This window comes from Narcine bancroftii, chromosome 4 (assembly GCF_036971445.1).
Source record: "Narcine bancroftii isolate sNarBan1 chromosome 4, sNarBan1.hap1, whole genome shotgun sequence".
NCBI lineage: Eukaryota > Metazoa > Chordata > Chondrichthyes > Torpediniformes > Narcinidae > Narcine > Narcine bancroftii.
Window position 1 is genome coordinate 172926854 of NC_091472.1, and position 229888 is coordinate 173156741.

General features: G+C 42.3%; 1 protein-coding gene across 10 annotated transcripts; it reads right to left on the reverse strand.

The window, feature by feature from the left end:
- Positions 1 to 554: 554 nt before the first annotated feature.
- LOC138761237 (calcineurin-binding protein cabin-1-like) lies at positions 555 to 200735 on the reverse strand. 10 transcript variants are annotated; one of them, XM_069933033.1, is made up of 34 exons: positions 195241 to 195301; positions 191011 to 191100; positions 187701 to 187814; positions 180791 to 180925; positions 180072 to 180252; positions 172125 to 172254; positions 161441 to 161590; positions 146108 to 146394; positions 141134 to 141299; positions 132692 to 132828; positions 126563 to 126780; positions 124089 to 124167; positions 118769 to 118956; positions 106822 to 106971; positions 97747 to 97941; positions 96217 to 96453; positions 94217 to 94367; positions 90779 to 90891; positions 88598 to 88759; positions 83908 to 84114; positions 72290 to 72435; positions 68168 to 68429; positions 65162 to 65332; positions 60465 to 60554; positions 53719 to 53870; positions 47802 to 47971; positions 35086 to 35132; positions 31259 to 31442; positions 27757 to 27812; positions 23666 to 23843; positions 11986 to 12065; positions 6472 to 6524; positions 6201 to 6333; positions 3179 to 3267 (listed from the first exon to the last, which is right to left on the reverse strand). In XM_069933033.1, the coding sequence occupies exons 1-33, from the start codon at positions 195259 to 195261 to the stop codon at positions 6201 to 6203; spliced, it is 4833 nt and encodes a 1610-aa protein (XP_069789134.1). In that variant the 5' UTR covers positions 195262 to 195301; the 3' UTR covers positions 3179 to 3267. The 10 variants fall into 10 exon arrangements, with proteins under 10 accessions (XP_069789129.1, XP_069789133.1, XP_069789128.1 ...); XM_069933028.1 differs by lacking the exons at positions 6472 to 6524; positions 195241 to 195301 and adding an exon at positions 200647 to 200735 and having other exon boundaries at positions 555 to 3267; XM_069933032.1 differs by lacking the exons at positions 6472 to 6524; positions 195241 to 195301 and adding an exon at positions 200207 to 200474 and having other exon boundaries at positions 555 to 3267.
- Positions 200736 to 229888: the final 29153 nt, after the last annotated feature.

The window sequence follows — 229888 nt, forward strand, 5'->3', positions numbered from 1 at the left end:
GATACAACCCAGTTAACATCTCCTCAGCAGGAACACACCAGTGCATATTTGTCCAGATTAGGATGGAACGGTTGGCGCAGCAGTTAGCACAATGCCTTTACAGTGTCAGCGATCGGACCAGGGTTTGAATCCTGTGCTTTCTGTAAGGAGTCTGTATGTTCTCCCCATGTCTGCATGGGTTTCCCTGGGGGATCCAGTTTCCTCCCACCATTCAAAATGTACCAGGGTTGTTGGCTAATGGGGTGGAAATTGGGTAGCACGGACTCGTGGGCCGAAATGGCCTGTTACTGTGCTATATATCTAAAAAAAAATTAAATTTAAAATTTAAAAATTACAACTGACCTATTTCTCTCACACATGTTGTAGTTGAGTCAGTAAGCTCATGTCATAATTATTAAATATTATTTGTTTCATTTACAAGCAGTAAATTTGCATCACCATTATTAAAGGTATTTCATCAATGCAGAGATCTGGAGGTAAAAAATATCTGCGGAAAGCATTTTTCTGCTGAAAAGAAGAGGACAGTACAGATTGAGAGCTATATGCAGTCTTCATTGTTTTTTGAATATTTTATTTAAAATTTTTCCATACATGATGGTATTTACCCCTGTTGTAAGGGTTGGTGTGGGTCCCACAGGTTTAGAACTAGACCAAGATCGAGGTACAAAGCACAAGTTTATTTTGGGGATGCAGATGGAGCAACAGGATCAAAATGTTAAATTAACCAAAACACACACAATGCACAAGGGGTGAACATACACTTCAGATAACGAGGGAAAAACTGACAGAACTGGGGAAATGACACAAATACACATACAATCAACAGTCAGAATCAAGGTGATACTACATGCCCCTACCCCTTGATCTGTACGGACACAGGTCTAGCTACCAAACTTCAGGACTCACCCCAACCCAGAGCAAAGGTGATACTCACATGCCATAAGAGGTCGAAAAGAGACAACAAAAGGGAACATGATCCTTTATAACCCTGCAGCAGGTATTGGGGGACCAATGACTCGGGGGCAGGCAGGGCCCTGTTGACTGCTGTGGCCATTGGCTCGAAGCCAAGTGCAGGGGTTCAGCAGGGGTCAGCTGAGGTGATTCACCTGGGCCAAATGGGTGAAGGTCAGGGCTGAGTCCAGGCAGGCTCCATGGATTCCAGCACCTGGTAATTTAGATGGGTCAATCGCGAAGGTCACCTTGATGGCTTGGGGTGAGTCTGACCTTGATTGGCATGAAATGTGTCCTCTGAATAGAAGTGCAGCAGCACCACGATGTGGTGGCCATGGCTTCTCCATTACAACCCCCCCCAAGCCTCCCCAAACCCCCTTCATCAGTTATCAATATGAAAAATACAATATGGTCATATAAAAGAAAGGAAAAGAGACTTTCAGGATTGCACAGAGGGATATCGTCTAACACATATTTAAAGATTTTTAATACAATTCAGAGGAAATTCTTGCAGGTCCAGAGGCACAGGAAGGACAATCTTACACATTTAAACTTAATATTTGGGTATATGGGCACCAAATTTGCAAGAACATTGCATATTTATTTCTCAATTTTTCCAAGGGAATACGACTTTGAATTTCTACATTCCACCTTGCTAGAACCAGATATCTATTGGATTTCCAAGGAACTGGGATATATTCCCTTGTCTCTGCTAATGCAACTTCAACAATTTCAATTGATATAATGACAAACTTAATTTAGGCCTTGTTCCTTCAATACTTTCTAATAGAAATAAATCTGGATTTTGCAGAAATATAACACTTATGACTTGTTCCAAAAAATTCACACCCAAAAAGGTCTTACTTTAGGACAAGACCAAGTTGAATGCAAAAAAGTTCCTACATCTTCGCCACATCTAAAATATTGATCTGATAAATCTGATTTCAATCTATTCAATTTCTGTGGTGGAAGATATAACTGATATAAAAAATTATACTGAACTAATCTATACTTTAGGTTAATAGTATTAATCGTATAATCCTTACATAGATCTGCCCATCCTTGTTCATCAATTACAATGTTCAAATCTAATTCCAACCTCTACATGTATGAACTCAACACTTAGGAGTTGCAGTCTTAGTTGTTGAGTTACACCAGTCAGCTTGAAAGGATCGATAAAATCCCCCCCCTCCCTGTTTTCTGCTGTGCCCTCCCTCCTTTATCCATCTTTTACCTCCCACCTGTGGGGTTGTGCTCCTGCGCACCCCCTCCCCCCACCATTTTGTTGGGGTGACTGCCTACATTTTGCTCAAGCCTTGATGAAAGGCTCAATGGATGGGAGAGGTCTGGAAGATTATGGAATGGGAGCAGGTCAATGGGACTAGCAGAATCATGGTTGGCACAGACGAGAAGGGCTGAAAGGCCGGTTTTCTGTGCTGTAGCGTTCTATGGTTCTAAGCCCAAAAGATTGGTTATGCATCATTACGTTTGCTATATAAACTATGCTGCGTGACCTGCTGAGTTTCTCCAGCATTGTATCTTTCCCTTTTTTTGTTTATAAATCAAATTGCCCCTTTCACTTCTTGAAGAAATTTGAGAGCCTGATATAACTGGGTTCTTTGTGCCCCAGAGAGTGAAAGAAGTTCTTTAGCCCTGCATCGCCCCCTTCCTGGTACGCTGACTGCAACTGCTCGAGTCGAACGCTCTGCATCGCCAACTTATCGGCTAATTGAGAGAAAATTATTTTTTCTTTGAGCAGGGGCAGCAGGGACATTTGGCATTCAAGCTGACAGATTGAAAACTGACTGCTCTTCTTTTGCTCTGGAGTAAACTTTAGGACAGAGTACAGCTCTTGCAAGATCTTTGCATCCTCTAGAGCATTGTGAGCTTTATAATCTTTATTAAGAAACACTTTCACTAATTCGGTTTGCCTGTAACTATTGACCTTTGACCTGGGAACAACTTCTTTGGCAAGCCAGAGAGTATCCAGGAACCCGGATATACAACTGACAAACTGATCTTTCATGGAGAGCTCATCCCAGAGTCGTAAAAGGACAGGGCAATCAAACTTCCAGATGTTGTGACCTACTAACAAAGGAGCGTCCAGGGACTGCAGGAATTGGAGGAAAGCTTCCATGGTGTCCCGGATGTTGCTGGCTGACTGAGGTTCTCCTCGTAGGTACAGGACCCCATTCATGACCTGAAATCCGTTCACAGCGGAGGCACCTTCTGAGATGGGCTTGCTCGGCAGGATGTAGTGGTTAAAGATTTCCTCACCGCTCACTGCTGACAGCTGCACAGCATCACAGTTATTCTCTGGAAGATATGATGTTAACACATTCCTGTAGATGTACAATTTTATAGTGTCTGGCATATGGCTCTCCTTGTTGGATGCGGCTGGAAGCAAAGCCCTCTCCCCATTCATGAGAATAGTGCAGCCCTCCCATCAAACTAACAGTTTAACTGCATCAGAGCCTCCTCTAAGCTCTGAGCTGAACACACCTCTTCCGTAACTAAATGGAGGATGTGTCATAATAATTCCAATAGTTCTCAGTAGTTTTATCACTGGTAACTTGGGCAAGTGGTAGAAGTCAGAGATGTGTAGATCTGACAGGTAGACTGGTGAGAGAAAATGCTGGCAGTGAGATGAGAGGTGTGGGATTCGAGTGAAACAGAGAAACACTGGTCTGCAAGAAAGGCAAAGAGAAACATATAAATTGGAAGGAGATTATAATGGGACTGACACACAAACAGGTTGGGATGGGATTAGAGTAGATATGGAGTGAGAGGCTGGGAGTGATAGATGGAGAGAGAGTGGGAGTGAGGTATGAAGAGAGAGGGAGTTAGATATGGAGAGAGGCTGGGAGTGAGATACGGAGAGAGAGGCTGGGAGTGAGATACGGAGAGAGTGGGCCATTACACATTGTCATATATAATTCATGAAAAAAGTGAAAAACCTTTGAGAATTTCACCTCGTATTCTAATACGGAGATATACATTGTGATTGTGTCAATAGACCAATCTCTTCTAGGTGTAGAGAAAAACAAAAATAAGACAAAAGAAAACTAAAAAAGTACTAATTTAATCTCTCCCACTAAACACGGTTACCAGCAAATAAATTGTTAAGAGTCGAGTATCAGTTATTGGACATCAAACAGAGGACCCCTGCCTATGTAATCAAATTATGATAATAATTTCATGAATGGGCTCCATATCTTGTCATATTCAACCTTGATCTCTTAACATTACATCTAATTTTCTAAAACTCAAACAAGACGTAACATCCTGTAACCAGTGCATATGAGTTGGTGCAATGCTGTTTATCCATCTTATCAAAATTGCTCATCAGGCCATTAGTGAAGTTAAGCTATTTCTTTTTTGAGTTAAATTCAAGGAAATCCTCTTTTCTAGAGAATAACCAAACAAAGCAATAAAATGACACGGTTCTAATTTAATCCTAAGAATCTGTGATAGAATTTTAAGGAATTGTTCCCAATATTCTTGTAGTTCAGGACACTCCCAAAACATGAATCAGAGGCGCCTCAAAATTTTACATTTGTCACACAGTGGATCAACATTAGGAGAAAAACGAGATAATCTAACTTTGGATGAATGTATTCCATGTACAACTTTAAATTGCAATAAATAATGTTGTGCACAGAATGAAGTATTATTAATCAGATCAAGCATGTTATCCCAATTTTCATCTGAAATTGATGTATTCAAATATCGTTCCTATTCATTCTTGATTCCCATCCCTGAACATATTCTTAGGTCCAACAAATTGCTATCTATAATTGCTCTCAAGGGTCTCTCTATTTTGACCATTTTCTTAAGATGGTGAAGTAGTGAGACAAAACGGCAGTGCTGTCGCAGGTGCAGATCCCAGGGAGTGGAGAGCACTGCTCTGAACTTTTCAACCGCTCAGTCCTAATGCAGGCGGCACCTTGCAGGCTTTAAACAGACTGTTAAAGAAGCCAACAGTGTTTGTCAGTAAAATCCTGCAAACACGGAGGTCTGTGCTCGGCAGCAGCCATGCAGGGCTGCAGACTTTGGGGAACAGTGAACCAGCACAAGACACCAGAAATGGAGAGAGCGCTCCTTGTTGAAAACGAGCAGCAGAGGTAATGACCCTACAGTGAAGGTGACCATGGCAGCGGAACAGTGAAGGGCTTAATGGCTGAGGGACCCACACAGGCTGTGGGCAAAGTGGTTGGGGGACCCACACGGGCTGCGGGCTACTTGGGACTGGCTCATGGGAACCAGGTAGCAGAATCAAGATTTGCGAGGATGCTGAGGGAAGAAGGGCTCCCAAAGGGCCTCAGTCTCTGCAGGCTTCCTGATTGTGTTGGAGATTTGGATCTGGAGCTTTGGTTGCTCAAAGATTGAACTGGAGTCTGTGCAACTGCAGAGGCTGCAGGAGCACTGGAGGCAAATCCACGGATGCTCAGTAATTGTGAAAGGACTCTCTTTTACTTCTCTTTCTCTCTTACTGTAAGGGGTGCTGGGCAACCCAAATGGCGACTTTGTCTACCTTATGGCAGGCAGAAGGCAATTTTGTGTAAAATTATCTGTTCTGTACTATTAAATGATAATAAAAGAATCTAGAACTGCATTGCCTCTTCTCTGGTCAATGAATGAGGATGTGGTGAGAAAGGGTTTTGTTTAACGCAGTGACTGGTTACGGTCTGGAAACCCCCCCCCCCCCCCACCCCTGGTTAGTGTAGTTGAAATCAATCTCTTCAGTGAGACCAGAGGGATGAGTGGGGAAATAAGGTGCTGGGTCCTGGGGAAGCAGCTGAGGAAATTGATAGGAAAGGTATAGAGGCATAAGGATCGAATGCAAGTAAATGGAACTACCTTGGTTGGTGTGGACACATTGCAGCAGAGGGCCTGTTTCCCTGCTGTGGAAACCCTATGATACTATAAACTAAGGCGACAAAGTTAGTATAGCACATAGTGCATTACTATTACAGCGCAAGTGACACAGGTTCGAATCTGGCATTGTCTGTAAAGAGTTTGTATGCTCTCCCTGTGTCCACATGGATTTCCTCCCACCCTCCACAAATGTACAGGGTTTGTAGTTTCATTGGTGTATTTGGACAGCAATGGTTTGTGGGCCAGTAGGGCCTGTTACCATGCTGTATCTCTAAATTAAATTAAAATTGATGGGCCTCTTTGACTAATCTCCTCCTATGGTGTAACCTCTCAGATTCAATGGTTCACAGATCTGAACATACATCTGTTACCTAGGCCTGTCGTTTCCAAGTCAAAGAACACCAGAGTCTTCTCTTTGCTCCCCAAATCTCCATTCTGTCCATCGCTCGGTGTCTCTCCGCCAGCCTCTGTCTCCTCTGTTTTTCTGGTTCCATCATCTGTAACCTATAGAAATAGGATTCATTCATCAAGCCCAACTCTCATCACATTTATCAAATCATCTCTTTGTGAATGGTATGGAGGTTAAATGCCCAGAACACATCTCTGAGAGTATGTACGTGGACACCTCTCACAGTTGCTTACCACAGGAGATGCCATCCCACTCTCAGGTGTTTTGCTGACTCTTGGTGCAGAATCTGCAATCACAAAGCTTATGTTCAGAGGTGAACCAGCATTCCCTTTTCTCTTCACCCTCCCATCCCTGAAAATTCCCCTGGGCTAGCCACATCGAAAGGCAGCAGCACCGAATAATGTTTCCACTGAAGCTTGTAAAATGGCAGATGCAGGAAATGTAAAATAAAAACAGAAAAGGCTGGGGGTTCTCAGGAGGTCAGACAGCATTTGTGCAAAGAGAATCAATTTGGGATCCTTCATCTAAAATGTTAACTGTTTATATTCCAAAATAAATGCTCCAGTTCTGGACACCTAAATACTGGAAAGATATCAATAAGATTGAAAGAGTGCAGAGAAGATTTACAAGGATGTTGCCAGGACTTGAGGAACTGAGTTACAGGGAAATGTTAAACAGGTTAAGATTTTATTCCTTGGAATGTCAGAGAATGAAGGGGAGATTTGATAGAGCTATATAAAATTATGAGGGGTATAGATAAGAGTAAATGCCAGCAGGCTTTTTTCCAGAGGTTGGATGAGAACTAGAGGATATGGGTGAAGGATGAAAGGTGAAACATTTAAAGGGGATGTTAGGGGGGATCTACACACAGAGAGTACGGAATGAGGTGCCAGCAGAAGTGATGAACACAGCTCCATTTTGGCCTTAAAGAAAAATTTGGATAGGAACGTGGATGGGAGGAGTCTGGAGGGCTCAAGTTTGGGTGCAGATCAGTGGGATTAGGCAGAATAATTATAGGCTTGATGGGCTGTGGTGCTCTATAAGGATATGAAATGACTCTTCGACAGAACTTTCTGAGATGTTTGGGCCCCACTGAGGTGACTATTACAATTTTTTGTCAGAACTAGTGGCCCTCCTACGTTTTGGCACCCGACGTGGGTCATGGATTGAGGCTGCCCGCTCTTGGTGGAGGTGAGTGAGGTAGATCTGAATGACACATGAAAGTTTGCAGATCCTGTGATTGTAGTTAAAAACACACTGAAACAGAGATCACCCATAAATTGGAGGAAGAACACCTCATCTTTCGACCCTCCAAGCAGATGGCATTAATATCGACTTCTCTGGCTTTCATTAACCCTCTCCCCACCCCTGTTGCCTTTCCCTATCACTATCTCTCCATTCCTGATCTTTTGCACAAACATAATAAATTCTTACTTGGTCCATTATCATATCTAATTAAATCATGAAAATCTGCAGTCACTGTAGTTGAAGTAAAAACACAAAATACTGGAGAAACTCAGCAGGTCAAACAGTGTCCTTTATGTAGCAAAGGTAAAAATACAGAACCGATGTTTCCGGCTAGAGCTCTTCATCAAGGTGTGAGAAAATATCAACAGGTGTCCGAACAAGAATGGGGGGAAGGGGGGGGGGGTGGGAAAGGCAGGAGATGATAAGGGGTAAACAACACTTCAGGGCTGATTTACTGCATCTGATGCACCCCTTGTGGCCTTCTCTACATCAGAGATACTGGTTGCAGATTGAGAGATCACTTCACTCAGCATCTCTACTCTGTCCACCACAACAGTCACTTCCCAGTAGCCAACCATTTCAATTCTCAGTCACACTCACGTCTGTCCTTGGCCCTTATGTACTATCCCACCCTAACAACCTGTAGATTGGAAGAACTACACCTTATTTTCTGTCTGGGCCCTCTCCAGCCACATGGCATCAACTTTAACCTCGGCTTTCTGATCAACTTGCTCTCATTTTCTTTCCCATCCCCTTTCCAGTTCTCTCCTCCCTTCCCCCTCCCCACCCAGCCATCCCTCCTCCCCCAGTCACTGCTGTCCCCTCCCTCCCTTCTCCACCGATCATCGCCTGCCTTTTCCACCCTCCTTTTTGTTCCAAAGCCTGCTGGCATTTTCTCATACCTTGATGAAGGCCTCTAATATTTTTACCTTTGCTACATAAAGGACACTGTTTCACCTGCGGAGTTTCTCCAGCATTTGTCCAATTAACACCTCTTGTTGGTCTGGATTCCTCCCCCGTTCTTTGGGTTCTGAGACTTTCTGACATTTCCTGCTTCTCACCCATTCAGTTTATACTGATCTGGATCCAGGGCTGGGTGTGTTTGACCACTTATAACCCCACCCCCCTGTCCTGTTCCCAGAGCGGGTGACATAATCCCCCCCCCCACCGTCCTGTTCCCAGAGCGGGTGACATAATCCCCCCCCCCGTCCTGTTCCCAGAGCGGGTGACATAATCCCCCCCCCACCGTCCTGTTCCCAGAGCGGGTGACATAATCCCCCCCCCGTCCTGTTCCCAGAGCGGGTGACATAATCCCCCCCCCCACCGTCCTGTTCCCAGAGCGGGTGACATAATCCCCCCCCCCGTCCTGTTCCCAGAGCGGGTGACATAATCCCCCCCCCACCGTCCTGTTCCCAGAGCGGGTGACATAATCCCCCCCCCCGTCCTGTTCCCAGAGCGGGTGACATAATCCCCCCCCCACCGTCCTGTTCCCAGAGCGGGTGACATAATCCCCCCCCCCGTCCTGTTCCCAGAGCGGGTGACATACCCCCCCCCCCCCACACCGTCCTGTTCCCAGAGCGGGTGACTTCCCCCCCCCCCACACCGTCCTGTTCCAGAGCGGGTGACATAACTCCCCACCGTCCTGTTCCCAGAGCGGGTGACATAACCCCCCCCCCACCATCCTGTTCCCAGAGCGGGTGACATAACCCCCCCCCACCGTCCTGTTCCCAGAGGGGGTGACATAACCCCCCCCCACCATCCTGTTCCCAGAGCGGGTGACATAACCCCCCCCCCCCGTCCTGTTCCCAGAGCGGGTGACATACCCCCCCCACCGTCCTGTTCCCAGAGGGGTTGACATAACCCCCCCCCCACCGTCCTGTTCCCAGAGGGGGTGACATAACCCTCCCCCCACCGTCCTGTTCACAGAGTGGGTGACTTCCCCCCCCCCACACCGTCCTGTTCCAGAGCGGGTGACATAACTCCCCACCGTCCTGTTCCAGAGCGGGTGACATAACTCCCCACCGTCCTGTTCCCAGAGCGGGTGACATAATCCCCCCCCCCCCGTCCTGTTCCCAGAGCGGGTGACATAATCCCCCCCCCCACCGTCCTGTTCCCAGAGCGGGTGACATAATCCCCCCCCCCGTCCTGTTCCCAGAGCGGGTGACATAATCCCCCCCCCCACCGTCCTGTTCCCAGAGCGGGTGACATAATCCCCCCCCCCCGTCCTGTTCCCAGAGCGGGTGACATAATCCCCCCCCCACCGTCCTGTTCCCAGAGCGGGTGACATAATCCCCCCCCCCCACCGTCCTGTTCCCAGAGCGGGTGACATAATCCCCCCCCCCCCGTCCTATTCCCAGAGCGGGTGACATAATCCCCCCCCCACCGTCCTGTTCCCAGAGCGGGTGACATAATCCCCCCCCCCCGTCCTGTTCCCAGAGCGGGTGACATAATCCCCCCCCCACCGTCCTGTTCCCAGAGCGGGTGACATAATCCCCCCCCCCGTCCTGTTCCCAGAGCGGGTGACATACCCCCCCCCCCCACACCGTCCTGTTCCCAGAGCGGGTGACTTCCCCCCCCCCCACACCGTCCTGTTCCAGAGCGGGTGACATAACTCCCCACCGTCCTGTTCCCAGAGCGGGTGACATAACCCCCCCCCACCATCCTGTTCCCAGAGCGGGTGACATAACCCCCCCCCACCGTCCTGTTCCCAGAGGGGGTGACATAACCCCCCCCCACCATCCTGTTCCCAGAGCGGGTGACATAACCCCCCCCCCCCGTCCTGTTCCCAGAGCGGGTGACATACCCCCCCACCGTCCTGTTCCCAGAGGGGTTGACATAACCCCCCCCCCCACCGTCCTGTTCCCAGAGGGGGTGACATAACCCTCCCCCCACCGTCCTGTTCACAGAGTGGGTGACTTCCCCCCCCCCACACCGTCCTGTTCCAGAGCGGGTGACATAACTCCCCACCGTCCTGTTCCAGAGCGGGTGACATAACTCCCCACCGTCCTGTTCCCAGAGCGGGTGACATAATCCCCCCCCCCACCGTCCTGTTCCCAGAGCGGGTGACATAATCCCCCCCCCGTCCTGTTCCCAGAGCGGGTGACATAATCCCCCCCCCCACCGTCCTGTTCCCAGAGCGGGTGACATAATCCCCCCCCCCACCGTCCTGTTCCCAGAGCGGGTGACATAATCCCCCCCCCCCCGTCCTGTTCCCAGAGCGGGTGACATAATCCCCCCCCCCACCGTCCTGTTCCCAGAGCGGGTGACATAATCCCCCCCCCCCGTCCTGTTCCCAGAGCGGGTGACATAATCCCCCCCCCACCGTCCTGTTCCCAGAGCGGGTGACATAATCCCCCCCCCCCGTCCTGTTCCCAGAGCGGGTGACATACCCCCCCCCCCACACCGTCCTGTTCCCAGAGCGGGTGACATACCCCCCCCACCGTCCTGTTCCCAGAGGGGTTGACATAACCCCCCCCCCACCGTCCTGTTCCCAGAGGGGGTGACATAACCCTCCCTCCACCGTCCTGTTCCCAGAGCGGGTGACATAACCCCCCCCCCGTCCTGTTCCCAGAGCGGGTGACATACCCCCCCCACCGTCCTGTTCCCAGAGGGGGTGACATAACCCTCCCCACACCGTCCTGTTCCCAGAGCGGGTGACTTCCCCCCCCCCCACACCGTCCTGTTCCCAGAGCGGGTGACTTCCCCCCCCCCACACCGTCCTGTTCCCAGAGCGGGTGACTTCCCCCCCCCCCCCCCGTCCTGTTCCCAGAGCGGGTGACTTCCCCCCCCCGTCCTGTTCCCAGAGCGGGTGACATACCCCCACCACACCGTCCTGTTCCCAGAGCGGGTGACTTCCCCCCCCCCCCCGTCCTGTTCCCAGAGCGGGTGACATACCCCCACCACACCGTCCTGTTCCCAGAGCGGGTGACTTCCCCCCCCCCCCGTCCTGTTCCCAGAGCGGGTGACATACCCCCACCACACCGTCCTGTTCCCAGAGCGGGTGACATAACCCCCCCCAACACCGTCCTGTTCCCAGAGCGGGTGACATACCCACCGCCCATTATCCACGACCACCGCGTCCCCCACTCGGACCGGACTGAAGTTCGGTCCCTGGCGACAGTGGACCAAACAACCTGGAGTTCCCCGCGTCGCGGTTAATTCCGACGCCGACCTCCTACCTCACCTCGCCTCCCTTCGCCCCCAGCCACTTACACGGCCGCGCTCCCCCGATGCTCTACCCAGTGCCGAACCTCTGACAGCCGTTTATCTACCAGGAGAAGCCGTCCGCCCCACCCCACAGGTTGGCTCCGGGCCCTGGGACATGCCGGGGCAGGAGTCCTGGTTAAGTCCTGGAGTGCTGACTAAGCTGAGAGCTCAGCGCTTCAGAGCGGAGAGCTGCAACCGGGTCTGAACAGTATTCTCACCAGCTCCAATGGGACACGCATGTTCCTGGAACCCCCTCCCCATCCCTAAATGCCATGTCCCGGGGGTTTACACACCGTGAGTGAAGGAAGGAGTTTCCGTTGTGTCCCAGTGTTCTTGATCTCGGTCACGTCTCCGTCAGCTCCAGACCTCCCTCCTGAAAACAAAACTCCAGTCTCAGTCCGCGTTCCCCATATCGGCTCCAGCCAGATGCATCTGCTCTGCACGGTCTCCAATACAGCCCCAGGTGACGCCCACAGCGTAGCAGTCAACCGTCCGGTTGTTCTCTGCGCCTCACTTCCTTTCTACTGGCCCAGGGTGGGAAGGGATCAATGTCCCTCGTGGATACACTGCTCCGCCTGACCCATTTCCAAGGTCCATCGGACAGCTCAGCAAGCGCTCAGCCCAATGTCTCAGCATGTGGCAGTGGGACCCCTCTTACCTTCAGCATGGCACCACGCTCACGCTCTGGGTGCAAGGAAAAGTGGTTCTTTCACCACTTCTCTGTTTCCATCCCACTGCTTCCACCCCTCAGATTCCTTCTGATTCCACCCTTCAATTTCCACGCCTCACATTCCACCTGTTTTCACGCCTGATTCCACCCTGTTCCCACCCCACTGTTTCCACCCGTTTCCAAACATCAGATTACTCCCCACTGTTTCCACCCCCCAGTTTCCACAGATCTGATTACCCACGTTTCCACCCTATTATTTCCACCACTCTCTGTGTTTCCACCCCTCAGATTCCTCCCTTCTGTTTCCAACCCTCTGGTTCTCCTGTTTGCATTCCTTTGTTTCCACCCATTACCCTCCATTTCCACCCGTTTCAACCCCTCTGAATACTCCCGTTTCCACTCCTCTTTTCACCCTTGTTTTAACCCCTTTGATTCACCCTTCAGTTTCTATAGGTTTTCCACTTGTTTCCTCCCTTTTTCCACCCCTCTCTTTACACCCATGTGTTGTGTTTTCGCCCTTCTGTTTCCACCCCTCTAATTATTCCCCTCTGTTTCCACCCCTCTGGTTTTAAACCTCTCCCATCCTTGTTTTCTCCCCTCTGTTTCGATGCCTCTATGATGAATGACCTTCAACATAGCGTCACAGGGTTCACTTTGGAAGCATCTGCTAATGGCAGCTCCGCCGAAATGAGAGACATCCACACAGCACGAGGTGAACCAGTAACTGAACTTTATGTTGAATTACTCAGTCTGCTCGAGACCACCCACTTCCTGTGAGGGGCGCGCTGGACTTAGGAAGTTATGTCATCGCATTACAGCATCACTCCCCGTCCAGCAGCATGCAAGACAGATGAGGCACTGTCCCCTGGGCAATGCATGTCGTCAACCATGTGCTTCTCCTTGGAAGGGAACGGGGATCTACACCACCTGGGGTGGTGATTCAGCCCATCTAATCGCATGGTCACTCAGCCCACTATACCACACCCCCACCCTCCCCCGAATCATTGCCACCCTTTAAGCAAGTTACCGTACTGACTTTGGGCAGGTGGCTTCTGTGTCTGACCTGGGGATCTGGGGCAGGCTGGTTTGAGTCCAGATGCGTTTCCTTGAGGCGGTCAATGGTAAACCTGTCCTGCCTCCTGCCAATGTCCAAGGTGAAAATGACACCATCACACTGCAACACCTTGAATGGGTCTATGTAGGGGCATTGTAGGGGTGTCCCTTGCTGTTCTCTACACACAAAAATGAATTCAGTGGACTGCAGGTTTGCCGAGACATTGCAGGATGGATCCCGTGTCAGGAAGGTGGTGGAGGTTTCTGTCCACGCGTTTGTTCCCTCAATCGCTGGAGGATGTCAAGAGCACTTGGTTGTGGGCCAGTACGATTGAAGTGAATGTCCCCTGAGATGGTAAATGGGGAGTCATACACCATTTTGGCTGACGATGCTGGTAGGTCTTCTTTTGGTGCTCTGTGAATTCCTGACAGCATGGGAGTTCATCCATCCAATTAGGGCCTTGTAGTCGAGCTTTCAGTGGGAAGGTTTGATGAGGCCATTTGCCTAAGGATGGTAGGCTTGGTGTGGTGTAACTGGCTGCCACAGAACTTGGCTTGGTTGGCCCAGAGCAAGAACATGAACTGAGCCCCCCAGTCCAAGGTGATGTGGGTCAGGACTCCAAAGCATGCGACCCAAGTGGACAAGAAAGCTCTGGCACAAGTCTCTGTGTCGCATGTATCAACATGTATCTGGTATCGCTTTCAGCCAACAGGTAAAACAGTTGATTACTGTGAATAAATACCATATACCTTGGCTCATGGGTAGTGGGCCGATGATGTCCATGTGCACATGGTCAAAACAACAATGCTGTGCCAGGTTGAAGCCCTGGAGCAGGGTCTTGGTGTGTCTGTGAACTTTGGTGCTTTGGCAGACCAAACAAGTCAGCCCACGGGGTAACATCGCGGCGGAGGCCATGCCCCACGAACTTGTCAGACAGCAGGCAGACCGTGGACCTTATGGAAGGATGTGACAGACCGTGTATTTGGTCAAACATCCGTTGTTGCCAGGCCTTGGGTAGGATGGGTCTGGGGAAACCTGTGGACATGTTACACAGTAAAGTCGGGCTCGCTGGTGAAAGACAGAAATTACTAACCTTTAGGCTGGTGATGGTGATCTGGTAAGCCTGGATGTCCGTATCCTCTGCTTAGTCTTAGGCTAGCTGAGCAACATCGAGCCCTCCTGAGGTAGTGGCGATGGCCGGTCTGGACAGCGTGTTGGGCACTATGTTGGATTTGTCTATAATGTGGCAAATGTCCATTATCTCCATGGAAATGTAGGAGAGGTGTCATTGTCTCGCTAACCATGGGTCCAAAACCTTACTGAGTGCATGGGTGAATGGTTTGTAGTCTGTGTAGGCGATGAAAACCCTTCCTTCTAACATGTACCGGAAATATCGTATTGCCAGGATGTGACTCGCTGTATTTGAGTTCTGGTGTCTGGAGATGTTTGTTGAAGAAAGACGGGGGTGCCACTGTTTATTGACCCACTGCTCCAGCACCACGCTGATGTGTCTGTTGTCAGGACCAGGAGGGAAGAAGAGTCTGGATGGGCCAAAGATGAGGCCTCCGCTAGTGCTGCTTTGGTTGCCTGGAATGCTTCAGTGGTTTCATGTGACCACTGGAGTGCCTTGTCACTGAGTTTGATGAGGTCGAATAGGGGTTGCATGAGGGTAGCCGCTTCTGGACGGAAATGATGATAGAAGTTCACATCCATAGGAATTCTAGTAGACCCTTTATTGTGCTTGGCCTAGGAAAACATTGGATGGCTTCCACCTTGTCCAGCAGTGGTATGCCCCCCCCCCCCCCCACCTTTGGGTGATATGGTGTCCCAGGAAATCAACAGTTTCCAGGCTGAACTGGCACTTAGCCAGATTCACCATGAGTCCCAACCTCCTTCAACCTGTCAAAAAGGTGAGTCAGGTGCTTCCTGTGTATGCTGGTGTCACGGTTGGCAATGAGGATCTCATCCAGGAAGATGAAGATGAAATTGAGATCCCTGCCAACCATGCTCATTAGGGCTGAAACATCTGGGCTGCATTCTTTAGAACAAAAGGCATCCGAAGAAAAGGCTAAAAGGTGTAATAATGGCCATTTTCGGGATGTTGGGATGCACCGGAATCTGATGGTACCCTTTGATGAGGTCCACCAATATCTGTGTGGTGCAGTGTGAGTGTGTGTGGTGCAGTGTGAGTGTGTGAGGTGCAGTGTGTGGTGCACAGTGTGTGAGTGAGGAAAAGTGTGTGTGTGTGTGTGTGTGTGTGTGTGTGTGTGTGTGTGTGTGTGGTGAAGTGTGTGTGTGAGAAGTGCAATGTGTGTGTGAGAGGTGCAAAGTGTGGTGCACTATGTGTGAGGTGGTGTGTGAGTGAGGTGCAGTGTGTGTGTGTGGTGAATGTGTGTGTGTGGTGAAGTGTGTGTGTGTGTGAGATGCAGTGTGTTTGTGTGGTGAAGTGTGTGGTGTCGTGTTTGTTAGTTGCAGTGTAGAATGTTTGAATATGTGCTTGTGTGTTTGTGCAGATGAGCATATATTAGTGGGTGCAAAGAAATCACAGGAATCTGGGTGAATTCAAACACATCTATCACCTCAACATAACCAATGAAGCTTGCTTTGTGAGTACCCTCCACTACAAGCAGTTGCTAGTCCATAATCTACATGACCCACTGTTGGTCAGCACTCCAGGTGAGGCACTTTTTCTTATCCTCCTGCATTATACAGCACCATGGGCAATCCAACTCACATAAACTTTTTATATCTAACACCAAACAGGGGATGCATATTTCTGATAAATGCAGTTGACTTGCTTATGTCAAAAGTGAAAAGAAGCAGACAAAGGTAAATTAATGTATGGCACTGAAAGTTTAGTTCACCAGAAGCCCTAAGAGGGAAATTAAAAAGATTTGGAAAGTCAGGAGAGGAGCTGGGAAAACAGAGGCAGGGGAAATCAAATACATCCAAAAGAAGACCACAAAGGAAAGGGGAAGGCTTGGACTATGATTATTTTGTGTTTGAGGCTAATGGATGTAGTAAAATATTGGATAGGACTTACAGGGAACACTGCCATTGGAGAGCAGCAGCAATTATCAAAGACTCTACCACCCAGCACATGCTCTGTTCTCACTGCTGCCATCAGGAAAGAGGTATAGGTGCCACAAGACTTGCACAGCCAGGTTCAGGTACAGCTGCTACCCCTCCACCATCAAACTCCTCAATGACAAACCCATTTACATGTGCACTTTATTGATTTTCTTTTGTTTTCTCTATATTGCATAGCCAGTTTGTTTACATTTGTTGTCTGTTTACAGTTCTTTTGTTTGCATGTTTACGCTGTACAATTTATTTTTTGCACTACCAATTGGTGGTAATTCTGAAACACCCTTGGGAAAAAGAAATCTTGGGGTTGTATGTGATGTACTCTGACAATATATCTGAAATTTCATGGTGTGGTTGTAAACTAGATTCGACATTGGCTTTCTGGGAGAGCCAGAGTGGCAGTGACAATTGCCTCTCAAACTGGAAACCTATGACTTGTGGTGTGACTCAGGGATCAGTACTGGGTCTATTGTAGTTTGTCATCCATATCAATGATAATGTGGTAAACTGGATTAGGAAATTTGCAGATAACAATAAGATTGGAGGTGCAGTGGGCAGCAAGGAACGCTTTCAAAGCTTACAGAGGGATCTGAACCACATGAAAAATAGGATGAAAAATGGCAGATGGAATTTAATGCAAAGTGTGAGGTGTTGCACTTTGGAAGGACAAACCAAGGTATAATATACATGGTAAATGGTGGGGCACTGAGGAATATGGGAGAACAGAGGGATCTGAGAATACAGATATAAAATTCACTGAAAGTGGTGTCACAGGTAGAGAGCACATTGGCCTTCATAAATCAAATATTGAGTACAGGAGTTGAGATGTTATGGTGAAATTGTATGACATTGGTGAGGCCAAATTTGGAGAATTATGTGCAGTTTTGGTCAACTAACTACAGAAAAGATATCAATAAGATCGAAAAAGTGCAAAGAAGATTTAAGATGTTGCCAACACGAGGACTTAATAAACAGAACTTTATTCCCTAAAAGAATGAGGGGAGATTTGATTGAGGTATGTAAAATTATGATGGATATAGGTAAGAGTAAATGCAGTAGTCTTTTTCCACTGAAGTTAGGTGAGATACAAACCAGAGGTCAAGGGTTAGGGGTGGTGAGGAAATGATTAAAGGGAGCTTCTTCACACAGAGTAGAGGGACTGTGGAACGAGTTGCCAGCCAAAGTAGCTCAGTTCAACAGGTACGTGGATGGAAGAGGAATGAAAGAAAATGGACTGGGAACAGGTCAGTAGGATGAGACAGAACAATAGTGTGGCACAGACTAGAAGGGCCTGTTTCTGTGCTGTAATGTTTTATGGTTCTATAAATAAAGTACAAAGAGGATATTATAGAAAATAGATAAATGACCAGGCCTGGATGAAAATTCCTTCTGGAGCAAGTCCATTAAGACGATTGTGAAGAAGGCACAATAATGCGTATACTTTTTTGGCGTGCCACTGCAGATATCTAGATGAGGTATAGCCTGAAGAAAGCAAGCAACATCACCTTGGACACCACCTCTTCTCAGTTACCTTCAGGCAGGTACAGAAGTCTGAAGCCCAACACTTCTAGCTTCATTTCCAAAGCCTTTCAGGCTCATGAACCTCCCCTTATTATAAAGTACACTGACACCACAAGCTGCTGGAGCAGAATTGGGCCATTCAGCCCAGCAAGTCTGTTCCTCCATTCAAATTATGGCTGATGTAAATTTCCTCTCAACCCCATTCTCCTGCATTCCCTCAGAAACTTTGCATCCTTACCAATCAAGAACCTATCAAACTGTTTTAAATCTACCCAACGTCTTGGCTTCCAAAACTGTCTGTGACAATGAATTCTACAGATTCACAATCAACTAGCTGAAGAAACTTCTCATCTCTTTTCTAAAGGTGCATCCTTTTATTTTGAGGGTGTACTCTTTGATCCTTGACTGTCCCACTGCTGGAAATGTCTTCACATCCAATCTATCTTACCCTTTCTACATTCAGAATGTTTCAATGAGATTCCCCCCCCCCCCACAAACCATCATCTTTCTACACTCCAGCAAGCACAGGCCCAGAGTCATCAAATGCTCCTCACATGTTTATCCTCTCATTCATAGAACACTTCAACAACAGGCCCTTCAGCCCTCGATGTTGTGTTGACCCATATATTCCTTAAAAAAAAGTACTAAACCCATCCTACCCTGTAACCCTCTGCTTTTCTTCCATCCATGTGCCTGTCTGAGTCTCTAAATTGCCCCTAATGTTTCAGCCTCCACCATCATCCCTGGCAAGGCACTCCAGGGACCTACAATTCTGTGCATTAAAAAAAAAACTTACTGCTGATGTTTCCCCTAAATTTCCCTCCCTTTACTTTGTCCTCATGTCCTCTGGTCTTTACTATGCCTGCTCTATCTATGCCTCTCATAATCTTGTAGACCTCCATTAAGTATCCCCTCATCTTCTCTGCTCCAAAGAGAAAAATTCCAGCTCTGCTGCCCTTGCCTCATAAGACTTATTTTTCAATTCAAGCAACATAGAACCATAGAACACTACAGCACAGAAAACAGGCCATTCGGCCCTCTAGTCTGTGCCAACCACCACTCCGCTAGTCCCATTGACCTGCTCCCATTCCAGAACTCTCCCATCCATGTACCTATCTAATCTATTCTTAAAACTCAAGATCGAGCCCGCAATCACCACATCAGCTGGCAGCCCATTCCACACTCCCATTGCTCTCTGAGTGAAGAACTTTCCCTCAATGTTCCCCTTGAGCTTTCCCCTTTCAGCTTAAAACTATGACCTCTTGTATTTATCTCTCCCAGCCTGGGATCATTCTCATAAACCTCCTCTGGACCATCTGGATGGCCAGCACATCCTTCCTTAGATATAAGGCCCAAAACTGCACTTTGGGAGGACTAACCAAGGTAGGACATCTACTGTAAATAGTAGGGTACTGGGATATGCAGTAGAACAGAGAGAACTGGGAATACAGGTACATAATTCCCTAAAAGTGGCATCACATGTCGATATGGTTGTTAAGAGATCTTTTGATATATTGGTCTTAATAAATCAAAGTACTGAATAAAGAAGTTGGGATGTAATGGCGATGTATAAGACATTGGTTCAAATGTTCCTTTTATTGATATGTAATAATACAAAAAATGTAATATATGGTACACAATATTCTTCAACCTTTACCAACCATTAAGGCAAATAAAGAGTTGCCATGAACAATAAAGGAGAAAAGCAAAAAGTCACTTCCGAGCACTGAGTGTCTCGGGATTCACCTCCAGCCGTCTCGCAGCCTGATACAGCCTTACAATTCCAAGTTCCAGATCCAAAGCCTCTGATACGATCAGAAAGCTTTAAACTCCCAAGGCCCTTCAAGAGCCTTTCTTGTCCTCAGCACTCTCTTGAATATGATTACAATTCCTGGTTCCCAACAGCCAGTCTCCAGCAGCCTGCAGACTGATGTGAGTCATTGACTGCAAGTCGCCAACAACCTGCTGTCTGTGTGGGTCCTTCAGCCGCTGAGCTCCTCACTGTCTACTTCCTGTAGGGATCTCTCCCAGGCTTCTCCTTCACAACAGGGGGTGTCCTCCTCATTTCTGATGCCCTGCGCCGGTCCACTGCTCCCCCGGAGTCTGCAATGCCCAGATTCAAGCACCACCATCTTGGGCATTGACATCCATGATTGCAGGATCTAAAACAAAACACCATCGGCTACTCTAACAGGCTACTTGAAGCCTTTACGGAGCTGACAGTTAAACCATGAAAAGCTGCGCTGTCTCTCCACTTTCCACTCTCCCAAATTCACACCAGCGGCAGTGATGCTATTACAACAGCTCTGGAGTACCTGAAAATGGTAATTCAGGCGGACAAGATGGCAAAGAACATGCTTGCCTTCATTGGGCAGGGTACAGAGTACAGAAGTAAGTTGTACAAAGTGTTAGTGAGGCCACATTTAGCATACTGTGCACTGTACATAAATTGGAAGGGATGCTGAGGAAGTTAACCAGGATATTGCTGGGATTGGAGGGCTTGGGTTATAGGAAAAGGCTGGATAGGCTGGGTCTTTATTCTCCAAAGCAAAGGAGGCTAAAAGGAAATCTTATAGAGTAGTGGCTCTCAACCTTTTTCTTTCCACTCACATACCAATTTAAGTAAATTCCTATACCATCAGTACTCTGTGATTAGTAAGGGATTGTTTAAAGTGGTATATGAGTGGGAAGGGAAGTTTTAGAATCACTGCTCTAGACCCAATTGTTACTGAAATATTTTGATTGAAAAAAATTGTCATTGGCCCATTTCCTTTGGAGTTATGAAACCGTGCACATCACGAGTCAATTAGGTACGATTCTACCCACATACCACCTTAAACAATCCCTTACTAATCACAGAGTACCTATGGCATAGCAAATACTTTCAAATTATGGCTGATGTAAATTTCCTCTCAACCCCATTCTCCTGCGTTCCCTCAGAAACTTTGCATCCTTATCAATCAAGAACCTATCAAACTGCTTTAAATCTACCCAATGTCTTGGCTTCCAAAACTGTATGTGACAATGAATTCTACAGATTCACAATCAACTAGATGAAGAAACTTCTCATCTCTTTTCTAAAGGAGCATCCTTTTATTTTGAAGGCGTACTCTCTGATCCTTGACTGTCCCACTCACCAGAGTGAGTGGAAAGAAAAAGGTTGAGGATCACTGTTATAGAGGTTTACAAAATCATGAGGGCATGGATGAAGTGAATGCTCAGTCTTTTTACCAGGGTAGATGATTCTAGAACTAGAGAGCATAGGTTTAAGGTGAAGTGGTGGTGGGGGGGGAGAGATTTAAGAGGGATCTGATGGTTCATATCTAGAACGAGCTGGGCACAAGAGCAACATTCAACAGGCTTTTGGACGGATTTAACAATAGGAAGGGCTTGGAAGGATATGGACAAAATGCAGGCAAAAAAGACTAGACCAGAATGCCAACTTGGTCGGCATGTTCGAGTTGGCCCAAAGGACCAGTTATGTGCTGTTTGACTCAATGAACGTTGGCTCATGGGGATCTGGACCCAGTGGGGGAGGGTAGGATTGAGTTGGAATGTGCATACTTCTGTGTTCCAAATATTCCCTGACCCTCCAGACAATGCTCCTACAGGTTACCCTTGCCTGGCCCCTGTTTTATTCTTTGCTTTTGGGCCTCATCGCATCCATCTGGTCTGGTGTCACTTGCACATCTGACCCTTTAAGAAGGATCTGATTGCCCTGGTGATTTTCCAGGGATTCCGAAGCCCCAGATTCCTGCTGGCTTGGACCAGGTTTCTCAAGCCAGACTTCTGATCACTCCGGTAAGCAAACTCCAAGATGCTCAGGCTGACCCCTTCAAAGGCAAGTCTGTCCGCAACTAAGGAGGAAATAACCTCCTGCTGGATGAGAGGCTCCAGGGAGCAGCGGCACTCCAGCTGGGCCAGTGTAAATTCACACTCTTCTGCCTGCTGTCGCGATGGCTTCAGGATGGAGTAGAGTTTCTGCAGTGCCTGTACATTGGGAATAGCTCTGTCACTGACTAATGCTCTCACTAAATACTTCAGCGTGAAATTCCTGACCTCTGATTTGGAGAGAACTTTCTTGGCCAACCACAGTGTGTCCAGGAAGCCTGACATACACTGGGCTAAGCAATCTTTCATGGATAGTGCCTCGAAGGCTTTGCAAAGGGTTTGGCAATCAAGGGTCCAGATGCCGTGACCAGCTAACAGAGGCAGATCCAATTGCCGCAGGAAGCAGAGGAAGGATTCCAGGGCTTCGTTGAGGCCACAGGTCGGTTGAGCTTCTCCTTGTAAGTACAGTATCCCATCCACAGCATGAAGACCATTCTGGATGGGGACATGGGCCACAGTGGGCTTCCTGGGCAGGATGTACTTGTTGAAGATCTTCTCACCACTCACTGCGCTCAGCTGCACAATATTACCATCTCCTGGCAAAAATCAAAATGATCAGACCAACTTGAGAACTGCTGGAAACCTGAGACACTGAAGAGGAGCTGGAGGGACTCAGCGTTCATGGAGAGAAATTATCAGTTTCAGGACGGGACTATAGCGAGACCATTATTCCTGAGAAAGGGTCCTGAGGGCAAACATTGACTGACCATTTCTACTCATGGACGCTGCCTGACCCACTGAGTCCCTTCAGCTTCTCATTATCTGGATTTAATAATCAGCAGAGCCCAGCTGGCATCATCAGCTTTGGGGGAACACCCAAATGGATGGCTGGATGCTCATTGTGAGATCCACCCCCAGGGTTCAGGGAGTTTCCTCTGATGTAGGCTGCCCCGTAATAGGGAATGGCTGAGGGAAGGGAATACAGTGCTGATGGGATTATGTCCTTCGAGTGAAGAGTAGTGGAATGGATCCATCCAGGGAAGGAGGGAGGAAGAGAGATAAGGGGAGGGAGAGAGAAAGTAAAGAGAGAGGATGTGAGCAGGTAGGGAAGGAGAGCACTCCAGGTGAGAGGAAAAAAGAGAGTTTCCAGATAAAATGGGCAAAGGAGCACTCTTGGGAAGAGTAGACAATGGAGAAGCCTAGAATAAAGAGGGCAGGAATTGACCCTGGGGAGAGAGGGTGATGGACTGTCCCTGGAGAAAGAGGATGAGGGATTGTCCCTGGGGTGAGAAGGCGAGGGATTGTCTCTGGAGAGAGAGAGTGTGAGGGGTTGTTCCTGGGGATAGAGGGGCGAGGAATTGTCATTGGGGAGAGAGGGTGAGGGATTTCCCTAGGGAGAGAGGGCAAGAGATTGTCATTGGGGAGAGAGGGTGAGGGATTGTCGTTGGGGAGAGAGGGCGAGGGATTGTCCCTGGGGAGAGAGGGTGAGGGATTGTCGTTGGGGAGAGAGGGTGAGGGATTGTCATTGGGGAGAGAGGGCGAGGGATTGTCGTTGGGGAGAGAGGGCAAGGGATTGTCGTTGGGGAGAGAGGGCAAGGGATTGTCGTTGGGGAGAGTGGGCAAGGGATTGTCGTTGGGGAGAGAGGGCAAGGGATTTTCCCTGGGGAGACAGGGCATGAATTTCTATTCACTGCAGGAGTCCAGGCCCTGGGCAGTGGAAATGTGGAGGCTGATCCCAGGGGTCACGTCACCATCAACTAAACACATGTGGAGGAAGGAGGGAAAGATGAATATTCTTGACTAAACTCACCCACATCTGTCGTCTGGATTTGGAAGAAGACCACAGGGAACCCTCGCAGTTCCTGACACTGCCACGGTCTCCATGACCCCTCCTGAACCCAGTCCTTATTCATTTGACCAGAACCGTTGTTCTCTCCCTGATCCCATGGAGCTTCGGAACTCTCGGGATGCAGTGGCACAGAGGGTATCTGGGAGGGGTCCACAAATCAAGTAAGAAACACCACACAGTCATCACAGCACAGATCCCAACATCAATGAAACCCCAAAACCCTTTTCATGAATGACTACCTCTAAATCCTATGACATCAGTGAAATCCCCAAAACCCTGAGACAGAAGTGAAAACCCTAAAGCGTGAAACATCCATAGCATCCAAAACCCTGGTCATGAGTGAAACCCCAAAAGCCCAGAGTCATTGGTGCAACTCCCAAAACTGAGTATACATGTCAAACCCCCAAAACCCAGAAACATCAGAGAAATCCCCAAACCCCAGTTCATCAATGAACCCAAAACCCTGGGAGATCAATGAACCCCAAAAGCCCAGGATATTCCTCAGGTTTTGGTCAATAACCTGACTTTCAAATGCTGATTTTCTTCTTCCCTGTGTAAAATACACATTACACACCATGTGCCTGTGTATACTTTCCACGGTGAACATTGATCCCAGGGAATCAAATTCCACTCTTTTCTGGAGCACTAAGCACAAGGCACATTTGGTGCACCATAGAGCACTACGTATTGTCTGTATTGAGCCGCAAATAGCACCAAGTACTGCTGCACATTGGTCTGCGTTTAATATAGGCCTGAGTATAATACCATGGACAGTGGATATATTCCTGTGTATCATCCCTCATATAGAGCATTGCGTGGCGTTGAGTTATACTGCTGCATATAGCACTGTGCACTGCTGTGTATAATGCTGTATACAGAAACATAGAAAAATAGGTGCAGGAGTAGGCCATTTGGCCCTTCAAGCCTACACCACTATTCAACATGATCATGACTGATCAGTACCAGTTCCTGCCTTCTCCCCATACCTCTTGATCCTCTTAACCACAAGGGCCAAATCTAACCTACTCTTAAATATTGACAAGGAACCGGCCTCAACTACTTCCTGTGGCAAAGAATTCCACAGATCCACCACCCTCTGAGAGAAGAAATTTTTCCTCATCTCAGTGCGGTGCCCTGTACAAAATGGCATAATGCACCATGTGTGGTCCTAACTTAGTTCTGGCTCTCAGTCAGATCCCCTGCAATGGATCCTAAAGTTGGTCATAACACCCAGTAAGAACAATGGTATTGAGGCTTGTCCACAGAATCCAAAGTGAAGGGGGGGCTATGCATGGTCCTCTATGGGAGTTGTGCTGATGCTATGCCGATACCTGGAGTGGGAGGCTGAATTTAAGTGACCCCAAGAACAGCTACTCCATGGAGATGTAGGCGATGGCAGGGCTGGAGGGAGGAGCTCAGTGATCTCTGCATGAATGGGCTCTTCCCTTCTCAGGCTTCTTCCATTTTTGTCAGTAGCTGGGCAAACTCACCAATTTTGGCTGCTGAAAACTGACCATCTCACTTCATAGCCATCCAGATTCTTCTCTTACATCCCTCCTCCCCCCTCACTCCGTACTGTGTCCAAACGTGTAATTATTTCAACCCTGGGAAATAGCCTCTGGTCATCGATACAATCAAAACCTCTCATCTTCTACACTTCTATTATATCACCTCTCATAATCTTCTACACTTCTATTACGTCATCTCTCATCCTCCATCACTCCAAAGAAAAAAGACCAAGTTCACTCAACCTATCTTCATAAGGCATTGCTATGGAATAAGTTAATAGAATTATGGAATAAAATATATCTTAAGGAATAAGGTTAGATGGTGGGGGTTTAGGTATTAGTTTACATTCCACAAGAGACATCTCATTTGAAATGCAAGAGCTATGCCTCAGTGTAATCCTCAAGTCTACAGTGACTTTACAGAAACTGTGAAGAGTGCCTGTGACAACTTCACATGTAGATGTTAAAGAATTAAAATGGACTATTATCTTTAAAGGAAGAGCATGTTTTAACAGAAACTGATTAATTTTTTGTTGCTAAACTGGTGTAAGTGATCCAAATTTCTGGTTGAAGTCTGCTGTTCTAAGAGGGGTCATGTGGTTTTGCAAACAGAGAGAAAAAACATGGCATTCTTTAGGGGAAGAGAGAGAGACAGTCAGTTTACTGCAGCAGTTGATGTTGAAGACTGCAAGTTTGCAGACCTGCTGCAAGGCCCCGTTTCAAGATGGGTTTTGAGTTCCAAGTCAGCCTATTATAAATCTCTATAGTCAATTACAGAGACTTTGGCTGGTTATTGTGTTTCTACTGAAATAGGGGAAAAAGAAGAACTCTTCATGGTAACCTGGAAGAAAAGGTTATCTTTTGGAAAAACCCACAAGGGGGAAAAAGTTTCTTCGGCAAGACACTGAGGTGGCTGATTGAAAGAGATCAGTTTGCGTGTGAGTCCAATGAACAATGAATATCTCTCTGAAACCAACAAAGACCTTCCTGAGCAATAAAAACTTCAGTTAAAGCACCAGAGCCAGGTGTATGGAAAACTGCCTGATACCAGTGAACTTGGAGAAGTGAAAAGTGAATGATTTGACAGTGAAAAAAAAACTTTCCTGAACACATGCTGTGACAGAATATAGATGTTTTTGGGAGATAATTGGGACAGGGTTTGTTAGTGTAGGTCACATACCATGTGAAATACTGGAACTCTGAGTGAGAGAGAGAGATCAGTTCTACGGGTTGACAGCCAGCAGCAACAACTGGAACAGGACAAGCTGGCAAGTTTATGGAAAGCCCCATTTGGAAGACAGCCTGGTCAAAGCCCTTGTGGTTCATGCAAGAGGAGAGGACTGGCTGCCTAATGTTTCACTTGGAATAAGGGAAACAAAAAGGAACTCTGTGGTGATCTGAAAGAAAGAGGTTATCATCTGGAGAACCCTGAGGGGACAAGTTTCTTCGGCAAGACACTGAAGTGGCTGATGGAAGTAAATCACTTGTGGGTGTCAGCGTACAACGAATCTCTCTGAAAATCTACAAGAACTTTCCTGAGCGGTAACCATTTACCTTTCAAGCATCAAATCCTAGTGAACTTTATAAATGTTAAATTCTGTGCACAGTATAATAATTGCCTGCAACCAGTGAACTTGGAGGATTGAGAAGTGAGATTGGACTGTGAAGCAAAGAACTTTTCTGAACTTACACACACATTACATACACGTGCGCTTAGAGCTAGAAGGGGGTTAAGTTAGGTTAGTTAAGTCAATCGTGATAAGTTAAAGTGTGATTCCGTTTTCTTGTTTAAAGATAAAAGCAACTTTTGTTTAAGTCACCATTTGTCTTGGTGAATTTCTGTTGCTGCTGGGTTTTGGAGTCCTCTGAGCTCTCCAATCTAGGCAGCATCCTTGTAAATCTCCTCTGCACCCTTTCTATAACATCCACAACCTTCCTGCAGTGAGATGACTGGAACTGAACACAATATTCAAAGCCAGGTCAAACTATAGCTGTAACATTACCTCATGGCTCTTGAACTTGGTCTCATGGTTAATGAAGGCCAACACACCAGACACCTTCTTAACAACATTATCAACCTGTGCAGCAGCTTTGAGTATCCTATGTCTGCAGACCCCAAGAATGCTCAGTTTCTTCACACTGCTCAATCCTCTCATTAACATTGTATTCTGCCTTCAAATTTGTCCTACCAAATAACTAAACCTCTTCACATTTTTCTGTGTTAAAATCCATCTGCTACTTCTCAGCTCACCTCTGAACCATATCAATAGCCCAAAGTAAAAGTGAATCCACTAACTGCTACACTAACCATGTTGCCATTACATGTGGTAAAATTGATTTCATACACAATTTGTGCACGAGAAACCAGTGTTAATGAATCCAATATCTGGGCTTGTGCCTCTTCATATAAAACTCCTGTGTTTATATCATGGAGTGTATGCAAGGTATCTATGTATAGTGCACTACATATGGAGCCTACATATAGGCAGAATTACACTGAACTTTGTTTATATCACACCATGGGGAAGAGCAGGGAGTCCTTACCATGAGAGAGGCACCATCACTTTTGCTGTCATCGGATGACAAATTTGTTTTCTCCTCTGAAAATAGAGAATTGTGTTAATTTAGCTGTAGTTTGTTTGCTTTTGCCTCTCTGAGAATACTTAATTTTAAGTAAACTGGAGTCCTTGAGGTTGAAATTAGTCCCGAGCTCTCAAAGCCTCTGATTAGAGGGATTCAAACAGGGTGAAATAGCCTTCGACAGGAGACTCTCCAGTGGAAAACAGAGGGTGTCAACTCAAATATAAAATGAATAAGAGCAAGTATCAAATCCTGCTCCTTTATTATGTACTTGCACTCTGCTCCTGACCCATGTCTATGAAAGAACACTATGACAGGAGCTTTGTGTTGGACATACTGGGCGTGCTGGATAGAACAATGAGATTGTAGCAGCTGCTAACGGCAGCGCTACTGAAATGAAGCACGTCCACACAACACTACCCACCCCAGCCCAGAATCGCTGCCACTCTTTGAGCAAGTCACAGTACTCTCTTTAGGCAGGCAGCCTCTGAGGAGCTGGGACAGGGCTGACCTGAGTCCAAATGCGCCGCCTTGAAGCAGTCAATGGTAAACATGTCCTGCCACCTGCCAATGTCCAGGTGAAAATGACATTCGTAGGGGCATTGCAGGAGTGTTCCTTGCTGTCCTCTGTGAACGAAAATGAAGTCAGTGGACTGTAGATCCCCAGGGACGTGACAGGGTGGAGAACCGTGTTGGGAAGGTTTTGATTTACCTATCTGTTCCCCCAGGCACTGGAGGACGTCTAAGGCACTGTGTTGTGGGTCGGCAGGGCTGAAATGAATGTCCCTCAGATGGTAAGCAGGAAGTTGTACACTATCTTAGCGGACAACGCTGGCAGGTCTTCTTTTGGTGCTGTATGAATTCTCAACAGCACCCATAGGAGTTTGTCCATCCAACTCGGGCCTTGTAGTTGAGCTTTCAGGGCTGCTTTTAGATGGCAGTGAAAACATTCAACAAGTCCGTTTGCCTGAGGATGGTAGGCTTTGGTGTGGTGTAACTGGCTGCCACAGAACTTGACTAATTTGGATCAGAGTGAAGACTTGAACTGGGACCCTTGGTCCAAGGTGATGTGGGTCGGGACGCCAAAGCATGTGACCCCAGTGGACAAGAAAGCTCTGGCACAAGTTTCTGTGTCACATGTGGGCAGGGGTATTGCTTCCAGCCAATGAGTAAAAGTCAACTATTGTGAATAAATACCACATACCTTGGCTCATGGGGACTTGGCCAACGATGTCCATGTGCACGTGGTTAAACCGGCGTTGCACCAGGGCAAAACTCTGGAGAGGTGCCTCGGTGCACTTTGGCGCACTGGCAGTCCATGCAAGTCTTAGCCCATAGAGTTACATCACAGCAGAGGCTGTGCCACATGAGCTTGTCAGACAGGAGGCAGACTGAGGACCTTATTGAAGGATGTGACAGACCGTGAATTTAGTCGAATACCCGCCGTCGCCAGGTCGTGGGTAGGATGGGTCTGGGGAAGCCCGTGCGTATGTTACATAGTAAAGTTGGGCTCCCCGGTGAAGGACAGAAATCGCTAACCTTCAGGGTGGTGATGGCAGTCTGATAAGCCTGAATGTCAGCATCCGCCACCTGGCCTTGGGCCAGTTGAGCAACATCAAGTCCTCCTGAGATAGCAGCAATGGCCAGTCTGGAGAGCACGTTGACCACAACAATGTATTTGTCTTCAACGTGGCAAATGTCCATAGTATACTCAGAAATGTAGGAGAAGCGTGGTTGTTGCCTCGCTGACCATGGGTCTGAAATCTTGCTGAGTGCATGGATGAGTGTCTTGTGGTCTGTGTAGGCAACTAAAACCCTTCCTTCTAACTGCAACGGAAATGTCATATTGTCAGATACAGGGCCAACAGCTCACGGTCGAATGCATTGTACTTGAGTTCTGGTGTCGGACATGTTTGCTGAAGAACACCGGGGTGCCACTGTTCATCAACCCACTGCTCCAGCATTGCGTTGACCACTCTGTCCGATGCGTCTGATGTAATGGCCGGGGGGAGGAAGAGTCTGGATGGGCCAAAGATATGATCTCCATGAGTGTCGCATTAGTTGCCTGGAATGCTTCAATGGTTTCACATGCCCACTGGAGCGCCTTGTGGCTGAGTTTGATGAGGTCGAATAGGAGCTGCACGAGGGTAGCTGCTCCCGGGAGGAAACGATGATAAAAGTTCACCATCCCTAGGAATTCCTGTAGGCCTTTGATGGTGCTCGGGAGAATCACTGGATAGCTCCTACCTTATCTGGCAGCGGTGTGGCCCCCTCGCGGAGAATCACTGGATAGCTCCTACCTTATCTGGCAGCGGTGTGGCCCCCTCGCGGGTGATATGGTGTCCAAGGAAATTAATTGTTTCCAGACTGAACTGGCACTTAGCTGGGTTCACTGTGAATCTGAACTCCTGAAACCTGTTGAAAAGGTGCGTCCTGTATGTGCTGGCATCGGGGCTGGCGATGAGGATATCATCCAAATAGATGAAGATGAAATCGAGGTCCCCGCCAACCATGTCCATGAGATGCTGAAACGTCTAGGCTGCGTTCTTTAATCCGAAAGGCATCTGGAGGAACTCAAAAAAGCCAAAAGGTGTAATAATGGCCATTTTCGGGATGTCGTTAGGATGCACTGGAATCTGATGGTACCCCTTGATGAGGTCCACCATCGAGAAAATTCAGCAACCCTGGAGCGATGTCCTGGACATGTGAGGGGGGGAGCTGGTATCTATCTGGGACAGTGACATCATTGAGTTGTCTGTAGTTGCCACACAGATGCCAACCACCAGAGTTCTTCTGGACCATGTGTACTGGGGACGATCAGGGGCTGTTTGAACGGCGGACGATACCCAACACCTCCATAGCAGCAAACTCAGTCTTGGCTTGGAGGAGTTTGTCCTGTGGGAGGTGCTGTGCCCATGCGTACACTGGTGGTCCGGTGGTTTCGGCAGCCGGACTGTTCATTTCTCGTTGCTGCACTCAACTTGGCATTGGAATAGGAGCATGGAGGGACATGCCACCAGGCATTGCAGCCCTATCTGCAGTGGTAGAAACAGTAATCGCTCCGTTTGTTTGAACGCTCATTGAGATGCGGTTGGGCCACAGCTACTGCTGGCAGAACTGATGGAGAGGAAACCCCTGTTACTGGGGCTAAGCCGGAGGCGCCGATAGTGAAGATCAGTTGTACATGTATCGAGCTTCTCCTGAGAAGGAAAGGGAGGCCCAAGCTATCTTGTACCAACCGTCTGAAGCAACGATTCAACCTGTCTAACCATATGGTCGCTCGGCCCGCTACAAGATCTTTATTTTACTTCCAACTCCCATTAACCCTGGGTGAGCCTTTGTCATCTCTGCCTTGGATTTTTAATATTTTTTAATAGTTACTCAATTTCTTCCCCGCAATGTGTACAACTGACTGGAAGTGTTGTTACAGTTCCCACAGTGTAACAAGTAAAGGTTGCAGCCTGACCTGAAGAAGATAGCTGGGTCTCATCGCTGGAAACATCGAGTGTGATCTGCTGTGTGCTGTCTGGCAAGGGAAGTGATGGGTGTCTGACGCTCACATAGTAGTTGTGTTCCGTTTTCCAGGTCTGTTGCTGACCACCCATGGTACTTTCTTCAAGTCCTTTGGGTACTCGATTTACCAAAGCTTCCTGGATACAAAAGAACAGTTATTGAACAATAGGAAGAATCACTGGCCTTCAGAAGCCCATTTTAGAAACTACAGTACAGGTCTTTCAGCCCACTATGTTGTGCCAACCTATGTAAACTGGCTGCACAACAATCTAACCCTTTTCTCCCTCACATCTGATAAAGTCTCTCCTTACTCTCTACCACCATTCTTAGCAAAGCATTCCAGGCATCCACAACTCTCTGTGTATCTCGGACATTTCCCCTAAACATTCCTTCACTCACCTTAAACAGATATCCTCTAGTATTTGCTATTGTGCCCTGGGAAAAAAAGTGCTGGATGTAAATCCAACCTAAGCCTCTTTATTAAGTCAACTCTCATCCTTTGTTACTCTAGTAACCTTACTTCATAAAATGTGTTCTCCAATCCAGGTAACATGTTCATAAATCTCTGTACCATCTCGAAAGCATTTACATCCTTTCTGAAATAAGGCGACCAGAACTGAATGAAATATTCCAAATGTGGTCTAACCAGAGTTTTATAGAGCCGCAACATTACCTCATGGCTTCTGAACTCAATCCCCTGACTAATGAAGGCTGATACACCATAAGCCTTCTTAACAACCCTAACTACCCTATCAATTTGCATGGCAATTTGCATGGGATCTATGGATCTGGACCACAAGGTTCCTCTGTTCCACCACACTGTTAAAATTCCTGATATTAACCACTTAAACTGGCTTCAAGTTTGACCTTCCAAAGTGCATCACTTCATACATGTCTGGATTAAATTCCATCTGTCACATCATTGCCCAACTCTGCAACCTGTCTATATCTTGTTGTGACCTTACGACACCCTTCTACATGATCCACAACATCTCCATCATGTTCCCTCCCCAACCTCAGACTGGTGATTGTTTAGAGCCCACCAGGCAACAAAACCCAGCTATGGGTGGTCAGGATGGTCCTCTGCCTGTCTCAAGGACATTCACCTTCACATTTAAAGGATCTATTGATATCTCATTTAAAGGGCCACTCACCATCACATTTGAAAGGCCAGTTGTCACGTCACTTAAAGGAACCATCACCTTCAAACAGCAAGTAGTGCATGTATCAACCTTCCTGTTTCAAAGCCAATTGGAGGTCAGGGCTGGCTATTTGCTGACCATGGACTTTTGGCAATATTGTTCTTCCATAAGGATTATAAGGCTATTGTTGTGGGAACTATGGAAATGTGGCCCCAGAGGAGGTTTGTAAACAAAGGGCAGAGGGCAGGAAGTTCACACAGGACAGTGTCAGGGTAAGGGCTACATTGTCCTGTGTCCCCAGCAACAGCTGCCTCTGTACATCTTCGGGGGACTGCTGCTATAAAGACCCACTTCAATTCCAGATCCATAGATCCCTCAAGGTGACTGCTCAAGTAGATCAGGTGGTTAAGAAAATGTATTGTGTGTTGGCCTTCATTCATCGGGAGCTTGAGTTTAAGTGCCATGGGGTAATGTTGCAACTCTATAAAACTCTGGTTCAACCACTCTTGGAATGTTGCGTTCATTTCTGGTCACCTCATTACAGGAAGGATATAGATGTTTTGAAGAGGGTGCAGAGAAGACTTACCAGAATGTTGTCTGAATTTGAGAACATGTCTTATGAAGCAAGAGCCAGGGGTTGTTTTTCTCTTTGGAACAATGAAGGGGGAGAGGTGACTTCAAAAAGGTATACAAGATTATGAGGGGTTGAGATTGGCTGGACAGTCAGCATCTTTTTCCTGGAGTGACAAAGTACAAAGCTATTATCAGAGTACATACATGACATCACATACAACCTGAGATTCTGTATCCCACAGGCCAGGCAGAATTTCTACTCATCGGCAACTGTAAACTGAACTCAAGAAAAAATATGTATATGTAAACAAAGAATAATGTAAACAAACTGCAATACAGAAAAAAAAATTCAGTAATAAATGTAAAAGTCTTTAAGTGATTCTGTTATTTAGGAGTTTGATGGTTGAGGGGTAGCAACTGTTTCCGAACCTGGAGGAATGAGTCCTGTGGCACCGATACACCTTTACCGATGACAGCACAAAGAATAGAGCATGGCCTGAGTGTTGTGGATCCTTCATGATTGCTGTTGCTCTCCGATGGCAGTGTTCCATGTTGGTTTTCTCAATGGTGGGGAGAGTTTTGTCTGGGCTGTGTCCCTATCTTTTGCAGAGCTTTACGCTCAGAGGTATCGGTGCCCCCATACCAGGCCATGATGCTGCAGTCAGCACACTACACATCTGTAGAAGTTTGCCAAGGTTGCCGATAACATACTAAACCTCCGCAAACTCCTGAGGAAGTACAGGTGCTTTCTTCATGATGACATTGGTATGATGGTCCTAGGAAAGGTCCTCCAAGATAATGACTCAGAGCAATTTAATCTTGCTCACCCTCTCCACTTCTGATCCTCCAATGTTCACTGGGTCATACACCTCTGATTTCCCTCTCCTGAAGTCTACAATCAGCTCCTTGGTTTTGGTGACCTTGAGTGAGAGGTTGCTATTAGTTCACCATTCAGGCAAGTTTTCAATCTCTCTCCTGCATGTTGACTCATTGGCTTTTTAATACACCCACTATGGTGGCATCATCAGCAAGTTTGCGAACGGTGGTGTTATCGTTCCGAGCCACACATAAATGTAAAAAAATGAGTTGAGCAGGGACCTAGGTACTGATGGAGATTGTGGAGGAGATGTTCTTGCCAATCCACACAGATTGTGGTCTGGAGTTGAGGAAATCTGGGATTCAATTACACAGTGGGGTGTTGAGGCCCAGATCTTGGCGGTTGTTGGTTTGTGTTTTGATGGGATGATGGTGTTAAATGCCAAACTGTAGTCAATAAAGTGAATCCTAAAGTATGTACTTTTGTTATCTAGGTGAACCAGAGCTTTGTATAGAGTCAGTGAGATGGCATCTGCTGTACATCTGTTGCTTGGTCAGCAAAATGGAATGGATCTATGTCACTGCTGAGGCAGGAGCTGATATGCTTCAACACCAGCCTCTCAACACCTCATCACTGTGGATATGAGTGCCACTGGTCAGTAATCATTTAGGGAGACAACAGCAAATATCAGAGGATATCTGTTCATGGTGAGTGGAGGAAAGTTTAGGGGAGATGTCAGAGGTAAGTTTTTTTTTCCCATCAGAGAGTGGTGGGTGCCTGGAATGCATTGTCCAGGCGGGTGCTGGAGGCTGGTACAATAGACATTCAAAAGACTCTTAGGTAGATACAAAAATGAAAGAAAAAAAAGAGTTATGGGTGTGAGGCCAGGAAAAATTAGACTGTTGTGGAGTAGGTCACCACAACATTGTGGCTGAAGGGTCTGTACTGTGTGGTCATGTTCTATATTATGAACTGCAACTCCCATCGCATCATCCACTGAAGTATGACATCCATCCACGATGGGCTCCATTATAGCAGTCCATCCTGTTTTCAGGCAGGCATCTTTCAGTGAACTTCAAAGCTATTGACACTGCCATTGAACCAGCAAAGGAGTAAAAGCAGACCCATTGTTCACTGACGACTTATCTTCCACATATTCTCTGAGCTTTAAATTTGCCCTACACGTAAGACTACAAAGTTAGGCACAATGGTTAACAAATTGGATCACAGTTTCCAATTACAACGTACCTGCACAGACTTCTCAATTTCTGGGTCTCCCGCTCCCTCTCTCTGCTCTGAAAGCAACAAAAGACCATCAATCCCGAAGGCTCAGCAGAAAGAAGCATCACATGGTCAAAATTACCAATGAGCTGTCAGAGAGATGCTTCGCTCAGTTAGAACTCTGGGCAATGTGTGGCATGGCAGTATTTAAGAAAGTGCTCGTGCTCCTTGGCATATTATCAATCAATCCCACTCTGTTTAACCTGGGCAGATGCACCAGGGATTGATTACAAAGAATATCCCCTCTACCTTTCCCCATCAAACTCCCTGATGTGGATATATAAAAAGCAGAATCAAGAAACATCTGTTCTGCTCTTGAGTAAGATTGCCATCTCTAACCACTCCATCTTCTTGCCCAAGGTCCAGGCCTCCCAGGTCCCTCAGTATTCACAATGAATGAGCAGCCACAGACTCCAAGGCAAAGCCCCAAAGGTTCACCACCCTGCTGAAGAATTACTCCCTCATCTCAGTGTTAAGTGGCCAACTATCAGGGGGCATCACTGCGTGAGACGGGAACTGCTACACCTAAGACCACAAGGAACCGCAGAGCTGTGAACATGGCTCAGACCATCACACCTACTCATCCTTCCCTCCCCATCCAGACCTCCTGCTGCCTTGGAAAAGTAGCTGACATATTAAAAGCTTCATTTTACCCTGGCCACACTCTCTTTACCCTCCCTTCCATCAGCAAAAAGATTCGTGAGTATAGGATCATGCACCACCAGATTTAAGGACAGCTTCTTTCCTGTTATAGATCTCTTGGATGAACCATGATTTGCAAAACTATGCTGCCTTTAACGTGTACAACTGATCTCTCTCTGTAACTCTGCCCTTCTGTACTGTGTCTTACTTGTTTGATTATGTACGTGATGACTAGTTTGTGTTACAAACACTAATACTGCATCTTGATACAAGTGACAATAAACCTGAATGTGAACCGAACAGGGCCCAGCGAGATTCAGGGTAACTCTTCCTCTGCTCTGTGCTAGTCCTTCACAAGACTGTATTGGACTGCAGGACATTTTACTCCTGTTTGTATTAATATTGTGATAACATCAGCACTCACTGCAACCAACTTCCCCTCAATCCTCACCCCAAGTTTTCTACATTGGGAGGAGTCACGTGATGGAGTAGTGGCCAGTCGGGGAACTCCAGCCCTCTCCGGAAAAGTTTAAAAAAAACACACAAAACACAAAGGCACAAACATAAAAATTAAAATAAAGTGAAAGTAAAGGTGGGAAGAAGATGGCAGCAAAGAAAGAAAAGTCGAAAGCAATGGGAAGAAGAGAAGAAGAAAGGAAAACAAAGGTCAAAAGATTTTTTTCTATCCAGACATAGGTTTTGAACTCCTGGGGAAGAGAAGTGAGTTTAATACAGCAGGGGCGATCCTATGGAAGAAAGGATATAGATTTGTGCTGGGGTACCCAGCGGTGCTTAGAATAGTTGTTCCGGGGCAGCAAAGCAGACTGTTCTCGGATCCGGAGGTAGCACGAAAATTTGCAGAACAACTACAAAACAGACGAGAGATGAAGACATGTAACGAGAGTAAAAATGACCACGAACTATATGTATGTGTGTATATGGGTATATATATATATATATATATATATATATGTGTGTGTGTGTATGTATATATGTGTGTACATGAGTGTATCCGTATTTAAAGGAAAATATATAGAGTACAGATAAGAATTAATAAGGGAAAGAAAGGGAAGAGAGGAAGTAAGGAGGGAATTAAGAGAGTGACCTTTGTTATATATGAAAATTAAAATCTTTTCTGGGGGGGCTGGGTGGGGAGGAGTTACGGTCACTGCGAAATCAGTTGACGTTTGCGAGTGAATTCGCAAATCCAAATGGAGAGGGGAGATGTGGTTGCCCGACAAGGGATAAAGGGCAACTCAGGAAGGGGAGGGGATAGTGGGGTTAAAGAAATTTTAGATAGGAGAATAAGGGAAATGTTTGATGTTTTAGAAATGTTGTCTTATAAAGTGTTCAAAACAAGAAAGCAGAAATAGATAAGAAGGAAAGATGATGATGAGGAAACAGAAAGGAAAGATAAACAAAGTATGAAATGGCTACGTTGAACTATATGACTTTAAATATTAACGGAATACATAACCAAATCAAAAGGAAGAAACTGCTAAATTTACTGAAAAAAGAAAAAATTGATATAGCATTCGTGCAAGAAACACATTTAACTGAAATGGAGCACAAGAAATTAAAGAGAGATTGGGTAGGACATGTAACAGCAGCGTCATATAATTCAAAAGCTAGAGGAGTAGCTATATTAATCAGTAAAAATGTACCAATTAAAATAGAAGAGGAAATAATAGATCCAGCAGGGAGATATGTAATGATAAAATGTCAGATATATTCGGAGTTTTGGAATTTACTCAATGTATATTCACCTAACGAAGAAGATCAAAAATTTATGCAAGATATTTTTTTGAAGATAGCAGACACGCAAGGGAACATACTAATAGGAGGGGATTTCAACCTTAATTTGGATTCAAACATGGATAAAACTGTGAAAAAAATTAACAGAAAGAACAAAGTAACCAAATTTATAATTAAATCGATGCAAGAAATGCAACTTTTGGATATATGGAGGAAACAACACCCAAAGGAAAAGGAATATTCATATTATTCGGGTAGACATAAAACATACTCAAGAATAGATCTATTCCTGTTATCAGCTCGTATGCAAGACAGAGTAAGAAAAACAGAATATAAAGCTAGAATATTATCAGACCACTCACCCCTGATATTGACAATAGAGTTAGAGGACATCCCTCCAAGAATGTATAGATGGAGATTAAACTCCATGCTACTGAAAAGGCAGGATTTTAGAGAATTAATTGAAAGACAAATTAAAATGTACTTTGAAATAAATACGGAATCAGTGAAAGATAAGTTTTTACTATGGGACGCAATGAAAGCATTCATCAGAGGGCAAATAATAAGTTATGTAACCAAGATGAAGAAGGACTACAATCAGGAAACAGAGCAGTTGGAAAGGGAAATAGTAAATATAGAAAAAGAATTAGCAATGAAGGAAGACACAACTAAAAGAAGAGAATTGGCAGATAAAAAAATAAAATATGAAACACTACAAACATATAAGGTGGAGAAGAACATAATGAAGACAAAACAGAAATATTATGAACTAGGAGAAAAAACGCACAAAATTCTAGCATGGCAGTTTAAGACAGAACAAACTAAGAGAATAGTATTGGCATCAAGGAAAAAAGACAAACAAATCACATATAATCCAACGGAGATTAATGAAAACTTCAGAGAATTCTACGAACAATTATACCAAACTGAAAACGAAGAGAAAGAAGACAAAATAGACAAATTTTTAACTAAAATTGAACTACCAAAATTACAAATAGAGGAACAAAACAAATTAACAGAACCATTTGAAATGGTAGAAATACAAGAGATAATAAAAAAACCACCAAATAATAAAACACCAGGAGAGGATGGATTCCCAATAGAATTCTATAAAACATTTAAAAACTTATTAATTCCTCCCCTCCTGGAAGTAATCAACCAGATTGATAAAACACAAAGCTTACCAGATTCATGCAAAACAGCAATAATTACAGTAATACCAAAGACAGGGAATGATCCACTCGCACCAGCGTCATATAGACCAATATCTTTACTTAACACAGATTATAAGATAATAGCTAAACTATTAGCAAACAGATTAGCTGACTATGTACCAAAAATAGTAAAACTAGATCAAACAAGATTTATTAAGAAAAGACGAACAACGGACAATATCTGTAAGTTCATTAACTTAATCCATGCAGTTCAAGGAAACAAGACGCCAATAGTGGCGTTGCCTTAGTCCCAGAGAAAGCCTTTGACAGAGTAGAATGGAATTATTTATTCAAAGTACTACAGAGGTTCAACCTACCTGAGAAATACATTAATTGGATTAAAGCATTATATAAGGGACCATTGGCGAAGGTGACAGTAAATGGTTATATATCAAGCCAATTTAAATTAAGCAGATCAACTAGGCAGGGATGTCCACTATCTCCCTCACTGTTCGAATTAGCTATAGAACCACTGGCAGAACTGATAAGAACAGAAAATAAAATAAGAGGGATAAAAATAAAAGAGAAGGAATATAAAATCAGTTTATTTGCAGATGACGTTATAGTATACTTAACAGAACCATAAATATCAATAAAAGAATTACATAAGAAATTGAAGGAATATGGAGAAGTGTCGGGATACAAGATTAACGCAAATAAAAGTGAAGCAATGCCAATGAATAATGCGGATTTCTCAAAATTTAAGAAGGAATCACCATTCAGATGGCAAATGCAAGCAATACGATACCTAGGTATACAAATAAATAAAAACCTTGGCCATCTATATACACTCAGTTATTATCCACTAATGAAAAAATTACAGGACGACTTAGAGCATTGGAAAGACTTACCACTAACACTAATAGGAAGGATAAACTGTATTAAAATGAACATTTTCCCAAGGATACAATACCTATTTCAGGCATTGCCAATACACTTGACGGAGAAATTCTTCAAGGAGTTAAAGAAAATAATAAGGAAATTTTTATGGAAAGGGGGGAAACCGAGGATAGCACTAGATAAATTAACAGAATGGTATAAACAAGGAGGCTTACAGCTGCCAAACTTTAAAAATTATTATAGAGCCGCACAATTAAGATACCTATCAGATTTTTATAAAACAAGGGAAAAACCAGATTGGACTAGATTAGAACTAGATAAAATAAGTGAGAAGATACCTGAACATATATTATATAAATGGGATGAAAAATTGGTACAACGTAGGAATTCTCCAGTATTACATCATCTGCTCAATATTTGGAAGAAGATTCATGTAGGAAGGAATAAAATAAATTACCAATTACCAAAACTAATACTGATGCAAAATCAACGAATCCCTTTTACAATAGATAACCTGTCCTTTAGAGAATGGGAGAAAAAAGGGATCAAAAGAATAGAAAATTGCTTCTCAGGAAATAAATTACTATCCTTTGAACAAATGAAGGATAAATATAATATAACTCAAGATACAGTGTTGGCATTCTACCAACTGAAATCCTACTTGAAGGACAAATTGGGAAGCAGTCTGAGGTTACCAGAGGGAAGTAATTTTGAATATGTGATTACAGACACAATGATAATCAAAAAATTTATAACAAATATGTATATTAAACTGCAAGAAAAGGAGAATGAGGAAACAAATGGTAAAACTAGACAAAAATGGGAACAAGATTTAAACATAAAGATAAAGAAGGAAACATGGGAGAAGTTATGCTCTGGAACCATGAGAAATACAATAAACACGAGGTTACGTATGATACAATATAACTGGATACACAGGCTATACATTACACCTCAAAAGTTAAATAAATGGGACCTAACAGTATCTGACAGATGTTTTCGTTGTAAAAAGGAAATGGGAACAACAATTCATGCAATCTGGACGTGTGAGAAAGTGAAAAAATTTTGGGAAGATCTAAACCAGATATTAAATAAAATCACAGAAAGCAATATACCAAAAAACCCAGAGATCTTCCTCCTAAGTAACATAAAAAACAAAGAATTTAGACTTGATTTGGATGGTGCACAAAAAAGATTTGTTAGGATAGCCCTAGCTGTAGCAAAAAAATGTATTATGTCAGCCTGGAAATTGGAAGATGACTTGAGAATACAACAATGGTATATAGAAATGAATAAATGTATTCCATTAGAAAAAATAACATATAATTTAAGAAATAATATTACAATATTTGAACAAATATGGGAGCCATACATGAAACACAATAGAGAAAACCTACTGGGGACATCTACCACCTAAAATGACAGAAGGAGAAGGAAATGAAAAGAATTGACTCAGTGGAATTTCTTGTTTATTTTTATTGAGTGACAACATTGTTTGACGGGTTTAATGTATCTTAGATTCTGTACTTTAAATGAATGGGAGGGGAGGTAGGGAGGGTGGGATGGGAAGGGGGGGGGAGAAAACGAGACTGTATATATTTGAAAAGAAAAATGTATGTATCTTGATCAATGTGGTTTATAGTGTGAAAAATTTAAAAAAATTTAAAAAAAAGTTTTCTACATTAATACTTACCTTCTTTGTGTGTAAGAATACCAAGCAGAGTCTTTGCTTCCAGAGTGCATTCCTGGAATTCCATCACTGTGACATCACTGCTCATGTCAAAGGGCTTGGCCTGTTCCAGAGCAGTCAGAGCAGATCTGATTGGCTCATACATCTCTACCATCTCTTCATTCGTGCCAAGTTTCAGAATAGCGGATGCCAGCTTGTCCCCGGCACCCATCCTTTTCACGGTCTGAACTATTTGAGTCAGGTTGTTAACCAACCTGCTCTGCTCCACATTGTGCACTGCCTCCACTTCCTTCAACAACCTGTCTCCTTCATCAATGATTTCCTGCATGACAGCAGAAGCCTGTTGTTTGATTGAAGCCTCGATTTCGCTCCTCATCAAATTCATTCTTTCCTTCAGGGACATCAGTTCTGAGCAGCTGTCAGTGAATTGACTGTAATTTTCCCGTACTGTTTCCATCATTTGGTTCAATATTTCCCCCTCTAGCACAGCCTGCTGCTTAACATCATGGTAACTGTGACCTTGCGGAATGTGATGGAGCAACAGACAGTTGCAACAAATGCTGGTTGAACACGTCTTGCAGAAAAAACTGAAAATAAATCGAGGACAGACAAATCAATGTGGTCCCATGGAGATGCAACAACAGCAGCAAACCTTTCCTCTACCACAACCCTCAACCTCATCTCATCCAAATCAAGAGAACACAATCAAGTCCTCATCAAGGGGTCAGCAGTGGAAAAGTTTTAAGAACTACAAATTCTTGGGTGTCAACATCTCTGAAGTTCTATCCTGGGGCCTCCATGTTCAAAGAATCACAAAGGCAGCTCGCCAGCGGCTATTCTTCATTAGGAATTTGAGAAGAGTCACTGAAGACTCTTGCAAATTTCTACAAGTGTACCATGGCAAGCATTCTGTATGGTATGGAGGTGCCAAATCACAGGGCAGGTAAAAGCTATAGAGAGTTGTGAATGGCCAGTGCTATCATGGACATCAGTCTTCACTCCACTGAGGACATCTACAAGAGGCGATGTCTTAAAATGGATGGGAGGGGTGGGTGGGGGGGTGGCTTGGGAGGAGGGGGGGGGGAGAAAAAGTCACTGTATATGTGTGAAAAAGAAAAAGTATAGAAATAAAAAGACACATCCGCAGCAATAGTGGAAATATTGTTGTCTTCATTTTCCTCCTATGTGTCTGTCTGTCGACAGCTTGTAAAATTGTTGAAATTAAAATATATTAGAAAAATATTTAGAAAGAACATCCAAAAACAGTATCATTTAGGTAGAGTAGCGCAAAGGTTTAAATATACATTTGATACCACAATATTACAGACGTAACAGATACCTGCAATGAATTGGAAAAATGGACCATTATTTTGTCATGTACACTATAATTCTCCAGAAATGAAGGCTGTGAAAAAACAAAACATAAAAATTCTGATATCAAAAACTAAATGGATAAAGATACAGGTTAAAAAGCACATTTTTTGTTTTCCCTTTTAATGAGAAAACTGGGTGAAGGTATTAAAATCTGGGCCAATGGTAGAGGAACCAATAGTGTAGACAAGACTAAGAAACCAGGTGAACAATGATACAGCAGACTGGCAACACAAAGCTAGTGTTTGGACAAGCCTGCAAGAAATGTGAACAGATGAACATACTTTTTTAAAAGTGTAAGAGGATTGAAAGAAGACGAAGTGGATGGAATTAAATTTAAAAATGTTAGAGATAACCCAGACAATAAAATTAAATTTAAAAATAATCTGGGAATATTCATGATTGCCACATAGTAAAGGAAATGTTTGCTGAATAGGGTAAGTGTGGGAAATGAAGGGATATGGTCTTTATTAATAATAATGTATTCACAGTAGAAAAAAAGCATCTGGTGGTTGAAAGATGTAACAGGGCAGAGTAATAAGGTGTATCAAGATGATATTTGAGCTTCAGGACAAGAAAATGTAGAATGCGTCCAGTATTACCAAGAACATCTCTATATGGAAATTGATACAGAACACTGGAGGTAATGTTGAGGTGGGGGGAGGGGAAGGGTTTGACCTAAAGAATGCTTCGAGGAAAACTCTGCAAAAACATTTGAAGGAGGAAAGTTAGTATTTTGAGGTGTGAAGCCATGAAGCAAAGGGAGAGTTCAGAGAAAGGAACTGAACAGGAGCCAAAGCCAGAAACTCAAAACTCACTGAACACAAAGCAGCAAAAGTGGAAGTTAGGTTCAGACAAGTCTCAAGCTCAATGATCTTGAATTTTGTGCATGAGGGTCAAAGAGCATGGAGGCAGGTGATACAAAAACAGTGCTAATCAGCATGGAATGAGGTCCAGTCCGAGGAGCCTGGAGCTCGTGAAGATGTGACTGAAAGTTTCAGCAGTATTTAGGCTGTTGCAAAAAGCAAAAACAGGTGTTTCTGTATCATTTTTAACAATAAAATTTCCTATTTAATAACAGAACCAAATGAAGAGCATGAGCAAGCATATTCATAGCATGAGCCACTATGAGACGACAGCAAAAAAAAGAAAAACATTTACCCTTAAAAAGAAGACGCTTCATAGCTTCCAATACAACTAGCCAAAAGCACAGGCAAAGAACACTAATCAATTACATGCAGCACCAAAGTCACTTCTAAAATTGGTTTATGGAAAACATCAGCTATCTTTGCCAATACTTTTTTTTAAACTTTCAAGGGCACCCATTTCCTTCTGAAACCACTGCGCTCCAGTTGGAGTTTACGATCTCATGAATGTTACCAGTGACATGGTGGTTTCCAGAATTCTCCATTTCCCCTTTTTGGTTCCTTCTTCACATAAATGCCACCCACCGCCCAAACCATTACAGTTCCACACTGCATTCTCCAAATTAATCTCGACTTCCCACACTCGATTACTGTACCTCAATTTTCATTGGAGCAATTACAAATCATTTCTTCGTCGGTCTGACAGCTGTCACATTTTGCCTTTGATAAATTCATGCTGGCAGAGTGGGGCTATCAGTGCTCTAGCCTAAGTTGAACTCTATCATAGCAAAACTCCTTCCTTTCCATGACAAACTTCTTCCAGATCAAGGTTCAGAAAGCAAAATCCACACTGACCTGCAGCACCACTCAATAATCCAGCAAGTCAATTCACTTTCCCAAATATGTGGCAACAACCACTGCTACCTTTACTTTTAATTATCCAATGCCTTCGATATGGTAAAGCTGTTTAAAGTACTACAAATGCATTGTCAAACAAATTTGACACCAGACCACACAAGGCAATATTAAGAAACTATCAACGAGTTAGAGCCTCGAAAGAAGAGGATTGAGAAATGTGGAGAATATCAGGGGGAATTAACCATCATTCCAAATCTAGGCATCTGATGGCTTATGGTTGAGCCAAGAATATCCAGAATTTAGAAGTAGAGGGCAATGCAGAATATTTGGAGAGCTGTGTGCTGAGGCAATTAAGAGAACAAGGGTATGGCTGTGGAAAGATTTGAAAGGAAGGTGGAGAATCTAGAAGGCCATTTTTTTCCTGACCAGAGACATTTTAAGCAAATAGAGAGTGAGTAAACCCGATCTGCTGCAAGTGGGGTAAAGGCAGCAAAAATCTAAATAAGCTCAAGTTCGTGGAGAGTACCAAGTGTCTGATCTGATACAAGAGTATTTGAATAGTCAACTTAGCACTGCTAAGTGCTTCAGCTGCAAATGAGCTCAACCAGGGCCAGACAGTCAGCAACATGAAACTGGTGGAAAGAGGTGGTCTGGTGAAGTGAATTGTGGATGATGTTCAATGGTCATGCAGCAGGTGAGAGAGCATCAATGAGTAAAGAAAGCTCATCAAACTTGTGGGTGGCATACGTGGTCAATGGCAGATTTCTTAACAGTGTAGAGCAACAAAGGGAGCTTGTGGTCCAGGTCCATAGATCCCTCAAGGTTGCCATGCAAGTTGAGAGGGTGGTTAAGAAGGTTTATGGGTGTGTTGGCCTTAATTAGTCAGGTGATTGAATTCAAGAATTGTGAGATAATGTTGCAGCTCAATAAGACTTGTGATATTGCATTCTGTTCTGCTTGCCTCATTATAGGAAGGGTGCAAATGCTTTAGAGAGAGTGCAGAGGAGATTTACCAGTCTGTGGCCTGGTTTGGAGAATGTCTTACTAAGCAAGGTTGACCGAGTTGGGATTTTTCATTTTGGTGTAAAGAATAAGAGTTGACTTGATGTATACAAGATTATGAGCGGCTTAGATAGGGTGGACAGCCAGGGTGACAACAACAATAACCAGAGGGCATCTGTTTCTGGTGAGTGGAGGGGTTTATGGTGATATGTCAGACGCATTTTTTAAAAATATAAATACAGACAGTGATGGGTGTCTGGAATGCATTTCCAGGGGAACTGGCAGAAGCTGGGACAATCAAAAACTCATAGAAAGGCATATGGATGCTCTATGTTCTACAAAACAGAGACTTCATGATGAGTTCTGGCCATTCCTTTCTCCCACTGATGGTGCTCGATCTGCTGAATTCTTCCAGCAGGTGTTTTCTTTGCTCCAGATTCCATCTGCCATCACTCTTGTGTCCCTATGTTTGATTTTTTTTTCCATTTCCAGCCTTTTCCCCCACTGCTCTCACCATTCTAAAACTTGTCTAGTTTACTTAATATCCAATACTTACAAATCCCACAATACCTTATCACATTATTGTATTATTTCTGAATACCTTCATAGTTGAAAAGCAACATATCTACAAAATGCAAAAAGAGCAATTGCAACTCAATCTAACAGCAGCCAAAAGTAATTCAGTTTCTAGATGCCTAACTTGGACTGCCAAAATTCTGCCAGTCAGATTCAAGAATATTATCATATCTCTCCAGCACTAATTAAACTCGACAGCTTTACAAAAGATCACCACAGCACTCATGACACCTAAAATAAGGGTTTCATATAGATGAAGTTGATTTATCGAGGTCAACACAATTTCTTCCAAAGTGTCAGCTTGGGCTTGAAATCCAAACAGAAATAGAGTTGCCAACCAACTCCTTTAACCAACAAAATACAAAATTCACAGAAATCTCTTAACCTACAAGATGAATAGGAATTCAATAACAGAGGACTGAAAAATTTTCAGCAAATTCTACAACAGTTCTCTTTAGAAGTCAACATGGAGTCACTTTTTATTGCCATTCTAAACTTTAGCTGAAAAGGTTACCCATTGATTTAAAATATACCAGAAGGCAAAGTCTCTGCTATTCCCTTCCCTTTCCTCTCCTTGCATGATCATTTGTTATTACATACACTTAAATTACCAAAGTACTGACCCTTCAATAACTGAGTATGCAAAAGATTTTTTAATCCATTTTAGAGAACGTGAGTTTTGTTAGCAAGGCCACCATCTATTCCCTAATTGCCCTTGAGAGGTAAGTGGTGAGCTGCCTTCTTGAACCACTGCAGTCCTTTTGGGGAAAGTGCTCTCACAGCTGTACCAAAGTTTAGCCCTGACAATGATGCTTTTCTAAGTCAGGGTTGTACGTGACTTGGAGGATAATGTGTAGGTTCCTATGTGCCTGTTACCTTGTACTTTTTTGGTGGGAAGGGTCACAGGTTCAGGAGGTGCAGCACGTAGTGCAGCCCTTAGCACTGGCACTGAATGGAATATGTAGCAGGTGGTCAGGATGGAGCAGACCGCTTTCCCCAGAAAGCTCCAAAAAATTTATTTTAAGAGCCTTTCTTATCCACACTGATAAGTGAAAACTGTTCCATTGCATGCCTGATCTTTAAAAGCTTTTGGGCACAAGAAATGAGCCACATTGCAGGATACCTCATCTGTGACCTACTCTGTTTATGTGACTGGACCAGTTGGGTCTTAGGTCAATGGCAACCACCCCTACACTCCCCCTCTTCACCCCCCAGATGTTGAGGATGTAGAATTCAGTAATAGTTATACCATTAAATGAAAAGGGTAAATTGCAATATTCTCTTTTTGGACATGTTCATTGCTTGTGGATCCTTAAACCAGCAAATATATGCAAAAGCTCATGAACAACAAAAAAAGTCACAGAACTAGCAAAATAGCAAACACAAAGCATGCAGAAGTGGCTTAGACAATAATTGCAGCAGACACAATCTGCATCAATTCAGACGATGCCTGCACGCATCACCACAAAATTATTGAGTTGCAGTGGCTACTTGCCACATTTGGTGGAAGAACAGTGTCTGGAGGCCTGCGCCAGAGAACTATAAGCAACAGCTCGTTGTGGCATCATTCAGTGCAAGCTTATTTAGCTACATTTCTTGTAAAGGCACTGGATGTAGCCAAACTTCACCTCCACTAATGCAAGCAAAGCAACGAACACTTAAAGAAGCCATCAACAATTTAAGCAAGCACCGAAAAAAGTTTGAAAGAACCTAATTCCCATCATTTTTAAGAAGCTAGATAGCAGCCATATTGCCCATTCTCCTGCACACCATCACCCAGTGTTGAGCATTTAACAGAATTCACCACTTATGATTGCCCAATTATTAACCACATCCCAAGTTTGTCATTATCTATAACAAGAAAAATACCATCAATTGAAGCCTGCTGACGGGGCATTTTACGTTTGACGTAATCGTGGTCAATCGGAGTGGCTGTGTAAGGTGGGGATGTCAGACCTGGACCCGAGGTAAGATTTCCTTGACCTTGTACGGTTCCAACAGAAGAATGGGAGTCATCATCATTTGTGCAGGACTTCTCCCTACAGAAAAGAACAAGAGATACAGTTGTATCACACTCCATCATTATCACCATCATTGTAAAAATATTTTCATATTGTTAAAGGAGTAGTTATGTTTGCATGTATGGAGCTACACAGACATCACTGTGGGACTGTAGCCATAACCTAGGGCAGTAGCTCTTAACCTTTATTTTCATCTGCAAATCACCTTTACTTACCACACATTAGCTCTAACAAACCCCTAGACCACAGAGAGCAGCTTGTTGGAGAGCTCCACCCCCCAACCCCACCAAGCCATTGACAGTGCTTTGGTGAGAAAATTTGAGATTTTTTTTTCCAATCGAGATTGCAACACTGTGTTACAGATTACTTATTACATCACTCCAGGGTACACAGGCACTGAACTAATGATAAAGAAAGTAACATAAAACCTGCAATGTCACATGCCTACCACCAGGTGCCACACACTATAACCCAAGTTTTGTCTGCAGTTCATGAAGAATTTACTAGTGCCATTGTCAGACGTTTTGGGCCTCTCCATACCACTGCTTGCTGAGATGCCTTTTCTTTAAAAACCAAGACAAGGTGCTGGAATCTGGAGCAACAAGCAATCTGCTGAAGGAACTCAGCAGGTCTATCAGCCGAGTTCCTCCAGCAGATTGTAGGTCTGGGGCAGGTTAGATCTAGCACTTGTTACATGAATGCAGTCATTGTAACATTCAGTGTTCATAATGTGACCTCCTCTGAATTGATGTGATGTCCACTCTACGGGAACACTCGAGTTCTGTCCTCTGGTGTAATCCTGAACTTGCAGCTGCCTGCCACTTTAATCCTTCATTTCATTCCATCAATTCATCTGGGCACAACATAGAACACAACAGAACCATCTAGTCTGTGTTGAAATAAAATTTTACAAAATCCCATTGATCTGCACCTGGTCAATAACCCTCCACACCCCAACCATTAATGCACCTATCTAAACTTTTCTTAACTGTGGAAATCAAGTCTTCATTCACCACTTCAGCTGGAAGCTCATTCCAGTCTCGCCAATCTCTGCTTGAAGAAGTTCCCCTAAACATTTCAATTTCACAGAGACAGAAAGACAAAGACACAGAATAGTAAGAGGGAGAGAGACGCACAAAGTCGAGAGAGAGAGAGAGAGAGAGAGAGAGAGAAAGAGAGACATACATAGTGGAGAGAGAGACAGAAAGAGAAAGACAAGAGTACAAAAAAGCACCAGAGAGACAGCAAGAATGAGAGAGAGGGAGAACGAGAGAGAGAGCGAGAGCGCCAGAGAAAGAGAGCACAACAGAGCAAGCCAGACAGAGAACGAGGCAGTTAGAGAGCGAGCCAGACAGAGAGCGAGAGAGAGAGAGAGAGAGAGAGAGCGCAAGCGAGAGAGCAAACCAGAGAAAGAAAGAGTGAGCAAGCCAGAGAAAGAGCGAACGAGCCAGAGAAAGAGCGAACGAGCCAGAGAAAGAGCGAACGAGCCAGAGAAAGAGCGAACGAGCCAGAGAAAGAGCGAACGAGCCAGAGAAAGAGCGAACGAGCCAGAGAAAGAGCGAACGAGCCAGAGAAAGAGCGAACGAGCCAGAGAAAGAGTGAATGAGCCAGAGAGCAAGCAAGCCATAGAATGAGTGAGTGAGCCAGAGCGCGAGCCAGCCAGACAGACAGACCGCAGGCAAGCCAGCCAGAGCGCGAGCCAGACAGGGAGAGAGCGAGCAAGAGAGCAAGCCAGAGAGCAAACGAGCCAGAGCGCGAGCCAGCCAGAGAGCAAGCGAGGCAAAGAGAGCGCGCCAGAGAGAGAGAGAGAGCGCGCCAGAGAGAGAGAGCGCGCGCCAGAGAGAGAGAGAGCGCGCCAGAGAGAGAGAGAGCGCGCCAGAGAGAGAGAGCGCGCCAGAGAGAGAGAGCGCGCCAGAGAGAGAGAGCGCGCGCCAGAGAGAGAGAGAGAGCGCGCCAGAGAGAGAGAGCGCGCCAGAGAGAGAGAGAGAGCGCGCCAGAGAGAGAGAGCGCGCCAGAGAGAGAGAGAGAGCGCGCCAGAGAGAGAGAGAGCGCGCCAGAGAGAGAGAGAGCGCGCCAGAGAGAGAGAGAGCGCGCCAGAGAGAGAGAGCACGCCAGAGAGAGAGAGAGCGCGCCAGAGAGAGAGAGAGCGCGCCAGAGAGAGAGCGCGCCAGAGAGAGAGAGAGAGCGCGCCAGAGAGAGAGAGAGAGCGCGCCAGAGAGAGAGAGAGAGCGCGCCAGAGAGAGAGCGCGCGCCAGAGAGAGAGAGAGCGCGCCAGAGAGAGAGAGAGCGCGCCAGAGAGAGAGAGAGAGCGCCAGAGAGAGAGAGCGCGCCAGAGAGAGAGCGCGCCAGAGAGAGAGAGCGCGCCAGAGAGAGAGAGCGCGCCAGAGAGAGAGAGCGCGCCAGAGAGAGAGAGCGCGCCAGAGAGAGAGAGCGCACGCCAGAGAGAGAGCGCGCCAGAGAGAGAGAGAGAGCGCGCCAGAGAGAGAGAGAGCGCGCCAGAGAGAGAGAGAGCGCGCCAGAGAGAGAGAGCGCGCCAGAGAGAGAGAGAGCGCGCCAGAGAGAGAGAGAGCGCGCCAGAGAGAGAGAGAGCGCGCCAGAGAGAGAGAGAGAGCGCGCCAGAGAGAGAGAGAGCGCGCCAGAGAGAGAGAGAGAGCGCGCCAGAGAGAGAGAGAGAGCGCGCCAGAGAGAGAGAGAGAGCGCGCCAGAGAGAGAGAGAGAGCGCGCCAGAGAGAGAGAGAGAGAGCGCGCCAGAGAGAGAGAGAGAGCGCGCCAGAGAGAGAGAGAGAGAGGGAGAGCGCGCCAGAGAGGGAGAGCGCGCCAGAGAGGGAGAGCGCGCCAGAGAGGGAGAGCGCGCCAGAGAGGGAGAGCGCGCCAGAGAGGGAGAGCGCGCCAGAGAGGGAGAGCGCGCCAGAGAGGGAGAGCGCGCCAGAGAGGGAGAGCGCGCCAGAGAGGGGGAGAGCCAGCGCCAGAGAGGGCGAGAGCCAGGCCAGAGAGGGCGGGAGCCAGGCCAGAGAGGGCGGGAGCCAGGCCAGAGAGGGCGGGAGCCAGGGCCAGAGAGGGCGGGAGCCAGGGCCAGAGAGAGCGGGAGCCAGGGCCAGAGAGAGCGGGCGCCAGGGCCAGAGAGCGCGCGAGCCAGAGAGCGCGCGAGCCAGAGAGCGCGCGAGCCAGAGAGCGCGCGAGCCAGAGAGAGCGCGAGCCAGTGAGAGCGCGAGCCAGAGAGAGCGCGAGCCAGAGAGAGAGTGCGAGCCAGAGAGAGTGCGAGCCAGAGAGAGAGAGTGCGAGCCAGAGAGAGAGCCAGAGAGAGAGAGAGCCAGAGAGAGAGCCAGAGAGAGCGCGAGTGAGCCAGAGAGAGAGAGAAAATGAGCCAGAAAGAGAGAGAGAGAGAGCCAGAGAGAGAAAGAGCGAGCGAGACACAGAGCACCAGACAGACACACAGTGCGAGACAGATTAAGAGAAAATAAGTATAGGAATAGGTAGAGATGGGGACAGTGCAATCAGTCAGGTGTTAGGGTTACCTAAAATTAGAAAAGTAAATGTTTATGCATTAGGTTAAGGCTGTCTAGGAGCATTAGGATGTGTTGACCATCAAAATGGATGAGGACAAGGACAGACATGACACTGTAGGAATGGCTGGGGAATTAAAATGCTTGGCAGCAGAAAGCTCAAGTTTGGATCCAATGTCAGAACATAGGACTTTTGGCAAACCGGTCACCCAATCTGTCTTTGGGCTCCATTGCTTTCTCTCTCTCCCAGTTCTGATGAAGAATCAATGACATGTTGACTGCTTCTTTTTCCTTCAATATTTCATGACCTGTTGATTGTTTCCAGCATTATCTGCTTTCATTTCACATTTCCAGCATTTGCAGTTTTTTAACCTTTTATTTAATGCAAATAGAGCTTGGCTTCAAATCTTGTAAAGATCCTGTAACACAATACACAAATGGGCTGGAGAAACTCAGCAGGACACAAAGCATCCTTGTTAAGTAAAAGGTAACCAATGTTTTGGGCCTAGGCCCTTAGTCAGGTATGAACAAAAACAGGCAGGCTCCTGAATAAAATGTGGGGAAGGGGCAGAAGGAGAGGGGGAAGGGGCAGAAGGAGAGAAGGAAAGGGCAGAAGGAGACAAGGAAAGGGCAGAAGGAGAGAAGGAAAGGGCAGAAGGAGAGGAGCACAGGTTAACATGCAAGGGGTGATAGGTGGCTGCAGGTGGAAGGGTAGAAATATAAGGTACTGATCTTCCCATGCCAAGTAGTCTCATTTTGGCAGTCCATGTGCCCATGGACAGACATATGGGTATGGGAATGAGGTGTGGAATTGAAATAGTTGGTGACTGGGAGGTCCATGCTTTTGCAGAAAACATGTGTAAGTGTTCAACAGAATGATTTTTCAGTCTCACTGATGTAGAGGTGGCCACATTGGAAGTACCAATGCTCCCAAAGTTGCCTCCTCTACATTGGGAACCCTTTCCTGCATCTACTCTATTTCACACACATTCTTCTGTCCTGACTCATTCCACTCTAAGATACAGAAGAACAGAATTCCCGTGGTCTTCACTTCCCACCCCAACATCTGCCATATCCAATCTGCAATTTATGGCACCACTGGACACATCTTCCCCTCCCCACTTTCCATAGAGACCATTCTCTCCAGGACCCACTCATCTATTCATCCCTTCCCACAAATTGCTCCCTTTGCACTACCCCTTTGCCACAGGAAATGCTGCACTTGTACCCACACCTCCTCACTCACCAGGATTCAGGGCCCAAAACAGTCTTTCCAAGTGAAGCAACGTTTCATTTGTGAATCGTTTCAATGAGCACCTTCACTATGTATGCTGTAACATCAAGGACCTGCCAGTTGCCATCTATTTCAATTCCACACCCCTTTCCCATGCCAACATGACTGTCCATAGTCTCAAGTACTGTCAAACTGAGGCCACCCACCAAATGGAAGAACAACACCCTGTATTCTCTCTGGGCACTTTCCAACCAGATAGTATTAACGTCAACTTCTCCAGTTTCTGTTAATCCCCTCCCTCATGTCTCTATCTTTCCCTAACCCTCTGTGTCCTTTCCTCTTGCTCCCCAAACCCTTTCCTATCAGAGAGCTACCCTTTCCCCTACTCAGCACTTTTCTACCCTCTCACCCATATGATCTCTTGGCTGTTGGCCTGCACTCCTCCTCCTGCCCCTTTCTCCCTCCTCCACCTTTTAATTCAAGCATCTGCCAATTTCTGCTTATACCTGACGAAGGGCCCAGGCCCTAAACATTGGTTACCCTTTACTTCCCATGGATGCTGCGTGACATGTTCAGTTTCTCTCGCACATTGAGGTATGGCACTCAACCCCAGCATCTATAGACTTGTTTAACTCTAAAAACAGGTTTACATTAAGTTTACACAAAAATGCTGAAGAAACTCAGCAAGTCACATAGCACTAAGTTGACCTAAATTTGAGGAAGTCAGAAATGAAGGCACACTCCTCACAAATGCTCAAATATATAACAAATCAAAAAAGACAAGTTAATTTGGCATAAATCACCACCACAGAATGAATCTAATGTGCACTACATTAAACAACCCAACAATGATTTTAAAAGTCAGATACAAAGGCATTTGAATTCACCATTTGGGATCGTTTTTCAATAGGCTACAGACAATAGTGTGTAAGAGTGACGATTCTTTGTAAACTGGCAATGCCGAAAGATCAGCTATTTAGTTGTAATAACGTTGTGATCAGTAAAGTTCACTATTTAATGCCACTTACTTCTCACTGACTTTAAATGAGCTCTTCTCTTCGCCTCTGGCGAAAGGTCCATGTGCTGCCTCTTTTATGTAGCTAAAGAGCATCTCACAGTCCACAGTCACTTCATCCTTCTCCAGCAGTTTGAGGATTGAGGCATGAAGTCTGAAGTAAACCTGAACATTATATGGTTATATGAACAGATAATTCCCATATTCAAAACTTGCACCTTTAATAATGTTCTCCCAATTTATTGCAGTCATTATCTTTCCATTTCTAGAGGTGTTGAAATTGGAACAGCAAGGAAATTTACATAAGTTTATCTAGAAACCCCAGCCCCGGTTGCACACTGGGTCCACAACCAGATCCAACTCATAAAGGGGCTGCCACTTTCTCACGGCGACGTGTGAGGAATGAACCAATTCAAGCTGGCAATGCTTAGTTGCTTTCCATTTGGAATATTTGTCTATTTATACCAGTTTCTCAAAGGGAATGATTTCCTACCAAGTTTGAAAGCATATTATGTGAATTATATGTAATGTAAAAAAATACAGCAAGATTCTTCAGTTGCATATTAGTTAGTATACAATGTTCCCCATATTTGGGACAAAGACACTTTTTTTCCTTTACTTGCTCCTGTGCTCCAAAGATTTAAATTTGTAATCAAACGATCCACATGAGATTAAAGTGCACATTCCAGATTTTATTCAAGGCTATTAGCATATATTTTGGTTTGACCATGTGGAAAATACAGCACTTTTTTTTCCATAGTCCCCTTATATCAGGGCACCATAATATTTGGGACATAGCAATAATATGTTTATTAAAGTAGTCACAATGAGTACTTTGTTGCATATTCTTGCATGCAATGACTGTTTGAAGACTGTGATTAATAGACATCACCAGGTACTGAGCATATAACCATATAACCATTTACGGAGCGGAAACAGGCCTGTTGGCCTTTCAAGTCCACACCAGTTCACTTGTATATTTTCTTGCCGGTCATCCTTCTTTTCACTAAGTAGATTCTGCTGTTTGCCACAGGCCAGTAGACCATGTCTGCTGAGTAAATACACTTGCTAGTGACGGCATGGTTGGCATAGCAGTTAGAGCAACACCATTACGGCGCCAGTGATCGAGACTGGGGTTCGAATCCCGCACTGTTTGTAAAGAATTGGGACATTCTCTCCATGTCTGCTTGGGTTTTCCCCAGGGGCTCAGGTTTCCTCCCACGTACTGGGTGGGGTTGCAGGTTAACTGGGTGTAGTTGAATCTTCAGCTTCTGCTTGTTTTGGGGACTTATCCACTTAAGTTTTCTCTTCAGCATATGGAAGGCATGCTTAATTGAATTTCAATCAGTTGGCTAACTTGACCATTCAAGAATTTTCCAGTCTTTAGCTTTGAAAAACTCCTTTGTTGCTTGAGTAGGATGTTTGGGATCATTGTCTTGCTCTCGGATAAAGCACTGACCAATGAGTTTGGAGGTATTTGCTCAAACTTGAGCAGACAAGATATTTCTATACACCTCAGAATTTATTTTTCTACTACCATCAGCAGTTACATCATCAATGAAGATCAGTGACCAGTACCTGTGACAGCCATACATGTCCAGGCCATAACACCCCCACCACCATGTTTCACAGATGAGATAGTGTGCTTTGGATCTTGGGCAGTTCCTTTACGCCTCCACATTTTGCTCTTGCCATCACTCTGATACAGGTTAATCTTGATCTCATCTGTCCACAAGATCCTTTTCCAAAATTCTGCAGCCTCTTTTAATACTTCTCAGCAAATGATAAACTGGCCATCTGTTTCTTGTATCTTGCAGAGTAGCCTCTGTATTTCTGCAGACAGCAGTCATTGATACATCCACAGCTGCCTCCTGAAGAGTATTTCTGATCTTTTTGACAGGCATTTGGGGATTTTTCTTCATTATGATGAGAATTATTTTGTCATCAGCAGTGGAGATCTTCCTTGGCCTACCAGTCCCTTTGTGATTACTGAGCTCATTTTAATAATACTCTTCTTAATAATATTCCAAACAGTTAATTTTGGTAATCCTAATGTTCTATTCTTGTTTTTCACCCTCATCATGGCTTGTTTGACTTTCATTGGCACAACTCTGATCCTTGTGTTGAAAAATGGCAACCACAGACTCCAAAGGTGATCAAAAGCTTAGAAACAAGCCCAGCTCTCTTATAACTGCACCAATGAAGCAATTAAACATACCTGAGTACTCACCTGTGTATGCCCTGAAATGGGGGAACTGTAATGGCACAGAGAACGGTGAGTGAAATGCTCATAACTTTAGTTGACTGTCATTATAAATGTTACTTTGTATTCACGGAACTTTAATTCAGATGTTATTTATAGTCATTTCATCGAATGTTGAGGAAGATCATTTCAAGTTTACATGTTAAATAAAATATTTAAATACTTCTGAAATTGTATTGGAAATAATTAAAATTCATCACTAACATGTCTCACTCAGCCTTCAAGCGACAATTTATTGGATCAAAGTCACTCTCATCAGTACGCTGACTGCTTACTAACCCACACCTGCATGCTAATACTTCCACACATCACTTTGATGATATCATCAGCGGCGACTGGCACCGCTCCCGGCACAGTCAAGTATACGACGGCGACAGCCACCCCACAAACTCCAGCCTCTGAGCCACGCAAGAAGGCGAGTGAATAAAACTGTCCTGCGACATAACAGCCTGGAAGGTTGACAGTTTGGCATGACCTCATGCAATACAGGTCGACCCTGACTTACGATGTTCCGACTTAATATTTCAAAGTTACAATGATCAGAATCCGTTTTGAATAAAGGTAAGTCGGGGTCAATCTGTATTAACGTGACTACCTTTCCTTCTCTGAAGGAAATGCTTCCATCCAATCAGTGCATGCAGATCACTTCCTACCCCCATCAGCCCCACTAAATGTCATCATTTCAGTGCTCCTCTTATAGTGACACCAAGGAAACGTGCTTTGGCAGACCCAATTACGTTTCTTTTTAAAAAAAAAGTAATTTGGAACACATGAGCAGATTGCCATCGCTGGGGAAAGAAGGGAGAGAGAGCAACGGCAATCTGCGCATGCATTCCAAATCACAACAGAGGTTGCGAGGTGACGCTGCTGCCCCAAGTTATAAGGAGAAGATAGTGAGTGAGGGAAAGGGGGTGCCAAGAGCAGGGTCATCTTGCTCGCTGCCCCGCCAAAAGGCAGCAGGGGAGGAAGGGCTAGATTGGGCGGCGAGAGGGACAGGAATGTTGAGTGCGTCTCCCTCCTGCAAGTTGTACACAGTCTTCTTGGTGCATGGAGTTCTCAGATGCTGTGATACCAAGGCTGTGGGGATCAAACTCCAATGTGTGAATAAAGGTTTTCAGCATCCTCTCCCCAACCGCCCATGCATCTGAGCTCCAAATGCCCCTGCCTACCTGTATCTAAACTCTGTTTTCAATTTTTTTGTGGATTATTCTAGGTATGCATGATAAGATTGTCACATATTTTTAAAAAAAATCTGTACATGTAGACTGCAATTAAAGGTACATGATCCTTTACCCGGAACCCCTGGGGGACAGTGTGTTCCGAATTTTGGATTTTTCCAGATTTTGGAAAGCCAGATTTAAGCCCACCCGAATTGTGCTGCCGTTCTCTCCCCCTCACCTGCCCAACTCGCGCTGTCGGTCTTTCACCCCCCCCTCACCCGCCCGAGTTGCGCTGCCGGTCTCTCCCCCATCCACCCGAGTCACGCTGCCGGTCTCTTACCCCCAACTCACGCTGCCAGTATTTCCCCCTCACCTCTCCCCCAGACTCACGCTGCCGTCTCTCTCCCCACTTGCCAGATTTTGGAGCTTTCTGGATTTTAGATGTCCGCATGAAGGATAGTGTACCTGTAACAATAATTTCAACTTATGATGCAAGCGCCAGAAACGAACCCCATCGGAAGTCACAGGAATGGGCTCCTACCACCTGGTAGTCCAGTCCTCACATGTGAGCAAAGTGTATATCCCCAGAATGGTGGAAGCAGGCCTACAAAGTCCAGGTGCATGTACTGGAAATGGGAATACAAAACAAAATCGCCCAGTTTGGATTTGGGGTGTCTCAAATCTTCAGTGTGTGGACATGCCAAGCATCCAACATCCCATTTAACAGGAGGTCAGGTAAAATATTCCATAATCAGTTTGAATGATACTCTTCTGCCAGGATGAGATAAATTAAGAAGAGACTCAAAAAATCTCCCACCTCTTTACTGCCGATACAAAAGGCCTTGGTCTTCCTGTGGAAAAATCACAGACTAACTTTTTATCCGATTCATTCAGGATCGCATCTTGAAGATGGAGACCAGAGTTGATCTGGTGATACCAGATGCTGTACGTGAGCCATGGTGGTGAAATCGACTGCAGTAGTCCTATGTAAGGCATCAATGTCGTGCCTGGACAGAGCATCGGCCATGGCATTTGGTCATCCTCAGATGTGCCTGACGTCAGATGAAATTTGTAAGATAAAATCCAAGTGTCGAATTTCTAGGGATGAGTCTAGACGTGTACTTGTACTCGTGTATGCATAAAAAGTTGGTGATCTGTATAAATGGTGCGAGATAAATGGCACAGAATTCTCGCCTGAACGTACTATACTTTGCCTGAGCTGGTGACAGCTTGTCTGAAAAAAAAATTGCAGAGGTTCCAATTGTCCTAGGACTCATTGTTCTAACACTGCTCCCACAGCATTGGCAGACACATCTGTGGCAAGAGAGAACAAGGCGTTGGGCTTTTGATGTAGAAGTCTTGTTGCATTCGCAAGCGCAGTCTTCACATCATTGAAAGCATGCACGGCATCGTCTCCCAAAATCAATGGTCTTTTGGAAACTGACTGATCAGATCCTCTTAGTTGTTCATCTAGGGGTGAATAGAGATGCTGAGGCATTCAGCAGGAAACAGCAATAGAAATTCATCACGCCTAAAAAAAATAGCAACTAGCCAAATTTAATGTGTAACAGCTACAGGAAATTCTCAAATTTCTCGCACTTTTGATTGATAAGATGCTAGCATTTCACAACTCCATTTGCTCCTGCTGACTTCCCAATCCTTCTTTCTTCATTGCAGAGGTCATAGACATAACGAGGTCGGCATAATCCGCCAACTGATCATGGGTGGGTATCTGAAAGACACTCACCAAAATGTCCTTGAACATGACGAGGTAAACATTGGAGGTACCTCTGTTTCCAAAAATCCCCTTCTACAGGTTGTGTTCCAGCTCGCTGTGCCATTTCCTCCACATCTTGACGGTGGCCTATCACCTAGCATGTAATCAGCTAGTAATTCGGCAATGCAAGTCTCTCTAGACAGCTGAGTACGCCACTGAATAGCAGTGTTGTATGGGAGGTTACCATCTGGATCCACTAAAACATTCTCTACCACAGGCAATCTGCTCTGGAAAACCCTCCACAAGTAAACCATATTTCATCTTCTGACCTTGCACACTGAGTACGGAGAAATGCACCCTAGAGGATCATGAACCACGCTGGTGTATTATTAATAAAATGAAAAGGTGCTGTGAAAGCATGGGGTCACCACTTGTAATGGCATTGATTTACCCAATTTACACAGAATTAAAGAATACACTCCCTCATTTCTTTCAGCGCAAAATGGAATGAACTTGCTTCTCTTCAGACACAACACTGCATTCTTCAACTCCCCAAACACCACCCAGCCAAACCCTGGTGATCCTGACACATTCTCCTCCTCCCGTGTCAGAGATCGATCACCCGTATATTGACGCTTAACCCATTTGCGCTTGCACACTATTACTCCTGTGCTTCACTTCAATTACATCATCATCAGGGACCAGCACTGCTCCCAACGCAGGGAAGTACATGACAGTAATTTCTACATGGTCAAATAAAAATGTACACTAATAATCTTTAATAAAATCTGGAATATGCACTTTAATCACGTGAATTAGTGTGGAGCACCAGGCAATAAAGGGAGAAAAAAAAATCTTTGTCCCAAACATTATGGAGGGCAACTGTATATCCAGTATGATGGAAGTACTCAAACTATCACTCAACTGATACCTAAAGATAAATGGTATAAACGGGCCTTTGCAATTGCATGTAAATTCTGGCTTCTGGTCATTAACCTCCTCAAAATTTTTTCTTTTAAATGGGATGCGTGCAATATAATCGTACACAAAACTTTGCTGATTTTCTTTTGCTCTAGGTTTAAAATAGATTCCAGCATGGTTTTCTTTCACAGAGTGGGATTACTGAAGCAGTCAAAGTGAACAATCTTAAAAAGACACAAACACAAAAATACCTTAATACTGAGAAAATGCAAAGTGGAAACATGCAGTCATAAAACAGGACATAAATACTTTGGTGAGAAATCAGTATTTTATGTTGATTAATACAGAGAATTGCTGTCAAACTAAATGCTTTCAATATCCATTCATACTCTGTTCTTAGTGATGTAAAAAAAATGACAAAGCGATTATCTAGGTACCTATTGCTCAATTGTAGGACAGAGCTCCTACACCTCTCAGACATCTTGATGTGGAAATGAATGAAAAACAAAAGGTCTTCCTATTGACAGCAAGCAAAGGCTTAATTCTGCAGTTCAATCTGGTGTGGAGTGTTTTACGTCGAATTGTACCCCCTGAAAGCTCAAGAATATTTGCACACTGAAATACGAGTTAGAAAGAGACAAAAGACACAAGCACTCCATTGCTGGAGGTCTTGCTTTGCTTGTCATGTGATTCAGTACCTCAAGAGCTTCCATTGCTAGATCAGGTGGATTGTGATAATGGATCTTCCGTGGGTAATGTGCTGCATCTTCATGGAGGTTATGTGCTGCCTGGACAAAACAAACCACCACAGTGTTTTTAAAAAAAACATTCACACAACAATCTAAATTAGCTCTCTTTGTTTCCAACTACTCAAAAATGCAATAAATCCTTTCAAAATGCAGTCTCAGATGTAACATGAAAGAACTTGAACTTGGCATCCACTTTGCATCCAGCAGGGCTCCAAAATACAATAATGATCTGATCAGATAATCTGCTTAAGTGATGTTAACTGAAGGAGAGTTTTCATCAGGATACTTGAGAGAAATTCAGCATGTCCCCAATGTCCTTTCCAAATTTTAATAATGCACCATCAGATGTATCCTATTGGGATGCATCACAGCTTGGTAAGGGAACTCTTTGAAGAAGAGTTGTGAATGTAGCTCAAGCTATCAACTCCATCTACACCTCCTGCTGACTCAGGAAAGCTGCCTGGCCACATGCTCCTTTCTACCTTCCATTGGGCAGTATCTGAGCTCAAAAACACAAGCTTCCATATTCAAGAAATCTTTCTTTCTTTCTTTCTTGGCTGCTATCAGTCTCTTGAATGGATCTCTCATAGGTCAAAAAAATACAATCCCCCTATTATGATTACGTATATTTTTTATATTCTGTTTTTGTCCTAGTATCATGATGCCCTGGACTTTTTGACTTGCAGCAACATTACACCCTGTACTTTGTTTCATTATTGCGGCAGCTGCTGTGTGGGGTTACTTGCCTGGATTGCACGCAAAACAAACCTTTTTCATTCTATTTTGGTACATATAACAATGAACAATTCAGATATCACAAGCATTTCTTTGTATTATGCCATGGAAATTTTATGTCCGCATGATGACAAATTGGATTAACATTACACTTGAAAGCATCTTTTACAGCACACCAAGCCTTTCCTGGTACACTGGAATCACAGACTCTGATCAAGCCTCTGGTGTGATGTCTGGATGTGTAATTGATAAACATTAGTGCAATAGATGCCAGGAACTATTCCAAAGGAAGCATACGAAAAACGATCAGTGTGGGGGGGAGAAAGTCAAATTAAGAACAAGAGTGAGAAAAATCAGAAGAACACAAACTGACCATCAGAGCAGAATGCGACAGCAGTGAAACACTGATAATCCAGCATGCGATTGGTTGGAAATTCTAATGGGTCAAAATCAGGTTCATTCATTTGACTAGAATGCACGTCTGTGGGCCCAGTGTGCAGCTGGGAGCCAGGATCGGGTCTGTGGGCCCAGAGTGTAGCAGTGGGCCAGGATCTGCTCTGTGGGACCAGAGTGCAGCTGGGGCCTGGGATCTGGTCTGTGGGTACAGAGTGAAGCCAGGGGCCGGGATCTGGTCTGTGGACCCAGAGTACAGCCGGGGCCTGGGATCTGGTCTGTGGACCCAGAGTGCAGCCGGGGTCCGGGATCTGGTCTGTGGGTACAGAGTGCAATCAGGGATGGGATCTGATCTGTGGGGGCTGGGATCTGATCTGTGGGGGCTGGGATCTGATCTGTGGGGGCTGGGATCTAGTCTGTGGGTGGAGTGCGCAGCCGAGGCTGATATCTGGTCTATGGGTGGAGTGTGCAGCTGGGGTCCAGGATCTGGTCTGTGAGACCAGTGTGCAGTTGGGGCCGGGATCTGCTCTGTGTGTAGAGTGACAAGGATACTGAAAGGCTGCAGAGAGACTTGTTTAGATTAGGAGAATGGGAAAAGGGGTGGCAGATGAATACAATGTTGGAAAGTGTACGGTCATGCATTTTGGTAGAAGAAATAGATTGGCTGACTATTATTATGGGGAGAATATTCAAAATTCGGAGATGGAAAAGGGCTTGGGTGGCCTTGTGCAGGATATCATACAAGTTAACCTCCAGGTTGAGTTGGTGGTGAAGAAGACTAATGCAATGTTGCCATTCATTTCTAGAAGGATAGCATATAAGAGCAGGGACGTAATGTTGATACTCTATAAAGCGCTGGTGACACATCACTTGGAGCACTGTGTACAGTTTTGGGCAACTTATTTAAGAAAAGTGCTGCATTGGAGAGAGTTCAGAGAAGATTTACTAGAATTATATCAGAAATGAAAGGGTTGGCATATGAGAAACAATTATCAGCTCTTGGACTGTATTCATTGAAGTTCAAAAGGATGAGGGGGACCTAAGAGGCATTTTGAATGCTGAAAGGCAAGTACAGAATAGATGTAACAAGGATATTTCCCATTTAAGGTATTTTAAGACAAGAAGGCATATCTTCAGGGTAAAAAGGCATAAACTTAAAACAGAGATATGGAAATATTTCTCGTCCAGGATTCATGAGTCTGTGGAATCTGTTGCCACAGATGGCTGTGGAAGCAAGGTTGTTGGGTGTACTTAAGGCAGAGATTAACAGGTTATTTGATTAGTCAGGATATTAAAGGTTATGAGGAGAAAGCCGGGGTTGAGTGGAAGGGTGTATCAGCTCATGATAGGAATAGTGGAGTAGACTCCGTTATTCCAATCATGGATACATGCTTAGCCTACTGCTCTACTCATGATACACCCTTGACTGTGTGGCCAGGCACAATTCCAATACAATCTACAAGTTTGCCAATGACACCACAGTTATCAGTAAATCACAAACGGCAGTAAATCATAAACCATTCTTTGAATGGTGTCACAACAACAACCCTGCACACAATGTTACCAAAGCCAAGGAAATGATTGTGAACTTCAGGGGGAAGGTTAGGAAACATGACCCAGTCCTCATCAAGGGCTCAGTAGTGGACAGAATCGAGAACTTCAAATTCCTGGGGATCATCTCCGAGGATCTATCCTGGAGCCTCCTTGTTGATGAAATCACAAAGAAGGCTCGCCAGCAGCTATACTTTGTGAGGTGTCTAAGGAGATTCGGTACGCCACCAAAGACTCTCGAAAACTTCCACAGGTGTACAGTGGAGAGCATTCTAGATGGTTGCATCACTGTCTGGTACAAAGGCACCAACTCTCAGGACAAGAATAAACTCAGAGGGTTGTTAATTCGCCCTATGACATCACAGGCACCAGACTTCACTCCATTGAGGACATCTACATAAGGCGGTGTCTTAAAAAAGCAGCCTCGATCCTCAAAGACACCCACAATTGTTAGGTCTGCTTTGTTCATGAATGAGTGAGACAAACACCAGGCTGAGTCGAAATCAGGGTTCTTTGTTCTTTATTACCGGATTGTAACACTTGCGACTAACCATGTTAGTCGGAGAATGCATTCTGCCGTTATCAGCAAAATGGTGATTTTTTATACCCTTGGATATGTGCTTAGAACATCATCATATCATTACTTGTCCAATGACTAAAACTGTTGCTATCCTTTCCCTGCTAGCTTCCTGCCTCTCAATCCATCAATGTCTCTCTTATCTTGTAAGTACAAGGATGCATTCACATCTTGTTACAGCCCTGCACATTCCCATCTCATGATGTTTTACCTTACACTATCCAGGCCATGCCCTCTTCACACTGCTACCATCAGGAAAAAGATACAGGAGTCAAAAGACGAGCACTCAGCAGCATGAGAACAACCAATTCCTGAATAATCAATGAACTAAAAATACTCCCTAATTTTCATGCACTTTTTTTTTAAGATTTATTGTAGTAAGATAGTTTATAATATGAATTTTTACACTATGCTGCTGCAAACACCAAGTTTCGTGACTTGTTCACCATAATAAATTTGTTCTCACTTGATGGGCCAATGGGCCTACTTCTGCTCCTATCTTGTGAATTGCACGTGTCTGAAACTCACCCCAACTTTAAGTTATTAACATATTTTCCAAGTCAATGGTTGGACAGGTAATCAGCTCAGATTTTTTTTGTCATATTTGGAAAAACTATCAAAATGCTGTGGAATTGATTCATGGGAGAAATTCTTCAACTTACCCATCTATTTTGGAGCAGCTTGACAGCGGCATAAGCAATGACCTTCAAACTAATAATTTCTCAATAAACTTTCACCATGTTACCATAAAGTAACAGAAATTCGATGTTACACTTTCAAAACTGCAGTTTTAGGTTCAGTAATAACTGCAACTATATTTAAATGATAGACTGCGCCTTTGAGAATAGAAAATGTGAAACTCGGCAAAAAAAATCAATACTGTTTATTTGTTTTGACACATAGAACAGGAATTCCAATTTTCCTTGAACAAATGGTGTTGAAAAAGAACTTCCAAATTCCGTGCTTCCAACCTTTGAGCATTCTCCACTTTCATGGCGATTGCCTCAGATGAAAGCCCAATCCAATTTCTGCTTCAAACACTGATCTACATGTACTGAAGGAGAAAATATACCCAAAGTGGGCTACTTGCAGCATAACATAGACCCTCTGATCATTTGTGCATCATGCAATGATACATTAATTTCTACAACAACTTAGTATCAGCCCTTGGGACAATTTATCAGATCTCACTGCAGTGTCAGACTAATCTTTTGTCTACCTATTTAAAACACAATATTGTTGTGAAAGACATTAAGGAGAAGACAGCAACAAGATCAATCACTAGCAACAGTCATGTCACTTTTTTTTAATTTCAGTGGCTTTACTTCAATACTGAGGTGGACTGACAAAATCCTAACAAAATTGACTGGAGCCCAAGAACAATGCTGACCTGCTTGTAATGTTCCAAGTATTCCTTTGGGGGTTGTTTCTGTTTCTCTGCGATTTTACCCAACATGTAATGAATGAGCCATTCCTCCTCATCGCCATCACCTTCACAATGTGCTGCTGATAGGAAACATTGCTTGGCTGTCTCAAGCATGCTGTCTCTTCTTTCTTCCATCTGTGGTGGACAACAAAGACAATGAATCGCACAAAAATAAAGTTTTGGTGATCATTTGGCACGCTGTGAAGACCAATGGCAGCAAATCATGTGCCCATCATCCGAACCACAGAACAACATGAAGAAAAGTAGATAAAAAGCAAAAAAAAACTTTGAAAAGGGAGCTTAATATCTCAGTTTAAAATTGAAATTAAAAATGATACTCCTGTAATTTCAGTCAAAATTAACTTACCATTGCTCCCAAAGACCAGTAGTTTTACTCAGCAATGTTCCATTTTAAACCATGAAATTTATGCATATTTGGCTTTTTTGTTGCCTCTCCATGCACACTTGAGGAATGGCACAAAGTGCTTCCTATATAATAAATGAGCACTGCTGTGTTCAAATGCAGACATCTTAAAGACTCAACATCAGCTGAGATGTTTACCTGTCGGTGTTATCTGGCCTGTTGCATATTTAAGTGTTCTGTATCAGAGGTTTTCTCCCCCTTCAAAGTACAACACCTCTGAAAAAAGAAACTACCCAAGCCTACTAAAGAGTGGCTCTTACGTAATGCAATCAACTAGCTAGGTAGTAAACATCAATCACCTTTAAAGATTATAAATGACTAAACAATTGTGCAACCACAAAAATAATCCATCCACACTCAGTACTTTTCTGGTCCAAAGGCTTCAAGCCCATGGCAAGTTGATCAACCAGATCCAAAATCGGGTGAGTAACAGAAGACAGGCAATGATGATAGGGCCTTGCTGCTGTTTTTGTGGGCCTGTGACCAGCTGTGTACAATATAAACTGATGCAAATGTAGGGGGTACAATGAGCAAGTTTGCAGGTGATGTGAAAATTGGCGACAGAGAGGAGGGGAGTGATGACAGTGATCAGCTGGTAAATTGGGGAGGTAAATGGCAAATGGAATTTAATCCTGAAAATTGTGCTGTGATGCATTTTGAGAGTTTACTAAGGAGAAATACCCTGAATAAGTAGCCAGCATTGAGGAACAAAAGGAACTCCAAAGATCCATGAAGATGGCTGCATGAGTACATCAGAGAGTGAAGGAAGCCAACAGGATGACTACCTTCATTAGCAGCAGCAGCATGGAGCTAGACCAAGATGGTCTTGGTGCAACTTCATACAACGTTCATTTGGCCACAACTGGAGTGACATATGCAGTTCTGGTAATCATGCTGTAGAAAGGAACTGGTTGCACGGGAGAGATTGCAGAGGAAATTCATTTGATGGGTTGGATTTCTTTGGAGCAGGAGGCAGCAGAAGGGTAAAAAAATTATGAAAGACAAAGTTGGTTAAGTGGGTGAGGGTTTTGAGGCAGATTTTTTTTCGAATTTGGTTACAATTTGGTCCAAGGAAAGAGTGGAGGCCAATACCTTCACAACATTCACAAAGCTCAAAATTTATACCAACAGGCAAAGGGACGAGGGTATTCAATTAAATTTGTTGTGCAACAGGGAAAATAAGATGCAATATCTCAGAAGAGAACACAAAAACAATGAAATATTAAATAAAACAGTCTGTAAAAAGCCAAAGAAATGATTTGAAGTGTTATCTATCACGATTCTCTTCATAGTTCACTGCACTGTCAAGTTTTGCGTTAACTGCAAATTCGAAGTTGTTACTTCAACCTTGGTCTTGGTCCAAATTAAATGCAATAGTTTAAACAAAAGACAACAGCCCTAATACTAATCCTGAGGGAACACTATTATTTGCCTATCTCCAATCCCAAAAACAATCATCACCAGGACGTGCTGTGACCTGCTACTTGGTCCATACTATCAATGTCCCATTTATGCCACATTCTTCAACTTGCTGATGAGCATACCATGTGGCATCTTATCAAAAGATTTCTGGAAGTCCATCGACACCATATCAACTGCATGACCCTCAGCAACTCAATCCATTACCTTATCAAAAAATTCAATCAAAACAGCAAAACATGATATGATTCCGACCAGTGTTGGCTTGTCTTAGTTAATCAATTTTCCTCTCACTATTAATCCTCTCATGGTTCGAGCTTTCTGAAATCTTGCTCATCACCATAATCTGTTGTTGCTGGACTTAACCTTGCACATTTAACAAGGGAGTAACATTCACCACTTTCAGATCTTTGGCACATCCAAAGACAGCAGAAGAGAGCCCTCAAGATCCTGCGATGCATCCCATCTCGGCATAGTGGCTTACCCGCTAACTTCAACCAACTTTTCTAATATATTTATATTTGTTTTTAAACATACCTGTCTCAACTAGCTCTTCCTTCTCTCCAATTTGGAAACTGTCTCCTTCCTGAAGACAGGTGCAAGGTACTCATTTAGTACTGTAACCATGCCTTCAGCATTCATGTACAAGTTTCCATTTTATTTTTCTTACAGGCTCTGTATGATGTACCTTCATATGGACAACAGACTGTGTCCAAAAGAGAAATGATTTTTCCCAAAGATTTGTCAGTTGATTCAAAAGGCTACTCTTCAGGTATGGTTAGATGTCAGAAGTGTTTATTTTACACCTGCTAATAGCTGTAGTGAACCAAATAGAACACAGCTTATTGCCTGGCCCACTGAAAAAGGAATCCTCAGGGTTGCATGTGATGTCATGTATGTACCCTGACAATAAATCTGAAATATGAATCTGAAATCTGTTAACAGATCCAGTTATAAATTCACAAAGTATCCATTTCAAAGCAACTAAGAAAGCAAGATATAAACCAAGAACAAAGATGGAAAGAGAGCAATAAGAAAAGGCTTAGATGCAAGGTCCAATCCAAAATTAACCTCTAACAATTAAATGTGCTCTTGCTGATAATGTACTGTGACTTTTAGATACTCACTTGTTGTACAACTTCTGATGGCAACTCCATTTTCCACTGCTTTAGCTGCCGTGAAGCAAATGAGTGCAGTGCATAGGACATGGAGCCATACTCAATCCAGAGTGAGAGATTTGAGTGGTCTATCTCAAGTGCCCGTTTAAAGCAGTTCAGAACAGCAACTGAGTGTTTCCAGATAGGGCCATCACTCTTCAATTCATTTGAATTCAATTTGTCCTGGATACGGCTGGCTCGAGCCAGAGCCATACCTGCCCATGAATCAAATCTACGCAATGGAAGTTTAAGATATTATAGAGGTTAGTCTACAGATAAAAAAAATTTGTCAAGCCTCTAGAGAACCATTCTGATAATGAGTCTGTTGTCTCACACATTGTAAAATGCACCAAATTTCTTACATGCTGTAGCTGAATAGGTATGTTGTTTAATAAAAACAATAATATACAGAATTGAATTAAACAGATAATAAATATAATAAACAATAAATATTCAGATACAAATAGTCACATTGCCAAAAAAAAGTGACTTTGCAATAATGTAGACTATCTATTTGTAGTATCGGAGCATCCAGGATTAGTGGTTCAAGAGCCTGAAGCTGTTGGAAAGAAACTGCTTTCACAATTGCATTCGTCTTGGAGACACAAGAGACTGCAGGCAACTATTCATATCTAACAATAAACTCACACCTTATCAAATGGACATCATCCACACAAATTACCACCATTAACTTCACTTTTTATCAATTGGTAGTAATTTTTCTAAGCAATCAAGATTTTGGACAAAGTAGGCATGTTCAAAGTAAAGGATACGAAAACAGAGAATTAAAAATTTGCCACAATATGCTGCATCATTCTGGGTCAGTTAAACAGTCAGATGCACATCACAGCCCATCTATCTGCTGTTGAAATACGATGCACACACAAATTGTTTCATTTCCCAAATCTTAAAATTTTGAAGAGCCAATTTAACCTGTTCACTTCCACCTGCCTTGCCTACTACACAGCAAAGAGATATTCTGAAAGATACTTCAATGCCGAGAAAGTGTATTTTACCCATTTTGGAGCATTCAACGTTTGCTATGTTTTGCTGCATTACAACACTGGTTGTCACAAAAAATGCAGAAGAGGAATGGTAAGAAATTGCAATTGTGGTTTTCTCCCATTTTAATTGTTAGAAACCAAATTGTTAAGTGACAGCAACTGCTGCCTAAAAATATAGTGGAATTCTTAGTCTCATCCAGCCATGGCTGGGAAATGCTTTAGCACCATTAAGGATTTCTCTCCATGACAGCCAAACAGAGCTGTGGAAGTGGTGAATGGAAGCAGCGAATGGAAGCAAGGAAAAATTGTCACATTGCAAGAATGTGATAGGTAATGTGATGCCCTATGCTCTGGAGCAGAGGTTATCAAAAAATGTGCATTGGTGGAACTGCTGCCACAGCAGAAAACAGAACTACAAATCTCAACACCTAGTACATGGATGCCTTGATCCTGGCAGCAAAAATACAGCACTTACTCCCAGATTTTAAATTATATTATCAAGCAGCCCAATTGAAATTTGTCACCTCTTTTTTTAATAGAGGAGACAAACATTCATGGGTAAATATAGAGCTACATAAAGTTAGAGAAAAGATAGCAGAAGACATGATATATAAATGGAATTCAGAAATATTTGTGGGGAATAATAAAACATCGTTAGTAAAATATATTATTAGTACTTGGAAATTAGTTAATGGTAACAAAGCAAATGAATTACGAGTCTCGTTGAAAATGCCTCTTGCTCAGAACAGACTCTTACCAATCCTATATGACAATAAAAATTTAGAAAATCGGCTCCAATATTTGATTAAATATTTGGGAGACGATTATGAGCAAGAGGTATTTATGTCATGTTTGATCAAATTAAAATAAATTTGGGATTTCACAAAATAGGTTCTTCTGCTATCTTCAACTGAGATATTTTTTAAGGGATGTATTAGGCCCAGAACTAATTTTGATGCAGATTAATGGATTGGAGATTGTGATTCATGAGGGAATTTCAAAGAAACTTATTTCTAAATTGTATCTTCTACTTCAGGAGGAATCTCTAAAACCAGATTTGAATAAATCAAAAGAAAGATGGGAATTAGACTTGGCAATTGAAATTGATCCTTTTTGCTGGTCTGACATTTGTGGGATACAATTAATGTTCATTATAGATTAGTTAATTATAAATGTATTCATCAATTATATTTACCACCACATAAATTAAATAAATTTAATCTAACTTTTCCAAATTTATGTTTTAGATGTGGCACAGAAATTGGTACGTTTATACATTCTACCTGGTCATGTACCAATGTGACATCATTTTGGAAAGATGTGGGCAATTTTTTGGAACAAATCATAAAAATACATTTACCATCAACACCCAAGCTTTTTCTTTTGGGAAATATATATGATTTGGAACCCTAATTGAAGTTGTCAAAATATCAATAAAATTTTTTTAAAGTCGGATTGGCAGTGGCCAGGAGATGTATAGCAATTGCATGGAAATCTGAATCCTGCCCTAAGACTGATTGTTCAAAGAGGGAGATGCAAAATTGTATTCCCTTAAAAAAGGTGACTTATAATATTAGAAATGGGTATGATACATACTTTAAAATATGGAAACCATATTTAGATATTATGGGTTTGGATATCTAATGTTTTCTCTTCTACACCCCACCACCACTTTTTTTAAAATCTTAATGGTTGAACCATATCATCTTGGTTTAATTCTATTTTATTAATATCCTGTCTTTCTTTTTGGGAGGGTGGGTAGTTCTCACAGTAGCTTTGCACATATATCTATATTCTTTTTTCTTTTATATTTTTTTTATCTTCTCACCTTTATGTACTATACAACCATTTACTTTTATTCTAGTTTGATAATTAAAATTATCATTTGGATATGATTCTATTATTATATTGGATGGTATACAAAACATAAATATATATTTTTTTAAATACAGCACTTATAAAGGAGTCAGGCAAAATAAATTCCATGTCCCAGCAGGAATCCCACAATACACATGTGGTTCCTGACTTCCTGAGTCATGTACTCCATGCTTTGCCAAGTGAACAAGAAGGATTGTAACTCACTGCCTTTCCAATTTGTTGTTAAGTTATCAACAAATTGTCCTGGACATTAGGTGAAGTGTGACAGAAAATGCCCAATCTGATTTAAAGCAAGCTCAATAAATATTATACGTGTAGCTTGTGTATAAAAATGCATTGTAACAATTTATCCACACTCTGTGCCAAATCATTCAAAGTCTCCGACATTAAAATGTGCTCTTGATCAAAGCCTTGGTAATGCTACAAGGGCTGGTTTAAGAGACATGCTGGAATAGAGACAAGAGATTGCAAATTCTGAAATCCAAAGCAAAAAAACAAACTAGTAGGGAACTCCACAGCTGAGGCAGCATTTGTGGAGGCAAAGGGACAGTTGACGATTTGAGTCAAGATATTGCATAGGGCTCAAAGTACAAAGGCGAGACATACATTATAAAGAGATGAGGGGAAAAGGGTGTGGAAGAAGCTGGTGGATCCAGATGAGAAAGGGTTGATGGCCAGATGGAGCCAGGTTGGGGATAGAAGATAGAGACCAAGGTTGGGAGGTGATGCGGAGACAAGGAAGAGCTGCACACAATGGAATCCGATATGAAAGCAAAGTTATGAGTGGAACCAAATATCGGAGGGATAATGGACAACATGGAAAGAGGATTGGGGAGAGTGTGGGAGATGAGCATATGGGGAAAAGAGAAGGAACACGTGAGAGAGAAGACCTGGGTGGATCAAGAGAGAAAGAAACTGTGTGGATGTAGATCACCTTAAATTAGATAGTTCAACGTCTGTGCTTTTGGGTTGTGGACTAAGCTAGAAATTGGAAGGAAGAGGATACAAAACTATCTGGCAATAAAGGCATAAACCTCCTCTTGCAATGTCTTGCAGGTTCCCTTCAACCATATAAGAACTCGTATTGCAAATACAGGAAATGAGATAAAGAATATTCAATTACAAAAAAACACTCTAATCTTTCCAAAATACCACCACAGTTGATTTTCTTGAAGTCAGGACAACACCACTGAACACGAGCAATTCATACCTGGCTGGGCAGACACAGATATCATGCATGTAGAATTTAATAGCTTTGGCCTGCTCTTTGTTCTTGAAATGATAGTCAGCCAAGAGGTAATACAATTCGTTAACAAGTGGAAGCCCAGAATCTGTTCCTTCTGGGAGTGCTGGCACCTAAGGAGAAAGGAAAAATAAGATTCATCAGATTTAAAGTTGTTACATTCGCCTTTAAAAAAAAATTCGTTGATCACTAGAAATCACTTTCTAATTTACCCAAATAAAGCTCAGTGAAAAATTTCAAGAAAGCATCTTTAATACAAGCTGCTACTTAATTACTGCAGTTGTTACCCTTTTCTCTTTCTTCCTCTCTTCCAAAAGGATTTAATTTCAGAAGTTTCAAATTATGCAAAACCACAGCAAAATTCATCCAAAATCTTTCTTCAAACAAGCTGCCTCAAGTGAATATTTGTCCCTTCAATTTGCAGATTTCATCAACAGCTCTGCTATTCCAGTCTTTTAAATATCTTTGAATGAGTCACCAACTCTGGTAACATGTTTTTAAGATCCAGCACAGGAACATGCCCTCTGACCCCTGAACCTGGGCATGTTATGTGACCCACATGATCAATTAACCTACTAACCCTGCACATCTTTGGAGCATAGGAGGAAACTGAAGCCCCCGAAGGTAATTCACGCAGTTTCAGGATAAACTTGTAAACTCCTTACAAAGAGGTGGATTCAAACCCATGTCACTAGCATTGTAATAGCTTTGCACTAACCACTATGTTAAGCGTGCCTCTGATATGACATTTTCACAAGGGTTTCACAAAACAGCCTCTAGCCTCCAACTATGTCAAAAGCTTAAGTGTCCTTGTTTACTGTTGATGTTTTACAACTAGGTGTAAATGTTTAAGAAAACACATTTTCCTCTACAAAGGTCACACATCTGGATGTATCATCCCAAAAAAGATAAATTGTACAACTAAACAATGCATAAAATACTGAAGAAGAAATATAACCACAGAGCATAAACTGGATGGGGTGGAAAACAGACGTTATAATTACAAAAAAAAACACATCTAAAATAAATTAATGTTTTATAAAATGTTAAAAGTTATCAAGTCTGGAAATATTCATCAGCATAATCTGTAACCACAGTCATGTGTTATAAGTTTCAGTGTTCAGAACAATTGCCACACAGACGGTTGTGAACATGGCTCAGTCTGTCACACAAACTTCTCCTCTATCAACATCTTTACCTCCTGCTTCTTGAGCCAACAGATTATAAGACTCATCCCACTCCAGCCGCTCTTACACTGCTCTTATACTGACTCTATTCAGAAAGGAGATTCTAGAGTGCGAGATCACATGCCACCATATTCCAGAACAGTTCTTTTACATGCCAGATTGATTAGCGAGCTTTGAAGTAAAGGAACCCCAAGGAGGCAGGGATCACCGTGTGATAAAATTCAACCTGCAGTTTAAGGGGGAGAAGCTAAAACCAGATAAATCAGTACTTCAGTTCAGTTAAGGTTAACGACAGAGGTATGAGAAATGAGCTGGCTAAAGTTGATTGGAAGGGGACCCCAGCAGAGATGTCAGTACAGAAGCAAAGACAGAAGTTTCTGAGAGCAATTTGGAAGACATAGGATCATTTGCTCTCGAAGAAGAAGCATTCCAAAGAAAGGATGAGGAGTGTGGATGAAAAGGGAAGTCAAAGTCTGCCTGAAAGCAAAAGCAAAAAAGTATAAAATTGCAAAAATTAACAGCAAGCTTGAGAATTAGGAAGCTTTTAAAAGTCAACAGGAGGCAACCAAAAAACAATAGGGGTGAAAAGATGAAATACGAAGGTAAGCTGGCTAAAAATACCAATATATTTTCAGATATATAAAAAGTAACAGAGAGGCATGAGTGGACATCAGATCCTTGAAAATGACAGGCAAAGAGAAAAGGCAGGTGAAGTGAATATGTATTTTGCGTTGGTCTTCACTGTGGAAGAAACCAGAAACATCCAAAAACTTGAGCATCAAGGGCAAAAGTAAGTGCAGTCATTATTACTAAGGAAAAGATGCTTGAAACTCACCTTCTTCCAAAGACAGCTAGACGCCTGAACGGACTGCAGCCTGAGGTCCTGAAAGAAGCCACTGAAAAGATTGCGGAAGAATGAGCAGTGATATCTTAAGAATCACTATAGTCAGGAATAGTTCTAGAAGACAGGAAAATTGCAAAGGGACTGCAGAGTCCAAAGGAGGTTGAGCAGGGCAAGGTCCCTATCTTGACAACGCTTCAATCGTACTGTGATCATTGCCTTCTAAGGGTTCCTTTACATTACAGCACTCTAATCAATCTGGTCCATTGCAGAAATGAAAGTATCCTGTCTGGCTGCATTATTGCATGGTATGGTAGCTGCAAAGCATCAGACCAGAAGTTTATTCAGAGGACCATCAAAGCAGCCAGAAGATCAATGGGTTCTCCCTTTCCTCTATTGAGGACATTCACCAAGAGCATGCTTAAATTGGGCTTGAATAATTGTTGAGAACCCTTTCCATCCAGCACTCAGTATCTTTGTACTAAGATTAAGTAGGTGGTTCAGGAGCATCAAAATCAGGATTGCCAGGCTGAGAAATAGTTTCTTTTTGCAGGCTGTGAGATCGATGAACAATACCCTGTGACCAAATAATTTTAAATATTTTTATATACATATTTAGTTTAAATTGTATCTGTACGTATATATGTGTTTATTATGTGCTGTGTAGTTTGTATGTGTGTTGCATCGTAGTCTGGAGAAATACTGTTCCATCTGGTTGTATATTTGGTCAGATGATATAACCATATAACCATATAGAGCCCAGAACAGGCCAGTTTGGCCCTACTAGTCCATGCCGGAAAAAATCCCCACCCTCCTAGTCCCACTGACCAGCACCTGGTCCATACCCCTCCAATCCTCTCCCCTCCATGTAATTATCCAGTCTTTCCTTAAATGTAAATAACATCCTTGTTTCAACCACCTCTGCCGGAAGCTTATTCTACATCCCAACCACCCTTTGCGTGAAGAAATTTCCCCTCATATTCCCCTTATAATTTTCCCCCTGCAATAATCAAACCATGGCCTCTGGTTTGAATATCCCCCATTCTTAATTGAAAAAGCCTATCCACGTTGACTCTCTCTCTCCCTTTTAAAATCTTGAACACCTCCATCAAATCCCCCCTCAATCTTCTACGCTCGAGAGAAAAAAGCCCCAGGCTGCTCAATCTTTCTCTGTAACTCAAACCCTGACATCCTGTCAACATTCTCGTAATCCTTCTCTGCACTCTCTCTATTTTATTTATATCCTTCCTGTAATTTGGTGACCAAAACAGTACAGTATTCCAAACTTGGCCTCACCAATGCTTTGTACAATTTCATCGTAACATCCCAACTCTTGAATTCAAGGCCAACATTCCAAATGCCTTCTTCACCACTCTATCTACCTGAGTGTCAACTTTGAGGGTACTATTTACCACAACTCCTAAATCCTTTTGTTGCTCTGTACTCCTCAATTGTCTACCATTCAATGTATATGGCCTATTTCGATTTGCCTTTCCAAAATGCAACACTTCACACTTATAATAAATTTGAATCCACAAAATGGAGGTCAGTGGTTCTCAACTTTTTTCTTTCCACTCACAGACCACTTGAAGTAATCCCTATGCCTAGAAATGAATAAATGTATTCCATTAGAAAAAATAACATATAGTTTAAGAAATAATATTGAAATATTCGAACAAGTATGGGAGCCTTACATTAAATACAATAGCGAAAACCTACCGGGGACAAACATTACCCAAGTTGATGGAAGGAGAAGGAAAGAAAAGAATGGACTCTGTAGAATTTCTGGTGTATTTTTGTTGAATGACAACATTGTCTGACTGAATTAATGCAACCTAGATTGTATACCTAAAATGGATGAGAGGGGGGGGGGGTGGGGGGGTGGCTTGGGAGGAGGGAGGGGGGGGGGAGAAAAAGTCACTGTAAATGTGTGAAAAAGAAAAAGTGTATATCATGGCTATTGTGATTTATGGTGTGAAAAAAAAAGTAATCCCTATGCCATCGGTGCCCTGCGATTAGTAAGGGATTAGTAAGGGATTGCTTAAGGTGGTCTGTGAGTGGGAAAGGAAGGTTGAGAATCACTGCTCAAGACCCAATTACGACTGAAATTTCTTTGTGAAAAATTATCATTGGCCCATTTCCTTTGGAGTTATGAAACCGTGCACATATCGAATTAATGAGGTACGATTAAAACAAGTGGTTTTCAAACTTTTTCTTTCCACCCACATACCATCTTAAGATATCCCTTACTAATCACAGAGCACGCATGGCATAGGGAATACTTAAAGTAATATGTCAGTGGAAAGAAAAAGCTTGAACCATTGGTAGGACCAGAGGGCACAGGCTCAGAATGAAAGGACAGAGATGACCAGGAATTTCTTAACCTGGAGGGTGTTGAGTCTGTGGAATTAATTGCCAGAGATGGTTGTGGAGGCCAAGTGACTGGGTACATTTCAAGAGGAGGTTGATATGTTTTTGATTGGTAAGGGCGTGAAAGGTTATGGGGAGAAGGCAGGAGAATGGGTTCAGGTGGGGAAAATGACATTACCATGATTCAATTCGTAGAGCATATCCATGGGTTGAATGGTCTAATTCTGTTATACCTTAACAAAGGTCTCAGGCCCAAAACGTTGGTTACTCTTTACTTCCTATGCTGTGTGACCCGCTGAATTTCTCCAGTCATTTTGTGTATTGCACTCATTTTGTTGCTGGGTCTTATGGTCTCTCTGTAACTCTGCACTTCTGTACTATGTCTTACCTGCTATACTATGTATGAGATGTCTAGTTGGATTGCTCACTAAACACATGACAATAAATTTGAAGTTTAAGTACAAGAGCTGTTATCAAACAGAACACATACAAGATTTTTAAAATTCACAGATGAGTAATGTGAGATATAAAATCTGAAAGATAATTAAAAAAAAATAAAACCTACAATATCTGATTAAATTTAAGATGAGAATAATTAGGCATGCAGATAAATGAAAAATAAAGAGAACAAATTCATTTAAAGTTTAAAAATAGAGGCACAAGAACCATGAATAAGCACCCAGCAACTTCAAGTCTGCACAGTTGATCCCATGTTTCCTGTTTACTTACCACCTTAACTCTCCATCCCAAGTCCTTCTCTGACTTGTCTCGATTTCTGCACTGCCTCGGGTTGAGGAGCAGCATTTCCCCCTTTTTGCGGGAACACTGCAACCTTTCAGATTGCATTCTGATGTACATCATCTAATTGTAATATTGATTCAGTTTTACCCTCTCCAGCAGCACAACCTGACCAGATGGGCATTTAGAACAGATCCAAATTTGTAAGCAGGTAACAGCTGGAGTACTACATTCAGTGTTGTGCTCTTGTTTCTTTGCTTTGGTCCTCTTTTCTGTCTGTTTTTTATAGTTTTTATGTTCACCTTTCCTCCAACAAACCTTCTCTTTAACCTGTTAACTGAAATGCTTCATCTGCAGCTTCCCCTTCCCCCCACCCCCCATTTCTCCCTCACCTTCTCTGCAACAAACTAACAAACTTTCCCCTCTTTCACAGTTCTGCCATCGTGCCTTTGTCTTGAAATGTTAATTGTTTGGTTTTCCACAGTTGTTGCCTGACCTGCTGAGTATTTTGAACATTTCTGTTTTTATTTCAGGTGTGCAGTCATGTGTTTTTGACATTTACTAAAAGAATGCTATAGTCAGACAGATCTGGGGAAAAGCACAAGGTTACTATGGAGGTGATTCGGAAGGCAAATAGCTCAAAAATAAAGGGATCAAGGAATAATGTGAAAATTGTTGGTATGCCAGAAGGTATAGAAGGACAAGATCCTCTTCGTTTCTTTAAAGACTGGATTCCGCAAATATTAGGGCAAGCATTTTTCTCTGGGGGATTGGTACTGGAAAGAGCCCATAGAGCTTTAAGAAGAACACCCTCAGCTGGTCAACCACCGAGACTGGTAATAATTCGATGTTTGAATTATTTGGACAGGGAAGCAATACTTCGACTTGCAGTACAAAATGCGAAACAACGACAAACCCCATTATTGATTCAGAATAGCAGAGTCTTTTTTTATACTGATTTGAGTGAAGAGGTCATTCAATGTCGATGTCGATTCAATCCAGTTAAACAAGTTTTGTGCTGTAAAGGTTATAAATCTACTTTTCGTTACCCTGCAGTGTTGAAGGTGTTTTATGGAGACTATCAATTTCGGTCTTTTGAAACTGATCGTGAAGAAATGATTTTTGCTGATTCATTGCCAGGTACAAGAGGACAAAGATGTAGTCCACCATTATCTCCTAAAGAAAAATCTGGTTGCTCTGGAAACTAAATAAATGGCAGAAATGGGAAAAACGGGAATGGAAAGAGTCTACCTCCTTCTGAAGTGGGATCTTCGAGATTGGAATCTTCTGGATGAAAAGAAGAATTTTTTAATTCTATTTTTTCACTTTTGTTATTTTGATATTTTCATGTTATTGATTGTTTGGCTGGGGAGGGAGAGATTTACACTAAGTTCTTTACTAGTCATCAGCCACTGGTGGGTGACCCACTACCTTTTGATAGTTTTTTTTGTGGGAGGGATTTTCTTTTTTTTTTCTTTTTTTTTAGTTTTTAATTTGTGATTTTTTTTCTATTGGAGGGCCTATATACATTGATTTGAATTTTTATATAAAGATATTATTAGTATTTAGTTATAATAGTAGATGTGTCAAAGTTGAGGTTTGCTACTTTTAATGTTCAAGGATTAAATAGTACGATTAAGCAAAAGCATAAGCGAGTCTTGACGTATATTAAGAAAATGAAAATTGATATTGCTTTTTTACAAGAAACATATTTGAATGTGAAGGAAAACATGAAATTAAAAAGGGACTGGGTTGGGCATGTATATTCTTCATTTAATTCTAGAGCTGAAGGTGTAGCAATTTTGATACATAAAAATTTATCTTTTGAATTACAATCAATGGAGGAAAAGGCAGGATGTATTCTTAAATTGAATTGTAAGATTTTTAGTGAATTTTGGACTTAATATTTAAGCCCCAAATGCAGATGATGAAATATTTATTTCAGAAGCATTTTTATGTTTGGGTCAGGCTAATGATAATATTTTAGTTGGTGGTGATTTTAATTGTGTTTTGGAACCTTTATTAGATAAATCTCCAAAGAAAATTTAAAAATCCAAGATGGCAATTCAGGTCCAAGCATTGATGAAAGATCTTAATTTAGTAGATATTTGGAGACGTCTTAATCCGACAGAGAAAGTTTTTTCCTTTTCTTCATTTAGACATGAATCGTTTTCAAGGATTGACTTCTTTTTAGTATCGGCACATTTACAAGGGAAAATACAACAAGCAGAATATAAAAGTAAGGTGATTTCAGATCATTCTTTGTTATATTTTACATATGAAACTTCTGAGAAAACTCAATTGCTTATCATTGGAGATTTAATACAATGTTGTTAAAAAATATGGAATTTATTGATTTTTTGAAAAAAACAAATTAATTTTTTTTAAAGAAAATTCTAATTCTGTTCAAAGTAAGTTTGTATTATGGGATGTTATGAAAGCCTATTTGAGAGGACAAATAATTAGTTATACTTCTAAAATAAAAAAGAGTCGATTAAATCAGAGTCTTGAATTAGAGAAACAGATCGATGAGTTAGAAAAGGAATTTCAGAAAGATGCTACAGAAGATCAGAAAATAGAATTATCTAGGATGAAATTGAAATATAATACTTTGCAATCTTATCAATTTTAATGTGTGATTAATAGGACTAAACAACGGTATTATGAATGGGGAGAGAAAGCACATAAGGTATTGGCGTGGCAATTAAAGAAAGAACAGATATCGAGGACTATTAATGCTGTTTGACGGAATTCTCTTATTACTTATAAACCTCGTGAGATTAATGATGAATTTTATTTATTTTATAAAAAGTTATATACATCTGAAGGAAAACAAGAAACTGGATCTACTGATCTTTTTTTATCACAGTTGAATTTACCGATATTACAGGATAGAGATGTACAGGAGTTAGAAGAACCATTTACTGATTCGGAAATTAAAATGGCTATGCTGGAAATGCCAAACGGTAAATCGCCTGATGATGATGGATTTTTGGTTGAATTTTATAAAATATTTTATGATGATTTATCTACAGTGTTTGGGAATGTATTACGTCACGTTAGAGAACATTATGAATTACCTGAATCTTGTTCTCGTGCTTTAATTACAGTAATTCCTAAAAAAGACACAGATCCTTTGAAAGTATCTTCATATAGACCAATTTCATTGTTAAATGTAGATTATAAAATAATAGCTAAAATATTAGCAAATGGATTGGCTAAATTTTTACCCAAGTTGATTCATATTGATCAAACAGGTTTTATAAAGAATAGATATGCTTCAGATAACATTTTGCACGTGATTAGTTTGATTAATAGATTTTTAAAATCTTCAGATCACCCGATGGTGATATCCTTAGATGCAGAAAAAGCATTTGATAGAGTTGAATGGAATTTTTTATTTAAAGTTTTGGAGAAATTTAAGTTTGATCCTTCTTTTATTGGTTGGATTAGGGCTCTATATAGTAAACCGGTAGCTAGAGTATTGACGAATGGTTTGATTTCGGAATCTTTTAAGTTAACTCGATCAACTCGTCAAGGTTGTCCTTTATCACCAGCTTTGTTTACATTAGTGATTGAACTTTTAGCGCAGTAGATAAGACAAAATACACAGATACAAGGAATGAAAGTTTTAGATGAGGAGTATAAAATTAATTTATTTGCTGATGATGTATTGGTGTATTTAATAAACCCAGCTCAGTCACTTTTACATTTGAAGGAATGTTTAATACAATATGGATGTCTTTCTGGATATAAAGTTAATTGGGAAAAAAGTGAAATTTTACCAGTAAGTGAAGGAGATTATTCAGTTTATAAGAATATTATTAATTTGAAGTGGACTGATCGAATTAAATATCTGGGTATAATTTAGAGTGTTAATTATCAATCTTTATATGAATTAAATTATGCTCCATTAATGAAAAAAATTAAAACTGATTTGATAAAATGGAAAGATTTACCTATTAATTTAATGGGAAGGAATAAATACAATTAAGATGAATATCTTTCCGCGTATACAATATTTGTTTCAATCTATTCCATATTTACTTGATAAAATTCTTTTTCGAGATTTGAATAAAATGGCTAAGGAGTTTTTATGGAGGGGTAAATTTTCGAGAGTAGTTTTGAATAAATTAACTTGGAAATATGAGTTAAGGGAACTACGTTTACCACATTTTCAAAATTATTATGAAGCAGCCCAACTTAAATTTATTAGTTCATTGATGGATTTGGTATGGCCTCCGAGTTGGGCTAAAATTGAGATGGCAAGTATTTCTGAATTTGAAATACATCAATTTTTGTTTAGGTGGAATATAAATTTGTTACAACAATATAATGTTCCTATACCAAAACATTTAATGAAGTTATAGATAAATAAAAATAAAATGATAGGCGCTAGGGGTAAATTATTGGCTTTGACTCCGTTGTATAATAATCAACTTATTTCTTTTTCAATACATAATCAAAGTTTATTGCATTGGAGATTTAAAGGTGTGAAAAATTTGGGAGATTGTTTTAAAGAGGGTAAGTTTTTATCTTTTAATCAGATGAGGGAAGATTTTGTTATTGATAAGAACTCTATTTCTTTATTATCAAATTAGATCTTTTGTAAAATATATGTTTGGTAGAGATATGATTTTACCTAAAATGACTAAATTTGAGACTTTTCTTATGAAGGTACCAGAGAAGGGTTATATTTCATCTATGATTCAAATATTACAGGATGGTATGGATAAAAAGGGTTGGGATAGATCTAAAATTAAATGGGAAGTGGATATTGGTTTTATTTTTTTCTGAAGATGATTGGTTAGATATTTGTTATGATAGTGTAACTAGATTGATAAATGCACGTTATGCAATGATTAATTACAATTTTTTACATCAACTATATTTGACACCTGAAAAATTAAGAAAATATTGTTTTAATAAATCAGATTTGTGTTTTAGATGTGGTGATACGGTTGGAATTTTTTTTCACGCTGTTTGGTCATGTATACATATACAATCTTTTTGGAAGAAAATTCAATCGTTTTTAGAATATCTGTATAAGATTAAAATAGTTTTAGATCCAACAGTATTTTTATTGGGTAGTTTGCAACCTCTGAAAGGTTTGGGATTAGATAAGTTCCAGCTTGCTTTTGTATATTTAGCTTTATCCGTAGCGAAAAAATGTATTGCTAGTACATGGAAAGATACAAATATGATTGATATTAATAGATAGCATAATGAAATGAAATATTGTTTAATAATGGAAAAAATTATGTATGTTTTGCATAATTATAATTTTTTTATTAATAAGTGGCTGTTATACTCGGAATATTTACATTTCAATTTATATTGACTAGATTTCAATATGTATATATAACTTTTTCTTTAATATTCTTTCTTTTTTTTTATGGCTCTCCTTAGGAGAGTTGGCTGAAGTGGGGCGTCCTTTTCTTTTTTTTTTCTATATATATAAAAAAAAGTTCATGTTCATGTTTAACTGCTGCATATGTCATATATTATTTGTTTTTTGAACGAATAAATAAAGTTTTTAAAAAAAATAAATGAAGGGATCGAGTACAAAAGTAGGACTACCTTGCTATAACAATAATGAGCAGGTAACAGCTAGAGTACCACATTCAGTTTTGTGCTCTTCATTTGAGGAGCAAGAGACTTGCCAAAGAGACAGTTGAGTGAACCCCAACTCCCCTGATTGCCAAGGTGGCAGTGGTGTGCAATGAGGGAAGTCTTGGCTGAAAAGGTGAATATTCCCTGATGGTCACCTTGCCCAAACATGGTAGATTTCAAGGGCCTTGGCAGAGTGATTGATATGAGAATATTTCCACTCATGGAGGAATCTAAGCTGAGGGGCAAAGCCTCAGGATAATTAGACTCCCTTTTAAGATAGAAAAGGAGGAATTTCTTCTCAGATAATTAGAAATATTTGGAATTATCTACAATGGAAAGCTCTGGGTGATGAGTTATTGATTATTTCCAGACTCTAAGCTTCAGACTTTGGTAGGATTAAGGGTTCATACGATTCAGGAGAGTTGAGATGACAATCAGCCATTTCTTACTCCATTTTTACCTTTGAAGAAATATACAAATATATAAAAGAAACAGATAAGGGTAGATGCAAGAAAGTTGTTTCCACTGGTAGGTGAGACTAGAATGAGGGAACAGATTTAGGACTGAACTGAGGAGGAACTGTTTCTGCTAGAGTAATGAATCTATGGAACTCTCTGCTCAAGAAAGACTCATTAAATGTATTTCAAACAGATAGATTTTTGGGAGTAAGAGATTTAAGGGTTATGTGGGAAAGACAGATAGGGGAGCGGAGTCCACAGCCAGATCAGCCATGATCAAGTTGAACAGCAGAAAAAATAGATGGCCTCCTCTTTCTCCTCTTTCTTATATTAAAAGATTATCTTTTTATAGTCCCTCCAGTGTGATATTAACATTACCTTATCAACTGAGCCTTCAATATATGCTGTGACACTCTCTATCGAAAGAGGCAAGTTGTCCTCATCACGATCTATTGCAGCAATCTTCTTCAAGAGATTTGCCAAATCTGCAGACACAGTGCTGGTCTTGTAACTGTCAAATTCCGGGTAATTCTTGGGTTTGAAATAATCAAACATGAATTCTGCATCATTCCAACCCAGTTCAACCTACAGTTGAAAACAAAGACAAAAAAAAATGTGTTATTTTGCATTGAGCCACTGATTTTAGTTCAAAACAAAAACAAGTAAAACAAAAGGAACCAACTTCCTGTAGAAAAATTTTAAGAATCTTACAGCACACAAGAGAAACTGACAGCCCAGCATCTGCATTCAGCATCAAGGCAATAACACTCACTGCCCTCGAACTTCAACACTGCACTGTTGACAGCATTGTCTACAAGAACAAATCCTATTCTAATAAATGATGCCATCGGGCCTCTGTTCAAAGTGAGCTCTAGCATTCAGTGTCATCAAGGATGGGTCAGCATCAAAACATTAAAGTGCATTCCGAATCAGCACACAAGCGAGCAACTTTTCATTAACTTTATAAGCATACTGAACAAAGTTCATCAGAGAAACCGGTGCAAGGGGCAAGCTTCAGGTTCTTGGTCATTGGGATCTCTTTTGGGGAAGGTATGATCTAAGCAAAAAGGATGGGTTACACCTGAACCCAAAAGGGACCAATATCCTGGCACGCAGGTTTAATATAGCTGTTTGGGAGGGTTTAAATTAATTTGGCTGTGGGGACAGAAACCAGAGTGCTAGGGCTGAAGAAGGGGGAAAACAAGAGTGAAGTGAAAATAGTGTGCAGCAAGAATGACAGACAGGTGACAAAACAAAATAATAGCTGGAGGGATGACAGAGACACAGAGTGTTCAAAATCTGGTCTAAAGGTATTATACTTAAATACATGCAGCATTAGCAGCATTAGAAACAAGATAGATGATCTTGCTGTATAGTTACAGATTGGAGGGTACTGTAATTCCTGTCACTCCACTGAAATACTGACAAATCAGACTTTAGCCTCTCCTTTTGAGTCATGGCTAAAGGATGGATGTCAATGGGAGTTGAACGATCAAGGGTATACAGTGAATGGGCAGGGAGGTGGGGGGGTCGGCATGGCTCTACTTGTAAGCAACAATATTAAATTGGAAAGAAGGGCCATAGGATCAGAAGAGGTAGAGTCCTTATGGGTTGAGTTAAAGATTGGTAAAGGTAAAAGGTCAATTACATACAGGCCCCCAAACAACAGCTGTGACATGGATTACAAAACACAACTGGAAATAGATATGGACAGCATTACAATAATCATGGGGGATTTTAACATGAAAGTAGATTGGGAAAGTTAGGTTGGGAAAGTTAAGTTAGGTTGGTGTGGGACCTCAGGAGAGAGAGTTTGTGGAATGCCAACAGGATCAACTGTACTGGATTGGGTGCTGTGTAATAAACCAGAGGAGATTAGAGATCTTGAGATAAAGGGACCCTTAAGAGGCAGTGATCACAATATGATTGAGTTCACTTTGAAATTTGAAAAGGAGAGGCTAAAGTCTGATTTGTCAGTATTTCAGTGGAGTGACAGGAATTACAGTTGCAAGAGAGAGAAATTATCCAATTGATTGGAAAAACACTCTCATGGGAAAGAGAGCAGATGAGCAATCCATCCATTGCAAGTTTATGCAAGAAATGAGCAAAATGCAGGAGAGGCACATACCAAAAAGAAAAGAAATTGTGAATGGTAAAATGAGACAATTGTGGATGTCAAGGAAAGTTAAAGCCAAACTAAAAGCAAAAGAGAGGGCAGACAAGGAAGCAAAAATTAGCAGGAAGATAGAAGACTGAGAAACTTTTAAAAAATGTAGAGGACAACTAAAAAGGTGATTAAGAAGGAAAAGGTGCATTAGGAAAGGAGGTTAGCAAGTAACGTCACAGAGAATACTGAAAGCTGGTTTTTTTTTTTAAATATATAGAGGAAAAGAGTAACCAAAGTAGACAAAGGACCAATAGAAAATGACACTGGAGATTTTGTAATAGGAGACAAGAAGATGGCAGGAGCTGAATGAATACTTTGAATCAGTCTTCACTGTGAAAGACATTAGTAGCATACCAGACTCTCGTGGCTCTCTGGGAAGAGAAGTGGATGAGGTCAAGATCACGAGAGGGAGGGCATTTGGGAAGCTAAATGGTCTAAGGGTAAACAAGTCTCCCGGACCGGATGGAATGCACCCTAGGGTTCTGAAGGAGGTAGCTGTAGATATTCTGGAGGCATTGGTAATGATCCTCCAGGAATCAATGAAGCCTGGCATGGTTCTGGTGGACAGGAGGATCATGAATGTCCCTCCACTGCTTAAGAACGGAGCTAGGTAGGAGTAGCATATTATAGACCTATTAGACTGACATCAGTGATTGGGAAGCTGTTGGAGTCGAATGTCAAGGATGAGATTATGGAATACCTGGAGGTGCATGAAAAGATAGGCCCAAGTCAGCATGATTTCCTTAAAGAAAATCATGCCTGACAAACCCATTGTAATTTTTTTAAGAGATGACAAGTAGGAGAGACAGGAGAGATGCAGTGGATGTTGTGTATTTGAATTTTTAAAAGGCCTTCGACAAGGTGCCACACCCAAGGCTGCTAAACAAAATGAGAGCCCATGGAATTACAGGAAGGATACTAGCATGACTAGAGTATTAGTTGATCAGCAGAAAACAAGAGTAGGAATATAGAGATCCTATTCTGGTTGGCTACCAGTTATCAGTGGTGTTCTTCAATAGATGGCTTTGAGTCTAAATTTGCAGATGATACCAAAATAGGTTGAGAAGAAGTGGTGCTGAGGATACCAAGAGCCTGCCAAGAGAATTAGATAAATTAGGAGAATGGACAAAGAGGTGGAGGATGAGGATTGAGGATGAAATACAGTGATGAAAACTGTACAGTCGTGCACTTTGGTAGAAGAAATAGACAGGTAGTCTAATTATTTAGATGGTGTTGGAAGGATTTGTGTGGATCCCACAGGTTAAGAACCAGACTGAAATCGATGTACAAAGCACAAATTTATTTTGGGGATATAGATGGAGCAACCAGGTTAAAATGCTAAATTAACCTATACACACTCACAATAGGCAAGGGGTGAATATACACCGGATAATGAGGGAGAAACCGACAGAAACTGGGGAAATGTGTATTTTAGTCAGAATCAAGGTGATACTACATGCCCCCACCCCTTGACCTGTACAGACATGGCTCGAGTTAGCTAATCCTGAGAATCACCCCAACCCAGTGAAAAAGGGGATACTTACGTGCCATGAGAGGTTAAAATGAGACACAACAATGGGGAACATGGTCCTTTATAGCCCTACAGCAGGTATTGGGGGGGCCAATCACTCGAGGCAGGCTGAGCCCCATTGGCTGCTGTGGCCAATCGCTCGAAGCCAAGTTCAGGGGCTCAGCAGGGGTCAGCCTAGGTGATTCACCTGGGCCATTTGGGTGATGGACAGGACTGAGTCCCGACAGGCTGCATGGACTCCAGCACCTGGTAATTTTGATGGACCAATCACAAGGGTCACCTTAATGGCTTGAGGTGAGTCTGACCTTGATTGGCATGCAATGTGTCCTCTGAATAGAAGCGCAGCAGCGCCACCAAATGGTGGTTGCAGCCTCTCCATTACAGATGGGGAGAAAATTCAAAATTCCAAGGTGCAAAGGGACTTGGGAGTCCTCATGCAGGATACCATAAAGGTTGACCTCCAGGATCAGTTGATGGTGAAGAAAATAAATGCAATGTTGGCATTTATTTCTATAGTGATACCATGTTAGAACAGGGATGTAATGTTGAGATTTTATAAAGGACTGGTGAGACCTCACTTGGAGTACTGTGCACGGTTTTGGGCACTGTATTTAAGAGGAGACATGCTGGCATTGGAGAGGGTACAGAGAAGATTTGCTAGAATTCTACCAGGAATGATTGCCAACTCTTGGACTGCATCAGAAGAAATATATTGGATTTGCCGAGGTTCAAGGTCCTTTTTCTGTTATTTCTTTACTGCTCAATTACTCTATTTGCTCTTCTCATGGCTCATTTGTGTTCATATTTACAAAGCAACATTTAAATATATCAGCAAATATTCTTCCTAAACCAGGTAAGGGGGCAACACTTTAGGAGAAATATTAGAGGTGGCTTTTTCACTCAGCGAGTGGTGGCAGAATGGAATGATCTTCCGAATGAGATAGTTGCGGCAGGGTCCATTCTGTCCTTTAAGAGAAGGTTGGATGTGTACGTGGAGGAGAGGGAGTTGGAGGGTTATTGGCGGAGAGCGGGAGGTTTGAGCTAGTGGAGTTGTTCTAGTGAACCGGTGAGGACTCGAAAGGCCGACATGGCCTGTTTCCGCTCCGTAAATGGTTATATAACATTCATACAAGTAATCCAACTCCCAAAGTCCACACTAAGACCAAATAAATATTTATCACAATCAGAAATGCAGACATGTCATACACATTCGCAGAAAGTAGAATTGTTTTAAGAAGGTTACATCTAGTCTATTCTCAGTTGACAACATTCACTCATCAGTACAAAACTTAATAGCACCCATTTCTCTAGCATGAAGTATCCCCCCCACAATCCAGCTTGTAACGTGCAATGTATACATAGCTACGTGCCTGCTGAGCAGAGTGTTCCTCCAGATATCTGGCTTTGCTTTTCTTACTGGGATAGGCATAGAGACAGTAAAAACATTGCTCAAGTGCAGTTTCCAGTTCCTCTTTAAAGGGGTGAGCATCTTCAGCTTTTGAAGCAGACAATTCCTTCTGAAGAACTCGCACCTGTTGAGGAAGGCATATTATTCTATTGGACAAAGTATTATGCAAAACAACATACAGTAAAATCACCGAGTTCAAGCAACCAGCAACCCAACCGACAAACAAAAAAAAATTGATGAAATAAATATTTTTAGAAAACTAAACAAGAATAAATAAAAATTTAAATAATAGTTTAAAATTGTAAAAGTACATGTTCTCTGAACACACAACTCCTTGGCAAAGATGGGAGCAAACATTCAGCCAGTGGAGTGCCCCGGTCGGGCCCTGCCCACAGCAGCTGACTGAATAAAGTTTCAATAAAATTGTGTTTGAATAAAATGGCAATGCTGAGGATGAAGAGCCGGACGATACTGCTCGCCGCTGGGGCAACTCTCCCAAAGTGTCCCTCTATCCCTGCCTAGTAAGAGTCTTTATTAGTATTATCTATATTATTAAGGCTTTATCTGCAAACTTAGTTGTGGGGGTGGGGGTTATTATGATGGTGCACAATTTGCATAGCAGCGACCAAAGTTAGAATTTAAATTTAAAATCTGTAAGTTACAGGAATTACCTGATTAAAGTGAATTTTACATATTAAGGACAACAAGACTTTTTTTTTTAATTACTTTGCATTTTACACTCTTTCGTCCTTCCAACTGTTTATTCTAAATACAGGTGTATTAGTTAGGTATTGTAAGAGCGTGTCTCAGTCAACAGTAAAATTTGCTTATCTGGCATCCGTGAACCCCCGGTGGTTTTACTATAATTGGATCAGCAGTGGAGAAGTAAACCATTTGACCACAGTTTATATGCCCGGTACATTTCACTTAATCTTTCCACTGTCTGATTCCTTCTTCCTTGTCCACATTGCCCTTTTGTGCATCTCTAATTTCCCCCTGCAACTACATATTGCAGTTCTATATTCTACACATTCTCTCAATAAAGTAATTTACCCTTTCGTACTCATTAGTAACCATATTGGACTTTAGGACCAGAGAGACAAGAGACTACAGACACTGGAATCTGGAGCAAATAATAAAGGCTGAAAGAACTCCATGGGCCAATGAGAATCTGTGGAGAAAAAGAGATGGACAACTTTTCAGGTCAAGATCCTGCATTGGGATTGAGGGGGTAGAGGGAAGATATCCAGTACAAAGAGGTGAGAGGGTGCAGTGAAACAGAGGCTGATTGGCAATAGGCAAAACCAGAAGGGGAATTGGGAGAAATGGTAGACAAGATGGACCAAGAAATAGAGATGGAACAGATAGAGGCTGGTAGATGATAGGTGGAAACATGAGAAAAATAGAAAAAGAAGGCAGGTGAGGAAGAGGAAGATTGGATCAAAGTCTAGTAGGTGATAGGTGGAAACAGATAAGAGAAGGATGACAGGCAGATGTAGCAAGGATAGGAAAGGCAAACCAAGGGAGAAAACCACAGGTGGTTCCTCAACCAAAGATATATTTCTTTGGTTGTAGCTCTAAATAAAATAATCAATCTCTCAAGCTTGAGGATCAAGACAGGAAATGCCCATTTTGATGTGCCCCAAGATCATTCTGGATGCATCAGTCAAATAAAGCAACTGGAATCTACTCTAAACTTGGCAGAGATCTCTTTACAAACTTTACTCAAGCAAAAATGACTGCACTGCACCAGCTGAAAAGACCTGTACTAATGAAGAGCATTACGCATAAAAGTATTTCCTTCTTTCTTTAGGTCTGACAATGAGCTACAACAGAGTTCCTACAATGCATCTGTACAAGACTATCCTCTCCCTAATGCACCATCAGGGCTTTTCAAACTGTGAAAGTGAATAACACCAAACATTGTTCATTCAAGGTAGCTTTCCAGGTGAAAGCCTGCATTTCTCATGAAAGAGTTCAATCATCACTAAGCCTCCAGCACATAATGCTAATACCAAAAGGGGAAAAGAGAAGGCCGGGAGAATACGTGAGAAACATAGGTGGATTAAATGAACTCTGTTTTTACCCACACTCCACAATAATGTGAACATTTTCATTCCATAATCGAAGTCAGGCTACTTACATAGAACTTCAGCAGAGCTCCATCAGAGTTACAGCACCAGGATCTCCGCCCTAGATACTCATGAGCTGTATTCAGTAGCATTAGAGAGGAGGGCAGCATTGGAGTTTCAGGATCTACAAGAGAGGTTTTGAAAGGTAAGAATTGGAGAAATGCATCCCTTGCCATGAATAGCAACAACTTGAAGTGAGTACGATGCATAGTGATTGCCGTACTCAGCTAGAATTCGGCACCATTTGCTCATATTCATGTGCAGCTGAGGAATTTAAATTTAAGTGGACAAATAACTCTGTTACTAAAGAACTAGTATCAACATTGATTACCAAGAAACTCCTGATTTGATGCCTTGTTCTCCAGCATGCTTTCCTTACCTGGTGTGTTGTATGCAACTCCCAACCAACCAGTTGACTTTTAACCTTCTTTTCAATCAGGGGAAATTAAGACCGAAGAACAATTGCTGGCATCACTAACAAAAGAGTTAGATCATTTCATAAATTGAATGGTCATTAATATTCCACAGTTGAGGCAAGAAAATTAATCCAGCTTTCAAACTTTTTATTCAGATGCACATATATCGGATGAGAATTGGTCTTCACCACACTATGAAATATAACCGGACAAGGCTATTATGAACAGAAAGCTCTACGTGAGCTAGTGAAGCAAACTCATTTTCTCATCACAAACCATCGGCAGAACAGAAAAGGGTAAATAGTTCCTCACAAAGTAAAACAATCGAGATAGCTGGGATTGTGCACTCTATCCCCAGAATTCTGTGGCTATCACTTTACAGCCATGTAAAATATATCACCAATTATAAATAATGAGCACTGGGATCCCTGGAGGTGAAGGTAGGTATCGGAGATCACATAATCAAAAACACGAGGGGACAATTTAAAATGTAATACAAAAGCTGAATTATAAAATGACAAATTCTTCTTTCTTTGGCTTGGCTTCGCGGACGAAGATTTATGGAGGGGGTAAAAGTCCACGTCAGCTGCAGGCTCATTTGTGGCTGACAAGTCCGATGCGGGACAGGCAGACACGGTTGCAGCGGCTGCAGGGGAAAATTGGTTGGTTGGGGTTGGGTGTTGGATTTTTCCTCCTTTGCCTTTTGTCAGTGAGGTGAGTAATTACTAGTTATAGAAAACACATGTTGTGCCAAATCTAGAATACTGAAGCATTCAGTTCCTTAGTTGAGGCATTTTGCTTTATTCATTCACTCCCAGATTTATTGCTCATTCTTGATTTTCCTCATGATGCAAGGTTTTCATCTTTTCAAACCCTGCAGTTCAGTGTTCTTAAGGCATTTCTGTGATGTTATGGATCAATAATGCTGGCCTTGCATACTCATCAGCCAAAGATTCCCCGTTCCCAATTTTTCCCCAGAGGTTTTGAAAATATCTTTAAAGCTTTTTTTCCTGTCTGCCTGGTTACCTCTTTGCATGAGTGAACTTGGGACTTGCATTGCATCAGGCATGTGAATTACATCTCTGTCCGTCCTAGATGACTCACTCTAATTTGGGCTTCAAAGCTGGCAATACTAGTATGGGAGTCTATGGATTTCCTCACCTCCAGACCACAAGAAGTGAGGATTGGTAAGAACATCTCCTCCATGACCTCCATCAGTATCAGAGCACCACAGGGCTGCATTCTTAGCCCCCTGCTCTACTCACTTTACACCTACGACTGTGGGGCTCAGTGAGACAATAACATACACAAACTTGCTGATGATACCAGGGTAGTGGGTTGTATAAAGAAAGGTGTTGAGTCAGCGTCCAGGAGGGACTTGGCTCATTAGTGCACCAACAACAAACTTGTACTCAACGTCACCAAAACTAAGGTGCTGATTGTTGACTTCAGGAAAAGAAACCCAGAAGTATACAATCCAATGATCATCGGGGGATTAGAGGTGGAGAGGGTGAGCAAATTAAGTTCTTGGGAGTCAAAGGATCTTTTCCTAGACCTACACACGAATGGCATCATGAAGAAAGCATTTCTGCAGATGTGTGGTAGAAAGTGTGTTGACCAGCTGCATCACAGTCTGGTATGGGACACCAATAGCCCTGAGTGTAAAGTGTAAATGGTAGTGAGCAAAGCCCAGCACATCACAGGCAAAACCCTTCACACTATTGAGTACATCTAAAGGCAACACAGTCATCAGAGAGCAGCAGAAATCATCAAAGACCCACACCACCCAGCACACGCTCTGTTCTGGCTGCTACAATCAGGAAAGGGGTACAGGTGCAACAAGACTTGCACCACCAAGTTCAGGAACAGTTCCTACACCTCCACCATCAGACTCCTCAATGACAAACTCAATCAGGCACTCATTTAAGGACTCTTACTTGTGCATTTAATTGATTTATTTTATTCTCTCTATTTCATAGTTTGTTCACATTCATTATCTGTTTACAGTTCTTTATTTTTTTTTACATGTACTGTATATGATGTGTATTTTTTTGCACTACCAATAAGTGGTAATTCTGCCTCACCCACAGAAAAAAGAATCTTAGGGTTGGATGCGATGTCATGTATGTACACTGACAATAAAGCTGAAATCTGAGAAACAATGATATTGGTTCTTTTATTATTTCCAATACATGTGGAGGAATTTGCACAAAATAAAAATTGGGACCATCTTTCCATTGTCACAGTTTAGGCCAGCCATTCTCAACCTTTTTTTGGCTAGGGCCCTCTTCGTACTCTGATAAAAGTTTATGTTCCCCCTTCCCTGTGAAGCAATCAAGTTTAGTGGTTTCTTCCATACCTCTCTCCTACCGACTACATTAAAAAAAATTACAATTTCCATCTGTGTCACCCCTTAAATTTGCTCTGAACCCACAGGCAACTAGATGCAGTGGAACATTTAAAATCACAAAACTCTCAACAATATTCCAGGATGTGACATTATTGGAAAGAATAGAAAGAGGTGAACAAACAAGAAATTAAAGCCAACATTGTTAAGAAAAAGGAACATAATTAGAAATTGGAAACTTCTTTATGGCTCCTATTTAGAATGGATGGTTTAGGCTCATTAGGACGCGGCAGTTGGGGTCCAAGATTTCATACCGTGTTACAGCTGAAACATGGAACAGATGCATATCTGTAAATCAACTCGCGATAATTGAGGTAATTTATGCAGATTAACACCTTCAAAGAAATTAAATTCAAACTGTAAATATACAAAATGTCAGTCAAACACATCTATTAAAAATAAGTTAAGTATTTAATTTATAATTTCAATTGGTTCCCTTTGTCATCTTGATCAAAGAAACCGATTTTGAGGGCAAAACGCATATCAATAATCTGTCAAACCCATCCTTTTTTCCATCTACCTATCTTTCAAAATTTGCAAAGTTTGTGGTCCACAGACACCCATGCTATAACCAATTCTGCAGATTAATGAATTGCGTTCTAATGAGGTTTCAGTGTAGTACTCACCTGAGTCTTCACTCTTGCAATGCTGACGGCGTAGGGTGTCAAACTCCTCCTCCTCATGTTTTATGATTCTGTAAAGGGTTATCCAAGGCAGCACTGATGAGACATTGGGTTCTTTGGCATCTTCTGATATTCCCATGCTGCTGTCAATTACCTATAACAATGCATAGAGATTCTGGTTAATATCCATCACTTCTGCAGGATACAGTCCTGTCTTCATGGAGTGCATGGTCACTTCAATAAAAAATTCATAAGCCAAAGGCATCATGCAGTTCATAACCCAGGTCCTCATGCAACAGCACCAACCTGCACTAAAGAAATGCTTGCAATGTAAAGCAGCAGTCAATAGCAAAGTAAACAAGTAATGCTAAAAATACTGATCATGCAGAAGCCAACATACATCAGCAATTACAATTACTGATGAACTGCAATTTGGCTGGATTCCATAGAGGATAACTAATTAACAATTCTCTAATGTCTCAAATTAAGTATCTTGGCTGATCCTTAGTCTACCTATAAGATAAATTTTTTATGTGTTGATGACAACATCTGCAACAATAACTTGTGATGAGGCAGCAACTTTAAAGTGACAAAACGTATCAGGACACTTCACAGGAAAATTATCAGTTATTAATTTTTTTTAAATCAACCTCTTTATGGTACTCAACATAAAATAATTTTTGGAGAATTAATGTATCAAAAGCATTCATGGCTAAAAGAGCCAAGCAGAAAAGGATGGTTCCATTTCACGGCTCACAAGCACCAGCATGAGGACAGGAACCAATGAACCCCATCTACATTGAATGAGGAAAAACATTCAAGGAGAAATGGTAAATACAGAGGTAAATATGCAGTTGATCTGTAACACTATTAATATTTGGGGAGAATTTATAAGATTTAGAGTAGGTCACATACATACACACATTTTAAAACAGATCTTATTTGAAAGACTGAAGAATTCACATTGCAAGATCTCGAGAATGTAAGCACCTTTCACAAGTAGGTGTTAATTGAAGTGACGTCATGAAATGCTTGACCATCGGCTTGCTGGAGTCATGCTGTCTATCAGTTAAGTGCTCACAGGAAGGTCAATTCTGGATTGTTTACCTAAGATAACAACAGATGGAGCAGAAGAAAGAACTCCTGTTGCTTGCTGGAGAAGGTGGGGGCTTTGTAAGACACAAGTCACATGCTCTCTTTGGAGTTGCAGTTGGAAAAGAGAGAGAGTTGAGTTACAGCTCAGTCGGTCAGTGTGTGGGACACTGACAAGTAACTGAAAAGTGCAATGCAGGGTAAACTGTTTGAAACTGATGAAAGCAAGTTCCAGAGCAGTAGATGGCTGTAAGTGCTATCTGTCTGATGTTTCTCTTGAAATAGAGGAAAGAATGGAACTCTGGTAGCTTGAAGAAAGAGGTTACTATCTGAAAAACCCTGATGGGACAAGTTTCATCAGCGAGACATTGAGGTGACTAGTGGTGGTACCTCAGTTGTGGAAATCCTTGAGCAACAAATATCTCTGCAAATCCTACAAGAACCTTCCTGAACAGTAAACATTTACCTTTCAAGCACCAAACCTGGTGAACTTTATACATGTTAAATTCTGTGCACAGTATGGTGATTGCCTGCAACCAAAGAACTTGGAAGAAGGAGAATTGAGATTGAACTGTGAACCAAAGAACTTTTCTTGAATTTACACACACATTACATACACGTGCGCTTAGAATTAGAAAGGGGTAATTTGGGTTAGTATAGAGTATCATATAAGAATAGAGTTAAGTTAAAGTTTGATTCTATTTCCATGTTTGAAGTTGATTAAAAATAAATTTTGTTTTGAAAGGCACTTGTCTTGGTGAATGTCTATTGCTGCAGGGTTTTGGGGTCTTTTAGCCTCATAACAGATCCTGAACTATTTTGGACGAATACAAAACAACAGAAAAGGACCTCTCTAAGAAGCAAATAATGATTGAAAGCCACAGAATGGATATGCACTAAGATCTACCTACCTGGATGAGATTGTTGGCAAATCTGACAAAACAAGGGTTCATAGATTGTTCCTCCAGGATACTGTTATCACCAGACAAAGAGTAGTCAATTCCATTCAGCAGCTGAGTCACTGTCGAAACCCATTCTTCCTTTGAAGATGAAGATGACACGTTGTTCATCTGCTGAATAGCTTCATTGAGAGCAACTTCAGAACACTCCAAGCACTGCCGATAATCTTTCAGCTTTAGTAGGGAGTCCTGACAAAAAGCGATTGTAAGAAGCCATTCATTAAACACAAAACATTTTGGGAAGCAGTGAGGAAAAAAAAGACCAAAGCAAAAGCTTTCCATATTTCCAGTTCAGTGAAGGGGGGGAAAAAAATCGAGCTTATACTATTTGAAGATTTATCTTGGTGTGTGTGTGTGTGTGTGTGTGTGTGTGTATGTGTGTGTATGTGTGTATGTATGTATGTGTGTGTATGTATGTATGTGTGTGTATGTATGTATGTATGTGTGTGTATGTGTGTATGTATGCATATGTGTGTATGTGGTGTGTTTATTAATTTATCTTTCTATTTATTTATTATATACACATATGCGATATTGCATTTTCAGTTTTGCTCCCTTTTCTTCACTGTACTGCATTTATTATAAAAATCAATAAAAAAGATTGAAAATATAAGCTTTCTATATTGATTTGTTAGCACAAATGTAAAGAGTAAAGCTATGTTATAGGAATAGGGTAGATATGCAACTTGATTTAAATAGATTAGTATATCTGCATTATTTAATATTTTATTCATATAGTTAATGTATTGATGTTTATATCATTATTCTTCATCCATTTATCATACTGAATAAATAATATTTTAATTCCACAATAATTACTTTTGGAAGCTATACTGAGAGCCCAGTTTTAAAAAATTATCTCTGCCACAGTATCTTCCCTAAAATCATTGATAAACTGGAATGATGACATACCAAGTTAAAACTCGTCCGGGATATTTTTCTCTGACCAAATCCAATACATTTGACTCAATCTCTAAATCGTCAATTTGTCAGATAAAGACTGATACAAATCTGATCCTGACAAGCAATTAAACAGAACGATAATCATCAAGTACATGTCTGTGTTGCATTTAGGCGTGAAGGCGAGACTGAATATAGGCCTGCTTGGAGTCGTCAAGGCTGTACAGTTAGTGTACAGGGCGGCACAGTTAACGTCGTGGTTAGCACAATGCTGTTATAGGGTTTGAATCCGGAACTGTCGCTAAAGAGTTTGTATGTTCTTCCTATGTCTGCGTGGGTTTCATCTAACTGCTCCGGTTTCCTCCCACCCTTCAAATATACAGGGTTTAAAGGTCAATTGGGTGTAATTAGGTGGGCTGGAAGGACCTGTTATCATGCTGTATGTCTAAATTTAAATGAAAAAAAAAACAGATTCACACAGTGAACTGTTTACATAGTGAAAGCATGTTTGGTTCTTCCTTTTGACCAAGTCCTTTGTACTGCCACCTGACTCACCAAAATGAAGCGAGACATCTGGATTACCTGCAGCAGGAGAAGCTGAGCAGGTCGTTCAGGGATGGACGTAACAAATTCCAAGGGCTTTGTTCTGCCAATTGCACCAAGGGACAACGTGGGTCGCAATAGCTTCACAACCTGGTCATATTCTCCCATCTCATACAATCGCTGAACCTCCTCTAGGCTCTGGCACCTCTCAAGTGACTTCAGTTTTTTATCAATCTGGCATGAACAAATTGGGGGAAAAAAAATACACAGCATCATTAGAGACCAACATTGGCAAACCCAGAAAAACAGAAATAAGGATCAAAGCCAAATGACACTAAAAATATTTCAAGATAGTTGCCTACTTCAAAAATAGATTACATACTTTTTGCAAAACTTGAGACCTAATGTTTTGAGTTATAAGATTAGAGGTAATCACTTAAATCAGAGGTGCTTGAAGAGAGTGATGTATTTCTGGAAATGTTTACCTTGGAGAGCTGTATTGGTTGAATCACTGGTTGAACAACAAATCTCTATCTGCAAACCCTACAAGAAACTTCCTGAGCAGTAAACATTTACCTTTCAAGCACCAAAGCCTGGTGAACTTTATACATGTTAAATTCTGTGCACAGTATAAGAATAGCCTGCATCCAGAGAACTTGAAAGAAGGAGAAGTGAGATAAAACTGTGAACCAAAGAACTTTTCTTAAATTTACACACACATCATACACGTGCTCTTAGAATTAGAAGGGGGTAAATTTGGGTTAGTTAAGTATAAAGTTAAGTTAAAGTTTGATTCTGTTTTCATGTTTAAAGTTGATTAAAAATAACTTTTGTTTTAAAAACCACTTGTCTTGGTGAATGTCTATTGCTGCTGGGTTTTGGGGTCCTTTGGGCTCATAACAATACCTTGGTATCAGAATAGACAACCAAAACCACTTGTACAAACTAAATTATCAACCATTAATAAGGAAAATACAGGAAGACTGGAAAATTGGAAAGAATTACCATTAACGTTAATAGGGAGGATGAATTGCATTAAAATGAACATATTCCCACAGGAACAATACTTATTTCAAACATTACCAATTCTCTTAACAAAGAAATTCTTTGCAGAACTAAGGAGAATAACAAGGAAGTTCTTATGGAAACGGGGAAAAAAAATAGAGGGTAGCGCTGGACAAATTAACAGAGATGTATAATCAAGGTGGATTGCAGTTACCAAACTTCAAAAACTATTACAGAGCTGCGCAATTAAGGTACTTAACAGATTTTTACCAGACGGGAGAAAAACCGGATTGGACTAGGATAGAACAAGATAAAATAGGAGAAAAAAAGACCGGAACATATACTTTATAAATGGGATGAAAAGCTGGTACAATATAACAATTTACCGATACTGAATCATTTACTTAAAATATGGAAGAAGATAAATGTAGAAAGACAAAAGATAAATTACCAAATACCAAAAATGTTACTGACGCAAAATCCACTAATCCCTTTTACAATAGACAACTTTTTTTTTTAAATGGGAGAGAAAAGGAATCAAGAGAATAGAAAATTGTTTTTTGGGAAATAATTTATTAACATTTGAACAGTTGAAGGACAAATACAGAATAACTCACAGTTCAATGTTTGCATACCATCAATTGGAAGCATATTTAAAGGACAAATTGGGAAGCAGATTGAGACTACCAGAAGGAAGCAGCTTTGAATATGTAATTACAGACACAATGATAATTAAAAGATTTATAACAATCGTCTACATGAAGCTGCAATGCAAGGAAAATGATGAAATAAGGTGCAAACCTAAACAAAGCTGGAAAAAGGATTTAAACATAAAGATAAAGTACAAAGCATGGGAAAAGTTATGTTCTGGAACTATGAAGAACACAATAAACACAAGGCTACATATGATACAATATAATTGGTTACATCACCCCTCAAAAATTAAAAGAGTGGGATCCAACAATATCAGATAGATGCTTACGCTGTAAATAAGAAATTGGAACAACAATACATGAAATTTGGGCATGCACAAAAGTGAATACTTTTTGGGAAGAGCTAAATCAGATATTAAACAAAATTACAAAAAACAACATAACAAAAAATCCAGAAATTTTTCTTTTGAATAATATAAAAAGTAAAGAACTGGGTCTCAAACTGGATAGAGCCCAAAAAAGATTCATTATGATAGCCTTAGCAAAAAAATGTATAATGTCAACTTGGAAAATGGAAGAGAGACTGAAAATACAACAATGGTATAATAAGTGTATTTCATTGGAAAAAATTATGTATAATTTAAAAGACAAAATTACAGTGTTTGAATAAATTTGGGAGCCATACATGAAATGTAACAGAAAATGCCGGCATCGGATCTCCACCTCCTAAACTGATAAGAAGATAAGCAAGATCAGATTTAATGTGTAAAAGTAAATGACACGTCTTTCTTTTTTGTTTTTCTTTTGTATGAAGATGTTGTTTTATTGTTTTTTTATATGTTTAATATTTATTGGTTTTGGAGGGGGATCGGGAGAGGAGAGAAGAGGGAAATTGTCACTGTGTAGTGGGCGCACAGCGTGGTATTGCGAACCGCCATCATCAGTTCACATACTTACCTGACACATCGTGGGATAGCAGTGCTGGGCACCAAAGTACAATGAGTGAATCAGATGAAGACCCTGCCTAAAGGGGCGGGGCACTAATGGCTCATAGCTTTAACCTGCTGGTCATGTGGACCAGCAGCTATTCACTAACGAGCTCATTAACAGGCAGGGAACAAAAGGTCTGTGTATGTCTGCAATAAACCAATCTTGAGTTGACTACCTATGTGTGTGTTTGGCTTTATTTAGTAGCATCTACCATAGTAGCTGCTACAAATTGGTGACCCTGAAGTTAAGACTCAACCTATTTGAATCATTATGGAAAAGGAGGACACTTCAACAGCAGGAAAATCTGCTGCCGCCGCCATGACAGTTAATGCAGTTGGGCTTCATTTGCCTCCTTTCTGGACACATCAGCCTCAAATTTGGTTTCTTCAAGCTGAAACCCAGCTTTGTCTTCTGGGTATAATGGTGGAAGACACAAAATTTTGGCATGTCATGAGTACACTGGTCGTGGCCACTGCATCGCGAGTAAGCAAATTTATTGCTCATCCTCCGGCAGAAGACCAGTACACCATGTTCCGCCAGTTTCTTATTGACACATTGGAACTTACTAGGCATAAGCATAGCATGCATCTTTTGAACATGGAAGGCCTAGATGACAAGAATCCATCAGACCTGATGAATGAGACGCTGGCATTGTCAGATGGTCATTCCCATTGTCTGCTTTTCGAAACCTTATTTCTGTCAAAACTTCCAGCTCACATCGCCATACCCATTGGTAACATGGATTTCCGCCATCCCCATGATGTGGCTCGAGCGGCTGACAGGGTCTATCATACTCCTACACAAGAGTCTGCCCAAATACATCCACTTTTTGCAGCAGATGCATCTCCCATATCCTACCAGCCTCCTGGATCTGCAGTCCAATCCAAGAAAGAGGAACGTGATGATATACATCGAGAGTGGTATTTTTACCATCGCCGCTGGGGAAAAATGCCCATAAGTGCGTCCAGCCATGTACCTACTACAAAAAGAAGTCTGGAAACGAGAGCCGGCTGCCAGTAGTGGCTTTGGCACCTGGCGTACATACAGGCCTATCGTATCTTCAGGACAATGCGGGTAAGCACAAATTCTTGTAGACACAGGTGCTGAACTTGGTTTGCTCCCGCCGACCTATTTTGAAAGGATGCATAAAAAACACCACTTGACCCTGCGAGTGGCAAATGGAACTGTCATTCCAAGTTTCGGCACTCGACAAGTGGACAATTGGTGGAACCACGTTCCATTGAATTGTGTCTTCGCTTCTGTCGCTCAACCCATTTTGGGTGCGGATTTTTTATGTTCCCACGACTTATTGGTAGACTTAAATTGCAGACAATTAGTTCATGCCACCACCTTTCAGACATCTCCACTGGTGTGCAACAAGGGGAGACTTTCACAGCTCGGAGTACATACGTTACACAAGGACGCATATACTGCTCTACTCAACGAATTTTCTCATATTCTCACCCCTAACTTCAATGCTTCAAGAACATGGTGTGTCTCATTACATAGACACATCAGGCCCACCGGTCCATGCCACGGCTCATTGTCTGATGCCTGATAAATTGCGGCAAGCAAAAGCAGAATTTAAAGCATTGGAAGAATTGGGTATCATCCGATGCTCAAACAGGCCTTGGACCTCACCTTTGCATATGGTACCCAAGAAGACAGGTGGATGGAGACATTACGGCAACTACCATAGGCTTAATGATGTCACTGCACCTGACAGATACCCAATTCCACACATACAGGATTTCACCGCCCATCTACATCATTGCCGCATATTTTCAAAGATTCATTTGGTTAAGGGATATCATCAGATACAGATTCATGAGAATGATATTCCCACGTCAGCAATTATTACACCATTTGGTCTTCTTGAATTTCTCAGAATGCCATTTGGCTGAAAGAATGCTGTGCAAACTTTTCAGCAGCTTATGGATGCTCTAGGCAGAGATTTAGACTTTGCGTATATTTACTTGGACGACATCCTTGTAGCAAGACAAAATGAGCAAGATCACCGCCTGCATTTGCCTCGCCTTTTCCAACAGCTCCAAGACTTTGGTCTGACAATTAACCTTGACAAGTGTCAATTTGGCAAGTCAACCATAGAATTCTTAGGGCATAAAATTACAGCAGACGGCATATCTCCGTTATCAGGCAAGGTAGACTACATCCGTACATTCTCCAGACCTGTCACCGTCACAGGGCTACAGAAGTTTTTGGGAATAATAAATTTTTATCACCCATTTATTCCTGAGATTACTGACATCCTGCAACCACTGTTTGACATCATTTCTGCTCCAAACAAAATCATTACCTGGACCGCAGAGGCCGCATTTATGTCTGCCAAAGAGGCATTAGCCAAACCAGCAATGCTTGCGCATCCAAATCCTGACGCTTAGCACAGATGCCTCAGGAACAGCACGTCAATGGCCATTATCAGCCCCTTGCCTTCTTTAGTCATCATCTAAGACCAGCAGAAATGAAGTACAGTGCCTTTGATCAAGAACTATTAGCACTTTATCTGGCTATAAGGAACTTTCGTTATATCTTGGAAGGTCGACATTTCACCATGTTCACAGACCATAAACCGCTAATTTTTGCCTTCAGCAAAGTCACAGATCTTTGGTCGGCAAGACAACAATGACATTTGTCCTACATTTTGGAGTTTACTACAGACATGCGTCATATTTCGGAAAAGGACAATCTGGTCACAGATGTGCTCTCTAGATCAACTGTGTGCCAACATTGCTGAACTGGCTTGTGGCACAATCCGCAGATCCGGATATACAGGCATACAGTACAGCTATTACTAGACTCGACATTCAACAGGTGGCACCACAACAAGGTAGTCCAGAACTCCTTTGTGACGTATCATTGGGCTATCCTTGACCATTGGTCCCATTATCTTGGCGACAGTGTCTTTTTGATGACATTCACAATCTATCACACCCATCCATCAGGACTTCAGTCAAAATAATGTCAAACAAGTACATATGGCATAGGCTGGAAAAAAGATGTCGCGCAATGGGCACGAACATGTATATCCTGCCAATCTGCAAAAATTCAACACCACACCAAGACACCCCTGCAGCCTTTCCCGAAAATACACAGAAGATTTGAGCATGTGCACGTGGATCTGGTTGGACCATTACCAGTATTCACAGGACATGAGGTATATTCTCACTGTAGTAGACCGCTTCACACACTGGCCAGAGGCCATTCCATTACCAGTCAGTGATACTGAGGCATGTGCTAGAGCGTTCATCTTAAATTGGATTGCTAGATTTGGAGTGCCTACACACAACTTCAGACTGTGGAGCACAGTTCACTTTGGCGTTATGGGCTTCCTTGGCTCGTTTTTGTGGTACACAGTTGCACCACACTACTGCGTACCATCCGCAGTCCAACGGCCTAGTGGAATGTTTCCATCGACAACTTAAATCTTCACTGATGACCCAACCCACTGGCCCCAACTGGGTCGATGAACTTTGTGTTCTACTAGGAATATGAACAGCTCCAAAAAAAATTGATGTATGGTACGACCCTTATGGTTCCAGGAGATATTCACTTCACAAGCAATTCAGACATGGACGTCCTGCAACAACTCCGCAAGGGTATTGCTAACAGCAAACTATCCTCTACCAAATGGCATGGCAAACCTAGGCAACAAGTGCCCCAATCACTATTAAACACTGAATTTGTATTTGTACGAAGACAGGTTTCAGGGGCTCCGTTACTAAAACCAGATGAAGGACAATTTCATGTGATTAAGAGAGATGGAGTGTTATAGACATTAGACATCAGAGGGCATCCGGAACTATTCAACATGGACAGACTTAAACCCGCCCATATGGGCCCTACTTCACCAGATCAGTGCCCTCAACCCAGGCGATGTGGACGTCCTCCTAAGTCAAGCATATCTGGCATCTTAAGTTACGATGACAATTCAGGGGGGGGGGGGTGGGGGGTTGATGTAGCGGGCACCACCGTCAGTTCACAGACTTACCTGACGTCGTGGGATAGCAGTGCTAGGCACCAAAGTACAGCGAGTGGATCAGATGAAGCCCCTAACTAAAGGTGCGGGGCGCTAATGGCTCATAGCTTTAACCTGCTGGTCCACAGGACCAGCAGCTGTTCACTAATAAGCTCATTAACAGGCAGGGAATAAAATGTCTTTGTATGTCTGCAATAAACCAGTCTTGAGTTGACTACCTTTGTGTGAGTTTGCCTTTATTTAGTAGCATCTACCATAGTAGCCGCTACAACTGTGTACATTTAATGAGAAACATTTGTACATATTTTGGTCGATGATGGTTCATAGTGCGATAAATAAAAAGTTACAAAAAAAAGGATACTGCTGGGGATGGAACTGCACTCGATACACAGGTTAACAGACAGGTATAGGGACTGGTAATAAGCCCAAAACACACATGGATTCAAATGTTGGTCACAGGCTTGCTTTTGGAACCTGAAGAGCATCTCATATAGGTTAATGCTGGGTGGGGAATTGAATGAACAAAGAGTTTTTTTTAAATGTGTATTCCTCAATGCTGAACTGAAAACCTAATTGCAAAACAACTCAAGTACAATTTCTGCAAAGCATAATCTAAAATTTTCAAACAATATCCAATAAAGAAATTTCAATAAACTTTATAAATTAACAATCTACACCATATTAATTATTTGAAACATTATTTTATAAAAATACAAAGAGAGGACATCAAAACTACTCAGGTTGAATTTGTGGAGAAGGAAACTACTAATAGAATGAGAAAAAGCTAGAGGAATGGTCAAGATGCAGTAAGAGGGAAGAAGAGCTCTATTATACTGGAAGACTGGAACAGTTAAGTGATTATTGTGCAAGGTGAAGGAGGTAAAGGAAGAAATAAGAAAAAGACTAGAAGACTAATAGATGACAAAACCAGAATTATAAACTAGAAATTCTAAACAGAAAAAAAAACACAAAGAAAAGCAGAAAATTCTGCAAGCCCTTACTCTCAGAAAGTGGATACAATCCTGAATGGAAGGATGACCTGAGGATTTCCACCATTTAGATTTTATTTTTGATCTTTGGCTTTCACAAAATTTGTTTCATTCTTCTGTTGAACATCAACAACTGATTTAATTTGATGTGCTACTCCAACTGAAAAGCTTTCTTCAGCTAAGTTGCATCAGGGCAATTTCATTTTATATTTCTTTTTTAATCCTCCCTCTAAGCAAAAAGAGTATTTTGAGACATTGATAGACAAGATTCCACCATCAATGGATTAGATACATAGGAAAATTCCTGCTGGTTAGACTCTTGCATAGATATGAAACACCAGATTATGTATGCAATTCTCATTAAATTAACACTGATGGATCCAGTAATGGAGAGGACATGGAGGGAATATAAACCATCAGTGTCATGTATCCAGCAGATGGCTTAAGTGTGGCAACACTACAATGTTACAGATTAGGAGATGGCAGAATGCAAGATGCACATCTCCTGTCTGAGCGGTGATATGGATACATTCCAGTTCGCCTATCATAATAACTGGTCTACGGCTGATGCCATCTCATTGGCTCTACACAAAGCCCTGGAACACTGGCAGCAAAATGCACACATCAGGATGTTCTTTATCGACTACAGTTCAGCAATTTAACACCATCATCCCTTCAAAACTGATCAGCAAACTCCAAGTCCTGGGAGTTAACACCCCACTGTCTAACTGGATCATCAATTTCCTCACCTACAGACCACAATCATTGAAGATTGGTGAGAACTTCTCCTCCACAATTTTCATCAATACCGGAGCTGTGTTCTTAGCCCCCTGCTCTACTCATTTTACACATACGACTGTGGGGTCAGTGTGACAAATACGCCTTCTACAAATTTGCTGACGATACCACAGTAGTGGGTTGTATAAAGGAAGGGAATGAGTCAGCATAGAGGATAGAGATTAAAAACTTGGCTGAAAATAATATAAAACAGAATTACAAAAGATAACATACCAAAAGATCCAGAAATCTTTCTGTTAAATAACATAAAAGACAAAAAAACTAGGCCTAAAATTAGACAGAGCCCAAAAAAGCTTTATTATGATAGTGTTTGCAGCAGTAAAAAAGTGTATAATGACCTCTTGGAAAATGGAGGCAAGCTTAAAAATACAACAATGGCATATAGAAATGAACAAGTGTTTTCCATTAGAAAAAATTACCTAGAATCTAAAAGACAAATATACTTGAACAAATTTGGGAACCATACATACAATATGTTAGAAACTGCCAATTTCGGATCTCCATCTCTTAAAATGATATATACAAGAACAATAAGACTTAAATATGGAAATATGGATGACGATTTTTTTTCATCTTTTTTCTAACACACCAGCAAGCATGACCAATTGCATAAAACATCAAATGATAGTTCTTCTGCTATTGTTACTCAATATTTTTCAGGACAGAAAGCAAAATTTTGTACCTCGTCCAGTGATATGGCAGAATCCACATGTAAATTTGGCAGTCTGATTGTGAAACCATCACCATTCCTGCTGCCCACCTTAATCCCCATTGAACTGCAAAACAAGCTAGTGCAGATATCATAGCTCTCCAGAGCTTGTTCCATATCACCCTGTGAAAGAATATGTTAAAACATAAAAATTGGTGGGTTTGAATCTTATTCACATTGATTAATACAAAATTATTTTCCTTCATGAAGAATTTCTGAATATACAACATGCACCAATTTGACATTATTACATTTACTGGCAGCCTCACAGTTTGCACCATTCCTGGTCTGCACAACATCAGCTTCAGCATAGGAAAAATTTGAATAATGTACTGTAAAGTACAGTGTATGTGATTTAAGATACCCTCAAAAGTTTCAGTGTGTCTCTCCAATTACTTAAAATCATAATTTTGCATTATACAACAGTGTACGGCATCACCAGATTAGCACTTGACCAAGAACATAGGAAATGGTGCAGACCACTTGGCCCATCAAGCATAAAATGCCATTCAATAAGATCATGACTGATCCACCTGCGGACTCAGCTCCATTTCCCTGCCCATTTTCCATAACCCTCACTTCCCATTATTCAATAATCTACCGATCTGTGTTTGAAATATATTTCATGAGGGAGCCCTCATGTCTGCCCTCAGTGGGCAGACAATTCCAGATTCACTCCTCTCTGAAAGAAGCAGTTCTTTCTCATCTCAATCATCAATTATACCCTGAACCTTGAGGCAATGTCCCCTCATCTCACCTACCAGGGGAAACAACCTCCCTGCTTCTATCACCTAATATTCCGCCTGGGCACCCTCCAACCACATGCCAATAACAACAACTTCACTGATTTCCATTCGGCCAATCCCTTGACTTCCTCTCTTTCCCCAATCCTGTTTCCTTTCCTTCTCCATTAAGATATCCCTTCCCCTTAACACTTCTCAGTTTTCTTCTCTTGTGCCCTCCCACCTGTATCCACCTATGTCCTCTTGCCTATGGGCCTGTGCTCCTCTCCCATTTTATTCAGGTGCCTGCCTGCTTTTTGCTCATACTTTGATGAAGGGCTCAGGCACAAAACGTTGGTTATGTATCTTTATCTTTGCAATATAAAGAACACTTCATGACTTGCTGAGTTTCTCCAGCATTTTTGTGTAAACTCCATTCATGGTGTCTGCAGATTTTCTTGTTTAACCCCCTGCTTCTCTTGTGGTGGCCCATCACCACGGAGATGGAGCCAGCGCGGCGCGCGCAGTAGTAAACAGCAGTATAACACACTGTAACACCACATAACCATATACAGCACAGAACAGGCCAGTTTGGCCCTACTTGTCCATGCTGGAACAAATCCCCACCCTCCTAGTCCCACTGACCAGCACCTGGTCCATACCCTTCCAATCCTCTCCCCTCCATGTAATTATCCAGTCTTTCCTTAAATGTAAATAACGTTTTTCCTTCAACCACCTCTGCCGCAACCCCATTCCACATCCCAACAATCCTTTGTGTGAAGAAATTTCCTCTCATAATTTTCCCCCTGCAATCTTAACACGTTCCTTAACACAGCGAACTGGCGCAGTTGAAAGCTGGAGCAGTACAAGACCAGCAGCCCTAAAATGGCGCTGGCCGAGCTGCCCAGCTAACAGATCAATAACAGGCTGGGGAAGAAGGGTATTCACATGCAAGAATGTTCCCGCCTACTATTGTTATTCATGCAGCTGATGTCAGCCAATCAAACCAATGGCGGGAACTCCAACTGTATAAAAAGAGCCTTTCCAGCCTCAATAAATCTCAGAGTTTAACCTCCCACTTGTCTCTTTGTAACAGTTGGCTACATTCTCATCTTTTCCTTTCACTCACTTGATACGTTTCTATAAGATTCCCCCTCATCCTTTGAAAGTCTAGTGTATAGCCCCAGGTAACTTAACCTCTCCTCACAAGCTAAATCTCTCATTTTCAGAATCAACTTGATGAATGTGGGGCATCAGAGTGAGTAATTAGAGCACTAGTGACCTGGGATTAAATCCGCCACTGTCTGTAGGAGTTGGTCTGTTTTCTCCCTGTGGGTTTCCCCCTAGTGCTCCACTTTCTTCCCATGTTCCAAAGATATGTAGAATTAGGAGGTCAATGGTCACATGGGTGTAATTGGATGGAGCAGGCTGGTGGGCCAAAAGGACATGCTACCATGCTCTATCTCTTTAAAAAAATCTCCTCTGCACTTCCTCCAAAACCAGTACATCTTTTCTTAAATAAGGAGAAACTGCACACAGTGCTCAAGGTGAAGCCTTACCAGTACCCTATAAAAAGGCACCATGGCATTTAAATCAAATAAATGCACAATCATGCATTTAGACAGGATCAACAGGGGTTGGATGTGCACCATATACTAGGGCCCGAAGAGAAATTAGGAAGAAAGGAACTTTAGTGTATCTCAAAAGTGGGAGCACAGGGAGTGGTAAAGTCATGTGGGATGCTGGCCTTCATTAGTCAGGGCAAAGAATACAAAAGCATAGGGGGTCATGGTATAACTTGATAAAACTTCAGTTGGGACTACAGTAGATGCAGTTCTGGTCACTACGCTGATAGAAATTCACTAGAAAGATTGCAGAAGAAATTATCCAGGATTTTGCCTGTCATGGAGCATTTCAGTTATGAGAAGAAACTAGATAGGTGAGGTTTATTTTCAAGTGAAGTCAAGTTTATTGTCATCTGATTGCACGAGTACAACCTGACGAAACAGCGTTCTCTGGTCCTTGGTGCAAAACATGCAGACACACAACCAGACATAACACACATACAGACAAATACATATGCAGGCCAAGTATTCATATATACAAATAAGTAAATATTGTTTTGTGAATATGAGTCTCGGATGGTAAGTGTGAGCAGTTCCTTTGGTCATTTGGCATTGTCATTAGGTGAGAAATTATCAAAATTTTGAGAAATTAGGAAAAAAGGAAGGTGGAGTGAGACCTGGATGTCATGATGCATCAGTCATCAAAGCTTGGAATGAATGCAAGTACAGTAGGAAATGAAGGAAGCAAACTGCAGATTGCCTTCATTGCAAGGGTTTTGAATACAAAAGCAGGGAAGCTCAACTGTAGTCACATTGAACCTTGATGATGCCACACTTTACCTATTCGGCACAGTTTTGGTCTCTGAATTTGAGAAGCTCATTCTTGCTATTTAAGGGTGCAGCAAGTGATTCCTGGGACTGCAGAACTTACACATGAAAAAATACTGGATAAAGTAGGGCTCTACTCATTGGAACTTAGAAGAATGAGAGGTTATTTCATAGAGACATACAAAATTCTGACAGGATTAGACAGCTAGATACAGGAAGAATGTTGCTGATGTTGGAAAAGATCAGTTCAAAGTTAACGGGAAGCCATTTCAGATTGAATTGAGGAGAATATTCTTAAATTAGAAACTTGTGGAACTCCCTATCACAGTAGGTTGTTGAGAGCCATTCATTTGATAAACTGCTATTTCCCGACATGTGTCCTCAAGTTCCGTTCTGACCGACTGGTCATATCTCAAAATGGATGCAAGTCGGAAGAATGTCAGCATAGCATGTGGAAGTGTAAATCAAGTCATTTTCCATTCCAAATCAAGCTTCTTCCTCGGCTTCTTGCCAGATCTATCAGCAGGGAGGGGTTTTTCCTCTTGCTCACCCTCTTCTTTGGCGAGTTACTGAATGGCAACGGAGAAACCATTCAGATCATACGCAGGCAGCCATTACTTTTTTTTCCCGTTCCATGTAAAAATGACTGTAAATCGCATAGGTCACAAGTCAGGGAGAGGGTGTATTTAAAAGGGAGCTGGGGATGTGGCCATGCAAAGGACTTAGACAGATGTGATTTGATTGAGCTCTCCTTGAAGAGTATCAAAAAAGCAGTTAAAATCTTTAAATTAAAAATTTTTTCACAAAAAATTGGACAAGGAAAATACTCAGAGAACAAGGCAGCCAAGAACAAAAAAAAATGAAAAAGTTTCTACTCAGTCAGGAACATCGTGAAAGCCCGAAAGGGAGCAGCGTAAGAGTGGCCTCGGGACCAGTGGACCCCAGAGTCAGGACAAGAACTAAATATAAAACTGGAGAAAATGGAAAACCTGAGCAATCAATTTGCAGGCGTCGAAACTAACATGTCTAAAAGGATGACTGAAATTATAGAAATAATTGAAGACCTTCTGGAAAGAGAGAACCAAGCAGAAATAGACTTGGTAAAAATCTAAGATAAACTAAAAGCTTTGGAAAAAGCTGCAAAGAAGTGGGAGTTGGACAGACAAGGTCTGCTGGACAAGATCGACCATGTGGAGAATTTTAGCAGACGAAATAATGTTCAAATTATCGGATGGAAAGAAGGGATCAAGGGAAGGGATCCAGTTAACTTCTTTGAAATCTGGATCCCACTAGTACTGGGAGAAGACAAATACAAAGAAAAATTACATATTGAAAGGGCTCAGACCCAGAAGAGCCAGCAATCAGTCACCACACCGGTCCTGGTAAGACTTTTGAGTTACTGGGAATTGGAGACAATTCTGGGAGCAACGTATGAATGCTCTAAGCAAAATAATGGCCTGCCTGAGATTGACTATAAAAAAGTGCAATTTTTTTTTCAAGATTTTAGTTCCACTTTGATTAAGCAAAGGAAGGAGTTTGAGGATGTAAAAAGACAACTGCGTTATAAAAACTTGAAATACTTAATATACACCGCATCTTGAGGGTTGAACTAGCAAAACGTCATCGGCAAATTTTCAAGACTAAGAATGAGGTGGCTGATTTCTTGCAAGGTTTATGAAAAGAATAAGGTTGCCAAAGAAGATTGTGAAGAATGTTTACAATGGGACTAAGTAAAAGTTATATTCTTAAACCGTCTTTAATTTATTATTGAAAAGGAAATTTTATTGAAATGTTGAGAGCTCAGTAAAGAACGAAAATTTGGGAAAAGTAGTAGCAGAGTGGTGACTCCAGTCTAAAGGGGAGAATGGTGCCCAGAGAGAAGTATCAAAAAAAGATGCCGCTAAAGGGAGGAGTTCTTCTTCCTCAAGAGATTCTGTAGGCTTTATTTGATAATTTATGTTTTTTAAAGGGGAAAGATCACGATTATTTAAACAATTATAAAGCTTTAATTGTTAAACAATATTTACTTAAAAACCTGTATGAATAGAACGCTAAAATCTATTAGTCTTTAATGTTAATGGGATAAATGGGTGGATGAAAAGGAAGAAGGTTTTGGTACATCTAAAAAAATTAAAGGCAGATATAGTCTTTCTACAAGAAATATATCGGTGGTAAGGAGGAGACTTTTACCGTCGGCCACTTGAAACTGGCATATCTGGACTGTGACCATCTGGTCTCCACTCCTCCCCCGCGACACAGGGGCAGACTGCCCAATGCAGCGGACAATGGGCCGATCACCAATTCTGGGAGGAGGGGGTGTCATGTAGAAACCCACACACGGAGATGAGGACCAGCCCACAAGATGGCTGATGAATGTGGCAACTACGTGAACCAGAGAGTGACACTAGCTGTCCTCCCAGATGACCTCCCATACTGCGGGAAGACTGGGAACTGTGACGGGAACACCAAGCAATCCCAGATCGGCACTCCGGTGATGCAAGGCCCTGTCATCAGTGCCTGGGGCCCGTACAAATGTGACAGCCAGTGCAATAACTCAGTCTCGACTTCAAGGCTTTGGTGTGGCTGTCGTTTTTCTCCTCGCCCAATGAAGTGAAATGGGATTCACTGGTAATGTGTTGTGCTGATGGTTGGTTCCACCTCGCTACTCTGTCCCTATCTGCTCACAATATAACGCATCATAAACATATAGGATGGAAAAAAAATATTAAAAACTAAACAAAAATATTATGAATTAGGAGAGCAGGCACAAAGTTTTATCTTGGCAGGTAAAGGCAGAGAAGTCATCTAGGATGATAAATGCAATGAAAACAGAGGCCCATATTATAACATATAATCAAAAAGAAAAAAAATGTTTTAGACAATATTACATGAAACTATACAAATCAGTATTATTAGAAGATGAAACTAAGATGGATGAATTTTTAATAAATATAAAATTTTAAAATAGAGAACGGGTTGCTTTCGATGCCCCTTTCACAAGAGAAAAAATTGAGAAAGCTTTGGACACTTTACAAGCTAACATATCTCTGGGGGAGGATGGGTTTCCTCCTGAGTTCTACAATTTAGCGATTTATTGATATCTCTTATGTATTTGACTGGGCGGTGGAGACCCAGACCCTACCAGAATCTTTCTCAACTGCTATTATTACAAGTGCCACCAAGAAAAGTAAAGACCCATTAAAAACTTCATCACTTCTGCATGTTGATTATAAAATATTGGCAAATACGCTACTAATAGACTGGGACAATATCTACCAAAATCAATACAGATCAGGTGGGATTTGCCAATGGAAGACATTCTTCAAATAGTCTGGATAGACTATTTAACTTGATACATATGGCAAAATCCATGAATAAGTGTCTCCCTAGATGCAGAAAAAGCATTCAAACATTGAGAATGGTCTTTCTTATTTAAAACATTGGGAAAAAAATTGGTTTAGGCAGAAAATTTATGAATTAGATAAAAACTCTATCATAAACGACAAACCAAAATTATAACTAATAATCAGATGCCGTTGACTAGTTTGAGAAGACAGGGGTGTCCTCTGTCCCCAGGGCTTTTTATCCTAGAGATTGAACCACTGACAGAGATCTGAATATTAAGAGCTTCAAAGGTGGACAGGAAAAACATAAAATTATTTGTTGATGATGTGCTATTACATTTATCTGACCCAGCTGAATCCTTGATAAAATTACAAACAATATTAGAAAAATATGGAAGAGCATCAGGATATAAAATAAATATGGACAAGAGTGAGATAATATCATTGTGGAATTTTGATTATGAAAGATATCAAAAGGTAGTAGATTTAAATGGAAGGAATTCAATTTTTAGGAATAATGAAAGATAATAATTTACAGAACTTGTATAAATTTAATTACACTCCTCTTTTAGAAAAAAATAAAGATTTACAGAAATGGAAAGACCTGTCGATTACTTTAGTAGAAAGAGTAAATTTCATTAAAATGAATGTGATGCCAAGATTACAGAATCTTTGTCAATCGTTGCCTTTTGCACTACCAAAAAATTTCTTTACTTTATTGAAAAATAACATAAGGCAATTCCTATGGAATTATAAAGTAGCAGGAATTTCATTGAAAAACTAACATGGGATTATAAACTGGGAGAATTTAGGCTCCCAGATTTTAAAAAGTATTATTTATCAGCACAAACAAGATTTTTATCATTTTTCTTTGAAGCAGACAGTCCCCTCCTCTTGGATCTGAATGAGAATTAATTAAATAAAAGAGGAGATAGCGAAGGACTTTATTTACAAGTGGAATGTAACAAAAAAGATAGATAACCCTATATTAATATGCATGTTTAAAATGTGGCAAGAAATAAATGAATGTACAGGAACACGATCCTTTATCCGGACATCGAAAATCTGGAAAGCTCCAAAATCCAGCAAATGGGTAGAGAGGCGGCAGCGCGAGTCAAGTGGGCGGGGGGAGACCAGCAGTGCGAGTCGGATGGCCGAGGGACCAGCAGCGCGAGTCAGGTGGCCGAGGAACCAGCAGCTCGAGTCGGGCGGCCGAGAGGGGTGGATACGGCATCACAATTCAGATGGGCTTAAATCCACCTTCCCAAAATCCAGAAAACTCCAAAATTCAGAACACACTATCCCCCAAGGGTTTCGGATAAAGGATCGTGTACCTGTATTGGGGGGAAAAAGCAGGTATATCACAAGGAACACCATTATGTAAAAATGTGTTACTGCCTATGAATCTGGGTAACAAAATATAAAATACATGGTATGAAAAAGGTATATTGATGACTGTAATGTGGATGTACCTTTTATGTCTTTTGAACTATTAATAAGTAAATATGAAGTAGCTAATGGGACTTGCTTTTTTTTTCTCAAGCTAAGATCATTCCTAAGAGAAAGATGAGGGCCACACATGGCCCCACCTGAAATTAGTGAAATGGAACAAATTATTTGGCTGGGGTTTAAAGATAATTAAAAACAACTTTTGTTTAAGTAACTACTTGTAGTGAATATCTGGGTTTTGGGGTCCTTTGGGCTTGTAACAGTGGTCTTCACAGATAACCTGGAGCTTTATCTTTTGGAGAACTTTATTGAAATAAGCAATAAATTAACCAAATTCCAAATTTCATTTGTTAAAATAGCCTTAACAGTGGTTAAGAAATTTATTGCGATTACTAGGAAATCTGACTCCCCACTACATATGGCATGATGGGACTGCTAAGATGAATAGTTGCATATCTATGGAAAAAAGTTACATACAACTTAAAGAACAAATAGGACACACAAAACAAAACAATGGGTTGTAATTCATAGAACATTAGAACATTAGAGCACTATAATGTGCCGGCCAAAGAGATACACAGCAACGCACTGACATCACTTCCGGAAGCCGGTGCATACGTCACCAGAGGTGAGCATTCCCCACTGGGCAACGTGGCAAATTCAAATAATAAAGCCAGTTTTTGGTTCACCCTCGACCTATGTGAACATCATTTCGTAGCACAGTCGCTACAGTGGTGACCCCGACGATTCCAACATCTTGGAACTCACATCGAAAGCATCAGAATGCAAGAATCCACTTCTATTACAGTCGCAGCAGCTACAACCAACGCGGTGGGCGTGCATTTACCATCCTTCTGGGCAAACCAGCCCAGGAACTGGCTGAGTCCAAGTTCCACATCAGGGGAATCGTCTCAGAGGACACCAAGTTCTGGCACGTCATCAGTGCAGTGGATGCCGCCACTGCTGCCAAAGTAAGCTCCTTCGTGGAGAACCCGCCAATGGAGCAAAAGTACAAGCAATTCCAGTGGTTTCTACTCGACATCCTAGAACTCAGCCGGCACGAGCGTGCCATTCGGATTTTAAACATGCAGGCCCTGGGCGACAAGAATCCCTTGGAGCTCACGCACGAGATGGTGGTCTTAGTGGATGGGCAAACGGACTGTTTCCTCTTTGAGGCCCTGTTCCTCTCAAAGCTGCCAGTACGTTTCCTCGGCAGTTTTGGATATGGATTTCAGCGCCCCACACTTAGTAGCCAAGGAGGCAGACAGGCTGTCCGCACCCCAAAGCAGAGCTCCCTCCACATGCAGCCCATCTACACCGTCGGCCTCGCCATTGGGACCAGCCCACCGGAAACCCCAACTGTGGCATGACACAGTAGCAATGCGACGGGCTCACAGGGAAGCATGGTGAATACTGTTCTTCGTCTACTTAGACAACATCCTCATTGCCAGCCCCAACGCCAGCACTCACAGGACACATCTGACCCTCCTGTTCGACAGACTGCAGCAGTTCGGGCTCACGGTGAACCTGGTCAAGTGCCAGTTCGGTTTAGAGACAATAGACTTCTTGTGACACCGCATCATCCCAGAGGGAGACATACCACTGCCCAACAAGGTACAGGTCATTCAAAATTTCCCCAAGCAAAACATGACCATAGGCCTGCAGGAGTTCCTGGGGATGGTTAACTTCTATTATTGCTTCCTACAAGGAGTGGCCAGTCTCATGCAGCCCCTGTTCAACCTCGTCAAGCTTGGCGACGAGACGCTCCAATCAATGCTAGATGTCACAGAAGCCTTCCACGCCATGAAAACAGCACTGGCAAAAGTCACGGTCCTGGCGCACCCACACTCTACCTTACCCCTAGCCCTTGCAACAGATGCATCAGACAGAGCAGTGGCCACAGTGCTGGAGCAATGGGTGGACGAGCACTGGAGCCACTTTGCTTTTTTCAGTAAGCACCTTTGAACGCCAGAGCTAAAATACAGCATGTTTGACCACAAACTGTTGGCCATGTACCTGGCGATACAGCATTTCCAGTATACGCTAGAGGGAAGGGTTTTCACTACCTACACGGACCACAAACCACTAATCTACACACTCGGCAAGGTCTCGGACTAGTGGTCGACAAGACAACAGCGGCAGTTCTCCTACATCTCAGAATATATCACAGACATTCGCCACGTTACAGGCAAGTCCAACGTGGTGGCCGACGCGCTGTCCAGACCCACAATCACTGCAACCTCAGGAGGGCTCGACGTTGCCCAGCTGGCCAAGGGCAAGACAGAGGATGTGGACATCCAGGCCTACTAGATGGCCATCACCAGCCTAAAGATCAGAGATTTCTGCCCCTCACTAGGAGGCCCATCCCTGCTGTGCGATGTCTCCACAGGTTTTCGATAAGATCCATGACCTATCCCACAGTCCGCCTGCTGTCCGACAAGTTCACGTGGCATGGCCTCCGCCAAGGCGTAACCCTGTGGGCCTGAACCTGCTTATACTGCCAGTGCGCCAAGATACATCGGCACACAAAAGCCCCACTCTAGACTTTCGAGCCAGCGCAACGCTGGTTCGAGCATATCCACATAGACATTATCGGCCCACTCCCCGTGAGCCAGGGAATGTGGCACTTGTTCATAATGATTGACCATTTTACCTGCTGGCCAGAGGCAATACGTATGCCGGCGTGCAATACAGAGATGTGTGCCAGGGCTTTCCTATCCACCTGGGTAATGCACTTCAGAGTCCCAACCCACATCATCTCAGACCGAAGGGCTCAGTTCATCTCCTCACTCTGGTCCAATCTGACTAAATTCTGCAGCAGTCAACCATGGCCTGGTTGAGCGTTTCCACCACCACCATCTGAAGGCCGTCTTGAAAGCACAGCTGCATAGCCCGAACTGGGGAGATGAGCTCTCATGGGTACTGCCAGACATTCACACAGCACTGAAACAGGAGCTGGCAGCCTCGTCGACAGAGCTGGTGTATGGTTTCCCACTCACCATTCCCAGGGCATCCATTTCAACCCATTCCCTCCCCCACCCTGGCCCACAGCCCAGCACCTAAGACGTCCTCCACAGGATGAGAGTAAAAGCAGGTAAACACCCCCTCCCCCGGCCACCGTCTCGGCACGGCACGCCACCCAGCCACGTCCCCATAGACCTGCAGTCCACCAATTATGTTTTCGTAAGGGGAGGTCTGCAAGGAACACTCCTACAGTGCCCATACAAAGGTACCACAGAGAGACGGTATCGTATTTACACTGAACATTAGCGTCCGATCGGACAGATTCACAGTGAACTGCCTCAAAGCTTTGCACTTGGACTCTGATCTGCCGGCTCCAGACCCCCAGGTCAGATGCAGAGGCTGACTGCCCATAGACTATAAGTTAAACTGCTCAGGGGGCGGCAGCGATTCCGGTGGTGGGATGTTGGTGGTGTGGCGGGCTGAGCTTTTTCCCCCACAGGCTCTGTGATTGATGAACAGTACCCTGCAACCTTTTGTTTCTTAATATAAAATTAGCAAATTATTCTGAAATATTTATACATATTTATTTTTATATTATATTTATCGCCTCAAACCGTGCATCTTGGCGCCTCACAGTTCGGCGGGCAGCAACCTCCTTTGAAGAAGACTGCAAAGCCCACCTCACCGACAAAAGGCAAAGGAGGAAAAACCCAACACCCAACCCCAACCCACCAATTTTCCCCTACAACCGCGTCTGCCTGTCCCGCATCGGACTTGTCAGCCACAAACGAGCCTGCAGCTGACATGGACTTTACCCCTCCATAAATCTTCGTCCGCGAAGCCAAGCCAAAGAAAGAAAGAAGAAAGAAAAAATATTTTTGTTATCTATCTATGATTACTACGTACTTTGTATTTATTATGTATGCACACCGTGGTCCAGAGAAACATGTTTTCATCTGGTTGTATTATATACAATGAGCTAAGAATCAGAAAGCTGGTACCATTGAACTCTCCTTATAAGCAGAGCTTCAACTCAGAAAATACTGACCTGCAATGCCATGAACCTGGCTTTCAACCAATACACTTGAACAACAAAAACCAGCCAGTCATTCTCAAACAGATCCCTCTGCGAGGAAGTGAAGGCAAGTTGAATCAGGTCCCCCAAATAATGGCTTCCTGGAAAATCAGGTCCCAGCTGAGCAGCCGTGCTGCTGGAAGCACATTTCCGAGGAGAAACTAGTGAGAAAACAAACACACTTTGAGATTTTATCCAAATAAGAATTGGTTCCTTGAGCACCATATGTAAACAAGAAATTATTCTGTAAAGTATCCAATTCCAATTGCCTGACTGGAACTGTATGGCTCACTTTAAATGAGACACGTCAGTGCTTTATATCTAGACAGGTTCTTCCTGCAGACTAGAAAGTCCAGGCACTGAAATCTATGATGCCGGTAAAAAGTGATCAGAACATTTACATTAACTATTTGGGCTTTGGACCAAAAATACAGTACTTGAAATTTGCAAATGTTGAAATTGTGAGAAGGGGAGATATCTAATAATGATGACTGCAGAAACATACAATAGAAAGTCAACATACTTACAAAACATGCAAATAATTGGCAAATTAAGGTCAATGCAGGTTGAGTCATACAGCATGGAGCAGGCCCTTTGCCCCAACTTAGCTACGTCAACCAAGCTGGCATTCTGGGCTTGCCCTCATTCACCTACATTTGGTCCATATTCTTTTAAGTTCATGTTCAAGTTTATTTATCATCCAAATGCACAAATACAACCCGACAAAACAGCATTCTCCAGTCCTTGATGCAAAACATGCAAACACACAACCAGAGATAACACTCATACAAACAAGCGATACATATGCAGAACAAATACACATATAAAAAATAAGTAATTATTGTTAAATAAATAGTATAGTCTGGGAGGGTCAACTTGAGCAGTTCATTTAGTCATTCAGTACTCTCACTGCCCATGGGGAGAAGTTGTTTATCAGCCTGGTGATCCTGGCTCTGATACTCCTATATCTCTTTCCAGACAGAAGTATCTGAAAGATGCTATGTGCAGGTGTTGTGAGTGAGGAAAAAGGTTTGGTGGGTCTCAAAGGCAAGGACTCTGGACACAGTTTTGTTAGGGAAGGATTATATTTACAGAAGGCAAGTGTGAGAAATAGTAACTGATGCAGCACACATACACATGCACAGTTTACAGCAGCCATGGGAAAGTAATAGTGGAGAATTAACAAACATGGGAAAAATGGCTTGGTTACAAAATACATTCTCTCACACACACACACACACACACACACACACACACACACACACACACACACACACACACACACACACACACACACACACACACAATGAACTGGTAGATACAATGATCAAGAAAAACTCACTACAATGGCCCACCATCCCTTGACTCAGTGCAGGTACAGCTCTTTGCTACAAGGGATACTAATTAAACACTTCCAATCCTTTTAAACAGTTCACATCTTACCAACAGTTTCTCCAGCACCCTTCCACATTTCTAGGCCTGGAGTGAAGCAGGGTGGTCCCAAGCCAGCAAAGAGGGAGAACAAAGAACACACAGCACTTTTGGAGGGTTCAGCCCCAGTTGTTAGCCAATGGCTCAGTTCCAGGATGGTTAATCCAATTAAAATAACTAATGGTCCAAGGCCAAGTACAGGCAGGGTGGAGAGTCCAATCCAGGTAATTTATATGGTACCAACAGCAAGGTGTGCATTAATGGGTGGAACCAAACCTTGATTGGCAGCTGGTGTGTCCTCTGACTAGGTAGGGGTCACATTAGGTGACAGAACTCCTCAAAAATTTTGTGCACCCTCTTGGACAACAATCCTGGTGGATCAAATCAATGGGCAACCACCCACCCTCATGTCAACTTTTCTTGCTTCAGTCTTCTCATAGTGCAATCGCTGTTGCACCTTCCTGACAAGTGAAATATGTGTCCAGGATAGGTCACTGGTTAAGTGAGTTCCAAGGAAATTTCTGCTCTCTATGTTCTCAACTACCAAGTTATTAATGTGTAGTGGAGGGTGGTCTCCTAATCCTTCCGAAGCCAACAATCATCTCCTTCGTCTTGTCCACTTTGAGACTCAGGTTGTTATTCTTCCACCATATTATGAGATTTTCTACTTCTTCTCTGTTGTGTGACTCATTGTTGTTACTGATTAGACCAATTACTGTTGTGCCATCTGCAAACTTGATGACTCCGTTGGAGGTGGATCTGGCATTGCAGTTGTGGGTCAGCAGCTTGAACAGGCTGCGCATGCAGCCCTGAGGGTGCACCAGTGCTCAACATGATGGTGCTTGATGTTTAATGCTTCCTATCCATGTATCAAATGTCTCTGAACACTAAAATTGTACCCTTTTTTCTAGCTTCCTCTGGCAGCTTGTTCCAAATACAGACCATCCTCCGAGTGGAAAGGTTGCCCCATCAGGGCTTTCTTAAATCTTTCCCTTCTCACCTTAAACCTATGCTTTCTCATTGTAGAATCATCTATGCTTGGGAAAAGACTGTGCATTCATTTTATCAACACCCCTCATATCTTCATAAACCTCAATTAGGTCACATTTCAGCCTCTCACACTCCAGGAAATGAAAACAGACCCCATCCTGTCACTGCCTGTAACTCAATTCATCCATTTCCAGCAAATGATAAATGTGAGGCAATGCATTTTAGATGGAAGAGAGACTCGATTCACTTCTTTGAGCACACCAGTCCAGGTGAGGCGGAGGAATTAATGGAGAGAGAATACCTGCACTAATTGCTAAAGGTGACACAAGTTAGCAAGGTTACAAAATAAAAAACACTAAATTAAATATTAGTATTTACACATTGAGGGACAAAAAGAAAAGAGGGGTTGTATACTGAACTGGTGTCAAACTTGGTTAGACTAATACTGGGGTATACATAGCATGAAACGACAGAGTTTCTTTTCTTGGTAAAATATAGCTGAGAGGGAATTCAAGGGAGGACTTTAAAAAAATGAAGTGTTTTGGAGCAGAGAGAATGTTTCTATAAGAAAGTCTGCAGATGCTGGGGTCGGGTGCAATGCACAAACATGCTGGAGAGGCACAGCAGGTCATGCAGCATCTAGGTGGCCAATTTTCCGGGCCTGAGCCCTTCGTCACGTATAGGTCACCCTTTACTTCCTATGGATGCTACGTGACCTGCTGAGTTTCTCCAGTACGTTTGTATATTGCAGAGAGAATGTTTCCCCTTGTAGTTTCCCCTTGTAGAGAAGAATATGAGGCCATCAATAGAACTCACATTTCTACAGCAGATTGGAACATATACACGTTTCCACAGTTAATGACCTAGCTTTGAAGTGTTATAACTAAAACAGGCAATTATGAGCAAGTTTTTTTGCATAGCTGCATATCAGAAGCATAGATAATGAAGACAGTTGCCAAAGGTTGCTGCAAGATCTTGATCAGCTGGACAGGTTGGCAGGGGACAACACAAATGTGAGGTGTTGCATTTTGGGAGGTCCAACGTGTGATGGTAGTGTCCTGAGGAGTCATGTAGAGCAGAAGGTTCTAGGAGTGGTACCTTGAAAGTGATGTCACAGGTAGTTAGAGTGGTCAAAAGGCTTTTTGGCACCTTGGCCTTCATCAGTCAGGCTACTGAGTTCAGAAGTTGGGAGGTCATGTTGCCAACATTGGTGAGGCCACATTTGGAGTATTGTGTTCAATTTAGGTCACCATGCTAGCAGAAAGATGTCAAGTTAGAAAGGGTGTATAGAAGATTTATTAAGATGTTGCCAGGTCTCAGGGCCTGAGCTATACAGGGAGGATGAGCTAATTAGGGCTTTATTCCTTGGAGTGCAGGAAGATGAGGGGTAATCTCAGAGATGTACAAAATCATGAGAGGAATAGATCAAGCAGATCCACTGATTCTTTTGCCCAGAGTAAAGGGATTGGTAACCAGAGGACATAGGTTTACAGTGAGGAGGGAGAAATTTAACAGGAACCTGAGGGGTAACTTAAAAATAAAACAGAGAATGGTGGGATGATTTAGGAAGGTATTATTGAAATACTTGTGTAAAAATTGGACAGATATATGGATAGAATGGGTTTAGAGAGATATGTAGCAGCTGGGATATTTTGATTAGCGTGGGCAAGTTGAGCCAAAGCGTCTATTTCCATGCTGTATAACGATGGCTCTAAGCAATCTTTATTCAATTTTCTCATTGCACACAGTTTTATTTGCTTGCCAAACTTTGGGCAGCAGTGATAAAGGAACTAACTTCACGTAAAAAGTGCGCATGTATCTCTAAATTGTTCATGATGGTTGTCCAAATGCATGAGGGATTATGTGAATGCAGGCGACACTGTAAATGTTAAAGCTGAATAAATGATTATCAACAACTGAAGAAAAGCTCTCAAGAAATAAGAAAACTGAGAAAATATGTCATAGTATCAATCTTGAGTTTATCCATACTGGAAAAGGTTGATGGGAATTTAGACTACACCAGTGAAAGTCGCTTAGATGATTGGATTGGGAAACATTTTTAGACCACAAGGTCTAGCCAGCTCAAGAGAAATAAGTATTCATGAAGACTAAATGCAGGAGAGTTGATCACTTGATAAACAAAAATACAACAAGAAAACATGATTATAAAATCAAACACATAATTTACAGAGGGAATGGCGAAAATGATCAGAGAAGCTGTTCGCGCAACATTACTACAGCACCAGTGACCCAAGTTCAAATCTAGCGCCACCTGGAAGGAGTTCGTACATTCTCCCCATGACTCGAGTGGGTTTCCTCCAGGTTCCTATTATGTTCCAAAGACGTTGGGGATTAAATGGTTATTTGGTCACATGGATGTATTTGGACAGCATGGGCTCGAGAGCCAGAAGGGCCTGTTACCATGCTGTCCCTCTGAATTTAATTTTTTAAAAAGGAAATCTATCGGGTCAGGTCCCACCTATCAGGCAGAAATAAACAATGATCAAATAGTACAACAGAAAATTTAAATTTAGATCTACAGCACGATAACAGGCCCTTTCAGCCAACAAGCCCACACTGCCCAATTACACCCAACTGACCTACATCCCCCTGTAAAGGGAGGGAGGAAACCGGAGCACCCGAAGGAAACCCACGCGGACACGGGGAAAACAGACAGCACCAGATTTGAACCCCAGTCACTGTTACTGTAACAGCTTTGTGCCAACCAAGCCACCGCTGGTTCCTGATGAATTAATGTCAAACAGTAAAAGCAGCAATGAAGCTCGTATTATAAATTGCAGGAAAATCCCTTTGACAATAATCCATTATTACTGTGAATTAAACCAAATCTTTGAAGTTAAATGCTTCATACCTGTGGTGCTTTTGGACTTGGTCAGAAGCCACTGATCGAGCTGCAGCTCCATACAAACCAGGCACATCACCATCATGTCCTGAAGACAAGCAGGAAAAATTAACTTTCCAAATGCAAAAGAAAGTGAAACCCAAAATGCATAGCAGAGTTAATTATTAAATAATGATGAAAATAAAGTCTCTGAAAATTGTCTTGCCCATCTCAGTTACACATTCAATTTGACTAAATGCTAAGCAGCCTCAACACGGTCATACAAGTATATTATTCCAAACGTTATCCTAATTTTAGTCTTTTTATTGAGCAATAACAGGTTTTGGAAAACATGTGTTTGAACTATATTGTTATTCATTGATGATATTCATAATCCATAATCTGTGATCATTGTTGAACCCTAATAAATTATCAAGAATGGATATACTTCTCACTATGATTGATTTGAATTAAAGAGCGTTTGAACAGTGGAGAATAACCATTTATGTGGAAATAATGCACTAAACTGTCGTTAAAAAGACCCTCAAGTAAATACTTTAAAATGAATGTAAATTTGCAAGACAGCACAGAAAAAGAGTGGTGGGAGAGCATAGAAGTGGCAGGGATTAGGGAGAGTTGGAGGAGTGCGAGTTCGTGGAGTTAAACAAGAAAGTCTACAGACAACACGACTGTAATTTAATACACAAGGGCTGGAGAAACTCAGCAGGTCAGGTAGCGTTCATAGGAAGCAAAGTTATTTAACCAACATTTCAAGCCTGAGCTCCTCATCAAGGTAGGAGTACGAATCAGGCAGGTGCCTGAATAAATGTAAAAGGCCGCTCTCTGAGTGGGAGAAGGTCCCTGGAATCATTAATCATCCTAATTAAAAGGTCCAATTACAGAGCCCCATGGGAACCTTCTCAGTTGCTTGTGTTGTGTGATTGGTGAACTAACAGCAAGGCTCATCAATTTTAAACTTCCATATTTTTTATCTATTTACTTTCCATGATTTTTTTGCTGATTGCTTGAATTCCAGATAACAGGGTTTTACTGTATTGAAGTAGCAGCAGCATTCGCTGAAACTGTTCATAAGCAGTTTCCAGAAGATGCCAGGAAAATAAAACAATAAATCATTAATGTTAAACAAGAAAATCTGCAGATGCTGGGTCATATGCAATACATACCATAAAAAAAGAACCTCAGCAGGCCACCCAGCATCTATAAGAAGTAAAGAGCAACTAATGTTTCGGGCCTGAGCCATTTGTTAAGTTATGAGCAAATGACACGCAGGCACCTGATTAAAAAGAAAGGGGGGAGGAGCAAAGGGTAACAGGCAAGAGATCATAGTTAGATAGAAGTGAGAGGATAGAACAGAAAAAAAGCCAATCAGTGATGGGGAGAGGATAGCTCTCTGAAAGGAGAATGAAGGGAGGGGCTGGAGCTGGAGGAAAGGAGACAGATAGTAAAAGAGAGAGAGACTCAGGAGAAGGGTTTAATGGAAATTGGAGGTCATTTGGTTGGAGAGGTCAGAGGCAGGAACAGGTGGGACGGTGTTCAGAGGCAGGCACAGGTGGGACGGTGTACAGAGGCAGGCACAGGTGGGACGGTGTTCAGAGGCAGGCACAGGTGGGACGGTGTTCAGAGGCAGGCACAGGTGGGACGGTGTTCAGAGGCAGGCACAGGTGGGACGGTGTTCAGAGGCAGGCACAGGTGGGACGGTGTTCAGAGGCAGGCACAGGTGGGACGGTGTTCAGAGGCAGGCACAGGTGGGATGGTGTTCAGAGGCAGGCACAGGTGGGACGGTGTTCAGAGGCAGGCACAGGTGGGACGGTGTTCAGAGGCAGGCACAGGTGGGACGGTGTTCAGAGGCAGGCACAGGTGGGTAGGTGGTCAGAGGCAGGCACGTGCAAGAAGATGATCATAAGCAGACACGCGCGAGAAGGTGGTCATAGGCAGGCACGCGAGAAGGTGATCATAGGCAGACACACGCAAGAAGGTGGTCACAGGCAGACACGCATGGGATCCATGGCCTCTTGCACTACCTAACCGAGAACACCACCACAAATTCCATCTGGGTACTCTCCAAACAAACAACACTAACATCAACTTCTTCAATTTCCATTAAACCTCTTCCCCAAATCTGATTCTTTCCCTATCCCTCGGTCTCCTTTCTTCCAACTTGCCAGTCCCTCCCTTTTCCTATCAGAGAGCTACCCTTCCCCCATCTCCTCAGCTTTTTTTCCTCTTCTACCCTCCCACCTGTATCTACCTATGACACTTGTTAGCCTGTGGTTCCTCCCCCTGCCCCTTCCTCCCATCTTTTTATTCAGGTGCCTGTCTGCCTTTTGCATATACCTTGACAAAGGTTACCCTTTACTTTCTATGGATGCTGTGTGACCTGCTGAGTTTTTCCAGCACTTTTGGGTATTGCAATAAATTGTTGATGGCAATATAGTACAAACAAAATTGAAAAGTATTTATGATTATTAGCCTCATAGCTGTACCTTGATGTGCTGGTTGCTGCACTCTCTCAGGATAGGATTAGGCAGACTGCTGCAGTGCTTTCTCCAACTGTTGTAGATTGAAAGTACAACCTCCGCCAATCTTGGTGGCCATTTTGCCAAGAACTTCTGACCAAGTACCTTTAAATATTTTAGCATCAGATCCAGTATCCCTCCATTCTTTAGATTGTTCAATAAGAACCTGTGAACATCTTGCTTTTCTGTTGGTTTAAAAAACTAGGATAACATACATTCTATAATGTACATTACATAAAGCCCATTTCATTCCATTACATTATTCACAGAAACATCAACATAAAATGCAAAATGTACACGAGGACAAAAGGAAATTCATCAGTCAAACAACTCTTATTCAAAGCCACTTTGAGACCTGGGGGCAAAGTTGGTACTTGCTGCAAAGTTTGAAAAACAAACAAAAAGGTTGCAAGCAAAATAAGTCGAAGAGGAAATGAAATTGAAGACTGGTCTGTATTTCCTTTCTCCTCTTGGGCACGAATAGTGGCTGACCTGTGGAGCCAAAAACCAAAGAGCAAGGAAAGGCCATAGAAGGGGCACAAACAGCAGTGGACACTTGCAGTGAGAAATTTCAGGTTACACAGTAATAACTGAGAGAGAACCAAAACTGATATTCCAGTTCAAAGAGTGATACGTTGTAAGGGGAGATAGCTGACTGGTACCTTCATTTTACTATTTTTATTCCCCAAATTAAAAATAAAGGCAGGTGCCTGAATAAATGTAAAAGGCAGCTCTCTGAGTGGGAGAAGGTCCCTGGAATCATTAATCATCCTAATTAAAAGGTCCAGTTACAGAGCCCCATGGGAACCTTCTCTGTTGCTATTTAACAAATCAGAGTCGCAGCAATACAAGAAGTGAATCCAACTGCAGCTTCAATCTTGATGAAGGGCTCAAACTGGAAACATCAACTAACCATCCCCCCACCCAGAGATGGAATACAAGGCGTTGTTCCTCCAAGTTGTGGGTGGCCTTGGTTTGGCAATAGACAAGGACACCCTTTACTTTTGATGGATGCTGGATGTCCTGCTGAGTTTCTCCAACAAATATGTGTATCGCAGAATGAGAACCTATTTTCTCATCAGGATGTTGCCTGGTACTGTCGCGGAGAATTTACACAGACTAAAGGCATTGCCTCTCAACACATGGAGTGCTCACAATAAGAAAGATAATTTAACCATGCAAAGAGCAGAAAACAAGTGCAATTTAGCCCTTTGTAAAAACACAAAGCTGGAGAAACTCAACACGTCAAGCATTGCCCTTTATATAGCAAAGGTAAAAAATACATAACCAACATTTTGGGCGAGAGCCCTTCATCAACTTGGCCCTATGAAGAATAAGGATGGGAACTGAAAAGCCAGGGATATTTAATATTTAGGAAAGACAGGCAGAAGAAAGGAGGCAGAGAAGCACTGTTTATCAAAGAGGGTATCAGTACAACTGTGACAAAGGACATTTGCTCAGAGAAACCCAATATGGAATCTCAAGAATTACCAACGTTGATCCTCTTTCCCCCCTCAGTGGTGCTGATATTGGGAATAGTGTTATTCATGAAGAGTACAGCTATAATAATGGGTGAATATCATCTACATACAGTATAGATTGGGCAAGACAAATTCATAATAATATTCTAAAGGAGGAATTTCTGAAGTGCACCCATGACATTTTAAGATCAAAGAGTTCAGGAGTTAACCTGAGAAAAGACAACCCTAAACAGAATATTGTGCAATGAGAAAAAATATCAATTAACAATTTTGTGGTCTGGGTCCCAAAACATGAATTCTTAATTAACATGGAGAGTGAGAGAATTTGAAGGGAATGTCATTTAAAGGATTGATTGTGGGAACTGTTAAAAAGTGCTGGACAAATTACAAAATGTGTTCACTCCTCTCTGGCATAAAAATGAAACAAGAAAGGTAGCTCATTTATGGCTTACAAAAGAAATAGCAAATCAGAGGAGAAATAAAAAATGGCCAGAAGGAGCAGTGGGGACAAAGGATTGGGAGCAGTTTAGTATTCAGTGAGAATAGGATGCAAAGAATGTAAAAACAGATGGTAAAAGTTTCTATAAACATGAGAGGGAGGGAAAAAAAGCTGAGTAAAAACTTAGTGGTTCCTTACAGCCTGAAACAATAACAGTGTGAAATTCCATTTGTCACTCTTTGGCCCACCTACTCAACTGTTACAAACTTTGATATCCTTTCTCACTGTCTACTACACCCACTTTGGTGTCATCAGAAAAGTTACTAATCAAGTTATTGCTATGCAATACAAATCATTAATATTGATGACAAACAGCAGTGGACACAGTACTGACCCCTGCGACACAACTCTGGACACAGGCCTCAAATCAGAAAAACATCCCTCCACTACAGATTGTACTTTTCTTATCTGGTCCTCTGTGGTCTGGAAACTCCCATGGTCCAGCACGTTTGAATCTGCCGCCATTAGTACAAACTCCTTAAAGACAGCACAGACTCGAACCCCAGTCGTTGTAAATGTGTTGTGCTAACTGCTTCACTAACTGTGCCTCCCCACATTATTATTTCCTATTTTAAGCTTTGTTCTACCTTTGATATGTTTACATGAGGGTTCCATTAGGAGTAAATTTCTGTTTTACGTCATTTTCTGTGCTCAGCAATGGCAAGGTCCCAACGTCATCAGATTAAAGAGGTACAACTTGTACAACCATCTGCCTCCGTACTTCAGTCTTGAATCCAAACAGACCAGCTCACCTTGGATTCCATGCAAGTTATTCTTCCAGACTAACCAGCCATGCAGAATCTTATCAAAGGCCTTGCCTGACCATGCTCTCATTATGTTTCACCCTCTGGAAACACATTGGCTCTGAGCTCTCATTATTTGAATCCAATCAATAGATAAGTAAAGTTACACAAATTTCTAAGAATTGGCATCTTCAAATACACATTATTGGTGGCATTCTGAGAATTGAGTCTGTTTCAAGGAACCTTCCAAAATTCCGAACTCCTGATCAAATGAAGTAATAGCAACAAGCTATTTGTCATGACAAAAGATCAAGCTGCAGCATAACTTGCACTTGTATAACAAATGTAAAATATCCAGAATAAATAAAATTTAGCACCAAGCCACTCAGGGAGCTATTAGGATTGGTAGCCTCAAGCTTGGTCAAAAAGGTAGGTTTTACATGGATGAATATCAGGCTGATAAAAATGAGATAATACTATTAACAAATTTTGAATATGAAAGATACCAAAAAGGAATTAAATTTAAATGGAAGACAGATGGAATAAAATATCTTTGAACAGCAATTGACAATAACTTGTAAAATCTGTATAAACTAAATTAAGTTGCTCTTCTTGCGAAGATAGAAAGAGACCGACAGAAATGGAGGGACTTACCGATTACTTTGGTGGGAAGGGTTAACTGTGTCAAAATGAAAGTGATGCCAAGACTGCAATACCTTTTTCCAAAAGCTGCCTATTCCAGTACCCAAACACTTTTTTAAGCTAATAAACAACCATATTAGTCAGTTCCCATGGAATAATAAGGTACCAAGAATTGCACTGGAAAAACTGACATAGGACGATGGGCTGGGAGGACTTAGATTCCAGATTTTTAAAAATACTACCTAGTTGCATAGGCTAGATTTCTCACAGCCTTCTTTGTGGAAGACAGCCCCCACTCTTGGATTCAGATGGGAATGTACTCAATGGGTGAGGAGGAAGTAAAGGACTTTATCTATAAATGGAGTTTCAAATCACTAAAGAAAAAGATGGATAACCCTATTCTGATACATATAATTAGAACATGGGAAATTAATGAATGTATAGGAAAAAAGTAGGGATACAATAAAAGCATCATTGTGTAAAAATGTTATTGCTTATGAACATGGGCAATAGAATATTAAATTTGTGTTATGACAAAGGAATAAGATATATTATGGACAGTTACATGGAAGGAATTCTTAGTCCTTTGAACAATTAAAACACAAATACGGAGTGGCCAATGGGACCACCTTCTGTTTTCTCCAGCTAAGATCGTTCTTACGAGAAATATGAGGACCAATGTTAACCCCACCTGAAATTAGTGAAACTGAACAAACGGTTTGGATGGGGAATACATCCAAATTTATAACAAAAATGTACCATGCTCTCCAGAGCGAAAGTGCAAAACCAGGGTTGCAGAGGTCAAGGAAAAGATGGGAGTCGCACCTTAGGTGTGGTGATTTCAGAAAGAGGATAGTCATATTGGTGTAAGGACAACATGACATCAATTATAAATGCAAGATATGGACTGGTTCAGTATAATATTTTACACCAATTATATCTTACCCCACAAAAGTTACACAGATCAAAAGCTGAAATTTCAGAGATATGTTTTAGATGTAGGACTGAGACAGGAACTTTTCTACCTGCCATGTGGTCATGCATAAAAGTGAGGCCATTTTGGCAAGAAATCGCAGAAAAATTAACCAGGATAACATGTGGCCTTCACGGAGCTATATCTATTAGGTAATTTCATGGAAATAAATGACAAATTGACTAAATATTAAATCTCATTTATAAAAATAGCACTGGCAGTAGCAAAAAAAATGTATCGCGATCACTTGGAAGCCCAACTCCCCTCTACTTCTAGAATGATGGACTATGGAAAAAAAAATCACATAGCTTAAAGAATAAATATGAAAATTTTGTAAAGGTCTGGCAGCCATACCTGGACTACATAGGGGCCCAGATACAGTATAAAAAGGAAAAAGAGTATAAAAGTAACTATTATGGATGCAAAAACACAGTTTCCCCAAGTGTACTCTATATACTTAAAATATATGCAAGCTCTGACGGTGAACGGATCTGTATGTTTGGAGGGGGAGGGAGGGAGAGGACGGTTTTGTTTTTGTTTGTTGTGTTTGTGAGAAAAAGTTTAAGATATTGTATATTTAAAATGTTACTATGTACATTCCCCCCCCCCCAAATAAATAAATAAATGGAATTTTAAAGAAAAAGGTTGGCTTTACAAGGTGTCTTAAAGGAAGAAATAAAATAGGGAGGCAGAGACGATTAAGGAGGAAAATCCAAAGTTTAGATTCAAAGAAACTGTAGTTGCAGATGTCAATGGTGAAGAAATTAATTTCAAATATGATCAAAAGGCCAAACTTGAGGCAGGATAAATGTCAGAGGGTTAAGGGTCTGTCAGAAAATAGAGAGGCAAAGATGATCAAGGCGATGGCTTGATTTGAAACTCGGCTGAATTTTTTTTAAAACTAAGCTGTTGCCTAGCTATGTCAACATATGATGGCTAAAACAGAGCCAGTGGGGAGGGGGGTGGGGGAGAAAGAAAAACACACGCTACAGATACTAGAATTACAGGAGGAACTCAGGAGGTCAGACAGCATCCACAGATCAGTCAGGTTAGGACCTTTTATCAAGTACAAGATAAAATAGGAAAAATTACATACACAAGGGGATAAAAGAATCGGGGTGGTGGGGAAGAAGAGGTGACAGATCATAGGACGGGAAATGGAGAGGCAGGTTGAGAGAGAAATCATTGGGTTGAAGGAGGGAAGAGAAAAGAAGTCTCTGAGACAGAAAAAAAAATATAGGTGCTGGTAAAGAAGATATGGAAACAATGGTGGTAGAAAACTTCATTGTTTATGCCGTTAGATTTAAGGCTGTCTAGGAAGAATGTGAGGTGTTCTCAGGTTTGGCTCACCCAGATGTATATTGAAGAAATACAGATATTACTTTTTCCATCATAAAAATATCAGAAATAATTTTAAGATCTGGGCTATTTTTTTTGTGAAAATTTGCTGCATTAATTGGAGAATGGTGAAGAATTGAAAAAAAACTGGGAAATGGATGCTGTAGTTTCATTACCAAAATATGTGGGTTATATAGCTAGGAAGTTTCCCCAGAGGAACAGGTGACTTAAAGAATCTGAGAGGAATTGATGAGAATATAAGGACCATAAAAAATTGAATTCACATGGAATGAGTGAATATGAGTGGTTGATAGACAGTGCAAGCCAGAGGATATTAGGGTGCTGAGACAAAAAGTGATCAACAGTGATTATGCAGAAAACTGGAAAGTTCCCTGATGAAACCTTGAGATGAAAACCTACCAAATTCCATGAAAGATGAAGGATCAAATTGCATTCTATAAGGGCCCATTAGTTGTTGACTTTCCTTTTTCAGTTCTGTCTGTACTTCAAAGGTGCTAAAAGCATCTTCTTCATCGTCCAATTCAACCCTCTTCAGCCTAGTAGGAGAAAAGAAGTCAGCATGAAAAGTCTGTCTTACTATAGAAGTAGTACTGTAGGCAAAAGCTGGAATGTGAGGAGTTGATTGACTGCTTGAGCTTAACCCCATTCAGTAAGATTGTGGTAGATCAGATCTTGGTCTCAACACAAATTGTGCCACTCTCCACAGAATCACAACTCCCCTTGTAATTCAATTGTCTGCCAATCTCCACTTTGAATTGATTACCTTGCCCTTTAGAGGAGAAGCTAAATTTACATGACACAAGTGTTTAAAGCAAGACAATCCCAAAGTGTTGAGGAATATGTCAATTAAAAAGGGTCACGAGTACAAGTTGAAGGAGGAAGATCCTGGTGAAATGCACAAAAACATTCATTCATACATCGCGCATTTGAAAAAGTAGCTGAGTGGAATGATAGGAGTGAGAAGCTCAGAGGATAAATAACTCGTGTCTTATAAATCTGATAGAGTTTCCTTTAAGGAAATGTATGTGGAAATTGAAGCAAGATGTGTGGTAGACATGCTTTAAATGGACTTAAGTAAAGCTACTGACAAAGTCTCAGATGCTAGGCTAGTCCAAAAGGTTGAGACACAAGGGATACCAGATGAAATGACAAATAGGACCTAAATAGAGAAAAAGTGAATAGGGAAGCTGGAGGGACTCAGCAAGCCAGGCAGCATCCATGGGCTGATATGGTCAGTCAACAATTTGGGTCAACTCAAAGGGTACAACAATCTACCAGAATTAGTCCTGGGACCTTTGTTGTTTATATATATATATATATATATATATCTATAGATATATATAGATATATATATAGATATATATCTATAGATATATATATATATATATATATCTATATATATCTATAGATATATATATATAGATATATATATATATATATATAGATATATATATATATATATATATATATATACATATATATATATATATATCTATATATATCTATATAGATATATAGATATATATATACATATATATATGTGCCATCGGGCACACAAAACTCAAAACGGTCAACCAGTTTACCTATCTCGGCTGCACCATTTCATCAGATGCAAGGATCGACAACAAGATACACAACAGACTCGCCAAGGCAAATAGCACCTTTGGAAGACTACACAAAAGAGTCTGGAAAAACAACCAACTGAAAAACCTCACAAAGATAAGCGTATACAGAGCCGTTGTCATACCCACACTCCTGTTCGGCTCTGAATCATGGGTCCTCTACCGGCATCACCTACGGCTCCTAGAACGCTTCCACCAGCATTGTCTCCGCTCCATCCTCAACATTCATTGGAGCGACTTCATCCCTAACATCGAAGTACTCGAGATGGCAGAGGCCGACAGCATCGAGTCCACGCTGCTGAAGATCCAGTTGCGCTGGGTGGGTCATGTCTCCAGAATGGAGGACCATCGCCTTCCCAAGATCGTGTTATATGGCGAGCTCTCCACTGGCCACCGTGACAAAGGTGCACCAAAGAAGAGGTACAAGGACTGCCTAAAGAAATCTCTTGGTGCCTGCCACATTGACCACCGCCAGTGGGCTGATATCGCCTCAAACCGTGCATCTTGGCGCCTCACAGTTTGGCGGGCAGCAACCACCTTTGAAGAAGACCACAGAGCCCACCTCACTGACAAAAGACAAAGGAGGAAAAACCCAACACCCAACCCCAACCCACCAATTTTCCCCTGCAACCGCTGCAACCGTGTCTGCCTGTCCCGCATCAGACTTGTCAGCCACAATCGAGCCAGCAGCTGACGTGGACTTTTACCCCCTCCATAAATCTTTGTCCGCGAAGCCAAGCCAAAGAAAATATATATATATAGACACACACACACACACACACACACACACACACACATATATACACACACACACACACATATATACACACACACACACATATACACACACACACATATATATACACACACACACATATATACACACACACACACATATATACACACACACACACACACATATATATACACACACACACACACATATATATACACACACACATACACACACACACATACACACATATACACACACATACACACACACACACATACACACACACACACATATATTATACACACATACATATATATATATATATATATATATATATATATATAAATTAATAAAAAAGAGCAGGGATGTGATTTTGAGGCTTTCTCAGGCATTGGTGAGACCTCACTTGGAGTACTGTGAGCAGTTTTGGGTTCCTCATTTCAGAAAGGATGTGCTGACATGGGAGAGGGTTCAGAGGAGGTTCACAAGGAAGTTTCCAGAAAAGAAACCATTATCATATGAGAAGTGTTTGACAGCTTTTGGCCTGTATTCATTGGAATTTAGGAGAATGAGGACAGAATAGATGATGAAAGGTTATTTCCCATGGTGGGAGAGTCTTGGACAAGACAGCACAACTTCAGGCTTAGAACAGAGATGCAGAGGAATTTCTTCAGTCAGAGGGTGCAAATCTGTAGAATTTGTTGCCACAGGCAGTTGAGGAGGCCAAATCATTGAGTGTATTTAAGGCAGAGATTAATAGGTTCTTGATTAGCCAGGCCATCAAAGGATAATGAGAAGGATGGGCAGTGGGGCTAAGGGAGAAAAGGGACCTGCTTATTATTAAATGGTGGGGCAGACTCAATGAACTGAATAGCCTATTTCTGTTCCTGTGTGTTATGGTTGTCCTTAATGACCTTTATGAGAATATAGATTGGCAATTTTGTAGACAAAATGGAATTGGAAGAGCTGTAGATAGCATAAAGTTAACTAAAGATACAGTGGGATATTGCTAGGATGGAAAGATGAGCAGAGGGGCAACAGACAAAATTTAATCTAAACATGCCACAATACATTTTAAGAAGTCAAAAGTAGTCAGACACACAGATTAATTGAGGGGTCCTTTGGACAAGATGAACAGAGGGGCCTACAGGTGCATGCAGTTAGAAAGTGGTGGCACAGATGAATAGGGTAGTGAAGAAGGCACTTGGTAGATTGAGACATTGAGTTGGAACATCATAACGCAGCTTCACAAAACATTGGTAAGATAATTTTTGAAGTATTGTGGACAGTTCTAGTTGCCATGCTATTAGAACGATATAGTAGCAATAGTAAAAGTGCAAAGAGATCTTCAGGTCTTGTCTGAAATAGAGAGTGGTTGTTATAAAATGCAATTGGATAGGGTGCATGCATTCTCATGGAACATTGATAAACTAATCCAGCAATGACAACTGGAGAATCTAAAATCAGATAAGTAAATCTGGAATAAACAGCTAGTTTCAGTATTGATGACTGCAAAATTACTGGATTGTTGTTTTAAACAAAATCCAATTCTCACTTTCAAAAAATTAGTTATCCATGAGTGAGAAAGAGGGTATGAAATCTTGCTGAGAAACAGGTGATAACAATTTGATCAAATTGTGGCAGCTCACCCACACAACAGGCAAACTGGCTCACAAAGTCACGGGCAAGTCCATGGCAGATCTGATTGTGAGAGGTTTGAGTGCGGGGCAAGCCCACAGCCTAGTGGCAGACATCATAAAAGTCCCAGGAGTTGCAAGCATCATCAGGTTCCAAGGAATTTAAATACGTGCAAGAGTTCTATTAAAGTCAGTTGGTTCAACTCACTTTTGACTCACTGCACGCCTTGTGCACCCACATTGGTGACCCTGATGGTCCAAACGGCATTTGGACCTAACAATGACCGACCCAAGCACTCAAAATGCAGTTTCACTGAAACTGCTGGCTTTCTGGACCTCACAGCCACAGGTCTGGTTTGAACAGGCTGAAGCCCAATTCCACGTCAGTTAAATCATCTCGGACACCACAAAGTACAACTATGTGGTCTGTTCACTAGACCAGGAAACAGCAAGGCCACATCATCAACTTCCTACACCAGCCAATGGTTGTGGGCGGATAGGTATGAAACAATCAAGGCACTCCTGATCTGTACTTTTGGCTTTTCCCTCCGTAAGTGTGCAGCGCGGTTGCTCCACATGGATGGCCTAGGCGACTGCACATTATCAGACAATGAAAGAGATATTGCCACGAGCAGACCCATAAGCCATGTTTGCTGTTTGAACAGATATCTTTCTTGAGCAGATGCCAGAAGATGTCCGCCTCCTCATCACTGACAATTTCAGAGACCCACGCAAAGTAGTGGCCCATGCAAATATCCTGTGTCACACCAAGCAGCATGGCGGGGCCTCCATTGACCAAGTTGCTGCATCACGCCCTAAGGGCTGGGTCTTCCCCACGCCACCAACCAGCAGAGAGCAACCCCAATTCAGATCATTGGGGTTGAGGAGCTAACCATTGCCGCCCACCCTGTTCTTTTCCAGGAAATGACAGGGCTGGCCGTTGCTAATGGCTATGGTGGCTGGCCACCATGATAGCTTTCTTTACTTATGGGACCAACACTTCAAGCGAAAGTTCCTCGTATACACAGGGGCAGAGGGCACATGGGCATCTTGCCCCCCTCAAGCCATGACACCCACGCCTTGACAGTCAAGACCAGTGCTCACCACTGCCAACAACAGCAGTATTCACACATATGGCATGTGAACCATCCCACTACAGTTCAGTTCCAGCCATTTCCCCTAGTCATTTATGCTGGCAGCAGTGTTGCAGCCTTTATTGGGTGCAGATTTCCTCCTGCCTCCTCGTGGACCTCAAGGAACGACACCTAGTGAATGCCAAGACCTTCCAGACCTTATCGCTTGGTGAAGCTAAGTAACACCTGGACTCTATGACTTTGTCAGATAACAAATTTGCCAGACCATTATTATACCACAGTTATCCACCGACACCCCTAAGCATACACGCCCAGGCATGCAGGCTCCCACCCAACAAACTCCACCTCGCCAAGGAGGAATTCAAGAAATGGAGGAGATGGGGAACGTCCGGCACTCAGACAGCCCATGGGCCTCTCCGCTACACGTGGTGCCCAAGACAGCCAGAGGCCATGTGGGGACTACAGAAGTATCAACAATGCCACCATAACCAACTGCTACCTAGTGCCCCACATTCAGGATTTTATGGCCAATTTGCATGAGATACATATCTTTTCCATCGTCGACCTGGTCCGCGGATATCACCAGATTCCCATCCACCCCAGTGATTACCCCAAGATGGCCCTTATCACCCCATTTGGCCTATTTGAGTTCCTACAGATGCTTTTCAGACTCAAGAATGCAGCACAGACATTCCAGCGGCTCACAGACTCAGTGGGGTGTGGCTTGGATTTCATCTTCATCTACCTAGATGATATCCTGATCGCCAGCCACTTGATGTTCCTGCGTTAACTCTGCCATCACATGAGTGAATACAGCCTGGCTGTCAACCCCACAAAGTGCCAGTTCAGACTGTCAGCCATCGATTTCCTTGGGCACTGCATCAACCGGCATGGAGCGGTTCCCTTGCTGACGAAAGTCCAGGCCATTCCCCAGTATGCCATGTCAAGGGCCTGCAGGAGTTCATGGGCATGATCAACTTTGACCACCAATTCCTACCATCAGCGGCCTGAATCATGCAACCCCTGTTCGGCCTGATCTCCAGCAAGGCCAAGAAAATCACCCAGGACACGGAGTCAGTAGCGGCATTCGAGCAGACCAAGGGTACCCTTGCAAACACCACCCTCCTGGTACACCAGTGGGTGGATGTGCCCACAGCCCTCACGGTTGATGCTTCCAACTCAGCAGTCGGCAGCGTGCTGGAACAACTAATTGAGGATCAATAGAAACCACTCACATTCCACAGAGAACTGCTCGCCCTCTACCTCGCCATCTGGCACTTCCTGTATTTCTTGGAGGGACGGGAGTTCAGAGTCTTCACAGACCACAAACCCCTCACCTTTGCATTCGCCAAAGTGTCAGATCCATGGTCAGCACAGCAGCAATGCCATCTATCATGCCTCTCAAGAGTATACCACCACCATCAAACACATCTCTGGGAAAAACCACACCTCCATCCACTCGGTGCATTCTCTGTCCCCAGGGGTTGCACTACGCAGTGCTCGCCGAGGCACAACAGCTAAACAAAGAAATGCCAGTCTACTGCACTGCAATCTCGGGCCTGCAACTTGAGGACATCCCCATCAGCCCAACAAGCAGCAATCTCCTCTGTGACATGTCCACCGGCCAACCCTGGCCCATCATTCCAGCCACTTGGAGCATCGCATTTTTGACACACTACAGTCCAACTGATGGCAGATAGATTTGCTTGGCACAGCCTACGCAAGCAGGTCAGGTATTGGGCCAGGACGTGCATACACTGCCAGACCTCCAAAGTCCAAAGGCACATGAAAGCCCCCCTTCAATCCTTCCAGCTGATGCACAGGATGTTTGAGCAAGTGAACATGTGAACATCGTCGGTCTGCTGCTTGTCTCCTGGGGAGCATGATACCAGTTCTCCATGATCGACAGGTTCACCAGGTGGCCGCCAGAAGCCGTACCTGCTCACCGACACATCGAAAGAGTTCTGCGCCAGAGCCCTCTTTGAAAACTGGGTTTGTACATTTCAGCCTACTTGCCAACATCACCTCAGACCGGGTTGGGGGGCGGGGGGGTGCAGGGTGGTGCAGTTCACATCCAGCCTATGGTCAACCCTAGAACAGCGACTTGTGGCCCAGCTGCACCACACCATAGCCTATCATCTGCAGTCCAACAGCCTGGTAGTGCATTTCCATTGGCATCTGAAGTCAGCCTTGATGGCGTGTCTCCAAGGCCCAGATTGGGTGCTTCTTGGCATTGACACAGCTCCCAAAGACTTAGCCATGTCTTCAGCAGAGTTAGTATATCACGCTCCACTGACAGTTCCAGGTGAGTTTGTGCCAGTGACCTGTGGCACAGAGGAAACACTCATGGCTTTGTTCATAAGAATCTGAGAGAAGGAAGGAACACTAGTTCCTGTCCCAACCTCGTGCTATGGCCCAACTCCTTCCTTTGTCCCTAAGAACCTCCAGAACTGTGACTATGTCTTCATCCACAAAGTGATGTACCGTACAAAAGCTCGTACAAGGTGGTGCATCAGATTGGAACCACCTGTGACCTTGATGTGAATGGCCATGAGGAGATCTTCACTACTGACTGCCTCAAGCCAGTGTACCTAGACCTGGAACACCCTGTGACGAGGCCATTCCCACATATCAATGAGGTTGGCCACCCAAACGAACAAGAGATGTTGGCCATTGACTTCACACCTCATAATGCCAGTTGGGGGGGGGGGGGGGGGGGGGGGGGGGAGGATCATGTGGTGGCTCACCCATGCAAACAGGTGAACCCACTCATGGAATCACGGGAAAGTCCATGGCAGATCTGACTGTGAGAGCTCTGAATGCAGGGCAAACCCACAGCCTAGCGGCTGACGTCATAAACTTCACAGGAGTTGCAAGCGTCGTCGGGTTCCAAGGGAATTAAGCGCATGCGAGAGTTCTATTAAAGTCCATTGGTTCAACTCACTTTCAACTCTGCATGGTTCTTTCACTCGCTCTACAAAATTTAAATTTGGGCACACAGCACGGTAACCATTCTACAAAATTTAAATTTAGGCATACAGCATGGAAACTAGTCCTTCCAGCCCATGAGCCCATGCTGCCAAATTACACCCAATTAACCTACAACACACATACACTTTGAAGGATGGGACTAAACCAGAGCACCCAGAGGAAACCCACGGAGACACGGGGAGAATGTACAAAACTCCTTACAGATGGAGTCAGATTTGAACCCGGTTAGCTGGCGCTGTAATACTGTGCCATTAATGATAGTTTAATTGAGAACAGTTAATCTAAATTTGCAAGAGATTCATAATGAATATATACACAAAAAGGAAAAGATTAAATTATGAACTAAGCAAAGAACTACAAGTAAAACCATAATCTGGTGTATTTTATTAGATATGCCAAAAGACTTAACAGAATGCTGTTCTTTGGAATGTTGTTAAAACTCAGCTTCAAAGGACTGTGGATTAAACAGTAAAAGAGAGATTATAACTCCATGCTGGAGGATAAGGCTGTCACAAGAGTGAGATGTCCAGCTGCCTACAACATTCCTTGTCGCCGTATTCTGGATCTCCAGATTGCAAGACTGTATAGAAGCTATTGGCCATTAATATAGAATGAGCACATGTCCGCAGAAAAACAGGCATATAAAGCAGGAGTAAATTCCATTTTGTGGCACACAAATTACTGGGTCAGCCTCTGCTCAACTAATACAGCACTGAGAACATTTAAAATATCAATATCTTTCACTAAAAGGGCCATTTTACCTTGAGGGCAAGAACTTAACAAGCAGTTCTTGAAAGTCAACCTTCTCTTCTTTTTTACACTTGGTGTTTCTCACTCGAGCAGAGCGCCTCTTAGCGGGCTCGCCAGCCTCATCAGCAATCCGCTTCCTCTTCGAGCCTTTTTTTGTCTTGTCCATGATCAAAGAGTCTGTTTTCAAATTTATTTCAACAGAAAACATCAGGAAATTACTTACAAAGACATCTTTTCAGTATTAATGGCAAAAATGTTGCTACATCAATCATACCACACTTTACATAAATGTTCTCAGAACCAACAGAAAAGTTAAGCCATACTTGATTACCAGCAACTGCTTTTACAATATACTAGTGGTGGTGGTCAACCAGATCTTCCGAAATGCCTCCCTTCTTCCACAATCGTGGCTTCCCCTCCACCACTATTATCCTCACCCGCATCTCCTCCATTTCCCATTCATTTGTCCTGGCTCCCTCCACCCCCAGGCACAACAAACATAGAATTCCCCTCCTCCTCACCTACCACCCAACCAGCCTCTGCATCCAACACATTATTTGCTGAAATTTCCAGCACTTACTAAAGGATCCCACCACCAGACACATTTTTCCTTCTCAGTTTTCCACAGGGACTGCTCCCTCCACGATTCCCTCATGCACTCATCCTTCCCCACGCATTGCACCTCCAGCACCTTACACCGTGCCTGCAGGAGATGCAACACTTGCGCCCACATCTCCTCTTGTACATAACACTTCTCTTGCACATCCAGACAACTTATTTACTGCATCCAGTACACCCTTTGTGACATTCTCTAAGTCGGAGAGACCGGTCGCAGACTGGGAGATCGCTTCGCTCAGCACCTCTGCACAATTTGCAGCCACAGCAACCTCCCAGTGGCCAACCATTTCAATTCTAAGTCACACTCCATGCTCACATGTCTGTCCATGCTCTTGTGTACTATCCTACCATGACCACCCGCAAATTGTAGGAACAACACCTTATTTTCAGACTGTGCATTAAACGCTCACTTTTTTTCCCCTTTTTTCAGTCTTTCCAGTTCTTCTACCCATCCAGCCATCCCTCCTCCCCCTCAATGCTGCTGTCCCCTCCCTCCTTTCTCTACCTATCATCTCCACTCTTTGGCCCAGACACCTGTGGGCATTTTCTCATATTTTGATGAAAGGCTCAAGCCTGAAACGTTGGTTTTTACCTTTGCTTTATAAAGGACACTGTTTTACCTGCTGAACTTCTCCAGCATTTTGTTTTTTTTATTGGTTTACTTATTGTTGGTCAAAGATCCCTCCAAGTGTCTGACAGTTAAAATTTCTCAAGATGTTCAGATTTCATATTTTCAGATTTCAGATTTATTGTCAGACATCACATACAACCCCGAGGTTCTTTTTTCCTGCAGGCGTGGCAAAATTACCACTAATTGGAGATGCAAAGAAACTGTACACAGCATCAATATGTAAACAAAGAACTGTAAACAGATAATGAATGTAAAACTGACTGCACAATACAGAGAGAACAAAAAGAAATTCAAGAAAGTGCACAAGAATCCTTAAATGAGTCTCTAATTAAGTTTGTCATTGAAGATATTGATGGTTGAGGGGTAGCAGCTGTTCCTGAACATGGTGGTGCGAGTCTTGTGGCACCTATACCTCTTTTCTGATGGCAGCATCGAGAACAGAGCACGTGCTAGGTGGTGTGGGTCTTCAATGAGTGCTACTGCTCTCCAACAGCAGCATTCCCTGTAGATGTTCTCAATAGCATGGAAGGTTTTGCCTGTGATGTCCTGGGCTGTGTCCACTACCTTTTGGAGGGCTTTACACTAGGGGCATTGGTGTCCCCAAACCAGACTGTGATTCAGCTGTTCTACACTTCTGTAGAAAGTTGTCAGGGTTTCTGGTGTCATATCAAACCACTGTAAAATCCTGAGGAAGTAGAGGTGCTGAAGTACTTTCTTCACAATGTCATTGGTGTGTTGAGTCCAGGAAAGATCCTCCAAGATAGTGACCCCCAAGAACTTAAATTTGTTCATCCTCTCCACCTCTGATCCCCCAATGATCAATGGATTGTATACCTCTTTCTGTTTGTTCATTGTGAATGCTCCGACAGGTGAAGATGTAGGTTAAGATTCACATCTTCATGTTCAGATCCCTCCACTCCACCTATATCCAGAATCTCATCCAGCTCCATAACCCTCTCAGTAGTTGCATGGATTAGTTGTTGCATTTGCTACCTGTGCACTAATGAAGATGATAGACAACTGAAATAAATCAATGGAATGGTTTGGTGGGCAACAAAGCAGAAAATAGAATTCAATCACAATGAGGTGTTGTGTTGTGTTTTGGGATGAAATAAAGCAAGGGATTTACAACACGTGGCAGAATAAAAAAACGTGGTTGAAGAGAGGAGGGAGTTCAGTCAATACCTGCCTTTCTGATGCTTTGAAGGAAAAGTGGTGAAGGTGAATCTTGTTATGATTCAAAGTGTGAAATACAAGACCAGACCAAAAGAAAATCCTAGTTGGGTTGCAGCAAGAATGGAATGTACAGTAATGACCTCCAAATTGCTGGAAGTATGGCAATATCAACAGAGAAGGTAGAGATTTGTCTTGATGTTTCCAGGATTGCAGAATTATAATGAGAGGCAACTGGCTAGCTTTTCAAGGATCTGATTTGGTTTACTATTAAGTCAAAGAAAACTTGCTGACTCATAGGTCTTGTAGAGGATCTGCAGATGCAGAGGATGAAGGCAAATGGGGTAGATGGATGGATTTTTGGTTTGTCATATGTTTTCTCCACTGCTTTTTATTTGGCCTCCAGTTACTCCTATCATAGAGACTTGAAGTGTTCAGTGCCTTCTGAATGCTTTGCTGACAGGTTAAGCACGTGCCAGGCTTCCCCATGAGTCAAGAGCCAGTTTAGCAGCAAGCACTTGTACTGCCAGTTGATTTGGCTGACGAAACAGTGATACATCTCAAGTGTTTGAGGTGCCCATTGTATGACCTCCCTGTCAAATACAGGTGGATCGGATCACATCTGCTTGATAGACTGCAATTCTATTGCCAGGAGCCAGAGCCTGCTCTGGTACACTGGATGCAGTGGTGGATTTTGTCATTGACGCCATCCAATATTGAGAGATGGTTTTAGAGATACGTGGCAGGATACTAAAAAGTGGTCTCATCATGAATTTTTATTATTGGGAGGAGGGAGGGGAAGCAGTGTCGTGCACAGAAGATTATTCAAGGAATTTTGTTTTCTGGATGCTTAGTGCTCAGAGAAAGAATCAACAATAAATTAGAGCTTAGTTTCTGATGATAGTCAGAGGTCACCTGGATACAGCAACTCAACGGCTATGGTTCAGGTGATCTTAGTTCTATAATAGAGGTGTTGACTTTATAGTTTCCAGTTCTCCATATGGATTAACTCCACTTCTGCAGGAAACTTACTGAAGGCAGAACTGAAAACATTAAGATTCAGAGTTGAAGTAATGACTTGACCTCAGTTTGCACTCCAGGAACATCTAGGTTGGATATATTGATGAGAATCATAGATAAATTGTTATTCTGGACCAAAGTTCTATGACAATTTTTTTTAAAAGGCAGATGAATTTGAGAAGGATCCTTCATAATCCCTTGAAGTCCAGTAATTATTGCCGCTCTGTACATTTTCCTTACATTAGTGCATGGAAAAGATCCTGTCCATAAGAGAAGTAGAAAAGAAAGATATTTTCCAGAACAGAATAACAATTTTCTCTCAATCTATTTAATTACCCATATTGTTTACAGGTATATATTAACAGCTGAGGTGTCTTAACCTGTGATGGTATAAAGCAAGCAATGGAAAGATAAGCTGGCCTTCTCAAAAGGCCTTCTTTTCACCATACATTTTCAGGTAGTTTGAGGTTCATCCACTTTGTCTATTGGGCATTACTCATGTCTTTCACCCCACACACAGTGGTCTTTAGCAATCTAGACACCCTGCTTGGGTTTGGCTCACTAAACTTTCATATCCGCACCTCCCTCCCTCTTTCACCAAGGTTTTCACCTAGATTCCTCCTTTTACAGATTTTCTCAGATTATACATGAGGTGGCTTGGAAACTTAAATACTTTAAAGGCATTAAAAGGTGCAAGTTGTTCTTAATTACAAAAGGGAGCTAGGTCTCAGCAAAGTTTACTATTAATTCCTGCAATAAAAGTGCTTATATTTGAGTTCTCATGTTGTTGCATCAGGAAATGAAATCAATTGAATGAGTATAACCATATAACCATAACCATATAACCATTTACGGAGCGGAAACAGGCCATGTTGGTCTTTTGAGTCCGCACCAGTTCACTGATTTTGTGTGCCCTCTTCAGGCATTGGTCCTGGTAGATCTTCATTCAATAACGATGGGCGAATTCAATGCAGGTGGAATAATAAATTTATTTGGTAGATGATGTTCTGTTTACCTCAGCAAATGATTTGACTTTGGAAAGTATATGTAGAAAGAGACTTAAATTGATTATGTCACCAAAGCAGTATGTTTTAAGTCACAATTCAAACTAACTGTGGATTTGTAATGGCCATCAGATTTCTGGGAGGACAAACTTTCTATCATTTTTCCCCATCCCACTTGCCAATTGGATCAATGTCCCATGCATAGTACTTGGACCAAGTGCATGAGGGGAGTACTGACCACCTGTCAGTTATCCACCCAAGATTTTCTGAATACTACCCTTGTATTATGCCTTCCCTAAATCCTCTCCCATTCATCCAATTTATTGCAGTTTTCCTCACATGATTCAAAAGGACAAAAGCACAGAACACCATCAGCCCTCAAAAATGATGATTCAATCAGTACAACATAACTAAAACCATTATAATGAATATCCAAAAACCAGAACAATTAATTTTTAAAAACTAGCTCAGAAGCAAAGTCTTTTCACTATATCCCACTATTCTTCACAATCAGAGATACAAATGACATTCATGCTAACCTTGTACTACAACAGCTTCTGGTACACTTAGAATAGGAGTTGGAGCAGTAAGTGTAACCGTGGCTGGTGCTGGCATTGTCGGTGTTGTCACCACTGGTGTAGGACTAGAAGTGGTAGGATTGGGCTGAATAACACTAACAGGTGTTCCTGTTGGTGATGTCAGGAGATGCTGGGAAGGATCTCTGTACATGCAAAGATCTATCATCCTCCCAAGTCCAGGGTGAGGCGGCTCAGATGATGTCAAACTTATATAAGTAGCCAGTAAGCTCTCACCAAGGCACGTCCACCTGAAATAAAAGAACATCCAGTGACAATGTTGCTGACAGAAATTCAAGTACTTTAAACTGTACAGTGATGCTCTGGAGTTGATTAGAATTGTATTAGAATACCTCAGTTCCCTTGTTGATTCCACCAATAAGAGACAGTGCTGAAGGGGTGGAGAAAAACAGTTGTTCATCCTACAATTTATCTTATATATCTACAGTATTTGTACTTGATGCATAAAGGGTGTGCGAAGGTAGGCATGTTCAGTGGTCTGGAGAAACACTGTTTCGTCTGGTTGTACACGTACAGTCACATGAAAATAACTTTGAATTTGATTTGCTTCATTTTCATAGATTTGTATTCACATGCTAGAATCAAAATAAAGAGTTTTGAAGTCCAAATCACAGCATGACTCAGAAACTACCATTTCCCTTTCCAAGCACAGTTTCCCAGGAGGCTTCAATATATTAAACCAGTAAGGAAGGGAGGTGGGAGGAGTTGATGTTCTTGCTCTAAAGATAATAAAAATAAATAAAATTGCAGACTTTTCAAGAATAACTGTCAAAGAGCAAGGTAAAGGTGAACACAAAACAAATTTAAAGCATGGTTAAAGTGGCCCATTAAATGAAGGAAAATGAACAATAACAGAAGTCCTATTAGCAGCCATTTATTGATCCACTATCCAATTGACACGTGGCGCACAGGGTAAGGAAGGAGTAACCTTCAAAGATGAAATTTGGAGAGTACAGAGTTTGTATGTTCCTGTCAGGATCAAAGGCAAGGTTATCAGGCAGAGGGAACCCTAGTTTTCAAGGGATATTGGGAATCTGGTTCAGAAGAAGAGAGGTTTATGGCAGGGATACACAGCATGGAGTGAATGAGGAACATAAAAATTGCAAGAAAAACCTCAAGAAAAAAATCAGGAAGGCAAAAAGGCACGAGGTTGCCTTGACTGACAATGTGAAGAAAAATCCTAAAGGTTTCTACGAGTACATGAAGAGCAAAAGAATTGTTAGGAACAAAATTTGTCCCCTTGAAGATCAGAGTGGTCGGTTTTGTATGGACCCAAAAGAGATGACGGGAGACATTGGTGAGGCCAAATTTGGAATATTGTGTGCAGTTTTGGTCACCCAACGACAGGAAAGATATCAGTAATATACTAAGAGTCCAGAGAAGATTTATTAGGATGTTGCCCAGACTTCAGGAACTGAGTTACAGGAAAAGGTTAAATAGGCTAGGACTTTATTCCCTGAAGCATAGAAGAATGAGGGGAGATTTGATAGAGGTATTTCAAATTATGAGAGGTACAGACAGAATAAATGTAGATAGGCTTTTTCCACTGAGGGAAAGTGAGATACAAACCAGAGAACATGGATAAAGAGTCAGAAGGGAAAAGTTTAAGGGGAACATGAGGGGAAGCTTCTCACACTGTAAGTGGTGGGAGTATAGAATGAGCTGCCAGTTTAAGTGATGAATGCAGGCTCCATTTTGATATTTAAGAGGAATTTGGACAGGTACATGGTTCGGAAAGATATGAAAAGCTATGAACTGAGTGCAGGTCGGTGGGACTAGTTTAAAAAAAAAATGGTTCAGCACATACTAGAAGGGCCAAAGGGGCCTGTTTCTGTGCAGTAATGTTCTATGGTTCTATCGCTCTGCTCTTATCAATCCTTTTATCCACCTCTTCAAAGAGATTCAATCAAATTCCACCAAAAGCCAATGCTGACTATACCTTATCGATTTTCACCTTTCCAAATGAAGATAGTTCAAGCTTATTATCCAGGTACCAAGGTGCAGCAAGAAACCTTTTTTTGCAAGCAGTCCAGCCAAATATCACATACATAATATAGGAAGGCAATACAGAATTGCAGTTACAGAGGGATATCAGTTTATACAGTGAAAAGGCCATATAATTTTATCATTTTGATGTTGTGGAATATGATAATAGCAGGAAACAGTCCTCTAATCTGGTATTGTATGATCCCACACTCATGAATCTGCTTCCCAACAGGAGGTTGAAGAGAACATAGCCATAGAGGAAGGAGTCTTTTAATATGTTCCCTGATGTTCCATAGCAGCAAGAGATACAGATGGAGACAATGGAGATGCGGGGGATATGTGTGATGGTCTGAGCAGCATTGACAAACTTTTGCAGTTTCTTGCCTGGACATTTCCCATCCCACACAGTGATGAATCCTGACAGGGTATTTTAAATGGTACATCTGCCAAAGTTAAGGGACATGTGATATGAAAAACGTCCTCAGACTTCTGAGAAAGTGATGGCCCTGATGCATTTTTTTAGCCATTGCATTGGCATGAATGGACTAGGACAGGTTACTGGATAAATTTAATCCTTGGAAATTAAAACTATCCATTATCTCCACCTCAGCACCATTGATGCAGACCAGGGAGTGAGCTCCACCTCTCTTACTGAAGTCTATGACCAGCTCCTTTGCCTTGCTGACATTGAGAGAGGTGGTTGTCCTGGCACCAAGCCACAAGTCTCTCCATCTCTCTTTTATATTCCAACACATCGTTGTTGGAGATCCTGCCTAAAATGGTGTTATTTGCAAATTTATCGATGGAATTGGAGTAGGGTTTGGCCATGCAGTCATGGGTGCACAGGGATACAGTAGTGGGGACTGAGTATACAGCTTTGCAACAACCTAGTTTTGAGGATAATTGAGGTGGAGATGTTGGCACCAGTCCACTGATTTCAGCCTTCAGGAAAAGAAATTGTGCATCCAACTACAGAGGCCAAGGTCACAGAGATTGGGATAGTTTGGGATCAATTCACATTATATTCCCAGGACTGGAGTCCTTGAGTTACAAGGACAGACTGGATAGTCTGGTTATTTTTACTGGAATGAAAGAAACTAAGGGGTGATCTTAATTGGGTTTATAAAATCACAAGGGGCATAGATAAGATGGATTGTTAAAGTCTTTATCCATACTTGGGGTAGCCCAAAGTTAGAGGAGAAAGATTTAAAGAGGCCCCAAGGGACAAAATTTTTCACATTCAGAATGGTGAGTATATGGACTGCCAGAGGAAGTGGAACATTTAAAAGACATTTGGACTCGTAATGGGTTAGAAATATTTGAGGATTATGGGCCAAATGGAGCTAGTTTGTGAGAACCAAGAGCACACTGGTTGGCATGGATATGTTGAGTCAAAAAGTCTGTTTACACTGCATAACTCTCATTCACAGAATGTTGACCATACAGAACAAAGCCATTCAGCCCATCAAACCCATGTCACCTGTCTATCAGCACAACTCTAATTCTACTGAAGACAAGATGCAGGGCCTCAATCAGTGGCATTCAACACCATCATACCAACAAGACTCATGACCCAGCTAAAGGGCCTGAGACTCTTCATCTCTTTGCAACTGACTTCTTCATTAGTAGAGCACAATCAGCGAGAATCAGCAACATCACCTCCTCTCTGACCAGCAACACAGGAACACCCCAGGATGCACAATTAATCTCTTACTCTATTAATTACATAGCCATGACAGCATAGACAGGATCAGCTCCAAATCAATTGACACCACTAATATAAAAAAAGGCAGCACTGCCAGAGCTGCTGTAACAGCACTGCCGCTGCTGTGGATACAGGAGAGCGGAGACATAGCGATGATCCAAAGAGTTCAGCTGCTTAGTCCCAATGCTGGTGGCTCTGCATAGGCATTAAATGGCCTGATAAAGGAGCCAATGGTGTTTTTAAATTAAAATCCTGCAACCACAGACTGAGGAGGTCTAGAAGGGGACATGAGAAGGCCTTGGTGAGCAGGATTAAGGAAAATCTCAAGGCATTCTACAAGTATGTGAAGAACAAGAGAAGTAGTTGTAAGAGGATAGGACCCAGGATAGGACCCACCAGGGGTAATAGTGGAAACGTGCATGAAGTCAGAGGAGTTAGCAAAAGTCCTTCATGAACACCTTGCTTCAGTATTCATCAGACAAAATTGTGAAGATGGCTTAAAGTGGACTAAAATGCCTGGGCATATTTACATTAAAAAAGAGAATGTATTGAAACTTTTGAAAAGTATGGTCACCAGGACCAGATGAGATTTACCCAAGGCTACTGTGGGAAACAAGGGAAGAAATTGCTGAGCCACTGGACAAGTATCAGAGGAGTCGAGGATTGCAAATGTTGTTTTTCAGTTCAAGAATGGAAGTAGAGGCAACCCAGGTAATTAAAGATCAATGAGTCTCACTTCGGTGGTGAGTAAGCAGTTGGAGGAGATCCTGAGAGACAGGATTTACAAGCATTTAAAAAAACAACTTGATTAGGGATACTCAGAATGGCTTCGACAGGGAAATGTAGTGCCTCCTGCGTCTGTCTGAATTCTTTTGAGGATGTAACAAAACACCTTGATGAGTGGAGCAATAGATGTAATGTACATGGATTTCAGTAAGGCATTTGATAAGGTTCCACATGCAAGGCTCATTCAGAAAAGAGGCATGGAATCAAAGGAGGCCTTGCTTTATAGATAAGAAATGGCTAGCCCAAAGAAGGCAGAAGGTAGTTGTGGGTGGTTCATGCTCTGCATGGAGGTCACTTGCACAGGGATCACTTCTGGGACTTCTTCTCTTGTGGTTTTTATAAAATGACCTGGATGAGGAAGTAGAAGGGTGGGAGAGCAAGTTTGCAACTGACACAAATATTGGTAGTGTTTTGGATAGTATGGAGGGTTGAGAGCATCAAATCACCAGTGTGGCATGAGGCTTAAAAATATTTTAGTGGGGCATAGGAATATTTTGGGAAATAATTAAAAAGTTGGTTTGAAAAAATAAACTCGTTATGTTGGTATGAAAGATGTGACTTGGCAACATTGTTAGTACAATACAATTGTGGTGACTTCCAAGTAAAATCACTGTTCTTTTTATTTTCATAAAATGTGTTTTTGCTCATCTGATGTTTCTCCATTGTTTCTCTTATTTTAACTATTGTTATCCTTGGTTAAAATTATAATTATATTTTTTTCTGACCAATCTTATTATCATCCATTCCAAATTATCTCAACAATCATGGCTCCTTTACCTTTTCAGGTCAGTCGTGAGTGAGACCAGTATCTGTCTGTATTTTTGTGCACTAGAGTATTGATGGGTGTTGGGGTCCACTCCAGGCGCCAGCCTGAGAGGGACGCCAAAAAAATTTTTAAAAACAGGGACCCTAAAATGTAAAGCATGAGGCTAGCACAGTTTTGATGCATTCTCTGCAAGAAAAAATGTCAGAAACCACACTAGTGTCATTTTTCATTTTTTTGAGAGTCAGTATTCTTCCTTTGATTCGATCATTACTTTTATCACATTTTTCAATTCTAAGACAAAATAAAATATTGATTAATCTGTTTCAGGGAGCTCGCGCTGTTGTATATTCAAAATGAGCACACCAAGCGAGCAAAATTTTCATCAATATTCCATGGAGTACTTGAAGTTTGGGTTTATACCTGCTGTACACAATGAACGTGCACCTTTTTGCCTATTATGCCAACAGACTTTGACAAAAAAAAAATCAATGAAACCAGGCCATCTTGAAGCTCATTTGAGGTTAAAACATCCTAATCATGTCACTTCAAAATTGGAATATTTTAAATCACTGAAAGAGAAGTTTGAAAATAGATTTTTTTTTAAATCACTTCATTACTCGCTGTGCAAACTACAGCCCTGAATCATACCGTTGAAGCTAGCTATGAAATTTCTCTGCTGATAGCAAAACATGGGAAGAATCATATGATTGGGTAGAAACTGATTAAACCCGCAATATCATTGTTTCCCAAAACAGTTCTGTAAAAGGATGACAAAGATGTCAGAGCAATGCCATTGAGTAATAGTACTGTCTGGAATAGAATAATGACATGGGTCAAGATGTTGAAAAACAGTGTGTTGAGAAGTTGAAATCACGAAACTGAATCATCCAACTGGATGAATCTAGCATATGAGACAGTAAGGCTCTGTTATTGGCACATGTGAGATATATCGATCAAGAAGTGTTTCAAGAAGAGATGTTTTAAGAATCATTAAGAACAACCACTACTGTCGTTGATATCTACAGCAAGCTCAGAAATTATTTGGATGAAAATGAAATACCAAAAGGAAACATTATATCTTGTGTGACAGAGTATTTAGAGGTGGTTTGGGAGTAATTGTTGGAGCAGCTTGCACACACACATTTCAAAACAGAGTTGTTGCAGGACTTTTGCAGAATGCTTTTTGATGAGGAGCAACAAAGTAGCACCATTCAGCAGCTTGCTTTGGAAAGCATGTGATTTTTGCAGGCAAAGGGAGAACAGTTTTGCTCTCAGAGAGGGAGGGTGTGAAACAGAGAGAGAGGAGACAGAAATCAGTTCCAGAAGGACAAGCTGGCAAACTGTGGAAGGCTGCCTGGTCAAAGGAGAAGACTGGCAGACTGAAAGGTGACCTGAAAGAAAGAGGATCATCTGGAGAACCCTGAAGGGGGCAAGTTTCGTCAGCAAGGCTGATTGATAAGAAATCAGTTGCGGATGTCCTGGAACAAAAGGAATCTCTCTCCGAAAACTAGCAAGAACCCTCCTAAGTGGTAACCATTTGCCTGTTAAGCACCAAAGACTGGTGAACTTTGTTAATACTAACCTCTGTGCACAGTACAAGAATGGCCTGCAACCAGTGAGATTGGACTGTGATCCAAAGAACTTTTCTAATCTTAAATATACATTACACACACCTGTGCTTAGTATTAGAGGGGGGATTAAGTAGGTTAGGTAGGTTAAGTAAGTAGGTTAAGTAACAAGTTAAAGTTTAATTCTGTTTTCTTGTTCAAATATAATTAAAAACAACTTTTGTTTCAGTAACCCTGTGTTGTGGGGCATATCCATTGCTGCTGGTTTTTGGGGTCCTCTGGACTCCGTAACACTTGTGCTGCAGTTGGTGCACCTGCTATGATGGGTAAAAAAAACAGGATGTTTAAAACTAATGAAGGATGAAAATCCAAACATGTTGTTTGTGCATTGTGTTATCCACCAAAAAAACAGTTGCCAAGAAAGTTTCCCCTGTTCTACATGAGATACTGCATTGTGATCAAGCATATCAATGCCATCAAAGCTAATGCCAAACATGAATGGCTGTTTAAGCAGTTTTGTGTCGATAAAAATACAGAACATGTGAGGTTATTGTTTCACACTGAAGTAAGGTGGTTTTCAAAGTGAAACTGCTTCAAAAAGGTTTATGGAACGGTTTGATCTTCCTCAGCGAGTTTTTGAAGGACGGACCTGAAATGAAGAAGCTCTTGCTAACAACAAATGGCAAAGCTTATGTGAATTTCCTGATGGACATTTTTGAGAAACTAAGTACATTGAACAAATAACTCCAAGTAGCAAATATGACACTCATTGATGCAAAAACAAAGATATCTGGATTCATGACACTTGTAGAATTATGCCAAAGGAATATTTCTGCAAGAAATTTCAGTCAATTCTATCGGTTGAGTAAGTGTGAGGTAACTAATGCTGCTACAAATGTCAATGTTGACCATTTGAAAATGTTGGTTACCAACTTCAATGATAGATTTTGTGATTTAAAGACAAAGGATTTTCCCTTTTGGTTAACTCAGCCATTGTTGGTGGATTTGTCTGAATTTCCAGTGCAATACCAAGAGGAGTTATCAGAGTTGCAACATGATGAAAACTCTGTTCAAAGTAAAAAGAACCATGATGTGTCTGTCAAACAAAATCAAAAAGAAATACCCAAATTCGACTACTTCATAAAGGAACTTTTGATACATTTTCCATAGTCTTATTTAATAGAATGTGGCTTCAGTGCTGAAAGTGATTTGCTACAAGAGAAACCGACTGGAAATTACAAAACACGGGAATTTAAGGTTGAAGCTAACAAAATTAGTCCTTCAAATAAAAAAAATCTGCAGCCAGCATCAGGGATGAGGTTCCCACTGAAGTGAAGTCAATTGTTGAATGTGTGTTTGAGATGGTTGACATATTGAAGTAGAAATTGAATATGAAATACGGGTTCCAATGTATTCACGACCCTTAATTGCATTGAAATCCACAAGGTAAAAGATTTAATGAAAACTTCTTTTGAATATGTAACTTTTTTCTGCTAATGATGGGGCAAACAATTTTTTGAAAAATTAAAGTGGGGCCTAGGACAAATAAGGTTGAGAACCACTGTTATAGAGGGACAGAAATAGGATGCAGATCCAGGCTGAGAAGCAGTAGATGGTGTTTAACCCAGAAAAGTGTGGAGGTCCATTTCAATAGGTCAAATTTGAGAGCAGAATACAATGTTAATGTTAGGACTGAGTCGTGTGGACGAACAGAGATCTTGGGGTCAGTGTCAATAAGACACTCATAGCTGCTACATAGGCAGATCGCACTCCACAGCCATAAAGTAATTTTGCAGCTTTTCAAGACCCCTTATGAGGATAGATTTTTTTGTCCTTTAATGACAGAAGACAAAGGGTGACGTGATAGAGGTGTACAAGAGGCTCTTTCCCAGGCCTGAAATTATAACACGAGGGGGCATAGTTTTAAGGTGCTTGAGAGCAAGTACAGATGCAAACATGGAACGTGCTTCTGGCAACAGATTCCAACAATATGCTGCATTGAAAAGTCTTTCCTTGTGATACTCTTAATTTCATTCTTTTTATTTAGTCCTTGACCCCTCCCATGCAAACAGCTTCTCACTATCCATTCTAGCCAGATCTCCTTTAGATGTCCCTCAGTTTTCTCTTCAAAGAAATCAGTATCAATCTATGCTTGCAATTGTCATCCCTTTTCCAAGAAACTATTCCTGTCAATTGTTGGGAGGCGCAATTAGCACAACACTATTATAGTGCCGGCAACCTGGGTAACCGTACACTTCCTGTAAAGTGGTGACCAAAAGTGAACACTTATTTCAGCTCAGGCCAGACCTACATCTTAAGAGCTTCAGCATGATGTTTCTACTTTTATATTCTGTGGTCTTATTGATAAAGTCTATAAGGTGTATTTTTTTTTTTTTTAAATATTGCAAATGCTGAAATCTGAAAAAAAAAACAGAAAATGCTCGCAATACTCAACAGGCAAGGCAGCATGTACAGAAAAAACATTAGAGCCCAAAGACACTTCAAAGTTATGCATGACTGATTAACTCAAGCTGGCCTCCAACTTGCAATTACATACACATAACCCATTTTCCCCTCAAGCTGGCCTCCAACTTGCAATTACATACACATAACCCAAGTCCCCCTACTCCTAATAGTATCCTTTCTTGTATATAGTCATTTCCCATTTTTTCTCCCAAAATATCCATCACATTTCTCTGCATGAAACTCCATCCTGCTGCAGTACCCACCTGCTTCGATCCTGCTGCAGTGTATCACTGCCTTTGCAGTTTATATAGCATTACAAGACACATCATCGTCAAATTTATAAATTATTGCTTGCAAATTCAAGACTACTTCCTTTAATATAGGTAAAAAATCTATGGGTCTTGCACCAATTCCTGGATAAACCACTATTTCTCTGGTCCAAAAAGGACAACCATTCACCATCACCCTTTATTGCTTGGCCAACTTCATACTGATGCAATCAATGTTTCTTTTGTGTCACATGATTCAAGTTTACGGAGGAGCTTATAACACACCTTCTCAAAAGCTTGTGGTTGCCCTGTGTCACAGCAAGAGAAAGAAGGAGCTTGATTTGAGTGGCATCCAGTTGGGAAACAGTTTACTTATTCACACACATGTGCATTTTAAACATTCCTCTCAGGAACCCCCACACAGTTTGCCCTGCAGTCAGAGTCCTCCCGGTTCCTGATGTCAGCAGTTCAACTTTCTAAGCCAGTTTGAACTGCCCTTGGGTGAGCCACCACAGAAGTGAAATATCCAGCACCTGCACTTGCTCTGGTTGTTTGGGTAGGCCTCCTTGCCTTTGCAGTGTGGGCACTGTTATCGGTCGATCGAGGTCGAGGTGTGCTGGTTTGAGGTGGTCAATGGTGAGTATCTCTTCATGTCTCCCATGTCCAGGATGCAAGTCAAGCCATTGTGGCATACCTCCTTAAATGGCCCCTCATAGGGGCGGTCGTGCGTGCCTTTCTGGACAAATGTCTTCTCACAGCCCTGCAAGTCCTTTGCCATCTAGCGTGTCGTCGTCCCATGGCCATTGTGATGTTTAAATCCGTGCCAGTTTACTAAGCCACTCACGCAGTTTGTTTAAGACCTCTGATGGCTCATCTTCCTCCCTTCAAGCTACTGACACGAACTCTCTAGGCACCGTGAGTGGGGCGCCATATACCAGCTCTGCTGATGAAAACTAGGTGCTTGTTGGGCGCCGTTCGTATGCCAAGCAGCACCCAAGGTAGTTTGTCTGCCCAGCCTGGCCCATGGAGATGTGCCATCAGGGTGGCTTTAAAGTACCCATGGAAGCACTCGACCAGGTCATTTGACTGCAGGTGGTAGGCTGTTGTGCAGTGGAGCTGTGTTCCCAGCAGGCGCAACATTGCGGATGTGAATTGCGGACCTCTATCCAAAATGACGTGGGCCGGGAGGCCAAAACGTGCCACCCAGGTGGAAAATGAGGGCCCGAGCGCATGACTCTGTGGAGGGATCTGCTACGAGAATTGCCTTCAGCCATCTTGTGAACCTATCCGCCGTGGTAACAGGTACCTTGATCCTCTTGACCCTGGTAGAAAGCCAACAATGTCTACACATACATGCTAAAACCTCCACTATGATGCCTGAGGCTGATCTGTGGATACATTGCAAAGGAGTGTTGGATCCCTGGTCCAATGGCGATGTCCTCCAGGTGAAGGCTCAAAACCGGAGTCCTGTATGCCGGGATCTTCGTGTCCTGGCGCTGAGCTTCAGCTCGTGCCGTATAGTCCACCCCCTGAGATAGGGAATGCACTGCTTGCACAGAGGCGCGTGACGGCACATCAGCAACCTCATTGCTCTTCCCGGAGATGTGTGTCATCAAACTCCAAGACACAAGAGAGGTGGCGTTTTTGGCGGGCTGACCTTGGGTCCAACACTTTGGGGAAGCCAAAGGTTAGGGACTTGTGGTCAGTGAAGACAGTTCCCTTCCTTTTGAGAAAATCCTGAAAGTGCTGGATGCCAGGTACAGGGCAAACAGCTCCCCGTCAAAGGCGCTGTATCTGACCTCCAGGGGTCATAGGTGCCAGCTGAAGAACATCAGGGGCTTCCATTGGCTGTCGATGAGCTGTTCCAGGACACCGCTCACCATGAGAGCGGTCGGTACACCCACTTGGGGGTGGACCACAAGTGTGCATTTGCCAGGGCGTCCTTGGTCTTCTCAAATGCCGTTGCCATCTCTTGTGTCCACGTGATCTCCTTAGTTTTGCCAGACATGAGACCAAACAGGGGTTGCAGGATGCGGGCTGCCGAAGGTAAAAAGCAGTGGTAAGCGTTCACCATCCTCACAAATTCTAGTAGATCCTTAACCACGATGGGTCTGGTGAACTGGCAAATGGTTTCCACCTTTGCCGGCAACGGGACGTCGCCGATGTGGATGATGTGGTGCCCTAAGTCTATAGTGGACAACCAGAATTGGCACTTAGCAGGGTTTATCGCAAAGCCGAAACCATGCAGGCAGCGGCAGAGAAGACACAGGTGTTGTAAGTGTTCCTAGCGGGAGCTGCTGGCGATAAGTATGTCGTCCAAGTAAACAAACGAGAACTCCATGTCTCGCCCCACCATGTCCATCAACCATTGGAATGTTTGTGCTGCGTTTTTCAGACCAAATGGCAGCCTGAGAAACTCAGAGTCCGAACTGTGTAATAAGAGCTGTCTTTGGTATCTTGTCTGTGTGCACTGGAATTTGGTGGTACCCACAATGCTAGGTCTATTTTTGAGAAAATGCAAGCCCCGTGCAGGTTGGTAGTAAAATCCTGTACATGGGGCACAGGGTAGCAGTCTGCGGTGGTGGTGTCATTCAGCCTTCTGTAATCACTGCATGGTCTCTCCACTCTCACAACAGGCTTGTCCATGGCCTCCTGCACTGGCAAACCTAGGCCACTGCAAATTGGAGAAACAACACTTAATATTCAGTCTGGGCACTCTCCACTCAGATAGCATTAACATCAACTTCTTTGGTTTCTATTAGCCCCTTCCCTGTGTCTGTCTGTCTCTCTTTCCCTATCCCTGTCTCCTTTCATCCAGCTCCCACCCCCTTCCTTCTCCATTCAATGAGTGTGGGCAGCACGGTTGGCATAGCTGTTAGTGCAACACTGCTACAGTGCCAGCAATTGGGACCAGGGATCAAATCCAATGCTGTTTGAAAGGAGTTTGTATGTTATCCCTGTGTCTTTTTTTGGTTTTCCCCAGCGACTCCAGTTTCCTCCCACCATTCGAAACGTACCAGGGGTTGTTGGTCAATTGAGCAGCATGGGCTCATGGACCGAAATGGCCTGTTACCATGCTGTATATCTAAATAAATAAATCTCCTCCCGCAATCACTTTCCAGCTTTTTTTCCCTTCTGTCCTCCCATGACCTCTTGCCCAAGCCTGTGCTTTTGCATGGCCATGCAACCCAGCACCTCCATCACCCCCCCGCCCCCATCACTTTATTCAGATGCCTGCCCGATTTTTGTTCATACCATAATGAAAGGTTCAGGCCTGAAATGTTGGTTAGATATCTTTGCTTTCTATGGATACCATGTGACCTGCTGAGTTTCTCCTGCACTTATTTTTTTTTAAACTTATTTATTCTAAATGTTTTCACTCCTCTAACTCCAAATCTGTGCCAAAGTATTACTATCAATCGCACATGCTTTAATTTTGCTGAATAATCTCTTGTCTGCCTTCTGAAAGTCCAAACACATCACGTTCATATGTACAGCCTTAGGTATTTTGTAAGTTACAACCAAAAACTATTACCTTCTAAGTGCATTCACTTAATAATAGAATTCAGTGTTTCCTCAACTACTGGTGACAGGCTAATTGATTTACAGTTCCCCACTTCCTTTCCCCATCCTTTTCTTAAACAATGGAGTTCTGCTTGTTGCCTCGCAATTTGAATAAACTGCTCTAAAACTCAAGGAATTTCAGAAGATGACAACCAGCACATTCAGTAGCTTCACAAGAACTACTTTCCAGTCATCAAGACCTTTCAGGTGAATTTCTATCAGCTCCAATTCTGCTTTTATTACAACTGTTGCTTTTCACCATTACTAGGAGGTCTTCAATATATTTCAAGACACACATTTGTTTAATTTTTCAGCCATTTTCTTATTCCCCCATAAGAAATTCTCATTCTGAAAAGTACAATTTTGACTTTAGCTGATCATCTCACTCTATCTCTTCAATTTCATAGACCTAAATTTCTCAAAGACTGTTCTTTTTGGCAACATTACAAGCTTTTTCCTAACATTATTCCTAACAGCCATGGCTGTTTAGATTTTTTTTTGCCTTGAGGAATAAGTTTATTACAACAGCAATTCTTTAAATGTTAGACATTGCTCATTCAGCACAATACTTTTTAATTATTTTAAATTTAAATTTAGACATACAGCACAGTAACAGGCCATTTCGGCCCATGAGCCCGTGTCATATAACCTACAATCACAAGTACGTTTCAAACAGTGGGAGAAAACTGGAGCCCCCAGAAAAAATCCACACAGACTCAGGGAGAACACATGTCCTTACAGACAGTGCAGGATTGTAACCCCAGTCCCAATCACTGGCACTGGAACAGCATTGTGCTAACCATGCCACCCCCTAATGTAGCTTCCCAATTCATTGTAGCCAACTCATGCCTCACACCTTTGCAATTTGTTTTGTTCACATTTAAGAACCAAATCGTTTTTTTTAATATTCTGTTGTGTATAATTGTATGTTATTACAGTATTAATCTTCCCTACAACCAGCAGATTATTAACTCTTTCTTGTTGCACAATACGAGATAGAAACATCATCTGTTTTCTCATTGTTCCTGCAACATACTGATCTAGAAAATCTCTCCTGTACATATTCTGCAAATTCAACCTCCACCTCATTACCCTTAATTTTGTGAGCTCCTATAAGAGTTCAACAGATAAACAAGGTTGGTGAATTTTTGTGCCATTCAGCAAAATCCAAACATCTGCAAATCAATTCTGATGCACATGGAAGGAAACAGTATGCACCTGACAACCCATTGTCCATTTTTGTGGAAAGCAACAAGAAAAGAGCATGACCGTATCCAAAATTACCAAAGACTTCAATCGCCATTTGATTGAAAAGCAGCAAAACCATGCTAATATAACCAATTCTAACCTATTATTTCAAGAGGAAGCCAAACTGCAACAGCCCTGACAGTAACAAAAAAATCATGGCTAGCTCAGGAAAAAGAGGCCCATGTTTCAGCTCTTGCCTGGAGTTTAATATCACATACAAAGCAGAGATGTGTTCACTGAATGTAATTTTTAATGTCAAATCTTCGGGAGGAAAGCTAGAGTAGATCATACAGCAATCAGAAGGAAGGGAAGAGAAAAAACAATTTGCGAATTTTCAGGAAAATCTCAAAACATATATTAAAATCTATTAAGATCTGCAGAAAATATACGAGCAATAAAAACTAATTAATGTACATTTTCCAAAGGGTTAAAGAACAATCTGTGAGCAAATATCAGCAGAAGCATTAATTCTCAACACTTCAACATGTAAACAAGACAACTAAATATGGTACAATATACAATATACCATCATATAAAGCCTGTGACATCAAATTCATATGGGTTTTGAAGAACAAATTCAAGCTGAATTAAGAGGATGTCAGTGAAAACAAAATTAGCTTCTTACTTCACAAGTTCTATCCATTTATTCAGAACACTTCACAGAGCACTGGGATAATGGTCTAATTTTTCAGAAATCTAGGACAATATTAATGGAGGGCATCAAAAAATAAAACCATTAAATGAGTTATAAATCATTACATAGTGACATCATGATGTGTTCTCATTTTATCTTGCTTCTCAATTTCTGAAAAGAAAATGTATTCCTTTGGTGGAAAAATAATCTAAAATGTGGTAGTTAAAGTTTAAGCACGCCCAAGATTAAATATGTACGATACAACAGCCTGCGTTGGTACATACGTAAACTGAGAGATAGGTTGTGCTAGCTGAAGATCTGGCTCCTCATCTTGAACTGCCAATGCCCGTTTATTTCTGCGCAGCTCAAGTGCTTCCTCAATCACAGCCCGAGCCTCTGCTGGATCCACATCCAATGCATGAATGGACATATCGCTGAACACAAAAAATAACACAAATTCAGCAAAGCTCAGAAGTCAATATCTGCATAGGCTAATTTGTTTTTCTACTTATTGCGTTTCACTTTAAATTATCATTGTGAGAAGGAGAAGACCCCATTTAACCCAAAATCAATTGAATAGCCCCACTTTAACAGATTATTTTCTGTCTGCAAGGTCTCAACATATTGCTTTGCTTGCTTGACATGCCTTTAACAAAAATGGGTACAACCTGTGTTTTCAATTCAAATACAAAATAAATTCTCTCATTTTCTTTCTCTCTCTACCCCACCCCCCCCCCCCCCCCCCCCCCGCCCTCCCTCAATGTCAAAAGACATTTGACAATAGATATAATGAATACCAGCTGGGTGTGGTTTTGGTGAATTAAAGTAGTTCAAGAACAGAGAGCAATGAACAGCCACTTCTCAGACTTTTTAAATATTTAATTTTGGGATCCAGAACAAGGCCAGCATTTACCTTGCCCATCCATAATACCAGAGGATCAATGAATGACAAATGACAAAGGGCAAGGAAAGCATACACAAGTGTAGAATGGTAGCAAGGTAGAGAGCAAAGTTGTACATTTAAGGAGGTAAATGTCAATAAAATGGAGAGGGCGAGCTAACTTTAGAATGCTTTCAAGTTCTTCTAAATAGAAACAAGACCCTTAATGCTGAGCATTCAGCATATAATTTTAAAGTTCACAGATAATGAAACAAAAAAAAGGAAACAACTCAGAATATATTAACAGACTTCATAAGGGAACAGACTGATGAACTAGGAAAACATTTTATGAAAAATTTTAAAGCAAAGAATTGAGCAGGACCTAGAAAGTGTTTGCACACAATTTTTTGACATTGGTTAGACATGTTGAAAAGCTTGTTAAAAATGTTCCTGTGGCGGCACACCACTAGGCAGGCATGTAATCCACGTGGCGGGGCAGCCGGCCAAAATGGCGCCGTCAGGGGTTTCCTCTTCTTCTCAGCACAGAGCTCAGAAGCCCGCGCTGGGAGACCACGTGACGCCCGGTGACGTCAGCGCCCCTCAGCACGGTTCTCAGCCAGGTCCGGGCTGGGAGTACAAGTCCAGCCCAGCAGCCTGCAATAAATCAGTTCTGCTCACTGAGCTCGACCCGTCTGGTTGTGTGTTCTTTCAGTAAGTGTAGCTGCCGCTACAATTGGTGAACCCCGACTGGTTCAAACATCTTTGAACCCATCATGAGCAAACCTGGGATCAGTGCTATAGCCATCAAGCTGCCCGACTTCTGGGTTCAGGAGCCGGAGACCTAGTTCAGTCACGCGGAGGTTCAGTTTCACCTCCGCCAGATTTCATTTGACACAACCAAATTCTACCATGTGGTCACCGCCCTGGACCAGGCCACCGCCAAACGCGTGCTGCACCTCGGTCAGCACCCACCCGCCGAAGACAGATACAAGACCATCAAGTGAATGCTCACTGGATCCCTTGGACTATCCAGGCGCCAACCCATGGGTGATTACATCAGCTGCCCACTCTTCGAGCACATTTTCCTCGACCATCTTCCTAAGGACATCCAGCCGTTTCTGGCCCAAGAGAGCTTTACCGACCCGAGGAAGGTTGCTCAGAAGGCCCAAGAGCTATGGCTTGAGCGATTCCCAGAGGGCTTGTTGGTCTAGCACAGGGGTGTCAAACTCAAATTCACGAAGGGCCAAAATTAAAAACTTGGACTAAGTCGAGGGCCGAACTAAATATTTATTGAAAATTTTCAACAACATCTGCATGTTCTCTTCTTTCAACATATGTAATGTTAAACTTTTTCTTATTAAAATAAATGTTTAATAATAGTTTTGGATAAACTCTTTCATTGTCATTGGCCCATTTCCTTTAGTGTCTGAAACCGTGCACATGACGAGTCAATGAGGGATGATTAAAGCAGTGGTCTTCAAACTTTTTCTTTCCACCCACAGACCACCTTAAGCAATCCCTTACTAATCACAGAGCACCAATGGCACAGGGACGCGAGTGGAAAGAAAAAGGTTGAGAACTGGTGTATTGTGGTAACTCCACATCTGATTAGGTTAATTGTTAGGCAAGTGGTCAGAGAAGGACCGCCCCCCCACCCCACCCCAAGAAAGCCTTAAATCACAGGAACAAAATAAGCTTCCGTCTCACTGCTCCCAATCTTACACACAGTCCTGATGTGGAATGTGGGGTCGCAGCTCCACCTTCACCCGAGTTCAGGTGCTGTCTGTGTGGAGTTTGTACGCTCTCCCCTTGTCTTGGACCAACAGGTCGGTATCCTGACAAAGGCACCCGAACCCCCCCCGTTGAAACGCCGGCGTCCGGGGCGGTGGAGGAATTGGCTGAGAAGAGCGCGTTGCTCCCACCCCCCTCCCATGGTTGGAGAGGGATTAAACTGCGATCTCACGACGCCGGGATCGTCTCCAACAAAAGGAGCAGGAGGCAGGGTCCGCCGCGCACGGAGCGAGGGGGAAGGCATCGCCAACGAGACGTTCGGTCCGGCGTCGCCGCTGAAGCACAGACCCAGCGAGGATGGTCCCCAAGTCCAGCCGCGTCTGTGTGTCCGGGAGCCGGGCGGGCTGAGTGTGGCGCTCCGATTCCCGGGATTCGGGATTCTGAGATCCCTCCACACCTCCGGCGTCTTCGTTTTCACCTTCAGTGTGCTTGCGCTATACTGGCGCGGCAGCCAGCGGGCCAACTCTAATATTTATTTAATATGATCTTGTGGGCCAAATATAATTATATCACAGGCTAAATTTGGCCCGCGGGCCAGAGTTTGACATGTGTGGTCTAGCAGGTCACGTGACATGAGCATGACCATGACAAGCCCACCCCAGGCGCTGCGGTAGAGCATCCGGCCCCTGCAGGGGCCACTAAGAGCATAATCAGAGGCACGGCATCCGCTCCAGGCCTCTGCTTCTACCACCAGCACTGGGGAGCCAAGGCTCAGAAGTGTTGTCAGCCCTGCTCATTCCAGGGAATCGAGCAGGCCAGCCACTGTTAATGGCTGCTGTGGCTGGCCAAGGACACAGCCTCCTCTACCTGGGGACTCAGCCAGTGGTTCCTCGTAAATACTGGGGCCCAGATCAGCGTCATCCTGGCCACAACCATCGAGTCCAGGAAACGACCTCGAGGACCTCCCCTCCGTGTGGCTAACTCAACAGAGATCCAGACTTATGGAGACAAGACGGTCCACTTCCAGATCGGCCGACGAAAATTCTCGTGGAGGTTCACCGTCTCGTCCCTTCCGACCGCCATCCTGGGTGCCGACTTCCTCCTCGCCCACGGGCTTCTGGACGACATTCAGGGTAGGTGCCTGGTGGGCACCTGTACTTTCCAGGCCGTTCGCCTCAATGCCTCCCGCACAGAGCAGCCGCAGATGGCCATGATCAGCACGCCCAGAGAAGAGTTCCAGCGAATCCTGGACAAATTTCTGACCCTCCTCAAGCCGCAGTTCTCCGCTGCCTCACTGCGCCACGGCATGTTCCATCACATCCCCACCCAGGGCCCACTGGTTCATGCCAAGGCACGCCAGCTCCCACCTGACAAGCTCCAGGTGATGAAGGAGGAGTTTCTGCATCTGTTGGAGCTGGGGATCATTCGGCGGTCCAACAGCCCGTGGGCCTCACCGCTCCACCTGGTCCCGAAAGCCTCCGGCAGCTGGTGCCCCTGCGGAGACCATCGACGGCTCAACGAGGCGACAGTTCCTGACCATTACCCCACCCCTCACATCAAGGACTTTACGGCCAACCTGCATAGTGCAAGGGTTTTCTCCAAGGTTGACCTGGTGCACGGGTATCACCAAATCCTGGTGCACCCTGAGGGCATACCAAAGACGGCCATCATCACCCCCTTCGGCTTGTTCGAATTCCTTCGCATGCCGTTCAGGCTCAAGAACATTGCTCAGACCTTCCAGCACCTCATGGACTCAGTGGGCAGGGACCTGGATTTCATCTTCATTTACTTAGATGACATCCTCGTTGCCAGCAGGGATTTGGCGCAACACAAGGCCCACCTGCGCACCCTCTTCTCCCGGCTGGCCGACCTCAGCCTCACCATGAACCCAGCCAAGTGCCAGTTTGGGAAAGAATCCATGCAGTTCCTGGGCCATACCATCACGGCCAAGGGAGCCACGCCAGCCGCTATGAAGGTCGCCGCTATCAAGGAGTTCCCACGTCCGGACAATCTCAAGGAGGCTGCAGGAGTTCACGGGTATGGTCAACTTCTACAACCAATTCATCCTGGGAGCTGCGCGCATCATGCAGCTGCTATTCACCCTCATCGCAGCCAAGCACAAAATGCTCACCTGGACCCCAGAGGCCTGCAGCGCATTCGAGGACACCAAGGATGCCGTTGCGAAGGCTACCATGCTTGCCCACCCGCACAACGACTTGCACATGGCACTCTCCATCGATGCCTCTGCCACAGCCATTGGCGCCTCTGCCACAGCCGTCAGCACCGTCCTGGAGCAGCAGGTGAACGGACAATGGAAGCCGCTGGCATTCTTCAGCTGGCTTCTCCGCCCACCAGACCACAAGTATAGCGCTTTTGACTGTGAGTTACTGGGCATGTACCTGGCGGTGCGGCATTTCTGCTATTTCTTGGAGGGGAGGACTTTTACCATCTTCACTAACCACAAACCCCTCACCCAGGCACTCGCGATGGCAAAGGAAGGACCCCTGGTCGGCCCGCCAACAGCATCACCTCTCCTTCGTGTTGGAGTTTACCACCAACATTCGGCACAAGTCGGGGAAGGACAACATGGTTGCCAATGCACTTTCACGACTGCCCATCTGCACGCTGACGCCCGGCCTCGACTTCAACCAGCTTGTCCGGGGCTAGAAGTCCGACGAGGAGACGCGAGCCTTCAGGACAGTCTGCTGTTCCGGGACCTCCCGACTGAGCGGCGGAAGAACCGTCCAGTGCGATGTCTCACGTGGACATAGTCGGGTCCTTACCCATTTCCCAGGGCAACCATTACCTATTCACGGTGGTGAACCGCACCACTCATTGGCCCGAGGTGATCCCGATGCCGGACACCTCCATGGGCTCCAGCTCCCAAGCGCTGTTGCACAGTTGGGTCAACCAGTTCGGCGTTCCAAATCACCTCACCAGCGATCGGGGCGCCCAGTTCACCTCTGCGCTCTGGGCAAAGCTCACCAACAGGTTGGAGATTGAGCTACACCACACCATGGCCTATCACCCGCAGGCCAATAGGCTGGTTGAGCATCTGCACTGCCACCTTAAGTCGGCACATAGCCCGCCTTACCAGTCCCGACTGGGTGAACGAATTGCCTTGGGTGCTCCTGGGCATCTACATAACACCCAAGGAGGATCGGCAGGTGTCATCAGCTGAGCTGGTCTACGGCGCACCGCTGGCACTTCCTGGTGATTTCATCAACGCGCCTCACAACCCCCAGCAGTCACCACACAAGCTGTTTCTCCACCTCTGGGCCCACTTGGACTCCTTCACACCCCCACCACTGCCAAGTCACGACACACGGCCATCTCATGTTCCCAGCGAGCTGCTTTCCGCAGAGTATGTTTTTATTCAGTGGGGCCTGCCCGCGGCACCTCTGCAGAGTCCTTACGAGGGGCCATACAAGGTTGTCCAGCGTTCAGGGTCTGCGTTCACGCTGGACATCGGCGGCAGGCTGGAACTATTTACTGTGGGCAGGCTGAAGCCAGAGGACCTCGACCCCACTGAACCAATAATTGTGGCCCAGCCCAAGAAGCTAAAAAGGACATTGGCAATGGGTTCATGTTCTGGCCCAGCCCGCGATCTGCTTCCGCAGCCCATGCCAGATGAACCACTCTGCCACCATCTGGACCGTGGACCTGATGGATGGGTGCGAAAGGTCGTGGGTGTGATGGAAGACTTGCCTGCGCCACTGCTGGGGAACCACTGGCCACGGGGTTCTGGGGGGGGTTGTGTGGTGGCTCATCACAAGGCAGGCGAACCGGCCCCATTTGTAATCCGCTTGTAATCCACACGGCGGGGCAGCCAGCCAAAATGGCGCCAACAGGGGTTTCCCATTCTTCTCAACACAGGGCTCAGAAGCCCGCGATGGGGGACCACGTGATGCCCAGGTGACGTCATGCCCCTCAGCGTGGTTCTCAGCCAGGTCTGGGCTGGGAGTATGTTCAGCCCAGCAGCCTGCAATAAATCAGTTCTGCTCACTGAGCTCAACCTGTCTGGTTGTGTGCTCTTTCAGTAGCAGTGTAGCTGCCACTATATTCTGTCGATTTTATAAACAGAAGCATAGTTTTTTTTTAAATGGACAATTATGCTGGGCCTTGATAAGATTCTAGTAAATTCCTTGACCACGTTGTGTCCAATTCGGAGCATCACATTTGAGGAAAATTGTCCAGGCCTTAGAATGCGTTGAGAAGAGATTGAAGAGAATGGCAGCAGGGTCAAAAGTTTTCAATCTCAGAGACCAGATAAAGTGTGGTGGTTCTTCTTTTGGTGCAGAGATGTTACAGGAAGATTTGCTACTGTTTAAAATTACGAAGAGTTTCCATTATCTGAAGTTCTGGCAACTAAGAGACACTAATTCAATACAATTGACAAAAGAACCAGAGATGACAAGACTTAAAAAGGAAAATTATTCCATTGTGGTTCAAATTTTAAGCAGTGCCAATAAAAAAAGTCTCAAATAAAAACTAGTCAAACTCAAAAGGGAACAATTGGCATGAAAGAGCCTCGGGATCAGGATCATTTAGATAATTATTTCAAAAAGCAATTTCAGGGAGAGAAACAGCACAGAAATAACCTTGTCCCATGCTAACTTGTTCTATAGTTTCAGAAACCAAGTCCACTGCAAAACAAACCATTTTGTTTCTATAGAGAAACAACTGCCAAAACAAAATCTGAAAACATTTCATGCAGAGAAACCTGAAATTTCTAGGTACCACAGAACAGCTGAGTTATATACACAGCAAGGAAAGGAAATGGTAGTCAAAAAAAATGTCTTGCATTGTCTGGGTTTTGAAACAGAAATCAATAAATATTCACCAAATACTTGAAAGTTGCAAAGTATTCAAACTTGTCTTAAAACATGATGCTAGAGTTGCAACAATCCTCAAAAAATATTTGTAGGTATTTAACCTCCATCTGAGTGTATTATAGCAAGGCGTTATTTAGATGAACATACATGCACGCCACCTCAATTCATTCAACTTGTCTCTTTCCTTAGCTACAACCCCAAGGCTGCTTCTTACTGTTAGCATGTGCTCCTCCCCTTCCCTCCTCTCCTACATTTTTATTAGAGTGTCTGCCTGTTGTTTTTTCTTATTCCTGATGATTGGCCCAGGCCCAAAATATTTGTTTCCTTTAACTTCCCATGAATGCTGTGTGACCTGCTGATTTTCTCCAGCACATCTGTGTATTGCCTTTGACCCCAGCATTTGCAGATTTTCTTGTTCAATTTCGTGCTTAGTCCCCGACACTGGTCCCTGAGCACATGTGATTGCATTGCTATATTTGGTTCCAACTCTAACTACAAATTTGCTAATAAAACCACTGCTATTGGCCAAATTATTGGAAGTGGTGATCAAGAATCCAGTTGACTGGTGCCAGAAATACAATCTTGCTCTCAATGTCACCAAGACCAAGGAACTTATTATTGATTTAAGGAAAGAGAGGCTGAGGAACCAAACACCAGTTCATATTGATGGGATGGAGATGGAGAGGGTTAGAACCTTTAACTTCCCATTGTCCATTTTTCAGAGGACCTCTCTTGGAGTCAGCACATCGAGGCAACTGTGAAAGCACACCAATGTCAGTACTTTCAAAGGAGTCTGAAATGTCGTCACATACACCATCTAACTTTTACAGGTGCAGTGTGCAAAGTATACATCATAGGCTCTGACCTCCAACCCACTGAAAGCATCTATGTGGCATGCTGCCTTAATCAGGCAGCCAACATCACAAAGGACCCCTATTATCCTTCACAATCCCTTCTCACTGCTACCTTCAGGCCTCAAGACTAACACCTTTAAGTTCAAGAACAGTTCCTTTCCTACAGCAAACAGATTCTTGAACTTCCCTGATGCACTAACCAGGACCTGCTCCAACACCTCAAAAGGACTGTTTGCACTATTGTGAGTGACTTTTTTTTATTTGCACAAGGATAATTATGAATATTTATTATCTATCTTTTATGTCTATTTATTGGCTTTCAGTTCAATTAAGTATTTAGCATATAGCTGTTTTATAGATTTTTTTTTAAACAAACCTGTTCAGCTCCAGAAAAAATAATCGGTGCATTTGTACATTGTACAATGTATATACATTTTGGCAGTTTCCGCAAAGCAGGACGTCAAGCGCTGAAGAGCTGGCTCTGAATGGGCAACTAAAGCGGCATCATCTGCAAAGAGTAGTTCACGGACAAGTTTCTCTTGTGTCTTGGTGTGAGCTTGCAGGCGCCTCAGATTGAAGAGACTGCCATCCGTGCGGTACCGGATGTAAACAGCGTCTTCATTGTTGGGGTCTTTCATGGCTTGGTTCAGCATCATGCTGAAGAAGATTGAAAAGAGGGTTGGTGCGAGAACACAGCCTTGCTTCACGCCATTGTTAATGGAGAAGGGTTCAGAGAGCTCATTGCTGTATCTGACCCGACCTTGTTGGTTTTCGTGCAGTTGGATAATCATGTTGAGGAACTTTGGGGGACATCCGATGCGCTCTAGTATTTGCCAAAGCCCTTTCCTGCTCACGGTGTCGAAGGCTTTGGTGAGGTCAACAAAGGTGATGTAGAGTCCTTTGTTTTGTTCTCTACACTTTTCTTGGAGCTGTCTGAGGGCAAAGACCATGTCAGTGGTTCCTCTGTTAGCGCGAAAGCCGCACTGTGATTCTGGGAGAATATTCTCAGCGACACTAGGTATTATTCTATTTAGTAGAATCCTAGCGAAGATTTTGCCTGCAATGGAGAGCAACGTGATTCCCCTGTAGTCAGCCTGAAGAAAACTGAGGTCCTCCATCAGCCAGCTCCCCACCATGACTACCAGCCCCCCCACATCTCCATCGGGCACACAAAACTCAAAACGGTCAACCAGTTTACCTATCTCGGCTGCACCATTTCATCAGATGCAAGGATCGACAATGAGATAGACAACAGACTCGCCAAGGCAAATAGCGCCTTTGGAAGACTACACAAAAGAGTCTGGAAAAACAACCAACTGAAAAACCTCACAAAGATAAGCGTATACAGAGCCGTTGTCATACCCACACTCCTGTTCGGCTCCGAATCATGGGTCCTCTACCGGCACCACCTACGGCTCCTAGAACGCTTCCACCAGCGTTGTCTCCGCTCCATCCTCAACATCCATTGGAGCGCTCACACCCCTAACGTCGAGGTACTCGAGATGGCAGAGGTCGACAGCATCGAGTCCACGCTGCTGAAGATCCAGCTGCGCTGGGTGGGTCACGTCTCCAGAATGGAGGACCATCGCCTTCCCAAGATCGTATTATATGGCGAGCTCTCCACTGGCCACCGTGACAGAGGTGCACCAAAGAAAAGGTACAAGGACTGCCTAAAGAAATCTCTTGGTGCCTGCCACATTGACCACCGCCAGTGGGCTGATAACGCCTCAAACCGTGCATCTTGGCGCCTCACAGTTTGGCGGGCAGCAGCCTCCTTTGAAGAAGACCGCAGAGCCCACCTCACTGACAAAAGGCAAAGGAGGAAAAACCCAACACCCAACCCCAACCAACCAATTTTCCCTTGCAACCGCTGCAATCGTGTCTGCCTGTCCCGCATCGGACTGGTCAGCCACAAACGAGCCTGCAGCTGACGTGGACTTTTTACCCCCTCCATAAATCTTCGTCCGCGAAGCCAAGCCAAAGAAGAATGTATATACCAATAAACTCATTATCAGCTCTCTATTTAGCACATGTAGGTGCTCTCCTCTTCCTTGTCCATTTTAATTTTTCATTTATACTAGCCTCTCTTTCAATTTCTTGAAAACATTACAACCACCCCATCATTTTAGCATCATCTGGTCTGCCACCATTATCTCACTAACTTGCCATGCCTTCTCGTCACCCAACAATGAATTCCAACATGCTGCACTCCCTTTGCTGTGCCATTTTCACTGCTATTTTTTATCATTTGGTCTCTATTCTGCTGCTCCTCCCTTGCTGTCCATTCTCTCTGCCTCATTATCCCTTTCTATCAATCAATCTCTCATCGACTCTCCCCCTCCCTTTGCATATTCTCACTCCTTCATCCATTTCCAATTACTTAATCCTCATTTTCCCCATCACATTCTTTCTTTCACATGCACAAAATATCTGTTGCTCCAAACATAGAATTCCTGTTTGAATTTGCACTTTTTTTTCATTCCTCATGCATCATAATTATGAAGGCATTTACCCATAGATCTAAAAATGTAATTATGAATAATACATCTTATACTGAAAATAGATTTACAATGGTGCAAACCTCAATATTCTCTATTATAATAAGCAAAATAGAAATATTATGCAAGTGCAATTTTGCTTCCATGTTCATTAAAAGATAAAAGCCTACCATTTCAAGAACATACGAAATGAATCCTTTCTCAAGCAAGGCTGTTCTTCATATATTTTCTCTTTCAAAACTAAGCCCTTGCTGTACCGGCAGTCTTTCTCCAAAGCTTTGCATATGTAATAAAGACAATCTGAAATGAGAAAACAATGAGACTTCATGCACTTGGTTTTAAATAAAGCAGTTTGTTAAACCATCTCCACTCATTATGTCCACTTTAAGTGGCTTTATAATTATCTGCTTGAAATTAAAAAAACAATTAACTTTGCAATGTAATGTTGCATTTTTGCTTTGAATTATCCTTAAACCAAGCATGGTAGTCAACAAGAGGATTATATTATGATTGTTCTACAACACGAAAGTAGATTAAACCAACAATGTACACGTACATAATCATTAAATAGTTTTGAAAAAAAGTTTTCAAAGATGATTGTTCCACAAGACTTGAAAAGCTGGTTCTCAAAATTTTCAAGTTAGCCTGTTGAAGAAAGTTTTAAGTAAAAATTTTAACCTGAGGATCAGTAATACAAGGCACCTCATCTTCAGCTACCTTCTTAGATATTCTTCCTCTCCATAGTTGCAACACCACTTGCAGGTTGGAGCAGCATGCTGAAACAAGTCATGAAAGACCTCAACAAATGAAGACGCTGTTTACATCCGGTACCGCACGGATGGCAGTCTCTTCAATCTGAGGCGCCTGCAAGCTCACACCAAGACACAAGAGAAACTTGTCCGTGAACTACTCTTTGCAGTCGATGCCGCTTTAGTTGCCCATTCAGAGCCAGCTCTTCAGCGCTTGACGTCCTGTTTTGCGGAAACTGCCAAAATGTTTGGCCTGGAAGTCAGCCTGAAGAAAACTGAGGTCCTCCATCAGCCAGCTCCCCACCATGACTACCAGCCCCCCCACATCTCCATCGGGCACACATAAGTCAAAACAGTCAACCAGTTTACCTATCTCGGCTGCACCATTTCATCGGATGCAAGGATCGACAATGAGATAGACAACAGACTCAACAAGGCAAATAGCACCTTTGGAAGACTACACAAAAGAGTCTGGAAAAACAACCAACTGAAAAACCTCACAAAGATTAGTGTATACAGAGCCGTTGTCATACCCACACTCCTGTTCGGCTCCGAAACATGGGTCCTCTACCGACATCACCTACGGCTCCTAGAACGCTTCCACCAGCGTTGTCTCCGCTCCATCCTCAACATTCATTGGAGCGACTTAATCTCCAACATCGAAGTTCTCGAGATGGCAGAGGCCGACAGCATTGAATCCACGCTGCTGAAGACCAAACTGCGCTGGGTAGATCACGTCTCCAGAATGGAGGACTATCGCCTTCCCAAGATCGTGTTATATGGCGAGCTCTCCACTGGCCACCGAGACAGAGGTGCACCAAAGAAGAGGTACAAGGACTGCCTAAAGAAATCTCTTGGTGCCTGCCACATTGACCACCGCCAGTGGGCTGATATCGCCTCAAACCGTGCATCTTGGCGCCTCACAGTTCGGCGGGCAGCAACCTCCTTTGAAGAAGACCGCAGAGCCCGCCTCACTGACAAAAGACAAAGGAGGAAAAACCCAACACCCAACCCCAACCAACCAATTTTCCCTTGCAACCGTGTCTGCCTGTCCCGCATCGGACTTGTCAGCCACAAACGAGCCTGCAGCTGACGTGGACATTACCCCTCCATAAATCTTCGTCCGCGAAGCCAAGCCAAAGAAGAATGATAACTGCAGGAACCAAAAATGCTTTTCTCTCATTCTGATTTTTATAAGAATGCATTGTCAGCTTGGTTTAATATGATTTTTGGGTTTTTTTTAAATTTAGATATATAGCATGGTAACAGGCTCTTCCAGCCACAAGCTCACACCACTCAAATATACCCATGTGACTAATTAACCTACAAATCCTATGTGTCTTTGGAAAGTGGAAAGAAACCAGAGCACCTGGAGAAAGTCACACACACATGGGAAGAACATACAAATTCTGTTCAGAAAGCAGCGGATTCGAACCCGGATCACTGGCACTATAATAGCATTGTGCTACCCCCTGTACGTTAACGATGCCGCCTGAATCTTCTGTGATGAAGAGGTTGAAAATCCACTGAAGACATTTTCAAACAAAACATATTCACATGAAGCAATTCTGTATTGTTCCCTTCTTTGTCCAGACCGACTTCAGTAGGAGGCTCAATGGTTGAAGCAAATTCACATTAAAGTTTATCAGATTCTGTACAGACAATTTTCGTATGGACAGCCAACTTGCAGTAAAAATGTGTTTTTTAAAAATTATAGTCTAGTCCAATGGCTTTTAGTCTTTATACATCAGGGACAAACAGCAATTATTCACTGGCCACAGGATCGTTCCTGACTGGAACTGCAAATAAGGGTCCAGTTGCTGACTGCATCACAGTATGATGCAAACCAGAGGTCATGGGTTAAGAGTTAAAGGGAAAAGATTTAGGGGGAATATGAGAGGGGAACTTCTTCGCTCAGAGAATGGTGAGTGTGGAACGAGCTGTTAGCTGAAGTGGTGAAAGTGGGCTCAATTTTAACATTTTAGAAGAATTTGGACGTTCATGGATGGGAGGGATATGGAGGCCTATGGTTTGGGTAGAGGTCAGTGGGTCGAGGCAGAAAAGTAGTTTGGTACAGACTAGAAAGACCAAAGGGCCTGTTTCTGGGCTGTAATGTTCTAGTCTCACAGGATCCATAGGAGGTAAAGATATCAAACCGACATTTCGGACCAGAGCCTTTCAAGGTTCAAAACACTCTTATAACTGGGAACAGTGGGCAGCGTCACAACACCAATAGGATCCTAGAAGTGGTTAATTCTTTACAGTTTGCATCCTTCAAAACCAAAAGATCCTCATCAAATAATTCCATGAAGATGGATACAAAGAGGTCTGAATGCAGATCTACACATTTATAACCCCACAAACTGAACCCCAGGCTCATTTTATTATTCTCTAAGGAACAGGACATTAATTATGATCTATTAAATCTACATCAATGTGCCAGTGCATTAGGGAAAAAGGAATGGCTGAAAGCAGCTTGCAAGATTGAATGAGCAAAAGGGGCTCAATCTGAATCCTGCTGTTAATGTTAAACATTAAGTGAGAAATGTGCTTTAAAAACATAACGACCAAAGGCAGCAGCCTCAAATTCTTATTCCATCACGATTGCGCAGGATGATTTGTGTGTATAAAATGACAAACTGTACAGTGCTCTCCTTAATGTTTGGGACAAAAACACATTTTTCCTCATTTGCAACTGTGCTCCACAATTTTAAATTTGTAATCAAATGAATCACATGTGATTAATGTGCACATTCCATATTTTAAAGGTTTGACCATATAGAAATTATAGCATTTTCATACATCGTCCCCTCATTTCAGGGCATTATGATATTTGGGACATAGCAATGGTATGTATATTAACGTAGTTCTGCTTAGAACTTTGTTGCATATCCCTTGCATGCAATGGCTGCTTGAAGTCTGCCATTCACAGACATCACCAGGTGCTGAGTATTTTCTCTGCTGATCCTCTGCCAGGCCTCTACTTCAGCTCTTGCATGTTTTAGGATTTAGGGCAGGTCCACCATTGCTCGATGCGTCATGACGTCACCGGTAGAAGGTAGATCAGTTGTCCCTTTGTGTTTTCAGCATATTGGAGGGTAAGTTCAATTGTATTTAGATCAGGAGACTGACTTCGCCATTCACGAATTTTCCAGTTTTTAGCTTGAAAACTCCTTTATTGCTTGAGCAGTATGTTTTGCATCATTGTCTTGCTCAAGAATGAAGCACTGTCCAATGAGTTTGGAGGCATTTGCTCCAACCTGAGCAAATCAGATGTTTCTATGCATTTTGCTATTGCCATCAGCAGTTACATGATCAATGAAAATAAATGTGCCAGTACCTGTGGCAGCCGTACATGCCCAGTCCATAACACCACCACCACATTTCACAGATGAGGTGGTATGCTTTGGATCTTGGGCAGTTCCTTTACACCACCACACTTTGCTCTTGCTATCACTGATACTGGTTAAACTTCGTATCATCAGTCCACAAGATCTTTTTCCAGAATTCTGCAGACTGTTAAGCCCCTTTCACACCTGCCAGTGATCCTACGAATCAAACACCAATCAGCCTTTAAAGTGGCAAGTGTGAAAGCAAAATCTGCTCAACACCGGCATCAGATGACATTATCTCACACCAGGGATTGCGGGCCTCGACCCCTAGTACAATCCCCAGTGTCTGCAGATGCTGACATTGAGATCAGGCAAGTGTGAAACAGGCAACTGCATTCCAGGCACTTCCTATTAAAGGTAGAACAGATAAGTGTCGGGGATAAACCCTCGCAAGTGTGAAAGCGTTCAGTATCCTAGTTAGGAATGGTCTAGTGCGAAAGGCCAAACCCCCATTCCTATCCTGGGACACTGAACGGCCAATTTACTGAAATGCAAATGTGAGAGGAGCTTCAAATACTTATTGGCAAACTGTAATCTGACTATCCTATTTCTATGGCTAACTAGTGGTTTGCACCTGTATTTCTACTCATGAAGTCTTCTGTTGACAGTAGTCATTAGCTCCTTTCACACTTGCATCCCACTAAATTGCCCAGTGTCCTGGAATAGGAATGTGGCTTTTCACACTTGACCACTCTGAACTGGGACAATGAAAGCCATCCCCAGAGTTAAGACTGATCTACCTTCTACCGGTGACGTCATGACGCATCGAGCAATGGTGGACCTGCCCTAAATCCTGATCAATGTATTATGGTCTTATATTTGAACAAAATTATAACATAATTAAACTTTATGTACAACACAGTATGAGGCCTTCAGCTCTTGTTGTTCTTGTGTCGACCTATATAAACCTTTATAAGGGACCGTGCGAAAGTGCTAGCAATAAATAGCAATAGTGGACAATTTTTTATTTTAAACAGGGTGAGAAAGTTGGTAGCACTTTAGCACACTATTTATACAGCATGGGAAAGTTTGTAGCACTATAGCACATAATTTATATAGTGTGGGAACGTTGGTAGCACTATCGCATACAATTTATAAATACTGTGGGAAAAAGTAATGGCAGACCTGCCCTTCCAGAATTCTATGTGGCAGAGAAAGGGCTGTATGCAATGGCTGCATGCATGGAGGGGTTACTCCGCTGCACAGCATTCAGGGAAGTCAGGTCCGCCATTGCTTTTTCCCCCAGTTTTTATAAATTGCGCATGAAAGCTCTACCAATGTTCCCACATTATTTAAAAATTGTCCGCTATTGCTATTTATTGCTATTTCCTCTCTCTCCCATTGTGGACTTTCCCATCGCAAAGTTTATACCTTCATTTTAATCTTTTCTTCCTTCACTTTCCTGCACCCACGCAAAAACTTGGGTCATTTCAATTGCATGATTGCAATGCTGGCATCTGCAGACACCGGGGATTGCACTAGGGGTCAAGGCCATTAATCCAAAGTATAAGATGATATCATCTGACGCTGCCGTTGAGCTGATTTTGCTTTCACACTAGACACTTTAATAGCCGAATGGCTGTTAATTCCTGGGATCACTGGCAAGTGTGAAAGGGGCTAATGACACATTCATGCCTGCCTCCTCAAGAGTGTTTCAGATCTGTTGAAGAGGCATTTGGGGACTTTTCTTCATTATGATAATTCTTCGGTCATCAGCAGTGGAGGTCTTCCTTGGCCTACCAGTCCCTTTGTGATTACTGAGCTCATCAGTATGCTCTTTCTTCTTAACGATGTTCTAAACTGTTGGTTTTAGTAATCCTAAAGTTGGGTGATGTTTATTCTTGTTTTTCAGCCTCATAATGGGTTCTTTGACTTTCATTGGCATAACCCTGGTCCTCATGTTGAAAAATGGTGACAAGAGACTTCAAAGGTGATCAAAAGCTTAGAAGCAACCCAAGCTCTCTTATACCTCCACCAATGAAGCAATTAAACACACCCAAGAAATCACAACACTGTGAAGCCAAATGTCCCAAATATTATGGTGCCCTGAAATGGGCGAACTATGCATAAAAAGTGCTCTAATTTCTACATGGTCAAACTAAAATGTACCCAAAAACTCTTTAATAAAATTTGGAATGTGCACTTTAAAATCACGTGTGAATTGCTTGATTACAAATTTAAAAGTGCACAGCACAGGGACAAATAAAGGAAATAAGTCTTTGTCCCAAATATCTTGGAGAACACTGTACTTAAAGTTACTAATTGTATAAGCTAGTTTACACATCTGCCACACACGATATTAAATCATCACAATGACAACTTAACAAAATAAGAGTTTCAGAAAGGCAGGAACAGTGGATGCCAACGTGTCTATGGGGGCTGGAGTTGTTGGCATAGGAGAGAATAACAACATTGATTTGTTCATCAGTCCATCACAAATTTGGAGGATTTTGCACTGATGGTGTTTTTGAAGGTGTTGTGGGCTGTCCAGGTCTGAGAAGCATTTGGTAGCTGGGATTATTGCCCCCTGAAGACCAGATCTTAATCTTCAAACCGGACAGGATGTTAAAATTTAATGAAGAGCAAGTGACATGGGCTAAAATGATTAACTATCCACCGGCAATACTCATAATGATCACTTCACCATCAGTCAACATTAAAATTAGTATCTGCCTTAGCTGCAAATGAAGACAAACAAAAGCCTGAAGCATCTACCGTTGAGGGCGTCAAGAGTATCAAGTTCCTTGGTGTGCACTTGGCGGAGAATCTCACCTGGTCCAAAGCCAAGAAAGCCCAGCAGCACCTCTACTTCCTGCAAAGGCTGAGGAAAGTTCATCTCCCACCCTCCATCCTCACTACATTCTACAGAGGATGTATTGAGAGCATTCAGAGCAATTGCATCACCACCTAGCTTGGAAGCTGTACCACTTCAGACCATATGACCAGCAGAGGATAGTGAGGTCAGTGGAAAAGATCACTGGGGGCTCTCTTCCTACCATGATGATTATCTACAACACACGATGCACGTGGAAAGTAATAAACTTTATGAAGGTCTTCACACACCCCTCATGTAAACTTTTCTCCCTTCTGCCATCTGGTAGGAGGTTCATCCAGATTGGGCAAGTCTTTTCCCCCAAGCCTTCAGAGTCCTAAATTCCCAGAACGTATGTAATGTACCATGGACTTTTATTGTATATGTCTGAAAATTTAACTTCTATTTTAACTTATATTCATGTAAATCTGCTTCGTGGTCCTAGAGAAACACCATCTCATCTTTACCAGAAAGACAAAGGTGAGGGACATGGGAAATTAGGAATGATGAAACATCAGAATAATTTAATTAAAACTTTAAAATTTTCAAAACAAGTTCCAAAAATCTTACTTTATTAAAAATATGCACAGACCTTCTCTACAAAGTAAACCTAAAAAGAATCTGAAATTATAAATCTAACTCCAGAACAAGTTCAGATTAAGCAAAATTAAACAAGAATATTAAACCATTCAGCAAGAATCCACACAAGTGCTCAGGAAAAGACTTCAAGCAGGAATGCAAATTGTCTGAAATTTTTAAAAAATCATTCTAAAAATTGAGGTAAATTTTATTTTTTGGTTACTCTTTCTCTCCCTGCACAATTCACAGGATGTATTGTATTAAAATGTAACCTTCTGAGCCACATTTTGTTCTCCAAAAGACTGACAAATCATTACAAATGGCTCAGAAGCTGACTGTTTCTTCGCTAATACATCAATCTTTATAGGCAGGCCTAGAAATTAATGGCAGCCATACTGCCCTGAAATCCAAGTATAAACCTGTCCAATTCTCATACCTACTCCTTCCAACAAAGGTTACAGCAATCATCAATGATCAGATTACATTCACTGTGCAAGGGCAATAAACTGCATTTTAAATACCATTCTAATGATGGAAAGCACAGCTAATAAATTCAGTCTATGAACTTGAGAGACTTCAACTTACTGGTGTAATCACTAAGTGTGTAGAGTACAGTGATAAGATTATCCAGGCATGGCCAATGATCAGCATTACACTTCAGTCCTTCTTCAAAAGCATGGCGAGCCAGTGGAACTCTAATCAATTTTAGTGCCACTCTTCCTATTTTATACCAGAGGTTTACATCAGTAGAATCCAACATTACAGCCTGTGAGAGGGAATCATTGGAAATATTAATTCAGCAAGTTCAATAATGCAAACGCAGAAGTATTAGCAAATGAGCCAAAAAATTCTTTTTTTTTTAAATCAATTTAAAACTGATAGTAATGCCAGTGCATTGAGGAAAGTGGGCAGACCAAATATGGTACCAACATGTAGTCGTACCCACACCACTTCTCCAAAGCATTCTGATGCTGCAAAAAACAGACACAAAAACCTGTTGCACATCAAGCACAAGTGGGGAGAAGAGAAAGGGAAAAGAACAAAGGACAAGAGCAGAACATTTATGAACAGCATTACATTTTGCACTGGCCCTTATTACAAGTTGAAGGTAGCAACAACGGTTGGGAGTGAGAGGCTGCAAGAATTTTGGGGGGAGAAAATGGGCACCAAGGCTGTCAAGATCTACCAAAGAAAATGAGCCACCATTTTACTACCAAAGTCAAAAAGTTAAGATTTCACTTTTGAATTAATTTTCTCACATCCACATCTATTTCTTTCACTTTTACATTTATTTTGCTCCTTACCTCCAAATAAAATTCCATTGCTGTACTTGGGTCATCCTTTTGGGATGCCAAACTGGCCAAGTTTTTATACGTCGAGTACTTCAGCATTAACCCTGGGTGCTTTAAACCTTCATTCTCATCACCTGATAAAATGGCCTAAGGAAATAAATGATCAGAGCATTAGTGTGTACTATCAGGGTGCACAGCTCCAATCGCAAGAGCCAGGTGACTCATTAGGCCAAAAGTCATTAGTTCAGAACAAAAACTGATGCATTAGAGGGCTTGAATGATACAATCAGAGGGAAATTTTGACATTTTGAACAGCCTTCGTAACACTTATTGGTCTCAAACTGATAAAAAAAATAGATGGGGAGTCAAGGGAGAGGATACTGGCAAGACAATTTTGTGCAAGGTTCCCACTTCCACAGGATGAATTCAAGAAATTATGTACTGATGCCCACTCATAACTTAAGAACCAGCAACAATCTGCCATTATTATGTAGCATTAGATGGGCCACCAAAGATTCTCCAAAGATTTTCTGGGTGGGTCTAGTCCAGGCTAAAGCCACAGGTTTATAGGCAATAGAAACAAAAGACAAATGCTGGAATTTAGAACAAAAACAGAATGCTGGATAAACACAGAAGGCCAAGCATATTTGTGGAGGAAATAATATGCTGATGTTTTGGGTCAATACCCTGCATCAAGGACTAAGAAGTTAGCATTTGAGAGGAAGGGGAGTGGGACAGAGGCTGGTCAGCGATAGGTAGAACTGAAAAACCGTCAGAGTGTATTATTACTATAATCACAGCATCTGCTGACTTTCATGTTTCACTCTTTTATAATAACCCCGTTGTTCAAAATTTGGTTTAAACCCTTGATGACTGATTCAAGTGCTCATCTGGACACATCATAAATGCAATCATCATCCCAGTTTCAAACACGCCCTCAGGCAGTGCATTCCACTTACCACTGCAGCCAACCATTCTCAACCTTTTTTGGTTATGGCCCCCTTTGCACTCTGTTCAAAATTTATGCTCCCACCCCCCCCCCCCCCACCACCTGCCTGTGAAGCAGTCAAGTTTAGTTGGTTTCTTCCATACTTTTTTCCCACCAATTATATAAAAAAGAAAAAATTATGATTTCAATCTGTGGCCTCCCTTAAATATGTTGCAGCCCCCTTTGAGAATGGCCGAGACTGCAGGAACACCTAGATGAGGCTGTTGTTCAGTGACTACAGCAGTGTTTATCGCCCTGATACAAGCAAATCTTATGACCAAACTAAAGGATCTGGGACTCGAATCGAATGTCGACTTCCTCATCAGCAAACTCCCCTAATCAGTATGTACCAGCAACATCACCTCAACCTCGCTGACCATCTACACAGGTGCACGTCCAGCTAAAAGACTGGGTACCTTGCTCTATTCATTGCACACTTCTGACAATGCAGTCAAATTCAGCTTCAACTCCATCTACAAATTTAAGAGGAGCAAAAATAGGCTATTCAGCCCATCGATTCTGTCTGCCATTTAATCATGAGCTGATCCATTTTCGCCACTCAATCCCACTGCCCGGCCTTCTCTTCCAGCCCCACCCCCCGGAAAAATAACCTTTGATGCCCCAGCTAATCAAGAACCTATCAATCTCTGCCAATGACGGCCACCACAACCACATACGGCAACAAATGCCATAGATTTACCACCTCTGGCTGAAGAAATTCCTCCTCATCTCTGCACTTCAATCCTTGTGCCCTCTTATCCAAGTATCTCCCACCATGGAGAAACAACCTTTCTATATCTACTCAGTCCATGCCTTTCAACATTCAAAACGTTTTAATGAGATCCTCCTCCTCCTCCCCCACCCCCCACCCCCCAACATTCTCCAAAAGGACCCTTTCATTCCTGGAATCATCCAAGTGAATCTCCACTGAACCCTCTCCAATTTCAACACATCGTTTCCTAAATGAAGAGCCCAAAACTGCTCACAAAACTCCAAGACAGGCCTCACCAGTGACTTAAAAAGCCTCAACATCACATCTATGTTATACTGGGCTGGCCAAATCACGGCTCACGAACCACATGCAGCTCTAACATATAATGTGCAGCTCACAGAAATCTATTGGCTGAGACAGGAATCATACAAGTTGGTCAACACAATGGTAGCATTAGTGCACGTGGCTTGCGATCACCTAATTGCGGCTCTCAAACATCTGAAGTTTATCATATGTTACTTTTACGTGAAGCAAGTTTGGCCATCTCTGTCTTACACTCTATTCCTCTTGAAATGAATGCCAGCATTGCATTTGCCTTCTTCAACACAAACTCAATATGCAAGTTTAACTGCACTTGCTGATGACATCACCATCAATATTGACCGAATGACTAGAAATGATAAGTTCTAATACAGAATGGAGATCAAGAATCTAGATGCAATACCAAAAAAAAGAAAAAAAATCAGATGGTCATGCAATATCCATAGGACGTAAAGGATAACCAATGACCTTTCTTCAGAAATAAGAATAGCCAGACACCTGAAATAAAAGGAGGGAGTAGGGAAGAGTGGAAAGGAGGGAGGTGGGGAAGGGGAGGAGCACAAGCAAATGGGTAAGAGGTAACAGGTGGGAGAGTAGGTAGGGAAAAATGTGAGTGATGGGGGGAAAGCAAAGGGCTAAAGGGGGTAACTCACTGACAGGAGAAGAAAGGGAAGGAGGTGAGGAGCAGGAGGAAAGAAGAGGGAGGGATATGGAAAGAGAAAGGCCAGGGGGAGGGAGTTTAATAGAAATTGGAAGTCAATGTTTACGCTGATGGGTAGGAGAGTGCAGAGATGGAATAGAAGATGTTGATTATGCAATTGATCTCAGTTTAGCAGTAAAATGTCAGTGTAGGAATGGTGTGTGGAATTGAAATGGTCACACACAAACAAAAATGGGGAGATTGTTCCAAAGATAGACCAAGTGAATTTATGGTTGGGTAAAAGTTGGCAGCAAAGTGGATAAAGTTGGCAGCAAAGTGGATAAAGTTGACAAGTTCATCATGGGTGTAAGAAGCAGCACCAACATGGTTGTCAGTATAGCGGAAGAAGAGTTGAGGAGCATTTTCTGTGTAGGCTTGCAATGAGTACAACTCCACATAACCAATAAAAAGGGGGCATAGCTGTGATCCATAGGAAGCAAAGGTGAACCAACCAATCAGGGCTGGGCTCTTTATCAGGTGACCTGATGAAGGGCCCAGGTCTGAAACATTAGTTACCCTTAACTTCCTATGGATGCTACATGACCTGCTGAGTATATCCAGCATCTGCAGACTTTCTTGTTTAGCCACAGGAGAACTAGGATCCATGCATGTACCCATGGCTACTCCTTTGACTTCAAAGAAGTACAATGAGCCAAAGGAAACGTTATTGAGAGCTAGTACAATTTCTTCCAAGTAAGGAGAGTAATTGGTGGAGGGGGAACTGCTTAGGTCTGTTATGAAGGAAGAAACTGAGGGCTTCAATAACTTCTGTATGGGACTCGACATACATGGCAAAATTAGGCAGCCCAGCCATCTTGAACTTGGTGAAGTTATCAAGGACATGTGATAGAGGAGAAGAATCTTGTTGGGTGTTGCCACAACAATTTTGTTCTCATTGTTACCAGCGCAAACCAGCATATTGATGAATCTAGGAGAGGCTGAGGGACTATACATCTCTCCGCATTGATGAGATAGAGGTTAAAAGGGTTAGAACCTCTAAGTTCCTAGAAATCTAATTTTCAGAAGACCTCTCCTGCAGTCAACTCATCAAGACAAACATAAAGGCATCACACCACCTACATGTTTTAAAAATTCTTTGGAAAATTGGTATGTCTTGATCAGACATCTGCAGGTACACAATAGAAAGCATACTGACTAGTTTCATCACAACTTGCTTCGGAAATTCGACCACCCAGGAACACAAAAGGTTCTAGAAGGTAACAAAAATACCCAGATCCATCAAAGGTTCTGACCTCCCATCCACTGAATGCATCAATGCAAGGCACTCACTCTAGAAGGAAGCCAACATTGTAAAGACTTCCATCATCCTGTCACAAAGTCTCGTCACCACTAATGTCAGATAGAAGGTACAAAAGTCTGGACACCAACACCTCTTGGTTCAAAAAAAAGTTTCAAGCTCCTAAATCTCCCCCTTGTAACATGAATCAAGGGCTTCACTGAGTTCAAAAAGGTTGACTGCATTATTGCAAGGTCACATTTTTGCACTAGGATAATTTTGAATATTTATTATTTATTCATTTTTGTATTGTCCCTTTTCAATTCTATTAACTACACTATTGCAGTTCTTTTAAAAAAATATATTTGTTCAGCCGCAATATGCAAGAATTTTGGTGAATATATAGATTTTACGATGTATGACAATAAACTCCTCAATATCATCAGAAAGAAGGCAAACACAACTCCTGTACCTCCCTGCTGTGTGTTTTCTGAAATTTATCTCCACCTACATCTGCTAGGAGTTGGAATGCAAGCTGTGATCTTCACCAACATATCAGAATAGACCCAATCTCAGTGCAAAATGGTATCATGGAAATGTATCATCACCCCAAAGCTTTTCTCAATCTTGTCGCAATCCTGCACCTCATCTGCGGCATTCCACTGTGGTTTCAACAAAAACCAGCCAACTTTGTACTGCCCAAGAAAACCAGCTCGCTGCCACTCTATCATTCAATGATGGCAGTTGTGAGCACTGTTCTCATATGATGTGTTAACCAATACTCTTCTCAATGAAACTCAGTACCCCACTCAGTTCACAACTTAAATCGCAAAAATAGACACAAGTGAGGCAAAAACAAGATAGCATTTGGCCAAGTGTCTCACTATAAGAAGTCCATGATGAAGAATAAACTCTCCATAATTCAAATCACAACTGACACCATTAATATTCCATAGGGATCGAATATCTCATAAAATATTCTTGTGACTGTAATTACTAATAAAGGAGAACATCCCATATGTTTTTTTTGACAACTCCATTGACCTGCCTTCCTACTTTTCAGGTTCTATGAACATGAACCTCTGCATCTTCCAGTTTATAAGTAAAACACAAAAGTCTGCAGACACCATGATTGAAGTAAAAGCACAGAAATGCTGGAGAAACTCACCTGATCAAACAGTATACTTTATATAGCAAAGATAAAGATATTGTACATAACTAATGTTTCAGCTTGAGCCCCTCACCAAGGTATTTTTATCTTTCCGTTTATTATACATTTCCTTGTCTTGTTGCAATTGCCCAAATGCACAACCTCATACATCCCTGGATTCCATTTGCCAGTTTTCTATCCAACAAACAAGGCCATTTGTGTCCCCATGCAGTCCTTCACTGCCAACTAAATTTTAATCATCTAGAAATTTCTTTATCACCTCCCCAGACATTTACATCAAATCATCAAAAGAAAATAACAAACAATTAAATAGTGAAAAGTAAAACACAAATATCCACAGCCCTCATCTCGATGAAGGTCTCAAGCCAGAAACATCAGACACTGCTTGACCTGCTGAGTTTCTTCATCTTTGTATTTTTAATAGTGAGCACTGCAGAGACACCATTAGTAACAATTTTCCATTCATAAACTACTGATTAAACATTGCCTTCCTTCCACTGAAGCAATACATGCTCTAATTTGACACTTTCTCTTGGATTTCATGGACAAATACTTTCTAGACTGGCCTGCCAGACAAGACCTCAAAGCCAAACTAAAATCCATGCAGATTGCATCAAGATTCACTGCCTTCATTAACTCTCTTGTTACCTCTCAAATAATTAGACTGCTTTCCAGAGATGACATCACTTTCACAAATCCATGCTGATTAATGTGCGCCTTTCCAAACAAAATGTTCTGTTGAACTTCAGAATGGATTTTGATAATAAGCCCTTCAAAATTAAACCAACCAGACTGCAATTATTCAGTTGATTTCCTCCTTAAAAAAAAATAAACACAGGTACATGTTACCAGTCCTCCAATCCTCTGGTACTATTCGTGCAATCAGGAAGGACTGAAGAATGATCGCAAAACATTTGCCATTTCCTTCCTTGCTTCTTTATAACTGCAAACATTTCATTACTTTCAAAGACACTTTGATGCCCTTTAACCCATCCAAAATTCATAGTCAACAACATCAGGATCACCCTGTTAATTGGTGAAGACACCTGCATAAAACTATCCTGTCTCAAGCTGGTTACCTTTTTGGTCTATACTCTTTCCTTCGTTATCCTCTTGCCCTTTTAGGACTTTATGTAACATTAGAATGTTCTTTATCAGAGTGGGAAGGGAAGGTTGAGAATCACTGCACTAGACCCAGTTGCTACAGAAATATTTTGCTTGAGAAAAATTGTCATTGGCCCATTTCCTTTGGACATAATGAGTCAATTAGGTACAATTAAAATAGTGGTTTTCAAACTTTTTCTTTCCACCCACCTACCACCTTCAGCAATCCCTTACTAATCACAGAGCACCTATGGCATAAAGAATACTTAAAAGTGGTATGTGAGTGGAAAGAAAAAGGTTAGGAAGTTTAAATGAGATTTACAACGCAAGTTTTTGTTTGAGTGGTAAGCCCCTAGAATCAGCCCATTCCATAAACCCACCACCCTCTGTGCAAAAACAAAAGTTACCACTCAGGTTCCTGTTAAATCTCTCCCATTAAACTGATGTCCACTCCTCCCCTCTGGGCAAAGCATGGCTCATCCAATCCACTCAGTAAAAAGGAATACTTGCAAACCAATAAATTAATTTTTATTCATAATTTCATAGTGAATATTTAAAAACAATTTGTGTACAGCACTAAACAGAGGCCATTTTTATTTACTGAATCTGACAAAATTGTTCTTAAATATTTCATATTAATTACCAATATATTGCCACGGCATCAAGCCTTCATGTTTTCTATAATTTACCTCTTTCAACAACTGCGTATTCAACAGCTCGTGGTAAGCTTTTGCAGATTCTTCATACCGATCATGCTTCTGTAGATCTAATGCTTTGTGGTACAGGGAAAATGCTTCAGCTTCCTGTATTGAAGGAAACAAACATCTGGTTAGACCCTGCAGATCAGCCTCCAAGGGAGAGACTACCCTACAAATCTCCAGCAGATAAACAAAATAGCTGCTTAATAGGATTATCAAACTGGAAGAACACGTAATAGGGAGACACAAGAGGAGACAGCGGAAATCTGGAACAAAACCTGGGAGGAATTCAGCAGGTTAGGTTCAGCATCTGTGGAGTAAAAGAGATCATCAAGGTGATACCATGATATCGCAAACAGCAGTAAGCCACCTGACCCCTCAGGGTGATACCATGATATCGCAAACAGCAGTAAGCCACCTGCCCCCTCAGGGTGATACCATGATATCGCAAACAGCAGTAAGCCACCTGACCCCTCAGGGTGATACCATGATAACACAAACAGCAGTAAGCCATCTGACCCCTCAAGTACACTGTGCCATTCAGAATGTTCAAAGCTCCAGGCCTGTTCTGTACCACATCCACACAGAACATTACAGCCTTTCAACCCATGATGTAAACCTATCCCACAACAATCTAATTTTTCCCTACTGCACAGCGATAATCCTCCATTTTTTTCTTACATCCATTTACCTCTCTAAGAGTCTTTTTAATGTCCCTATTGTACAAGTCTTCACTACCAACCTTCAACTGCTCATCTTAAACAGACATCCTCTGCTATTTGCTATTTGTCCACCCTATTAAGCCATTTGTAATCTTGTATACCTCCACTAAGTCACCTCTTATTCTTTGTTGCACAAAGACAAAACCCCTAGCTCTGTCAACATGTTCTCCAATCCAGGCAACATCCTGGTAAATCTGCTCTGCACCCTCTCAAAAGCATTTACATCCTTCCTGTAATTAGGCAACCAGAACTGAACGCAATATTCAAAGTGGGGTCTAATCCAAACTTTGCAAAGCTACAATAGAGCCTTCGATTACTGACCTTCAGTAATCCAGCCTCCAGCACTAGAAAATTCCAGAACTCATCACCCTGTGCAAGAAGAATTGCTCTGTATCTCAGTTTTAAATGACAGCTCCCCTATCTTGCAACTAAGTCCTGGATTTTGGACTCTTCCATCAGAAGAAGAACACAATAGGATACAGGGGCCACAGATAGCATAGCAGTTAGCGTAACATTGTTACAGTGCTCGTGACCTTGGTTCAAATACGGCACTGTCTGTGAAGAGTTTGTACTCTTCCCGATCTTGCATGATATCCTCCAGGTGCTCCAGTTTCCTCCCACCTTTCAAAACGTGATAGGGTTGTCCTCTTTCCAGAACACATTTTTGTCCTCTTTCCAGAATTGAAATCATTTTCAAATCAAAATGGAACACACCGTTAGAAGATGAAGACCTTTTTCAGTGAAAGTTAAACTTCATCCACTTGACGCATTCAAGAATACAAGTCAACCCCAAATTGCACGTGACCTTGGCACACCTGAATCAACACTTCGTGGCTGTAAATCTCAGGAAGCTAAGTTATGCACATCTTTTTGGAAAGTTGCAGAAGAGGCAGGACTAAAGGCCAAATGCATGAAGACCACAAAAGATGACTCCCTGTATGAATGGTTCGTTCAGTCATGCTCAGAAGGCCTTCCAATTACCGGGCCTATTCTCAAAGCTCGAGCCAAGAAGTTTGACCAGCTGATCAACGGAGAAATCACACAGTTCAAAGCTAGCAATAGATGGCTAGACTGGTTTAAACGCCATCAAGGGATTTCTCAAGTTTTAGTGTCTGGAGAAATTCGCTCAGCCGACAGTGCTGCCTCCAGCAAATACCCAGCAGAACTAAAAAAAACTCAGAAGAAAGTGGCAATGTTGAAGAACAAGTGTACAACTGTGATGAAACAGGCCTCTGCTACAAGATGATCCCAGACTGCACACTGTCTAGCAAAGATGATGCCCATCGACAAGAAGGGTTCAATCAATGCAAAGATCACGTGATGTTGTTTTGTGTTAACAAGACTGGAACACATCAGTTAAAACAAATTTCGCTCACTTTGTTGTTTCCACCATGTCAACATGGTCATTACCGTACATAGCAGCAATGCTTGGATGACCAGTATCATCTTTGAGGACTGGTTTTATATAACTTTTGACCCTGCTGCCCAGCCTCATTTGCATAAGCAAAAGCTAGAACCCAAAGCTCTTCTTTTGCTTGACAACTATCCTGCCCACCCGCCAGCTGCCAAACGATTAAGCCGCGATGGAATGATCCAAGTTTCTTATCTCCCAAAGAACACTACATCTAAGATCCAGCCCCTAGATCAGAGGATCATCTCTGTGTTCGAGCAGAATTACAGGTGTGAGTTAATTTGCAGAATTGTAGACAAATCAACAACACTGGATGACTCTCTGAAAAGCATGAATGTTAAAGAAATTTGCCACTTAGGTGGGAAAGGCTGGGCAGCAGTCAGCTCATGTGTGGAAAATGCTGGGAGAAGGGTCTAGGTCCAGCCTTTTCATAATGAAAATCCACCAAGGAAGATGAAGACGACGATGATGATGATGAGCGAGAATTCGACGGCTTCACAAATAAAGAGGTAGGTGAGGCGCAGAGGCTGTTTCAAATTACCAAAGAGAATTTTCACCAGTGGTTCTCTGGCAATGATAAATGTCCGACATATGAGCATCTGAGACTCCGAGATCATCCTTAATGTTACTATAGCACCAGATCCCGAACCACAGGAGGATGACAATGAGGAGCCTCCACCCCCTACCCCCGAAAGTGTCTGAAGTCATTGAGTACCTCAAGGCCAGCCTATGTTGGCTGGAGACCCAGGATGCGGAGCACATAAAAGTCCTCCAGCTCAGAGGCATTTTGGATTTCACTCCCCCCAGCGACCTGCTGCGTTCAGGCAACAAACACTTGACTGCTTTTTTAAAAAATCAAATGAAGATTGTAAGAAATAAAAAAGATGATTGCAAATACAGGTATTGTACATGCATTCTTTATTTTTTTTTTAAAACGCTGTCTATCGTGACCCCGATTTAGCACGACCCCACTTTTTTGTGATCCAATTTTTTGGACCCAAATCATCGCGTTATAACAAGGTACCACTGTATTCTGATTCTGATTTCCCCATTACTAAAAGAGATCCAAATGGCCCAAGGCTCTTTTCCAGTTTGTGCTGATTTAGCTAATCTCATCTGGTCTGCTACCACTGGCACAATAAGCCATCAAAAAATAATTAGTACAAACCTGAGCTTCTTTTGTTTGAGTTTTGTGGCTCTTGTAGGATTCTTCATAGTCTTCCACCACTGTAGTGTCATTTAAAGCTGCAATGCGAATCTAGTGAAACAAAAAAAAAACAATTAACTGGACTCCGCACAATCTTATTCAAAACATTGAGATGCTACTTCAAACCCATCCTCTCAGCAGTGGGAGGGTATGGATGGAAAAGTCAGGACCAAGACACGATGCAACTCTTACATTTGGGGCATTTATTAGCCTTTTCAGTAATAATGTTTAAATACTGCACTTCCAAAGTACAAAAGAACTGCTGCAGAATCAACCTTAACCAGCAACATTATTTTATCATGTTCTTTTCTTATATTTCACTCAAAGGGTAAAGCAGAAAATAAAATCTTCTAATTCTGCACTAAAATTTTAAAGTAAATAAAGCCTCAATCCATTTACCCTCCATTTTCTTAGGCATTAGTATGTTCTACTGCTGCCTGTACAGTACTTCAGCTTGCTCCCAATGCATGGGATAAAAATTTTTATTAACATCACCAACATTCTTCCTCCACTCTGAGATTTTGACATAAAACATGAAAACAGACCCTTCCGGCCCACATGATCAAATATACCAATTGACCTACAAACTCCATACATTTTTGGAGGGTGGGAGAAAATCAGAGAACCTGAATGAAACCCACTCCGATATGGGAAGTACAGACAAACACCTTGCAGACAATTCCAGATTCAAACCCAGATCTGCAATAGTATTTCACTAACCACTCCAGTAACCTTGCTGCCTAAAATTACTGGACCCCTGGGAGTCAGGATAACTTAAACACACCCTTGAATCTTCTTCCCTGTCGATCAGATAATTTCCTACCATGACAGAGCTCAGAATAATGCACCTACTTTGAGAATTTGGTATTAGGCTTGCTAATGGCATGGCCAGACAGATGCAGCTGATAGAGTAACAAGAGACTCAATGTGAGGGACATAGCTTTGGGGAAAGTTGCTGATGCCACTTTGCTTGCCTTTCTCATGAATATGGAAGAATCTGCAGAGAAATGTTGGAGGCATTTCCCCTTCCCCCACCATCTTGAGTTACTTGTTATAGTCTTAGAAGCATATGGGCACTGTATAAAGACTTCACTACCATTTGTATGCTCTCAAGAGCCCAGGCTTCAAGATATCAGACTCAAGGATGGTCTGACACTCAACATCCAGAAGACAAAGGTCCTCCACCAAACATCATCCAAAAATAAAAGGTCACCACAAATCTCTGGAAAACATGAACGCTTCCCATATTCCAGGAATCATTTCTCAGGGAAGGAAGAAATTTAGTGAAATTCATCATCACCTGAGAAAATTCACCATCAATTGACAAAATGAGCACTTGATAATCAGACCTGGCAGAAAACTTGTGCTCTGTCTCACAGCTGTGTATCCTGCAATATAAGTAATTTGTGTCTGTCATCTAACAAATGTACTACAACTTATTGTTCTCTTAAGTACTTTTCCCCCACGTAACATGGCAACAAACTCTTTTGTCGGAGTCAATTCGAACTGACCTTGACCTTACTTCTACAACTCTTGTAATCACTCTTCAAGATATTTTTTAAATTATCACCCATGTTCTGACCTTTCTGCTGAAATATTTTTGTATATCCCAATGTTATTAATAGAATGATGCAGTCTTGGGACTCCAAGCTTTAAAAAACGTATTTTGAGCTTTTAATAGTTGAATGTTACAAATGTAGAAACAAATTAGAAAACAGCAAATATAACACAAAAAGGAGAAAGAGCACATTGCAGTCAAATGTTGCAAAAGTGTCAATAAGGCACGTGGGAAATAATAATGCGATTAGACAAAACTTGCAGTTTTCCTGTTTCAGTGGATGAAAAAAAAGGTAACCAGTGAATCAAGATACTTAACTTTTTAAAAGTTCATTTTCAAAGGGGCTACATATGACATGCTAAGTATTTTAATGATATATTATAGAAATAAGCATTTATAAAATAACATTCTGAAAACATTTGCCGGTCAAAAAGAATCTGTGAAAATATAGAAATGACATTTCAGGTTCAAGATACTTCACTAGCATTGGGTGGGATTACAAATTTAGCATGGATAACAGATTAACCAATGGACACAGAAAATAGTGGACTCTTTTCACATTGGCAGGTTATAACAAGGACAGTGCTTTACAGATCAATGCATAGTTTTGTAGCGGCTGCTACCACTGGAGAGGTTATGCTCAGAGACACACATAATGGGAGTGAATTCAACACTGCTTTATTGTGCTGGCAGCTCTCCTTATATAGGGCTCAGAAGCCCATCTCTGACATCATCATGCCACCTGATTGGTGGTATTACAATCGGCTTCCTGGGATTGGTTGTTTAACGCTATCCAGTAAGCCCCTCTTATCCTCGGGTGTGGCTGCTTCCCCAGCTCCACCCAATCGGCTGCCGCTTGCCAGCCCATCAGAGTGTGCTGCTGAGTCGAGTGTCGACATCAAAGTGCATAGCCCATCTCAGCCAGCATTGTAGGCTGTGGGCTCCCGGGGTCAGGTCGTCGCTTCGAGCATGGCAAGGTTGGCCGCTACACAACCCACCCCCCCCTCCCAGAATCGGCGCTAGAAACGGCCTTGTGCTTGGGAGGCCTCCCCCTTCGGCAAGGGGTTGGATCAGGGATCGGGTGGTCAGAGTCAGCTTGAGCTGGTCCAGGGTGAAAATCTCATTTCTCCTTCCAATATCCAAAAGACACATTGACCTGTTGTGTCATATAACTTTGATGAGCCTTTGTAAGGCCTCTGTAGTTGGGGTCTGTGTACCCTGCGTCTGACAAATACTTTTTTACAAGTCTCAACTTCTTTAAGTACGAATATCATTCGTGAGCTGTGCTGCTATGGCTGTGTCGGGGCGAGTGTGCCCAGGGGGTCCTGCAGGTGGGACAAGGCAGCCGCAGGGAAATCATCCCCAGTGTCTCTGACAGCCAGGAATTCCCCCAGAATCACCAATGGTGCGCCGTACACTATTTTGGCTCCAGAAACCTCTAGGTCCTCTTTAGGAATGGCCCGGATCCACAAGAGTACCCACTGGAGCTCGTTCACCCAGTTAGGGCCATTGAGTCTGGCCATGAGAGCTGCTTTAAAGTATTGATGGAATCACTCCACCAAACTATTGGCCTGAGGATGATAAGCCTTGGTATGGTTGAGCTGAGTACCCAGGATGTTAGTGAGATTAGACTAGAGGCTGGAGGTAAATTGGGAGCCCCTGTCCAAGATTATATGCTCTGGAACACCGAACCTAGCCACCCAATTGTACTGGAGGGCTCTGGCGCACATTTCTGTGGAGGTCTCTGGCAATGGCTTCCGGCCATCTGGTCAACCTGTCTACTAGGGTCAGTAAGTAGAATACACCTCTGGATATTGATAAGTGGCCCACCAGATTCATGTGAACGTGGCTGAAATGGTGTTGTGGTGGTTGAAATTATTGTGGGGGGCTTTAGTGTGAGCAAGCATTTGAGGCCTGGTACCGTATACAATTCGTGTCCCACTGGCTGACCTCTTTACAGACAAATCGACTAACAACCATCATGACAGTCATTTTGATAGCAGGGTGTGCCAAGTTGTGTATAGCCTCAAAAATCCAGGTAGTGGGAATGATCAGATGAGGCTTACCTGTAGACATGTCACACAGGACAGTCAACTCCCCAGGACCAAGCTGTACATTCTCCAACAGGAGGCCAGTAATTGCAGTGTGATATGCGTCAATGTCCTTGTCCGCTGCCTGTGCTTCAGCCAGGAATTCCCCCAGAATGCTTCATGTTGAGGTGTGTACAGACTGTATCATGGCACGTGACAGGGCATTGGCCACCACGTGGGATTTTCCAGCAATATGCTGAATGTCATTAGAAAATTCTGAAATATATGAAATGCCCCTTTGTTGCCTAGCTGACCACGGGTCAGAAACCTTAGAGAAGGCGAAGGTAAGAGGTTTCTGGTCTGTAAAAATTTGGAATTTCCTGCCCTCAAGGAAGTATCTAAAATGTCTGATTGCCAGGTACCACGCCAGGAATTCTCTATCGAAAGCACTATATCTCAGTTCAGACGCCCACAGATCTCTACTGAAAAATGCAAGGGACTGTCAGTGTCCACTCATCCACGGTTCCAAGGCTCCCCCTATTATGAGAGCGGTGGGGGCATCAATTTTAGGGTGTATCAGGAGGGCGGTGTTATCCAGCACACCTTTTGTTTCTTGGAACGCATCGGATGCCTCTTGGTTCCACGAAATCAACTTCTTTGTACCTGTCATGAGGGAGAATAAAGGTTTCATGGTGTGAGCCAACCCTAGCAGGAATCTGCAGTAAAAATTCACACCTGTGAATTCTTGTAGTCCCCTTACTGTCGTAGGCTTGGTGAATACTCGAATGGCCTCTACCTTGTTGGGTAGTCGTTTGGCCCCATAACAGTCAATCTTGTGACCTAAAAAGTCAATTGAGTCTTTGCTGAACTGGCATTTTCCTGAATAAATTGTAAGGCCAAACTCACTCAATCTGTGGGGCAACTGTCTGATGTAACCAGCGTATTTGGCACGATCACAGCTTGCAATCAGAATGTCATCAAGGTAGATGAACACAAATTTCAAATCCCTGCCCACAGCATCCATAAGCCTTTGAAACACTTGCGCAGCGTTTTTTAGGCCTAAGGACATTCTGAGGAATTCGAACAGCCCAAATGGTGTAATAATAGTAGTCTTTGCGATATCCTCAGGGTGGACGGGGATCTGATGATAGCTACAGATTGTCAATTTTGGAAAATATCCATGCCCCCTTCAGGTTTGCATAAAAGTCCTGAATATGGGGGACAGGGCGTGGTGGGTTCATTTAACCGGCAGTAGTCCCTGTGTGGTCTCCAACCCCCTGATGCCTTCGGGACCACATGGAGGGGGGAGGCCCAGGGCTGTCAAAGCAGCGGACAATGCCGAGTTCCCCCATTTTAAAAAAACTCCTCCTTGGTGAGGTTGAGTTTATCTGGCGGGAGACAGCATGCTCTGGTATGGGGGGGCCTTTAGAGAGGATGTGATGCCTTGTCCCGTGGAGTTAAAGTTCGGCACCGTGATGGAGGGGAACTCGGCTAGAATCTTGGTGAACTCATTGCCATCAAGTGTAAGTGGGGATCAGTCAATTTGGTGCCTTCCAGTGCAAGGGTCTGAAAGGTCTTTGCATGTACAAGCCGACAGCCCTTGATGTCAATTAGGAAGAAGTGGGCCCCCAGGAAGTCTGCCCAGGAGAGGCTGGTAGATGTCTGCTAAAACAAATTGCCAAGTGAAGCGGTGGTTGCCAAAATGGTGGGGGATAGTACGGGAGCTGCAAGTCCGTATTGAAGAGTAATTGGCAGCCTGTAACATGCGCCCTGCCTTCCGGTGGCGTGCGTCGGAGATGGGGGGGTCGGGAGGAAAGGGTGTCAACCAGGAAGCGTCGCCCAAGGAGATTGGTAGATGCTGGATAAATATATTTTCCAGTTGCTTAAAACTTACTCTTACAATGCCGAACTAATACACTTGCATTAAGAATGCATATGTAGGACAAATATTTTGTCTATAATTAATAAATATTGCTTTGTGCAAAAGAGAGTCTCAGCAGTTCCTTTGGTCATTCAACATTCTCACTGCCCATGGGAAGAAGCTGTTTCTCAGTCTGGTGGTGCTGGCTCAGATACTCCTGTATCTCTTTCTCAATGGGAGCAGCTGAAAGATGCTGTGTGAATGTTGGAAGGGTTCCTCAAATGATTTTGTGCACTCACTTCAGACAACGATCCTGGTAGATCATGTCAATGGGTGGGAAGAGAGACTCCAGTGATCCTCTTTGCCACTCTTATGGTCAGTGGATTGACCTCCAATCAATTTCTCTGCATCAACTGTACCACACTGTGATGCAGCCGGCTAGGACGTTCTTGATAGAGCTCCGAGAGAAGGTTGACAATAACAGTGGCCTTGCCCGCTTCAGTCTTCTCAGGAAGTGCATTCACTGTTGCACCTTCCTGACAAGAGATGTTCAGTATCCACAATAGATCACTAGTTAAGTGAACTCCAAGAAACTTGGTGCTCTCCACTCGCTCTACCACAAAATTGTTGATGTGTAATGGAGGATGGTCATTGCTTGTCCACCAGAAAAATTACGATCATCTTCCTTGGCTTGTTCATGTTGAGACTAAGGTTGTTACTCTTGCACCATTTCATAAAATTTTCCACCTCTTCTCTGTAGTGTAACTCATTGTTGTTGCTGATGAGACCCAACTACTACTGTGTCATCTGCAAATTTGATGTCATTGTTGCAGCTGGATGTGGCAATGCAGACATGGATCAGTAGCATAAACAGGAATGGGCTGAGCACACAGCCCTGGGGTGCGCCAGTGCTCAATGTGACAGTGATCAATATTCTGCTTCCGATCTAGACAGACTCTAGTCTTTCCGTTAGCAAGTCCAGCATCCAATTACAGAGAGGGGTGTTGAGTCCCAACGAGGACAGCTTCTCCATTGGGCTCTGGGAAATTATCATATTAAATGCTGAAATGAAATCAATGAACAGCAGTCTTGCAAATGAGGCATTGTTCTCCAGGTGGGCAAGGATAGAGTGAAGCAACAAGGCTATAGCATCATCTGTGGAATGGTTTCTTCTATAAGTGAATTGAAGTGGATCCAGTGCCTCTGGGAGATGTGCTTTGATGCATTCCATCACCAGAAGCATTTGGAATTCTCCACCTCAATCTTTGGAATTCTCCACCTCAATCTTTGGAATTCTCCACCTCAATCTTTGGAATTCTCCACCTCAATCTTTGGAATTCTCCACCTCAATCTTTGGAATTCTCCACCTCAATCTTTGGAATTCTCCACCTCAATCTTTGGAATTCTCCACCTCAATCTTTGGAATTCTCCACCTCAATCTTTGGAATTCTCCACCTCAATCTTTGGAATTCTCCACCTCAATCTTTGGAATTCTCCACCTCAATCTTTGGAATTCTCCACCTCAATCTTTGGAATTCTCCACCTCAATCTTTGGAATTCTCCACCTCAATCTTTGGAATTCTCCACCTCAATCTTTGGAATTCTCCACCTCAATCTTTGGAATTCTCCACCTCAATCTTTGGAATTCTCCACCTCAATCTTTGGAATTCTCCACCTCAATCTTTGGAATTCTCCACCTCAAGAGGGTGCATATTCTCCATTGCTGAGTATATTCAAGACTGAGATCATACCTAAAAATTGATCCGAGGGAAGAGATCATTCCTGTAATAAGTCACATTGCCATAAAAGATGTACGGTATGTTAACATGCCCTCCAGTCCATGTTAAACATCAAACATCCATTTGCACTAATTCTGCATTAACCCTTCTTCCCTCTACTTTCCCATTAACTCCTATCATATTCTACCACTCACTCACATATTAGGAGCATATTACAGCAGCCAATTAAGCAATAAATCCATGCATCATTGGGACACAAGCAAACCAGAGACCTGGAAGAAGCCATGTGTGAGAACATGCAAACTCAAAGGGCAGGAATGAACCTAGATCTCAACATTGTGAGGCAGTGCTCTTGCGGCTATACCTCTGTGCTGCCCAAATGATGAAAGCAGGCTCATTTACATTCTCAATGATGAACACAATTCAGGAGTACACACAAGAGCCTGCAGTTGCTGGGATATGGAGCTAAACACAATCTGCTGGAAGAACTACTGCTAGATGGAGAAAAAAATTGTTACTGTTTCAGGCCAGAACCCTTCATCAAGGCTGAGTGAGCAAAGGGAATTAGCAAGTATAATGACACAGGATGGGAAAGGTTGGACAGGGACCCAAAGGGGGGGATTGGTGAACCAGGGAAGGGTGATCAATGAAACAGAGGCAGTTAATTGGCATGTGCCGATCAGATCGTGAAGCAAGAGAAACCAAAGGACCAGGTGGAGGAAGAATAGTGATACTGCAAGGGGGTGATAAGTGGGTATACAGTTCTTGAATGCAATGACCAGAGAAGATTGATCAAAAAGGATCAAGGGGATACTCTACCAATGAATAGGTTGTAGCAGGTGCAAAGCACGGTATTGCGAACCGCCACCATCAGTTCACAGACTTACCTGACACATCGTGGGCTAGCAGTGCTGGGCCCCAAAGTACAGTGAGTGGATCAGATGAAGCCCCTGCCTAAAGGCACAGGGCGCTAATGGCTCATAGCTTTAACCTGCTGGTCCTGTGGACTCATGAACAGTCAGGGTGTACGTCTGCAATAAACCAGTCTTGAGTTGACTACCTTTGTGTGTGTTTGCCTTTATTTAGTAGCATCTACAGAGTAGCTGCTACAAGGTCATCCTTATTTACACAAGGCCATGACAAATCTTACCTAAACTCACCTTGGAGCCTGCAACCAGGCACAACGAGTCATTGAAAGACACACAGATTTTTTTTTCTAATTGAAAGGGCACTCCAATTTTTTTTTAAACCATGGCTGCAGTTCACATCAATATCAGATAACAGCCATCAACCGCCAGCACCAAGAAAAAGCACATCACCTTCTCTGGGCCAAACGCCACCATTTTCATCATCCCATTAATCAAAATTAACAGAGAACCCAGAAAATCAAATGAAGCATCCTAAAAAGCCAGGTGGTCACTCTAACTGCGTTAGGGTTTTCTTGCTCACCTTACCCGATTGGATAAAAGAGGGACTCTCTTCTAGACCTTGGACATCATCAAGTGCTCTTCATACTCAAGTTCATTATCTTCTTTATTACCAGTGTACCACATGGGGAGCATGTGTTATCTCAGACACACTGCAAAAATTGATCAACCCCGGTTTGTCAGCCACCTCCAGGACTGCACCGGGGACAGCGGTCATGGTAGCACCATCATATTGTTTCCCTTTCATATCATAAATACAAGAGGAGGACCCTGTTAATCTAGACAGAGAAACGCCACCAGCAGCTAGATACCGTAACGGCGAGATCTCCACCGTCGCTCCACCCACTCCATCACCGGTTCTGGTCATACTGATGATGCGACAGTGCCCTGCGGAGCCACCTCTGACTAACGCAGTGGCTGCTTCTGCCATTTAACATCCATTAAAAGACGGGAACCGTTAAACCTCGGGCTTCCCGCCCTCCTTCGGCAGCACAGGGCCTGGAGGAAGTGTCGCTGGTATCCGGCAAGATCAACTCACTCACCATCCTGCGGCGGCTCTCGGCTCCGCTCCACGGCGAGAGGCTCCCGTCCTCCGGCACGGGCTCGGCTCGGAGCGGGGGCCGCAATCGGCCGCAGGAGCTCCCGGGGCCGACCTCAGGTTTTTCCCAGCCGGTCGCGCGACCTCCAGGGTCGATCCCGCGGCTCTTTCGCCGCCCAGCCGCTGAGCACCCGCTACCGACCCCCGGCGTTCTGCCGCGGAGCTCGCGCCACCGCCACCCCGGTTTCCATGGGTTTATGCCACCCCGCAATAACTTGGCATCCTAGTGGTGAGCCGCACAGACTCACGATCCAATCAGAATTCAGAATCCGTTGTCCAACCAGAACATTGATCATGTGGGGATCGGAGCCAGAATCAAGGTAAAACACCAAAGTCCAGAAATGCTATCCTTTCTTCGAACAACATCTACCACTCGGCTCTCACCTGCATCTCCTCTGTAACCCGCACATCGGCCCCCTCGATGTATTCAGGACAGGATTCCCCTCGTCCTCACCTCTGGACCTACCACCCCAACAGCCTCCACATCCCACATATCATCCTCTGCCATTTCTGCGACCTAATAGCCTGAGATTGTCTGACCTCGGAAGCTAAGCAGGCTCAAGCCTGGTCATAACTTGGAGGGGAGACCACTTGGTTTCTGTGAGGGGTGCTGTACAAAGTGACAACTACATTCTAAATGTAATATTACGTGACAATAATAGAACCTTTATCCTTTACAACAGGGGTGTCAAACTCAAATTCACGGAGGGCCAAAATTAAAAACGTGGACTAAGTCGAGGGCCGAACTAAATATTTATTGAAAATTTTCAACAACATCTGCATGTTTTCTCTTCTTTCAACATATGTAATGTTAAACTTTAGGATATAACTTTAGGAGGATAATGTTACAGGTAGCTCAAGTTCACCCTTTGCTTGACCTGAGGGAAACATATTTGGTCCCTGTGGAGATGTAGTCAGCATTCACAGGCTGTGTCCATTTTGGCCTGCATCAGGACTCAGCATTTCCTGCTCACTCCTCAGGCTCTAGGCCTCTATTCACCCTCGACCCACCATCCCTCTACCTGACCAGTCCTTTACCCAACCTCTAGTCACCCCTCACTCCACTCGCTCTGCCTCTACCCACCCCATCCTATACACGCCCCTCTACTGCCTCTCCACTCAACCTGTTCCTCCCTCTACCAGTCTCTCACCCTCTAATCACCCCTCCCCTACTCGCCCTGCCCCTCCCCTTTTACCTCTTCCCTATCCACCCCTCCTTCTACTCATCCCTCCCTCTAACTGCCCTTCGCACCACCATAACTTCCCCTGCCATTACTCCTCACCTACACCCTCTGCCCACCCCTGCTTACCCACCCACTCAGGCCCAGCGCACTGCCGATCAGCCTTTGCGGACAGCCACCATCTCTCTCTTCACGTGCAGGGCCGAACCAGCCGTCCCTGGGGTCAGCGCGGGTGCAAGCGCTGAAGGCCGTGGCGACCAGGAGAAGTGCGCTCGCGCTGTGGAAGGGCTGTCCGGTGCCAGTCGCGCGGGGCTCGCGCTGCCCGGGGGCCGTGCGCAGCCTGCCATGCCCGTCGCGCCGACAGGAAATCTCAGGCGCTCGCCCATCCGCTGCACCGCTCGACAGGTGGGAGAAGTGACTGGTTGTACGGGGAGCCTTCCAACTGGCTTGCCGGCTGATGACATCGACAGATTTCTCGTGTTACAATTTCTCGTGTTACAATGGAGAAGGATGTGCAATGAAGGGGGAGGATGGTGGGGGTGACATTACCAAAAAACAGCATCGGCTCTCGCTGCAGGGCGGGCCACCTCTAATACATTTTTGAAATGATCTTGCGGGCCAAATATAATTATAGGGCCAGAGTTTGACATGTGTGCTTTACAACATCTGACTACCAGACACACCTTCCCCTCTGCTCCCTTCATGTCTCTCTCGTTGTAGCGTGAATCAAAGCTCTCACGACTGGAGGGAAAACATACGCTTTTATTAGCTTATAACTGAGGTTAGGGTCTTACAATGGTCTTCAGAGGGGCTCAGGGTTTAGGTGGGAAACCAGGGTTATATTTGGGTTGATGGGGGAGGAACCAGCCATCAGTATAACACACCACCAGTGAATCTCAGTTCACTGCATTCACCCCTTCCTGCAGAATTTAGGGTCAGTGGATGAAGACAAAGAACACTGATTCAGAAAAACAAATACAATTATTTACAATTTTAAGAGGACTGGAGATCCTGGTGGAGCGCCTAAGCTCGGGATGCCCTTGGGCTCCTCGAGTCTCCTAGTCCCCTTGTGGGAGAGGAGTGGCGGAGTCTCCGGCTCTACAGTGGTTGGGGATGCACTTTCCTCCTGAACCGGATTCCCTGAAGCCCTGACTGGGGTTGGTCGGAATGAGCTCTATGGCTCGCAGGGCACTTGAGGCAACGGACCCATTGTTCTGGTGGGTGCCACGTCCTTGATGAAGAAGGTGTCCTCCCTGCCACCCGGGAACACCACATAGGCGTACGTGGGATGGCGTGGACCATTTTCACCCTTTCCACCAAGGGGTCGGTCTTGCTTCTCCTCACGTGCTTCCTGAGACGATCTGGACCAGGAGTTGTAAGCCAGGTTGAGAGTGTGGTTCCCGATGCCGACCTTCTTTCGAAATTGAATAGAAGCTCGTGAGGAGTAGAGTTGGTCGCAGTACATAGTAGTGACCAGATGGAATGGAGCCATAAGAAGGACTTCCTGCCAGCATGAGTCTGGAAGGTCTCTTGACTTCAGGATGAGTTTGATAGCCTTCCTAGCCTTCCAGATCATGGTGTTTTCCTTTTCAACCTTACTTCCCCCTCCCCTCCCCCAGCTTATGGTCCTGCTGGATGTGATGCCCCTCACCAGCAGGTACTGACATAGCTCGTCACTCATAAAGGATGAGCCCCAGTCACTATGAATATAGCCGAGATACCTGAACAGGGCAAAAATGGAACCTTGGGCCTTTATGACTGACAAGGTAGACATGTCTGGACACGGAATGGCGAACAGGAAGTGTGAGTATTCATCAATGATAAGAGAGGAAGAAAGTGTTCTCATTCATGGAGGGGAGAGGTCCCTGGATGACTTGATCAGCTGCGCCTTTACGGGGCATTAGGAGTGCGGCTTGCACTCTATCCAGACCTGGCAAGACCTGGTCATTTCCTTGACATCTTCCATGGAATAGGGCAGATTGCGCACCTTGACAAAATGAGCCATGTGGGTAATCCCTGGATGGCAGAGCTCATTATGCAGAGACTGCAGTTGGCCGATGTGTGCAGAGACTTCAGTTGGCCGATGTATGCAGAGGCACAGCTTCCTCTAGATAAGGCTCCTGGAGGATCATTAAGGGCTCCTGGCCAATAGGCAATGTCATTATTAAACATGAATGCAACAGAGTGTTGGTCAGTGAGGAGCATAAATTTCCTACCAGCCAAGTAGTGTCTCCAAGGCCTCATCTTCTACAATGGCTTGAGCCTCATTTTCAAGAGGGGATCCAGAGCTCATGGCCTTGCAAAGTCTGAGAAAAAAATGCAACCAGCCTGCCCGCCTGGTTGAGGGTATGGCCAGGGCTACGTCCGAAGTGTCACTTTGCACTTGGAAAGATACATTCTCATCCACCGCATGCATGGCAGCTTTTACAATGTGATTTCGGAGTTAGTTAAAGGCCATTTGGGCATCAGCCAAGAGGGGAAAAATAGTGGCTTTTAAAAGAGGGTGAACCTCATCAGCGTATTGAGGGATCCACTGGGCGTAATATGGGAATAACACCAGGCATCTCCTCAAAGCCTTCATGGTCCTGAAAACAGGGAGCTCCAACAGGGGGCACATCTTATCGGGATTGAGGGCCAATGATGCCGTTCTCCACCACTTAGCTGAGGATAGACAGACATTTAGTCCTGAACATGCACTTGCTAGAGTTATAAGTAAGGTTCAGGGCTTTTGCCGCGTGGAAAAAGCTCTGGAGGTTGGCATCATGGTCTTCCAATGTATGGCCACAGATGGTGACATTATTGAGGTAGGGGAAGGTAGCCTTCAAAGCATACTCATCCATCATTCTGTCCATCTGCCTCTGGAAGATAGAAACCCCATTAGTAATACCAAAAGGGACCCTCTGGACATGGTAGAGACGACCGTTAGCCTCAATTGCCATATATGGACGGTCCTCGGAGTGGATTGGCAGTTGGTGATGAGCAGCTTTCAGGTTGATGGTCAAATAGACCCAATACTGTGCAATATCATTTACCATGTCTGAAATTCGAGGGAGGAGGTAGGTATGAGTCCAGGAGCATGTACCGATTAATGGTATGGCTATAGTCAATTACTAGCCTGGACTTGTTTTCCACTTTTAATGGTTTGGGTATAGACAATTATTAGCCTGGACTTGTTTTCCCCTTTTACCGCTCCCACTTGCACTCTCCATGGGCTGGTGCTAGGATCAATGATACCTTCATCAACCAGACATTGTGTCTCAGGCTGTATGAAATCTCGGTCAGCTGTGATTTACCTTCTGCTCTTGGTAGCAATAGGTTTGCAGTCAGAGGACAAATTCGGGAAGAGAGGTGGGGTGGGGGGATTGATATTCAGTGTGGAGAGGCTGCATGTGGGTTCAATTTTAGAGGCCCTCTGTTCTGAACCGTTAAGGGGGAAGGGACCAGAATACTCCAAGGTCACCCTTTTAAGCTGACACAGGAAGTTCAGACCCAACAGCACTGGAGCACACAATCCATCAAGTACATATAGGCATATCTTACAAAATTCCCCCCTTCAAATGACAAATGTACTATACAATGTTCTTGAATACGAGTGCAACTGAGATGCAAGGAATATGCGATAATTGGAAGGATACATCTTTAGGTTGTACTCTTGCACAGTCCGTGAGTCTATGAAGCTTTCAGTGGAGTCTGTGTTGATTAGGTATTTAGTGGAATGAATGTCTGTTTACCTTCACAGTCACTATGGAGTTACTGAGCTAGTGAGGTCTGTTCTGATCTCGAACCATCGAGGCAAGGAGCCAGAGACTCCATACTCTTGAGTGGCCCCCATTATCCTGGGTAAGATAGCATCAACCTCGTGGCGCAGAAAGATGGCCACCCACCTTCCTCCACTGAGAATGATGGCACCGAGTTTGAATTTGATTCACGGCAAATGGCCGCCAAGCCTTTTCGCACTGTATCCTCACTGCCACCTTCCGTCGGCGTGTAGTACAGCAAGTGGGTTCGGGTGAATTTGGGGCAGATGGCTTGGGGCTGGAGTGGGATCTGGGAGCAGTGCACGCTGCAGACTTCCCCGGGTTTCCCCTCGCATGGCAAACCCTCGCCCAATGTCCTTTCTTGCCACAGATGGAACACACTGAGTATTTAACCGGGCAACGCAATCGGGGATGCTGGCTCTTGCCGCAGAAAACGCACTCCCTAGTGCGGGAGCTCTCACTAGCATGGGAAGCGGCAGCCATTAGGACTGGGGTAGTGGGAATAGCCAGTCCTGTCCTTGGAAGGGGTCACCTGGGTGAGTGAGCTCACTCTCTTTGAGGTCGTCATTCTCAAGCTTGGCCCTTTCCAATGATTTGACTGGTTCAACATGGCCAGGTCCTTACCCGACTCGAGCAGAAATCTGTCTCATGTATCTCGAGCGGACCCCGCGACTAGAGTGTCCTGGATCTGTTCTTCTTCACAAACGCTGCCTGTAGCCGCTCGTACCTGCACTCTTGGCAAGTGTCCACAGATCCAACAGGTAGTCATCGATGGTCTCGCCTGGCCGTTGGCGATGTAGAGCGAATCCATGCCTTGCTAGGACCTCGTTTTGCGATTTCAAATCCTCGATGGCAGCATCATTTGTAGTGCAGTCCCTGATGACTGCATACCCTTTCATTCCTACCCTCGAAATGAGTGCGGACCTCCTGAGTTCATCGGTGTGGAAGGCATCTCTGGTCGTGTTCAGGTAGGCCTAGAAGCAGTCAAGCCAGTACGTGAACTCCTCAGCTGCGTCGGTGGACCGAGGGTCTATTGGTAGAATACCTGGCTTGAATAGCACTTCCATCATTTAGGGAATAAGCTAATAAAATTGTGGTGTGAATAAAAGCACTCATGACTGGAGGGAGAACATACAATTCTTTTAAGCTTATAACTGAGGGTAGGATCTAATAGTGCTCTTCAGAGGGGCTCAAGGTTTAGGCGGGAAACCAGGGTTATTTGTGGGTAGATGGGGACAGAGCCAGCCATTAGTTTAATACACCACCAGTAAATCTCAGTTCATTGCAATTGTCCACTCTTCCCTTTGCATCAATTGGCCCCTTGTCACTGCAGGAGGTACTACACTTGCATCCACACCTCCTCCCTCACTACCATTCTGGGGTGATAAAGGTTTTTTTTTGACTGGCTAGCTGTGTTGGGTCTGCTTCTTTTCACTTTATATGTTAATGATCTGGATGATGGCCTTCACAACAACCTATGGCACAAATTCCACAGATTTACCACCCTCTGGCTTTGGCCTATCCTGACATGTGTCTGCCAATTATTCCATAACCAACATCTTCCCAACCACTAATGTCATGATGATTGGTCCTGCAGTCATTTCCTAAGCAGCAGGAGATTTGGTTGGAGTCCATGGAAGTGAGGGATGTTTGTGTTATGTTCTGAGCTGCATTCACAACCTCTGTAGATTTTCCCTAACCTGAGCAGAGCAGCTCCTGTACCATGCATGCTATGATGCATCCAGCAAGTAAGCTTTCAATTGTGCACCTGTGAAAATTATTGAAGGACTTCCTTCTGAGAAAATAGAGGCATTGGTACACTTTCTTAATTGTCCTTGGTCTGGGTCAGGTCATTGGAGATGGTTATTCCAAAGAACTCTTTCCACTTCAGCTCCATTGATGTGGACAGGGGTATGGTCTCTGCCACCTTTCCTGAAATTAACAATTATCTCCTTCTTATTGAGGTTAAAAGAGAGGTTGTTATCACAGCACCATGCCACTAGATTTCCCATCTCCTTCCTGCATTGCAACTTGCAGTTGGTTGAAGCAGTCATGAGGAGGACTTCACAGAATGCATCCAACGACAGCTTTCTGAAACAGCCAGTCACTGAACCATTAAGGGAAATGCTATCATAGATCAATGAGACAGGTATATTTTTATTCAGATGCCTGCCTATTTTCTGCTCATTCCTTAACTGAAGGCTCAGTCCCGAAATATTGGTTTCCGTTTACTTCCTACAGTTGCTACATGACCTGCTGAGTTTCTCCATTGCTTTTGTGCAGGGGTGCAGTGCTGCCGAAACTCACCAGAGCACTACTCTGGTACCTCATGGGCCCACACAGGGCGGTGGCTCAGTGGCCCTCTTTGTTAACCATAATCTCCTATGCAGTTGGAACTGCTCTGCCAGTGCCATAGCCAGGGAAACACTTACCCCTCACCACCACTGAGTGCTGTTCTCTATTCTGGACGTACCTGCATACCTGATTCTTCCACAACCGGTCGTCCTACTTCTACTTCATAGTCCTACAATTTGCTGTCAGTTATACAGTCAAATACAACATGGCTTTTGCGTATTATTAATTGACAATCTTGTCGTTAGTGAATCTCTCAGAAAGAGTGACCACAGTATAAATGAATTTCTCATACAAATTAAAGGTTCAATAGTTCAATCTGAAACCAGCAAGTTTGGGATAAGAGAGGAGTTGGCTAGCATAGACCGGGAACACAGGCTGTATGGTGGGACAGTTGAAGAACAATGGAAGACATTCAAAGAGATTTTTTATAGTGACAAACTACAAGGACAACCAATGTTTCAGGCCTGGGCCCAACTATAAGTAAAGGACAACCAATGTTTCAGGCCTAGGCCCTTCATCAGGTATAAGCAAAAACAGACAAGTGCCTGAATAAAAAGGTGGGAAGAAGAGGAGAGGGGAGGAAAGGGCAGGAGTACAGATTCATTGGTGGATGCAGCATCTCCCTTCCTCACCATTTTATTCAGGTGTCTGCCTGTTTTTGCTTATAGCTGAAGAAGGGCCCAGGCCCAAAACTTTGGTTACCCTTCACTTACTATGGATGCTGCATGACCTGCTGAATATCTCCAGCACGTTTGCATTGCACTTGACCCCAGCATCTGCAGATATAGTAATCTTGTTTAACTCTTGTGAATCAACTGCTTTTTTTTAAGTTTAAGTTGAATTTAACTTGCAGAATTCTTCAGAAAGAAAAAGAGGGGCAGTGCAAAGGATGGGTCTGTGATTCCTGCCATGAGGGCTTTTGCAACACTTGCTCTCAAACAGAGGTTGAGCAAGGAAGGGTTTTATTCCTTGGCGTACAGGAGGATGAGGGGTGATCGCACAGAGGTGTACAATATTAGGAGAGGAATAGATCGGGTGAACGAATAAAGTCTTTTGCCCAGAGTTGGGGGATAGGTAGCCAGAGGACAGGTTAAAGGTAAGGGGAGAGAGATTTAGCAGGAAAATAACTTTTTTTAACACAGAGCCTAGTGGAGCAAGAAGAGGTAGATAAGGTAGGTACTATTGTAACATTTGAACAAAAAATTGGATGGATAAATGGAAAGGATGTGTTTAGAGGGATATGGGCCAAACCCAGGCAGGTGGGAATAGTTTGGGTGGGATATTTTGGTCAGTGTGGGCAAGTTGGGCTGAAAGGCCTGTTTTCACCCTGTCTGACTCGATAATATCCTGCTTCACCACCATCCAGGGACCGACATAGCCCTTCTGTGCGAGGAAAAGATTCACATGCATCTCTTCCAACCTCATCAACCACCACTATCGGTCATCCTTCACACTGGCTGGTTCACCAACTCCATCCCCTACCCTTGCCCAACCCCTCCCAACCTGTCCTCATCATACAACCATCTCCCCTCTGCACTCTCAGTCTTGATGAAGGGTTCTGGCTCAAAACATTGACCATTCCATTTCTCCCATTGATGCTGCTTGGCCTGCTGGGATACGGACCTAACGTGAGCAAATGGGATGAGTGGAGATGAGTCAAAAGATCAGCACGGACATGGTGGATTCAGGGTTCAGGTGCTGTTATTGTGCTTCACAACTCTACCTTAGTCAACAATGTTTCAAGATACCACTTTTATTGTTTTGGAATTGAATCAAATAGAATAAAATAATGGTAATTACATAATTAATTCACATAAAATTCAGTTAATTTCTTTATGTGAATAGTTTGCAGCTAAATTTTGCATGAAAAAAGAGCAGATATTTTAAAGAAGCAACACAATGTCCAATGATATTCAAAGACTGTAAAACAATGTTCTAATCATGTTTCTCTCGGTATACTTATCCTTAGTCTTATTAGCAGAAATGACAGCAACCCAGTGCTGTATATAAGGAGTTTGTATATTCTCCCCATATCTACATGGGTTTTCTCTGGGAGCTACGGTTTCTTCCCACCCTTCAAAGCATACCAGGGTATAAGCTAATTTGGCAGCACTGATTTAAATGGCTGGAATCGGCTTATACCGTGTTGTAAGTAAAAATTAAATAGTGAGATGCTTAAATCTGGAACAAAAATCAGAGCACTGGAAGAACTCCTGCAGATGAGTTGACTCGTCGAGTTCTTACTGGAATGGTCAGCGAGAACTGTGAATAGTGAAAAAATCTGTCTCTGCTTACACAGTAACAGTGGAGAAAGGGATTAAAGGGTCCCAGCGAGACATGCAAAATATTCATATCCAAAGGAAGACAACTACCTTCTAACAAAATAAGCCCGAAGAGTAAATCTGAAACAAATCTCGGTGAATGTTGGAAATATATAATTAGAACAACTTGGAACCAAATGTTTTCAAGAGACTATTGAGCAGAAGAGTTCCTTCTTGCAGGTGACTGAGTCATGGCGCTGACAAAAGCCCTATCACCCCTGAGTGGCTTAGATTACAATTAAGCCACTACAGATGCTCATAACCTTTTGCAGGCAAGAGAGAAAATGTCAGTCTGAATCATTATTTGTACCTCTTTTCAAAAACTGCACTGAACACATTTCCACTGGAGCAGAGCAAAAAAATACCTGCTGAGGCACTCACTAAAACTGAACTGGTTTACAACATATTGCTCCTGATCTTGGTGCCCTTATAGAATAACATAGTGAAAAATCTGTGACGTCTCTGGCCAGGAAATACATGGAGAGGACTTTATAAGCAATGTAATTCCTAATTGCTCCCTGGACAAGGCTACTAGCACGTCTGTTTTAAGGCACTTCATTTCAGAAGCAAAGCCATAGAACTACAGGCTGAGGAGTCAAATTACAGTTGTGGAAAAGTGATTCTGTGGGACAGGATCCACCAGAATTTGGAAAGGCTGGAGTGTGTCATTGTGGACCCTGTAGGTTTTGACTTTATCAGTAACACTCTGACAACCCAGTATCCGATTGTTTGGAAATGGTGCTGTTCTATCGTATGCAGACAGGCTTTTTCCACTGAGAGTGGGGGAGATTCGAGCAAGAGAGCATGGATTGAGATTAAAAGGGGAAAAGTTTAAGGGAAACATGAGGGGGGAATTTCTTCACGCAGAGGGTGGTGGGGGTGTGGAATGAACTTCTGGCAGTGGTGGTAGAAGCAAGATTGATGTTAATATTCAAGGAAAGGTATATGGACGGGAGAGGTGTGGAGGGTTATGGGGCAAATGTGGGTCAGTGGGACTAGGTGAGAGAAGATGTTCAGCACGGTAGTAGGGCCAAACTGGCCTGTTTCTGTGCTGTAAATGGTTATATGTGGTTATATATAAAGTCAGCATGTCTTTCTGATCGGGAAATAGTGTCTCACGAACTTGATCATTTTTTGAAGACGTAACCAAGAGGATTGATGATGGCAGTTTTTTGGGTGTTGCCTTTGACAAAGTCCTGGATGGCAGGCTAGAATGGAAGATGAAATCATATGGCATCTAAGACAAATGAATTCAAAATTAGATTGGAGGGGGCATGCCACACGATGACATGGGGCTAGACTTGAATACCCTCTACGAAAAAGTTTTTTAAAAAGTCAAGAAGCCTGAACTGACTGCAAGAAAATAGAAGAGGAAGCTATCAGATAGCCTATAGAACAATAAACAATGCCATCTAAGAAAGATAAACTGACTGTTACTTTTCAAGAACTGGAACAAGATAAAGAAGCAGATAAAGAAGAGGCCTACCTTGAAGAAGGATCCTGGAGCTCTTCGGACGATAGGTGCCCGTGACGATAAACCTGGAGCTGGGGAGACCTTGGACATCGCTGTACAAGGTTTTCCCTGACAATAGCTAATTGATCCAGTGATCAAGAAGAGGAGCAAGAAGAAGAAATGTATGTTGAACAGAGTTTTGGCCAAAAAAAACAGGAGAAAATAAAATAAGAGTCTTATATATCTTGTATATCCAGCAAACCTTGCTACAGTTAACAATGGAGTTTAAAAAATGTAGAGGGTATAATTGAAAATAAGGGTTCTACAAAGAAGGTGGAGAGAATCTATCACAAATGGAACAAAAATTTGAAGTGATGGATGCAAAAATTAGGGGTAATTAATTTGAAATTCAGCATGTAAAAGAGCAAATGAAGAAGGTTCAAGCTGATGCTTGAATTAACTCAAAAAATTGATATGTTAGAAAACTTCAGTAGAAATAATATAAAAATTGTTGGACTTAAAGAAGGTGATGAAGGACAAGATATGAAGATTTCTACAAAGCCGCTTTCAGGTGGCCAGAATACCCCAACGTAAAGCTACCTAAAATACTCTAATATGGCTGTTGGGAGGCCATCTGAAAGCGGAGAACCCTGGCCTGAGGAGTACTTACCCAACCCTCCTCGGGTAGGTGTATTTTCCGCTTCCAAGCGCTCCCCCTAGGCAACTGAAAGCAGCAGAGGCTGCTGGGGGTGGGGGCGGGCTGATGTCATTGCAATAATGTCATCAGCCTGAGACGCTTGGCGTGATTTTTGCAAAACCTGAGAATGTGCAGGCTCGGCATTACTGGTGCAACTAAGTTTTTCAGTACTTTGGAGGCTCATTTCGATTCCATGGTGTCAAACTGAACTGATGCTGCGATCAGACTTCTTCTGGAGCATTTATCTCAAGAAGCCCAGGAAAGGGAGCTGACAGGGACAGTGAAGGATGGTCTCACATATGAAAGAGTGGCCATTGCACTTTCAGCTAGTGGTCATGTCCTCTCGAAAACCCAGGTAGTGACCAAGCTGAAGAGCCTGCATAAAAAGTTCCACGGTGTGTTGGATCATAACCGGAGGAGTGGTAACGCATAATTGCAGAGGCAGTACTTTGATTAATGCCACACTCTATGGGGGTCCAGCTGCTCTGTAGAACCCTTGAGCGTTGCCAGTGCTTCGGAGAGCCCTTATTCCCCAGAGCTCATCCCTGGGGCGTCTCAGACCGCAACTGGTACCTTTGAAGGAGGAGAGATGCAGACTCAGGAGGCGCAGGTCACCAGAGATGAATCCACTGGCATGGCCTTGGATGGCCCCGAAAGCAGCAGTGGAAATGGAAGTAGCCAGGCGGCTCTCTCACTAAAGGACACAGGTATAGTAGAATTGATTGGGTTGTGTGTATTGGGAAGCACATAATTGAAATACTGATGATCTTTTTCTGATTTGACCCCGAGTGCCCTGTCACGCATGCAAGCGCAGGAGGCTGACAAAGGCTCAGATTCTGTCCAAGGAGCTGCATAGCATGATGTCCGCACTTGAGTGGGAGGAAGGAGAGAAGGACCGCCAGCATGCAGAGGTGACTCTGGAGCAGGAGAGAGCGCTGCTCAGGGAGCTGAAGAGGGACGAGGAGACAGCATGCCGGTCGGAAGGTGACAAGCACGTGCAGGCCGTGACTCGCTTGTCATCTGCGCTGGAGCATCTCAGTGCTGCACTGGACAGGGAATCTTCATGCAATTTGAGGCCTGCCCGTCCCAGTTCCAAGAGACCTATGGATCCCCTCGCATGTACCTGCCCCCTTGCACCGGCTTGCTATATCATTCAACGACAGCGCATCACAGTGATGGCCACATGGAGAGGAATGAGATGCTGGGGTCCAGCACCGGGTCTCTTCCCCCACCCCCCCTCCTCTCAATACTGACAGAATGATCTGTATGTCCACTGTTAATGTGTATGTCAATGCTGCTCAATCACTTGCGATTTTTGGTAATGAAACCCTGTTATATGTGCAATATTCTGTGCATCAGTGGGATGAAATGGTGCCGGGTGAAGGTGTTAGTTATTAACCATTTTCTTATTTGGGTCTGATCAGTTGTGGATTTGCACTGTTTTTTGTCCATTCAAATGTTTACAGCTTGTTAGTTGAAAATGTTAAATTGTTATTACATGTTATCCACCTCAGGCAGAAACCAGACAAGTGTCACTGAACACGTTCTTTACTAAAGTTTAAAAGAGTATGAAATATGAAGCCAGGCATCAGGCTCCTGTCATGGCCTTTGGGGTTGGGGGGTGGAGTTGGTGGGAGTTGGGTTGGTGGCCGGGAGGGATATACCCGAGTAGCACGGGCCACCCCTCAGATTTACACCCCTACAGGATGGACATAATCACAGAACAGATGGCCTAGAGGTGATGGGGTTGGGGATCATTGCAATCCTGGCTACTGGGTGCAGGGGAATCTGCTCAAATCAATGCCCACTCTGGCAAAAAGTTCTCCTTGTTGAGCTCACATATATTGTGCAATACGTAGCAGGCAAACGCAACATCTGGGACAAAAGTGGCATCAACATCAAGACTCTTGGACAAGCATCGCCAGCGGCCCTTTAGATGGCCAAAGGCATGTTTCACCACTATCCTTGCGGAATTCAGCGCCTTGTTGAATCTTCACTTGTCTGCAACCAGTACTCGATGCTGTGTGAACCCATTCATCAGCCAGGTTCTGAGGGGGTATGCCGCATCGCCCACAAGATGAGTTGGGACCTCCACTCCATCAACATATTTGGACACCAGTGGGCACAAAAGTGCTGAAATGCCGTTAGTTTGTCAACCTGCCCATTTACACATGGGGCATGAACAAAGTCAGCACGAGGAGTTTTGAAGGGTTATCATTCACGTCACGTGGGAAGAGGTATCCGGCCTGGTCCTCCACCTTCCTGTACAGAGGAGAGTTGGCAAGCAGGTGTGCATCATGCGTACAGCCAGGTCAACCCACAAACAGGTCTGAGAAGCTGCAACATAGAAAGTATACTTATGGACATTGGCACACGAGTTGACAAACTTAAATGGCTCTAACTCACCAAAACTTGTGGACAACCGCCTGCAGAACCACCGAGTGCCACCCCTTGTGATTGTAATATGCCGCAGGGTCCACAACGGGGGAAATAATGGGAATATGTGACCCATCGATGGCACCAGCACACATTGGGTAGCCCCTTTCCGCAAAACCGTCAATTGTCTCCTGGAGGCGTGTTCCACTTGGCAGGGAGATGAAACGCTTACCGAGGACACCTTTCAAGGCTCCTGTCACCTGCCGCAATAGGCAATGCTGATGCCTATTCCAAAGATTGCACTGAAGGATCGATACTCACAAGGAGTGGCATACTACCACATGGCCACAGCCAGTCGAAATCCCAGCTCCAATGGCTGCTGCGCATCTGGTCTATGAAGCTGCAGGTGAGGTTCTATGAGTTCCAGCACAAAGTTGAAGGTGCTCCACATCATATGGAAGTGTCTCCTCCTCTTGTCATCATCAAATTTGGTGAGGACATTATTCCAGAACGCAGTCCCCTGGGATCTGTCAAACCTCCAGAGAGACCTATTTGTTATCACGGCCAATTGACTGACAAGCAGCATTCGCCTCCGTCTGCGACACCTACACTCTGCAATAGTTTCCACCTCTAATTGCCGCCTCTCGCCCACAACATTTGCAGGAACTGTTGCCTGATCTCAGTTATGCGATGTTCTTATCTCTTGGAGCTAAGAAGAACTTCAACATATTTCATAGTCTTACCAAGGATTTCATGTATCTGGTCCTGAATGCTGACACAGGATTCCAACATCCAAAGCATTTCTCTTCTCTGCTCTGGGCCCACCATGATCCTTACAGCTTCAGCCTCGATGTGCTGCAAATGATGTCACGACAGTGACCACAGTTGACAGGAGCCGGTGTTTGCTCCACGGGGCATCTCTCTGCTGCAGGCCTTTCAGCTGCCACAACAGTGCCTTCAGTGCTGCCACCTAAACGTCACTTCGCAGACACCCGCAGCCAGCTCCAGAGCCGCATTCTCCCAGCGATTCCACCTGAAAGCGGCTAATGTTGGATTCCACAAACTTTTGGGGTCAATATTTCAAGGAAATATTGAGATTAAAAGAGCTCATCGAGCATTACGACCTAAGCCACAACCAGATCAGAAGTCACGTTCAATTCTGGTCAAGTTGTTTCATTATGAAGTGAGGGAGAAGATCTTGAAGCTGATTGCAAAGTAAGCGAAGGAGAGACAATCGCCATTGATTTATAATGATAATAAGATTTTCTTTCACCCTGATAGAAGTTTTGATTTGTTGAAAAAAGAAAAGAATTTAATGCTGTTAAAAATGTGCTATGGAAAAAAAGTGACACTTTTGTTTTAAGGTACCCAGCAGTGTTAAAAGGTTTTGTTCCTGAGGGCAAAAACAGATTTTTTACAGAACCCAATGAAGCGAAAGTGTTTGCAGATTCGTTGCCTGAGAAAATGAGATGAGAACTGGGAGAAATCTGAAGAGAGAGGAAGCAGAAAGATTGCAGTTGGGGATGTACAATGAAATTATACAAATTTAAAGGAGGGAATATTGGGAGCAGTTTTTACCCAATAGATCTGTGTAAAAAATGAATTGATCTTTTCAAGTTTGAGTAGGTTTGAGGTGTAATATTTCAGGGGAGTTAGGTGGGAGAATGAGCCTGGCCTCCTCAGAATCTAGTGAGTGGGTGTTGGTTTTTGATCACAACTACAGACCAGGGGTGTAAAGATGCATATTATAATGTATGCCTTTGTGGGAGGGGGGGTAGGGTTTCTGTTTTTTTCTTTGTTTTCTTTTTTCTCATTAACACACATAAATTTAACAATTGTATTATGAAGTATTTAGTTCGTATTTTTGGATGTGGGAGAAGTGGAGATGAAAAGTTGGACAGTTATTGGATTTTATGAAAGATTAGATGACTGATAAATTGAATTTTATTAGTAAAACAGTTTTTTTTTACAGGAGACACATTTGACGGAAAAGGAACATCAGAAATTAAAAAGGGATTGGGTAGGGAGAGTAATACCATCATAAATTGCCAATTTATTCAGAACAATGGACCTCAAATTTATGCAAGATGTCTTCATGGATTTATCAAATGCCAAGGGAAAAGTTATATTGAGAGGGGATTTTAATTTGCTTTGGACCCTAAATTAGATCGATCAGGAGATAGAATGGTGAAAAATAAGGTAGCAAAGATGATAACAGATTTGATGAAAGATGTGGATATTTGGAGAAAAAAACACCCAAATGAAAAAGATTATTCTTTTTGATTTAAAACATATTCACAGATAGATATGTTTTTAATTTCTGCACAATTTCAATAGAGAGTATTAAGAGTGGAATATCAAGCGCGAGTTTATCAGGTCATTCACCTTTAATTTTGTCTATTTCATTGGAAGAAAAAAAGATAGGTTATAGATGGAGGTTAAATACAACATTGTTAAAAAAAAAGGGAATGTTGTGATTATATAAGGCAACAGATAATTTTCTTATACACTATTAAAGATTCAGTTGTGAGTAAGTTAGTATTATGGGATTCTATCTAGGCATAAATGAGAGGTCAAATAATAAATTAAACTTCAAATATAAAGAAAGAATACATGAAAGAAATAATTCAATTTGATAAAGAAATAATTAAATTGGAGAAGGAATTCAAGTACATAAAGATGAGGAGAAAATTGTTAGTTTTTAAAAAACTTTATTCATTCAAAAAACAATTAATATATAACATATGCAGCAATTAAACATAAACATGAATTTTTTTTATATATAGAAAAAAAAAGAATAGAGCCCCTCCCCCCTTCAGCCAACTCTCCTAAGGAGAGCCATAAAGAAAGAAAAAAGAAAGAATATTAAAGAAAAAATTAAATATACATATTAATATCTAATCAATATAAATTGAAATGTAAATATTCTGAGTATAACAACCACTTATTAATAAAAAAATTATAATTATCATGCAAAACATACGTAATTTTTTCCATTATTAAACAATATTTCATTTCATTATGCCATCTATTAATATCAATCATATTTGTATCTTTCCACGTACTAGCAATACATTTTTTGGCTACGGATAAAGCTAAATATACAAAAGCAAGCTGAAACTTATCTAATCCCAAACCTTTCAGAGGTTGAAAACTACCCAATAAAAATACTGTTGGATCTAAAACTATTTTAATCTTATACAGGTATTCTAAAAAAAGGTTGCATTTTCTTCCAAAAAGATTGTATATGTATACATAACCAAATAGCATGAAAAAAGTTCCAACCGTATCACCACATCTAAAACACAAATCTGATTCATTAAAACCATATTCTCTTAATTTTTCAGGTGTCAAATATAATTGATGTAAAAAATTGTAATTAATCATTGCATAATGTGCATTTATTAATCTAGTTACACTATTATAACAGATATCTAACCAATCATCTTCAGAAAAAATAAAACCAATATCCGCTTCCCATTTAATTTTAGATCTATCCCAACCCTTTTTATCCATACCATCCTGTAATATTTGATACATAGATGAAATATAACCCTTCTCTGGTACCTTCATAAGAAAAGTCTCAAATTTAGTCATTTTAGGTAAAATCATATTTCTGCCAAACATACATTTTACCAAAGATCAAATTTGATAATAAAGAAATAAAGAGTTCTTATCAATACCAAAACCTTCCCTCATCTGATTAAAAGATAAAAAACTTACCCTCTTTAAAACAATCTCCCAAATTTTTCACACCTTTAAATCTCCAATGCAGTAAACTTTGATTATGTATTGAAAAATAAATAAGTTGATTATTATACAACGGAGTCAAAGCTGATAATTTACCCCTAGAGCCTGTCATTTTATTTTTTTTTTATCCATAACTTCATTAAATGTTTTAGTATAGGCACATTATATTGTTGTAACAAATTTATATTCCATCTAAACAAAAATTGATGTATTTCAAATTCAGAAATACTTGCCATCTCAATTTTAGCCCAACCAGGAGGTCGTACCAAATCCATCAATGAACTAATAAATTTAAGTTGGGCTGCTTCATAATAATTTTGAAAATGTGGTAAACGTAGTCCCCCTAATTCATATTTCCAAGTTAATTTATTCAAAGCTACTCTCAAAAATTTACCCCTCCATAAAAACTCCCTAACCATTTTATTCAAATCTCGAAAAAAATTATCAAGTAAATACGGAATAGATTGAAACAAATATTGTATAAGTGGAAAGATATTCATCTTAATTGTATTCATCCTACCCATTAAATTAATAGGTAAATCTTTCCATTTAATCAAATCAGTTTTAATTTTTTTCATTAACGGAGCATAATTTAATTCATATAAAGATTGAAAATTAACATTCAAAATTATACCCAGATATTTAATTCGATCAGTCCACTTCAAATTAATAATATTCTTATAAACTGAATAATCTCCTTCACTTACTGGTAATATTTCACTTTTTTCCCAATTAAATTTATATCCAGAAAGACATCCATATTGTATTAAACATTCCTTCAAGTGCAAAAGTGACTGAGCTGGATTTATTAAATACACCAATACATCGTCAGCAAATAAATTAATTTTATATTCCTCATCTAAAACTTTCATACCTTGTATCTGTGTCTTATCAGATGTGCTAAAGGTTCAATCACGAATGCAAACAAAGCTGGTGATAAAGGACAACCTTGACGAGTTGATCAAGTTAACTTAAAGGATTCCGAAATCAAACCATTTGTCAATACTCTAGCTACAGTTTACTATATAGAGCCCTAATTCAACCAATAAAAGTAGGACCAAACTTAAATTTCTCCAAAACTTTAAACAAAAAATTCCATTCAACTCTATCAAATGCTTTTTCTGCATCTAAGGATATCACCATCGGGTGATCTGAAGATTGTCAAAATCTATTAATCAAACTAATCATGCTCAAAATGTTATCTGAAGCATATCTATTCTTTATAAAACTTGTTTGATCAATATGAATCAACTTGGGTAAAAATTTAGCCAATCTATTCATTAATATTTTAGCTATTATTTTATAATCTATATTTAACAATGAAATTGACCTATATGAAGATACTTTCAAAGGATCTCTATCTTTTTTAGGAATTACTGTAATTAAAGCACGAGAACAAGACTCAGGTAATACATAATGTTCTCCAACTTGACATAATACATCCCCAAACACTGTAGATAAATCATCATATAAAATTCAACCAAAAATCCATCATCACCAGGTGATTTACCATTCGGCATTTCCAGCAGAGCCATTTTAATTTCCAAATCAGTAAATGGTTCTTCTAACTCCTGTATATCTGCATCTTCTAATATCGGTAAATTCAACTGTGATTAAAAAATGATCAATCGATCCAGTTTCTTGCTTTCCTTCAGATGTATATAACTTTTTATAAAATGAATAAAATTCATCATTAATCTCACGAGGTTGATAAGTAATAAGAGAATTCCGTCTAACAGCATTAATAGTCCTCAAAATCTGTTCTTTCTTTAATTGCCACACCAATACCTTATGTGCTTACTCTCCCCATTCATAATACCGTTGTTTAATCCTATTAATAACACATTCAAATTGATAAGATTGCAAAGTATTATATTCCAGTTTCAACCTAGATAATTCTGTTTTCTGATCTTCTGTAGCATCTTTCTGAAATTCCTTTTCTAACATCAATCTGTTTCTCTAATTCAAGACTCTGATTTAATCGATTCTTTTTTATTTTAGAAGTATAACTAATTATTTGTCCTCTCAAATAGGCTTTCATAGCATCCCATAATACAAACTTACTTTGAACAGAATTAGAATTTTCTTTAAAAAAATTAATTTGTTTTTTCAAAAAATCAATAAATTCTATATTTTTAACAACATTGTATTAAATCTCCAACGATAAGCAATTTGAGTTTTCTCAGAAGTTTCATATGTAAAATATAACAAAGAGTGATCTGAAATCACCCTACTTTTATATTCTGCTTGTTGTATTTTCCCTTGTAAATGTGCCGATACTAAAAAGAAGTCAATCCTTGAAAACGATTCATGTCTAAATGAATAAAAGGAAAAATCTTTCTCTGTCGGATTAAGACATCTCCAGATATCTACTAAATTAAGATCTTTCATCAATGCTTGGACCTAAATTGCCATCTTGGATATCTTAACTTTCTTCGGAGATTTATCTAATAAAGGTTCCAAAACACAATTAAAATCACCACCAACTAAAATATTATCATTAGCCTGACCCAAACATAAAAATGCATCTGAAATAAATATTTCATCATCTGCATTTGGGGCATAAATATTAAGTAAAGTCCAAAATTCACTAAAAATCTTACATTTCAATTTAAGAATACATCCTGCCTTTTCCTCCATTGCTTGTAATTCAAAAGATAAATTTTTATGTATCAAAATTGCTACACCTTTAGCTCTAGAATTAAATGAAGAAGAATATACACGCCCAACCTAGTCCCTCTTTAATTTTATGCTTTCCTTCACATTTAAATGTGTTTCTTGTAAAAAGGCAATATCAATTTTCATTTTCTTAATATACGCCAAGACTCGCTTACGCTTAATCAGACTGTTTAATCCTCGAACATTAAAAGTAGCAAACCTCAACTTTGACATACCTACTATTATTACTAAATACCAAGAATATCTTTTCATAAAAACTCAAATTAACGTATATAGGTCCTCCAATAGAAAAAAAATCACAAATTAAAAACTAACTAAAATGAAAATAAAAAAATAATTAAAAAAAAAAGAAAATTCCCCCCAAAAAAAACAAACTATCAAAAGGTAGTAATCCTCTAAACAAAAATTGGGTGTGGGTCACCCACCAGTGGCTGATGACTAGTAAAGAACTTAGTGCAAATCTCTCCCTCCTCAACCAAACAATCAATAACATCAAAATATCATAATAACAAAAAAAATAGAATAAGAATATTCTTCTTTTCATCCAAAAGATTCCAATCTCAGAGATCCCATTTCAGAAGGAGGTAGACACTTTCCATTCCCGTTTTCCCATTTCTACCATTTCTTCCATTTCTAGAACAACCATATTTTTCTTTAGGAGATAATGGTGGACTACGTCTTTGTCCTCTAACATCTGGCAAAGAATCAGCAAAAATCATTTTCAAAAAACCGAAATTGATAGTCTCCATAAAACACCTTCAACACTGCAGGGTAGCGAAAAGTAGACTTATAACCTTTACACCACAAAACTTCTTTAACTGGATTGAATCGATGTCGACGTTGAATAACCTCTTGACTCAAATCAGGATTTTAAAAAAACTCTGCTATTCTGAATCAATAACGGAGTTTGTCATTGTCTCGCATTTTGCACTGCAAGTCAAAGTATTGCTTCTCTGTCCAAATAACTCAAACATCGAATTATTACCGGTCTCGGTGGTTGACCAGCTGAGGGTATTCTTCTTAAAGCTCTATGGGCTCTTTCCAGTACCAATCCCCCAGAAAAAAATTATTGCCTTAATATTTGTGGGATCCAGTCTTTAAAGAAACTAAAAGGATCTTGTCCTTCTATCTTCTTCTTTGGCTTGGCTTCGCGGATGAAGATTTATGGAGGGGTAATGTCCACGTCAGCTGCAGGCTCGTTTGTGGCTGACACGTCCGATGCGGGACAGGCAGACACGGTTGCAGCGGTTGCAAGGGAAAATTGGTTGGTTGGGGTTGGGTGTTGGGTTTTTCCTCCTTTGTCTTTTTGTCCTTCTATACTTTCTGGCAAACCAACAATTTTCACATTTTTCCTTCTGCTTTGATTCTCCAAGTAGTCTATTTTTCTCTCTAGCTCCTTCTCACGTTCTCCTAGTTCTTTGACTGATTTTTCAACTTTCAACACTTTTTCTGCATTAGAAGTCACTTGTTGTTTACAGTTCAAAAAAGCAGTCTGAAATTTTTTAAATTCTTCATAAGATGCATCCACACGTACTTTAACCGTATTTAATTCTGAACATACCCGCATTCATTTGAACCATGTCATTCATTAGAGCTGTCAACATAGGTTGAATAACTGCATTTAATTGCATACATTGTGAATCCGTAAATCTCAGCTCTGCTGTCTCTGACATAGTGGCAGAACAAAGTAACTGCAGCTCCTACTGCAACTCAACAGAAGGCATTTTAAAAGTTTTATTGCAGATCTGGACTCCCAGCGACGGCACCCCGACTTCCTCAGGGGGTCACCGCTGGTCTCCCCCCACATCTTGTTTTTTCATCAAATCACGAAGATAAGCAATTTCTTCAGATTGAAGTGCTACCTGATGCATTTCCAACAATGGAGTCGTCTTCAAATCGAAAGGCTTTCCAAATTGAGGTCCACTTCTTGGGAACACGCACCTTCTTCCAGAGAATGGGTAATTCCAGCACCATCCTTCACTTGGTGAGTAATAGACATTTTTTTCCAGCTCCCACAGGCAGTCTTTGCGGTTTAGACAATGAAGAGATTGAGCCTGGGGCTGTATCAAGTCGTCTAGGCCCCAAATCTTCAGCACTTCGAAAATGTAACTTCTTCTGCACTTGAGGTTTAATCTTTTTACCATTAGTGGCCATAATAATTCCTTAATACTTTAAACTAAAATTTAAAAAATTTAAACTTGAAAACAAAGAGTTAAAAAACAGGTACTTAAAAGTCTGGCCAGAGAGGTCGAGATTACACTTCTAGACTCTACGCCATCTTGCCATGCCCCCTATTCTTTTCTTGCCACACCCCCATTAAAGTGAAGAAATTAAGATTTAATGCTGTGCAGATTTGTAGAGTGGAGAGAGATATAACGAGATCATAACAAAAATATTATGAGTTGTGTGAAAGGGCTCATAAGGCTTTAGCATGGCAATTAAAAATAGAACAGATTTCGAGAACAATAATTGCAACCAAGAAATTATCAGGACAGATAACTTATAAAATGCAGGAAATAAATGACAATTTTAAAAGCTTTTATGTTAAACTTTATCATTCAGAATCTATGATAGATAATAATAAAATAAGAGATTATTTGAGACAAGTTAAATTGCTGGTGTTGAAGGAGGATGAAAAGTTAAGACTGTCCGAGAATTTTTCAGAAATAGAAGTTTATGAGACCCTAATGTCTTTACAGAATAATAAGGTGCCAGGTGAAGATGGTCTTCCACCAGAATTTTATAAAGGGTTTAAGGAGTTATTAATACCTGTATTGATGGAAGTATTAAGTCAAATGAAAGAGGTTCATGATTTACCAGAATCTTTTAAAACAGCATTAATAATTGTAATTCTGAAAAAAGGCAAAGATTGTTTACAGCCTTCCTCATATAAACCTATACCATTATTGAATACAGAATATAAAATTGTATCAAAACTGCTAGCTAATAGATTAGTTTAATTTTTTGCCAAAATTAATAAATTTAGATCAAACTGGTTTTATTAAAAATAGGAAAGCAGCAGATAATATAGTCAAATTTTTAAGTTTGTTAAATATAGCACAAAATATATAGATTCCCATGGTAGTGGTAGCATTAGATGCAGAGAAAGCATTTGATTGATTGGAATGGGATTTTTTTATTTTAGACTCTTAATGCTTTTGGAATTCCAAATACTTTTATAAATTGGATAAAAGCATTGTATGATGAACCTATAGTGATTACAAATAAACAAATCTCACAACATTTTTTACTTGAAAGGTCTTTGAGACAAGGTTGTCCATTATCATCTTTTTTATTTGCATTAGTGATTTCCAAAAGTAATCACTATTGTAATGGTAGAAGTTATTAGAACTGATAATGAAATTAAAGGATTTGAATTAGGGAATAAGGAACATAAAATTATTTTATTTGCTGATTATGTTTTTTTTAATTTTTATTTTTCACACTATGAACCATACTGACCAAAATACACACAAACATTTCCCTCTTGAATATACAGTGTCATTTTCCCCCCTCCCTTCCTTCCCTCCTTCATCCCCCCTCCCCACCCACTCAACGTTCAACATATATGATACATTAAACCCATTAAATAATGTCATCACACAATGAAAATAAACAAGAAAATTGTGTCATCTACTTTTACATACTGGGTCAGTTCATTTCGTCTTCTTCTCCTTCTGTCATTATAGGTGGTGGAGGTCCGCGGTAGAACTTCTCTGTTGTGTTCCATGTACGGTTCCCAAATTTGTTTGAATACCGTGATGTTATTTCTTAAATTATATGTTATTTTTTTCCAGTGGAATACATTTATTCATTTCTATGTACCATTGCTGTATTCTCAGGCTATCTTCTAATTTCCAGGTTGACATAATACATTTTTTTGCTACAGCTAAGGCTATCATAATAAATCTTTTTTGTGCTCCATCCAAATCGAGTCCAAGTTCTATACTTCTTATATTACTTAGAAGAAAGATCTCTGGATTTTTTGGAATGTTGTTTTTTGTGATTTTATTTAATACCTGGTTTAGATCTTCCCAAAACTTTTCCACTTTCTCACATGCCCAAATTGTATGTACTGTTGTTCCCGTTTCCTTCTTACAGCGAAAACATCTGTCTGATACTGTTGGGTCCCATTTATTTAACTTTTGGGGCATGGTGTATAGCCTGTGTATCATGCGTAATCTCGTGTTTATTGTTTTTCTCATAGTTCCGGAGCATAGCTTTTCCCATGTTTCATTCTTTATTTTTATGTTTAGATCTTGTTCCCATTTTTATTTGGGTTTACAGCTTGTTTCCTCGTTCTCTTTCTCTTGCAGTTTGATGTACATGTTTGTTATAAATCTTTTTAATTATCATTGAGTCTGTAATCACATATTCAAAATTGCTTCCTTCTGGTAACCTCAGCCTGCTTCCCAATTTGTCCTTCAAGTAGGTTTTCAGTTCGTGGTATGCAAACATTGTACCATGAGTTATACCATATTTGTCCTTCATTTGTTCAAAAAATAATAAGTTATTTCCTGAAAATTCTATTCTTTTGATCCCTTTTCGCTCCCATTCTCTAAAGGAAAGGTTATCTATTGTGAAAGGGATTAGTTGATTTTGCGTCAATATTAATTTTGGTAGTTGATCATTTGTTTTATTCCTTTCTACATGAATCTTCTTCCAAATGTTGAGCAGATGGTGCAGTACTGGTGAATTCCTATGTTGCACCAGCTTTTCATCCCACTTATATAGTATATGTTTAGGTACCTTCTCCCCTATTTTATCTAGCTCTAATCTTGTCCAATCTGGTTTTTCCCTTGTTTGATAAAAATCTGATAGGTATCTTAATTGTGCAGCTCTATAATAATTCTTAAAGTTTGGTAGCTGTAAGCCCCCTTGTTTATACCATTCTGTTAATTTATCTAGCGCTATCCTCAATTTCCCCCCTTTCCATAAGAATTTCCTTATTATTTTCTTTAGCTCCTTAAAGAATTTCTCTGTTAGATGAATTGGTAATGATTGGAATAGGTATTGTATCCTTGGGAAGATATTCATTTTAATGCAATTTACCCTTCCTATCAGTGTTAGTGGTAAGTCTTTCCAATGTTCTAAGTCGTCTTGTAATTTCTTCATTAATGGCTGATAATTTAGTTTGTATAGATGGCCTAGATTATTATCTAGTTGTACACCTCAGTATCGGATTGCTTGTGTTTGCCATTTAAATGGTGATTCTTTCTTAAACTTTGTGAAATCCGCATTATTCATTGGCATTGCTTCACTTTTATTTGCGTTGATCTTGTACCCCGATACTTCTCCATATTCCTTCAATTTCTTATGTAATTCTTTTATTGATATTTATGGTTCTGTTAAGTATACTATGACATCATCTGCAAATAGACTGATTTTATATTCCTTCTCTTTTATTTTTATCCCTCTTATTTTATTTTCTGTTCTTATCTGTTCTGCCAGTGGTTCTATAGCTAATTCGAACAGTGAGGGAGAAGTGGACATCCCTGCCTAGTTGATCTGCTTAATTTAAATTGGCTTGATATATATCCATTTACTGTCACCTTCGCCAATGGTCCCTTATATAATGCTTTAATCCAATTAATGTATTTCTCTGGTAGGTTGAACCTCTGTAGTACTTTGAATAAATAATTCCATTCTACTCTGTCAAAGGCTCTCTCTGGGACTAAGGCAACGCCACTATTGGCGTCTTGTTTCCTTGAACTGCATGGATTAAGTTAATGAACTTACAGATATTGTCCGTTGTTCGTCTTTTCTTAATAAATCCAGTTTGATCTAGTTTTACTATTTTTGGTACACAGTCAGCCAACCTATTTGCTAATAGTTTAGCTATTATCTTATGAGAGATATTGGTCTATACGATGCTGGTGTTAGTGGATCTTTCCCTGTCTTTGGTATTACTGTAATTATTGCTGTTTTGCATGAATCTGGCATGTTTTGTGTTTCTTCAATCTGGTTCATTACTTCCAGGAGAGGAGGAATTAATAAGTCTTTAAATGTTTTATAGAATTCTATTGGGAGTCCATCCTCTCCTGGCGTTTTATTGTTCGGTAGTTTTTTTTAATATATCCGTATTTCCTTTATTTCAAATGATTTTATTAATTTATTTTGCTCCTCCTCTTGAAATTTCAGTAGTTCAATTTTAGCTAGAAACTCATCTATTTTGTCTTCTTTTCCTTCGTTCTCAGTTCGATATAGTTGCTCGTAGAATTCCTTGAAGCTTTCATTGATCTCCGTTGGGTTATATGTAATTTCTTTTTCCTTGATGCCAATACCGTTCTTTTAATTTGTTCTGTCTTAAGCTGCCAAGCTAGTATTTTGTGCGTTTTTTCTCCTAGCTCATAATACTTCTGTTTTGTTTTCATTGTGTTCTTCTCCACCTTGTATGTTTGTAATGTTTCATATTTTATTTTTTTGTCTGCCAATTCTCTTTTTGTTGTATCTTCCCTTTTTGCTAATTCATTTTCTGTACTTGCTATTTCCCTTTCCAGCTGTTCTATTTCCCGATTGTAGTCCTTCTTCATCTTAGTTACATAACTTATTATCTGCCCTCTGATAAACGCTTTCATTTCATCCCATAGTATAAATTTATCTTTCACTGATTCTGTATTTATTTCAAAGTACATTTTAATTTGGTGCTCAATGAATTCTCTAAAATCCTGTCTTTTAAGTAGCATGGAGTTTAATCTCCATCTATACGTTCTCGGTGGGATGTCCTCCAGCTCTATTGCCAATAACAGGGGTGAGTGATCCGATAACAATCTAGCTTTATATTCCATTTTCCTAACTCGGCCTTGGATGTGGGCTGACAACAGGAATAGGTCTATCCTTGAGTATGTTTTATGTCTACCTGAATAATATGAGTATTCCTTCTCCTTTGGGTGTTGTCTCCTCCATAAATATAAAAGTTGCATTTCCTGCATTGATTTAACCATAAATTTGGTTACTTTGTTCTTTGAGCTAGTCTTTTTTCCAGTTTTATCTATCTTTGAGTCCAAATTAAGATTAAAGTCCCCTCCTATCAGTATACTCCCCTGTGTATCTACAATCTTCAAAAAATATCTTGCATAAACTTTTGATTCTCTTCATTAGGTGCATATACATTGAGCAAATTCCAAAATTCTGATTATATCTGACACTTTATCATTACATACCTCCCTGCTGGATCTATTATTTCCTCCTCTATTTTGATTGGTACATTTTTATTGATTAATATAGCTACTCCTCTGGCTTTTGAATTATATGATGCTGCCGTTACGTGCCCTACCCAGTCTCTCCTTAATTTCTTGTGTTCCACTTCAGTTAGATGTGTTTCCTGCACGAATGCTATATCAATTTTTTTTCTTTCTTCAGTAAATTTAACAGCCTCTTCCTTTTGATTTGGTTATGTATTCTGTTAATATTTATAGTCATATAGTTCAACATGGCCATTTCATACTTTGTTTACCTCTCATTTCCGCTTCCTCATCACCACCTTTCCGCCTTATCCATTTCGATTTTCCTTTTTTGAACACACTGTAAGACAACTTTTAAAACATAATATATTTCCACTATTCCCACATCTAAAATTCCCTTAACCCCAAATGTCCCCCCTCCCTCTCTGAGTTACCCCTTGTCGGGCAACCACAACTCCCCTCTCCATTTGGATTGCGAACCCGCTCGCAAGCGTCAACTGATTTCACAGTGACTGTTATTCTCTCCCACCCAGCCCCCTCCAGAAGACTTTTATCTTCACATGTAACAAAGCTCACCCTCTTAATTCCCCCTTACTTCCTTTCTTCCCCTTCTTAGTTCTTACTTATACTTTATTTTTCTTGTTTATATGAAGATTGTCGTCATTCTTGTTATTTGCTGATGATATTTAACGAGACCAGAAATATCTTTAAATAAGTTGAATGAGAGATTAAAAGAATATGGGTTACTATCGGGTTATAAAGTCAATGTTGATAAAAGTGAAGTAATGCTCATGGTGGATATGGATTACTCTCAATGTAAAAGACTGACAAAATTTAAATGGAAAAATGAAACGAAATACAAGTAATTTGTTTAAGTTAAATTATGTACCATTGCTAAAAAAAATTGGAAGAGCATTTGAAAAGATGGAAAGATTAACCAATAACATTAATAGGATGCGTGAATTGTATTAAAATTATAATTTTTCCAAGAATGCAATATTTATTTCAATCATTGCCCATCCATGTACCAGAATTCTTTTTTTTTCAAAATTTGAATAAAATAAAAACGTGGATTTTTTGGGAAGATATCAAGAATTGGTTTAGAAAAATTAATGTGGAAATTTGATCAGGGTGGACTAAGACTACCAACTTTTACCACCGCCAGTGGGCTGATAACGCCTCAAACCGTGCATCTTGGCGCCTCACAGTTTGGCGGGCAGCAGCCTCCTTTGAAGAAGACCGCAGAGCCCACCTCACTGACAAAAGGCAAAGGAGGAAAAACCCAACACCCAACCCCAACCAACCAATTTTCCCTTGCAACCGCTGCAATCGTGTCTGCCTGTCCCGCATCGGACTGGTCAGCCACAAACGAGCCTGCAGCTGACGTGGACTTTTTACCCCCTCCATAAATCTTCGTCCGCGAAGCCAAGCCAAAGAAGAAATAATTTTTCCAAGAATGCAATATTTATTTCAATCATTGCCCATCCATGTACCAGAATTCTTTTTTTTTTCAAAATTTGAATAAAATAAAAACGTGGATTTTTTGGGAAGATATCAAGAATTGGTTTAGAAAAATTAATGTGGAAATTTGATCAGGGTGGACTAAGACTACCAACTTTTAAGAATTATTTGAAAGCAGCTCAATTAAGATTTTTGTCCTCCTGTTATCAACGGGATGAAAAACCAGCTTGGATTCAAATAGAAATGAATAAAATTGGTGAAACTATTCTGGAGATAATTTTGTATAAGTGTAATAGTGAGTTGTTTAAAGTAATTAAAGGTTTTTCAGTGTTAAAGCATATATTAAAAATATGGAATAGAATTCATATTGAGAGAGGAATTAAAAATTATCAATTACCAAAAATGTTGTTA

What these genes read in the sequence shown, in the direction of transcription:
- LOC138761237 (XM_069933026.1), bottom strand. Translation starts at nt 195,261, where the DNA reads ATGCGTTCCAAGAAACAAAAG. An exon ending in CACACTTAGTGATTACACCA is followed by an intron (nt 172,255 to 180,071) that starts GTAAGTTGAAGT and finishes TTCTCATTTCAG; the next exon opens with ATTGTCTTTATTACATATGC. An exon ending in ACTTGGAACATTACAAGCAG is followed by an intron (nt 60,555 to 65,161) that starts GTCAGCATTGTT and finishes TGTTTTGTCCAG; the next exon opens with GCAGCACATAACCTCCATGA.